This window comes from Salvelinus namaycush, chromosome 2 (genome assembly GCF_016432855.1).
Source record: "Salvelinus namaycush isolate Seneca chromosome 2, SaNama_1.0, whole genome shotgun sequence".
Classification (NCBI taxonomy): Eukaryota; Metazoa; Chordata; class Actinopteri; order Salmoniformes; family Salmonidae; genus Salvelinus; species Salvelinus namaycush.
In genome coordinates this window covers 61,123,972-61,398,211 of record NC_052308.1, presented here as the reverse complement: position 1 = coordinate 61,398,211, position 274,240 = coordinate 61,123,972, and the positions used below count along the sequence as shown (strand labels likewise).

The following is a 274,240-nucleotide window of genomic DNA, read 5'->3' as shown; positions in this document are numbered from 1 at the left end:
AAAAAGGAGGAGAATGTCACCAGCCAGACCGCATTCAAAACCACGTTGGGGATTTCGCAATTTTCCAAACAACACTTGACAAGCACTCTTCCAAAGGAGACTACCTGGAAAACAAATCGAGTACAATAACATCTTAAATCGATGGAATTGAGGACGTAAAGACTGAAACTTGACATGAAACAGAAGTCAAGGCCAAGAAACTCCTGGCAGATGAACTCAAACTGTACTTTAAACTCATCGAGAGCGCACATATGAATGGCACTTCCTTCCCAGTTGGACAGCCCAGATCTACAGTATAGTGGTGAAACTGCTCAGGTTCAAAGACAAGGAGATTCTCAGAAGAGCCAAGTGCCTGAAGGGAACCAAAATCTTAATCAATGAAGACTTCTCCGAACTGCTGCCACGACTAATTTAAGAACGCTTAGAGTTTCTCAACTTTCTCACTACCAAATAAGGGACAAAAGGTGGCGTGTGCATGGCGAGTGCACGGTGCCACGGCGGTGTGGGTATGGTGTTGTGTGAATGAATATACAATGTATATTCATATTCAATTGGAAAGGCAAACATTTTTATATTCCATTTTGTCTATAACTTTACTAAAACTGTATTGTTATGTAAACTTATGTGAATAAACCTAAAAATAAATAACAATTTAGACCTTCACAGCAAAAAAAAATAAAACACTTCAAATGCAAAAGAGGAAAAGAGGGGCATGAGTCACTCACCAAGTCTACTTTTTCCATGGATATGTTTTGCTGCTCTTGACTGATTCAAGCAGTCATTTGTCCTTTTGCAGAGCCAGAGGGAAGTCCTTATATGACAAGTCACAGTTCACAGATATTTGAAGTTCATTTTTGATCAGCTCTGTGCTGCATCTGTTTGAGTCTGACCATTTAATGGTCATTAGAGAAAACATCCTCTCTACAAAAGGCATTTGAGCCTGGCACACTCAGGACAAATGAGACCAATCATGAGACCAAACATGTTGATCAAGTTGGCTTTCCCTAGGTTTTGGAAAACTGCCACCCACTTTTCACTGGTGGATTTTGTGGTATCCTGTCTGGCTTTCTGTACTTCCTCCCGGCTAGCACAAAACTATTCATAGAGTTGGTCCATACTGACTGTCTCTGTCATTTTGAAGGCAACCACCACCTGCTCCAGGTCAGTGAAGGAGAGCTCATAGAGGCCGATCGGTTTCAGTTTCACCATTACATTTTCTGGTGACAAATCAAACCACTTGTCAATGTATGTAATGATACTCTTTAGTGCCACAGGGTAGGTCTCACCAAGTGACCTGAAGTATGAAGTAAGAGCTGGCCAGCTTTGCAGGAGACAATCTACAGCTGGATGAAGAGAGCGCCATCGTGTGCAAACATGTCGCAGAATTTCACGACACTCAATGTCAACAAAGGCAAAAAATGCACGCAATTCCTCTCTTCGGGAAGCAGATATTGAGACGGGCCTGTAGAGCTTTAAAACAATTGTCTCAATATCCACTGACAGCAGGCGTGCTTGCAGGCATTATGAGCTACGTGAGCTTTCAGAATGCGATTGTTGGCACTGCTCAATAACTGGTAAACGGAGTGGTGTTTTCCAAAGTTGACATTGGCATTATCTGCTGCATAGGCTGTGATGTGAATGAGAATTCCCGACGGCATAAAGTACAGAACGCTTTCGTCGAGTCACCACTGACAGGCTTAACCCACGTCTTTGTTGCTTCCAATTGTTTGTTGTAGCTGCACAGTATTTTCTTTTTTTTGCAGGTTTATCCATATTTCCTTGATCTGCCAAACCGACCGAACAACAGAAATTACTTTGCAGGAATTGGCGCGTTTACGCTATACTGTGATTGGATGAATATACGGGACAAGGGAGAGCCCGTATGGGACAAACCAATTTAGCCCAATATAAGGGACATCCGGGCTAATACGTGACAGTTGGCAACCCTACGACATACACACAAATATTTACGCTACTTTGTTCATACGTTTTACCTAAACTCATGGCCAAAAACACACTGCCTCATTGCCTGCATCCGTAATGGGTCAGTGGTCAAACGACCTCCACTCATCACTGTCAAACGCTCCCTGAAACACTTTAGCGAGCAGGCCTTTCTAATCGACCTGGCCCGGGTATCCTGGAAGGATATTGACCTCCCGTCAGTAGAGGATGCCTGGTTATTTTTTTTAAATGCCTTCCTCACCATCTAAAATAAGCATGCCCCATTCAAGAAATTTAGAACCAGGAACAGATATAGCCCTTGGTTCTCTCCAGACCTGACTGCCCTTAACCAACACAAAAACATCATGTGGCGTTCTGCATTAGCATCGAACAGCCCCCGTGATATGCAACTTTTCAGGGAAGTTAGAAACCAATATACACAGGCAGTTAGAAAAGCCAAGGCTAGCTTTTTCAAGCAGAAATTTGCTTCCTGCAATACAAACTCAAAAAAGTTCTGGGACACTGTAAAGTCCATGGAGAATAAGGGCACCTCCTCCCAGCTGCCCACTGCACTGAGGATAGGAAACTCTGTCACCACCGATAAACCACTATAGTTGAGAATTTCAATAAGCATTTTTCTACGGCTGGCCATGCTTTCCACCTGGCTACCCCTAACCCGGTCAACAGCACTGCACCCCCCACAGCAACTCGCCCAATCCTTCCCCATTTCTCCTTCTCCCAAATCCAGTCAGCTGATGTTCTGAAAGAGCTGCAAAATCTGGACCCCTACAAATCAGCCAGGCTAGACAATCTGGACCCTTTCTTTCTAAAATGATCTGCCGAAATTGTTGCAACTCCTATTACTAGCCTGTTCAACCTCTCTTTCGGGTCATCTGAGATTCCCAAAGATTGGAAAGCAGCTGCGGTCATCCCCCTCTTCAAAGGGGGTAACACTCTTGACCCAAACTGCTACAGACCTATATCTATTCTACCCTGCCTTTCTAAGGTATTCGAAAGCCAAGTCAACAAACAGATTACCGACCATTTCGAATCCCACCGCACCTTCTCTGCTATGCAATCTGGTTTCAGAGCTGGTCATGGGTGCACCTCAGCCACACTCAAGGTCCTAAACGATATCTTAACCGCCATCAATAAGAAACAATACTGTGCAGCCATATTCATTGACCTGGCCAAGGCTTTCAACTCTGTCAATCACCACATCCTCATCGGCAGACTCAATAGCCTTGGTTTCTCAAATGATTGCCTCGCCTGGTTCACCAACTACTTCTCTGATAGAGTTCAGTGTGTCAAAACTGGAGGGCCTGTTGTACGGGCCTCTGGCAGTCTCTATGGGGGTGCCACAGGGTTCAATTATTGGGCCGACTCTCTTCTCTGTATACATCAATGATGTCGCTCTTGCTGCTGGTGAGTCTCTGATCCACCTCTACGCAGACGACACCATTCTGTATACTTCTGGCCCTTCTTTGGACACTGTGTTAACAACCCTCCAGACGAGCTTCAATGCCATACAACTCTCCTTCCGTGGCCTCCAACTGCTCTTAAATACAAGTAAAACTAAATGCATGCTCTTCAACCGATCGCTGCCTGCACCTGCCCGCCCGTCCAGCATCACTACTCTGGACGGTTCTGACTTAGAATATGTGAACAACTACAAATACCTAGGTGTCTGGTTAGACTGTAAACTCTCCTTCCAAACTCACATCAAACATCTCCAATCCAAAGTTAAATCTAGAATTGGCTTCCTAATTCGCAAACAAAGCATCCTTTACTCATGCTGCCAAACATACCCTCGTAAAACTGACCATCCTACCGATCCTCGACTTCGGCGATGTCATTTACAAAATAGCCTCCAATACCCTACTCAATAAATTGGATGCAGTCTATCACAGTGCCATCCGTTTTGTCACCAAAGCTCCATATACTACCCACCACTGCGACCTGTACGCTCTCGTTGGCTGGCCCTCGCTTCATACTCGTCGCCAAACCCACTGGTTCCAGGTCATCTACAAGACCCTGCTAGGTAAAGTCCCCCCTTATCTCAGCTCGCTGGTCACCATAGCAGCAACCACCTGTAGCACGCGCTCCAGCAGGTATATCTCTCTGGTCACCCCCAAAGCCAATTCCTCCTTTGGCCGCCTCTCCTTCCAGTTCTCTGCTGCCAATGACTGGAACGAACTACAAAAATCTCTGAATCTGGAAACACTTATCTCCCTCACTAGCTTTAAGCACCAGCTGTCAGAGCAGCTCACAGATTACTGCACCTGTACATAGCCCATCTATAATTTAGCCCAAACAACTACCCCTTCCCCTACTGTATTTATTTATTTTGCTCCTTTGCATTGCATTATTTCTATTTCTACTTTGCACATTCTTCCACTGCAAATCAACCATTCCAGTGTTTTACTTGCTATGTTGTATTTACTTCGCCACCATGCCCTTTTTTTGCCTTCACCTCCCTTATCTCACCTCACTTGCTCACATTGTATATAGACTTATTTTTCTACTGTATTATTGACTGTATGTTTGTTTTACTCCATGTGTAACTCTGTGTTGCTGTATGTGTCGAACTGCTTTGCTTTATCTTGGCCAGGTCGCAGTTGTAAATGAGAACTTGTTCTCAACTTGCCTACCTGGTTAAATAAAGGTGAAATAAATCAAATCAAATAAACATTGCTCTAAATGTCATAACCCTCGGAAGCCTTCGGTGGTGTTATGTGGACTGTGTCAATGGAAGTGGAGGAAGTGCAGCCCTATTGATAACACTAACACACGTATAGTTGTTTTGGACATGTGATGCATGCACTTCTATATTTCCATTCCACTCACTGGATGATTCCGACTGTGTATCTCTCTTAGTTGGGCAAGATATCAACCCTGATAACATGTTTTTTTAACCCATTAGATATCAATGAAGCGAATGCTAAATATAATAATTGTGTTGAATCAGATTTAAATTTCCTGAAATTTACCTGAAATAAGTCTATCACTTCTGATTAATATAATGTTAATTTAACAACCTGTATAGCAGTCGATCTAATTCCAAGACAAGTTCATTTTCTACCCTTCATTTGAACGTTCGCAGTCTTCCTACAAATCTTGACCACCTTGTTCATTATCTGTCTTCTCTCAGTCATGAATTTTCCGTTGTTGCCCTTTCAGAAACATGGTTGACTGAAGAGACAACCGTGCTTCATGACATGTCTCCTTATAATACTGTTCACCACCGTAGAACATCAAGAGTGGGAGGAGTGTCCATTTTTGTTCATAAACGTTTTCAATTATTTGTAAGAGAGGACCTCGCACTTACATCTGATAACACTGATGTTGAATCTCCTTTCATAGAAATACCATCCTGTTAATTTTTTTGGTGGTAAAACATGGTAATTGGATGCATCTATCGGCCACCCGATTCTGACATTGGTAGTTTCATTCATATCCTTGCATCAGCCTCGGATTTGATTAATAATGAAGATTTTTTGAATACTTTATACTCCAGCTGTCTGTATCCACTGATCTATAAGCACACAAGAGAGACCATTTCATCTGCCACCCTTATTGATAATATTCTTACAAATTCTTTCAATAATGTGGCAAATACAGGTATACTTTGTACTGACATGTCTGACCACTTTCCAATTTCTCCACTTCTCTTTGTCAGCTGGAAATGAACAGATGGGAATGATTAGTAGCATTTAATGTGGAATATTTAACAAAAGTAATTGTGTGTGTGTTTTAAGAGGTTGATTGATGATATTTTATGGGAACATTTTTATAGTCAGGCCGATGTGGTCTGCTTACAATACTTTTCTCACATCTTTCAATTCTGTATTTCCACCACTGCTTTACCTTAGGTAAACCACATAAGAGAGCAGCAGAAGGGTTCCCCTGAATTCTGAAAATTACAAAAAGTATAAGAACAAATTTACTCACCTACTTCGGATATCCAAAATAAGTTATTTTACTAACAAATTCCAAGAATCCTTAAATAATATAAAGTAAACTTTGAAAATCATCAATCAATTGTTGGATAAGAAAAATGCATTTACAACTATTCCATCTCAATGTATTGTTGGAAATAAGACCTATAGTGATCCTGATGTTATTTCATGTGAATTTAATAACTTTTTTGTGAATGTATGTTCCTCTCTGTCAATGAAAATTGAGAAAACTAATGGAAATCCCTTGGATTACATTAAAGGACATTTCCCTTCTCTGCTTCAGTTTGATTCACCTGATGTTATGGAGGTGATGGAGGTAATTGGTAACTTAAATATATCAGCAGAAGGTCATGATGAGACTGATGCCTCTTTGGTGAAATCAGTGTCTTCCTTGATTACTGAGCCTCTAATGTACTGTATATCTTCGCTAAATCTATGCAATCTGTTATTCTTCCTAAAGATTAGAAAATTGCCAAAGTTACGAATTATCGCCCAATATCTGTACTACCATGTTTTTCTAAAATCCTAGAAAAATTGGTGTATCAGAGAATGTTGAAACATTTAAATCAACAATGTATTCTATGAGCACCAATATGGTTTTCGGGAAACTACTCCACAGATATGGCTCTTTTGCATCTTTACAGCCCTTAACAATGAATACACACTTGGTATCTTTTTAGAGTTATCCAAAGCGCTTGATACGGTCAAGAAATATTACTTTCCAAATTGCATTATTACGATTTTCATGATTATACATATAACTGGTTATATAGTTCTGTTTATGATAGAGAACAATTTGTTTATGCATACGGCTGTGCATCTACCAGGGCCAAGATATCCTGTGGCGTCCCACAGGGTTCGATGATTGGACCTTTGTTATTCCTAATCTACATCAATGACCTTGCTGCTGTTTCTTCTACCGTACTTCCCCTTCTTTTTGCTGATGATACCAATTTGATTTTATCACACAATCATTTTGATTCACGAATTAATGAAGCAAACTCAGGTATGGCCAACTTTTCTGAATAGTTCCAGATAAACAAATTATCTTTAAATGTAAAAAAAAATATTAGTAAGAATATTAGTAAGAATAAGAAATATTGTTTAAAAAGAAAGAGACAGAAACTCAATTGGTGGGAATGAAATGGAACAAGTCACATCCACTAGATTCCTCTGAGTTCTAATTGATGAAAAGTTATCCTGGAAAGATCATATTTAATTTTTCTGTAGCAAAGTGATGAAATCTGTTGGTATCATCAAAAAGATTTATCACGACTCAGGATATAACCCAGATGCAGACACAGGAGGCGGATAGTACAGTTGTCAGATCATTTATTATAAACACCGGGCAGGCCGAGGACAGGCAGCGGTTCGTGATCGGGTCAGAGTCAGGCAGGTACAGGACAGCAGGCAGGCTCAGGGTCAGGGCAGGCAGAATGGTCAGAATCGGGAAAAACTAAAAAACAGAACTTGAGCAACAGGAAGATGGGAAAGCGCGCTGGTAAGACCTACCATTACAAGACAAACTGGCAACAGACAAATAGAGAACACAGGTATAAATGCTCAGGGGATAATGGGGCAGATGGGCGACACCTGGAGGGGGGTGGACACAAGCACAAGGACAGGTGAAACCGATCAGGGTGTGACAAGATTAGTGGTGTGGTTCATCAGGCTTGCTTCCTAACTTTATACTATAGCTTAATTTACCCATATCTCATTTACTGTGATATTGTCTGGGCCAGTACATATGCCTCCTACCTACAAATTGCTCACCATACAAAATAAATTTGCAAGACTAGTCACCTCCTCCAAATAACTGGCTCCATCTGCAACTTTGTTTAAGAAACTCAATATATTGTCTATTTACGACATTAATGTACACCAATTATGCACTTTCATCTACAAATACTCCTACCTCCCAGACAGTTTACATAAACCATTCAATGGATTCTTCCAGGTTAATTCTGAAATCCATCCATATAACACAAGACACTGCGATAACCTTCACTCTCCCCACTGTGGTTTATATCTAAGCCCTCTTGGGCTTCCAACCTCACCTGTACAGTTTTTTACTCGTTTTTAAAAAATCTGTACTGTTTTGTCTTTCACTTCTTTTCCTTGGTGCGAATAAATGAAACCTAAAACATGTAGGCTAATCATACGTTACGATGGGCAAGTGAAATTCAATTATAGGCCTATCCAACGGCTGCGGGAGGAATGAACAATGAAGCAGGGGTTTTATGCAAGTGTCTGTAGGAGGAGAGGCAACTCAAGGACCACTCCTGCATACGCAAACCAGCTAATCTGAGCCGCTGTTTGAATATATTGATGGATGGATTCTCCTTTCTTTAAATATTAATTGGTCTAAATATAGGACTATTAGATAAATCATGATTGGCTATATAGGCTATAAATAAGTAATCACTGATATGACATAACTTGGTTGGTGGCCTAGTGTAATATCTCCTTTCACTATCCATCTATCGGTCTTCAAGGATGGGTGGAATGAAGGATGCATATAGGTTATCCTAAAACAGGGACATCGTCTCCATTATAGACTATTTGCTTCAGCTTTACCACTAACTTAGGCTACCACCTGTTCATTTTATAGAGGCTTGTGGCTAGACCTGTTGGCTGTTAGGTTATAATAATGGAATGTCAAATGACTGTCTTAGATGGGGCTTTACCCAAACCCCTGCCCCGTGGCTATGCAAGGTCCATGACAGGGGTTTGGGGGCAGCCCTTGAGCCGGATAGGAACGCGCAATCCTCCACGCAATTTGTGACCTACATTCACAAGATAATAAGCCTATGTTGGCTACTTCATTGGAAATCTTGATCAAATGACATGGAAAACAACAACTTTTTGTGCAGTATTAATTTACCATCCTTACAAACCACTTAATGTAAATGTACATTACTGTATTGTACATAGGCTGGCCATCTAGGTTTGTACCTGTTGACTTTCCATCCCCATGAAGAAAAACGATGCACAAAACAGTAAGGGAGAGCGAGGTAAGTTGTCACACGGGTAAGTTGTCAAACTGTTCATACCTCCAACACTAGAGGTGCTATCTCAAAAATCAAATAGCTACTTTGTGTGACTACATGTTCTATGGTCAATTCAATTCTATGGTCACCCAAGCGGCCCAGATGTTCGATCGGGTTCAAGTCTGGACTCTGGCCGGGCCACTAATGGACATTCAGAGACTTGTCCCGAAGCCACTCATGCGTTGTCTTGACTGTGTGCTTAGGGTTGATGTCCTGTTGGAAGGTGAACCTTCGCCCCAGTCTGAGGTCCGCAGTGCTCTGGAGCAGGTTTTCATCAAGGATCTCTCTGTACTTTGCTCCGTTCATCGTTGCCTCGATCCTGACTAGTCTCCCAGTCCCTGCCACTGAAAAATACCCCCACAGTATGATGCTGCCACCACCATGCTTCACCGTAGGGATGGTGCTAGGTTTCCTCCAGACGTGGCGCTTTGCATTCAGATCTTTGCCTCGACACAATCCTGTCTCCAAGCTCTACAGACAATTCCTTCAACCTCATGGCTTGGTTTTTGCTTTGACATGCACTGTCAACTGTGGGATTTTATATTGACAGGTGTGTGCCTTTCCAAATCACATCCAATCAATTGAATTTACCACAGGTGGACTCCAAGTTGTAGAAACATCTCAAGGATGATCAATGGAAACAGGATGCACCTGAGCTCAATTTCGAGTCTCATAGCAAAGGGTCTGAATACTTATACTCTACCCTGTCCTTCCTGAATATAGAATATCCAGGGACATTAAAGGCAGAAATTGAAGATTTCTTCAGCCATGTCCCAGAAAAACCGGAAAAAATCCATGAGGTTGAAGGAATTGTCCATAGAGCTCCGAGACAGGATTGTGTTGAGGCACAGACATAGGGAAGATCATTCATGTTCCACCATTCAGCAATGGTTTTGGTCTAGATGGCTAATTCGGGGGACTTTTCTCCACTTCTCCCAGAATTACATCCTCCATATCAGCCTTCTTTTCTGCATGTGTCCTAACTCCAGTCTGATGGGGAGCTTGGTACCCTGGGCCGCTTGGGTGCTTGTTGATTCCAGATCCTACCAACGGGACATTAAAAACTGTAATATCTTATGTTTCACCGAGTCGTGACTGAACGACGAAATTAAGAACATACAGCTGGCGGGTTATACACTCTATCAGCAGGATAGAACAGCAGCCTCTGGTAAGACACGGGGCAGGGGCCTATGCATATATGTAAACAACAGCTGGTGCACGATATCTAAGGAAGTCTCGAAGCTTTGCTCACCTGAGGTAGAGTATCTCATGATAAGCTGTAGACCACAGTATCTGCCAAGAGAGTGTTCATCTGTATTTTTCGTAGCTGTCTACATACGACCACAGACCAAAGCTGGCACTAAAACCTCACTCAATAAGCTGTATACCGCCGTAAGCAAACAGGAAAACGCTCATCCAGAGGCGGTGCTCCTAGTGGCCGGGGACTTTAATGCAGGGAAACTTACATCAGTTTTACCTAATTTCTATCAGCATGTTAAACGTGCAACCAGAGGGGGGGGGGAAATCTAGACCACCTTTACTCCACGCACAGAGATGCGTACAAAACTCTCCCTCGCCCTCCATTTAACCTGACCATAATTCTATCCTCCCGATTCCTGCTTACAAGAAAAAATTAAAGCAGGAAGCACCAGTGAGTCGGCCTATAAAAAAGTGGTCAGATGAAGCAGATGCTAAACTACAGGACTGTTTTGCTAGCACAGACTGGAATATGTTCCGCGATTCTTCCGATGGCATTGAGGAGTACACCACATCAGTCACTGGCTTTATCAATAAGTGCATCAAGGACGTCGTCCCCACAGTGACTGTATGTACATACCCCAACCAGAAGCCTTGGATTACAGGCAACATTCGCACTGACCTAAAGGGTAGAGCTGCCACTTTCAAGGAGCGGGACTCTAACCCGGAAGCTTATAAGCATTCCCACTATCCCTCCGAGCATTGGCGGAAATCCCAGGGGGGACGGGGGGACACACGACCCCCCCCATCCTGGGAAAAATATGATTTGTCCCCCCCAATATATATATTAATAGCGCGTTTTTAAGTTTCAAAAGATTGCAACCTCCCGCCCTTTGCCTCACAATGGTTTGATCCACTGCCCCCCCCCCCCCCCCCCTTTGCTATCGTCAGTTTATTCCAAGATCAGCGTGCAGCTGTAGTGCTTCGAAGTCCCTGTGATAAGGTTAGCGATAAACTGAACTCCAAACTGAACAGAACTACACTCTCTTCTACCATTGTCTTAAATATCTTTAATGGTCTCGTTGCAAAAGCTAAATTGTCGCTACGGGACTTTGAAGCACCTGTATGCCGATCTTGGAGTAAACTGACGATAGCAAAGATTATAGCAAACACCACAGAAACGGAACTGGTGCTTGCTAGCTCAGCAAATTCAGCTATTGTGGAAAGCCAGCCAATATAAAACGAAAACATAAACTATATTCAAATTACAAAAGGTTGCAGCATACGTTGTGTAAATGGTGAACTCATACAGCTGTCAACCCTTGTCACTGCAATCCGTTTCACATTTGCTAGCTGACTAGCTAGCTACCTCGTCGATTGAAGCCCATTATAGAATGATAATAGATGATAGAAGCCCATCTCCTACTGTAAATAACCTGCACACTGTGTGTGTGTGTAGCCAGCCAGGTAGAAAAATGGCAGAAAAAAATTAAAAGATGGACATCAGAGCATTTTTCAACCCACCAAAACGCTAAGTAAGAACCCTAGTAGCCTAATATCTCAAATACTAATTGATAAAAATGTTCATAAGAAAGAAGTGAAATGCTAATGGGAATGTTTCATAATGATGTCATTAGGCAGAGCAGGCAACAGATGGCACACAGACAGCAGAGCTGGGGACAGATAGGCAGGGACAAACTGGCAGAGACAGGGAGTCTCAGGTAAGTTTGTTGAGTCTTTGTTTGGCAACATTATGAAAGGTTCTCTCTTTTTTGGACTTGTAAAATAGGGACATAATTAGACAATGCCATGGATACCCCCACTCTCAACTTAAACTGGTGACTGAACTAAGATTTTTTAAGGCAATGGTATTGCTGTTGTGATTAATTGTGTAGTTTTTGGTACCGGTAGTTAGGAGTATGGCAAACACCTTATTTATTTTCTAGGAGACAGACTGTGAGTCAGTGAGGGTGGTGAAAGGGAAAGAGCCGCGGAGAGAGACTTCAGAGGACAGTGTCACAGCCACGGCAGGACCAGGTGTCAACCTTGTTGCCAGCAGCACCAGTATAAGGAACAGTGGCACAGCATTGTCCAGTTACCACAGTGATGGCACAAAACCATATCAGCCACACCCACAATTTATAGAACCGCAAACTCTTGCCAACAGAGTGTTGACATTTCAAGAGAAATGGTTTCGCGATTTCCCCTGGCTACATTATAATCCATCAATAAAAGGAGTGTTGTGTTTTCACTGTAGCCAATGGTTTTCAAGCCAGCCATCTTTTGGCTAAAGAGCGGATGCTGCCTTCATTAGTGCAGGATTAGGGAACTGGAGAAAAGCCATTGAAAAATTCACAGCACATCAAAACTGCCAAACCCACCGCCACTTTGTAACTGTAACAGCACACCAACTAAATCAGTGCCCAGTTATCCAGCGCGTAAGGTCAACAGCAGGAGGACGCAAGGCATTTCTTGATGAAAATTGTTAGTTCAGTGAGGCATGTAGTAAGACAGGGACAAGCCTTTAGAGGCCACATGGATGACAGTGGGAATTTATACCAGCTTTTGAAACTTAGGGCAAAAGAGGATGATCCCATTTTACTGAAGTGGTTAACAGAGCATACCACAATGTACACAGGCCCCAAAGCAAAGAAAGAAATTCTGAACATCATGGCCAATACAGTCATTCGAGGCATTGCAGCTGAGATTAAGTCTCTTCCGATTGTACAATTTTCAGTAATTGTTGATGGTACTCAAGATGTCTCTGGTGCTGAACAGGAGAGTGTCTGCCTGCGTTATGTTGACCATGACTGCGTCCCTCACGAGGAGTTTATTGGGCTATACAAGGTGTCGGAGACAACAGGTGAAGGCATTGCGAAAGTGGCAACTGATGTGTTGTTGATTTGTCCATGTCTGGCTTACGTAGGCAGAGTTACGATGGTGTCTCGAACATGGCAGGAAAGTACACAGGTGCACAGGCAATTGTGAGGAGGCAGCAGCCATTAGCCTTCTATGTGCATTGTGTAAATCTGATTACACAGGCTGGCTGCTCAGCCTCCCCACTGATCCGGGTTTCCCTTTCTTGGGTCCATCAGTTAGGTGTCCTCTATGGCCAGTCAGGAAAGTTTAAGAGCATGTTTGAATCAATTGCCACGCCCAAAGATACACATCTGACCACCCTGAAATCCCTATGTCCAACAAGGTGGACTGTGCGGAAGAGCTGTGCTAGGGCAGTATGAGCGGGTACTAAGCAGCCTAGAGGAGATGGCAAAAACTGCATCCAAGACAGCTTCAACTGCCAGTGGCTTATTTGAGCCCTTCATCAAAGGCAAGATAGTGTTGGGCCTCACACTTGCCTCTGCTGTTCTTGGAGAGCTTGAATGCCTAAACATTTCACTGCAGAAGACAACTCAGACTCTCTCTGGTATGCAGGCTGCAGTCGAGTGTGTGCGATCATCTCTTAGGGGCAAGAGAAATGACGAAAGCTACGCTCTCACTGTATGAGAAAGCAACAACATTGATTGACTCCATTGAATCCATTGAGACACACTCAAGACGATTTGCAGGCAAAGCAGTGGATCACTATAGGGCAGAATTTTTTTGGGCAGCAGAGGTCCTCAGGAGGCTTCCAGTGGAGGTGAGGGGGTTGACCAAGTTGAAATGCTGATCAGAATTTTGTTTGTGGTGCCAGTGTCTTCATGTGAGGCTGAGAGGAGTTTCAGTGCACTCCGCAGATTGAAGACTTGGCTATGGGCCAGCATGGGCCAAGAGAGACTGAACGGCGTAGTTGTCTGTAATGTACATAAAGACAGGCTGGACAGTCTCAAGAGGGAAAATATCTGCCAGGAATTTGTTGGATCCATTGAAACCCGCAAACATATGTTCGGTTCTTTTGTTCAGTAGTATGTATAGCAGTGGTTCTCAATCTTTTTTGGGTACTGGAACCCCTGCATATTTTGAGGCAAGGCGGCCAAGGTTTTGAGCGGTCCTCAGGGACCTCCACCCCCTCTATGTTATATGTAAAGTTACTGGAATCCTTGTGATACTGAATACGTTCATTACACTTTTTTATTTCACAGACACCTTGCAATTACACCAGGGACCCCTGGGGGTCCACGGCACCCTGTTTGAGAACCCCTGGTGTATAGTAGGATATTTGTTCTTTTGTTTAGTCGTTTTCAGTTTTTAGTACATGACAGTACACTTACTAATTATTTATTTTATTTTATTTAAAATTGCATACTTTGTGTGACATACTTGTCCATAGCTGTTGTTTGAAGAGTTGAGACACCGACTGAACAATAAATAAGTATTTTAGAAAGATATTTTGGTTGATTTATTTTGGTTATTCATTGAAGTAGTTATTTCGCTTTTAGAACTGTACTTATTTTGAGTTTTTTGTTCTTGTAAATCTATTGTAGTAGACTCAGGCCAGTGGCACATATTTAATGACTATATAAATGTATCAGAAAAAGTAAAAAAGGTCAATTCAATACTGAGACCAACTTTGTGAGGGTTCTCAATGGAGATTATTTTAGATGAGATCGCACCATGTTCACAATATTTACGAAAACTGCACCGATACACAGTGTACAGTACCATTGCCACCTACTGGCCTTTCTTGGTATTGCTGGTTGTAAATACATACTGGACTGATAAGGAACACTGCTATAACTATTATTATTATTAGTATTATAACGATTTAAACATTTGAACAAGTTGGGACAACCCTCCAGTTAACTACCTATCAATTATCCAGTAGTAGTAATTATGGTTCCTCAATATACATTTAACATATTACAATGTAGGCTATGTGTTACAGCCCTACTTTTGGTGTCCCCCTCAGGAATTGCTCTTGAGAAAATGTCATGTACTTGTCCCCTCCAAAGTTGATATCAGATTTTCGCCCCTGCTCCGACAAACCATCAAACAGGCAAAGCCTCAATACAGGACTAAGATCGAATCGTACTACACCGGCTCTGACGCTCGTCGGATGTGGTAGGGCTTGCAAACTATTACAGACTACAAAGGGAAGCACAGCCGAGAGCTGCCCAGTGATACAAGCCTACCAGACGAGCTAAATAACTTCTATGCTCGCTTCGAGGCAAGTAACACTGAAACATGCATAAGAGCATCAGCTGTTCTGGACAACTGTGTGATCACTCTATCCGCAGCCGATGTGAGAAAGACCTTTAAACAGGTCAACATTCACAAGGCCACAGGGCCAGATGGATTACCAGGATGTGTACTCAGAGCATGCGCTGACCAACTGGCAAGTGTCTTCACTGACATTTTCAACCTCTCCCTGTCTGAGTCTGTAATACCAACATGTTTCAAGCAGACCACCATAGTCCCTGTGCCAAGAACACTAAGGTAACCTGTCTAAATGACTACCGACCCGTAGCACTCACATCTGTAGCCAAGAAATGTTTTGAAAGGCTCGTCATGGCTCACATCAATACCATTATCCCAGAAACCCTAGACCCACTCCAATTTGCATACCGCACCAACAGATCCACAGATGATGCAATCTCTATTGCACTCCACACTGCCCTTTCACACCTGGAAAAAAGGAACACCTATGTGACAATGCTATTCATTGACTACAGCTCAGTGTTCAACACCATAGTGCCCTCAAAGCTCATCACTAAGGTAAGGAACCTGGGACTAAACACTTCCCTCTTCAAATGGATCCTGGACTTCCTGACGGGCCACCCCCGGGTGGTAAGGTTAGGTAACAACACATCCGCCATGCTGATCCTCAACATGGAGGCCCCTCAGCGGTGCGTGCTCAGGCCCCTCCTGTACTCCCTGTTCACTCATGACTGCACGGCCAGGCATGACTCCAAAACCATCATTAAGTTTGCTGATGACACAACAGTGGTAGGCCTGATCACTGACAACGATGAGACAGCCTATAGGGAGGAGGTCAGAGAGCACGCCAACATTCTCATTGACGGGGCTGTAGTGGAGCAGGTTGAGAGCTTCAAGTCCCTTGGCGTCCACATCACCAACAAACTAACATGGTCCAAGCACACCAAGACAGTTGTGAAGAGGGCACGATGAAACCTATTCCCCCCCAGGAGACTGAAAAGATTTGGCATGGGTCCTCAGATCCTCATCGAGAGCATCCTGACGGGTTGCATCACTGCCTGGTATGGCAACTGCTCGGCCTCCGACCGCAAGGCACTATACAGAGTAGTGTGTACGGCCCAGCACATCACCGGGGCCAAGCTTCCTGCCATCCAGGACTTCTATACCAAGCAGTGTCAGAGGAAGGCCCTAAAAAGTGTCAAAGACTCCAGCCACCCTAGTCATAGACTGTTCTCTTCGCTACTGCACGGCCATCGGTACCGGAGCGCCAAGTCTAGGTCCAAGAGGCTTCTAAACAGCTTCTACCCCCACGCCATAAGACTCCTGAACAGCTAATCAAATGGCTACCCAGACTATTTGCATTCCCCCCTCTATGCTGCTGCTACTCTCTGCCATTTTAATTGTAGTGTTTAAAGTAATTTGTTTAACATTGAAATGTATCAACAAGACTATTCAGCATTATACAGTGAAGATACTTCTTACTCAAGAACTGATGGATGGTTGATCCTCAAATAGATATTTGCTGGATTCAGTGTTCTCCATCAAACGAAGCTTCTTAGTTGTGCTGAACACTAGACAAAAGGAGATAACATAACAAAACAAAATACGGATAAATCTTACAGGTCGATAAATCCAGACAAGTTACCACATAGATCATACATCCATCCATAGAGATAGCATCAGAGTCTTCTTCAGGGAATATGTTTCAAATAGATACCAGACATGGCTGCAGTAGTATTATTCTATCACGCATCCCAGTAATCAGTTATCTGGATACTGTGTGAGAGAGAGAGATACATTTTGGCCCCTCAGAGGCCGGAAGGGCGTACTGGACCTTAAATCTTTGTCCTTTGTGTTTTCCTTGTGTTCCTGGGCCATTTGCCATCCAGTCACTGGCATAGCACACACCCCCGCAGCTCCCGCAAGGCAAGGGGGCCCACAAGTTTTGGGGCCCACAACCGTCCAAAAAGGAAAGGGAAACTTTATTTTTTATAAGGGAAAATATTTGTTTTTCAAAATTTCTAAATACTTTCAATATTATTCATTTCCATGTCGGCTATATACCTGGAAATGCCCTTGTCCAGAGCAAAGGATCCAAATTCCAAACTCTCCAAAAAAGTGTTTACAATTCTAAAAACGGTCAATAATGGATATTAACTGAAAAATGATCGTATATAGTTTCATGCAATACCCCTGTGACTTAAAAAAATATATATTTATCTCAAAACTTTGATTCCTAAAAGATATGTACGGATATTTGGTGAACTCCATCAGATTTGTCTAATGAGCAGGGTCAGCTATACCATAAGGACCCCTTGTTCATGTCCTCATTACATGTAGTGCAACAAGACAACTCATGGTCTGGAACGTTCTCTACTTTTGGTAGGTTTAAACAAACAATATTGGAGTCACCATGGTCATAACCATAAACGGTCAACTCTATCTGCCTGATAGATTAAAATAGAATATGCATTTTGGTTCAAATATGTCACATTTAATTAGGTTTTAGAGTCATAAAGCAACTGAGGAAAAACTACATTTCTACTGTATATACCACTCTTGTAAAACACAAACTCAGTCAGATTTCTGTCTAATGTCAACTCTATCAGAGTGCTGAAAGATCTGATAGAATGGTTATGTTTTTAGTGGGATTTTTTAATTAATAATTTTCCATATTTCCATATAATTTTCCATATGTTTGTATTGAACTTTTATTTTTAGAAGCAAAAATATGTTTTGTGTATCTGTTATCAACTCCGTCAGCGGTTTGTCAACTCCGTCATCGATGGCTAACCCCCTTAATATCAATTTTTTCAAATATATTGTAATCACTGTTCTGCAACATACGCTTAAACAATTAAAATATTTGCTGTTCTAGATCTAAGGGATAATGTTTGCTTTATAAATGTTGTTTTATGTTTAAATCTAGAAAAACATGCCAAAATGCTAACGACCAGGGCCGACATTATCAGCGGGCCTTAGGGGGCCTGGCCCACCATTACCATACCTCCTTGCCCGTCCAATAAAAGATTGAAATATTGATCATTAAATTTGACTGAGACGCATCAATCTCAGTCATTGTCCCAAAGGCAGGCTACATTGGCAGGAAGGCAGGCTACAAGCTTAGGTCTGCATAATATGCCCATACAAATGCATTGGGCTTATTCTGGACAGATTTTGGCTAGAGTGAGCCTTCTCGCTTTGCCTCTTCCTGTCTGCTGAAACTATCACTGGAGAAAGCATCAGAGCAAGCGAAACAGCACCCCTCTGTCTCAGTATGTGTAGTAGACCATGTATCTGATTCTGCCTGGACAAAAAGAGTATGGCATGTCATACTATTTCTGGATAGACAGGATCAGATACAAAACAATTTGTATTACATATTTTCAGCCTCCTGAGGGGAATAGGTGTTGTCATGCCCTCTTCACGACTGTCTTGGTGTGTTTGGACCATGATAGGTCCTTAGTGATGTGGACACCAAGGAACTTGAAGCTCTCGACCCGATCCACTACAGCCCCGTTGATGTGAATGGGGGCGTGCTCGGCCCTCCTTTTCCTGTAGTCCACGTTCAGCTTCTTTGTCTTGCTCACGTTGAGGTAGAGGTTGTGTCCTGGCACCACACTGCTAGGTCTCTGACCTCCTCCCTATAGGCTGTCTCATTGCCATTGGTGATCAGGCCTACCACCACCATAATGATGGTGTTGGAGTCATGCGTGGCAACACAGTCATGGGTGAACAGGGAGTACAGGAGGGAACTAAGCACGCACACCTGAGTGTCCCCCGTGTTGTTGCCTACCCTCACCACCTGGGGGCGGCCCGTCAAAAAGTACAGGATCCAGTTGCAGAGGGAGGTGTTCAGTCCCAGGATCCTTAGCTAGTGATGAGCTTGGAGGGAACTATGGTGTAGTCAATGAACAGCATTCTCACGCAGGTGTTCCTTTTGTCCAGGTGGGAAAGGGCAGTGTGGATTGCAATAGAGATTGCGTCATCTGTGGATCTGTATGCGAATTGGAGTGGGTCCAGGGTTTCTGGGATGATGGTGTTGATGTGAGCCATGACCAGCCTTTCAAAGCATTTCATGGCTCCAGATGTGAGTGCTACAGGGCGATAGTCATTTAGCAGTGGTGGAAAAAGTACTCAATTGTCATAGTTGATCAAAAGTCAAGATACGTTAATAGAAAATGACTCAGTTTCTACCTCCAGGCCATAAGACTGTTGAACAGCTAACCCCCGGCTGTCTATCTGCACATACTGTAATTGTCATCTACCTGCACCTTTAGACTATTTGCACAGACAATCAAGTGGTGGAAAAGGTACCCAATTGTCATACTCGAGTAAAAGTATTTGGTTTTAAATAAACGTAAGTATCAAAAGTAAATGTAATTACCTTGGCGTTTTTGGGCACCAGGACTATGCATTGAATAGGAGTTTGAACCCCTTGAGTAGGAGTTAGAACTACTTGAAGAAGACTCCACTGGACACAGGAAGCTATTTTACCTTACACAGGGACACTGAAATGTTGCACTCAAGAAGCCAAATCCCTGCATAGAGGGGCTCAGTAAACGTGGTGTGGAATGTGTGGAGGTGGGTCAGTGTGTCAGAGGTGACACTGTAGAAGGACAGAGTGCCGGCCGGCCAGTCCAGATACACTCCTACTTTGTGGGAGCCGGAGGAGGGGAAAGGTATGTCAGTGGCACTCTTATTGTGGGAGGCAGAGTAACTTTTATCAGAGCAGTGCAGACTCCAGGACTTGTCATTGGATCCAAGCACACCGTCATCATCCCCCTTGTTCCTGTCGATTCCTTTATATGTCATTCCCATGTAAGACCTAAAAGACCACTCTGCTTCCCAGTAACAGCGTCCAGACAGAGCCTCTCTACACACCACCATTTCCCTTTGTTCAAATCTCTCTGGGTAATCAGGATACGGCTGCTCCTCCAACCATGTCACCTTTCTGTTCTCCTGGGACAGCGTGAGGAGTCTGTGTGCTGTGTTTGGGTCCAGTGTGAGCTCACAAGCATCTGGTGGGGATCAGGACACAATACGTATTTTACAAATCATCAAGAGGTATATTTTTAACTTCACTGTGCACCCTCTTACCTGCCGAGTGAAACTTCAGGGTGTCTCATTATTAGCATATGAACAAGAAGAAGCATAGGAGAGAATCATACAAAACATTCCCAGTTGTAAACGGCATCAATGTTCATTGAAACTGTCCCTAATTTACATGCAGCACTGTCTAACATGCCACAAACACTGTATTCTGGAATACAGTTGTAATTCACAGTTTAGTGGTGAATTGGGGGAGTTCGCTGCAATGAGCTCACATTTTATTGTTGGGGCTCTTGCAGTGCTCTTGCAGTATGAGAGGTCCTTCGATGTAAGATATGACGACAAACCATAAATAACCAATGAAAATAGCCTCATCAATAAATTATGTAATGAAAGGTATGGGCTATGTGCTGCATGTAGTTTGATAGTTATATCATGAACAAAACAAGAAAGATAGCCATGGCTCTTCAGCAATGTGTGTTAGGCTACACTACCGGTCAAAATGCCAAGAGTGTTACGATCGTCGATGGAAGGATCGGACCAAGGTGCAGCGTGGTAGGCGTACATTTTAATTTATTAAATGAACACCGAAAAAACAACAAATACGAAACGTAACATCTAGTAGGGCTAAACAGCACAGTACCAAAAACAAGATCCCACAAACTACAGGTGGAAAAAGGCTGCCTAAGTATGATCCCCAATCAGAGACAATGATAGACAGCTGCCTCTGATTGGGAACCATACCCGGCCAACAAAGAAATAGAAAACATAGATTGCCCACCCTACTCACACCCTGACCTAACCAAATAGAGAATAAAAAGGATCTCTAAGGTCAGGGCGTGACAAAGAGTGTGCAAAGCTGTCATCAAGGCAAAGGGTGACTATTTGAAGAATCTCAAATATAAAATATATTTAGATTTGTTTAACACTTTTTTGGTTAACCCATATGTGTTATTTCATAGTTTTGATATCTTCACTATTATTCTACAATGTAGAAAATAGTCAAAACAAAGAAAAACCATTCAAACTTTTGACCGGTAGTGTACTTTGTAGTTACTGTGCTTCACTGTAAATATAATGTACTGCTTATAACCCATTGAGCTCTGAATTCTGCTTCCATAGAATGAGAGCCAACATTTGAGTCAACATGAAATACACACTTATTCTTCATTGCAGTCAACACTCACATTTTTAGGCCCAGGTTTGATCCTGCACTCTCCACCATTTTCCATACTGTAGAGATAGAAGAATTGTTTTGAGTGACGCACATATGCACATGCCTACATAACGCATAACTCAGAACAAAGGTATCCTTTCTTAATATGGATTTATACAAACCCTCTACATACTTGAGTTTCTCCAGTCTCAAGTGTGGATCCTCCAGTCCAGCAGAAAGCAGTCTCACTCCTGTGTCTCCTAGGTGATTGTAGCTCAGATCCAGCTCTCTCAGGTGTGAGGGGGTTGACCTCAGAGCTGTGTCGAGAGAAACACAGCCCTCATCTGTGATCAGGCAGCCTGACAGCCTGTAGAGAGTTGATCAAGACTTCACACACTGCTACCATTTAGTAATACAGGAAATGGCAGAAGCATATGTTGTTTTTTCACACGATATTCAACAAATACAGGAATACTGACCTTAGTGTTTACAGTGTGGATTCTCCAGTCCAGCAGAGAGTAGCTTTACTCCTGAATCCTGCAGGTCATTGTCACTCAGGTCCAGCTCTCTCAGGTAAGAGGAGTTGAGAGCTGAGGCCAACACTTCACAGTATCCTTCTGAGAGGTTGGTTCAGCCTAAATTATGTGTAAAAAAGAAAATCATAACAGCTTACAACAAAAACACTAACAAGACTGTTTAGTAGTACAGACTGGGAATTGTTCGGGGATTCATCTGACAGCATTGAGGAGTTTATCACATCAGTCACGGGCTTCATTAATAAGTGCATAGACGACGTCGTCCCCAAAGTGACAATACGAACGTATCCAAACCAAAAACCATGTATTACAGGCAATATCTGTTCTGGGCTCAAGGCTAGAGCTACCACTTACAAGGAATCGGACACGGACATGGACGCTTACAAGAAAGCTCGCTACGATGAGACATCAAACATGCAAAAGGACAATACAGGCTCCAACACTCTTCGGATGTATCAGGGCTTGCAGACGATAACGGATTACAAACCCAGCCGTGAGATGCCCAGTGACGCAGAACTCTCAAACGAGCTAAATGCGTTTTATTCTCGCTCCAAGGAAAACAACACCCGAGTCTTGCACGAAAGCCTGTTGTTCCGGATGACCGTGTGATCTCTCTCCATGGCCGATGAGAGTAAAACAACAGGTAAACACTCGCAAGGCGGGCCAGACGAAATACCAGGGTGCGTTCTCAGAGAATGCACAGACCAGCTGGTAAGTGTCTTCACGGACATTTTCAATCTATCCTTGTCCCAGTCTGTAATTCCAACATGTTTCAAGCTGACAACTATTGTCCCTGTTCCCAATAACTCCAAGGTAATCTCCCTAAATGACTATAAGGCTGGTCATGACACACATCAACACCATCATCCCAGACACCTACTCCAATTCGCATACCACCCCAACAGATCAACAGATGACGCAATCTCAATTGCAATTCACACTACCCTCTCCCACCTGGACAAGAGGGGGAATAACTATGTGAGAATGCTGTTCATAGACTACAGCTCAGCGTTCAACACCATTGTCCCATCCCTGGGACTGAACACCTCCCTTTGCAACAGGATACTGGACTTTCTGACGGGCCGTCCCCAGGTGATGAGGGTAGGCAACAACACCTCCACCTCGCTGACCCTCAACACTGGGGCCCCTCAGGGGTGCGTGCTTGATCAACTCCTGTACACCCTGTTTAACCATGACTGCGTGGCCATCCACGACACCAACACAATCATCAAGTTTGCTGACGACACAACGGTGGTAAGCCTTATCACTAATGGCAATAAGACAGGCTACAGGGAGAAGGTCAGAGACTTGGCAGTGTGGTGCCAAGACATAAACCTCTCCCTCAACGTCAGTAAGACAAAGAAGCTGATCGTGGCTACAGGAGAAAAGGGAGAGAGCACGCCCCCATCCACATTGACAGGGCTGTAGTGGAGCGGATTGAACGCTTCAAGTTCCTTGCCATCCACACCACTAAGGAATCAACATGGTCCACAAACCCCACACAGTCATGAAGAGGGCACTACAGCACCTCTTCCCTTTCAGGAGGCTAAAAAGATTTGGCATGGGCCGTCAGATCCTCAAAAAATTCTACAACTGCACCATCTTGACTAGCTGCATCTCCGCTTGGTATGGAAAATGCACCACCCTTGACCACAAAGCGCTACAGAGGGTGGTGCAGATGGCCCAGTACATCACTGAGGCCAAGCTCCCTGCCATCCAGGACCTCTATATCAAGTGGTGTCAGAAGGCCCAAAAAAGACTTCAGCCACCCAAGCTATAGACAGTTCACTCTGGTACCTTCCGGAAAACGGTACCGGACCAACAGGCTTCGAGACAGCTTCTAAGACCCCAAGCCATAAGACTTCTAAATATCCATAAGACTGCTAAAAAGTTAATTAAATGGTTACCCAGACTATCTGCATTGACCCTATCTTGCACTGAATCTATGCACATTCACACGACTATGTATGCACACTATATACACTCACTCACACACACTACACTGCCACTCTCAAACAAAACCCACACACATTCACACATAACATACGCACATATGCACACACACATGCATACCGACACAACACACACACACACACTTTCACACACATGCATACCGACACAACACACATACACACACACACACACATCATATACTGCTGCTACTCAGTTCTTTATTTTTACTCTCATTATTATCTGTCCTGATGCCTAGTCACTTTACCCTGCCTTTATGTACATATCTACCTCAAATACCGCGTACCGCTGCACATTGATCTGGTACTGGTACTTCCTGTATATAGCTCCACATTGATCTGGTACTGGTACTCCCTGTATATAGCTGCACATTGATCTGGTACTGGTACTCCCTGTATATAGCTCCACATTGATCTGGTACTGGTACTTCCTGTATATAGCTCCACATTGATCTGGTACTGGTACTCCCTGTATATAGCTCCACATTGATCTGGTACTGGTACTCCCTGTATATAGCTCCACATTGATCTGGTACTGGTACTCTCTGTATATAGCTCCACATTGATCTGGTACTGGTACTCCCTGTATATAGCTCCACATTGATCTGGTACTGGTACTCCCTGTATATAGCTCCACATTGATCTGGTACTGGTACTCCCTGTATATAGCTCCACATTGATCTGGTACTGGTACTCCCTGTATATAGCTCCACATTGTACTGGTACTTCCTTTATATAGCTCCACATTGATCTGGTACTGGTACTCCCTGTATATAGCCCCACATTGATCTGGTACTGGTACTCCCTGTATATAGCTCCACCTTGATCTGGTACTGGTACTTTCTGTATATAGCTGCACATTGATCTGGTACTGGTACTCCCTGTATATAGCTCCACATTGATCTGGTACTGGTACTCCCTGTATATAGCTCCACATTGTACTGGTACTCCCTGTATATAGTTCCACATTGATCTGGTACTGGTACTCCCTGTATATAGCCCCACATTGATCTGGTACTGGTACTCCCTGTATATAGCTCCACATTGATCTGGTACTGGTACTTCCTGTATATAGCTCCACATTGATCTGGTACTGGTACTTCTTGTATATAGCTCCACATTGATCTGGTACTGGTACTTCCTGTGTATAGCTCCACATTGATCTGGTACTGGTACTTCCTGTATATAGCTCCACATTGATCTGGTACTTCCTGTGTATAGCTCCACATTGATCTGGTACTGGTACTTCCTGTGTATAGCTCCACATTGATCTGGTACTGGTACTCCCTGTATATAGCTCCACATTGATCTGGTACTGGTACTTCCTGTATATAGCTCCACATTGATCTGGTACTGGTACTTCCTGTATATAGCTCCACATTGATCTGGTACTGGTACTCCCTGTATATAGCTCCACATTGTACTGGTACTTCCTGTGTATAGCTCCACATTGATCTGGTACTGGTACTTCCTCTATATAGCTCCACATTGATCTGGTACTGGTACTTCCTGTATATAGCGTCATTCTTGTGTATTTTATTCCTCTAGTTACTATTTAAAAAAATTTTTTTACTCTGAATTATTGGGAAGGGCTCGTGAGCTATCATTTCACATTTCACAGTCTACACCTGTTGTATTCGGCGAATGTGACAAATAAAATGTTTGTTTGATTTAAATTAATAAAGTCAATTGAGAATAGTAGTGAATAAAACATTTTTTTTTGTAAAAAATAATATTTCTGTCGGATGATTAGTATTTAAATATCCAGGTACTTACCTCGCAGTTCTAGAAGCTTTGACCAAAGGCAGCAGCTTCAGCAGACCTTCCTCTGATCTGGAGTATTTCTTGAGTTCAAACACATCCAAGTCCTCTTCTGATGTCAACAACACAAAGACCAGAGCTGACCACTGGGCAGGTGAGAGTTCTTCTCTGGAGAGTTTCCCTGAGCTCAGGTAGCTTGGATCTCATCCACAAGAGAATAATCATTCAGTTCATTCAGACAATGGAACAGATTGATGCACCTCTCTGGAGAGGGATTCTCCCTGATCTTCTTCTTAATGTACTTGACTGTTTGTTGCTGTTGCTCTGTGAACTGCTTCTTGTCTGTGTCAGTAGACCACGTAAACGATTCTGATTGGACCACTGATAGACCCAGAAGGAAACTGAGAAAAAGGTCTAGGTGTCCAGTCTCACTCTGTAAGGCCTTATGCACCGCACACTTGTGGAAGGTGATGGCAGGTTTATATCTGAACAAGATTACCAGAAACTAAAATTATTCAATGAATTCACTTTTATTTTGTGTCTCCTCTTATTATTTACCATCTTCTGTCGAGTTTACAGGAGGGTTTGCTGTGGCAATAACAAGGCCTCCAGTCTCATTGCTGTTGGCTGGAGAAGCAGCCTGAGTTGTAGATGTTTTCTCTGGCGCTTCCTCAACACCAACCTCTCCTAAAACAGAAAGAGTAAGGTTTCTATGCAGCACTCTAACAGAAACATAATCATGATAGATTATCTTCGCTGTCGGATGAAAACATGGTAACTCATTATTTTTTTTAAAGCATGGATGCTGATGTTAACTGGACCATCAATATGGCAGCCAGTGAGTGCAGGGGAAATAACATGGCCTCCTGTCTGAGCACTGATGGTGGGATGGACAGAAGCTCCCTGATGTGAAATGGTGGATGTTCTCCCAGCATTTTCTTCCTGACCACTGGCATCTCATTAGGACAAAGAGGGGAGGGGATTTGACTGGTTAGCACCCTAACACCCTTTTCCTCTAATAAATTAAGTTTGTCAAGAATGTTGTCTGACTATCAGTAAAAGACAGATGAATGTTGGCAAACATTTGTTATGATTAACTTTATGTGCAGAAATAATAGAACAATTCTGAATTACCTTTTTTACAGTCTGTCATTAACTTCTCAGCTAGATTGTTGCGTTTCATCTTCCTCGGGATCTTCAGTGAAATATCCAGAGCAGTCACAAAGCTGTAGGTCTCCACCATCTTGTCCACAATGTCCTCTCTGTCAGCACCCTCTAACTGGCATTTTGGGATGGGAGAGAAGTCCAACTGGGAGATAAACCCATCAGGTTGCTTAAGGTACCATTTAAATGTCTTCAACACATCCTTATCCAGCTCTGTCAGAGTGGCCAGAAGCAGCTCTGCAGTAGATGTGGCCATTGTAGATCATGGAACACTAGGAAGTAGCAGACAAAAAAATAGTGAGGCTTGCCTTAAAAGGGATGTGGCGCAGCAGTCTAAGGCACTTCAGACCCTGGTTCAATTCCAGGCTGTATCACAACTGTCCGTGATTCGGAGTCCCATAGGGCAGCATAGGCCACTCAGGAACATTCAATGTTGTCTTGGTAAGGAACTCTAGTTTATTAAATGTTTTAGGTTATTGCCTTGCTGAAAGATAGGGTAGCGACTGGATGACTGGATGTCATAAGGTGAATGCACCAATTTGTAAGTCGCTCTGGATAAGAGCGTCTGCTAAATGACTTAAATGTAATGTAAATGTAGTGGCAGGGTAGCCTAGTGGTTAGAGCGTTGGACTAGTAACTGAAAGGTTGCAAGTTCTAATCCCCAAGGTACAAATCTGTCGTTCTGCCCCTGAACAGGTAGTTAACCCACTGTTCCTAGGCCATCATTGAAAATAAGAAATTGTTCTTAACTGACTTGCCATGTTAAATATTTGTCTATTGGAAATCAGACTGAACCAGGTTTTCCTCAAGGACTTAGCTCTATTCCGTTTCCTTTATTGTAAAAAAAAAACTCCATAGTCCTTGCCGATGATAAGCATACCCATAACATGATTCCACCTTGACATTACGGGGCATTGTGTGTAGGCCAGTGACACAAAATCTCAATTCAATCAGTTTTAAATTCAGGCTGTAACACAACAAAATGTGGAAAAAGTCAAAGGGTGTGAATACTTTTATATTTAATCATATCATCATATTTGAATATGTTTTATTTACTTTTATTGTGTAGCCTACTACTAGACATACAGTGGGGAGAACAAGTATTTGATAACCTGCAAAATCGGCAGTGTTTCCTACTTACAAAACATGTAGAGGTCTGTAATTTTTTATCATAGGTACACTTCAACTGTGAGAGATGGAATCTAAAACAAAAATCCAGAAAATCACATTGTATGATTTTTAAGTAATTAATTTGCATTTTATTGCATGACATAAGTATTTGATCACCTACCAACCAGTAAGAATTCCGGCTCTCACAGACCTGTTAGTTTTTATTTAAGAAGCCCTCCTGTTCTCCACTCATTACCTGTATTAACTGCACCCGTTTGAACTCGTTACCTGTATAAAAGACACCTGTCCACACACTCAATCAAACAGACTCCAACCCCTCCACAATGGCCAAGACCAGAGAGCTGTGTAAGGACATCAGGGATAAAATTGTAGACCTGCACAAGGCTGGGATGGGCTACAGGACAATAGGCAAGCAGCTTGGTGAGAAGGCAACAACTGTTGGCGCAATTATTAGAAAATGGAAAAAGTTCAAGATGACAGTCAGTCACCCTCAGTCTGGGGCTCCATGCAAGATCTCACCTCGTGGGGCATCAATGATCATGAGGAAGGTGAGGGATCAGCCCAGAACTACACGGCAGGACCTAGTCAATGACCTGAAGAGAGCTGGGACCACAGTCTCAAAGAAAACCATTAGTAACACACTACGCCGTCATGGATTAAAATCCTGCAGCGCACACGAGCTCCCCCTGCTCAAGCCAGCGCATGTCCATGCCCGTCTGAAGTTTGCCAATGACCATCTGGATGATCCAGAGAAGGAATGGGAGAAGGTCATGTGGTCTGATGAGACAAAAATAGAGCTTTTTGGTCTAAACTCCACTCGCCGTGTTTGGAGGAAGAAGAAGGATGAGTACAACCCCAAGAACACCATCCCAACCGTGAAGCATGGAGGTGGAAACATCATTCTTTGGGGATGCTTTTCTTCAAAGGGGACAGGACGACTGCACCGTATTGAGGGGAGGATGGATGGGGCCATGTATCGCGAGATCTTGGCCAACAACCTCCTTCCCTCAGTAAGAGCATTGAAAATGGGTCTTCCAGCATGACAACGACCCGAAACACACAGCCAGGGCAACTAAGGAGTGGCTCCGTAAGAAGCATCTCAAGGTCCTGGAGTGGCCTAGCCAGTCTCCAGACCTGAACCCAATAGAAAATCTTTGGAGGGAGCTGAAAGTCCGTATTGCCCAGCGACAGCCCCGAAACCTGAAGGATCTGGAGAAGGTCTGTATGGAGGAGTGGGCCAAAATCCCTGCTGCAGTGTGTGCAAACCTGGTCAAGAACTACAGGAAACGTATGATCTCTGTAATTGCAAACAAAGGTTTCTGTACCAAATATTAAGTTCTGCTTTTCTGATGTATCAAATACTTACGTCATGCAATAAAATGCAAATTAATTACTTAAAAATCATACAATGTGATTTTCTGGATTTTTGGTTTAGATTCCGACTGGGGATTTTTTTATTTGAACGGTCATCCAACTCAAACTCTGGTCTCTTTCTAGAGATTCGACTTTCCGACCTGAAGCTCACTGACGTCATGATTTGACCTCGTATTTTTCAGAGTTCCCAGTTGTTTTGAACGTGGCATAAGAAATTCAGAAATGTCCAATTTGTTAACTGGTTGTAGTTATACACGTGCCTCATTCAATGAATCAGAAATGTCAGAGTTTCCTAGTTCTGACTAGCATGTCAACACAGCAATAGCCACAAGTAGCTAATTTGCATTTCATTTTTTGGGGGGGTGAATATGTTGAAAAAGTTACCTTGTCTGAGATTTGCACGGTTATCAAAACGTCACGCCAGGGTAAGCCTACACGAAACACAGACCTTAAATGAAGCAGTTCTAAAATCCTGATGCAAAAACAAATGGTGAAAAAACATATTCTTCTTCAATGAGGTTTAACAGCGGTTGGCATCCAATAAATATTGCATTACCGCCACACACTAGACTGGAGTATAACTCCCTTATACTTTGCTTGAAAAAAATTATATATAATTATTATATGAAATAAATACAACAAATACTCTACCATCTAACCCTACATCACCACCACTTAACACACCCTCTAACTCTTCTGATGTCAAGTCTCGCACACCCAAATACCGCTCTGCAGCTGCCACCACAAACTTTATTTTCTGCGAGTTACATTCCATCCCTGCAGTACAGTTGATAACCATTGCTATAAATGCCAAACATCCAATCTTACTGAAACATATCACTTATTGGTTTATGCCTCTGTACTGGTACAGATCTACTACTGACACCACTCCTCTCAGGATCCCTCCCCCTTGACACATCTTCCTCTACTTTCTTCACTGCCTCAGCATATGACAACTTCTGCACTACTCTAACCCTGGAAACCTCAACCTGCCTCTCTCGCACGGGACATGTATGATCCGCAGCCGCATGGGCACCCCTACAAAAGGCAATGGGCACCCCTACAATTAACATATACCGCTACTTCACATTCCTTGCTCTCATGCCTTTCTGCATACTTCTCACACCTAGGAACCTCCCTCCTACACACTGCTGCCACATGCCCATAAGCTTGACATGTGTAACAACATAATATATTCGGCACAAAAGCTCGTACAGGATAACTTATATATCCTAACATCACTTTGTCAGGCAAAGACTCAACATCAAAACTCAAAAGAACAGACAATGACTCTTCTGTTTCTCCACTCACGCCACCATGTCTGCGTCGCACCAAACGACGAGCATCAAACACCGGGAATCTTCCCCTTCAATTGGTCAGCTTTCACATTTAACACTACCCCAGTAATCACTCCTTTCAATGGCTCCCTTCTTGAGAGCAATACAATTCACATCTCTCACCCCCATTTATTTAACATTTATTTAACATTTATTTAACAGAGGCCTGCTCCCTCTGACCAGCAGAAACACAAACAATTATCATAAGACCACTTCTGGTTACCCTCACAGCACCCAACTCTGTTTTCACCCACCCTGAAACCACGAATGGATCAGCCAAAAGGCAAGGGTCCACTTTTTCCAAAAACCTCACTCCTACTGTCACAGACTCATCTTTATCCTGGCCCTCGGTGCAAGCCTCGGGCACTTCACCACACCTACCACCTCCGATACTTTGCCCTCATCCGCTTCCATTTCTCCTCCAGTCTTCAACTCACTCTGCTTACACTTTCTACCATTCTTATTTAACAAACCATCTCCCTTTTCCCCGCCCTTTTACCAGACTCAAGCTCACCCTCTTCCTCCCTCGCTCTCTTAGACCTCCTCTGACCCCCTCCATATTCCAAGTAGAAGTCTCCTTATGATAATACTGCACTTCTCCTGATATACATCTTGTTCTTGCCTTGTAAAGGGGCGCCATTTAACCAGCTGTCAAATCTCCGTACAATCAGCACGAACCCCTCGAGATGTAGCGGTAAAACAGTGCATCCCACTTGTAAAGCAGCTACTTCGTCTTGATGTTCTTCTTCATCAATAGCTACCACAAAGCTTTTCCATTTCAAACAAGCACACTATCTTTCTCGCGGATTCCTCTATTCCAGAAAAGTGTGAAAAAACGATTGGGTGGTAGAGATACTATGCTACTACCCTCATGAATATGCATAGACAACTTCAACATATAACACATATGAGTGTAAGTTTGTGGGATAAGTTTGTGGGATGTCAAGTGGTCCTTCTTATATCACTACACTCCTAACAACTTAAGTATTACAAAACCTTTATTAGATCAAATAAACCTCACGTAGCAAATAAGTCATACTTTTTTTGTTGTTGCGCAAAGTCGACATTCATTGACCGCCATACAAAAACTCCTTGCTTGCTGGGCGAAAAAACGCCACCTGCTGGAGGGAGAGAGGTTTCTCTTTTCCTCCCTGGTTACACTGGACTCTGGAGAGAGACGATCGTCGCTGAGGAGTGACGCAATCTGACGTGAGACAATGCACGCTCTCTACATAACAGCCCGGAAGTTTCTGAAGAAATCTATTAAGTTTTCACGTTTTTCTCAGCACCAAGCTACCTAGAACAGGTAAAATAATGTTTATAAATCATTTTCCACTAAGCATACATATATACTAGCTGGTCAGTTAGTTAGCTAATTATCTGAGCTGCTATTCAGTAGAAACAAGCTCCAAGTTGGAAGTCTAGCAGAGAGGAAGAGGCGAAGCGAGAGGGTTTACTCCGCTCAAAATCTGTCCACGAAGTAATGCAGTTTTGTATGGCGGTCAATGAGGGTGTCAAATTTGGTTAACCAAACATGTAATTGCTGATTTGCTACGTGAGACTTATTTGATCGAATATAAGTTTTGTACTGTTTAGGTTGTTACGAATGCACTGGTATAAGTGGACGCGCATTTCGGCAAATTTGAAAAATAAAATATTTTTTGTCGGATGGCTAAAATGTTCTAACCTGATCTCGCCTCTCGTCTGCCTTCCATCTTTGAGGACATGAATTTCCATTGTTAGAGCGGTCACTCTACTATCTTGTCAATATAATAGATCATCTTTGAGTCTAGAGTCCGTCAAACGCCTGTCAGTTTAATGAATTGGCTAACTAGCATTATGCTAGAAGAGATCATTTTGGAATAACAAGTAGTTCAGCCAGCTAACTAAACATACATCCTCATTACAGCTGCCTTGTTTACCATGACAACACTTATTTTCAACTAGCTAACGAAACTAGCCTGTAGTGAACTCCACATTCATTCATAGCTACCAAAGGATGGTTTCCTACCACAGATGAAAGGGGATATTTATCATAGTCTTTGTTTATATCATGTTATTCTGACTGCAACAACCACCCGCAGATGGCGGGGTTCGATCTCGTGCCTGTAGATGGTGGCAGTCCAATACACCTGCCCGAGGGGGAGACACTGCTGGGAAGGGGTCCATTCCTTGGCGTAAGTAGCAGGCTTTAGTTGGAAAGTATAGACTAGTAGTATGGAAAGCCATTTTAACATAAATTAATTGCATTTTTTTATATCAATTATTGTATTTTTTTATATCGATAATTGAAATTATGTCAAATTCGAGTTATCGATATTCATCAAAACAAATATCAATAATTTTTTTTTTATATCAATAATTCCCCATAGCATTGCATTTTTGATATCAACACATCGTTTGAAATCAACAATTCAAATGTATATCCATAATTAATTTCTTTAGATAATTGAAATTGTTGATATAAAAAAGATTTTTTTTATGTCCAAAATTGTTTTCAAATTCAAATAATTGATATCATACATCGATTTAAAATATATATTTTTTTGCCTAATTATCATAACTAACACAGAAAACCAGTCCGCTTCGACTGACCACATTTTCCCTGAAATAATATAACATGCAGGTGGCAGAAGCCATAAATGCGCTGCATTGGTATTCTTTTAGGTGACTGTGAGTTAGATTCCCCCTGCAGACCAACTTGTCACCCCCCCAACCCCAAAAAAACATTGCTGCTCTTCGAGTCAAGTAACACATATGTGACGATCATTATAACAATGCAGCTAAAGTTTTATTCTCTCATGAGAAATCAATAATTACATTTGTTTATCTAATAACATCACTAACCACTTTTTCCCCACCTAACATCGCTTGTAGGTGGCGGAAGATGCTAATGTGCAAGGCTAATAATCTTTTAGATGCAGTGAGTTTGAGTTCGATTCCCCCCTGCAGACAAACTTTTTTCCTCCACGAAAATACTATCCACTGCTGCTCTTCCAGCAGCAGAAGAGCCATGCTTAGGCCTACATAATGTGCATATTACTGTAGCGTCAGGGTCACAGCGTCCTGCACATCTTTGCTGCATGCTCCTTCTAACTTGGAGAAATACCCAGTTGCGGTGTCTTCCTGTTGGGAGAAGAGAACCTATGTAGGAGCATGCAAATGTGATCCTGCCCCTATCAAGGTCATTATCATATACTTTTTATGTACTAAAATAAGTACACTGCTCAAAAAAATAAAGGGAACACTTAAACAACACAATGTAACTCCAAGTCAATCACACTTCTGTGAAATCAAACTGTCCACTTAGGAAGCAACACTGATTGACAATAAATTTCACATGCTGTTGTGCAAATGGAATAGACAAAAGGTGGAAATTATAGGCAATTAGCAAGACACCCCCAAAAAAGGAGTGATTCTGCAGGTGGTGATCACAGACCACTTCTCAGTTCCTATGCTTCCTGGCTGATGTTTTGGTCACTTTTGAATGCTGGCGGTGCTCTCACTCTAGTGGTAGCATGAGACGGAGTCTACAACCCACACAAGTGGCTCAGGTAGTGCAGTTCATCCAGGATGGCACATCAATGCGAGCTGTGGCAAAAAGGTTTGCTGTGTCTGTCAGCGTAGTGTCCAGAGCATGGAGGCGCTACCAGGAGACAGGCCAGTACATCAGGAGACGTGGAGGAGGCCGTAGGAGGGCAACAACCCAGCAGCAGGACCGCTACCTCCGCCTTTGTGCAAGGAGGTGCACTGCCAGCGCCCTGCAAAATGACCTCCAGCAGGCCACAAATGTGCATGTGTCTGCTCAAACGGTCAGAAACAGACTCCATGAGGGTGGTGTGAGGGCCCGACGTCCACAGGTGGGGGTTGTGCTTACAGCCCAACACCGTGCAGGACGTTTGGCATTTGCCAGAGAACACCAAGATTGGCAAATTCGCCACTGGCGCCCTGTGCTCTTCACAGATGAAAGCAGGTTCACACTGAGCACATGAGCACATGTGACAGACGTGACAGAGTCTGGAGACGCCGTGGAGAACGTTCTGCTGCCTGCAACATCCTCCAGCATGACCGGTTTGGCGATGGGTCAGTCATGGTGTGGGGTGGCATTTCTTTGTGGGGCTGCACAGCCCTCCATGTGCTCGCCAGAGGTAGCCTGACTGCCAATAGGTACCGAGATGAGATCCTCAGACCCCTTGTGAGACCATATGCTGACACATGCACATTTGTGGCCTGCTGGAGGTCATTTTGCAGGGCTCTGGCAGTGCACCTCCTTGCACAAAGGCGGAGGTAGCGGTCCTGCTGCTGTGTTGTTGCCCTCCTACGGCCTCCTCCACGTCTCCTGATGTACTGGCCTGTCTCCTGGTAGCGCCTCCATGCTCTGGACACTATGCTGACAGACACAGCAAACCTTTTTGCCACAGCTCGCATTGATGTGCCATCCTGGATGAGCTGCACTACCTGAGCCACTTGTGTGGGTTGTAGACTTCGTCTCATGCTACCACTAGAGTGAGAGCACCGCCAGCATTCAAAAGTGACCAAAACATCAGCCAGGAAGCATAGGAACTGAGAAGTGGTCTGTGGTCACCACCTGCAGAATCACTCCTTTTTTGGGGTGTCTTGCTAATTGCCTATAATTTCCACCTTTTGTCTATTCCATTTGCACAACAGCATGTGAAATTTATTGTCAATCAGTGTTGCTTCCTAAGTGGGCAGTTTGATTTCACAGAAGTGTGATTGACTTGGAGTTACATTGTGTTGTTTAAGTGTTCCCTTTATTTTTTTGAGCAGTGTATTTATCAATCCAAAAATTCAAATGTATTGATATAAAAATGTAAATTATTGATATTAAAATTAAACAATTATTGATATAAAAAAATTAATGAACGGAGTATATCAAACAATAGGAACACTTTCCTAATATTGAGTTGCACCACCCCTTTTTGCCCTCAGAACACCCTCAATTTGTCAAGGCATGGACTCTACAAGGTGTCGAAAGCGTTCCACAGGGATGCTGGCCCATGTTGACTCCAATGCTTCCCACAGTTGTCAAGTTGGCTGGATGTCCTTTGGGTGGTGGACCATTCTTGATACACACGAGAAACTGTTGAGTGTGAAAAACCCAGCTGCGTTGCAGTTCTTGACACAAACCAGTGTGCCTGGCACCTACTACCATACCCTGTTCAAATGCACTTAAATATTTTGTCTTGCCCATTCACCCTCTGAATGGCACACATACACAATCCACGTGTCAATTGTCTCGAGGTTTAAAAAGCATTATTTAACCTGTCTCCTCCCCTTCAACACTGATTTGAAGTAGATTTAACAAGTGACATCAATAAGGGATCATAGCTTTCACCTGGATTCATCTGGTCAGTCAGTCATGGAAAGAGCAGGTGTCCTTTATGTTTTGTACACTCAGTGTATGTTAAAAAGGCATTCCATGCTAATAGAGTTAGCTACGTCTGTGTTCCCCAACCCTGGACCTGGAGCGCTAAAGATTCTTGGTGTATATTACTGGCCGGTACAGGAAAGCCCCATACAAACCGATGCCATAGATTTTTTTTTCAACTAACCTATTCTTAGCGATATTTTGTTCTCGTTTCGGTGAAAAAAGTAACTTACAAATGACAGTTTCCAGAAAATAACCAGATCATTGGTTATATCACATTATCTGGCATACAATCTGTAACTGGAGAGGTGTCAGGATGGTTCGTATGAGGCTAAAAGCAGGCATCCCCTGGCCTGTACCTCTCCAGAAGTAGAGTTGGTGACAATTGCTCTAGCTAATGCTTCATTGGTTTAATCTGCAATAAATGAATTATGACCTTTCCACTTTATGCAGGTAGACTTCTAAGCATTTAATTGCTCACCAAATGATTATTATTATGTATATTTTTTCATTTAACTAGGCAAGTCAGTTAATTAAGAACACATTCTTATTTACAATGACGGCCTACCCGTCAATTTAGACAAATATCCTAACTAGAAACTTGGAGAAAAAAGAATATACTGAACTGTAACTTGTTATATCTCCTCTGTCTCTTATGGAAAGAAATTGATGTCAGTGGACGTTTAAAATCCCTAGCCATACAACATTACGTTCATGCATAATATACCTACAGTACATACAATTGTCTTTGCCCAGTCTGTACACAATTGACGATGGCAATTCTTGGGAATTTCCTAGTACTGTTTGACTTGGTTTTTATTCCGTTTCTGATTTCCTATTTGATTTCAGACTATAAAAATCTGTAGAGTATATATTTATATTATTTTGTACCTAAATTAAACACAATGGACTTCCATGAAAACAGAACATCTACCATGAGGCAAAGATGCAGCTGATTAGGCTACCTGATTATGAATATTGTAAAGTTAAAATATGCATTTCCTGGCTGATTTTTAGACTGCAATCAGATCAGTCTTGCAGTGTAATATATGTATTGAATTTGTAAAGAAAATGCTTTGACGTGAATTTTAATTAAAGATCAGTACTTAGGATAATCATTTGAATGTGAGTCACATATTATCAACATGCACTTGTAACCTTATTTCAGCAGGCCAAAACTTTTTTTTATTCTCAGGATTCAGGACCCTTTACTATGGAAGTGCCCTTCTTCATTTTGTATTGATTTGTATTGTCCGGACCTACTGCCTGCTGAGTGCCCGTTGTCTCTCAGGTCTGGGGCCGTATCAAGCATCTCAGAGTACGCTGATGTAGGATCTCCCTGTCCATATAATCTTCTTCATTAGGATCTAAAAGGCTAAACTGGTCCTTTTCAGCTCTCCTACTCTGAGATGCTTTAGATATTTTAAATACGGGGCCCTGATCTGTGAGTTTACGCTCTCTGTGTGTTTCAGGTCAGCGACAAAAGAGTCTCCAGACACCACTGCCTCCTTGAGAACCTGAATGGGCAGCTGCGCATCAAACCTGTAGGCTTAAGTAGAATTTATTCTTTATTCCGAGTAGACTATTCTCTCTCATCTAGGGCTCAAGTGCATGCTGACCCTATTAAGACAGCTAAATGCCGAGGCGGTCTATTGTGCCAAAAACAACAATTCTTTGAAGTCCGACATCAATAGTATGTTCAAGAAGGACCCTCGGTAATCATGATGTTTTCTTTTTATGTTTTGAAAGGGTTCTTGAACCATTTGAGAACCTGTAGATTCTTACCCCAGGGTGACTGTCTTGTGTGGTCTTACCACACCTTACCTTTATTAGAAATGATTTTATTTAATAGTTTACTGAGTAAGGGAATAGGGCCCAACACTTATGATTTCAATTGTTTATTTTAGTTGTGCAGCAGATTCATTTTCAGTAACGTTTTGGTCTAAAACCCCTCCTCAGGCTGCCTGTAAAAGGATAGAGATTCTCTCCATTTTGTCAAAGGTCACAGCCTGAGGATGTAGTAAGGCCTTTGGACCGCAACATTGCTGCAGATGAATTAAGGTTAAGAAAAAAACACGAGGAACATTTTGAATTCAAGTAGTTGCAACCTTCTCTTTCATCTAGTCAGCTTACTGAGAGTTTGGCAAATACCACTCAAGGGCAACACTTACACTACATTAAAGGGATAGTGACATTTTGGCAACTAACTAACTTTACTACTTAACCAGAGTCAGATGAACTTACCCTGAGTCAGTTTCTGTAGCAATTGTTGACTAGCGTTAGCATGCTAGCCCTTTAAAGTGAAGAGTGGTGTGAGAAAGACACTTATTTTAAAAGACCACTAATTGTTTACAGCCAGCTGTTGTGCGGATATAGCAAGTATATCCAACTGCACCTCATGACCACCAATAACTCAAAGAATGCCATTCTTATTCTTTCCAATCCCAGACGCATGTGAACCCCTGCTTTTGTCAGTCCTCACTGGATGACCTCCCACAACCCCTGGACAGGAACCAGTGGCATGAACTTGGACAGGGAGACATCATCTCCCTTCTTCCTGGGAAGTACATCTACAAGGTGGTGGCTGTGGGTGGAGAAGATGGAACACCCAGGTATCTCTACTCCTCATCTCAACCACTGAAGTTTCCTCTCAAGGTCTAAATATCGAATTGGCTAAAACTTGAAACCAATAAACAATGAAATCTGAAAAATGATGACTGTTTCGCACGTGCACAAAGAAGTAGCTTTTGAATTTGTTTTAAATATTTCTATACATACTTGCTTTTTTTTGAACAACAAGCAGTACAATTTCTACAGGGCTAACAACCTCTAATGAATACCTCTGTCTAATAATTATTGTTTGCAGTTTTGTATTTTACCTTTGTTGTATGCTATAGTTAGCCAGTTCTCTTGGTAACCATGAGCGTTACAGCGCATAAAATGATCCTCAGTCTCCTCCATGCATTTTCACATTTCTGGTTAACCTGCATACAACAAAGTTCTACATATGTAGGATCTTAATTTGATCACCTTTTTGCAAGATAACTTTCCTGCAATCCAGGACATTTTTAACTTGTAGTGTATTTGAGGTTTAAAAAGGCTTTAATGCAAAAAAATATTTGCAGAAAATGTATTTTCTCTATGAATTACGTACTCACCTTATACGATGGGAGTTGTGATATCAAATCTATAGTCAACAAATATTGGCATATAAGACCATCTGATTCCTTTTTAAATTCAGCTTTTCAACATCACCCTCTTTTTACCTGTAAAGGTCTCATAATGTAGCTAACATCTTTGAAATCAAATCATGTATTACCTAGACTACTTAATATGTTTTTCAGGTCCATGCTTATGTATTCCTACTTACACCTCAGGTTTAAACCTTCTAGAGGTGTTAGCTTTTCCCATTGGGAAAACATGTCACAATTAGTCGCTATGGTGGCATGACATTACGTCTCCAGTAGCAAAATATTTTGTGGAGAATAATTAGTCGCTTAACATTGCTGTAGAAAAGGTCACACTAGTAGAGCGAGTTGTCTCCTGACTCCTTAATGAAGAGTTTTATATCTCCCCGTTTCTATGTTTCCTTTGTATACACGCAAACATCATTATCTATTTGCCGGTCAATATGCACGTTGTGATTTATGAACGGCTTGCATCCCCGTTGGTCATCCTGACCACCCGTAGACAGATTTGGAAAGATAAGGATTGTTCTCTGGCACTGGCATCAGACAATAGCTTAACTAATTGATTTGCAAATGACTACATTAATTGATGCCTTTCATCTCCCAAAGACAGGCTAGACTGAGTGGACTGAATTGGAATAAATACCAGTGTCTTTTATCTCTTTCTATGTAAAACCAACACCCAAGCAACATTCAATTATGACATATTTTTGAAATGGTCGTCTTCTGTTTCTGAATTTTTACGTTTCAGTTTTTATTTTCATGTTTCATTTTTGTTTGAAGATTAGATCAAAAGGATCCTAACCAGACACTCGAGTCAATTTAGCTACTGTCTACTGCCTACACTAAAGAAGGAACATGCATGACTCATGTAACCGGTGCAGAGAAGGTGCTCGTGTTTGCAACAAGTTGTCTCTCCCTTGCAGAAACAGTCAGGCTCTTCAAGATGAAGACGAGGCTGTTATTAAGTCTCCTCCTGCCTCCCCTGAACCAAGCGACGAACCTGCTTACCCCACTCGACAGGACAAGGGGTGGACACCAAGCTCCCATGAACAACAATCTAGACTGGGAGGTAGTGTGGACCAGAAGGAGCCAGATGAACAGCTACCTAACCCACCTACCTCAAACCAGGTCAGGAAATCTGTAGTGTTAACAAAAGTTTTATCTTGAGATGTATCCTACTGTTGGCAATTTTCCTGGGATTCCACTACTGACACCAATTACGCTTCATATTCTGCTTCGGACACCAATTTCCCAGGGAATCCCACTCGTGACTCCAATTAATATGTATATTTATAAATGTTTCCTGTGAATATGGTGGTACCAATAAACCCGGTTTGCGTTGTGGTTGTGTGCTCACAGACAGAAGCTGGGGTAACTGAAGCAGAAAATGACAAGAACGAGCCAAAACTTGAACCAAAGAAAAGAGTGTTACCTGCTTGGATGACTGTACCCATTGTATCTCCCAAGAACCCCACCACCACCACCACCACCAAAGGTATCGCTCCTATTTAGGGCTGTGACATAATGGAATTTTGGATTACAATTAATTGTCATGCATATGACGGCAATTAATGTTATAATTGTTATTATTACAAATTAAGACAAGATTCCTCATCAAATGAAGGATGCCAGGTTGAAGTGGATTGGCACATTTGACTATTGACACAAGGTTAGTGCATGAGAGAGAAGGAATTTACCTAGTTGTTAACTGCTCTTGCTATTTCTGAATAGGTCTAACTAGTCAGAGACTTCCACCATTTTTTTATAGAAGATTGATATGTTTATTGCCCCACTCGATTCACGCACTGAATGAACTGCGCTGGAAGCAGTAAGCTGTATCCACTGCTTCCGAGGAGCGTTATTGAACTGTAGTTCTATGTCATATGTGAAAAGAAAGCTGCAAAAGCACGAGAAATGGCGGATCTGTGCTCAAATCAATATGTTTGCTTGCAAAAAAAGAAAATCAAATGCATTAAGTTTACGAATAGTTGCTAGCTTTACAAGGCTCCATGTTAGGATTCCTCTGAGATCCAGTTCTTAAGAATCGAATCCTACTTAAGGGGCTTACAACCCATTGTCTCAACAGGATGCACTGCATTGGTTTTAAACTTTTACTTATATTCAATAAAACTTGAGGCCAATTGCTTGTTACTTTACATATAGCCACCCTTTAACTACATGGAGTTAGGTAGGTGTGTGTGTGTGTGTGTGTGTGTGTGTGTGTGTGTGTGTGTGTGTGTGTGTGTGTGTGTGTGTGTGTGTGTGTGTGTGTGTGTGTGTGTGTGTGTGTGTGTGTGTGTGTGTGTGTGTGTACATGTACAAAAGGATGTATCAACACACACAACTCTTACAAGGTCTTGTACAACAACATCAGAGGCCAAGCCATAGCCTATTCTATTGGCAATCACTACTCACTACAGTAGTTGATAAATGGAAAACTTGGGAATTTCTAATCTTGAGTCGGGAAGAGATCTTGAGAACTAGGCCTACATTACCTCAACGGTCGCTGTCATGTGTAATTTTGTACGTCGACGAGTGGAACACTTCGAAACAACCTACCACTCTTGAAGATGTCAATATCCTCTTCGGCGTGCTGCCAAACCTTACTCTTTTGGATTAAGCCTTTGTTATTTACTCCTTAAAGTTCCCCTGAAAGTTTCAACTTCCTCATACTGACTCCCTCTGGAGTCTAGTGACCCATTTACCATGGTGGCATCCAAAATGGCACCCTATTCCCCATAGAGTGCACTACTTTTGACCAGGGCCGATAGGGCTCTGGTCAAAAGTAGTGCACTCTGTAGGAAATAGGATGGCATTTGGGACGTTGACATGGTTTCCTAATGCTAATTTAGGCTACATAGTGCTGACGTTATAGTCAACAATGTCAAAAAGGTTATCCATTAGGCTTTAGATTTGTAAATGTTGCAGACAGTGGCTTGCTCTGATTATTGATAGCCAATGCCTCTGAGCAAGCCTTTTAACAGGGACCGTAAATCTATATTTTAGGTTACGTCAATCAGCGGTCGACGGCACATAACCTTTTTCAGATTCCTAATTTCCTATCCTGAACTTGATCTAGGATCAGTTTTCCCTGTTCATTCATAATGAAAAGGATTACATGGACAGGGAGGACCTTATTCTAGATCAGCACTTCTACTCTGTGACGCTTTGAGAATAGGTCTGGGCAATGAATGGTATTAAGTGAATAATTAAACTCCAGGGAGAAACTGAAACCAGGGTGGACACTGCAGCCACTGGGCCCAGTTTTTTATTTTTTATTATCTGAATTTTGCCTATCCGATAGGATTAAATGCATAAAAATAGAAGGAATAGAATGGGAGTCCCCATTCAAGTCAATGATTCGTCCTTTCTATTCATTCTATTTCTACGCATTTAATCCTATCCAATAGGCAAAATCCAGATAGCCAACTTTTGAACAACTGGGCCCTGATGATCAGAGCTTCCCCATCTCTGCTGTTTTCATTATGATTTGCACCTGGCGTCCCTTTATCAAGGATGGGCAACTCCACTCATCGGCAGCCTGAATGGTGTCGCACGTTTTCACCTGCCTTTGAGAACATATATTTGCATTGTTATAGCAGTCACTCAACTATCTTGTCAATATAATAGATCATTTTTTACATGACACAGTCGACCCGTTCACCCAGAATCGTCCTCGTCTTAGGATTTGGAAATCGAGCCAGAGGAACCGCAACCCCAACGACAAGCACCAACCAGGGCGCGGCCAAACGGGCCAGGTACACAGCGCCCTTGTCAGGGGAGGACGAGTCTGAACACAGCGAGGCAGAGCCAACACCCAGGAAGAGGGTGAGGAGGAAGAAGAGTGACGAGGATGAGGACAATGAGGAAGAGGTCCAGTCTACAACAGTTGAGTGTATACTAACTATTGTGTGTGTGTGTGTGTGTGTGTGTGTGTGTGTGTGCGTGTGCGTGTGAACATGTACTAAAGGATGTATCAACACACAACTCTTACAAGGTCTTGTACAACAACATCAGAGGCCAAGCCATAGCCTATTCTATTGGCAATCACTACTCACTACAGTAGTTGATAAATGGAAAACTTGGGAATTTCTAATCTTGAGTCGGGAAGGGATCTTGAGAACTAGGCCTACATTACCTCAACGGTCGCTGTCATGTGTAATTTTGTACGTCGACGAGTGGAACACTTCGAAACAACCTACCACTCTTGAAGATGTCCGTATACTCTTCGGGGTGCTGCCAAACCTTACTCTTTTGGATTAACCCTTTGTTATTTACTCAAAGTTCCCCTGAAAGTTTCAACTTCCTCATACTGACTCCCTCTGGAGTCTAGTGACCCATTTACCATGGTTGCATCCAAAATGGCACCCTATTCCCCATAGAGTGCACTACTTTTGACCAGAGCCCTATCGGCACTCTGTAGGAAATAGGATGCCATTTGGGACGTTGACATGGTTTCCTAATGCTAATTTAGGCTACATAGTGCTGACGTTATAGTCAACAATGTCAAAAAGGTTATCCATTAGGCTTTAGATTTGTAAATGTTGCAGACATTGGCTTGCTCTGATTATTGATAGCCAATGCTATCTGTGTATACACACACACAGTACAAGTCAAAGGTTTGGACACACCTACTCGTTCAAGGGTTTTTCTTTATTTTTACTATTTTCTACATTGTAGAAGGAAAAGCAGCCAACAAGTGCTCAGCATATGTGGGAACTCCTTCAAGACTGTTGGAAAAACATTCCAGGTGAAGCTGGTTAACACTTTTGGTTAATACATGATTCCATATGTGTTATTTCATAGTTTTGATATCTTCACTATTATTCCTCAATGTAGAAAGTTGTATAAAAATAAAGAAAAACCCTTGAATGAGTAGGTGTGTCCAAACTTTTGACTGGTACTGTAGGTGCACAGGTTGAAAGATATTTGAGTAATCAAGGTGACGGACAATGACACATTCAATACCGCCATGCACAATCTTGCCTGCATCTAGCTGATCTAGGGTGTAATCATTAGTACAACAGTTGCAAACAAGTTTCTTTTGGACAAATTCAGGAATGTTTATCTCCGTTTTGTTCCATTTGCTTCCGTTTAAGAAACGTTTTTCAACAGGATCTGCGCTATGAGTACACCCCTGATCACAATCAAACACAGTTCACTTTCATAGCAGCCACATACAAACAGCATGATCCCTTTGATCGTTGGATAATTCCTTCTCGCATCTCTCCTTTCACCTTTTCCCGTCGCTTGTGGACTTCAGTGCACAACACATCAGCTGTCTGTGACCAGCCGAGAGAACTTTTCCTAACCAAACCTTCATGTCATCATAACCGCCAAACGCTACGCACAGCCTACATCGTTGTCACCATATTAGCTAACGTCAAGTCAACATAGCTACTAAACTAACGGGTTAGTTAATCCGCTACAATCATCCAATAAAGTGTACAGTTAGCAAGCAGTTTAGCAGTTATACTGGTGGGCCCCGGTGGCAATAAATGAATAAAACTATAAGCATACCTTGACTTGTAAGAGTTTGTGTTGGATAGCCTCTCTCTTTGAGTCAACTACTCACCACATTTTATTCACTGCAGCACTAGCTAGCTGTAGCTTATACTTTCAGTACTAGATTAATTATCTGATCCGTTGATTGGGTGGACAACATGTCAGTTCATGTTGAAAGAGCTTTGATAGGTTAGAGGATGTCATCTGGAAGTTGTCATAATTACTGTATAAGTCTATGGAAGGGGGTGAGAACCACGAACCTCCTAGGTTTTGTATTGAAGTCAATGTACCCAGAGGAGGACGCAAACTAACTGTCCTCCGGCTACACGATGGAGCTACCCTACAGAGTGCTGTTGAGGCTACTGTAGACCTTTATTGCAAAACAGTGTTTTAATCAATTATTTGGTGACGTGAATATATTTAGTATAGTTTTGTCTAAAAATAACTTTTAAAATGTTTAACTATTTACATTTTTCAGAAATACACTGAGGAGGATGGTCCTCCTCTGAGGAGCCTCCACTGTTGTTGTCTGTAATATGCAGTATTGTGTTTGTTGTGTGTTGTTGGTTAATGTACAGTTACAGTATATGGTATATCACTCCGCAGGCATTTAAAGCCAGGCAGCAGGTGAAGCCTAGTAAAGTAGAGGAGAGCGTGGAGTCGGACCACTTTGACGTGGAGGAGGACGATGGAGAGAAGAGAAGAGGAGGAGAAGCTTCCACAGCAAATGTCAGCAGCACTTCTACGAGCAGAGCGGAGGCCAGCGAGTCCGAGGACAGGGGGAGAGAGCCTCAGAAGGTCGGCAAGGGGCCTCAAGGGTCAGGTGACGTTTCAGGCCCCGCCCAGTCCAAAGCTCGGCTCAGGACGACCTGCCCCTATGGAAAGGGCTGTTACAGGTACATCCCCACATAACATTGTCTGAACAATAACTGTTGGAAATGTTTATTTAAGATAGTACTTGAAAAGATCTGCACGTCCGAGAACATGAATTTAGTCCGGCAAATGTTCCAACAAGTAATTGAATTCAAAGACTTGCCATATTTGATGGGTATTTTTATTTTATGTTGCTCCGGGTACTACAGATGAGATAAGTGCACTTGAGCTATTATGCATGTTACAAAACAAATGTATTCTGTTCAAATTGGTTCCACGGCAGCACTTTCTGATACCAAAGAACTGAACATGTGCAGTATGTTTTTCCCCCCAGATAGTTTCTCTTATTTAAGGTTTTGTTTATTTTCAAACCACTGATAGTTAACAAACAACTACGTGAAGCATGGGATAAGCTACTGTATTCTCCAAGACGAGGGTGTGTCCCAAATGGCACCCTATTCCTTTTATAGTGCACTCCTTTTGACCAGGGCCGATTATGGCTCTGGTCAAAAGTAGTGCACTGCATGTGTGTATATATAGGGAATAGGGTGCCATTTGGGACGTACACAAGGATTAGCTTAGATAGGGCCTCAGGGTCCAAAACTAAATGGCAGAGAGCAGGTTCAAATGTAGATTATCTTTATTGAGGCAAAGGAAATGAGCAAAGAGAAAGTGCTAGCTCAAAAGCTAAATGTTCTTCAAAGAATACCAATCAAAATGGGATCGACCATAACTTTTTAACAGCGAGCTTTCAATGATTTTCTAATCAAAATTGTTATTTCTATCAAAGAAAAAACCCAGTCCACTTCCAAGAATGCAGTCACCCCGGCGACAGCGACTACGAGGACAGTTCCGCGAAAGATGAGGAGGAAGAGGAGGACGCGGACCGACCTGAGTGTCCGTACGGCACAGACTGCTACAGGTAGGATGCACACCTCAATGTAGTCACCATTACAGGATAAAAGAGACTGGTAATCGTGTCTCAAGACCATTATTGGCAGGAAAAAAGTTGCCTAATAGCTCCTACAATTTCAACAGGAAAAGAGAATATAACCTATTTATTATAGCCAGATCTCCCCTGTAAAAGAGGTATTTTGACCTCAATGGAACTTTCTGGATACAGGAAGGTTAAATAAAAGAATAAGCCAGCAATCATAGGACTCGGATGACAGGAGAGTGTCTGACTGGACTCAATTTGTTGGCCTCCATTTTAACCTTGAGCGGTTGACATCAGCGACCAAGAGGCTTGAACAAAAGGAGAGTCTGACATTTTAGCCTCATTGGCATTTGACAATACTAGTAGTTCTGGTAGTAAATCAACCATTTTCCCTGTTTTCTTTCCAGGAAAAACCCTCTCCACTGGAAGGAATACAAACACACCAAGAAGACTCGAGGTATGTTCATTTATATCTGAGAGAGAAAGACATGCTAACCTCTCACCACCCCCCCCCCCCCCCCCCCCCCCAAATGTTTTTTTGGTTCCATTTTTGGTTCCTCTTCAATGCAGAATATAATCAGCCGTACATCAAATGAATCCAACTGGTATGCAGAGCAGAGAGGAAGCAGAGACATAAGAGAAACCTTTGATCTGAAGCAATGCTGTAAATGCCATGGATTGTGCAGATGCCCAACAATCTTATCTGGGCTATTGGATTGTTTGTTTTTATCTTTCCAGATTTAGTCAGACAGCGATGTGTATGCATATCAATACACTGTCGCACTAGTGAATCCATTGAACAAACCTATAATCCACATTCCTCTCCAGAGTTTAAAGAAGCAAAAACGATTAAACCAATTGCCCTCCATGTCTCTGACGTGACGTCAGCAGGATCTATAAACTCATTGGGTAACATTGACTTTTCTGAAAGGGAGGTGTGTAACTCAATTTGTATTGCCTCATCTTACAGACTCATAGTTATGATATTGGACATGACTAGACACTGATCCTGGGTCACTTTTGTGTTTTCCCCACTAATGGTTAAGGTAAGGATATGGGAAGGGGATGCTAATCCAAGATTGGGTTGGGCAAGCTTTTTGGCTCGAGGGGCACATCGGGATTTCGAAATTCATTGGAGGGCCACGCAGATTTTTTAAAAACTATTTGTTTGTCAAAATCCATTTCCATTTTTATTTGTAATGCCCCACCACCATCAAACCTCCTGCGGGCCATAGTTTGCCCACCCCTGTTCTAGATCATTATCAAGGGAAACTTCACTCCAGAGCGTAGGTCACAGGGTTGGGTAGGTTACGTTCTAAATGCAATACATTGCAGTTACAAGTTACCTGGAAAATTGCTTTCAGTTACTTCTGAATTACTTTCCCCTTATAAGGCATTAGAAGAAGACTTGTGGTCGGATTCGCTCAGGTGGAACAAATTTAAACTTGCGCCTTTTTTTCCATGCTGAATTGAATGATACCTATTTGAATCCTGTTATGAGTGAATGTAATAAAATACCGTTAGCCGTGCTGTTTGTGTGCAACGTACCATAAAATATTGATAAAGACACAACCAATGTCTTGTGCTAGCATCAATGGAATTATACAGCACGTTAATAATACTAGAAATGGCTGTTAATATTGTTATACAATCCTTTCTGCAGCGCAAAAGCCGGTATCATACAACGACGATGATGATGATGATGATGAGTTTGGGGGCGATGACAGCTTCATCAATGATGAGAGCGAGGACATTGGTGAAGACTCTGACTATGAGCCACCTGACTCAGACGACAGTGGCAAGGAGGACCTCAAAACACTCACGAAAGAAGCCAAGGCCTTCACAAGGCCGAAATGAACTAGTGGCCTAAACTGGACTAATCTCCCCGTACCTGTTTTAAACTAAGCGTGCTATTTAAGCGGAGTATACCTTTTTTCCTCTATTCAAACACCCTTGGAATCCAGCAGGTCTACAATCTCGAATAATATTAGTCTCCCTGTGCTGGTAAAATACAGTCAGCAATTTACCCCATCAGTTGGGAAGAATAACGGGATTCTTGACTGATTTGTGTATGAGGATGTCATATTGCTGACTTTACCTTTTAAAAAGTGATTAAATTTATGTGTGTTACACAATGACACTTTCTTGGATAGTAATTAATCACAAGCATTTTTGAAGTGTAGGAATTCTTGGTTATTGGTTTGTTTGAATAGTATGGACAAGCAGTTTTAAATTGTTTTTACTTCCTTTTAAAAATAATTTATCAGTGCCTTCAGAAAGTATTCACACCCCTTGACTTTTTTTCACATTTTGTTGTTACAAAGTGGGATTAAAATGTCATTTTTTAGTCAACAATCTACACAAAATGTTTTGTAATTTCAAAGAAAAATAATCAGTACATGTTAAACACCTTTGGGTGTGAATTGTTTTGGGTAAGTCTCTAAGAGCTTTGCACACCAGGATTGTGCAATATTTGCCCATTATTCTTTAAAAAATAATTCAAGCTCTGTCGAGTTCATTGTTGATCATTGCTAGATAGCCATTTTCAAGTCTTGTGAGATCTTCAAGCAGATTAAAGTCAAAACTGTAATTAGGCCACTCCGGAACATTCAATCGTCGTCTTTCTGAGCAGCTCCAGTGTAGATTTGGCATTGTGTTTTAGGTTATTGTCCTGCTGAAAGGTGAATTAGTCTCCCGGTGTCACGTTCCTGACCTGTTTTCTGTTAGTTTTGTATGTGTTAGTTGGTCAGGACGTGAGTTTGGGTGGGCAGTCTATGTTTTCTGTTTCTATGTTGGTTTAAAGGGTGACCTAATATGGCTCTCAATTAGAGGCAGGTGTTTTTCATTTCCTCTGATTGAGAGTCATATTAAGGTAGGTGTTTTCACACTGTTTGTTGTGGGTGGTTGTCTCCTGTGTCTGTGTCTATGTTACACCATACGGGACTGTTTCGTGCGTTTGTCATTTTGTGTAGTCATTTTCCTGTTCGTGAGTTCTTCGTGTTTATGTAAGTTCGTCGTCCAGGTCTGTCTACTTTCGTTTTGTTATTTTGTTTCTATTCAAGTGTTCGTCGTGTTTTCGGTTTTGTTTAAATAAATCATTTCATTATGTATTCACAACCCGCTGCGCCTTGGTCAAATCACTACTCCTCCTCTTCGTATGAAGAGTGTCCCGGTGTCTTTTGAAAAGACAACTGAACCAGGTTTTCCTCTAGGATTTTGCTTGTGCTTAGCTCTATTACGTTTATTTTTATCCTGAAAAACTCCCTAGTCCTTGCCGATAATAAGTATATCCATAACATGATGCAGCCACCACCATGCTTGAAAATACGAAGAGTGGTACTCGGTGATGTGTTGAATTTGCCCCAAACATAACACTTTGTATTCAGGACAAAAGTTAGTTTCTTTGCCACATTATTCACAGTTTTACTTTAGTGTCTTTTTGCAAACAAGATGCATGTTTTGGAATAATTGTATTCTGTACAGGCCTTTTCCTTTTCACTCTTGTCATTTAGGTTAGTATTATGGAGTAACTACACTGTTTTAATGACCTCATGGTGAAATCCCTGAGGGGTTTCCTTCCTCTCCAGCAACTGAGTTAGGAAGAATGCCTGTATCTCTGTAATGACTGGGTGTATTGACCTAATGAATAACTTTGCCATGCTCAGAGGGATATTCAGCATCTGCTTTATTTGATTTTTACCCATTTACCAATCGGTGGCCTTCTTTGCGAGGAATTGAGAAACTTCCCTAGTCTTTGTGGTTGAATCTGTGCTTGAAATTCACAGCTCAACTGAGGGATTTTACAGATGATTGTATGTGTGGGGTATGGAGTCATTCAAAAATCATGTTAACCACTATTATGCAACTTATGTGATTTGCTAAGCAAATGTTTACTCCTGAACTTATTTAGGCTTGTTGTCACAAAGAGGTTGAATACTTATTGACTCAAACCATTTCAGCCATTTTTGTTTTCATTTGTAAAACATTCTAAAAAATAAATAAAAAACGTTGACATTATGGGGTACTATGTATTATTATTATTATGTATTATTATGTGTAGATCAGTGACACAATGTAGTTCTTTAATCCATTTTAAATTCAGGCTGTAACACCACATCACTTGGACTTCTTCCACATTTTGTTAATACTTTCTGAAGGCATTATAAATAATGTATAATACCAGAAGTTGTGTTTAATTGACAGTAGTTTGTCATGATTTTTATACTCAATGCCAGTGTCATGTTTTTCTACAGTAAATATGCTTTTATAGAACACTATTCATTGTCTGTCTCAATGTAGAAAGATTTGTAAAAAATACACAAGATGGTAATGCAGTTTGAACATGTTTGTTGTATGCTGAATATTAGTTTCAATTTTCATGATCCTTCACTTGCTCACTGTAAAGCATTCTAAACCTGACACATTCACTTCCTTATTCATGGTTCCAATTACATTATCACCTCTGGGATCATGAGAACTCAGTGTAATACAGTGTTTAATTCTGTTGTTTTTTTTGTGAACAAATTTAGATTTATTTTGTCATCCAGTTTGACCTCCCATTTTGTAATCCAATCAACATGCATTAATTCATAAACAAAAACACTGCCAGACGGCCTCATGTTTTTCACCGGGCAGTGGTTTTTAATAACATTTCCCTCACAATCCATCCTCTTTTGTGGACAGCATAACAAAAACAGGTAAACACAGCTCCATACATTGTAAAAAATATGTTCATAGATGTTCATAAGAAACAGGAAAATAGATAAAAAGTGAAAATACTGAAATTATCCTAATTGGCATGTTCTCTTTTCCCATCTTCTGGAACCTGCTGGAAAAACACAATGTGGAGGAAGGTTGTTTGATTCCTATGACTAATTCGAGCCTAGAAGTGTTAAGGGTTCTGACTTGAATTACTGTAAATGTCAAGCGCATGTCTCATAGCAAGTACAAGCTAACTGGAGATGACTCTCCTGTTGGTCTTGTAGCATAACAAGCAAGGCAAAAACATTTCATTTTTTTATACTTTTACAAATGTAAGTGCCCCCATGTATGGCGCTACCATATGAAAACGTTAACAGCAATTTTGTAGAAGAGAAAGAAAAATTGGTAGGGTACAACAGTGACACGCTTTGTATAATTGATTTACTCCTAAAATATGCTTTTGATTCAAGGTAGCAGTCAGAACTCAAAGTAGCCTGAGGATTTTCAACGCCAATATGAACCTGATGTTTTCAATTTTTATTTCACGCTCTACTTGAACAGATTATAATTAGTGCATTTCTTTCAGCCATTTACTTGACATTACAGATGAAAACTGAGGAACTTTAATTGATAGCGAAAGAAGCAGTGACGATGTCACCAAAAAGATCCTCCCATGTTTTTGAAGCTGATCTGGGACCAGCACCAAATTGCAGCGGTTATTTCCCCCCAATCTCACTCCTCCTGTCACATGCCAGGCTTTACAGTGTGACTCCTCTGATGGCCATTGTCAAATAAAATGTTATTTGTTACATGCAAAGAATACAATGTGAAATGCTTACTTGGGATTGTGCCAATTTGGTAGCTGGCTTGGTAAACTAATACTTTAATTATGGGATTATGTTCTTCGTTAATGGTGCACCACTACACTGTATTCTCCACTTGGTCTCATGATTACCTGCCATAAGAGCACTGTCGTGTATGTGCTGGTGGGGAATGGCATGTTAGAAAATGTCAAAGTAAAGTAATGTCTGGATTTGTGAATGGAATGTTATTCAATCATGTGTTTTGAGAGTATGTATGGTTAAAAAAAAGTCAAAACAAGAAAGCATGTCTTAATTAATTGATCTAACTTAACTCTTAATTGTCTAGCTAGCCACACGCCACAATTCTATTTTAGATTCTTCGATTCAATCAATCTGCTAATATCTCTTGGATTATTATTTTTTTAAAGAAGAATCGAGAGCACCCTTATTTAAAAACTATGTTGAATATTTCATATACACATGTGTATTAGAAAGCACTATAAACTGATCAATTATTTATTGTAAGACAGAGACTTGAAATAACCACCTGAAATAACCTGTTTGTTTAGTAACCTCCAGGATTTCATCAAATCAAGCCTCTTGAATAAATACGGAGAAAAATCCTTTCAAAGTCTAATGCCCTCCTCGTGAGTGATTCCACATTGTGAAGAAATTCTAATTCCATTAAAATTTCAGGTTTTTTCAAAATGGCCTCCATGGTAGCAGTTACAATGTGAGGTGTTGTACTAGTATGAACTAAGTTATCAACGATGGCAGGACAATAAATCAAATTCACATTAAAATCGCAATATTTACATGTGCAATGTCCGTATCGCAGAAACATGCAATATTTTGAAATGCCACTCAGCTGCGTGTAACGTCCGTTTTTGTAGTTTACTCCGTCATCTCTCTTGCGGCTGCTTCCCACATACAAAGCCCCACCGCCTGTCACACGAGCAGCGCAGTTCTTCCTCCTCGCTGTTAGATTCACTCTAAGGTTGCATGCTGTTCTGTTAGGTCAAATGCAGTTAACACATTGTTCAAAATAAGAACAATGCTGCTTTCCACTTTGCTTCTCAATGTAAATTGTATTTATATAATTCACCCAAGTGTTTTGATCTACTGTATATCGCAATATTTGGTCAGAAAAATCGCTATTAGATTTTTTTGCCTTCATCGTTCAGCCCTACTCTGTGTCGACAGTCTGGATCTCTTGTCCAACGCCAAACCGTTCCCTTGACTCAATCTTATATCTCACCCTTTTGGATCTTAAGGAACGGGAAAAGTGTGCAACATGCCAGGATCCACTTGGCCTACTGGTGGTTATACCTTTCGATAGTGTCGATCATCTCAGGATCAGGCCTCTATCTCAGGCGTGTGCACTCTACATCCTCTGTCGTGCGTAAAGACGAGGTGTGCTCATCCGCCGTCGTTCCGCTGCACATTTGACAGACTTCCAGAGCAGCCTGGTCACTGTCCGCATGCACTTGGCGTTGTTGCGGACGCTCACGAAACAGCGTGTTGCTCATGGCAGTGCACTCAATAATGTAGAAGGCCACCAGGGAGTTTCTGTCCCTGGAGATCAGTGTGGGGTGGAAGTGTCACACCAGTGTGAAGCCGTAGTACGGCGCCCAGCAGAGCATGTAGGCAGCCAGCATCAGAATCAGCACCACCACCGTCCTCCTTGCTTGTGCAGCCGCTTCCGGATCTGCTCTGTCTGGAAGCCAGGCACGCTCTTGAACCACAGCTCCCGCAAGATCCTGGCGTAGCACAGGGCCTTGACAGCCATGGGCCCAGCGAACTCCAGGGCGAAGATGAAGTAGGAGTGGTAGTAGAGCTGGTGATCCCACGGGCCAGATCTGGGCGCAGACGGTCTTGTGGCTCTGACTGGAGATGTGCGGGTATGTGGTCTCAGAAGCAAAGTAGGCAGAGGGGATGGAGATGACGATGGGTACGATCCACAGGCCCAGGATCAGGCTGTAGGCCGTCTGGTACTTCATGCGAGGCTTCATAGGGTGGACGATGGCCATGTACCTGGGAACACAAGGAAAAGACAGACAATGCAAAGAAACCAGTTGGAAGGTTTGAGTTATGAGCGTCAAGGTGTTTTATGTCAAGCTTTATACCCTTGTCAAGCTTTTATACTCTTGCTTATATCATAGACAGTAATGGTTTGAGAATATTCCAAGATTTGAAATGCGTATACACATTACCAGGCAACTCCTTTTTCTATATTTACAACTTGAGTCAGCCTATGGAGTTCTTTGGGAAAATATTGAAATATATGAAATATTCTTAGTATCAAGGCATCTGGATATAAACAGAGGGAACCATCCAATGACGGAATTTATAAATAAATTATCTGGGCTCCCAAAAGGACTGATGTCTATAATATATATATATATATATATTAAATTGGACTGACAAGCAACCCTAGTTGCTAGGGGGGATGGAGACATGTTGGATGGTTGGGGGAATGGGGTGGGAGTTGACTTTTTGGCTCTGTGGTATGATCATGGTGATCAATGCTTTGTATTTGCGTACTTAAAAAACGAAAGTATTCTTTTTAAGTGGTAGCCATGGGTGGATGCGAGCTAACTATGAAATTATACAAATGTGTGTATTGTGCCTGTACCCCCCCGCCCCCCCCCACACACACACACACACAAGAAAATGACCAAATTAATAAAGATTTAGCCCCCCCCAAAAAAAGTGTTTGACAAGAATTGATGATGATGCTATCAAAAACATGTTATATTCCAGTAATTTTGGAACACTTCTGCCGTTATTAATGCATGATAATTATGATTGAGGTATTCAGCTTACTCACTAGTTCATAAATGGTCTTTGTGAAAAACATCTGAGCTATAAATGAACATTTTTAGGCTACCATCTAGATAGATAGGCTACTGCATAGGCGATTAGCTCTCCCTTCACCCAAAGCTAGCCTACATTTGTAACTCTACCCAATTACATATTGTATCAACTATAGAAAGTTATAATAATAATAAATTACATTTGTTGAGCGATTTTCCTTTACAGACGTAAATCACAAAGCTCTTTACATTGAGAGTAACCATTAAAATCAAAAAGCTTTAATATAGGGCTAAATACACCAGAAATGAAAAGATAGCTAGCGGTCTAGTACTATACAAAATACAGAAAATAATAAGGGAGGTGACAAGGACAAAACAATATAACTTGAAAATAATGTATAAGACCAACAACAGATAGCACAACATAGATCACATTAAGCGAAAGCCAGTTTAAAGAAGTGTTTCTTGAGTTCAGACTTAAAGGCAGTGGTGGTCTGGGGCCTGTAGGGCTGGGGAGACACTGTTTTTAGGCGTGTCTTTGAGTGAACGTGAAGACTGTTTGGGGCTGAGGAGTTCACTGAGGTATTGGGGACCAGAAGCATTAAGGGATTTGAAGACTAACAGGAGGATTTTGAAGTTGATTCTGAATTGGATGGGTAGCCAGTGGAGAGAGGCTAGAATGGGGGTGATGTGGGCAGATCTCCGGGTTCCTGTGAAGACCTTGGCAGCTCTGTTCTGCACAAGCTGCAGCCTGTGGATGCTGTTTTTCGGGGAGACTACCAAAGAAGGCATTTCAGTAATTGAGTCGGGAGAGTTAGTATGAACTTTAGCAAGCCAGTAATATTTGTCACAGCTCTAGCAAATGACATTTGTATCAATTCTACTCTTTGAACTTTTGAAGAAAATATCTACCTGAGGCTATCGTTTAGAATTTGGAGACAAACTGAAATTACATTCACACTGTCAAATTTGAATACAGATTATTGTAGGAAGTAACTCCAGAAATAGTTTGGTATTTGGTAGCCTAACTCTGCACACTGCCAACAGGAATGAAATATCAATATGACCGGGCAGGGCCAGCAGCAGTGTAGGAGGATATATGCAAATAACATAGGACTAGTAATTGTTCTATTATAATCAGATCGCCTTGTGACATAATGCTGCAGGCCAAACACTCCCACCTAAACAGGCTGAAATTCCAGCCTTTTTTTCTTCTTCAAATAGCTCTTACACAGAAAGGGCATTATGATCATTTTCACAATTTCAGAATGTTATTTCGACCTCATAGTGTGGAAATATAATTTAACAATATACACAGCTCTGGAAAAAATTGAGAACACTGCAAAATTATAATTTTCTCTGGTTTTACTATTTATAGGTATGTGTTTGGGTAAAATGAACATTTTTGTTTTATTCTATATACTACTGACATTTCTCCCAAATTCCAAATAAAAATATTGTCATTTAGAGCATTTATTTGCAGAAAATAACAACTGGTCAAAAGAACAAAAATATATGCAGTGTTGTCAGACCTCAAATAATGCAAAGAAAATAAGTTCATATTCATTTTTAAACAACACAATACTAATGTTTTAACTTAGGAAGAGTTCAGATATCAATATTTGGAGGAATAACCCTGATTTTCAATCACAGCTTTCATGTGTCTTGGCATGCTCTCCACCAGTCTTTCACACTGATGTTGGGTGACTTTATGCCACTCCTGGCGCATAAATTCAAACAGCTCGGCTTTGTTTGATGGTTGTGACCATCCATCTTCCTCTTGACCACATTCCAGAGGTTTTCAATGGGGTTCAGGTCTTGAGATTGGGCTGGCCATGACAGGCTCTTGATCTGGTGGTCTTCCATCCACACCTTGATTGACCTGGCTGTGTGGCACATAGCATTGCCCTGCTGGAAAAAACAATCCTCAGAGTTGGGGATCATTGTCAGAGCAGAAGGAAGCAAGTTTTCTTCCAGGACAACCTTGTACATGGCTTGATTCATGCGTCCTTCACAAAAACAAATCTGCCCGATTCCAGCCTTGCTGAAACACCCCCAGATCATCACCGATACTCCACCAAATTTCACAGTGGGTGCGAGACACTGTGGCTTGTAGGCCTCCCCAGGTCTCGCCCACGACAACAGTCCCCGGATCCACAACCTCCTTTATCAGAATATATAGATGTTATAGGTATAGAGGGTTAGATAATATACACTGAGTTTACAAAACATTAGGAACTCTTTACTCTTCCATGATATAGACTGACCAGGTGAAAGCTATAATCCCTTATTCATTTCAATCCACTTCAATCAGTGTAGATGAAGGGGAGGATTTTTAAGCCTTGAGACATGAATTGTGTATGTGTGCCATTCAGATTGTGAATGGGAAAGTACACCGGCACACCGGTTTGAGTGTGTCAAGAACTGCAACATTGCTGGGTTTTTAACGCTCACCAGTTTCTCGTGTGTATCAAGAATGGTCCACCACCCATAGGTATTCCAGCCAACTGTGGGAAGCATTGGAGTCAACATGGACACCTTGTAGAGTATATGCCCTTGAGGGCAAAAGGGTGTGCAACTCAATATTAGTTGGTGTTCCTAATGTTTCGTACACTCAGTGTAGGTATGTGTGGGAGGAAATCCAGAGTCCCTTAGTGGAGGAGTGTGTGTGTGGGACCCAAACCATCGGTCAGTGTGATTGCACCCTATCTTGACCTGCACTTTGAGCCAACAACTGAGTGTGTATGTTTGTGTGGTACCTGCCTGGTAAAATACCCTGACAGTAAAACATTGGGACACGTGTAGAGGACTAGCTTGGGGGAAATGGCTCTCTTTGATGCCAGTCAGTGCTAATATAGAGCAGAATATAGTACTACAGCTCAAGCAGACCAGTTAGAAGTGGAGCAGATCAATATCCAGACACACGTCCTAAATGGCACACTATTACCCAAAAAGTGCACTACTTTTGACTGGAGCCCTATGGGAATAGGGTGCCATTTGGGACATATAGTATCTTATCTTAAACCAGTTGGACCATTTACCATTTACCCCCCCCCCCCCAATGGAAAATGTGTCCTATCTTCACGAGGCACTTTATCACAGCATGCGATTATCAAAAGCAGTGAACATCTGGACTCGTCGTGACGCCATCCCATTTTATAAATCTTTGGCAGATAAATCTGTTTCTCATTTTACCCTTCTCTCTCTCTATTGCTCCAGGGAACATATACAACTTGATGACAAAGGTATAATTGTTCATTTGGAAATTGCGGAACCCATTGACTGCACAAGCTTTCATCAGACATCTGATCAATACGTTGTGTTCTGACTATATATTCGTAGACACTATTATTGATGTGCTTGTCAGTTGAGATGCTGAAGTATTACGAAGGCAGGCAGACAGTGCTAGATTAGATTGAACAGTCAATGAATGGTAGTGAATTTACTATTGTTGGGAATGCTGATCCAAGAGCTTTGTATTAACCTCCAATTCAAATTTAGGAAGTCAATACAGACACTTTTAAATATTGTTTTGGGCTAATGACTGCAGGAGAGCCCAGATGCTGAACCCAACAACAGAACTGGCAAGAGGGGTTTCTGAAGTTTATATTGAGCTGTAATAACTGTATTCAGGTCAATCTGACCATAAGTCATATAGCCGATGCTGGCACTAAGACCACACTCAATGAGCTGTATACGGCCATAAGAAAACAGGAAAACACCCATCCAGAGGCAGCGCTCCTAGTGGCCGGGGACTTTAATGCAGGGAAACTTAAATCCGTTTTACCTCATTTCTACCAGCATGTGAAATGTGCAACCAGGGGGGGGGGGGGGGGGGGGGGGGGGGGGGGGATGTGACCACCTTTACTCCATACACAGAGACGCGTACAAAGCTCTCCCTCGCCCTCCATTTGGCAAATCTGACCATCATTTTTTACATGACTGGGATGGGAACTATAACAATTTGCCCACTTGATCAATGATTAACATCCCCAATGTGAATTTGCAAAGAAAACAATTTCACATTCATGTTTTCAGAGAGTAAGGATGTCATGACACTACATTTTTACATGTTATTGGGCTTGAGTCTACAATCACCAACTGTCCTTTTGGGGCCTTCAGGACCAGGGCTATACATTTGGAACATGTCAGAGGAAGCATCTGAGGCGCGCCACAGTTACACAAAAGTCCTTTATTACTGTGCCATATAAAATAGAGACGATGTTTAGAGGATTCTCTTCACACTCCACCTCACAGTGACTGCAGAAATCAGTCAAAATAACTAGGAAAACTCCTGGGAGAATCCACAGTCGATGCATAAAAACAAAGGGGGAAAAATCAGGGGGTCCAACCCAGAGTCCAATATGTGTCCCCTGTCCAGTGACGTCATCGTGGGAACTACTTCTTGGCATAAGTGATCTTCATGGCGCATTGGGCCGTAATCCGGAATCCCTGCAGTGCATCTTTGGCCACTCCAGCCTGGCCCTCGCTCTCAAACTCTACAAAGGAGATGTCGTGTTTGCCAGGGACGAGTCGCACCTCTTTGAAACCAGGGAATCTATGAGGGAAAAAATGAAATCATGGGTGCATTGAGAGAAAAGAAATGTTCAGAAATCAGAAATGTAATGAATAGAGCTGACGTGATCTCCCTTTTCTACATGGCAGACAAACAGGTTTGTTCTACACAATGCATTTCTATCTGAACGTTCTATAGTTTTCGGACCCTCTTGAACAGAGCCCCAGTTGCCATGCTGCAAAATATAACATATCAAAAGGCTTCACCACCTGGCAATGGTGAAGTCTGAAATGTGAATGATATAGAGCAGAGGTTCTTAAACGTTTTCAGCTCGAGACCCAAATGAGAAATTGACCGTCCTCCTGTGACCCAAATCGCCCTCCATTATAACTCACAACCCACCTCTCTCACACGCCCAGGGCTCCAACCCATAGTTTAAGAAACACTGATATAAAGCTACCACTGTATATTTCACAAGTTAATGAGCCAGACTCAATAACAATTGCTGCCCAAGTTGAATGAATGCAAATCGGGCATCTAGGCTAGTTTACTCATTTGACAACAAGATCATTCAATACTCACTGATTGAACAGCATGGAGAGCATCATTTCATTAGTTTCCTCTGGCAGGTTATTAAGGAATAAAATGTAGTTGGGTGGATTGTCTGGAACCTAAAAAGACAAAAGAAATCAGTCTAATTGTCACATAAAACCTCCCCATAAACTTTTTTTTTTTACAGCTTAGTCAATAAGCAGACCAGACTATCTGTAGCACTCCAACCATTAATCCATACAGGGCACATCAAACAGTAAAATGTTCCTAAAGTAGTGAGAGTAGAGATCTTTGCAAGAATACAAGGCATTGCAACATTGCGCTTATTAAAAGAGAGAGTCCATCAGCACTAGTGATTTAGTCAGTCACTCACAAGGGACATTTGCCGAGTAAACACAACCCCATATACATCTCAATGGAGTTGAGTTGTGATGAGTGTCGGCGGAGTGTACCCCCTATTACAGTCGGTATCAGTCGATACTTTAAATGCGAACCTTGTACCCGTGTTTCTCCTGTGTAACTATGTTCTACTCTTTGGATGCTGCAATCCGCTGTTTTTTTGGAAAACAGCATTATTTTACGCCACCTCCGCCAAGGGGGCTGTTGTTTGTTAACGGAGAAGGAGCAGCCACATCATTGCACGGCTGATAAGGTTTTTTTTGGGGGGGGGGGGGGCAGGAGATGCAAAGAATGCAATTTCTTATCAGAAACTATGGACTCCAACTCCCACTGACAACTCTATAACAATCAGGACAAGCACATGTACACTGTTAGCATCAAATCATTTCTAGAAGCAACGCGCGGTAGTGCATGTTTGAAGTCACCAACTTCATATTCTATTGGACAACAGTGGATTACACAGAGCAATTTGACAGACGTCACATAAAATGCATTTTTTTAATTTTTTATCGTAAACTACAGATGGCAGCACCCAAAGAAAAGAACACAGGTGCAAGGTACAAATATTGACTGATACCGACTTGTAGTCGTAGGTACACTCGCAACGCCACTGAGATGTATATGAAGCGGAGTTTACTCAGCAAAAGGGAAATGAACAAGTTCACTTAACATTCTAGGTTATCATACTTGATAGGGCTAGAAAGGCTTACCTGCATGGTTGTTGGAGCGTTGTTTGTGCTGGCTGATCCCTGTTAAGATAAAAGATAAACAAGTTATGAAAATCGCATTGGAGTAAAATGACTGACTACATTCAAAAGCGTACAGGATGGCATATAGGCTCTGGTCAAAAAGACTAACTATAATATATAGTATAGGGTGCCATCTAGGAAGCATTCATATAGCCTATGTGCCGATGCTGGCACTAAGACCGCACTCAATGAGCTGTAGACGGCTACAAGCAAACAGGAAAACGCACATCCAGAGGCGGCGCTCCTAGTGGCCCTGGGACTTTAATGCAGGGAAACTTAAATCCACTTGAACTGATTTCTACCAGCATATTAAATGTGCAACCAGGGGAAGAAACAACAAACTAGACCACCTTTATTCCACACACAGAGATGCGTTCAAAGCTCTCCCTCGCACTCCATTTGGCAAATTTGACCATAATTCTATCCTGATTCCTGCTTACAAGCAAAAAGTCAAGAATACCCAGTGACTCTGTCAATAATAAAGTGGTCAGATGAAGCAGATGCTAAGCTACAGGACTGTTTTGCTAGCACAGACTGGAATATGTTCCGGGATTCTTCCGATGGCATTGAGGAGTACATCACATCAGTCACTGGCTTTATCAATTAGTGCATTGATGACGTCATCCCCACAGTGACTGTAGCGTATACCCCAACAAGAAGCCATGGATTACAGGCAACAGCCGCACTGAGATAAAGAGTAGAGCTGCTGCTTTCAAGGAGCGGGATTCTAACCCGGAAGCATATAAGAAATCCCACTATGCCCTCCGGCGAACCATCAAATAGGCAAAGCGTCAACACAGGACTAAGATTGGATCATACTACACCGGCTCTGACGCTCGTCGGATGTGGCAGGGCTTGCAAACTATTACAGACTACAAAGGGAAGCAAAGCCGAGAGGTGCCCAGTGATACGAGCCTACCAGACGAGCTAAACAACTTCTATGCTCGATTCGAGGCAAGTAACACTGAAACATGCATGAGAGCATCAGCTGTTCCGGACAACTGTGTGATCACGCACTCCGTAGCCGATGCGAGTAAGACCTTAAAACAGGTCAACATTCACAAGGCCGTAGGGCCAGATGGATTACCAGGACGTGTACTCTGAGCATGCGCTGACCAACTGGTGTCTTCACTGACATTTAACCTGTCCCTGACTGAGTTTGTAATACCAGCATGTTTCAAGCAGACCACCATAGTCCCTGTGCCCAAGAACACTAAGGTAACCTGCCTAAATGACTATTGACCCGTAGCACTCACGTCTGTAACCATGAAGTCCTTTGAAAAGCTGGTCATGGCTCACATCAACACCATTATCGTAGAAATCCTATAACCACTCCAATTTGCATACCACCCCAGCAGATCCACATGATGCAATCTCTATTGCACTCCACACTGCCATTTCCCACCAGGACAAAGGGAACACCTATGTGAGAATGCTATTCATTGACTACAGCTCAGCGTTCAACACCACAGTGCCCTCAAAATCTCATCACTAAGCTAAGGACCCTGGGACTAAACACCTCCCTCTGCAACTGGATCCTGGACTTCATGACGGGCCGCCCCCGGGTGGTAAGGGTCGGTAACAACACATCCGCCACACTGATCCTCAACACTGGGGTCCCCCCAGGGGTGCGTGCTCAGTCCCCACCTGTACTCCCTGTTCACCCATGCGTGCATGGCCAGGCTCGACTCCAACAGTGGCAACAGTGGTAGGCCTGATCACAGACAACAATGAGACAGCCTATAGGGAGGAACTCAGAGACCTGGCAGAGTGGTGCCAGGATAATAACCTCTCCTTCAACGTGATCAAGACAAAGTAGATGATTGTGTACTACAGGAAAAGGAGGACGAGCACACCCCCATTCTCATTGACAGGGCTGTAATGAAGCATGTCGAGAGCTTCAAGTTCCTTGGTGTCCACATCAACAAACTATCATGGTCCAAACACACCAAGACAGTCGTGAAGAGGGCACGACAAAGCCTATTCCCCCTAAGGAGACTGAAAAGACTTGGCATGGGTCCTCAGATCCGCAAAAGGTTCTACAGCTGCACAATCGAGAGCATCCTGACTGGTTGCATCACAGCCTGGTATGGCAACTGCTCGGCCTCCGATCGCAGGGCACTACAGAGGGTAGTGCGTACGGCCCAGTACATCACTGGGGACACGCTTCCTGCCATCCAGGACCTCTATACCAGACAGTCAGAGGAAGGCCTTTTTAAAATTGTCAAAGACTGCAGCCACCCTAGTCATAGACTGCTCTGCTCTGCTTGGCGTACCGGGACGCCAAGTCTAGGTCCAAAAGGCTTCTTAACAGCTTCTACCCCCCAAGCCATAAGACTCTTGAACAGCTAATCAAATGGCTACCCAGACTATTTGCATTGCCCCCCTCACCCTTTTACACTGCTGCTACTCTCTGTTTATTACCTCAATTACCTCAACTAACCAGTGCCCTCGCACATTGACTCTGTACCGGTACCCCCTGTATATAGCCTCGCCACTGTTATTTTACTGATGCTCTTTAATTATTTGTTACTTTTATTTTTTACTTAACACTTATTTTTCTTAAAACTCATTGCTGGTTATGGGCTTGTAAGTAAGCATTTCACTGTAAGGTCTACACCTGTTGTATTCGGCGCATGTGACAAATAACATTTGAAAATTTGATATACTAGTCTCACCAGTGCTGGTTTCTTGGCCACATTGGCCACTTGATCTTGAGCCTTCTTCTTCCTATCCTTCTTCTTGTCCTTGTCCCCAAATGTGCCTCTGATTTTGGAGATCACCTCAGAGTCTGTCTTAGCATACTGAATGCGCTGAAAACAAGAGACAAGTACAATCAGATGTATGCCAAGCACAGACCTGGGTCGTATTCACTAGAAACCAAATGGTAGAAAACAGACCGAAAAGCGGAGGAAGTGTCTGAAACTCACGTTTTCATTGCAAAATGTTTTGCTGCTACGGTGCAAAACGTTTTGCTCGTATACGGTAATGAATACCACCCTGTACTACTGCCATGTGTGAAAATGACATACAACTACTAAGTAATAACTTACCATGGGCTTATTGTAGAAAGGAAATCCTTGAAGTTGACGCAGTGCGTTCGTAGCTGATGCAAGCTCTTTGAACACCACAAATGCCTGCCCTCTCATCTTCATGGTTTTCATGGCAACAATGTCCATGACTTGCCCAAACTGAGAGAACAGGGCATAGAGTGACCGCTTCAGTTCTAGAAGGCAACAACAACAAATGTTACTTCACTGTTGTTACTTATAGACTCATCGACAAAGACAAATACATCTATGTAAACTTACTACAGCTCCAGTACAAGAGGATAAATTGCTATCTAGCTCTGAAGGAACGCTGTAGCTAGCTACATGATCTTGGAACAAAGATGCACTGTGATTCTTACCATCCTTCTTGATCTTATCATTTACATTATTGATGTAAATGGTGTGGTTTGGTCGAATATCCATGATTAACAACTGTCCCCTTTCACCTGGAACAACAACAAAACAAAAACATCGCAAACATTAGCTGGGAACTTTAGCTTGCTGGCTAGCTGTAGCTACTACTGGCTAGCTAGTACAGTAAATGAAACGGTGAGGCACGCTAACCGTGCCTTAGCTAGCTAGTTAACATTTCTAATAAGCTTCATCACCTCGAACTGATAGCTGGTGCTACTGACCAGACACATGTACAGATTAAACAGATCAACATTTATATGTGTGCAAACTGACTGTTTGAGCTCACCTCTGTCTACACACTTTCCAGAAAACACAGGAAGTAAATGTGCGCGCTGGTTCCTGGTTCTTCTTCGGTTCATCAAGAGTTCTCTACCGCCATCGTCTGTACAGGAGTGTAACTATTTTCCCCACGAATGTATTTTGTCCTCTCGGAGAACTCGTATCAGCTTTGTGATTTACTAGCTGATGACACTTTGTGAGTTGAGTTTGATTATTTTTCTGTGACGGTAATGATAGCAGGCTAATATAAAGTGCACGCTCAAGTCTCAGGAGGGAGCACAAGTAGCTAGCGCTCTTCTTTTGAAAGTAACATTGGCTCTGTGTGCAACCGGTCGGCAGGTACAGAGGGAACTGGACACAGACTCAAGATACTGAAACGCGCTTGCCACATTTATTTGTACTTAACACTATTTGGTTGTGCCTTTCAAGGACATCTGGATCTAGTAGCAGGTGAAGCAGACAGAAAGGGGATGTGCAATGGCATCGGTGCGGGTAGTTGTCCGGCTCAGGCCTATGAACAGACGGTAAGTAAAGCAAAAAAACATGCTAAACAAACAAAAACGGCCAAATTATGCTATTGTTGTTACTAATGGTTATAATGTTTCATTTTAAGAGAGGCGCCCGGCTGGACACTGATTCACTGTGATACATTGTAACCAGTTCGAACTTCTTACAGTTTAATGCACTCTAATTTGTCTGGCATCATATGACTGGCCATGTTGCAGGAACACTGCTTCTTAATATATGTCATAACAAACACTGACGTTGCCATAACTGTCTCTTCCAAAATGTTAAGGGATACAGCATTTGGGATGTAAATGCCGACCACACTCAAAGGAACACGAGCCCACCACACACCCTCTTGCTAATCCACCAATAAGAACGGCTGGATGTTGGCACGCAAACATTATTTTAGGTGGCAGACAGCTGGCGAGGTGACGGGTGAACAAGTTTAACTAACAAAACAAACATGAAGAGTAGGAACTAGAGTTACCATGGCTGTGCTGTGTCCGGTATTGGGAGTTAGTATTGGCAGCCACCCAGGGATTATGGGACGCCTTAATACTTTTCTGACAAACTATTTCCAACGGTAAATAGGATACATACATAGCTGCATGACAGAAGACAACCACCCTGCCACTTACTCTAAACACTTATGTTAAATGTGGGTGTGTGAAATATGATGTACAGATGCCAAATAAGTAAGATGCACTATGCACCTGTAGAAAAACAAGGAAGAATTCTGAAGGAAGTAACATTTCACACATTGTTTTTGACCAATCAGCCCAGAGTATAACCTGATCCAGTTGGCATCGTGTTGATGGTAATCTGTTCGGCAGCAGAAAGTACGGTTTTATTTCATTCCAGTATGTCTTACTGGAAAGGCCACTAATAATTAAAGCTTGAACTGAATACTTCCACAGAGGGACTAGGAAGAGTCGTACCAAGAAACATTTCCTCCAGACTTCTAGTGATCAATTAAGCAAATAAGAACTGAGAGGATTCAGTTGGGGCATTCTTCCCGGCCCCATCTTAGAGAGAATGTAGTCTTCTACAAAGATAACAATGCCCAACATTATAGATGAATTAGTCACAGTAAATTTGTTTACTATGTTGTCTTTTGTTGCTAATGTAACGGGTACCTTTTCTTGCTGGTCCAATTTGTGAATCACAAAGTACTGCAATTTGGTACAACCTGAAAGTAATAATTTTCTTACTCTGATGCTCGTTCATTGGTTCACTGTCTCTGTTGCGTCATGGTTTGGCTCAGAAAGGGAAGACTTAATTATTTGGAAGTATTAACCTGTTTTATGTTTTTATTTTTACAGGGAGAAGGATTTGACTGCCAAAAACATCATTGAAATAAAAGAGGACAAGACCACCATTACAAACTTGAGGGTAATTTTAAGTTTTAAACAGCCTTTCTACAATAATAATCAATTAACCCATAGCTAGGCCTGTATTTCTTTCTGTTTGGCAGATGTTTAGCATAAATTGAAAATCATTTTTTAATACTAGTTCTATTTAATTATCAATTATTTAATTATTTGGTCTTAACATATGATCAGTGAACATGCCTCGTGTCCGGGGCTCCTGAGTGTCGCAGCGGTCTAAGGCACTACATCTCAGTGCTAGTAGCGTCACTACAGACCCTGGTTCGATTCCAGACTGTATCACAACCGGCTGTGATTGGGAGTCCCAAAGGGCGGCGCGCATTTGGCCAAGCGTCGTACAGATTAGGGTTCGGACGGGGTAGGCCGTCATTGTAAATAAGAATTTGTTCTTAATTGACTTGCCTAGTTAAATAAAGGTTAAATAAATACAATTGCACTCCGCTTTGTGTTTACAGTATATTTCAGCCTATTTTGTTGTATTTCATTAGATACCAGATGGCATTACTGGGGATTCGATGAGGGAGAGAAAAAAGACCTTCACCTATGACTTCTCCTATGACTCTGCCGACAGTAAAAGCAACACCTTTATCTCTCAAGAAAAGGTAAATGTCATATTTCGGTCTGAAAACGTGATCTGGACTAACACTTTCTGTTGTTTTTTTAGTCCAAATTAGATTATAGTCAAAGCAGCTTACATTTGCCTCAGTTCAGGGGTCATTACATTTTTTAAACTTGTAGGACATTTTTTTTATGGATGGAAGTTTATTGAGTCAAAATAGTTTGCCAATGTTCTGTTAGTCTAGTCCACATGTTGACTCACAAGCTTCAGACATAAGATATGACTTACTGTTGTGCAACTTTAAAAAAAAAATCCATTATATTTCATCATACAGGGGTCTAAGTAGATTTAATTTCTGGTACAGGACCTTCTCACATGCGCACATTTTTTTGGAGGCTTAAACAGAATTACTTAGAATAATGGAAAAAGACATCTGTAACAAAACAAAACACCATGAATGACATTCATGACATGTACTGAATGACATTCAGTGATTGTTTTTTGATCAGGCTTACACTTGTAGCCTGAATTGATGCGTCCACTGTCCACGTGCATCTCGGTCACAGCCACTCTTGTGTTATTGCCCAACCGCATCGCAATTTGGAGCGTATTCCACACGTTTTCAAGTCCGTATTCCACACATTTTTCATGTGGGTGACATGCGGTAACGATAAATAATATTGTAGTGGCCTACAGTTTTCTTGGAATCTTTGTTTTAATTATCGTGACAGGCTCATGTTCAACCGGTACAGCGTACCCCTTGGATCTTACGGCTTACTTTCACCCCTGGCATCATGTCAGTGCAGTATCAACAGTAACACAGCCTATGAGTTAACTGTTATAAATGTGTTAAAATTATGCATGCATAAATTCCATACTTTTGAGTTTGTGCTGTATTGGCTAGTTTCTTTCTTTCACTGACTGCCTACAGTGAGATCTATTTTAGCCAGTTAGATCTGGGGCCTGTTCAGGAGTTCGCAACTTTACGGACCATTCAGATCTAAATGTACTGTTTGGAACAAATGAGTCCCTGTCATTGTGAATCATATCAGCTACATTCCAATTTGCCAAAGCTCTGAACATTTCACCTTTTTGAACAAGCCCATGTTTGCCCTCTTCCTTTGTAGGTGTTCAAAGACCTGGGCTCAGATGTCCTCAAGGCTGCGTTCCAAGGCTATAACGCCTGCATCTTCGCCTACGGCCAGACCTGCTCGGGGAAGTCCTACACCATGATGGGAAATCCAGTGAGACTAACATTCCCTTTCTTGGCCTGTGTTCATAAAACATATCGGAGTAGGAGTGCTGATCTAGGATCAGGTCCTCCTTGTCTATATAATCTTATTCATTATTATCTAAAAAGCACTCCTACTCCCAAGTCAAAGACTGGTCTGTGTTCAGCAGGGCACAATGTTGTGGAATGTTTAAATATATAGTACCAATCAAAAGTTTGGACCACTACTCATTCCAGGGTTTTTCTTTATTTTTACAATTTTCTACATTGTAGAATAATAGTGAAGACTTCAACTATGAAATAACACCTATGGAATCATGTAGTAACCAAAAAAGTGTTAAACAAATCAAAATATATTTTATATTTGAGGTTCTTCAAAGTAGCCATCCTTTGCCTTGATGACAGCTTTGCACACTCTTGGCATTCTTTCAACCAGCTTCATAAGGAATGCATTTTAATTAACAGGTGTACCTTCTTAAAAGTTAATTTGTGGAATTCCTTTCCTTCTTAATGAATTTGGGCCAATCAGTTGTGTTGTGACAAGGTAGGGGTGGTATACAGAGGAGCCCTATTTGGTAAAAACCAAGTCCATATTATGGCAAGAACAGCTCAAATGAGCAAAGAGAAACGACAGTCCATCATTACTTTAAGACACGAAGGTCAGTCAAGCTGGAAAATTTCAAGAACTTTGAAGGTTTCTTCAAGTACAGTCGCAAAATCCATCAAGCGCTATGATGAAACTGTCTCTCGTGTGGACCACCACAGGAAGGGAATACCCAGATCTGCTGCAGAGGATAAGTTCATTAGAGTTAACTGCACCTCAGATTGCAGCCCAAATAAATGCTTCAGAGTTTAAGTAACAGACACATCTCAACATCAACTGTTCCGAGGAGACTGCGTGAATCAGGCCTTCATGGTCGAATTGCTGCGAAGAAACCACTACTAAAGGAAACCAATAAGAAGAGACTTGCTTGGGCCAGGAAACGCGAGCAATGGACATTAGACTGGTGGAAATCTGTCCTTTGGTTTGATAAGTCCAAATTTGAGATTGTTGGTTCCAACTGCTGTGTCTTTGTGAGACGCAGAGTAGGTGAACTGATGATCTCCGCATGTGTATTTCCCACCGTGAAGCATGGAGGAGGTGGTGTGGGGGTGCTTTGCTGGTGGAACTCAGTGATTTTATTTAGAATTTAACGCACACTTAACCAGCATGGCTACCACAGCATTCTGCAGCGATGCGCCATCCCATCTGGTTTGCGCTTAGTCCCACTATCATTTGTTTTTCAACACTATAATGACCCAAAGCACACCTCCAGGCTGTGTAAGGGCTATTTGACCAAGAAGGAGAGTGGTAGGACTCCTGGGTGGCGCAGTGGTCTAGGGCACTGCATCGCAGCGCTAGCTGCGCCACCAGAGTCTCTGGGTTCGCGCCCAGGCTCTGTCGCAGCCGGCCGCGACCGGGAGGTCCGTGGGGCGACGCACAATTGGCCTAGCGTCGTCTGGGTTAGGGAGGGTTTGGCCGGTAGGGATATCCTTGTCTCATCGCGCTCCAGCGACTCCTGTGGCGGGCCGGGCGCAGTGCGCGCTAACCGAGGGGGCCAGGTGCACGGTGTTTCCTCCGACACATTGGTGCGGCTGGCTTCCGGGTTGGAGGCGCGCTGTGTTAAGAAGCAGTGCGGCTTGGTTGGGTTGTGCTTCGGAGGACGCATGGCTTTCGACCTTCGTCTCTCCCGAGCCCGTACGGGAGTTGTAGAGATGAGACAATATAGTAATTACTAGCGATTGGATACCACAAAATTGGGGAGAAAAGGGGGTAAAAAAAAATAAAAAGGGAGAGTGGTGAATCAGATGACCTGGCCTCCACAATCACCCGACTTCAACCGAATTGAGATGGTTTGGGATGAGTTGGACCGCAGAGTGAAGGAAAAGCAGTCAACAAGTGCTCAGCATATGTGGGAACTCCTTCAAGACTATTGGAAAAGCATGTAGAAAAATAAAGAAAATCCCTTGAATGAGTAGGTGTGTCAACTTTTGACTGGTACTGCATAATGTACAACGATCATGCCTCTGACATGGAGATAAGGAATCGGGTCTACTTTGTTCATGACATTTCTGTAACTTTCCACATTTGCTTACTCAACGGGGCTGTTTTTGTTATCAGACTATTGGGACTTCAATCAGTCGTGGAGACCCTGAGCAAATATCACAGTAACGAACGAGGGCTCCGACAGTCCAGTTTTGCTTTCACAAGTCTTGGGGAAAGTGATTAGGGGAAAGTACAAAGTTCATAGTGTCAGTTTTCTCTGTGGACTCTTGTTTTGGAGAAAGACTAAAGCCAAAAGTGACATAATTAGTCTTTCCTGTAATGGATTATTTTTAAGAACTGTTCTGTAACATATCAACAGGTTTCCTCAGTCCAGACGGCCACTGAACATGGTCAATCGTTGTCAGACTTATCGTGAACTTAACGTCTGCGTTTGATTAAGCGTTTGCTCTATGGATTTATTTTTCATCAGGGAGATGCTGGTCTCATTCCACGGATATGTGAGGGTCTGTTCAGCCGGATTGCTGGGATGACTCGTTGGGATGAGGCCTCCTTCCGCACCGAGGTCAGGTAAGAAAACTGTGTCCATTGTCATACCCTGGAATTTTTGGAAGAATTAATTAAGAAGCTTAAAGGAATAATCAACTCAAACAATATGTTGGTATTTGTTGCATTAGTCCACTGTTGATACTGTCCCAAAATGTTGTGCATGTCAACAATAAAGATTTCAAGATTAAATAACTTTCAAAACACGTTGTCACAGCTGGTGTGATGCATTTTGCATCATATGATGCGAAACTCGTCATACACTGGCTGTATTTCTACCTGTTTGAACGGCAATAGGTCCAATACACATGAAAACATTAAATGACCCCGGGAATCGATAGAACATCGCTCAGAGATGCACAAAAACGATATAACATTCAAAATGGGTGAATCTTTCCTTTTCAATGGTGACACTTTTTAAATATAATAAAAATATCAATAGACGTTCCAGCAATTCGTAACTCATCCAAGAGATGACAAAAAGGGTCCCTTAATAATAATAATAATAATAATTAATAATTGGTAGATGTCATCAGGCTAAACTTGACCTCTGAATGACCTCTTTATCCTCTCAATGTCATCAGCTACCTGGAGATCTACAATGAACGTGTCAGGGACCTGCTCAGGAGGAAGTCTACCCAAACCTACAACCTGAGGGTGAGGGAGCACCCAAAAGATGGACCCTACGTGGAAGGTAAGACAACATTATTCTTTTTGGATCATAATGAATACGGACATAAGGGACCTAATTTGGTCTTCCATACTGTATTTTCTCTATTCAGTCTAAGACTGATCCCACACCTGTCTGTAAGGCAGAATGATGGCTCCCAAGCTCATTATAACAGTGGATATCTCTGTATATGAACTCCCTGTGTTAATCCAATCTGACCCCAGACCTGTCTCAGCCATAACGATGGCTCCCAAACTCATTAAAACTAGAGGTCGACCGATTTATGATTTTTCAACGCCAATACCAATTATTGGAGGACCAAAAAAAGCCGATAGATTAATCGCCCAATTTTATTTATTATTTAAATTTTAATAATAATAACTTTGTAATAACAATTACAACAATACTTAATTAACACTTTTTCATTTTAACTTAATATAATACATAAATAAAATCTATTTAGTCTCAAATAAATAATGAAACATGCTCAATTTGGTTTAAATAATGCAAACACAGTGTTGGAGAAGAAAGTAAAAGTGCAATATGTGCCATGTAAAAAAGCTGATGTTTAAGTTCCTTTCTCAGAACATATGAAAGCTGGTGGTTCAATATTCCCAGTTCTTCAATATTCCCAGTTAAGAGATTTTAGGTTGTAGTTTATTATAGGATTTTTTATTTTTTTATTTCACCTTTATTTAACCAGGTAGGCAAATTGAGAACACGTTCTCATTTACAATTGCGACCTGGCCAAGATAAAGCAAAGCAGTTCGACACATACAACAACACATAGTTACACATGGAGTAAAACAAACATACAGTCAATAATACAGTGAAAAATAAGTCTATATACAATGTGAGCAAGTGAGGTGAGATAAGGGAGGTGAAGGCAAACAAAATATATATATAAATAAATACAAATATAAAAAAGGCGAAGGTGGCGAAGTAAATACAATATAGCAAGTAAAAAAAAAAAATTGACACACCGACTATTTCTCTCTATACCATTTGTATTTCATATACCTTTGACTATTGGATGTTCTAATAGGCACTATAGTATTGCCAGCCTAATCTCAGGAGGTGATAGGCTTGAAGTCATAAACAGCGCTGTGCTTCAAGCATTGCTAAGAGCTGCTGGCAAACGCAGTAAAGTTTGAATTAAAGCTTACGAGCCTGCTGCTAATTCAGGCAAATTAGTTCGCAACGAGCCAGACAGCCCAAACTGCTGCATATACCCTGACACTGCGTGCAATGAACGCAAGAGAAGTGACACAATTTCCCTAGTTAATGATGCCTGCTAACATCAATTTTTAAAAACTAAATATGCAGGTTTAAAAAAATACTTCTGTGTATTGATTTTAAGAAAGGCATTGATGTTTATGGTTAGGTACATTCGTGCAACAATTGTGCTTTTTTTTGCAAATGCGTTTTTGTTAAATCATCACAAGTAGGCTGTGATTCGATGATAAATTAACAGGCAACGCATTGAGTATATGCAACGCAGGACAAGCTAGTTAACTACACATGGTTGATGATATTACTAGGTTAACTAGTGAAGATTGATTTTTTTTTTTATAAGATAAGTTTAATGCTAGCTAGCAACTTACCTTGGCTCCATGCTGTACTTGCGTAACAGGTGGTCAGACTGCCACGCAGTTTCCTCGTGGAATGCAATCTAATCGGCCATAATCGGTGTGCAAAAATGGAGTTTACCGATTGTTATGAAATCGGCCCTAATTAATCGGCCATGCCGATTTAATCGGTCGACCTCTAATTAAAACAGTGGATGTCTGTCTCCATATTATGAACTAATGTGTTAATCCAATCTGACCCCAGACCTGTCCAAGCACTTGGTGCAGAACTATCACGACGTGGAGGAACTGATGGAGGCGGGCAACATCAACCGCACCACGGCCGCCACGGACATGAACGACACCAGCAGCCGCTCGCACGCCATCTTCACCATCAACTTCACCCAGGTGGGCCTCTAGGCGAGCTAATGCTACAGCTAATGCTAGGCTAGCTACCGCTACTCCAGGAATGCTCAACTCCAGTGCACAAGGGTCGCAGTGTAGTTGTCCTTGTTTGTTAGTTAGGGACTGATTCAGTTACCAAGTGAGTGGACTCCTAGCCAATCAATGCCATTAAAGGGGTTGCCACTAATAGCATCTGTGAGGCACTTAACCATTCTAGGAAAAATAGATGCATACACTGTAGAATGCACCCACAGTTTAAGTGCAGCGTTTCGACTCAAAGGTCTTCATCAGACTTCAGGTTTTTTTTACGCGTTTTCTCCTTCCTCCCCAGGCTAAGTTTGACACGGAGATGCCCTGCGAGACGATCAGTAAAATCCACCTGGTGGACTTGGCGGGCAGCGAGAGAGCGGACGCCACCGGTTCCACGGGAGTCCGGCTCAAGGAGGGCGGCAACATCAACAAGTCACTGGTCACCCTGGGCAACGTCATCTCCGCTCTAGGTGGGTAACTGTTATATCACTGTTATACCAACTGTAATATCAATGAGACAGCAGATATGAGGACATATTCATTCAAGTCTCATAATATTTTTTTGTATGGAATAAAAACCCTTATCTGGCTATGTCTTTTAGCTTGAATATGCAGGCCACAATGTTTTTCTCCTTACAATATTTGAACCACAGTAGTGTTCCAATGTCTTACTGAGTATGCAGAGTTGTGAGTTTTTTTCTCTCTGTTGAGTTACCAATTGATCAGACCTGAATTCAAATACAACTTGAAATCTATCAAATACTTCGAGTGTTTGCTCTAGCCTGCCTGAAGTGCCAATTATTTTTCTTATTGATTGATCTGAAATCTCTTCCCTGTCTTGGTCCAGCGGACCTGAGCCAGGACGGAGTGAACACCAACCTGAAGAAGAAGCAGGTGTTTGTGCCTTACAGAGACTCTGTGCTAACGTGGCTCCTCAAAGACAGCCTGGGAGGCAACTCCAAGACCATCATGATCGCTAGTGAGTCCTTAATAATGCAATATGTCTTGCATTTAATCAAATGTTTCCAATACTCCCCTTGAAAAGCCCCAAATACACCGGACTCTGAACCTTGGTGTTTACCTGTCCACTTCAGCATATAAGGGGAACCCTGGATTCTCATGAATATATCTTTAAGCACAGTCTCTGCTTTACTCATAGAGAACAGGCTATTTATTAAACGAATGGTGCTCGTTTAATTAAGTTGGATCAAAGCTTAATCAATGTCTGCAAGATATCATCTAATAGGATAGTATAACGTTACTTTAAGACGAATAAAACCTTATGAGATTTTAGCATGATTGTGCAAAATATCACATTTTTCTCTCACGTGGCCAAAACTCACCAGCATGTTCCGCTAGACAAAAATACGTGCTTTGATTTAAACTAAACACAGGTAGACTATCCTATAGTTTAACACCATCTGCTCAAAAATGTGCACATTTGCTATTTAACTGCAAGACTGGAGTAAGCACATTTGATATTTAATGCCACAGTTTTTGTGACAGAACTGTCCATCGAGTTGAAAATGCGATGGAAACATATTGAACTTTTAGATTTTTTTTCGGTGCATGAAAACTTCAACGAAAAAGTTAATTTTATCCGCAACAAGTTTGATTGGTGGAAACACGCCCCTGGTGTAAAAATTTGCATATTTTGCTTTAGGATTGTAGAATATTCTCATTCAAATCTGTTGCCAATTGGATGAAAACCTAGCTACAGTCAACATGTTTTTAAATGGCATTGTACATTTTAGCTGTATAGATTATGTATTTTTGATGTTTTCAGTGTATTTTCAACACGCTAAAATGACACAAAGTTAATTTGAGTTAACTGATTTAACTCTGGCAGTCCTATCATGCGCAGAATGTGATTAGGCTCTTCAGCTCAGGGGAAAAGGGATCCAGGGGGGGCGGGATGGGGAGGTTACCTAGAGATCTGCAGTCTTTGCCATAAAACAATAGGGACCCCAATTGTTTTACAATTTTACCACAGCAGGAAGCATGAATGTGCTTTGCAGACATTTCTGGGTTCCTAGTCCAGTGTACTTGGTGATAGAATTTGAGAACATGGCTTTCTAAACACTTGTTAAGGCTGACCTTTATGTATAAGACTCTTAAGTGTGGCGAGTGGCCATAAGCTAAATATCTGTGGTATGTTTGCAGTCAAAGATACAGCATTAGAACACGGCAAATGTAAAAGTGTTTTGTAGTACGACAAAGGTTTCAAAGATGTTTTGCGCTCGTTTGCTGCAGCCATTTCACCTGCTGACGTCAACTACGGCGAGACGCTGAGCACTCTGCGCTACGCCAACCGCGCCAAGAACATCATCAACAAGCCCACGATCAACGAGGACTGCAACGTCAAGCTCATCCGAGAGCTCAGGGCTGAAATCGCCCGGCTGAAGACCCTATTGGTCCAGGGAAACCAGGTGGAGGATTTGTCACACTGATCTGAATTGTTTTGTGTGTGTGTGTTGATGGTTTAGGGCATTGGAACTCAACTATCCTGTCCACTACACCATTTTCTCTGTCCCTTCAAGTCTATTTATTTCATAAACAAAACAGCTCTACAATACACTGTTACAAGTTACGTAAAAACTGTTATTGTATGCAAATGGGTATAGCAAACATTTATTTTAATTTATGGGCATATTTTTATAATGCATAACTAGTACATTATGTTTTATTGAAATTGAACATGTCCACCTTTCCAGCTACTGGCCTATGACCTTGTTGTGTTTTAAATGTCCCATCTAATCTAACTAGATCGCACTGATTTAGGGAGTATTGAGGTGTGATTCAATAATGTATTGATTGTTGGTTGGTTTTCATCCTTCTCAGATTGCACTACTGGATTCACCCACTGCTCTGAGCATGGAGGAGAAACTACACCAGAATGAAGCCAGAGTAAGGCCATGTGGATTGTTCCTTTTAGAGTAAAAATAAACACGATTACCCAAAATAAGCTATCGACACTTTGCAAGTGAGGTGTTCTATTCTTCAAATCCATAAATGAACAGGTCAAGCATTTTCAGCAAGTTAGTGATGTGATCTCATCTTTGATATTCCAAATTTTTTTTGTGCTATTTCTGTCATAGGTGTTGGAGTTAACCAAGGAGTGGACTAACAAGTGGAATGAAACTCAGAACATTCTCAAGGTGAGTGGGTATATATTTGTATAAAATGTCTAATTCAATTTAGCTCACAGAAGCACTCTGGTTATATGCCTTTTTAGATTATAGTCAGCTGTGAAATTTAATTGACTTAAGTCAGAAACCTCAATCAATTCATAATGATTGACAATATCTGTCTTCCATTGATCTCGTCTTTACAGGAAGAAACCCTTGCCCTGAGGAAAGAGGGAATCGGTGTCGTCCTTGATTCGGAGTTGCCTCATCTAATTGGTATTGACGACGACCTCCTAAGTACTGGCATCATCCTCTACCATCTAAAGGTCAGTCACAGTTGATTTGATAATTTTTTTGTTATTTTTACAAATAGTTTTTTTTTTCTTTCAGATTGCTTCACAAGTTAATTTGTCCTCCTATTAAACTTAAATAGAAGTTACATGGACTTGACATACTGTATCGCTTTCATTTTTGTTTCAGGAGGGCAGGACATATGTTGGTCGAGACGACGCGTCGACTGTTCAGGACATTGGTGAGTGGCCTCTGTTACATACTCTATCCGCTGTCATACTTTGCTACAAATCAGGACAAAGAAACAATTCATAATGAAATGTGCACGCGCGCTCACACACACACTGTCTTTCCCTCTCATTCGCTTTCTTCTCTGTAGTTCTCCATGGGCTGGACCTGGAGAGTGAACACTGCATGTTTGCGAACCAGACCGGCACCGTCACCCTGGTTCCACTCAATGGGGCCCAGTGCTCCGTGAATGGAGTGCAAGTGACCGAAGCCTCCACACTAAACCAAGGTATACGCTTTTGGTTGCACATTATTTTGATTGTCTGGATTTTCATACGCTAGTATCAACAAACTGTTGCTAAGCAACTGCTTGCTAAGGTTACGGTTAGAGTTAGGGTAAGTGTTAGGGTTAGTAAATACACTGAACAGAAATATGAACGCAACATTTAAAGTGTTGGTTTCATGAGCTAAAATAAGATTCCAGAAATGTTCCATATGCAAAGAAAAGTTTATTTATCTGAAATGTTTTCTACAAATTTGTTTACATCCCTGTTAGTGAGCATTTCTCATTTTCCAAGATAATCCATCCACCTGACAGGTGTGGCATATCAACAAGCTTATTAAATAGCATGATCATTACAAAGGTGCACCTTGTGCTGAGGACAATAAAAGGCCACTCTAAAATGTGCAGTTTTGTCACACAACACAATGCCACCAATGTCTCAAGTTTTGAGGGAGTGTGTAATTGGCATGCTTACTGTAGGAATGTCCACCAGAGACTTGAATGTTAATTTCTCTACCATATGCTGCCTCCAATGTTATTTTAGAGGATTTGGCAGTACGTCTAACCGGCCTCACAACTGTGTATTGTTTCGTGTGGTCGAGCGGTTTGCTGATGTTAACTTTGTGAACAGAGTGCCCCATGGTGGGGATATGGTATGGACAACAAACACAATTGCATTTTATTGATGGCAATTTTAATGTACAGCGATACCGTGACGAGATCCTGAGGCCCATTGTCGTGCCATTCATCCGCCGCCATCACATGTTTCAGCATAATGCACGGCCCCATGTCGCAAGGATCTGTACACAATTCCTGGAAGCTGAAAATGACGCAGTTCTTCCATGGCCCGCATACTCACCAGACATGTCACAGATTGAGCATATTTGGGATGCTCTGGATCGACGTGTACGACAGTGTGTTCCCGGCAGCCAACACAATGATTGTTCTGTGAATGCCCAATCCCACATTTACTAATCTTTAGTCATTTTAGAAGTAGTATATATATTTTTTTCCTTATTACCTTTATTCAATGTTTATTGTTCTATTGTGTTTGATAGGTGCTGTTATCCTACTGGGGAGAACCAACATGTTCCGTTTCAACCACCCTAAAGAGGCAGCTAAACTAAGGGAAAAGAGGAAGGTAAACACCAAAGGCTCTTTCTCTCAAAGGCCTTTTAAAGAAGCTTATTAGTTGCGGTATTTATCAGTTGTTGTTATTATTATTATTATTAGTATATGTGGATGATCTATGCTCCCCAAGGGTTTAAATCAAGTAAGTCATGACTAGAGGTCGACCGATTTAATCGGAATGGCCGATTAATTAGGGCCGATTACAAGTTTTCATAACAATCGGTAATCGGCATTTTTGGACACCGATCATGGCCGATTACATTGCACTCCACGAGGCGACTGCGTGACAGGCTGACCACCTGTTATGCGAGTGCAGCAAGGAGCCAAGGTAAGATGCTAGCTAGCATTAAACGTATAAAAAAACAATCAATCTTAACATAATCACTAGTTTACTACACATGGTTGATGATATTACTAGTTTATCTAGCTTGTCCTGCGTTGCATATAATCGATGCGGTGCCTGTTAATTTATCATTGAATCATAGCCTACTTCGCCAAATGGGTGATTTAACAAGCGCATTCGCAAAAAAAGCACTGTCGTTGCACCAATGTGTACCTAACCATAAACATCAACGCCTTTCTTAAAATCAATACACAAGTATATATTTTTTAACCTGCATATTTACTTAATATTGCCTGCTAACATGAATTTCTTTTAACAAGGGAAATTGTGTCACTTCTCCTGCGTTCTGTGCAACAGAGTCAGGGTATATGCAGCAGTTTGGGCCGCCTGGCTCTTTTGCAAACTGTGTGAAGACTATTTCTTCCTAACAAAGACAGCAAACTTCGCCAAACGGGGGATGATTTAACAAAAGTGCATTTGCGAAAAAAGCACAATCGTTGCACGAATGTACCTAACCATAAACATCAATGCCTTTCTTAAAATCAATACACAAGTATATATTTTTAAACCTGCATATTTAGTTAAAAGAAATTCATGTTAGCAGGCAATATTAAACTAGGGAAATTGTGTCACTTCTCTTGCGTTCATTGAACGCAGAGTCAGGGTTTATGCAAAAGTTTGGGCCGCCTGGCTCGTTGCGAACTAATTTTACGTAATTATGACATAACATTGAAGGTTGTGCAATATTTAGACTTATGGATGGTTCCGTATTTCATTGAAAGAATAAACGTTTTGTTTTTGAAATTATAGTTTCCGGATTTGACCATATTAATGACCTAAGGCTCGTCTTTCTGTGTGTTATTATGTTATAATTAAGTCTATGATTTGATAGAGCAGTCTGACTGAGCGGTGGTAGGCAGCAGCAGGCTCGTAAGCATTCATTCAAACAGCACTTTACTGCGTTTGCCAGCAGCTCTTCGCAATGCTTCAAGCATTGCGCTGTTTATGACTTCAAGCCTATCAACTCCCGAGATTAGGCTGGCAATACTAAAGTACCTATTAGAACATCCAATAGTCAAAGGTATATGAAATACAAATGGTATAGAGAGAAATAGTCCTATAATAATTACAACCTAAAACTTCTTACCTGGGAATATTGAAGACTCATGTTAAAAGGAACCACCAGCTTTCATATGTTCTCATGTTCTGAGCAAGGAACTTAAACGTTAGCTTTTTTACATGGCACATATTGCACTTTTACTTTCTTCTCCAAAACTTTGTTTTTGCATTATTTAAACCATATTGAACATGTTTCATTATTTATTTGAGACTAAATTGATTTTAGTGATGTATTATATTAAGTTAAAATAAAAGTGATCATTGTTCATTCAGTATTGTTGTAATTGTTATTATTACAAATATATATATAAATAAATAGGCCGATTTTTTTTTAATTTTTTTTATAATCGGTATCAGCTTTTTTTGGTCCTCCAATAATCGGTATCGGCGTTGAAAAATCATAATCGGTCGACCTCTAGTCATGACTCGTATAGCTTATTATTCATGTAGCCAAGCATTTCGCTGCACCTGCGATAACATCTGCAAATCTGTGTACGCGACCAATAAACTTTGATTTGAAATAACCATCTAGTGGAACGGCACGTTTACTGTAAGCCTTTTAGGATGCCGGCGACTTGACCAATGAGTCATCATGAGGTCAATGGTCACGTTGAACTTTGTTGTGTGTTGGACCTTTTTCCCAGAGTGGACTGCTCTCCTCTAGTCTGTCTATGACCGATCTCAACAAATCATGTGAGAACCTCTCCACAGTAATGCTCTACAACCCAGGGTGAGTGTACGTGGGTGTATGTATCACCTAATCCCAACTCGGCCTCTAGCCCCTACTGTCTATGCACTTGTGGAGATCTGAGAGGATTGGATAGCTGTAGGCAATATGGCGAAAACTCAAGAGGGCAAGGTGAAGCTATTCCCATATTGCTTATACTAATTTATTCCTCTCAGATCGCCAGAAGTGCATGGGGAGTATGCAGAAGGGGCTGGTTTGGGAATAGTCAAATGTATGCTCCGGCGCATGAATGATTCACCCCAGCTCCCTCTGCGCAGTTCCCCCTGCCTCCTCAGGAGTTCGTAAGCGCTCCTTTTCCTACATTCGCTTATGTCCGTTGCTGCTCACCCGCGTAACCACTGACTGAAGCAGTGGATTGATTGTAAAAAAAATCAATAAATAAAAATGTGACACTTTCTTTGCTGAAATACAATGTTACAGTGCCCAGTCAAAGACATCAGTGTTGTGGTAGTTTTTATGACGATCTAGGCAGTTGGCACAGGTGTAGCTCAACATGGAAATGGGGAAAATATTTACTTTGGATTGGAGGAGGTCTGTAACATTGCTGTGACTCAAGCCTAAATCATGTGAGCTGGTAACGCTGCTCGTCACAAATGCCACATCACACAAACTGTATGGCCTTCATTGATTCTATTACTAACTCTCCAAAAATCTGTTGTGCCAGAGATTCATTTTGCTTGTACAGAACTGCCAGAGAATGCATTGGTTTTGTTGTTTTACAGCACCCCTTGTGGAGGAAGCACGTAGTCTTCTTTTCAGTTTTCTACAGTACAACAAGTAATGCCATAGCTCTTACTCCTAATTTAGACCTAAACTGGATTTTTTTTAAACCTAGAACAACCAACTAGGTACCTGCTAGGTAGGTATGCACACATAGACAAAAAACAACTACAAAATTAGTAGGTCCAGAGCAACCATTGATATTCTGAGGAATACACAGCCAGTATTTAGTGAACGTTGGTAACGGTTATGGCTGTGTTGTTTTAACTCCTTTGTGTAATTATTGCTCTTCATTGAGTCTAATTTTAAAAGTACAGTAACTAATGTATCTCTGAACCCTCCCTTGGCAGTCTCTTCACTGAAAAGGGGCCCATCTATCTCAGGTAGACCCGACCAGAGTGTTCAATGTTCACTGCTTTGTTGTAGCAATGCTCGTGAGACGTGACACATCTTTTTCACTTTGTCCTGACGCCACTGCTGTTTTTTTTAACATAAGCCGTCATCGTCTCGTCTTGTTTTTTGTTATGATTTTGCACGTCGCCCCGCTTGCTTCAATCACTGTTTTGTATGAAGCTCTTCAGTCATGCCAATTGCAGCCTTCATTTCTGTGATCATGCCGTCTCGTTGAGTAATACTCTAGTGTGTGTGTGTCTGTGTTTGAGTCCAGTCTCCTATCATTGTTTTTAAGGCAGCTAAATGCTATTGGTGTACTTGCCTAGGTTGGAAATTGAGAGGCAGCAACGGGAAGAGCTGGAGAAGCTGGAACACAAAAGGTGCGAGGAGAGATGCGCGCACACACACACGCATGCTCACATTTTGACTGTACAAAAATTCCAATGTTGACTCACTAGTCACCTGCAATGCACCACATTGTAGGAACGGTGTGCTTTTTAAAAGCAAATATGCTGACATCACATGATTATTGGAGACTCTTATTGTTAGTCGTACAATACTAGTCATACAAAGAATGCCTTGTTTGCTATGTACAGTACCAGTCAAAAGTATGGACGCCTACTCATTCAAGGGTTTTTCTTTATTTTTACTATTGTCTACATTGTAGAATAATAGTGAAGACATCAAAACTAAGTAACACATGGAATCATGTAGTGAACAAACATATTTTAGATTCTTATAAGTAGCCACCCTTTACCTTGACGACAGCTTTGCACACTTGGCATTCTCTCAACCAGCTTCACCTGGAATGCTTTTATAACAGTCTTGAAGGAGTTCCAACATATGCTGAGCACTTGTTGGCTGCTTTTCCTTCACTCTGCGGTCCAACTCATCCCAAATCATCTCAATTGGGTTGAGGTCAGGTGATTGTGGAGACCAGGTCATCTGATGCAGCACTCCATCACTCTCCTTGGACAAATAGCTCTTACACAGCCTGTAGGTGTGTTGGGTTATTGTCCTGTTGAAAAACAAATGATAGTTCCACTAAGCGCAAACCAGATGGCATGGTGTATCACTGCAGAATGCTGTGGTAGCCATGCTGGTTAAGTGTGCCTTGAATTCTAAATAAATCACTGACAATGTCACCAGCAAAGCACCCACACACCATCACACCTCCTCCATGCTTCACGGTGGGAACCACACATGCGGAGATCATGCCTACCTACTCTGTGTCTCACAAAGACACGGCGGTTGGAGCCAAAAATCTCTAATTTGGACTTCTCAGACCAAAGGACAGATTTCCACCGGTCTAATGTCCATTGATCATGTTTATTGGTCCAAGCAAGTCTCTTCTTATTATTGGTGTCCTTCATTGTTGAAATGCTCCACTACTAAAGGGCTGATTCACACAGTCTCCTCTGAACAGTTGATGTTGATATCTGTTTCTTGAACTCTGTGAAGCATTTATTTGGGCTGCAATTTCTGAGGCTAGTAACTCTAATGAACTTCTCCTCTGCAGCAGAGGTAACTCTGGGTCTTCCATTCCTATGGCGGTCCTCATGAGTGCCTGATTCATCATAGCGCTTGATGATTTTTGCGACTGCACTTGAAGAAACTTTCAAAGTTCTTGACATTTTCTGGATTGACTGACCTTCATGTCTTAAAGTAATGATGGACTGTCATTTCTCTTTGCTTATTTGAGCTGTTCTTGCCATAATATGGACTTGTTCTTTTACCAAATAGGCCTATATCTTCTGTATACCCCCCTACCTTGTCACAACACAACTGATTGGCTCAAATGCATTAAGAAGGAAAGAAATTCTAAAAATGTATTTTTAACAACACATACCTGTTAATTGAAATGCATTCCAGGTGACTGCCTCATGATGCTGGTTGAGATTATGCCCAGAGTGCAAAGCTGTCATCAAGGCAAAGGGTGGCTACATTTGAAGAATCTCCAATATAAAATATATTTTGATTTATATAAACACTTTTTGGTTACTACATGATTCCATGTGTGTGTTATGTCATAGTTTTAATGTCTTTACTATTATTCTAATGTATTATCTGTATTTGGTTGGGGTGCAGGAGGCTGATTAAGGAGATGGAAGACAGGCAGAAGTGTGAGAAGGTGGAGCTGGAGCGCCTGCAACAGGAGGTGGAGTCCCAGCGCAAGGAGTCTGATCAGGTGCAGCAGCGCATCCGCCGCCAGGAGGAGACCCTCCGCTGCCGCAGCCAGGACATCGAGAGCCGCCTGCGCGACCTCTTGACTGAGAAGCAGCGCTTTGAGGAGGAGCGCCACCGTGAGACCAAGGAGCTGGAGCTACAGAGGCGCCAGCGGCTGAAGCAGCAGGAGGAGCACGAGGATGAGAAGCCACAGGACGAGGAGGCGCGCCGCCATAGCGAGGCGGCAGAGCGTGCCGAGCAGACAGAGATCTTCCGTGAGCTGGAACGGCTGAAGCGGGAGAACGAGGAGCAGGCGGTGCGGCTGGAGGCGGAGAGGCGGAGGTTGGAGGAGGGCGAGCTGGAGCAGCTAGGCCTGGTTGGGCGCCTGGAAGAGCAGCTGAGGGAGCGCCACGAGGCGGCGGCTGCCCTGCTGACCCGCGAGGACACCCGGCGCCTGGACGAGGAGCGCCGTGCCTTGGCCGAAATCCGCGAGGCCCTGCTCTGCGCCAAGGAGGCCAGCGGGCGCTCCGACTATGACGGACTGGATGTGGAGGCCGGGCACGCTGCCCAGGTCCGTTACACGGACTTCAAGGCAGCACAGGTGGAGGAGCTGGGTCAGTTGGAGGAGGGGCTCCTGCAGCAGAAGAAGTGCCTGGAGAAGGAGGTGTCTTCAGAGCGCGCTGCCCTGGCCCTCCTGGTCCACGCCCACAAGGAGCGGCAGCGAAAGCTGCGCGAGACCCAGGAGAAGGGAGCGCAGGACGCCTCTGAACTCTCCCAGGAGGAGCAGCGGATGCACCAGGCCGAGCAGTGCCTCCTCTTCAAGGAGCGCCGGCTAGCCAGCCTAACCGACAGCCTCCTGCCGGCGGTGGCCGAGGAGAGGCAGAGGGCGGAGGAGCTGCTGAAACTCGGAACCTCCACTGGTGCTGACAGCATATCCAACATATCCCTGGGACTAGACAACACCCTGTACCAGGTGGAGAAGGAACTTGAGGAGAAGGAGGAGCGCCTTACCTCACACTGCGCCAGCGCCGAGCAGCTTCAGCAGCTGCAGGAGACGTACGAGTTCACGGCCAACGTGGCGCGCCAGGAGGAGAAAGTGCGGCGCAAGGAGAAGGAGATCCTGGAGTCGCGGGAGAAGCAGCAGCGTGAGGCCCTGGAGCAGGCGGTGGCGCGCCTGGAGAGAAGGCACTTAGCGCTGAGGCGCAGTGTCTCGCTGGCCCCCGAGAGTGAGGAATCCAGGCCCAAGGCCTCCATTCTGGGGCTCGCGCGGGTACTCGACCAGAAGAGGTGAGCACGCTTGTGATTTACTGTCACTATAGATAAATCTGTAGAATCAATGAATAGTAAAACATTTGTCCTTTTTAGTGGAAAGTGTGTAGTAGACACATTGCTGTCTGTTAAGGTCATGTTTTAAGTATCCCTATATTTCTGTTATTACGGTGCTATCACTCTGTTATTAGTGCGCCTGCTCAGGAGTCTCATTGATGAACCTGGTCTGAGTGTAATGGCAGCCATGTATTGTGGTAATACGGTTGAGTAAACGTTGTTCAAATGGAACCTTGTCGTATTTGAGATAACACTGTCCACATAATTATGGAAAATGTAGATAAGCTTATGTCAAAGTTTCAAGAGATGATGCGAGATGGTAAATGACTGTCATTGATGAGCGATGATGGTACTATCACATTGACCAATCTCTCCTGTTTTAAAATGGTGTTCCTCAATTGGTAATATGATTATGGACATGATAAATGAGTAACCCCGCCTTTTTATCATGATATTGTGCTAATAGTTTTGTGGAATGAGCGTATTTATCATGACTCTTTGGGTTGATAGACACATGACAACTTTCCATTTTCTCTCCATGTCCTCAGGGTGGAGCGGGAGATCCATAAGCTGAGGCAGAGGATCAGTAAAACTGAGGGAAGTGGAAGGAGTCACACTGGGAGCGGCGATGAAAAGACCAGTCTCAGCACCCCCCCTGTCAGCCCAATCCAGAGCCTACCCCCAGTGCTTCCTATCGCAGATGACGGGTACAGTGCCTTAAAGTATTCACACCCCTTGACTTTTTCCACATTTTGTTGTTACAGCCTGAGTTTAAAATAGATTTTTTTTGTCACTGGCATACACAAAATACCACATGGAAATATGTTTTTTTTTTTTTAATTTTAACAACAAAACAAAACAATAAAAAGCTTAAATGTATTGAGTCAAGAAGTATTCAACCCCTTTGTTATGGCAAGTCTAAATTTTAATTTTTCTATTTATTTATTTATTTATTTGACTAGACAAGTCAGTTAAGAACAAATTCTTATTTTCGATGACGGCCTAGGAACAGTGGGTTAACTGCCTTGTTCAGGGGCAGAACGACAGATATTTACCTTGTCAGCTCGGGGATTTGATCTTGCAACCTTTCGGCTACTAGTCCAACGCTCTAACCACTAGGCTACCTGCCAAGATGGCGTAGCAGTGCAGTCGTGTTTTGTTCGTCCTCTCGTGTATTTTTCATCTTTTGTATATATTTCAATTTTATTTTCAATCTCTTTTCCATTTTATTTCAATTATACCTTCAGGTAACCTGCCTCACCCAATGTGATACGGAACCGCTATTATTTAAAAATGTTAGACCTTATAGCAAGAACCACCTAGCCATCAGAAGCTAACCAGCTAATTAGCTACAAGCTATTTAGTCATTGTTAGCCACTGCTAGCGGCCTTTACCTTCTACACAGATACCAGCCCTTTTTTTTTTGCCTGGATAATACTCGCCAGCCTACCAGTATCGGACTGTCTCTCCACTACAATGCCGGATTCCTGGATTCCTGCCGTAATCCCTGGACCATTATTCCAGATCTTCACAGCTAGCTAGCACCACCGAGTTACCCAGTACCGAAGCAATCCTTGAGGCAATGGAGCCCCTAGTTCCACTCATCATACCTCTGATACCTCCTTTGTCCCACCTCCCACACATGCGGTAACCTCACGCATTATAGCCAGCATGTCCAGAGATACAACATCTCTTATCATCACTCAGTGCCTGGGCTTACCTCCGCTGTACCTGCACCCCACCATACCCTTGTCTGCACATTATGCCCTGAATTTATTCTACCACGCCCTCAAATCTGCTCCTTTTATTCTTTGTCCCCAACGCTCTAGGCGACCAGTTTTGATAGCCTAGAGGATATTGACCTCATCCCGTCAGTCGAGGATGCCTGGTTATTCTTTAAAAGTAATTTCCACACCATCTTAGATAACCATGCCCCGTTCAAAAAATGCAGAACTAAGAACAGATATAGCCTTTGGTTCACTCCAGACTTGACTGCCCTTGACCAGCACAAAAACATCCTGTGGCGGACTGCAATAGCATTGAATAGTCCCCGCGATATGCAACTTTTCAGGGAAGTCAGGAACCAATACACGCAGTCAGTCAGGAACGCAAAGGCTAGCTTTTTCAAGCAGAAACGTGCATCCTGTAGCTCTAACTCCAAAAAGTTCTGGGACACTGTAAAGTCCATGGAGAACAAGAGCACCGCCTCCCATCCGCCCACTGCACTGAGGCTAGGTAACACGGTCACCACCGATAAATCCATGATAATGGATCCCCGCAGCTACTCGCCCAAGCCTCCCCAGCTTCTCCTTCACCCAAATCCAGATAGCAGATGTTCTGAAAGAGCTGCAAAACCTGGACCCGTACAAATCAGCTGGGCTAGACAATCTGGACCCTCTCTTTCTAAAACTATCCGCCGCCATTGTTGCAACCCCTATTACCAGCCTGTTCAACCTCTCTTTCGTATCGTCCAAGATCCCTAAAGATTGGAAAGCTGCCGCGGTCATCCCCCTCTTCAAAGGCGGTGACACCTTAGACCCAAACTGTTACAGACCTATATCCATCCTGCCCTGCCTATCTAAAGTCTTCGAAAGCCAAGTCAATAAACAGATCACTGACCATTTCGAATCCCACTGTACCATCTCCGCTGTGCAATCCGGTTTCCGAGCCGGTCACGGGTGCACCTCAGCCACGCTCAAGGTACTGAACGATATCATAACCGCCATCGATAAAAGACAGTACTGTGCAGCCGTCTTCATCGACCTGGCCAAGGCTTTCAACTCTGTCAATCACCATATTCTTATTGGCAGACTCAACAGCCTTGGTTTCTCAAATGACTGCCTCGCCTGGTTCACCAACTACTTCTCAGACAGAGTTCAGTGTGTCAAATCGGAGGGCATGTTGTCCGGACCTCTCGCTGTCTCTATGGGGGTGCCACAGGGTTCAATTCTCGGGCCGACTCTTTTCTCTGTATATATCAATGATGTCGCTCTTGCTGCGGGTGATTCCCTGATCCACCTCTACGCAGACGACACCATTCTGTATACTTCTGGCCCTTCCTTGGACACTGTGTTAACTAACCTCCAAACTAGCTTCAATGCCATACAACGCTCCTTCCGTGGCCTCCAACTGCTCTTAAACGTTAGTGAAACCAAATGCATGCTCTTCAACCGTTCGCTGCCCGCACCCGCCCGCCCGACTAGCATCGCCACCCTGGACGGTTCCGACCTAGAATATGTGGACATCTATAAATACCTAGGTGTCTGGCTAGACTGTAAACTCTCCTTCCAGACTCATATTAAACATCTCCAATCCAAAATCAAATCAAGAATCGGCTTTCTATTTCGCAACAAAGACTCCTTCACTCACGCCGCCAAACTCACCCTAGTAAAACTGACTATCCTACCGATCCTCGACTTCAGCGATGTCATCTACAAAATAGCTTCCAATACTCTACTCAGCAAACTAGATGCAGTTTATCACAGTGCCATCCGTTTTGTTACCAAATCACCTTATACCACCCACCACTGCGACCTGTATGCTCTAGTCGGCTGGCCCTCGCTACATATTCGTCGCCAGACCCACTGGCTCCAGGTCATCTGTATGTCCATGCTAGGTAAAGCTCCGCCTTATCTCAGTTCACTGGTCACGATATCAACACCCACCCGTAGCACACGTTCCAGCAAGTATATCTCACTGATCATCCCCAAAACCAACACCTCATTTGGCCGCCTTTCCTTCCAGATCTCTGCTGCCAGTGACTGGAACGAATTGCAAAAATCGCTGAAGTTGGAGACTTTTATTTCCCTCACCAACTTTAAACATCTGCTATCTGAGCAGCTAACCGATCGCTGCAGCTGTACTTAGTCCACCTTTAAATAGCCCACCCAATCTACCTACCTCATCACCATACTGTTTTTATTTACTTTTCTGCTCTTTTGCACACCAGTATCTCTACTTGCACATCATCATCTGCTCATTTATCACCCCAGTGTTAATCTGCTAAATTGTAATTATTCGCTCCTATGGCCTATTTATGGCCTACCTCCTCATGCCTTTTGCACACACTGTATATAGACTTTCTTTTTTTTCTACTGTGTCATTGACTTGTTTATTGTGTTATTGGCCTGTTTATTGTTTATTCCATGTGTAACTCTGTTGTTGTCTGTGTCACACTGCTTTGCTTTATCTTGGCCAGGTCGCAGTTGTAAATGAGAACTTGTTCTCAACTAGCCTACCCGGTGAAATAAAAATAAATAAATAAATAAAACCAAAAAATGAATTCGGGAGTAAAAAGTTGCTTAACAAGTCACATAATAAGTTGCATGTACTCACTCTGAGTGATTAACAGGATTTTTTAAGGACTACCTTAACTGTACGTATGGGTACAGTTATCTGAATGGTCCCTCAGTCGAGCAGTGAATTTCAAATACAGATTCAACCACAATGACCAGGGAAGTTTTCCAATGCCTCGCAAAGAAGGGCACCTATTGGTAGATAAAAATGTAATAAAAAGCAGACATTGAATATCCCTTTTGAGCATGGGGAAGTTATTAATTATACTTTGGATGGTGTATCAATACACCCAGACATTACAAATATACAGGCGTCCTTCCTAACTCAGTTGCCGGAACGGAAGGAAACCACTCAGGGATTTCACCATGATGCCAATGGTGACTTTTTAAAACAGGGTTTAATGGCTGAGTGGAAAGAAGTAAGTCTGTACAGAATAAAAAATATTCTAAAACATGCATTCTGTTTGCAACAAGGCAGTAAAATAATACTGCAAAAAATGCGGCAAAGCAATTCACTTTTTGTCCTGAATACAAAGTGTTATGTTTTGTGGCAAGTCCAATGCAACACATTACTGAGTATCACTCTCCATATTTTTAAGCATAGTGGTGGCCGCATCATGTTATGGGTATGCTTGTAATTGTTAAGGACTGGGGAGTTTTTCCAGGATAAAAAAGAAACGGAATCGAGCTAAGCACAGGCAAAATCCTAGAGGAAAGCCTGGTCGGCTTTCCACCAAACACTGGGAGATGAATTCACCTTTCACCAGGACAATAACCTTACCTTAGTTGCTTACCAAGAAGACAGTGCATGTTTCTGAGTGGCCGAGTTAGTTTTGACCTAAATCTGCTTAAATCTATGGCAAGACCTGAAAATGGTTGTCTAGCAATGATCAACAACCAATTTGACAGAGCTTGAAGAATTTTGATAAGAATAATGGGCAAATGTTCCACAATTCAGGTGTGGAAAGCTCTTAGAGAATTACCCAGAAAGACTCACAGCTGTAATTGTGACTCTAACATTTATTCACCCTGGGTTGAATAATTATCTAATCAAGAGATGTTTGTTTTTTTAAACTTTTTTTTCTTTTGTGCAAATGTTAGAAATTTTCTTTCACTTTGACATTTTGTGTAGATCGTTGACAAAAAAAAAGACAAATCAGTTTTAATCTCACTTTGTAACAACAAAATGTGGAGAATGTAAATGGTTGTGAATACTTTCTGAAGGAACTGTATGTGTCAAATCCTATGCAATATTCACAATGATTGCCAGAAACAGCACAGGCAAATTTGTTGTAGGTGGGGAATGATGAAATGTAGATGTCAAAGTAACTACCAGATGATCATATTGAAGATGCCTTATTTGTGGGCCCTAGGGTTGACCTGGCCATTGTAGATTTTGAGTGTCTAATAAGTTTCCTTATCAATTGACAGGATAAATGCATACATTGAGGAGGAGGTTAAGAGAAGGTTACAGAAGCTGAACCTCTTCAATGGTGACAAAAACATTGAGCTCTCACTTTCATCTGAATCTCTGCAGGTAAGCATCAGTGATACATTGTTTTGTTTGCATTCTCCGTACAGAGCGTATGCAATATTAAGACGGTGATATTTCTCAATCTCAAGAATATATTATTGATGTTCAAACTCATAGTCTTAGTCACTGTAGCCTCCCATACAATCGGAGCTTAATAAAGAAACCCCCATTTGGAAATTGTGCCTTTGAAAAATAGCAATTATATGAAGTTCTTCAATCCTACAGGAGGACAAAGAAGTTAATGATTCTAGTTCTGTTAGATTAACAGATGAGGTAAGCCCAGGTCCTCGACACGGTATACAGAATGGACTATAATCTGCATGCATTTCTGATAATTCTCGATAGAGGTTACATGGACCAATCACGTGGGATCTTTTTCCATCCTTTCTCTAATTATGTGGATGATGTTTTTCCTTGTTTGCTTTTCTTTTCCCCAATAGGATATGAATTCTGCTGCCTGATGGCAAAGTTGTCCATTTGCCGCAACATATGCAATTTTAGTTTGAGATGAATTTGACATTGCATTGTATCTTTTAGGAATTGTTTGTCGTTGCTTAGAGGTGTGGTCTTATTCATTACAGGATGACAACAAGCGGCAAAACCCTGTCAACCCTAGGAAATTGAAATATGAGGTAAGACATGAGTATTTTCTTTTTTTTGTGTTGGAGATGAAGAAACTAACCAGACATTTTTAAACAATAATTTAACTTGAGTGGCAGTCATGCTGAATCTTCACTAACCACCACACCAGCTATGGGAAAATACATGCCGCTTGTAAAAGGAGCTTTAGGGAACATCCTGTTTTACAGGAATCCCACACTTGTATCTGATCAACTATATAAGATTCCTAAACCAATAACCTTTTTAAAGACCTTTTATAAAGAATTGGCAAAAACTTAAGAATATAGCTGTTTATGGGGATATTAACTAGAAACATCCACACAATCACAAAGAAGCAAATTGTTGGATAAATTGGAAATTGGATAAAATACTGAATTGGCTAAATGAAACCAGTCACTGACCGAGGAGGCCGACCTAAGTGTAGAACAGGATAAGGATACATGTCCAGCCAAACAGGGTTGATATCTGGTTTTGTAAGAAAAGGAGAAGATTGCATGGAAGCCTGGGATGTGTAATTGTGTGTTCATGCTGCATAACAATCATCAATCACTTTTTAATTCTGTTTTGAATTGTAATCTTTTGCTCATCTGCTATTTATTTCAATCACAACTGGATCTTTACACTTGGTGGAGGAAGAACTTAATTTACTGGGGTGAGAATGAATACTTGAAAGACTATATAATTCAGAGCTGTGATCTCTGGTTTGAAGTTATAGTCATCGAATCCCCCCCCCCCCCTTTTCCACACAGAAAGACTCCATGCCCTTGCTGTGGCGTAGCTTCCTGTATGTCCCAGGACTTGAGACGAGCACTCACCTGGAAGGGCATACAACAAGTTCAGAAGAAGAAGGTGGCAAAGACCACTCGGAGTTAGATAAAATTGGCAACCCAGAAGGGGAAACCAAAGTCTTGGCACAGAAGGGCATGATGCCTTATAAAGAGGGTGAAAAAGCAAAATGGTGGCAGATGGGAGTGAAGGGGAAGGTTGACCAAGCTGAGAGCGAGAACAATGGCTGTGATTTTAAAACCAAGGACTGGGGATTTAGGTCTACAAACACCATAGTCAGTGAGGATGGAAGTAACAGCCAATGTAGCCCAGATGAGGGAGTAACCAATTTTAGTTGCTACATTGTTGACAAGACCAAAAGTCTATCATATTCTCAGTCCAGAGAAACCAGAACAGAAAACCCAGTGTTGCATGGACTCACACAGTTTGGCTCTGTGGAAGCTAACAAAGACCAAGTTCAGAACACAAGCAAGACAAGTAACGACACTGCAACTGTGATCAACTCTGAAGTCCCCATACTGAGACAAAGTTCAAAGAGACAAATCTCCATCAAGGGCTACTTTGGTCTCAACAAGATCCCTAAAGAGTCTGTAAATGGGCAGGTGCAGAGGAATCTGGTAACTTCAGAACCGGATCGACTAACCAACGAACTGGGAGCCAAACAGAGTTACGTCCTTGGATACTTGGCAGGCAAGCTGTCTGGAGTTTACAACGACGCTGGACGATATCTGCAGAGTACACGGGATATCATTCGGCAGGTTCGAGCAGGAGAGACTTCAGCATTAACTACTACATTATCTCAGTACATGACCTTAGTTACAAAAGATCTTCCATTTGTTCAGAAAAAGCCGCTTGACCCTTCAATGAAACCCGACTCAAGGCAGAATAAAGTTCATTTTGCCAATTTGACAGGCAATTGCCTTTTCAATGTACCCGAGAATGGTCATGTGTCTGCAATTTCGGACATTTCATTATGGCCTAAAGGCTCTGTGACAACATACAAAGACGGGAAGCCTGTAGTTTATTGTCAGACGCTCGTGCAGTTTCCCATCTGCCTTTCGGAATTACAGTCTCTTCCACTTCAGAAGATTCTCATTCGTTTGTACTGTGTGACGCCCAAAATCGCTGCCTCTTCCCACCACCTTTTGGGTATCTACTGGCTAAGTGTTGCTAATTGCAAACAGCCTACACCACAACCAAGTTGCTTACTGTTATCTGAAACCGACCTCTATGCAGTCTCCGCTGGTACTGGTTTAGGTAACTACCAGCCTTTGGTAGTTTTTCAGCACTTCAGTCTCTTGCACATCAAGGAGATCCAAGTGAGCTTTGCTGGGCAGCATGTACGACTCCTGGGCTCCACTGAAGACACCATCTTGGTCATCTTCACCCACAGCAAAGAGCTTACCCAGGAGCTATGCTGTACCCTGCTGAAAATCATTGCCCCGGCAGAGGTTCAGGAAGGCCCAGGAGCCCACCCCTTGCTTCGTGGAGACCTCTCACGTCTCTCTCTGGACTGGAGGTCCCACGTTCCAGACCTCCTGCTGGATTGTGGCCTCTGTGTTACCTCACGCTTTAAGAGGATCATGGCTGACCTGCTCTACATCCTGCACGGCAACATGGAAGGACCCAACAAGCCCTCCTTGGCTAGCATACACCTTCTTCTCTACACTTCCATCAAGGTGGAAAACTATTCCACCTCGCGCCAAGATGTCCTTTGCCAGTTCTTTCTCACAGACAACCACATAGGCTTGGTGCAAGAGGATGCTGTGTTCCACCCGGTACCTCGAGGCTCAACTTTGGTTCCCATCCAACCCCAGTTTCAGGGAGTGGAGCTGCGCAGACGCTCAGACATCCGATGTGTGCTTGTGAGACACAGCGATCGATGTATGGTGCTTGACATCGCATTCTCCACGACTCACAAAGGGCAGATTGAGACCAAAAGAAAGACCAGGAAAGGCGTAGCCATTGTCACTCTACCTTCTGATTGCAGGCCCCCAGCTGATTCCTGGAAATTAACTTTCAGCTCTACCTCGGATGCAGCAATCCTAATCAATCATCTGTCAACCTGATTTTAAGGCTGTGCTTACAGGTCATAAAAGGATGTAATGCTAATAGGTAATAAAAGGAAAGGAGTTTAACTGCCACTGCAGGCCTGAAGTGTAATGACCGTGCCGTCCTGCTGAACTCTTGTTTTCTGTCAGCGTTGCGCTTGAGCAAGAAAGCCATGGTGAGTTGGCTAGCTAGCTACATTCAGTATTGTCAGCCAACTGCAGTTATGAGTATAATAATCAGCTAGCTAGACTGATGACATTAGGGTTTGCATACGATAAGAGTTTGGCAACATTATAGTAAATATTTCACTTGTAAATCCTATTTTGTTTGAGCATGACGGCACCGTCCTACCACTTCCGGTGTGTATTTAAGACTGTTTAAATTATTTGTTTGATTAGTTGAAAATTATATTTTAAAAAAACAACATAATTATTGTAACCATGCCTTTTGTAATTGTTAATGTACGTCCACAATGTCAATGTAACATTTTATTGAAACGTATCTACAGGATCCTCATGAACATTGTGTTATAAGAAAATACATGTCCATATTATGAATATAGATCAAATACTAAAATGTCAAGGTCTAACTCCAATGGCTGCTATTGATTTTAATGTATTTTATAGTATATTTGAATGCTTCTCTTAACATACTGCCACTGTGGTGGTACACCTTGATGAAATTGTTGTCACTTTAAGAACAGTTTTACTCACAAACCTAATTGTTTTGTATTGGTGTAGTTAATTAATTAGATATTTCATAGATTTTCTTCTCCACTACAGGGAATAGGGTGATCTTTTGTTTAGTCAGCTTAGCTCTCTTTCTCTGTTCTTACATGAATGCTCACATCAATCATTTATGCCTGGTGAAATCGTTTTCTTCAATATGTTTGTGTATACGTTTATGCATATCAATCATATGGTAATGTACAATATGATTTTGAGGAATATGTGTGAAAAGTAACATGACGAATGTCTGACGTACAATATGACTTGTGACTATGATCACCGCAATAATGTTAATAAAATATGTTTAATTGTTTTAACAAAAAAATAAAGATGGTGTTCTGTATAAGCCTTTGTGTTGCCTGGTGGTATCTAGCTGTTCTGTTTCGTACCTGTTCACTGTTGTCATATAAATAAGACTCCACCTTCCTGTCCATGTTTCGCTCTCTCCCAATTCCCTTTTGTTCCACCCATGTCTTTCCCAGCAGCGATTTGTCTCTGTCCCTCTTGGGACCAACTCCGGCTGCCTAAAGGACCCCGTTAGAATTAGCATTCCTCGCTACGTTCTCAGAGGGCAAGGGAAAGATGAGCACTTTCAGTTTTAAATTAAGGTGAGCTTCTCTTAAGTATCTCTCAAGATCCAGGATCATCACTTTGCTGTCTCTGGTCTTGCGTACATGTCTGATTTTAGAATTCTGGCGTTTTTCAATGAGTTAGTTGTATCAGTCTTGTACTCAGTATTATTTTCCTCTCTCTTTTAGATCACTGTAATGGATGAAACGTGGACCGTCTTCAGGAGATACAGCCGCTTTCGGGAAATGCACAAAACTCTCAAGATGAAATACCCCGAGGTAAAAGACTGATGAACTAGGAATTACCACATACAACATGTCCTCCCCTATTGGAGATACTCGTAGTATAATTGATGCGATCTTAATGACCTTCTTCCATACCAGCTTGCAGCTTTAGAATTCCCTCCCAAAAAACTCTTTGGAAACCGAGATGAGCGAATGGTTGCAGAGCGGCAGAGTCACTTGGAGGTGGGTGCTGGCATTGACACATACTATTGCGTTTCTTAACAGTAGTATAATTAAGTTGTAATGACTGACAGGGTTATCGAAATCTGTCAATCAGTGACAAAAGTCTGAAGGTTTGTCATTCTCATCCATCAGTTCAGAGACCTAATTTTTCCTTGACATACATTTTAAAGTAGTCACCAAACTGTCAATCGCAAGGCATTCCTAGTCGATCAGCAAACATTTCTGTAGAAAAGCCAATGATAAAGCCTTACGCTCCAATTTTTTGTTTTTATTATTCTTGCGCTGTTGGCGGTAGGTGCACTTGATTCAGAAGCCCTGCGCGCTGGTTAGGAAAAGTGTTTCCATTTTTGAACCATTTAGTTTGTATGAAGGGACAAACTCTGCCTACCCTGCAGACCAAGAGAGCTAAATCAAGTGTGCCTACTACGCTGGCCAAACGGATAGCTCAAATCACCATGCCTACAGCTTCCACGAACCCACAGCAAAGTTTGATACTAGCCTAGGTGAGAGTTCATAACTTTTAAAACCCTGACCAAAGCGAGACCGTCAAAGATGCAGCAAATAGCTGATGTGTTTGAGTGAGTTCATGTTTAAGGTTTTATTTAACACTTTTACTAAACTTAAAAAGCGTTTCTCCCTACTTCTACTCGCGCTACAACCACCACTGCAGCTGCAATGAATGTATCGACAGGCCTGTGTTTTTATTATTAGCAGCTCGTCGTGTTTTGTTGTTGTTGTTGATGTTTTTCGCCCCTTTCTCTAGTCATAAGAACGACGTGAATTTGTGCATGAGCCAGAAATAATGTAGTGAGACTTGAGTTTCGCCATTAGGTGGAAGACTGTCCCCTCTCTCTCTGGTCACTCTCCCCGAGGAAAGGAGAGAGCAGGGAACTTGAGAGGCAGACCCTCTGCTGCTCTCTCCCTCCACTGAAACTGACCATCAGATGCAGGTACCATCAGTACAGTAAAAAACAAAAGCTAATTTGTTGCAAATTATTTCAATTCATGCTCAGCTGTGCCTTGCAAGTGATACAACAACTGATCTATTTTGTTATTAAGGCTTAAGTTTTGAAATATAATATAGTCTGAAGGCCAAGCATAGTGAAATATGTTGTAATAATGTATTGGGCCTACTGCACAAACCTCATGTTGCATAGGCTTACATTATTTTAAGTCGTGTTTAAAAAAAATAATAATCTGAGCGCTAGATCTCTGTTTGCTTTTTGACTACGAAAAGGTTGGTGACCACTGATTTTTAAAGTGTGTTTGAACTGTAGATTGCACTGTAGGAATGATTATTATATTGATTGATATCCATTGTATGGATAAGAAGAAATATTGTCCTATGGTTGGATGACTAAGCAGGAGATAAATGCTCCATGCTACTGTCATTGCTCATTTACACCCTACTAATCTATAGTATTCTCTCTTACTTGTAGTCATACCTCACTCTTCTCCGTTTGCTCCTCCCAGAAATATCTGAAAAACTTCTTCAGGGTTATGATGTCGCCGACCTCGGGCTCTCCACTCCGCACTGATTCGGACTCTGAGGGTGGTCTGCAGCTGTCCAAGTACACCATCTGTGACTTCTCCCCGTTCTTCAAGAAGGGCGTCTTTGACTACAGCAGCCATGGAACTGGTTGAAGACATTTTAGATGAGGATGGGTTGGAGCTAGCCTTGCCCCAGATCATTTTGTGCTGTTTTGCCATTTCCTATTGTCATGCATTGACCATTGGAGTTGGCGAGATGGCGCAAACAGATCTGTGACCAGGCTACGATGGAGCAGCTTTAATCCCAAAACCAAAGTGTGCAGTGCCTTCGCAGGTCGCAGTCTAGGTATTGACCTCAGTACAACCAAGTTATCAGAGGCACTAAGGAACAGATATCGAACTTACTACTCACCTTACTACCTTTTTTCTTCTAGATCTCCTTTCCTACTCACTCTCCTACTTTCCTACTCACTCTCCTCCTTTCCTACTCACTCTCCTTCCTTTCTTGTGGAAATGGTACTTCTTTATGAGGACCAAACACATGAGAAATGGTCTTATCTTATAAGTCAAGTAAGTAATGTAATGACAACCGGTGTAGAATATTTGCTATTACAGTGACACAAAATGGTTCTAAAGCGGGCCTTGCTGAAAGGTAATGCAACCGCTGCCAATCTTGAAGACATTGCAAAGTCATGGCAGCAGTGACTTGCTAAGTCATCTACTCTGCTCTCTTCCTGTTCACCACAGTTTACTCAGAATTAATGTTTTGAAGGGAGGCTTTACAAAAAAACTATTTTTATGCAGCTATAATTTTGATGGCAACTCTAGTTTCTACCATTTCTGGTGATATGCAATTGAGACTGACATGTGCTGTAACTATGGGAACTGACCAGGAAGGCATTACTCTTCACTACATGTAGTGTTGATAAGGGTGGCCTGTTTCTGTACTGTAAGGGGATGTTCAGTATTTTATAACTTTAATGTTAGATGGTTCCTCATCATAAAAGTAGACTAACCCAACCATGGGTTACATTTCTTCTAGCCCATAAATTACTTTAAAGATTAGAAAGCAAAAAACTGAACTTCCCCTTTTAATGTTGATACCAATTTCTCATTATTACACAATGTATCAATTGTAAATAGTCTGAGGAGAGGAACTTTTGAGTGCGATAACAAGGACTCGTGATCACTCCCAGTTTAGGTGAAATGTTAACTAGTCATTTTGGTGAGCTGTCGAAGTAATAGTCTTTGACTTCACCTTTTAATGGTAGCTACTACAGTTTTTAAAAAATTAGTCAAGCTGATGTCACATATGGCATTGGTGCAGGTTGAATCATAGTATTCAGGATTGTGATAATAATCATTGAACTAATGGTGGCACAGAATAGTCTCTCGAGACTTCACCTTTCAACACTTAATTGTGCATTTTTGGGCCTAGGCAGTTGTTGTGCCTACTGGTCGTGAAAGCTGTTGCTAACAGTGTTGCTCCATGTTTCCAGATGGCTAATAGAATTACGCTTTTGTCGACTGTATGTCTTCCGAGTTTCACACTTAATACAGTCACTGCTGTTGATTCAACACTTCAGAAACACTTTAATAACTGTACTATACTGTAGGTGCTAATACTTGAGTTGTGGATGTCAAACATAGTTTACTTGTGGTTAGACTTAGTACGTCTTTTGTAAATCTAACAAATTATAATTATTTCTTTAAGTAATAAAGGTGGTACAAATATACTACAGTTTCACATTAAATGTAGTATAGTGCAAAAAACTTGAATCGCTCCCTTTGTGAACCATATTGTATACATATAATGTATATTTGAATGTTTATGTGCATAGTTTTCTAAATGAAGTGCTTGTACACACGCGATGTAAACTCTATTGGCATTGAATGTCATAAAAGGGATTGTATATTATAACTGCTATTGTTGATTTCAGTTGGAGATGATTTAGCTTTGATATGTTAATGATGTAAGAAGAGTATCACTTTGCTTTACTGGTGTCCATTTTGAGACTCCTCCAAGTTGAAGGATTGAAAGTCGGTCATATGTAAGTACTGTAGTATAAACGTTTTGTTTTATATACATTTTTTTAAAACTGGAATATAATTAGAATTATATTGATTTTCAGAACTGACAGCTCATTTGTGTATTTATGTTCTGTAAAAACACTTGGCTATCTGCAGAATAATGTACAGCAAGAAACTGATTAGCTGTACCATTTTATTGAAGTTGTAACTGACACATTTACAAAATCAATACATTTGATAAAACTTCTGCAATATATTTTGCTGCGGCATTGTGTGTTTATAACATGGATGCAACTTGATTAAAAATGATGGACAGTTTATGACCTCTTGAATATCTTACAGGAGTAATACACTTACTGGTGTAATACACAGCAAGCATATCAAACAATTTCTTGTGTAACTCATGTTCAAATGGGTGTAATATTTTAAATACTTTGAATTAGGAATTACGGTGCATTTGGAAAGTATTCAGACCCATTGACTTTTTCCCCACATTTTATGTTACAGCCGTATTATAAAATGGATTGAATTGTCCCCCCCCCCCCCCCCCCCCACAGCTACACAACAAAATACCCCATAATGACAAAGCAAAACCAGGTTTTTAGACATTTTTGCAAATGTATTAAAAATTCAAAACTGAAATAACATTTAACATTTACATAAGTATTCACTCTGGCTGGACCACTCAAGGACATTCAGAGACTTGTCCCGAAGCCACTCGTGCGTTGTCTTGGCTGTGTGCTTAGGGTCGTTGTCCTGTTGGAAGGTGAACCTTCACCCAAGTCTGAGGTCCTAAGAACTCTGGAGCAGGTTTTCAAGGATCTCTGTACTTTGCTTCGTTCATCTTTCCCTCAATCCTGACTAGTATCCCAGTCCCTACCGCTGAAAAACATCCCCACAGCATGATGCTGCCACCACCATGCTTCACCGTACGAATGGTGCCAGGTTTCCTCCAGAAGTGACGCTTGGCATTCAGGCCAAAGAGTTCAATCTTGGTTTCATCAGACCAGAGAATCTTGTTTCTCATGTCTTTAGGTACCTTTTGGCAAAGTCCAAGCGGGCTGTCATGTGCCTTTTACTGAGGAGTGGCTTTTGTCTGGCCACTCTACCATAAAGGCCTGGTTGTCCTTCTGGAATTTTCTCCCATCTCCACAGAGGAACTCTAGAGCTCTGTCAGAATAACCATCGGGTTCTTGGTCACCTCCCTGACCAAGGCCCTTCTCCCCCGATTGCTCAGTTTGGCCCGGCGGCCAGCTCTAGGAAGAGTCTTGGTGGTTCAAAACTTCTTCATTTAACAATGCTGCAGTAATTTTTTGGTACCCTTCCCCAGATCTGTGCCTCGACACAATCGGGCGGCAGGAAGCCTCGTGGTTAGAGCGTTGGACTAGTAACCGTACGGTTGCAAGATCGAATCCCTAAGCTGACAAGGTGAAAATCTGTCATTCTGCCCCTGAACAAGGCAGTTAACCCACTGTTCCTAGGCCGTCATTGAAAATCAGAATTGGTTCATAACTGACTTTCCTAGTTAAATAAAGGTTAAAAAAATAAATAAATCCTATCTCTGTGCTCAACGGACAATTCCTTCGACCTCAGTGCTTGGTTTTTTTCTCTGACATGCACTGTAAACTGTGGGACCTTTTTATATGTCTAAAAACCTTTTTTTCACTTTGGTATTGTGTTTGTGTGTGTGTAAAATGTTATCAATTTTAGAATAAGGCTGTAACGTAACAAAATGTGGAAAAAGTCAAGTGGTCTGAATACTTTGCGAATGCACTGTATTTTGGCAATGTGATTGTGTGTGTATATACAATAATTGTGTATACTATTCCTACAGTAAAAGCTAAGCAATTCACTGACCATCCCAGTTAGATCGTGAAAAAGGAACTTCTCATTTAAGGTGACATACATACTCCAGTATTCCGAGGCAAAACAACAAGTTCACACACCCATCAAGGCTACTGGATGGAAAAATACACATATCAAATAGCCTTGTGAAAAAACAAAGTGATGTCTTAATGATTCAGAGGAACTTGCAAAGACTCGTCATGATCACTTCCTGTAGATTTTATTGCCAAGGAGTTTATGCTCTCACTGTTGTGACTTCAGTTTGCGGAATATGGAGCATGACATAAGGGGATTCACTTTGTTTAGGAGTACCTTCACCCTTCGTTCCTGGAACACCTGCCAGATGATATATACACTCACTCTGAACCTGAGGGCTGTGTTCTGCTCTCGGCCTGGCCCCATGATCCTTTATGACAGCATAGATGTGGTCGTCTGCAATGTTCGTGCCTTCCGCTTCAGCCCTTACTGCTCTTCTTTTTGAGGAATATCTCCAGATGAAGATGCTCATTAACAGAAGCACCCCAAAACCAGAACCTACACCAACCAACACTTGCTTAGTATTATTGTGTCTAGTTTTTGGTCTCTCTCCAGAACAGTTGGTTCTTGGGACACTCTTGCCATTGTCTGATGTCACTCTTAGATATACTGTGGGTTGCATATTGCAGAAGTAGGTCCCAGAGTCTGAGGTTTTCAAACTTACTATAACCAATGACTTGTCTATTATTGAGCCATAATGGTTGCCTGGATCGGGAATGTGCTTTCTGTCATCGACTCCATCTTCAATAGTGACAATGTCTACTGTCTTACAATCTATTTCTCTGCTCCATGTTACGTAACTTCCCACAGGGTGATTACAGCTCAAGGTTACTGTTTGTTTCTCAGGCATTGTCTTTTGGGATAACCCTGTCATAAGAAACATCAATAAAGGGTTAGGATCCACACCTCAAGATGCTATTTTTTTTGTTTTACCCTGGATCTAACCCTATAGTAGTCCATTCTTTCAGATAATTGAGTAGGAAAATATGAATGTTGCTGCCTATGATGGTCAATGAAATCATAAGCAAGACTGAGCGTCGATCAGACTAGACTGAGGTTAAAATAGACTGAATAGTTGTGTACAGTTTTTCCCATTAGCCAACAAAGCTCATGATACTACCCCAGGTGCACACCTTGTCCAGATCTTCAAACAACAAATACAATGATTTGGACACATTTTACAATGTACTTACCAGCGCAGTTATTGCAGATATACCCAAAGATTAGAAAGTTAAGATAAATGAACATCTTTGCTCTGTAAATTGTCTGGCTGACTGGGAAGTAAGGTCTGACCTGAGTTACATTTTCGTTCATATGAGGAACTTCTGATTATTACTAAAGCTTGGGCGTGTGCATGTGTTTGTACATACACAATTAGTTTTATAAAATTCATAATACTGTATATAATACGGTCCATCATTCAACATACTATATTAGAGATACAATCATTGTATTTTAATGCGTTTTAATGGTAATTTCTCAAGATTGACCACTGCATATTTTTCATGATAAGTACATACGTTACATTATGAAATGTTTATTTACACAAAACAAAGACAAAACTATGATAATTAAAAGACAAAATAAATGTACATGTGCAGGAGACATAAAAAACAAGAGGCTTGTAAAGCACCTCCTTCTTTCAAATCTAAATGTTTAAAAAAAAGACAACATACTTTATTTATCCATTATAAAAATCAAGTTTACATTTAGTACAGGATATGAGAACAATGTAATGATAAAATAAAACGGACATTTTGTCAGTGACCACAAGTTCAGATGTGTGAATCCAGCTATGAAATAAAGAGTCCACTGTCCAAAATAAAACGGAAATGATATATTATTGCAATGCAGTTATACAAGAAGTAAAAACTATATCAAGGCATAAACACAGGGGGATAATGTGCAATTTCTGCATGAATAGGAACCTCTAGAATTACAGTGCATTCGGAAAGTATTCAGACCCCTCGACTTTTTCCACATTTTGTTACGTTACAGCCTTATTCTAAAATTGATTCAATTGTTTTTTTCCCATCAATCTACACACAATACCCCATAAGAAAAAGCAAAAACAGGTTTTTAGACATTATTTGCAAATGTATTAAAAATAAAAAACTGATCACATTCACATAAGTAATTCAGACCCTTTACTCAGTACTTTGTTGAAGCACCTTTGGCAGCAATTACAACCTCGAGTCTTCTTGGGTATGACGCTACAAGCTTGGCACTCCTTTATTTGGACATTCAGAGACTTGTCCCGAAGCCACTCCTGCGTTGTCTTGACTGTGTGCTTAGGGTCGTTGTCCTGTTGGAAGGTGAACCTTCACCCAAGTCTGAGGTCCTGAGCACTCTGGAGCAGGTTTTCAAGGATCTCTCTGTTCTTTGCTTCGTTCATCTTTCCCTCGATCCTGACTAGTCTCCCAGTCCCTACCGCTGAAAACATCCCCACAGCATGATTATGCCACCACCATGCTTCACCGTACGAATGGTGCCAGGTTTCCTCCAGAAGTGACGCTTGGCATTCAGGCCAAAGAGTTCAATCTTGGTTTCATCAGACCAGGAAATCTTGTTTCTCATGGTCTGAGAGTCCTTTAGGTGGCTTTTGGAAAACTCCAAGCAGGCTGTCATGTGCCTTTTACTAAGGAGTGGCTTCCGTCTGGCCACTCTACCATAAAGGCCTAATTGGTGGAGTGCTGCAGAGATGGTTGGCCTTCTGGAAGGTTCTCCCATCTCCACAGAGGAACTCTGGAGCTCTGTCAGAGTGACCATCTGATTCTTGGTCTCCTCCCTGTAGATAGATACAGTGAATTCAGAGAGTATTCAGACACATTTTGTTACGTCACAGCCTTATTCTAAAGTTGATTAAATAATTTTTTCCCCTCATCAAAGTACAGAGAGATCCTTGATGAAACTGCTCCAAAGCGCTCAGGGCCTCGGAAGGTGAACCTTCACCCCAGTCTAACAGGACAAGACCCTAAGCACACAGCCAAGACAACGCAGGAGTGGCTTCGGGACAAGTCTGAATGTCCATGAGTGGCCCAGCCAGAGCTCGGACTTAAACCAGATCGAACATCTCTTGATAGACCTGAAAATAGCTGTGCAGCGACGCTCCCCATCCAACCTGACAGAGCTTGAGAAGATCTGCAGAGAAGAATTGGAGAAACTCCCCAAATACAGGTGTGCCAAGCTTGTAGCATCATACCCAAGAAGACTCACGGCTGTAATCGCTGACAAAGGTGCTTCGACAAAGTACTGAGTAAAGGGTCTGAATACTTATGTAAATGTGATATATCCGTTTTTATTTTTAATACATTTGCAAACATTTCTACAAACCTGTTTTTGCTTTGTCATTATGGGGTATGGTGTGTAGATTGAGGGGGAAAAGGGATTTAATCCATTTGAGAATACTGCTGTAATTTAACAGTGGGAAAAAATCAAGGTCTGAATACTTTCCGAATGCACTGTACTATTAGTACAAGAAAAGATCATTTGGACGCTGCACATATCAAGTTTAAAAAATGCCACAACATTTTTACAATTTAGCACACAATATTGACAGACAAGTAGTTAACTTGTGTGTAACCTTTGCTTGTTTTTTTTCATATATTCTAACAGAAACAAGGGATTATTAATTTATACAACAACTGACAATCTTGAAATTGACCAATAAAAATGACCTCGCTGTAGAGCCCTAAACTCACGTGGTCAAACTCATGGCCCCATCTCGATGTCTTCAATAGTAGTTTCACCAATGGCTGCAGCTCTCCTTTTTGACCAATATATCAGAAAGAAGACAATCATTGTCATTCACAAGAACTCCAAAACCATTGACTAAAGCAACACACACTTTCCAACGGGCTATGGGAGGTTGTTGGTCTTCTATTTTCTACATGTATTTGTTCTGCTTTGTACATTCATATTGGTTCCACTCTGTGGTGGGTTAGGTTGGGACCTCTTTTGCAGATTTGTATGTAACTCTTAGATCTGCCGTTGGTTGCCTATTGCAGTAGTATGTACCAGTCTGGGGTTTTCAATCTTAACTATAACCAATGCCTTTGTCTGTTGTTGAACCATGTTTGCCTGGATCAGAAATGTATTTGACGTAGACTTCATCTTGAACAGTGAGAATGTCGACCTTCTTTCCATCTATTTCTCTGCTCCCCACCGGGTGATTCCAGCTCAGGGTAGCTGCATTCCTCTCAGGCACTGTCTGCTTGATTATCTCTGTCATAAGGAACATGAATTAAGAATGACTTCTATATCTCGAGTCTAGATCTGAGGATACCACAATAGATGGTGGACAATTGTGTAGTTTACTCCAAATACTGAGCTCATGATAACACCGCAGCTTAATACTTTCACGCACCACAACGTCAAAGAAAGATATTGCTTTTGAACACATCAAAATGTACTTACCAGAATAGGCACTGCAGAAATACCCAAAGACGAGAAAGTGTATACAAATGAACATCTCTGCTCAGTAAATTGGCTGTGTAATGTCTGACTGACAAACATGTTTGGGGAGTAACCGATTACAAAAAACTTGTTAACGACTAAAATACTGATTACAGATACAGTGGGGCAAAAAAGTATTTAGTCAGCCACCAATTGTGCAAGTTCTCCCACTTAAAAAGATGAGAGAGGCCTGTAATTTTCATCATAGTACACTTCAACTATGACAGACAAAATGAGAAAAAAAATTCCAGAAAATCACATTGTAGGATTTATGAATTTATTTGCAAATGATGGTGGAAAATAAGTATTTGGTCAATAACAAAAGTTTATCTCAATACTTTGTTATATACCCTTTGTTGGTAATGACAGAGGTCAAACGTTTTCTGTAAGTCTTCACAAGGTTTTCACACACTGTTGCTGGTATTTTGGCCCATTCCTCCATGCAGATCTCCTCTAGAGCAGTGATGTTTTGGGACTGTTGCTGGGCAACACGGACTTTCAACTCCCTCCAAAGATGTTCTATGGGGTTGAGATCTGGAGACTGGCTAGGCCACTCCAGGACCTTGAAATGCTTCTTACGAAGCCACTCCTTCATTGCCCGGGCGGTGTGTTTGGGATCATTGTCATGCTGAAAGACCCAGCCATGTTTCATCTTCAATGCCCTTGCTGATGGTAAGCTTTGTTACTTTGGTCCCAGCTCTCTGCAGGTCATTCACTAGGTCCCCCCGTGTGGTTCTGGGATTTTTGCTCACCGTTCTTGTGATCATTTTGACCCCACGGGGTGAGATCTTGCGTGGAGCCCCAGATCGAGGGAGATTATCAGTGGTCTTGTATGTCTTCCATTTCCTAATAATTGCTCCCACAGTTGATTTCTTCAAACCAAGCTGCTTACCTATTGCAGATTCAGTCTTCCCAGCCTGGTGCAGGTCTACAATTTTGTTTCTGGTGTCCTTTGACAGCTCTTTGGTCTTGGCCATAGTGGAGTTTGGAGTGTGACTGTTTGAGGTTGTGGACAGGTGTCTTTTATACTGATAACAAGTTCAAACAGGTGCCATTAATACAGGTAACGAGTGGAGGACAGAGGAGCCTCTTAAAGAAGAAGTTACAGGTCTGTGAGAGCCAGAAATCTTGCTTGTTTGTAGGTGACCAAATACTTATTTTCCACCATAATTTGCAAATAAATTCATTAAAAATCCTACAATGTGATTTTCTCTCATTTTGTCTGTCATAGTTGAAGTGTACCTATGATGAAAATTACAGGCCTCTCTCATCTTTTTAAGTGGGAGAACTTGCACAATTGGTGGCTGACTAAATACTTTTTTGCCCCACTGTACTTATGAAGAAAAAAAACGATATTGTTACTTCTTGGATTACTTTGAAATTCACAAATGATGTTGTCGGAAAAAGATACATTGACACCTTTCTATTTTCTCAATGACATTCAATTCCGAGTTGAAAAAGGGTGCAAGTTTGTTTGTTCCACCTGAGTGAGTCTGGCCACAAGTCAGAGAGAGACCACCATGATGACACCATTTGAGTTTGATGGATCCTTTGTCTTCTAATACCTCAACAATCTAAAAAAGATAGGGGTCAAAATTATTGGCACCCATTTTCAGTACTCCAGCACCCTACTATTGCGAGGATAACAACACTGAGCCTTTTTCTAAAATGTTTAATGAGATTGGAGAACACAGTGGGAGGGATCTTAGACCATTCATGCAGAAAGAATCTTTCCAGATCCTTGATATTATTTGTGGATTTTGATGTGTGCTTGGGGTTATTGTCTTGCTGGAAGATCCACTTGCGGCCAAGTGTCAGCCTCCTGGCAGAGGAAACCAGGTTTTGGGTAAAATGTCCTGGTACTTTGTAAAGTTAATGATGCCGTACACCTTAAACAAGGGCCTCAGGCCCAGTGGAAGCATAATAGCACCATAACATCAGAGATGCACCACCATATGTTTACCATTTTCAACACCAAACCCACAACTGGTGTGCGTGGCCAAAGAGCTATATTTTCATCCCATCTGACCATAGCACCGGTTGCCATCAAATCTTATTTGTCACATGCGCCGAATAGCATGAAATGCTTACTTACAAGCCTTTAACCAACAATGCAGTTCAGGAAATACTGCTAAGAAAATATTTACTAAAGTAAAAAATGTAATAAAAGTAACACAAAATAACAATAACGAGGCTATATACAGGGGGTACCGGTACCGAGTCAATATGTAGGGCTACAGGTTGAGGTAATTTGTACATGTAGGCAGGGGTAAAGTGACTATGCATAGATAATAAACAGCGAGTAGCAGCAGTGTAAATAGGGGGGGGGTCAAGGTAAATAGTCCGTGTGGCCATTTGATTCATTGTTCAGCAGTCTTATGGCTTGGGGGTAGAAGCTGTTAAGGAGCCTTTTGGACCTAGACTTGGTGCTCCGGTACCGCTTGCCCTGCGGTAGCAGAGAGAACAGTCTGACTTGGGTGACTGGAGTCTTTGACCCTTTTTTGGGCCTTCCTCTGACACCGCCTAGTATATAGGTCCTGGATGTCAGGAAGCTTGGTCCCAGTGATGTACTGGGCTGTCGCACTACCCTCTGTAGCACCGTACGGTCGGATGCCGAGCAGTTGCCATACCAGGCGGTGATGCAACCAGTGAGGATGCTCTTGATGTTCCAAATACCCTTTGCCGTTTATCAAAATCCAGGCGGTGCTATGGTCAGATGACATGAAAATAGAGCTCTTTCACCACAATTGGCATTTGAGTACAAATATTTCCTCTTCTGACATACAGCATTACCTTCAGATGTACACACTGTATAAACAGTACACATACAATCCATCAGGCATAAAGTGGAGATAAAATATCATAGCATTTATTTTAAGAACATGAAGCATGGTAAGATAGGAACACAAGACACTAAATTATAAAAGTAATGTATGCATTTGCTATTAATTGGTGAGAAACAAATGATCTGTCATGCAGCATGTATATCAGTCACTGTTACAACACAGTGTTGTAGCCTTTCTCAATCACTGTCTGGCTTACACTGAATCTCTGTTGATAGTATTAGTAAAGTGATACACTATAACTAAATGGTGACATCTGACTGATGTCATTGAGTGGACATCTCTTGGGAGACAGTCGCCTATCTACTTTGGAATTTACCCCGTACTTTAATTTCATTGCTGTTTAATTTTCTTTATGCAATGGCTGCAGATGTTTCGTCTACGACTTGTCTTTAGTTGATGGCTGGCCGACCTTCGAGAGGTCCCCAAAAGACACGTTCGCAGAGCCTCTTTTAGCTGGTTTCGCCTGCCAAGAACAAAACAGCATTAAACATTGCATCTTCACCATTGACATTATATTTCCGCAAATGTAATTTGCAAACATATGAGCGAAGATCACACACCCGTGAGTCATGAGGCTTCCAACCATTCATGTAGAGGATCTCAAATGTTGCAGGAACAGACCCATTCTCACATCCCATACATCTCTGAGGGAAATCAATCAAATACAGTATCAGCATCTAAAACAACTGGTACCTGGAGAGCTGCTGGTTGTGCATGATTTTGTTCCAAGCCTGCGCTAACACACCCGATTCATCTGCTCATTAAGATTTGTTGAATCAGGTGTGTTTGTGCTGGGCTGGAACAAAACACTGCACACCCAGCAGCTCTCCAGGACCAAAGTTGGTGATCACTTCTCTAAAGCAGAAGTTTGATATAAGAGTTACTTCTGCTTAGGGATGAATCAAAATTTACAGAATGGGTACCTAGAGGAAATTGGGGGAGGGTCATGCTTTTTCAATTTCAGTTAAAGGGATTTAATAAATAAAAAAAATATATATATGCACTTCTGTTCAAAAGTTTGGGGTCACTTAGAAATGTCCTTGTTTTTGAAAGAAAAACACATTTTTTTGTCCATTAAAATAACATCTCATTGATCAGAAATACAGTGTAGACATTGTTAATGTTGCAAATCACTATTGTAGCTGGAAATGGAAGATTTTTTATGGAATATCTACATAGGCGTGCAGAGGCCCATTATCAGAAACCATCACTCCTGTGTTCCAATGGCACGTTGTGTTAGCTAATCCAAGTTGATAATTTTAAAAGGCTAATTGATCATTAGAAAACCCTTTTGCAATTATGTTAGCACAGCTGAAAACTGTTGTTCTGATTTAAAGAAGCAATAAAAATGGCCTTCTTTAGACTAGGGTATCTGGAGCATCAGCATTTGTGGGTTCGAATACAGGTTCAAAATGGCCAGAACCAAATAACTTTCTTCTGAAACTCGTCAGTCTATTCTTGTTCTGTGAAATTAAGGCTATTCCATGCGAGAAATTGCCAAGAAGCTGAAGATCTGGTACAATGCTGTGTACTACTCCCTTCACAGAACAGCGCAAACTGGCCCTAACCAAAATAGAAAGAGGAGTGGGAGGCCCCGGTGTGCAACTAAGCAAGAGGACAAGTACATTAGAGTGTCTAGTTTGAGAAACAGACGCCTAACAAGTCCTAAACTGGCAGCTTTATTAAATAGTACCCGCAAAACACTAGTCTCAACGTCAACAGTGAAGAGGCGACTCCGGGATGCTGGCCCTCTAGGCAGAGTTGCAAAGAAAAAGCCAAATCTCAGACTGACCAATACAAATAAAAGATTAAGATGGGCAAAAGAACACAGACACTGGACAGAGGAACTCTGCCTAGAAGGCCAGCATCCCGGAGTCGCCTCTTCACTGTTGACGTTGAGACTGGCGTTTTGCGGGTACTATTTAATGAAGCTGCCAGTTGAGGATTGTGAGGAGTCTGTTTCTCAAACTAGACACTCTATTGTACATCTGTGTATGTGTGTGTTAAATGTGTTCAAATCTTAACATTATTTTACCTTATTTTACAAAACTCATCTCCCCTTGTGCACTTTTCCAACACTCTCCTACATCTACAACTTCTGCTTGAACATCTCATTCCAAAATCATGGCCATTAATATGGAGTTGGTCCCCCCCTTTGCTGCTATAACAACCTCCACTCTTCTGGGAAGGCTTTCCACTAGATGTTGGGTACTCGCTTCCATTCAGCCACAAAAGCATTGGCGAAGTCAGGCACTGATGTTGGGCGATTAGACCTGGCTCACAGTCGGTGTTCCAATTCATCCCAAAGGTGGTTGAGGTCAGGGCTTTGTGCAGGCCAGTTCTTCCACACCGATTGACAAATAATTGCTGTATGGACCTTGCTTTGTGCTTGGGCACATTTTGATACTGAAACAGGAAAGGGCATTCCCCAAACTGTTGACACAAAGTTGGAAAGACAGAATCGTCTAGAATGTCACTGTATGCTGTAGTGTTAAGATTTCCCTTCACTGGAACTAACGGGCCTAGCCCGAACCATGAAAAACAGCCCCAGACCATTATTCCTCCTCCACCAAACTTTACACTTTGCACTATGCTTTGGGGCAGGTGGCGTTCTTCTGGCATCTGCCAAACCCAGATTCGCCAGTCGGACTGCAAGATAAGATGGTGAAGCGTGATTCATCACTACAGAGAACGCGTTTCAACTGCTCCAGAGTCCAATGGCGGTGAGCGCTTATGCACTCGGCGGTCCCATTTTGTGAGCTTGTGTGGCCTACTGTACTACTTCGCGGCTGAGCCGTTGTTGCTCCGAGACATTTCCACTTCACAATAACAGCACTTACAGTTGACCGAGGCAGCTCTAGCAGGGCAGAAATGTGACAAACTGACTTGTCGGAAAGGTGGCATCCTATGACGGTGCCAGATTGAAAGTCACAGAGCTCTTCAGTACGGGCCATTCTACTGCCTATGTTTTTTTATGGAGATTGCATTGCGTGTGCTCGATTTTATACACCTGTCAGCAACGGGTGTGGCTGAAAAAGCCTAATGCACTAATTTGAAGGGGTGTCCACATACTTTTGGCCACGTAGTGTGTGTATGTATATATATACACACACACACACACACACAGTGCATTTGAAAAGTATTCAGATCCCTTACCTTTTTCCACATTTTGTTACGTTACAACCTTATTCTCAAATTGATCTTTTTTTTATTTTTAAATTACACATTTTCATCACTATACACACACTACCCCATAATGACAAAGCGAAAACAGGTTTTAATACATTTTTGTACATTATACATATACTGAAATTCCTTATTTACATAAGTATTCAGACCCTTTGCGATGAGACTCAAAATTGCATCATGTTTCCATTGATTATCCTTGAGATGTTTCTACAACTTTATTGGAGTCCACCTGTCGTAAATTCAAATGATTGGACATGATTTGGAAAACAAAGCCATGAGGTTGAAGGAATTGTCCATAGAGCTCCGAGGCATGATTGTGTCGAGGCACAGATCTGGGGAAGGGTACCAAAACATTTCTGCAGCATTGAAGGTCCCCAAGAACACATTAACCTCCATCATTCTTAAATAGAATAAGTTTGGAACCACCAAGACTCTTCCTAGAGCTGGCTGGCCAGCTAAACTGAGAAATCTGGGGAGAAGGGCGTTGGTCAGGGAGGTGACCAAGAACCCGATTGTCACTCAGACAGAGCTCCAGAGTTCCTCTGTGGAGATGGGAGAACCTTCCAGAAGGACAACCATCTCCGCAGCACTCCACCAATCAGGCCTTTATGGTAGAGTGGCCAGACGGAAGCCACTCCTCAGTAAAAGGCACATGGCAGCTCGCTTGGAGTTTGGCAAACCAAGATTGAACTCTTTGGCCTGAATGCCAAGCATCACTTCTGGAGGAAACTTGGCACCATCCCTACGGTGAAGCATGGTAGTGGCAGCATCATACTGTGGGGATGTTTTCAGTGGCAGGGACTGGGAGACGAGTCAGGATCAAGAGAAAGATGAACAGAGCCCTCCCGAGTGGCGCAGCGGTCTAAGGCACAGCATTGCAGTGCTTGAAGCTTCACGACAGACCCGGGTTCGATCCCAGGCTGTGTCATAACCGGCCATGATCGGGAGTCCCATAGGGCGGCACACAATTGGCTCAGCGTCGTCCGGGTTAGGGGAGGGTTTGGCCGGGGGAGCTTTACTTGGCTTGTTGCGCTCAATTGGTGAGGCTGGCTTCCGGGTTAAGCGGGCGGGTGTTAAGAAGCGTGGTTTGGTGGGTCATGTTTCAGAGGACGCATGACTTTCCGGAGCCTGTTGGGGAGTTGCATCAATGAGAAAATATCGTAATTGGATCGCAATTGGATATCACGAAATTGGGGAGAAAAGGGGGGGTAAACATTTTTTTTTTTAAATAAAGGTGAACAAAGTACAAAGAGAGCCTTGGAAGATGGAAGATGAACATGGAAGATGTACTTTGTTCATCTTTTTTTTTTTTAAGTACCCCCTTTTTCTCCCCAATTTCGTGATATCCAATTGCGATCCTTGATGAGAACATTTTTATTTAACTAGGCAAGTCAGTTAAGAACCAATTCTTATTTACAATGACGGCCTAGGAACAGTGGGTTAACTGCCTTGTTCAGGGGCAGAACGACAGATTTCTACCTTGTCAGCTCGGGGATTCGATCGAGCAACCTTTCGGTTACTAGCCCAATGCTCTAACCACAAGGCTACCTGCCACACTCAGAACCTCAGACTGGGGCGAAGGTTCACCTTCCAACAGGCCAATAACCCTAAGCACACAGCCAAGACAAAGCAGGAGTGGCTTTGGGACAAGTCTCTGAATGTCCTTGAGTGGCCCAGCCAGAGCCCAGACTTGATTCCGATCAAACATCTCTGGAGGCCTGAAATAGCTGTGCAGTGACGCTCCCCATCCAACCTTACAGAGCTTGAGAGGATCTGCAGAAAAGAATGGGAGAAACTCCCCAAATACAGTTGTGCCAAGCTTGTAGCGTCATACCCAAGAAGACTCAAGGCTGTAATCGCTGCCAAAGTACTGAGTAATGGGTCTGAATACTTATGTAAATGTGATACTTCCTTTTTTTATTGTAATAAATGTGCAAAAATGTCTAAAAACCTGTTTTTGCTTTGTTATTATGGGGTATTGTGTGTAGATTGATGAGGGGGAAAAAACGATTTAATCAATTTTAGAATAAGGCTGTAACATAACAAAATGTGGAAAAAGTCAAGCGGTCTGAATACTTTCGAATGCACTGTATGGATGATAATAATAGTATAAGACGGTTTCGTTTCAAGTATGTCTTTCTCCACTATGTAGCTCACCTTGGTAGATTGCAGCTGCAGCTAAAATGGTGTCTCTGTGCAACATGGACTTCTTGTTCCAAGCGCAGTTGCTCTCCCTGGAGAGTTGAAACAACGGTGAAAACTCAGCATTCAGGCACTAAACATGATTTAATGTTTAGTGAGACAATTACCTATGAGATGATGAATAGAAACAATTAAACTATAAAAACTCAGTATGAACAAAAAGCACAGATCTACAACAGTATAACTGTGGTATACAGTAGACCTACCTTGCAGGTCACTCATGACCTCAAGTATCTCAGGATAGTGCACTTGAATTTCATCAATGTCCTACAGAAAAATAAAATGCAATATTATCGCTTGCCGCAAACACAAACATTATAATTTTGTGCTAATCGCTAGTATCACAGCAAGGACCACAGAATGAAATAAAACATTCATATTAGCCTATATTGTATATATATGGCGAGGAAACCCAAGACCTCACCACTGTCAGCATACTGAAGCCTGCCTGGCCCAGCAGGTTGCCCAGGTCTGTGACGGCCGTGTAGGGGGACACGTTTGGGGAGAACCCCCCTTCCCGCTCGAACTCAGCCAGCTGCAGGGAGCAGCGCAGCTTGTACAGGGTCTCCGCGCCCACCATGGCCCCGATGAACACCCCATCTGGCTTCAGGACCTGGTTGATCTTTGGGAAAGGAGATGGATTAGAATGACAGCACAGCGATACAGACTGAAGAACCAGGATTGTTTTAATCCTGAATCCTATGTGTAATTATGTTATAAGAAGGTAACATGTTTGTAAAAACAGCCTGCAAAAGGCAATAGACAAAGTACTGATGTAAAAAATCATATGAGGCTGTCAGTTATCTGTCTCAAGGCACCAGGGAGATAATTGATCCAGTGTAGGCTAAACAGGAGAAACATACAGTACTAGATAATTGCGTGCTGCAAGCAAGCCATACAAAACCCTGGGAAATATGACCTGGAGGGCTCAAATCGAAAATTATGTCAGCAACATCTACAGGGCCAAATCACCTCAAGCTGCTGACCACCAGATCAAATGTATTTTCTTTAAAGGGCAGAAACTCTTCATCGGCCATGACACAGCGGGTAGGGATCTCACTTTCTCTTGTGTTTCTCTGAGGAGCGAGAAGAGCGTTAGATCATCCAGAAAAAAACAGAAGTCCCTCCATAACATGATTTTACAGACCATTCTATCAATCTATTGATCTATAATTAGTGGTCTCTGCTCATAAACACAATCATTCCAACTAAGCTATGGATGTTCTAACAGAATTACATATTAGAATTCCTATTAGTAATTTAAAAGGATTTAAGGAGAAGATTTAACTCACCAAAGACTTTTCTGAGATGTCAATTAAGAAGAGCTGCTCAACTACTTCCTGAAAAGAAAAGCACAATTCAATATTCAGCCATACATAGTGAGTTAACGTTTTCCCTATCTTAAAGGGGCAATTTGCAGTTACTACATCCATTTTTGGACTTATAAATGAATATGTACCCATTGATTATTGACAAATACAGCTAATAAATGCCTCATAAGCTTAGTTCAACTGTTGTACCCCATCAGAACCCAAAACATTTCTGAGCTTATTTTACTCCAATGTTAGTCAACAAAGTAAATGTAAACAAACTCTATATAGCCGCAAAACATGGTTAAAACTATAATTTTGATATCATGGATATATTTCAGTCATAGCTCTGTCTATGAATTTGAGAGTGGTTACATTTCTCCAGCCTCATCCCTCAATTTTGAACGAAACAGGGGCGGGGAATGCTTTGTTATTGTTTAAAATGCTGCCCACCTGTTTATGAGCAACCATTGAAGGCTACCTCGTACAAATACTCAGCAATGTGACTTTTCCCACAGCCAATGTCCAATGCCAAAGGAAATGTCCTGTGAAAATAAGTCCAAAATGTCTGCATACCTCACAAGCACAGATATAAACTTGAATTTCAACAACATTTCAACAACATGAATGTGACAATTTTCAGACTATGTCCATGCATCACAACTTCTGTTGCCTTACCTTGCAATGTCATAGACCCTGTCTGCAACTCTGCTTCCAACCTGCACATGAATATGAACAGTACCAGAACACACACATTATCTTGGATAAAAGAGAGCTAGGACGGGACAAACTATCTCATACAAATACAGCTACAGTATACCTCATCTCTTCAGATAGTCATATTTGTCACTGTCTTGTAGTGATGCAGCCCATTTCTTCTGTCTCCTCGTCATAGTCGTGTCAAATACATTCTTTGTACCTCCAGCCCTGCCTGACAACTGGATCTGTATTTCGGTCCATTGAAAACACCGAATTTTGGAAGAAGACAACTCTTTCACCGGTGGAAACCTTGAATGAGCTGTCATGACATTTCTTTGTGAATGAGCTGCATCATGTTATTGAGGGACCAGACATCTAAAGCTGCCTATTTTCAAGACTCTCCGGCAGACACAACTACCATTGAGAAAATGACTACCTATTGCATTGTTCAATTTTACAAATTGTTTACAGACTAACGAGTTAATTACAGTAATACGTAGCAAACCATTGCACAACAAATTAATGTTTTTATTAATATTCCAGTCGTCCACATTGAATGACCTCGCCACAGTGGACAAACAGAAAATATGGAACTTATTTCTTCCACGGTTGATAGAAAATGTGGAACTGGATTTAAGTCTGTCCACTAGTTTTACATCCTCTTCTTGTTGTAAAGGCTACTGCATATGGTGCTGATTTCATTTTAAAGCTTTAATGATACACGTATAATGCTAAATGTATGTATTGAATTTGAATACATTATGTATTGAATATGGACTGAATTGTGGTTTTGTACTTCCTGGCTTGCCTTACGTATTGAATATGGACTGAACTGTGGTTTTGTACTGCCTGGCTTGCCGTATGCGAAAAGGGGTGGGACAAGAAAAAGGTCACGGAAGTGGTGCATGCTGGGAGAACACGTGGATATCGGTACAATTTCACTGGAGAAGTTGTTTTGGTAAGTCTCTATTCACCAAAATACTTTTGCACTCTTTATCTCTGCCAAATATTTCCCAGTTTACACTTTGAATTGTGTTCTTTATGCTAACCGCAGCTCTTGGAATGGCCCTTCTCAAGTGTCTGACTCGTGTGTCTGACTTATGTATCAAAAGTGTTAGCTTGCTTGTAAGCTATGCAATAAAACACTCACTTGTTAGAATAGTATGCACCCAGGGTATTGCATTGTGGTGCAGTGTACCTACTAGGACTAATAGACAGTGGGAATTAGCTTATGTCATTGTGAGCTTACCTAGCTAGCTAACTACCTAGCTCGGGTGCCCATAGAGAATGACAGAGGCCTCTAGTGGCCAAAAGGTCATTTTTAGCATGGGAAGTGCCATTGAGGGCTTCCACCATTTTAATGTAGTCAACTAGGTGGGACTTCCAACTTCATTGGCTGATCCCTCCTGATGATCCGTTCTGAGTCATGTCCAACCTGGTTATTAGAAGGGATCAGCCAACCGTGAAGAAGAAAATGGACTACTTTAAAGTTGAGATGGCCTCTGGCGCTGTCACAGATGCTATAATGTAGCGTGTTCACTTGCTGCTGTACAATGTAGAAAATTAGGCAATTCAAGAGGGTGCTATGAAATTAATGTCAAAATGTGTTTTTCTTTGCCCTTTGTCATCATAAATTACATAGCATGAATCATTATGGCAACTGCTCGGCCTCTACAGAGGGTAGTGCGTACGGCCCAGTACATCACCGGGGCCAAGCTTCCTGCCATCCAAGATCTCTATACCGTGCAGTGTCAGACGAAGGCCCTAAAAATTGTCAGACTCCAGCCACCCTAGTCATAGACTGTTCTCTCTGCTACCGCATGGCAAGCATTACCGGAGCGCCACGTCTAGGTCCAAGAGGCTCTTAAATAGCTTCTACCCCAAGCCATAAGACTCCTGAACAGCTAATCAAATGGCTACCCAGACTATTTGCATTGCCCCCCCCCCCCTTCTATGCTGCTGCTACTCTCTGTTATTATCTATGCATAGTCACTTTAATAATTTTACCGACATGTACATTATACCTCAATTATCTCAACACCTATGCCCCCACACATTGACTCTGTACCGGGACCCCCTGTATATAGCCCAGCTATTGTTATTTACTGCTGCTCTTTAATCATTTGTTATTCTTATCGCTTAGTTTTTTTTAGGTATTTTCTTAAAACTGCATTGTTGGTTAAAGGCTTGTAAGTAAGCATTTCATTGTAAGGTCTACACCTGTTCTATTCGGCGCATGTGACATATATAATTTGATGTAATAACTTCCATTGACAAACTGTCTGTCCTCTTTATAGATACTGCTTCGACGACTTAGCCATCATGGCTTCCAAAAAAGACCAAAGCGGCGATGACCGCTTCCAAAAAGTGAAAAAGGACCCACGCTTCTGGGAAATGCCAGAGAAAGAGCACAAAATCAAGATTGACAAGCGCTTCCAGTCCATGTTCCACGACGATCGCTTCAAGCTCAAGTACACGGTCGACAAACGCGGCCGACCCGTCAACCACACCTCCTCCGAGGACCTGAAACGTTTCTACAATCTCTCTGACTCTGAGGAGGAAAAGGAGGATGGAAAGGATAAAGAGGAGGAGGAGAAGAAGAAAAAGAAGACAAAAGCAAAGTTGGGCTCTGTGGAGGGAGAGGATAAGGTAGTGGATGAGCCTAAAAAGCCTCTGAAGAAAGGAAAAGCTTCACAGTCCATAAAGAGTGGACCTAAAGGAGACCAGCCTATCAGAGGAGTCAGACTGTGTGAGGAGGGTAAGTAGAAGAGGGGACCTTATTGTATGACCTTATGACCCATAACATGCATTACACCTCAGGGCCCCTGCTAAAGCAAATACGTTAAAAACAAATGTTTCAAGTTTTGTCACGTGCACAAGTACAGTGAAATGCCTTTTTTTGAAAGCTCTTTCCCAACAATGCAGTAATCAATATCAGTAGTACTATAAAGTAAAGTAGAACAAAAACACACGAGAAATAGAAATAAGAGTACAAGTAAGTAAGTAAGCTATATCCAGGGTCAGTGCCAATAACATATTTACAATGTGCAGGGGTAGATATAGAGCCCTTTCTGTGTTTACAAACATTGCCGTACAAGGGCGATTCGCGCAAGTTGGTGGCAGAACAAGGGGGGGTTCTTATAGAACACCAGCAAAAATATATATACTTACATGTTGCTTATGCATGCATTTCACACTACTTTTGGATTGTTATTGGATTTTAAGGCTCGTATGAACGTCCTGCTAATATAATGTTTGTGTCATCATCGCAAATCAACTGCATTATACTTCAAATTCACTTGGCTAGCTGTTGCTACAGGCTATATCAATGAGTGTTAGCATTCTAGCGAACAACTGCTGCATCCCAAATTAGTTATTTTGCAAAGATCACGACCAAATATAATCCTAGTGACTGTTCAAGCAACAATCAAAACATGGTAAGCGTATGAGAACCTCCAAAAGGTTATTTTGTTAAGAAGTAATAAAAACATAAATCTAAGCTAAGTTGAATGGGTGCAGATGGCGATGGCTTTCCAACTGCCGCCGAGAGTCATGTGCATCTGTACGTGACGTCAATGTGTCGTGTACTGGAAAAGGGTCTATGTATAGGTATAAGGTGACTAGGCATCAGGATATATGATAAACAGAGTAGCAGCAGTGTATTTGATGAATGTATGTGAGTAAATGAAGTGTGTGTTGGAGTGTGAGTATTTAAAGTCTTGTGAGTGTGCATAGTCAGTACAAAAAATGATGAAACATTGGGCAATGAGTTGGATTGAAGACATAAAGATATAGCTCTAGAGATGATGACAGTTTTACTCAGTTTGCTCAGTCCTAGCAAAGCTGCTACTGCAGCCAAGTGGAGACTTTATACAGTGCAGTCGGAAAGTATTCACACCCCTTCCCTTTTTCCACATTTTGTTACGTTGCAGCCTTATTCTAAAATGGATTAAATCAAAATGAAAAAATCCTCATCAATCTACACACAATACCCCATAATGACAAAGTGGAAACAGGTTTTCAGAAATTGTTTCAAATATATACAGTTGAAGTCAGAAGTTTCCATACACTTAGGTTGGGGTCATTAAAACTTGTTTTTCAACCACTACACAAATTTCTTGTTAACAAACTATAGTTTTGGCAAGTCTGTTAGGACCTCTACTTTGTGCATGACACTTGTAACTTTTCCAACAATTGTTTACAGACAGATTATTTCACTTATAATTCACTGGATCACAATTCCAGTGGGTCAGAAGTTTACATACACTAAGTTGACTGTGCCTTTAAACAGCTTGGACAATTCCAGAAAATGATGTCATGGCTGTAGAAGCTTCTGATAGGCTAATTGACATAATTTGAGTCAATTGGAGGTGTACCTGTAGATGTATTTGAAGGCCTACCTTCAAACTCAGTGCCTCTTTGCTTGACATCATGGGAAAATAAAAAGAAATCAGCCAAGACCTCAGAAGAAAGAATGGAGACCTCCACAAGTCTAGTACATCCTTGGGAGCAATTTCCAAACGCCTGAAAGTACCACATTCATCTGTACAAACAATAGTAAGCAAGTATAAACACCATGGGACCACCCATCCGTCATACTGCTCAGGAAGGAGACGCGTTCTGTCTCCTAGAGATGAACGTACTTTGGTGCGGTAAGTGCAAATCAATCCCAGAACAACAGCAAAGGACTTTGTGAAGATGCTGGAGGAAACAGGTACAAAAGTATCTATATCCACAGTAAAACGAGTCCTATATCAACATAACCTGAAAGGCCGCTCAGCAAGGAAGAAGCCACTGCTCCAAAACCGCCATTAAAAAGCCAGACTACGGTTTGCAACTGCACATGGGGACAAAGATTGTACTTTTTGGAGAAATGTCCTCTGGTCTGATGAAACAAAAATAGGACTGTTTGGCCATAATGACCATCGTTATGTTTGGAGAAGAAAGGGGGAGCCCTGCAAGCCGAAGATCACCATCCCAACCGTGAAGCATGGGGGAGGCAGCATCATGTTGTGGGGGTGCTTTGCTGTATAAGGGACTGGTGCACTTTACAAAATAGATGGCATCATGAGAGAGGAAAATGATGTGGATATATTGAAGCAACATCTCAAGACATCAGTCAGGAAGTTAAAGCTTGGTCGCAAATGGATCTTCCAAATGGACAATGACCCCAAGCATACTTCCAAAGTTGGGGCAAAATGGCTTAAGGACAACAAAGTCAAGGTTTTGGAGTGGCCATCACAAAGCCCTGACCTCAATCCCATAGAAAATGTGTGGGCAGAACTGAAAAAGCGTGTGCGAGCAAGGAGGCCTACAAACCTGACTCAGTTACACCAGCTCTGTCAGGAGGAATGGGCCAAAATTCACCCAACTTATTGTGGGAGGCTTGTGGAAGGCTACCCAACACGTTTGACCCAAATTAAACAATTTAAAGGCAATGCTACCAAATACTAATTGAGTGTATGTAAACTTCTGACCCACTGGGAATGTGATGAAAGAAATAAAAGCTGAAATAAATCATTCTCTCTACTATTATTCTGACATTTCACATTCTTAAAATAAAGTGGTGATCCTAAACTTGCCTAAGACAGGGAATGTTTACTTGGATTAAATGTCAGGAATTGTGAAACTGAGTTTAAATGTATTTGGCTAAGGTGTATGTAAACTTCCGACTTCAACTGTATATATTTAAAAAAGAAACGCTTTTATATATATATATATATGGTCATTGTATATGTATATATATGCTCATTGTTTTGAAGTTTGTTGCTGCAATCAATACATGCTGTTTTTACAGGTGACGAAGAGGAAGATGACAAGGTGCCTCACGTTGAGGGGGACGAGGACGATGTGGACCAGGCGGCCAGCATCTCAGACGGCAGTGAGGATGAGGAAGACGATGACGAGGATGAAGCAGATGTGGAGAGTGACGTGGAGAGCGGCTCCGAGGACGAGTCAGGTTCAGAGTCAGATGAGGACAGTGATAGCAGCGGGTCTGATCTGGCCAGGGGGAAAGGCAATGTGGAGACCAGCTCGGACGAGGACGACGATGATGACGTGGAGGCCATCATGAAACGTGAGGAGGAGGAGATCCAGCACGACTGGGGCGAGCTGTGCAAGGACGTGACGCGGAGTGAGGAGGTGAGGAGGTCTAAGGCTGTGTCTCAATTGTCCAGAGGGACTTCCTCTTCTCATCAGATCTTCAATGCCATACAGCACTCCTTCCGTGGCCTCCAACTGCTCTTAAATGCTAGTAAAACCAAATGCATGCTTTTCAACCGTTCGCTGCCTGCACCCGCCCGCCCGACTAGCATCGCCACCCTGGACGGTTCCGACCTAGAATATGTGGACATCTATAAATACCTAGGTGTCTGGCTAGACTGTAAACTCTCCTTCCAGACTCATATTAAACATCTCCAATCCAAAATCAAATCAAGAATCGGCTTTCTATTTCGCAACAAAGCCTCCTTCACTCACGCCGCCAAACTCACCCTAGTAAAACTGACTATCCTACCGATCCTCGACTTCGGCGATGTCATCTACAAAATAGCTTCCAATACTCTACTCAGCAAACTAGATGCAGTTTATCACAGTGCCATCCGTTTTGTTACTAAAACACCTTATACCACCCACCACTGCGACCTGTATGCTCTAGTCGGCTGGCCCTCGCTACATATTCGTCGCCAGACCCACTGGCTCCAGGTCATCTATAAGTCCATGCTAGGTAAAGCTCCGCCTTTTCTCAGTTCACTGGTCACGATATCAACACCCACCCGTAGCACGCGCTCCAGCAGGTATATCTCACTGATCATCCCAAAAGCCAACACCTCATTTGGCCGCCTGTCCTTCCAGTTCTCTGCTGCCTGTGACTGGAACAATCACTGAAGTTGGAGACTTTTATTTCCCTCACCAACTTTAAACATCTGCTATCTGAGCAGCTAACCGATCGCTGCAGCTGTACATAGTCCATCTGTAAACAACCCACCCAATTTACCTACCTCATCCCCTTACTGTTTTTATTTATTTATTTTTCTGCTCTTTTGCACACCAGTATCTCTACTTGCTCATGATCATCTGATGATTTATCACTCCAGTGTTAATCTGCTAAATTGTAATTATTCGCTCCTATGGCCTATTTATTGCCTACCGCATGCCTTTTGCACACAATGTATATAGACTCATTTTGTTCTTTTTCCTACTGTGTTATTGACTTGTTTATTGTTTACTCCATGTGTAACTCTGTGATGTTGTCTGTTCACACTGCTATGCTTTATCTTGGCCAGGTCGCAGTTGTAAATGAGAACTTGTTCTCAACTAGCCTACCTGGTTAAATAAAGGTGAAAAAAACAAAAAGTCCTTTCGTCATCTAAAATGACATAAGAAATTGCATGTTCCAATATTGTTTTTTTTTTACTACAACAGGTAACACAAAGGCTGGCCGTGTGTAACATGGATTGGGACCGGATGAAAGCCAAGGACCTGCTGGCTCTGTTTAACTCCTTCAAGCCTAAAGGAGGGGTTGTGCTCTCTGTGAAGGTAAGGCTACATTAATTTGCCTGCTGGCTGTCACTCAAATCTGATGGATGTGACACTGATTCACCAGACCAAGTCGCAAATATTGTGTATGTTTAACACTGTGTTTGTTTAGATCTACCCCTCAGAGTTTGGGAAGGAGCGGGTTCAGCAGGAACAGACCCAGGGTCCCCTGGAGCTGTTGGCTCTGCCGGAGGATCCGGACAAAGACACAGAGGAGGAGATGTATGATCTAGCTACCCCATTCACACATCCCTATCCTCCCTGTATTGTTCAACCAGAAATTAACCAGAGATAAAATGTAGTGGTCCTAACAGATCAAAGATAGGCAGTGAAATAGTTTCTATGAAAAGTGAATTGGTATTCATTTATGTGTTTGTGTATTGCAGGATTTACAGAGAGAAGATGCGGGACTACCAATTCAAGCGGCTAAAGTACTACTATGCGGTGGTGGAGTGCGACTCGCTTGACACAGCTGCTAAAATCTACCAGGAGTGTGACGGCTTTGAGTACGAGAGCAGCTGCTCCATCCTGGACCTGCGGTGAGGGAATAGACAGACACTCATTTATACTGAAGTACATACACTGGAGGAAAATGTGTTCAATGAAAGTGTAATAGAATGTACTGTATAACTTGATAACGTAAAGCATGGTAATGAAGCTGTCCTCAAAAGAGAGGTGGTACACAACATCTTATCAGTAGATAGAATAACATAATGGCACACATAGTGATGAATCTCATCCTTGCTTAATATATTACCAGTATATCATCGTACATCAAGGTATTGCACTTGTACATGCTAACTACTTATTAGCATGATACCATTATCTGTGCTGCTGGTTCATTCTAAACATTAGGATGTCGCTAAACTCCCATGCTAAATGTTGTGGTGGTCCCTCCTCTCTTCCGTGGGAACAGGTTTATCCCTGATGATGTGACGTTTGACGAGGAGCCAAAGGACTTAGCCACAGACGTGGACCTGTCTGCCTACACCCCCAAGCTCTTCACCTCCACAGCAGCAGCCACGTCAAAGGTTAGACACACTCCGTCTAATAATCTCTTATGGTCAAAGAATAATATTTCCTCCATGGTCGGTCCCAGGCTTACCACCTGTGGAGCGATGGTCCTGCAGTACACTGAACAAAAATATAAACGCAACATGCAACAATTTCAAAGATTTTATGGAGTTATACTTCATATAAGGAAATCAGTCAATTTAAATAAATACATTTGGCCCTCATCTATGGATTTCACATGACTGGGAATACAGATATGCATCTGTTGGTCACAGATACCTTAAATAAAAGTAGTGGTGTGGATCAGAAAACCAGTCAGTATCTGGTTTGACTGTCATTTGCCTCATGGAGTGCGACACATCTACTTCGCATAGAGTTGATCAGGCTGTTGATTGTGGCCTGTGGAATGTTGTCCCACTCCTCTTCAATAGCTGTGCGAAGTTACTGGATATTGGCGGGAACTGGAACACATTGTCGATCCAGAGCATCCCAAACATGCTCAATAGGTGACATGTCTGGTGAGTATGCAGGTCATGGAAGAACTGGGAGATTTTCAGCTTCCAGAAATTGTGTACAGATCATTGCGACATGGGGCCGTGCATTATCATGCTGAAACGTGGGGTCATGGCGGCGGATGAATGGCACGACAATGGGCCTCAGGATCTCGTCACGGTATCTCTGTGTATTCAAATTACCATCTATAAAATGCAATTGTGTTCATTGTCCGTAGCTGCCCATACCATAGCCCCACTGCCACCATGGGGCACTCTGTTCACAACGTTGACATCAGTAAACCGCTCGCCCACACGACGCCATCAGCCCGGTACAGTTGAAACCGGGATTAATCCGTGAACACACTTCTCCAGCGTGCCAGTGGCCATCGAAGGTGAGCATTTGCCTACTGGAGTCAGTTACGATGCCGAACTGCAGTTAGGTCAAGACCCTGGTGAGGATGATGAGCACGCAGATGAGCTTACCTGAGACGGTTTCTGACAGTTTGTGCAGAAATGATTTGTTTGTGCAAACCCAAAGTTTCATCAGCTGTCCAAGTTGCTGGTTTTAGACAGTCCTGCAGGTGAAGAAGACGGATGTCAATTATCTGGCAACAGCTCTACAAGAAGACCAAGGCCACCCAATTGCACGCTCCCTCAACTTGAGACGAAACTTGTTTGACCTGTGTAATGATCATGCTGTTTATTCAGCTTCTTGATATGTCACCCCTGTCAGGTGGATGGATTATCTTGGCAACGTAGAAATGCTCACTAACAAGGATATAATTTGTGCCTAAAATGTTTGTGAATTAAGTTTTTGTGCATATGGAACATTTTTGGGAAATCTTTCATTTCAGCTCATGAAACATGGGACACTTTACATGTTGTGTTTTTTTAAAATGTTTTTGTTCAGAATAAATATGAGTTGTTCAGATTGAATTTTTTTGCTGAATATTTGCATCGTCCATTTCCCTCTAGTCCTATCATCTTCTTTAGTTGAGAAAGGACTGTGGTTATATTTCAGGTTGTTTACATGTATGACTTATTGTGTGTTTTCCACCCCAGGTGGAGTTGACCTGGGACGAGACAGACCATGAGCGTGTCACTGCCATGAACAGGAAGTTCAACAAGGACGAGCTGCTGCAGATGGATTTCAACGCCTACCTGGCCTCCTCCAGCGATGATGATGAGGATGGAGTGGAGATGGAGAAGGAAGAGGAGCTTCCAGAGGGTAAGAAAACAACACTTGAAGTGATTTTGATTAGCTTTTATAAGATACCTTTCAAACCTGTATACTCGAAGGACAAACCTCACTTTAAGGTTATTATTCTTTGTGCTGGTAGATTATTGCCAACGGGGACAAATTACTATTACTGTAATTTTAAAGGAGAGATGTTATTTTATGTATATTGCATATGTTTGTTGCGTTGACTTTTATTTCGCCTTTGGTCACCTAGTTAAACAACCAGAAGAGGCCAGCAAGGAGGTGGAGAAGGTCAGGAAAGGGAAGCAGAGCAGCGGCAAGCAGATAGAGAAATACAGAGAGATGCTGAAGAGCATCCAGGAGAAAGACAAGAAGAAGGAGGACAAGGGCATGGAGATGGAGATCACATGGGTGCCAGGTAGGGACAAAAAAAAATCCCGTGTCAGAGACTTTTTCATTGTCAGTAGTGCAACTTTTCATTATGTCAGTGTGACCTTTCCCCATATGTCAGATAATGCAACTTTTTGTTGTCGGACAGTGTGACTTTTCCCATATGTCGGAATAGTGTGACTTTGACCTGTCAGTACAAATTGCATTTAGTTGGCACAACCAACCACTAAGCAGTCTCATAATTACACTCCCATCTTCCTCATCTCAGGACTGAAGGAGACAACTGAACAGTTGGTGAAGGAGAAGCTAGAAGGAAAGGACAAGCTGACACCCTGGGAAGAGTTCATTGAGAAGAAGAAGGACAAGAAAAAGCAGAAGAAGACCAAAGGAAAGCAGGTGAGATCACTAGATTAAAGAAGGTTGTTAAATATCTCTCACACATTGTATTGGAGGGTGACAGACTTTTTTTCTTTCCTTCAGGAATCGGATGATTCGGACCTCAGTGGCGATGAGCTTCCTGCAGACGTTGACTTTGATGACCCGTTCTTTGCTGAAGAGCTTGGTTCTACGGGTGAGTCGCGCCGTGAATCATAATCTGTTGCCACATTTACTCGAGTGCACCGGTAAAACAAATCACAATGTGCTTTTATGCATGATTTGACCATGACTTTTTTTCTTCCTAATCTCCCAGATCTGAAAAAGAAAGCAAAGAGCAAGAAAAACAAAAAGGTGGAGGAGAGGACACCTGAAGAGAAGGAGGAGTTGGAGAAACAAAAGGTAGGTGTCAGTGACGTGGAGTTGAAAGCACTCGTATACACTAATGCAATGGACTTAATACCGTTACTGGTATTCAGAACGTTGCACATGACATTTTGTGAGCAGATATTCTTGACACGGTTCGTGAGTAAGCTAATCAAAAGTAACCCATTTTATTTCTCCATAAACCCACAGGCTGAGATGGCCCTGCTCATGGACGACGACGACAAGCACAAACACTTCAACTACGACAAGATCGTAGAGGAGCAGAACCTGACCAAAAAGAAGAGGAAGAAGCTTCTGAAGAAGGACAACACGAGCCTGGAGGAGGACAACTTCCAGGTCGGAGCAGCATTTTGGTTTCTTTTCATGGCAAAGAAATAGCTTGTACTCAACAGGCAGTATTTTGAAGTGTTTTTTTTTTTACCATCGTTTCCCATTGACATCAAGTAATGATTTCGGAAAGTCTCAAATCAGAAGCTTCATGAATACACTTATTGATAGGGGAGTGTAGGTTACATTTCCTGGAATAAGGTGGAATTGGTACACATTCAACTTTGCCAAAGTTCATTAACATTAATTAAGGACCCATTTTCTGTTGCCTTAAGATGCACAATTTGTTTTACTGTCGAGGCTTTTTTGTAGACTTCAATGAAATCTCAACACCCCCCCCCCCCCCCCCCCAATCTCTTCTCTGACAGGTGGATGTGAAGGACCCTCGTTTCCAGGCCATGTTCACCTCCCACCTCTACAACCTGGACCCGTCCGACCCGGGCTACAAGAAGACCAAGGCCACCCAGAGCATCCAGGTCGAGAAGCAGCGCCGCAGGGAGGAGCGCCAGCGCGACCAGGATGAGGCGCTCAAGAGCTCGCAGGCCCCGCCCGCACAGGAAGTGGGAGCAAAGAAACAGGAAACAGATGCCAGTGGCCAGGCGGTGGCTGAAACCACCAAGAAAATGGACCCCGGACTGTCCATGCTCATCAAGTCTATTAAGAACAAAACAGAGCAGTTTCAAGCACGGAAGAAACAGAAGACCATGTAGGTCTTTTTAACTGGACTATTTAGGACTACGTTTCTGGGTGAAAAGCTATGGACTCTTAACCAGTAGTTATGTGCAGCGGCCTTATGCTACACGATCCCTTTGTGATGAAAATACTGTTGGCGTGTGTGAGGCCTGAGATAAAAGCCTTGCCCACTTTTATTGTGAACTATCACTCTACAAAAAAGGCCTAATCAGGAACATGAAGTTGAAGATAAAGTTAGAATATTTTGTGTATTTGAATGTGAAAATATGCTAATTAACATTGAGACACTTGTATAAACCATGTTCTGAGGGACTGCCAACAGTACATGGTGGTTTGATAAATCTCTGAATAGTATTTTTTTACTCTTGATTTACATTATACAAACCTGCTCTATAGCCCCAGTCTGAGCCCTTTTAAAATACTTATTTTATATAAAAAGACACTTCACACAATTTTACAGAACTGGTTAATTGTATTTTCTATATGCAACAACAGTACACATTCATAGGTCCATTGATACTGTCAAACTCACAGCACGGCAACATTCTCATTGTTCAACAATTCATAATGATTCATTAAAAAAAATCATGTTTACATTTTTTTTGCCCTAAATTAGTGTAAGCATGATACAAAAAGGCTGTCCTGTTTGAAAAGAGGACCAATAGTAGTGCAAAAAAAAGCTATATACTGAGATGGCAACATACTCAAGTATCTTAAACCTCAGCACAGGTTTACATTGCCTTTTTGTTGTATTAATCTCACAGAAAACCCAAGGGGATACTTGGATTGAGAGGTAACAATATTAACAATACAAAATCTTAGAAATTGCACCATCATATGTTTAAACTATTTATCAAGTTACAAAGTACAAAAATATTTGATTATACATTAAGTATCCTCTATATCAATGTCGAGTTTCTTGCACAGGTTGAAATATTTTGTTTTGAAGTTGTAGTGTTTTCTTAAAAAAAATAAAAAAATAATAACCTGCAACACACTAATAATCTTGTTAAATGAGAACTGTGCTTCATAAACAGAACAAAAATTTGTGAACAGTGTTAAATGTGTTGGGACCAACCCTTAACAAATGCCTATCCTTCATAAGAAAATATTTGGTCACTGCAACCAGTTAAGTCAAAATACAGTCACACTGGGTCCGACATACTCATAAGGCAATTGAATAGTGAACTAAATAACCACCACAATAAATTGGATATGTTTGTTTTTTCCAAACCAGGTATATTTTAAAGCCATAGTTAAGAGCTGATGCTTTCTGAACAGCCGGAGGGGTGCATTTACTGTGGCAGTAAAGATGGAGGGTTACGTTTCCCTCACGTTCGACAGCTCAAGCGTAAAAGATGAGCTCAGGGATTTGCCCCCCCTGCACACCTGTCCCGTTGGTGCTGTCTGAGGAGCACTGGAACTGGAAGGTGACCTTGCCACACTGCACCTCAGTCATCCCCTCCTGGCCAAAGTAGCTGAGCTCGTTGCCGTCCAGCACGACGCTGGCCGTGTAGAATGTGTCGGGCTCGATCTGCACAGGGTATTCAAACCACACTGGGAATGTGCTGCTGGAGCCATCCGAAAAGTACTTGATGAGGCTCTGGCCCAGCGGCACGCCCTGCCTCTTGAGTTCAATCTTGGCGCTGTACTCTGCTGAGCCGCAGCTGGAGCCGTACAGGCCGAAGCCGGCGATGAACACTCGCTTGTCCACAGCGAACTGGATGCTGTCGCAGCGGCCCCGGTAGCGCCACTGGTTACTCCGGTAGGCGCACGACTGGAAGCGGTGGCAGCGCTGCGGCGCCAGGCCCTTGCGCAGCTTGCTGGCAAACAGCAGCTCAGGCTTCTTGGCGGCCGTGTACCACAGGAAGATGTCGTTGGTCTCATTGAGCGTCAGCACGCCCGACTGTGCCGCAATGTTGGCGAAGTCATCCAGCGTCATGGTGGGAATGCGGATCAGGTAGATGGCCTTGCCCAGCGCCACCCGTTTGTTCTCAATGGTGGGCGTCAGGTCCTGGCGCTGGCATTCGGCCTCGGCCCAGCTCAATGCCGCCTCGAACACCACCATCTCCTTGGCATTGAGCGTCTCGCGGCGCAGGATACTCTCCAGGGTCACTGAGTCGATGTCTGTGAAGCCCTCGGAGCGCAGCGCCAGCTCGGCTTGGGCGTCGATCACCTCCCAGCAGCGCTGCGTCAGGTCGGGCTCCTCAAACAGGCAGCTCTGGGAGAGCAGAACGCAAGCATTCTTGGCGCTCAGGCTCGTCTCCAGGAAGTTGACGCATGCCCGAGCTAGGTGGGGCACGATGTACTTCTTGGCGGCATAGAGCGTAGCCAGGACAGTGTCAGCACACAGGTCGATCTCGTCACAGTAGATGTACCTGCCAGACCAGAGTAGGGAGAGTCAGATTAGAGCTCGACAAGTTCACTTCAACTTCTCATTTATGGGAAGGCTAACTTAATAATTTCACATGCCATTGCATTGTCAGCTGAATATTCAAAGGAACACATTCTAACCTGAATACGGCCAAGTAAAACTTTTCATCTAGAAATAAAACTTGATGGTCCCATCATTCAGTCAGAGGCATTTTTCCTTTATAGCTTACTTGCAAATACCACGAATCAGACTACATTTCAAATGAACTAAGGTCGCCCTCATTCTGAAATGTACAATGAACACTGGGACTGCATCTAATGAGATGTCAGGAGGCGCTGGCCACGTACTTCAGCATGGCTAGGAACGAGGGAGGCTCCACATCAGGGATACGGATCTCTTCCTTGTCCTCTGCCAGTTCACCATAAAACATGGCGTGGAACACATTACTCCCCACAGCCAGCACATACTGAGGGACAACATGGAAGATAGGGAGTCACATGAGAAGCAAAGAGGGAGCAAGTTATGGTGGGAGGATGTATGAGGGATAGAAGGTGGAGAGAATATACATTTACACATATATAAATGTAGATATTTGCAAAAAGATTTGGCATAACGAGGCTGGTGTGGAGACATCTAATTGCATTTTATTTAACATTTTGGTCATTTAGTAGACTCATGTGTCTGTACATGTTGTGTTTTGTCTTGCTCAGTGAAGTACTCACATATGTTGGACAGGTTTAAAGGGCTTGATTACCTTGTGCCCAGGTACTCGCTGAGTCCCTCCTGGAGGGCCAACAACAAAGTGAACATCTGCCATCAACTCATTGTTGAACATGACTGAATTCCTGTGAAAGCATGAGTCATATGATTAATGAACCGTGTCCATGGCATCACATTCAGACTTCAGTATCTGCATGTAAGAGCTAGTAGACCCAAGAAATGTGTTTTCTTTGGTCATTTTAAATCTATTAAAATGTACACATCGTCTCCCCTCAAAAGGCAGTAGAATCCCAGTTTAACTACTGCTTACTGGGGTCACCTACCGCTCTCGGATGGTAGGATAGAGCCCTTGCCAGTTACAGCTGTGAATGGTGTTGTTATTCAGGTTCTGCGGCTGGTATTGCTGCACAGCTGTTTTGGTTGAGGATGCTGGGGCCAGCTTCTTGGTGGGAAAGAGCTCTGCAGCCATCTTCACCCCACTATTTCTTGTTAGGGTGATGTCATGGCAGGCGTGAGGCTGCGATTGTTGGGGCAATCTTTTAAATTGCCTTTATTTGACGATCGTGGCTGACACTGGAAAGGACAAAAAAAATTCTAGCCACAGCAACAAAAACAAGGTTCTAACGTTAGCTAGCTACTGTAGCTGGCTAATGTTAGCTAGCGTAAAATAGTTCGCAATGTAGTCAAACAATACATGCAAAAATACACACGATAAACATCTAACGTTATCTATCTAGATTCTAGAGCGTTGTTTAAATCCTCGCTTAATTTTAGACGTATTAGCTAACGTTAGATATCTACCTGTAGCCAGTTTGCTAACGCTAGCTGACTGCGGTCAAGACTGGCCAGATGTGATATAGGAAGTGGCTAATGAACGCTTGTTTATTGAATTTGGCAAAACCGAGAAAGGTGTCTATCCTCTTACCTGCCGCATTTGACGGCTAGTAGCTATCACCAATCGTAAAGTGTGCGCCCGACGATTATATGAAACGTTTCCACATCCAAATAGCTTGCTACACAACTCGAGTGTACACAATACACATCTGCCAGGCACAATTGTTTAGGTGTCATACAAGTTCATACCACTACGAGTTAAGGAGGGCCGTACTTTTGTTTTTGTAGAACGCTGAACAGGAACCCTTTCAAAACGCTTGTTCATTTTTGTGACATTGATAAAGAAGAAAAATATTCAAGCAGATTGTCACTGAGATATATTTGTGTAGGTATTTAAGTTATTTCAAAGTAAATGTAACACAGTGTGTGTGAGTGTTTCTACTGCCTCAGCCCAGTGTTGTCAAGTTAGTACTCAGTCTCGAGACCACTTATTGACCGTCTCGGTGTCATTGACATTTGTACTCGGTCTCGGACAGTGAGAACTCATAATTTCTTCCCGAGACAAGCGGAGTAAAAAAACGAATAATTACCGGTTTCCATTGTCAGCGCATAAAATCCCTTCGCTAGGCCAAATATATACACTCCTTTCTTGAAACATGAATATGTTATTAAGAGCCTTTATATATATATTATAGGCATGATTGCGCAGTGACGAACCTATAGGCCTTCATTGTGTGACAGGTTCGAGATTCTGGAAGGACAGCAACCGTAATACCAGCGCACTCATGTAGGAGAGTGTACTTTTTGTAAAACACAGGGCCAGTGGTGTAGTGGAGGGTATACGCAGGGTTTACGCAACGTATGTATACCAATTTTTTTTGTCAGTGGTCATTGCTTATATTAATTTCTTAATCCCTATTGATGCGTATCAAAGTAGTGTAGTGGAGGTATACGATTTATCAATTATGTAGTACAATAGAGACATTATGCACAAAATAGCCTACACAATCGCAAAGTACGTGAAATATATTCACATTCGCACAGCACCTCCTGAGTTGGAAAATCTTGTGCAATACACCGACGCATGTCTTGTATTCAAGATCCTAAATGGCCTGGCTCCCCCTCTACTCAGTACTTTTGTTAAACAGAAAACACAAACATATGGCAGCAGATCCACAAGTCCTGCCATGAGAGGTGACTGTATAGTTCCCTTAAGGAAAAGCACCTTTAGTCAATCTGCTTTCTCTGTGAGAGCTGCCCATGTTTGGAAATCACTGCCATCAGACACACACAACTGCACCACCTATCACACTTTCACAAAACTCATGAATACATCGCTAAAGGACAATCAGATTTGTGAATATAATCCCTGGTTGTGTATTGCCGCATTCAATGTTGTCTGTAGTTTGTGAGGTGTGGAAACACTTCGTTGCTTTTATGGATTTTGTCGTGTTGCTTTTTGTGCTATGTTGCTTTGTCTGCATACTACATCTTGCTTGTCCTATGTTGCTCTAAGTGTGCTCACTGCCGATTGATTGTCTGTATTGTTATTGTAATTGTTTTTAATAACCTGCCCATGGACTGCGGTTAAAAATGAGCCTGCTGGCTAAAACCGGCACTTTTACTGAAACCTTGATTAATGTGCACTGTCCCTGTAAAAATACATTTCTCAAATCACACACAGCCTAGTTTCAACGGAATATAATCTGCAGGCAGCAAGAGTGTGCAGCTCTCAACTGGTTTTAACATCGGTAGCCGGTAGGGTAAGAAAGAAGTTTCAATGTATGATCTCTACCAGTAAATGCTAACTAAGGAACAATGGGTATGCAAACAAGGTATTGTAAAAGTTTAGACCGAAGTGTTGGTTAGTAGGCTATTTGTGATGCGCAATTGTCATCATCCATTGCTTGCATCAGGGGCGTAGACATGGATAGGCCTGGGTGGACAGAGGCCCACCCACTGGGAAGCCAGGCCCTGACAGGCCCATCAAATCACATTGATGTGGTTTAAGCATTGTTGTAGATTTAGACCATCACATTTTTTTTTCTATAAAGAGAATGTGTGATTTTGAGAGTGAAAATCTTTAAAATGTATTGGGGAAAAAACCCACAGGAAAACATAGTATTTTTCACACATGGTGCCTGGGAACATTTTGGCAAAATTTGAGTATACCCACTTCTCTAGGCACCACTACACCACAGGGCCGATGGAAAGACAGCAGTCACACACAGCATGATGTTAAAGGACAAGCAGTCCATAAACTCGGACATAATAAGCCAGTAGGTTCCAATCATAAGTTTACAAAAACACAACCATTAAGCATTTCACAATCGAAATGTACAACTATTACTTCCCATTGCAAAAAACATTTCACGTTTAGCACACAGTAACCTGACCTAAAGTTTAAAGTGGAACGTATAGCATTTTAACTACTTTGCAGAAACAAACAGACAATCATAATATCAGTCAAAAATATCAAATTTCCAGTTTAAGCTACAAAACCAACTTTATAAGAGGTTTTAAAGATAGGTTCTATTTGACTCAACATTCCATGACTTACACTAAGGCAATGTTGGCTGAATAGATGGATGCAGTTCAATGCATGATTAATATAATTCACCAATACATTTCTTGGTAGTCCAAAAAAATATTGCTATCGGGTTGTAAATCACAGCTGGCCTGGTACATTGTTTGCTGCCGGTACATTGTTTGCTGCCTCCATTCGGGATGCACTGTTTCAGTTTCAATGACTCAATACTCTGGACAAAAATGAATGAATGTAACTAAGGCTGGAAAGGTCAATACAATCAAACTAGCAAAGGCAATGATCACAAGTCAGTCAACGTGGCTAATAGGCTAGAGTATCTATTTATGTAGCAAGCTAAAAACACAGAGCCTAACATTAGACTAGAGTTGCTAGCTAGCTGCTAGGAGGATGTCATGCCATTGGAGGAGTGGGGGAGTGTGACTTTTTCCCCTCATATCATTTTTCGGTGGCTATACACAGCGAGAGATGCAGGTGTCATTTGGTTAGCTAGCAATAACTCTTATACTGTGATACAATTAGCATATATCTTGCATTCGTAAATTCACTCTGACTATATACTCCACATAGCACTGAACAACTGATGAATTTACAAACGCGCATCACCTGCTGAAAATGACAGTGTCAGTTAACATAGGCAAAAAAACGCTCTACTGTAGATAACTTGAAAACAGCCCAACCAGCTCTGCTACGGTGAGTAAAATGGTCAGAATGAGGTGTTCTCTCATTTGTTTCTGGAAGTAGCTAGCTATTAAGCTAGCCAACTCTAGACAGTTAGCTTGGGTGCTTTGTTGTGGCAAGCTCCAGAATTCTCCATCGTTTATCAGTGCAATTTTGACGGCCAAATAGATTAAAAAAAAGTTTCAGAGGGTTTATCTAGTGTTCCTTCGTTAGATTTTAGCTCATCTTGTTCTGGCTTGCAATAGATGTTGACCTTGTTGTTGATGTGCATAACTGAGGGAGACAAGAGCCTACCTTGTCATGGTTATTTGATCAATAGGACTGTAAAGTTCCCAAATGTAAGAGGACTCTCGTGGTGTTTACATTTTTGCAGAAATCCATTCATGTGTAATTTGTGGCTTTTGGCGAATGCGTTCTAATGATCTAAATTTGTGCTGTTGCAACTGCCTGGTAAAACACACAGTCCAGTTCAAAGTGAATGATGGCAGGCCCGTGTGGCAAATGGCTTGTTTGTATAAAGCTCTACTGTAGCGCTGATTGGCTATAGCGCACCGTCTGTGTAGACTCCAGTCCTGGACAAGATAGATGTTTTTTTCCCGGTTTTATTTACTGCCGTGGTCTATTAATTGTCCAAATGTACGCCCGCTTTCCCACTCTATATTGCTATAGAATTTTCACATATGCCTTAATATACGTAATTCCCAAACATTCTAATAATGTATGACAACGTGAAAATTAGTACATTTAAGTGGTTGCTTGTCAGATTTTTTTTTTTAAACTGTCCTATTCTTCCTGGGGATGTATACAGCACATTCAGAAAGTATTCAGAACCCTTGACTTTGTCCACATTTTGTTACGTTACAGCCTTGTTCTAAAATGGATTAAATAAAAAAATGTCCTCATCACTCTACACACATTAACCCATAACGACAAAGCGGAAAAAGGTTTTTAGAAATGTTGGAACATTTATTCAAAATATAAAACAGAAATACATTATTTACATAAGTATTCAGACCCTTTGGTATTAGACTCGAAATTGAGCTCAGGTGCATCCTGTTTCAATTGATCATCCTTGAGATGTTTCTACAACTTGATTGGAGTCCAACTGTGGTAAATTCAATTGATTGGACATACCTGTCTATATAAGGTCCCCCAGTTGACAGCGCATATCAGAGCAAAAACCATGCCTTGAGGTTGAAGGAATTGTCCATAGAGGTACAAAACAGGATTGTGTTGAGACACAGATCTGGGTAAGGGTACCAAATAAATTCTGCAGCATTGAAGGTCTCCAAGAACACAGTGGCCTCCATCATTCTTTAATGGAAGAAGTTTGGAACCCACAAGACTCTCTCTAGAGCTGGCCGCCCGGCCAACCTGAGCAATCGGGGGAGAAGGGTCTTAGTCAGGGAGGTGAACAAGAACCCGATGGTCACTCTGACAGAGCCCCAGAGTTCCTCTGTGGAGATGGGAGAACCTTCCAGAAGGACAACCATCTCAGCAGCATTCCACCAATCAGGTCTTTATGGTCGAGTGGCCAGACGGAAGCCCCTCCTCAGTAAAAGGCACATGAAAGCCTGCTTGGAGTTTGCTTCCCTATGGTGAAGCATGGTGGTGGCAGCATCATGCTGTGGAGATGTTTTTCAGCAGCAGGGACTGGGAGACTAGTCAGGATCGAGAAAAAGATGAACAGAGCAAAGAGTACAGAGAGATCCTTGATAAAAACCTGCTCCAGAGCGGCTCAGGACCTCAAACTGGGGCGAGGGTTCACCTTCCAACAGGACAACAACCCTACGCCAGGACAACACAGGAGTGACTTAGGGACAAGTCTACGAATTTCCTTGAGTGGCCCAGCCAGAGCCCGGATTTGAACCCGATCGAACATCTCTGGAGAGACCTGAAAATACCTGTGCAGCGATGCTCCCTATCCAACCTGACAGAGCTTGAGAGGATCTGCAGAGAAGACCGGGAGAAACTCCCCCAAACACAGGTGTACCAAGCTTGTAGCGTCATACCCAAGAAGACTCGCTGCTGTAATCGCTGCTTCAACAATGTACTGAGTAAATGGTCTGAATACTTACAGTACCAGTCAAAAGTATGGACACACCTACTCATTCAAGGGTTTTTCTTTATTTTTACTATTTTCTACATTGTAGAATAATAGTGAAGACATAAAAAATATGAAATAACACATTCAATCATGTAGTAACCAAAAAAGTGTTAAACAAATCAAAATATATTTTATATTTGAGATTCTTCAAAGTTGCCACCCTTTGCCTTGATAGCGTTGCACACTCTTGGCATTCTCTCAACCAGCTTCATGAGGTAGTCACCTGGAATGCATTTCAATTGACAGGTGTGCCTTGTTAAAAGTTAATTTGTGGAATTTCTTTTCTTCTTAATGCATTTGAGCCAATCAGTCTTGTTGTGACAAGGTAGGGGTGGTATTGAGAAGACAGTCCTATTTGGTAAAAGACCAAGTCCATATTATGGCAAGAACAGCTCAAATAAGCAAAGAGAGAGTCCATCATTACTTTAAGACATGAAGGTCAGTCAATCCGGAAAATTTCAACAACTTTGAAAGTTTCTTCAAGTGCAGTCGCAAAAACCATCTAGCGTTATGATGAAACTGGCTCTCATGAGGACCGCCACAGGAAAGGAAGACCCAGAGTTACCTCCGCTGCAGAGGATAAGTTCATTAGAGTTACCAGCCTCAGAAATTGCTGCCCAAATAAATGCTTCACAGAGTTCAAGTAACAGACACATCTCAACATCAACTGTTCAGAGGAGTCTGAGTGAATCAAACCAAAGCAAATGTTATGTCACATGTGCCGAATACAACATGTGTAGGCCTTACAGTGAAATGTTCACTTACAAGCCCTTAACCAACAATGCAGTTTTAGGAAAAAAATACTATTTGAAATATAACAAGTAATTAAGGAGCAACAATAAAATGACAGTAGCGAGGCTATATATAGGGAGTTCCGGTACAGCGTCGATTTGCAGGGTCACCGGTTAGTCGAGGTAATTGAGGAAATATGTACATGTACATTTGAAGTCGGAAGTTTACATACACCTTAGACAAATACATTTAAACTCTGTTTTTTTTTTTTTTTTTTTTACAATTCATGACATTTAATCCTAGTGAAAATTCCCTGTCTTAGGTCAGTTAGGATCACCACTTTATTTTAAGAATGTGAAATGTCAGAATAATAGTAGAGAGAATGATTTATTTCAGCTTTTATTTCTTTCATCACATTCCCAGTGGGTCAGAAGTTTACATACACTCAATTCATATTTGGTAGCATTGCCTTGAAATTGTTTAAATACGTTGAGTGAATTTTGGCACATTCCTCCTGACAGAGCTGGTGTAACTGAGTCAGGTTTGTAGGCCTCCTTGCTCGCTCACGCTTTTTCAGTTCTGCCCACAAATTTTCTATAGGATTGAGGTCAGGGCTTTGTGATGGCCACTCCAATACCTTGACTTTGTTGTCCTTAAGCCATTTTGCCACAACTTTGGAAGTATGCTTGGGGTCATTGTCCATTTGGAAGACCTATTTGCGACCAAGCTTTAACTTCCTGACTGATGTCTTGAGATGTTGCTTCAATATATCCACAATTTTCCTTCTCATGATGCCATCTATTTTGTGAAGTGCACCAGTCCCTCCTGCAGAAAAGCACCCCCACAACATGATGCTGCCACCCCAGTGCTTCACGTTTGGGATGGTGTTCTTCGGCTTGCAAGCGTCCCCCTTTTCCTCCAAACATAATGATGGTCATTATGGCCAAACAGTTCTATTTTTGTTTCATCAGACCAGAGGACATTTCTCCAAAAAGTATGATCTTCGTCCCCATGTTCAGTTGCAAACCGTAGTCTGGCTTTTTCATGGTGGTTTTGGAGCAGTGGTTTCTTCCTTGCTGAGCGGCCTTTCAGGTTATGTAGATTATAGGACTTGTTTTACTGTGGATATAGATACTTTTGTACCTGTTTCCTCCAGCATCTTCACAAGGTCCTTTGCTGTTGTTCTGGGATTGATTTGCACTTTTCGCACCAAAGTATGTTCATCCCTAGGAGACAGAATGCGTCTCCCTCCTGAGCGGTATGACGGCTGCGTGGTCCCATGGTGTTTATACTTGCGTACTATTGTTTGTACAGATGAACGTGGTACCTTCAAGCGTCTGGAAATTGCTCCCAAGGATGAAACAGGCTTGTGGAGGTCTCCATTTTTTTCTGAGGTCTTGGCTGATTTCTTTTGATTTTCCCATGATGTCAAGCAAAGAGCCACTGAGTTTGAAGGTAGGCCTTGAAATACATCCACAGGTACACCTCCAATTGACTCAAAAGATGTCAAGTAGCCTATCAGAAGCTTCTAAATTCATGACATCATTTTCTGGAATTTTCCAAGCTGTTTATTAAAGGCACAGTCAACTTAGTGTATGTAAACTTCTGACCCACTGGAATTGTGATACAGTGAACTATACGTGAAATAAGCTGTCTGTCACGATCGTCTTTCAGTGAAAGAGAGGACCAAGGCGCAGCGTGATATAGATACATCTTCTATTTATTTGAGAAGATGAAACGAACATGAAACACTAATACAAACTAAACAAAAGTGAAGCTACAAACGAAAGTGCAGACACAAGCTACTAACGTCAAACATAGACAATTAACCACAACCTGCCTAATGCCTATGGCTGCCTTAAATATGGCTCCCAATCAGAGACAACGATAGACAGCTGTCTCTGATTGAGAACCACTCAGGCAACCATAGACTTACATGAACACCTACACTGAACACAACCCCATGAACTCTACAAAACCCCCTATACAATACAAACACCCTAGACTAGACAAAAACACACAAACATCCCCCATGTCACACCCTGACCTAACTAAAATAATAAAGAAAACAAAGATAACTAAGGCCAGGGCGTGACATCTGTAAACAATTGCTGGAAAAACTACTTGTGTCATGCACAAAGTAGATGTCCTAACTGACTTGCCAAAACTATAGTTTGTTTACAATCATTTGTGGAGTGGTTGAAAAACAAGTTTTAATGACTCCAACCTAAGTGTATGTAAACTTCCGATTTCAACTGTAGGTAGAGGTAAAGTGACTATGCATGGATAATAAACAGAGAATAGCAGCAGCGTAAAAATGGGGGGTGGGGTGGGGACAATGCAAATAATCCGGGTAGCCATTTGATTAGCTGTTCAAGAGTCTTATGGCGTGGAGGTAGAAGCTGTTAAGAAACCTTTTTTGACCAAGACTTGGCGCTCCGGTACTTCTTGTGGTGCGGTAGCAGAGAGAACAGTCTATGACTTGGGTGGCTTGAGTCTTTGACAATTTTTAGGTCCTTCCTCTGACACTGCCTGGTATAGAGGTCCTGGATGGCAGGAAGCTTGGCCCCAGTGATGTACTGGGCCATACACACTACCCTCTGTAGTGCCTTGCGGTCAGACGCTGATTGGTTGCCATACCAGGCAATGATGCAACCAGGAGGATGCTCTCGATGGTGCAGCTGTATACTTTTTTGAGGTACTGAGGACCCATGCCAAATCTTTTCAGTCTCCTGAGAGGGAATAGGCGTTGTCGTGCTCTCTTCACGACTGTCTTGGTGTGTTTGGACCATGTTAGTTTGTTGGTGATGTGGACACCAAGGAATTTGAAGCTCTCAACCTGCTCCTCTACAGCCCCGTCGATGAGAATGGGTGTGTGCTTGTTCCTCCTTTTTCTGTAGTCCACAATCATCTTCTTTGTCTTGATCATGTTGAGGGAGAGGTTGTTATCCTGTCACCACACTGCCAGGTCTTTGACCTCCTCCCTATAGGCTCTCTCATCATTGTCAGTGATCAGGCCTACCACTGTTGTGTCATCAGCAAACTTAATGATGGTGTTGGAGTCGTGCTTGGCCATGCAGTCATGGGTGAACAGGGAGTACAGGAGGGGACTGAGCACGCACCCATGAGGGGCCCGTGTTGAGAATCAGTGTGGCAGATGTGTTGTTACCTACCCTTACCACCTGGGGGCAGACTGTCAGGAAGTCCAGGATCCAGTTGCAGAGGGAGGTGTTTAGTCCCAGGGTCCTTAGCTTAGTGATGAGCTTTGAGGGAACTATAGTGTTGAACGCTGAGTTGTAGTAAATGAATAGCATTCTCATGTAGGTGTTTCTTTTGTCCAGGTGGGAAAGGGCACTTTTTTTTTTATTATTATGTGCAAGGCAAAATAGAATGCCATTTTATTTTTCTCTTGCAGAACAGTTCAAACAACTGCCAGTAGGGCATCCAGCAGCCTGTCCTGGTCCAGGTTCTCCACCCTGGGGTCTGCTCTGAGGAAGATCTCGTCCTCTTCCTCAGGTAGTTAAGGAACCTCTTACAGGCAGAGAACTTTGGCTTTGCAGTAGAGAAAGACAAATTTTCCGTGTCATCGGCATCATCATGGTCCTCCACTTCAGCCACTTCAAGCAGAGTGTCCTCTGTGATGAGCTGGTTGGACAGGGGGAGGCTGACCTGGACTGGCTTCTGCTCTACAGGAACTCCTTCCTCCTTCAGAGTGAGGACCTCCTACTCACACCTCGGAAAATTGGCAAAGGACCAGGAAGAGTCTCCATTCTCTGAGGAGGGATCAGCATCTTCCTCCTTTCACCAAACAGCCTTGCAGCCAATCAGCCTTTCCCCAAGAGGGTCTGATGCAGAGATCTCGATATTGTCTCTTTGGCCAGCCTCTTCCAACTCAGTGCAAATCATCACTGACAATGTTTTAAAGCTTAGGGCCTAAGGAAAATCAGCTAGTACTGCAAAAATTACACTGCCTCAAATTACAGTGTATTTTCATTAGGCTATTATAACAAGTCACATGAATGCGTTTCACATGTATACACACAGGATGTAAAACACGCAGTAACATGTTATTCATTTTTGCTGTACGTCCTTCACCTGTACCCCTTTGCTTTCCGTAGCTGATTTTTTATTCAATCGTCTCGGGTCGACAACTGTTTTTTTAGATGGCAAAACTTGGGATTTTCGGATATGTAAATATTATTTACAACGATTACTGGTGATACTAGACATTATCACAAGTTACTTCTGAAGATACAGTCGTACAGCTGTCAGCTTTGGTTGGAGACTTTCATTTATCATTACGACAAGCGAAGAAGCTTTTCTCCGCTGTTTGTTGTTGCTAGTGCGCACTACCCAACGACGTTAGCTAGTAGCACATCATCATTAGCTAGCTTGCCAACTATCCATCTACATTTCAAAACTGTCCTTTGTTTTTGTTTTTCGTGGCGCGTTGCATTTGCATCAGTGATGATAAAAAACACGATACAATCTGCCGGACTTCTGGTTTTGTTGTGGTTGTTATTTGGGGACTTTGTCTTTGTTCTGGGTTGGTTTCACAACAGAGTCAAAACGTACAACAACCAATATTCTTCCAAAGAAGATGCTCCTGACAGTCAAGACCAGAGCTGTTTTTGTCACGTAAGTACATTCAACTTGCAATATCAATGTCCGTTTAGGAAGGCTAAATGACTGCGTTGGAGGAACATTCTTCTAGCGTTTTCTACTGTCACGTTAATTTGACGTCATCATACCAAGATAGCTTGCTGGCGCCCTAACATCCAACTTTATGGACAACCGGGCATAACATCTAACCCTAATCATATGGTTTATTTTGCCTTGCACATCGAAACACACTGACTTGTTAAAATGGCTGGATAAAGATACTCTTAGCCAGCTATTTCCTGAATTCAACAGTTGTTTGTAATTGCTATACGGTGTAATTTGACACAACCAATATCTCGTGCTTGTGCGCATCTCCACTCAATAACGTTACCCCTGTCATTGTCGAACTTTCCCTTATCATGCGAATATCTGATTTTAATAAACCAAATCTGCCACTTCCAGTCTCACACGTGTTTGTATGCCTATGTCGTGCAATGTTATATTGCTATGTATGTTTTCTTGATGTTTGTCATTCATGCCAACTTTTGAAATGAGTTAGCTACTGAGATGAGTGTATGTGATCGACGGCTGACTTGACCCACATACTGCAATCCATTTTTTATACTATGGCACGTGCCTTTTATTATTTCTAACAAATTGCACTCACATGAGTAATATGAGAAGACCCGAGACGTGGTATCGTCTGATTGGCCATACTAAAGTTTCCTTCCAATGAGTTTGTGGGACATGTAGTCTTCTCTTCCGTGAGTAATACTTGTTTTAAATGTCCTTGAATCGAAGTGAAGACTACAAATGTCAGGTATAGAGGCGGGACTAAGTTTGACAGCTGCAGACAAACTTGTTTGGAGGCTAGGCCTGAGCAGGAGAATTATGCATGAGGAAAATAAGTGGTCTGAAATGACAGCTCATCCCCAGGTTAGGTCAGAGTCGTCCCATCAACTCTGGCAAACTCTCACCTGTCTGTTGAAGTAGGATACAGCAGTCCATAAGGCTGGTCTTAGTTTTGTAATTTAAAACTACTGTTAAAGATAGCAGCTCCTCAGAGAAATAGGCAAATTAAACTATAATTTTAATAAACAACAACCAGGGAAACCACTCAATGGTTTTGAATTCTCCGGCATGCTCAGAGGACTTTGTTACTTATGGATGGCTTCACTGCTTCCCATCACATTCTCTGGACAGCTACACTCAGAGGTCAGATATATGGTTATGCTTCCAGCTGTGGGCTATATGATGATGCTTGTGTCAATGTACAACTGTTAGTTACATTTCTGACATATTGTCACAATGACATAGAATAAACTGAAAGAGAAACGTCTTTCTGCTCTTTGTATAGTAGCCAGTTTGTGAAACTAGTTGTCAGTAACAGCTGGTCAGATAGGCTACTCGGTTTTCTCCTCATCATGACACACAGCCATTGATGTGAAAGTGACTGAATAGTCTACACAGTGCTAAGAGAACTTAATTTCATAGAATTCTTGCAACATGCAGTCTTGTGCAACTTGTTCTTGAAAAATAGTGAATGTCTCTGCTTTGGTGACAGTGACCCACATACCTTTCATACGACTGTAGTTAGAATATACTCCTGAAATGAGTTTAACAAATATTTTCTGTAACACCATTTGCATTTATTGGGTCTAGACCTGAATACTTTATGATGAGCGAGAGCGAGTGGGAAGACTTAGGTGTCTTCTGGACCAGACCAACGCATTTGGTCTATTTCATTATGCATGGGGGAGTTAAGCCGGTTGTCTGCAGGTATCAAATGTATGAAAAGGTGGAGGGAGAATGGTAAATGTTTTGGTAACCAAATTTTGGCCAACAACCTCAACCGGCAGCTGGGACAAACGTCATCATGCTGCTTAAGTGTTTTGTGGTGTTTGAGAGTATGTGGCAGTTTTAAAGGAGGCTAAATGTGTGTACGAGGAAGTTAAGATTTGCAGGCCATCTTTTGCCCTCGTTCTGTCCCTCTCTCTCTGCCCCCCCCCCCCCCCCCCTTTTTTGTCTGAATCCCATATCACCCACTCGCCCCACGGCCCTCCATTTTCACCAAAGTGTCCCAAAGCTGAATGAGGGAATATTTTGGAGGGTTTAGGGCCTAATTAGACCCTTCGATAGCCACTTTGACAAGTCAACGCTGCTTCAGAGCGGAGTGTTATTTTATTTTGTGCAATTTCACCCCAACAAGGTGTAGCCTAAACAAATAGTTAACGGTCCGGTCTGCAAGTAGCCTAGTTTTAAAATAGTCCATGATATGCTTTATGAATGTAAAATGCGGCCCGCCAATGCACGATTGAACATAATAGCACGGTTATTATGGATAATTTATTTTGAGCGGTAATGGCTAGAAACAAGCTAGACTAGTTTTACTATTAAACTTAATGCTGCTATTGTTTTTAATTTCGTAAAGCAGCATGTGTTTCTTAACCAGGCAAAGGGTGTCTGGTGATGACTGGTTAGCTACAGGGAAACAAAAAGAGTCACCTGTGCGATGTGTATAATCGGCGGTGGCGCTTGAGCGGAGCCTGTTTGCCTAACCTGCCCACACTCATCGCTTTTTCACCTGCAGCTCACCAGCTGATGTAGGCTAGGGTGTGTGTGTGGCAGGTTCTTCTCACTGCTGAACAGAGCCGTGCTGAGCATCTATACTGTTAGTATTAATTGTGCTTATCACTAAAAAGCTCTCAATCTCTCCAAAAACGCTTGTCCAGTCCACTTAGTAGTCTAATTTTATGTAGAGAGATAATTTAGTCTTGTCTCGTTTTAGTCAACTGAAATTAACAATCTTTTTGTTTAGTTATTGTTTTCCCTGGGTCTATTTAGTCAGTTATTGTGTAGTCAATTGCCACTGAAAAATTGTTGTTTGATTAATATTTTAGTCACTATTTTTGTGACTAAAATTAACACTGGTGTACAACCTTAATTCTTAAGGCGTTCTCCGTGTTGTTTCCCTCAGTTGACAGGCGTCTTGGATGACTGCTTCTGTGACATCGAGAGCATCGATGTCTTCAACAACTTCAAGATCTACCCCCGCATTCAGAAGCTGACCGAGAGAGACTACTTCAGGTACTACAGGGTAAGTAAATAGACTTGCAGAGGTGACTAAACACCCCCCTCTGCATCTTGATCCTGGACTTCCTGACGGGCCGCCCCCAGGTGGTACGGGTAGGTAACAACACATCTGGCATGTGCCCTCTTCACGACTGTCTTGGTGTGCTTGGACCATGTTAGTTTGTTTGTGATGTGGACACCAAGGAACTTGAAGCTCTCAACCTGCTCCACTACAGCCCCGTCGATGAGAATGGGCGCGTGCTCGGTCCTCCTTTTCCTGTAATCCACAATCATCTCCTTTGTCTTGATCATGTTGAAGGAGAGGTTGTGGTCCTGGAACCACACGGCCAGGTCTCTGACCTCCTCCCTATAGGCTGTCTCATCGTTGTCGGTGATCAGGCCTACCCCTTTTGTGTCATCAGGAAACTTAATGATGGTGTTAGTCTTGCAGAGGATGTCTCTGCTTGGGACTACTGTTCTTGTTGGAATTGTGCTACTCTTGTTTACATTATAATGTCCAGGGGTGTATTCACTAGGAACCAAACGGATGCAAACGGGCTGAAATAGGACGGGACTAACCTGAACATGTCCCATAGGGTTGTTTAGCAACAAAACCAAACCAATGTGTGCGCAACTATGGAGCAAAACAGACGGGGTTAGCTTAGATTGTTGAAAAATATATATAAATGAGCACTTATGGTCTCAAATAAATCATTAGTTGTTGGTTAGCTAGCTAGCTAATTTTAGCCATATTAGCATAGGCATGACATGAGTCAAAACAACATCGCAACGAGCTAAAACGAGCCACCTACGATTCCCAACATGGCAGCTTCTTGTTATTGTTGCTAGCTATCTGACTGTTCAGAATCATAACCCCACACGGCCTTCTGCCTCATTGATGCTTACGCATCATTTTTGTGACGTTGTAAGCCAACCCTTCTATAAGAAAGGCTTGTTTTTGTTGCAAAACATTTTCCGTTGCAAAACAGTGTGCTCTAATGAATACACCCTGACCAGGAAAAACTTGCTTGGGCCCTTGTTACAGCAAAAACGAATCATGTGTTCTAATCATGGTATGTGATACTTGTCAGGTACAGGAAGTGTGAAAATTAGATGCTCCTCATACTGAAACCTAGGTATTAGAAAGAATGCATGAGGATGACATCACCGTGTGGATGTAACTGTATCTTAAAGGGAAATGCAGTAGGTCCAGTCCAGTGCTGACAAACCTTGTCATCCCTCTTTCCCAATCATCCTCTTTAGCTTCTCTAGACAGTCTTACGAGTTGCACATATGTAGAACCTGATGCAAATATGATATCATTCTCTCTGATAACAGGGGACAGAGTGCTGTTACATTTGTATAACTGCTCGAACGCTTTCCCAACACCTAGCATCCATAAGAAACATTGAGGCCCATTGAGTCACTTAATCTTTTCACAAAGGCAGTAAAAAAACAATCACTCAGTGTGAGTCCGGCTGTTGCGTTCATACACCATTCATACACACCAAGCCACCTCATTCTAAAGGCAGTGTGTATTGCCCTTTTCCCACTGTGAACATCCCATCAGGAACTCTGAAAAGGAAGAATGGACTCTTAGGAACATCATTAATATTTTCAGAATACTCATCTGGCCCCTAGTGTGATGATCCGATTAAGTTTCTGTCTACCGCTGGTTAGTAATCTGCTGCTCTACTAGTCACCATCCCATTGACTGAGCGACACTTTTGAACCCACAGACGGTGTCACCTTTTTATAATTATGAAGTATTCTCCTCACACCGTCGCCTTCGTATGAGGTCGACGTATCCAATGACGAGCACGACTGGAAAAAGGTCACCAGCAGCGACTATTCCCTGTGGCGTATACGACGGAGCTCGTCTCTGGAACGCGTCAACGGAAAGAGAATCTGAGTCATTTGTTAACATCGTTATTTGAGACACTTGTGCTCATACATAGAAGTCTGAATTGGGAAAACAGTGAATTTAGCCTAGCTGTTCTGTCTTGCCTGTCTCCAACACATCACATCTCTGTGTGACGCAGTCACTTTCATAGCATATACCATGCCATCCCAACTCTTCTCTTTTCTTCTCCACAGGTCAACCTGAATAGGCCCTGTCCCTTCTGGGCCGACGATGGCCACTGCTCCATCAAGGACTGCCAAGTGGAGCCCTGCCCAGAGGTCAGTTCAACCGACCCACAATTATCTACGTTGGTCCCCAAATCGACTTCTAGTATTCATTACCCACAGGCACCTCCCGTAGGTCTGAAATGGTTAAATAAGTATTGGCAATGTGGTGAAAATTCCACGTAGGCTACAACAAGGTGGATCTATTATTAGTAAATTGCTAATCACTCTAATTATTTTAGTTCTAGGCCTACAAGAAGAGACTGGGGCAAGGGCCCCTAACCCCTAGTGGGTTAATTTACAATTGTTAATATACTGTTGCCCGAGTCTTTGTATTCTAATCTGTGTTTTCTGTTAGTTATAGCTTAGCCTTTATGACCTGCGTTCTGCGTTGTTGACAGTGATGTTCACCTGTCCCATCGGTTTTCTTTGTGTGTGTTTGTTTACAGAGCAAGATTCCAGTGGGAATTAAGTCTGGAAACTACAATAGGGTAAGGCGGTCACTCCCCAGACAGACAGGCAACGTTCACTCAGTCATTCAACTGTAATGAATACAAACACACTCTACAAACACGTTAAAATGAAAGGACAGAGAATGTACCATATGCACTCTCGATTTTCATGCAATATGGCAAAGAAACAAGAGTGTGCTTACTATGTTTTAAAAGAATTAGGGCGAAGGAGTAAGTTAAACAGATAATACTGTGTAAATTGATGGTTGGAAGGATTTATAATAGTTGAATATGTTCTAAAACATGTTCTATTTTATATCTGATTTAACTGAGGGTCTCTGGAGTGTTATGTACATGTAGGCTAGGCTACCTCTAGAGAGCAGACAGAAATAGGAAAGAGAAGCAGGCGTTTGTTTGCCTTGTCACAGTGTGGCCAGGTAAATAGTGTGTGTGCTTGCTCAAGCACTTTCTGAATAGGTTATGTCCAAAATGGCGCTCTATTCCTTATATAATACTCTACTTTTGACCAGAACCCTTTGGGCCTTTTGGAATAGGTTGTTATTTGGGATGCAGTCTCTGTCTGACTTGGCTGCTGATTCCATACTTAGTGGCCACTGAAATCGCTCATTACTCTCTGTCCTCCTGGCTATCTCCTGTGGTAGGGGTAAGCGAGGGACATGTTTGTTGGCGAACGCTTGGGTCGTGTTCAGTAGGCACGAAAAGGTGTGAAACCGGCAGGTACTATCTGATTTTGTCCAATTACAAATGCTTGTTTTTGTTCTCTTCTGCAAAGTGTTTTTTTTATGTGCCCTAATGAACACGACCCTGGCGTAGTGCCTTCTGTTTATCTTGTAATGACCCACCAGTGTTTGTTGGACATCTGGACTGATTGCCAGTCAAGGTCAAATCCTGCTGTATCTTTAGTTAGTGGGAAAAGTTGATGTTTGGACACATTGGTTGAGCTTTTCAATGGGCTCCTAGTTTGGTGTATTTAGTCCCATGGCTTTTTCACACTTTCCACTCCAGCAGGGGCTATATACATGATAGGGGTAGTAACATGGCTATAGGCTACATTATGTACAGGGCAAGGTTTGTTTTTCACCTTTTAATGAAATCAACCCCATCTCATAGATTTTCGACCAACAGCGTTAAGCCAGACAGCTCTTCAAAACTGTACAGTAGTTTATTAGCCACATCTGGTTTGACCTCCCGAGGTCTCTGGTCCCTTATTGTGTAGTCTGTTGTATGAGGATTTTTGCCACATCACCCCCAGTGTTAGGGGTTAGCGCTAAGTGTGCTACTGGAGACGTGTGAGGCAAAAGGCTGATTAAATTCACAGTTCGAGGTGTGGTGGGGCTCTCCCACAGCTGAAGGCACAGAGGGAGAACTGTCTAGCATATTCTAGGCAGCGTTGGCTAGAGACGCTATGTGGCTGGCGACGTGGCCATGCCGCAGGAAAAGCACAGCAGGTGCTTGTGTGTGAGGTCGTGACGAAACATTAGCTGACTGTGCACATTAGAGTTGTTTATTTAGCTTTTAATGCTTCGTTGCTAGTGGCATTAGCTTAACCAATTTGTTTAGCCCCTCGGGCATTTATTTTCTTGACTGACCTTTTATTTTAAAAGTTTAGTCCTATTGCAGACAGTGTGTGAAGAACTCAAGTTGAAGTATGCAGAGTAGGGAGCCCTAAATGACGGATTTAGCCTAGCCTAATTGATAACAAAGATGGGTCGTTCCATTTGATTTCAATCACCTTTTGACTGCACCCCTTTTGATTTTAACGAAATGTTTAATACATATTTATGGTAGCAGTGGTCAGAAAGTAGCTTTTTGGGCTTGAATGCCAAAACATTTAGGAGATAGAGGTGCTCAAAGATGACCCATTTTGCATACCCCTCCCTACCATGAGACATCCATGTCTTCATCACTGGAAAAGATAGGTTGAGTTTGATATAAGCTTTTAAATTATAGACAGGGTTGTCAAACTATTGTATAATTTTGTGACAATGACATACATTTTGTTTTACCTAAATGTTGTATCTTCGACCCGATTTTACATCTGAGGTGTTTGTTGTGGCAGCATCAGCATGGTCTTGAATATAGGTTGGGTGTCGTGTTTTGGGTGATACATGATCTTAAATGGCAATACAATTGAAATGTCAACTTTCAAATAAATGGTAGCACAAGGATGGTTGGAGGTCCACACATCAGACTTAAATAAGAATATATTTTGTTTTAAATTATACTGCCAATCTTCCATAGGAAAACTATTGAAATAGAGATAATAGAGTAGACATTTCAATTGACATTTGATGGTGGGTGGACTAGTGGCCATCTTTGTGGTAGTAATTGGAAGTAAACATTTCAATTAACATATAAATGATGCACCAGCTAAATTGCAGGGATATATCCTAGTGTTGAGCAGTATCCAGATTTCCATACCTTCACACCGTGCTTGTGCCATCCGGGATATACTGTATTACCGGTAGTGCACAAAAGGGGCGCTATTATAATTATAACGTAAAAAAAGCTCCTAAAAGTCACTTACCAAAATTGCTAACAAAATGCTAACAAGTACTAAGGAATACTCATAGCGGATGCTAGGTAAATGCTAATGAGCGCATGCAAACATTTACTATTAGGACAGACAACCCAGCTCATAAAGTTATGCAAGTATTGCAAAACACAGTTTGTAGCACGCACAAAACAAATATTAGGCAGCAGGGATCTTAATACAGGAGGGGATGTTCTCTGCTGCTCCAAGAAGCTTGATCTTGCAAGCTAACATTAGCAAGTTGTCAAAATTAACAAGTTAGTAAAAACCCAGCTGGAGAGAATTTATTTATAGATAACTTAATAGTTATAGGATATATAGCTGGCAAACAGTAGTGAATTTCATACAAGTGTAACTTGATCACCTCACTTAAGTTGTGCTGCAGGAGTGACTCACCCATGTTGCTCGTTGTGCTTCTTTGTAAACAAACACGAGTGGCTCAAACTGCTGTTTTTGGGGAACTAGTACTGGTAAGCTTCATAATGAAAAATTATTTAACGGCTGAAATGATGAACGCAATCTGGCTTATCTATTACCAAGTGAACAAGTTGACTGCAGGTATTTATACATATTAAAAAAACGTCACTTACCAGTATGCTAACAACATGCTAACAAGTACTAAGGGATCCTCATAAAGGAGCACATTTTGTACAGTTTCTTACCTAAACTATACAAGTAACTCAAAAACGCTACTCACAGTTGGTTGCATGCAGGGTCACCACTTTAGTTTTAGAAGTGGGGGGGACATAACCTTGTGAAGTTGTTTGGGGCATCTAAGCTAATTGCCTGCATTTTTACACAATTCAATATGCCATCTCTATTTAGAACAAAAAAGTAAGCAAAAATGCCCACAGTCATCAAGCTAGGTAGGAGATAATTATTAAATTGAAGTGATTAAGAAGACGAGCTAGATCAAAGGGAATTCAATAATAAATATTGTGTTGCACCGAACAAACTCTTTAAAAAACACAGACTTTTGAATTGTCTTCATTAAGAAATCCTCTATATCAAATTTCAGCCAGAACGACCAACCAGGCCGAGCCACCTGCATGCCTGACCCCCACCAGTCTAGTCAATAACTCAACTCTCAACACAATTTCCTTCCCAGTTCACACCTTTTAATTTTCTTAATTCCAAGGGAAAGTTTTGGAAACAAAAAAACAAAACAAAAAAACCCCACATACACCTTAAATGTACATTAACACACAGAAACCGCAACTTTTCCATATAATTAATCTCATTCATCTCAATCTCTGACTAATAATACTGTGAGCTCTTTTTACTTGCACACAATATAGCTATGTCGCCCTGTCTTGTCCCTAGGGGTCCAACACCCTGCAGTCCCCAAACACACCCCACTCAGCTTTAGGATCTAAGCGAAACAATAAATGATTAGTTTCGGTTGTGTTAGGCCAAGATCAGAGTGACATCCCACAGGACGGCACACCCCCGGGGCCAGGACTGAGCAGCCCAGCAGCTAGGGATGGCCTAAATGGGTATCTCCCTTGACGTGGGCATGTTTTCAATACAGACTCCTTTAGTCGTACTGTCTTCCCTATAAGACAGGTATTCCCAAACTGGGGTACGCCAAATAAAAATGTGATTCACATTTAAAAAAAAAAAATGTTCAGTCCATTTATATTTTCCAACGTTTGGTTAAGGTTTTTTTCTCGCCCGAGTAGCCTCGTTTCACTGCCAAAAATAAAATTAAACCATCTAAAAACCAAATGCAGAGCATTTAGCACAGTTAACTTAATAGTTATAAGATATCTAGTTGGCAAACATTTAGTTGGCGCATGCTGCATGACAGTGAGGGACTCACAAGGGTCTCTCGTTGTGTGCTTTAAACAAACACCACGTGACACGTGACTGGGGACTACTGTAAGCTGCATAATAATGTGACAAATGAAATGAAGAACGCAATGTTCTTTATCTCCTAACGCAGTGGTTCCCAAACTTTATATAGTCCCGTACCCCTTCAAACATGACCCTTCAAGCACCAGGGTCAGCGCACTCTCAAATGTTGTTTTTTGCCATCATTGTAAGCCTGCCACACACACACTATATGATACATTTATTAAACATAAGTGTGAGTTTTTGTCACAACCCGCCTCATGGGAAGTGACAAAGAGCTCTTATAGGACCAGGGAACAAATAATAATATAATAATCAATCATTTTGCGCTTTATTTAGCCATCTTACATATAAAACCTTATTTGTTCATAAAAAATTGTGAATAACTCACCACAGGTTAATGAGAAGGGTGTGCTTGAATTGAGTTGTATTGGAGAGAGTCTGTCTTAAATAATTTCCCACGCACAGTCTGTGCCTGTATTTAGTTTTCATGCTAGTGAGGGCCGAGAATCCACTCATAGGTATGTGGTTGCAAAGGGCATCAGTGTCTTAACAGCGCGATTTGCCAAGGCAAGAAACTCTGAGCGCAGCCCTATCCAGAGATCTGGCAGCGGCTTCTGATTGAATTACATTTTTCACAGAACCTCTTGTTGGAATTTTGAGGCTCTCTTGTTCAGATATTGGTAAGTGGACTGGAGGCAGGGCATGAAAGGGATAACGAATCCAGTTGTTTGTGTCGTCCGTTTCGGTAAGGTACCTGCGTAATTGCGCACCCAGCTCACTCATGTGCTTCGCTATATCACATTTGACATTGTCCGTAAGCTTGAGTTCATTTGCACACAAAAAAATCAAACAATGATGGAAAGACCTGTGTGTTGTCCTTGTTAATGCAGACAGAGAAGAGCTCCAACTTTTTAATCATAGCCTCAATTTTGTCCCGCACATTGAATATAGTTGTGGAGAGTCCCTGTAATCCTAGATTCAGATCATTCAGGCGAGAAAAAACATCACCCAGATAGGCCAGTCGTGTGAGAAACTTGTCATCATGCAAGCTGTCAGACAAGTGAAAATTATGGTCAGAATGGAAACTTCAAACTCGTTTCTCAATTTAAAAAATGTGTCAATACTTTGCCACTTGATAACCAGTGTTGTAAAAGTGTTACATAGTCGCTGCCCATATCATTGCATAATGCAGAAAATACATGAGAGTTCAGGGGACTTGCTTTAACAAAGTTAACCATTTTCACTGTAGTGTCTAAAACGTCTTTCAAGCTGTCAGGCATTCCCTTGGCAACAAGAGCCTCTCGGGGGATTCTGCAATGTACCCAAGTGGCGTCGGGAGCAACTGCTTGCACGCGCATTACCACTTCACTATGTCTCCCTGTCATGGCTTTTGCGCCATCAGTACAGATACCAACACATCTTGACCACCAAAGTCCATTTGATGTCACAAAGCTGTCCAGTACTTTAAAAATATCCTCTCATGTTGTCCTGGTTTCCAATGGTTCGCAGAAGAGGATGTCTTCCTTAATTGACCCCCCCCCCCCCCCCGTAAACGTAACGGACATATACCAGGAGCTGTGCCAGGCCCACCACGTCTGTTGACTCATCCAGCTGTAACGCATATAATTCACTGGCTTGTATGTGAAGCAGTAATTGTTTCAAAACATCTCCTGCCATGTCACTGATACGTCGTGAAACAGTGTTGTTTGATGAAGGCATTGTCTGTATAGTTTTTTGGGCCTTTTCCCCCAACATTGTCCCAGCCAAATCTGCAGAAGCAGGAAGAATTAAGTCCTCCACAATAGTATGGGGCTTGCCTGTCCTAGCCATTCGGTAGCTCACAATATAAGACGCTTCTAGCCCCTTCTTATTAATGGTATTTGTTGCTTTTATACATGTCTTACTACTTGAAAGTCATCTTTATTCTCGTTCCAAAAACTCCTGTGGCCTTTTCAAATTGTTATGTTTCGTTTCTAAATGTCTGCGCAAGAGTGAAGGTTTCCCGTGAGAGAGTAATGGTTAATGTGATTGGATGTACAATTTTTGACATCTTGTTGTTATTTCGCAGGACACTAGATGGTTTGATTTTATTTTCGGCAGTGAAACGAGGCAACTCAGGCGAGGGGGAAAAACTTCACCCAAATGTATAGCCGCGTTGGAAAATATAAATGTACTGTTTGAAAATGTGAAGATTTTTATTTATTTAATGTGAATCACATTTTTATTTGGCGTACCCTTGACGGCATTGCGCGTACCCCAGTTTGGGAATACCTGTCCTAACGTATTGCACAAGTTGACTACAGGTATTTACTTAAAAAGTAGCCAATGTCTACGGAGAGTGGGGTGATATGGGAGAACTTGGGAAGGTTGAACACCAGACGGGCTGCAGTGTGCTGGATAAGTTGCAGGGGTTTGATGGCACAAGCTGGGATCCCAGCAAACAGACAATTGCAGTAGTCCATACGGAATAGGACGATGGCCTGGATTAGGACTTGCGCCGCTTCCTGTGTGAGGAAGTGTTGTACTCTACAGATGTTATAGAGCATGAACCTGCAGGAGCGAGTCACTATTTTGATGTTTGCCGAGAACGGCAGGGTGTTGTCCAGGGTAATGCCAAGGTTCTGTGCACTCTAGGAGGGGGACACCGTGGAGTTGTCGACCATGATTGAGTCATCTTGGAGCGGGCAGGTCTTCCCCGAGAGTAAGAGCAGCTCTGTCTTGTCGAAGTTGAGCTTGAGGCGGTGGGCTAACATCCAAACTGAGATATCTGCCAGGCAGGCAGAGATGCGTGTCGCCACCTGGGTGTCAGAAGGGAGGAATGAGAAAAGTAGTTGAGTGTTATCTGCATAGCAATGATAGAAGAGACCATAAGAGGATATGATGGAGCCGAGTGACTTGGTGTATGGAGAGGAAAGAGGATGGGGCCTAGAACCGAGCCCTGGGTGACACCAGTAGTGAGAGCATGCGAAGTGGTTCAACATTGAGCATGTCTATCTGTTTTGGCATTCAGGTCCAAAAAGTAACCATGGGCAAATATGTATGGAAAGTTTTGTTCAAATCAGAAGGGGTGCCATCAAAAAGTGATTTAAATCCAATTGAACAACCCAGCTGGAGCATTTTTCTTAGGCTACAGAGTTTTTCTTTAAAGTTATTTTATTTCTTCTAGCTAATGCTAATGCTATTTTCTATCCTTGTGGCCAGTACTCCCAGGTGGCCAACGCCAACACAGACATAGTAGATTGTGAACAAGCCCAAGACCTGGGGGCCATTAACAACACCCTGAGGTAAGAGCACACGCATGCGACTTCCCTAAAAGGCCTCATACATACATGGGCATCTGTTTTTGATAAGAAATCACTAAACCAACACTGCAAAACATGGTGGTTATTTCAGATGAATGAAAGCATTGTCCGAGAGTGGTTTTCTGTATTACTTTTCCTCCTCCTATAGTAACTATAGTAAAGAGGCCTTTGAGGACTGGGCCCGGCATGATGACGCACAGGACCACTTCTGTGAGCTAGATGGTAAGGCCCACTCTTCTTCCACTTCAATTCTCCACCTAAGAGACTTATAGGCATTGTCTAAAAAGTCTTATCTTTTCCATTCATATGGGATCGAGGCTGGTGTATTTCTTCTAAGACTGGAAGGGGCCAGTGTGTGAGAACCACTTTTATCAATTGTTCTTGGGCGTGAGCTACGCTATAAATCTTGAAAATAGAACCAGAACTTAATTACACGCTCAGTAATCTATGATGGACAAACGCATGTGACTGTCTGAGAGTATCTGTTTAGAGAGGTGGAGACTTCTCTAGTCTCGTTAGAGTATTTTCTAACACGTCTCCCCCCCCCCCCCCCAGAACATAATCAAGCATCTGATCAAATTACGAAAATATTTAGTTCTGGGTGTCTGAGATTATACGCTCAGCAACGCGAGCCTCTCGTGAAGATGCGCGTCTTACATCCAGGTTTCATTCAAATTAGTAGGAGCGTCTCTGCAAATAGTGTGCATTTAGTGTAACAGTCACTTTTTGAGGTGTGAAAACATCTGACAAATTTTGTTATTGGGGTCAAATACCCCTTTAACATTGACAAGAGAGATTTTATAAGGTGTATCTCAATGGTGAAAGTGATTCATCCATCCATCCCAATGTTCTCTCATTCTTTCTCACACCTTTTTTCTGTCAGATGAGACGTCACCAGATGCAGACTATGTGGACCTGCTCCTAAACCCAGAGCGCTACACTGGCTACAAGGGCCCCTCAGCCTGGAGAGTGTGGAACAGCATTTATGAGGAAAACTGCTTCAAGTAAGACACACTCTCACACACACACACACACAAAAGAAACTTGTGCACATGCCTCTGAATGCAGTTTTACACACACATGAACTCAATCTCACACATGCCTCCTTGCGCACAGTCCACTCACACATACCACGAGGGACGATGTTCCCTAATCTGTAGCTAGCTGAAATATTTCAGCTTCTTCCCTCTCTTCGATGGGCTGATGTACAGTCAGGTCCATTATTATTGGCATGTGTGCATCAAATATCCACCACCATATTTTACTGCAGCTACAAGGTACGTGTCTGCATATGCTTCTGTTTTTCAACACCAAAACCACCACTGGTGTGCGTGGCCAAAGAGTTCTATTTTTATGTCATCTGACCATAGCACAGGTTCCTATCAAACTCTAGGGGGAGCTATGGTCAGATGACATGAAAATAGAGTTATTTTGCCATGCACACCAGTGCTGGGTTTGGCATCAAGAAAGGGAAGCATATGCAATAAAGTACCTCATACCTATGGTAAAATATGGTTGTGCATCTTTGATGTTCTGGGGCTGTTTTCCTTCCACTGGTCCTGAGGCCCTTGTTAAGGTCAACGGCATCATGAACTTTACCAAGTACCAGGACATTTTTGCCAAAAAACCTGGTTGCCTCTGCCTTGGCTTCAAGTGGATTTTCCAGCAAGACAATTACCCGAAGCACTGATCAAAATCCACAAGGAAATGGTTAGCCACTGAATCAACATTTTGCAATGGTCATCTGTCTCCAGACTTGAACCCCATTGAAAACCTGTCGTTTGAATTGAAGAGGGCAAGTCCATAAGAGCAGGAGAATGATATGGCAAGATTCTGTATGGAGGAATGGTCTAAGATCCCTGCTACTGTGTTCTCTAATCTCAAAGGATTTTAGAAAAAGGGGAGGGTGCTATAGTATTAAACAGGGGTGCCAATCATCAATAGTATTAGTGTAAAATAATATAATTTCCCAATTACTTTGAAGATGCAATATAGCTCAGTATTTGTCAAATTTATTTTATAGTATTTTTTTCCCAATTTGTTTTGCTCGTCTTTGTCAAGTGTGCCAATAATCATGGACCTGACTGTATGTCTTGTGATAAATCCAGTATAGGGTCTGATTGTGCATTGTTTGTGGTTTGCAGGCCCAGATCAGTGTACCGGCCCCTTAACCCACTGGTTCCGCCCAGAGGTAAGGGATGCTCTTCTAGCTTGCAGCCTGTATTCACCATCATGGATTGTCTTGTCTCCATTGTCCTTGTCAGGGTGGCCTGTATTTTACACACTTAAACCGACAGCTATTTTTGTTTTACATTTGCCCTCTGTATTCACATGCTTTCACTTCGCTATTAGGTTATAATAATAGTTGTTATATTGTTTCCAGAATCATTTCTAGAAATGTGTGTGTACATATTCAGCTTCTGTGTAATAAATATTGTCCTCTATCAGCTTACCTGCTGGTAATAGATCGTTGATGGTAATAATTATAGCAGTGTTTTTGTTCATGTTTGCCTTGTAGTGTTACTTGAGTTATTCATAAGTAAAAACTGTAGAGTTTTCCCCTCCCAGAAGTCTGTGTGTGTTTGTGTGAATGCGTGTCCTCGTCCATGTGTAATATTAATAGCCCACAGTACGTGTGTAACATGCCTTTGTCCTCCTCTCTCTTTTGTATTTTTTTTCATTGCCATAGGAGGAGATGATGACGGTAAGTTGGAATCTATGCATGTTAATCTATGTATATTGAATTGTGTTATTTATAATATGTTTTAATGAATGCAAACTGACACAAGGCCTATTGTCGTCTTGTATCCGTGCAGGCGAAGGCTTCTACAACTGGCTGGAAGGTAACTTTTTAAAAATGTATTTTTATCTCATCAAATGTTTTTTTAAATTCTCTTCAAATTGGCATTATTTTCACTTCAAATACACAATATATTTTGGAATGAAGCAGTGGTACATCTTGTATCAGCACTGTTACAACCTACAGTCATTTCCCTGTATGAGACACCACAGGACAGGTAGAAACTTCTAAATGAATTGCACTAGAATGGGGTTATTTAGTCCGTTTCAGAATCAATTGGATGTTACGTGTCATCGTCGAATGCCGCTTAACCACACCACTCAGAACAGCCACTCGCATCCAAACTAATTCAGCCGAGACACTCTCTCTTCAACTTTTACTCTTGACAATGGGTTTTCAACATCTCTCAGGTTGCATCCCAAATGTCATATTTTCCCTATGTCATGATGCACTACATTTGGGGGCTCTGGTCAAAAGCAGTGCACAATATAGGGAAAAGGGTGCCAAAAAAAAAAGTGCCCACTTTGTATGCCTTCATTAAGTTGTTTTTTTTCAGGCAGACAGTAGGGGTGGAAAACTATTGAGGTGGGCTACACAGTTCCATTCCTTGGCTCTAGTATAGCGAAGACTATGAAATAAGCCTTTGTTGTGAATGTCCTGTGACGTGCAGACACCCTTACTGGACCAAGAGAGGGGACTCTAGTCACTCAAATGTGATGAGTCGACAACACACGCATACACAGTGATGGCAGAATTTTTCTGAACTAGGGGTGTGTGTGTGTGTATGTCTCAAGCTTTCTTTTTTTCTCCTCTCTTTCTCTCACCCTCTCCCACCTCTCCCCCTCTCTCTTCCCATCACCCCTCTACACACTCTGTCTCTTTCGCCCCTTCCTCCCTTTTAGGTCTGTGTTTGGAGAAGAGGGTGTTCTACCGGCTCATCTCTGGTCTCCACAGCAGCATAAACATCCACCTGTGTGCAGAGTACCTATTGGACGGTAGGAAAAACAGACCACTTCCTCTCCATAGATGTCAAAAACAGTCACCAGCGTTATATGGTCATATAATTATAATTCTTAGAATAGAAGAAGCACCTCGAGTCTATGGCAATTTTGATGATGAACCATGGCAATTTGGGTGGCGGATTCGATCTCTGGTTGTAGTAATGTGTGTGGTTTATTGGTGTTTCTGTGAAACCAATTGAGCATTTTCTGTATATTTACTCTACTTTTGTAAGTGTTATTGTATTGGGATACTTTCATATGGGTCTGTTTTATCATTGTATAACTGATTCACTGTGTTTACTTTGTAACGTCAATGCATAAAGGTTTCTAAATCAGTGGTCCCAATTGTTCGCCCTAACGTCATCATCGCGTTGTGCCAACATCAATGTAACCCTCACTATTCACTCACTCCTGCTCTTGTCAGAGGGCTGGGACAAGTCCCTGTGGGGCCCCAATGTGCAGGAGTTCCGCCAGCGCTTCGACCCGGCCGAGACCAAGGGCGAGGGTACGCGGCGCCTCAAGAACCTCTACTTTCTCTACCTGATCGAGCTGCGCGCCCTCTCCAAGGTGGCGCCCTACTTTGATCGAGCCTTTGTCAACCTGTACACGGGTGACCGTCAAGAGGACCGAGCCACCAAAGAGTTACTGCTGCAGTTCTTCAACGAGACCAAGTTAGTTTTTTGTTATTTATTTTACATACACTACTGTTCAAAAGTTTGGGGTCACTTTGAAATGTTCTTCTTTTTGAAAGAAAAGCACATTTTTTTAACATAACATCAAATTGATCAGAAATACAGTGTAGACATTGTTAATGTTATAAATGACTATTGTAGCTGGAAACGGCAGATTTTTTGTGGAATATCTACATAGGCGTACAGAGGCCCATTATCAGCAGCCATCACTCCTATGTTCCAATGGCACGTTGTGTTAGCTAATCCAAGTTGATAATTTTAAAAGGCTAATTGATCATTAGAAAACCCTTTTGCAATTATGTTAGCACAGCTGAAAACTGTTGTGCTGATTTAAAGAAGCAATACAACTGGCCTTCTTTAGACTAGTTGAGTATCTGGAGCATCAGCATTTGTGGGTTCGATTATAGGCTCAAAATGGCCAGAAATAACTTTCTTCTGAAACTCGTCAGTCTATTCTTGTTCTGTGAAATGAAGGCTATTCCATGGGAGAAATTGCCAAGAAACTGAAGCTCTCGTACAACGCTGTGTACTACTCCCTCCCTTCACAGAACAGAGCAAACTGTTTCTAACCAGAATAGAAAGAGTGGGATGCCCCGGTGCACAACTGATCAAGAGGACAAGTACATTAGTGTCTAGTTTGAGAAATAGACGCCTCACAAGCCCTCAACTGGCAGCTTCTTTAAATAGTACCCGCAAAACACCAGTCTCAACATCAACAGTGAAGAGGCGACTCCGGGTGCTGGCCCTCTAGGCAGAGTTTCAAAGAAAAAGCAATATCTCAGACTGGCCAATAAAAAGAAAAGATTAAGATGGGCAAAATAACAGACACTGGATGGAGGAACTCTACCCAGAAGGCCAGCATCAATTTTATGTTATTTTAATGGACAAAAAATGTGCTTTTCTTTAAAAAACAAGGACATTTCTAAGTGATCCCAAATTTTTGAACAGTAGTGTATTTTTTTTAAAGGGATTAAAAAAATATTTATAGAAGAGATAGTGAGAGAGGAGGGTGACTGAAGAAAGATCGAGAGAAGGTGGATAAATTTGCTGTAGGCTGGATTCAAACCTATGCCGACACTGTAGACATGCGCCAGAGGCTGCAGCATTACAGCTAGACCAACCAGGCCACAAGACCAATTGAGTCTTAAGGATCTTTCCCCCTACTGAACTCTAGGGCTTCAATGAGACCATGAGTTTCAGTTCAAGTGGTCGGTTTTGACTGAATTCGAGCGGATATTGTCTTGGCTTTGAAATAACCGTCTATTCTCGTCTCCCAGAGCTTTCTCAATGCACTTTGACGAGAAGTCCATGTTTGCTGGGCAGAAGATCGAAGCAAAAACGTTGAAGGTGAGTCCACGCATCTCACTTTCATTTCACTATTAGTACCACATAGCAATGCTAACTAACATGCTTATATTTGCCATAAGCAAATTGTAGAATAGGTATGACCCGTATCTCAATGGTTTGGTCCCTACCATAGCTTTGTACAGTGGGACTTAATTTGGACTGTGGAGAGCAGATGTGTCTATGCAGATTTCTGTGCTAGCTCACTGCACGAGTGGCTAACTAAAGGAGCCAGTATTCGGTCAACAGACAGTGTTTTTTATGCACTATGTCCATTGATCTTGACTTGACACTTCCATGATATGGCCTAGCAGACCTACATACTGTACATTTAGGCTGACATGAAGTCATAATAGCTAAGCTAATGACAACTGACTTGGTGTGTGTGTGTTTAATTCCTCAGCCTCACTGATTATGACTAAATCTGTTCAAATTATACTGAATGAATGCAGGTGTTTGCAGGCTATTTATCCACATTGAGCCTAGCTCATACCCCCACAGGAAGCAAAGGTTGAAACGTTCCCGTCTCTCTCCCCGTTTTTACCAGGAGGAATTCCGGCTACATTTTAAAAACATCTCCCGGATCATGGACTGTGTGGGCTGCAGTAAATGTCGACTGTGGGGGAAGCTACAGGTACGCCATTTTGTGCCTCTTGTCCTGTGTCACCGTGGTTATTTTTAGCGGTAGTTACCCATTATCTATTGTGCTGTGCTGTAGTTAGCTGTTATGCAATGAGTGCTATTTGTGGATGTGATCAGACAATTTTTCATTTATTTCTCTTCATATCAGGGTTATTTAGTTACGTTGCAAATTACAGTGCAACTTGCTTCAGTTTAATACATACTGTAGAAAATATATCTTAAATTCTTGATGTATGAAGACTTAATTAAAAGGCTACTTTTCTGATTTCAAACTGATCCGGGCACATAACACGGGCACCATTTATAAGCAGTAATAATACCCTTAGGACAATAACCAAAACCAATCAATTTTGAGTAAAGTCAAGAGGAAGAAGCAATATGGAATTGTACCCTATATCGTGGGACAGTGTTAGATCTGATGATGTACAGGAAAATATTACATACCAGTATCCACATCCAATGTTTCTGAGTATTTACTGGATATCAAATATGTTCATAAGGTAAAAAGAGACTCTGAACATTGAAATCTACGCTCCCATGTGGTTCATGGGCGACAATGTTTCAACCCTTTTGTCAGTGTCTCAATCCTGGTCCTGGGGACCCAGGGCATATTTGAGTTTTTGCCTTAATAAGAAGACGTATGATTCCACTAATCATAGACTTGATGATTAGTTGAATCAAAAGTGTGCAGGACCAGGTATGAGAAACGTTAAAATAATTAGACGCTCATGAAACCTTATCACCAATAAACCACGTGGGATCATGGATTGGCGTGTGTGCTATCTCAGGCTTTCTCACATGATAAACCCATTGCTTCCCAACACCCCATTGCAGACCCAAGGGCTGGGCACAGCGTTGAAGATCCTCTTCTCTGAGAAGGAGATCAAGAATCTACCGGAACACAGCCCCTCTAAGGGCTTCCAGCTGACACGGCAGGAGATAGTGGCCTTGCTCAACGGTTTTGGGAGGTTGATACCACTTTTATACACGTTGTGTCTTTATGGCTGGTGCTACTGCCTTGGAAACTGGGTGGTGTTCATTAGGGCACACAATGGAAAACGTTTTAAAACAGAAAACAAAAATGATAATTTCATGCTGGAAAAATCCAGATAGTCCTTCGGTTTCAGTCTGTTTTGCTCCTTTTGGTGCGTAATGAACACAGTTGGCCTCATGATGGGCGATTCATATTATTTCCCACTAACCCTACCACCCCTCCCCTAATTGGATTAAACTAAAACAACAACACTCAGGCTTCTACTTCCAGCGTATATACACTATATATATTTTACAGACACAATCAATTTGACAATAGTTATATTTTGTTTGTTTTTAGTCCTGTCCTTCCTCAACCTCTTCCATCTATTTTTGATTTAGATTTTTTCTATTTGCCATATATTTTTAACTGTGCTGTTTCACAAAAGTTCTGAACCTATATACATTTTACAGACACAGAATATTTTGCATTTGTTATCTTGTTGTTATTAGTCCCACCCTTCTGCTCCATTCAACTCCTCCCATCTATCTCTTAACACCATCCATATTGGATATGTATTTGCCATATATTTTTCAACTGTGCTGTGATGCTTCACACAAGTTCTGAACCTTTCTATTCTCATAGTTTCTACAGATTGTAAATTAAAGATAATTTCTTTTGCTAAAAGTATAATATAATACTATTTGCAAAAAATTGTATGTTTTATTATTATTGATTGATTATGACTTTTCAAATCACTATCTGCAGCGTTAGCTCCAGGTAAATGTTGCAATTCTTCAACCATTACTGGACCTGTGACCAAAAACAAGCTACATATGGACAGTCCCCCATATATATTACATTCTATTGGTTGCAAGAAAAAAATCCGGCATCGTTTTGCGTATCAGTTCATAAACCATGTGCTATGGAATTGGTACATTCAAGTAGTGTTAGCATCTCTCTTTCTCTCACACTCTTTCTCGCGCTTTCTCTGTCGTGGCATTTCAAATGACTATTAGCATAACATACATTTAGTAAATATTGCCAAATACTGCATACATTGTCATAAATAGTTTCTCATTCTATTTCTCTCCCCATCTCCTCCCCCCTTCTGTTTCTCCCCTTAGGCTCTCCACAAGCATCCACCAGCTCCATAGTTTCCGTGCCTTGCTGAAGGAGAAGAGGTAACACCCTCCAACAGCACTACCACCTCCTAGCCACCAGGTGGAGCCAGCCTAGAGGGAACTGCAATAGTCTTATTCCTCCCCAGAATAAGACCAAGTTCAGGGACTTCAGGACAGACACTGAACCCCCATCCCCTCCTCCCTCCTTCCTTCTTCCTCTATGTATAACTCTCCTTCTCTCCCTTTCTTTCTAAATCTTGGTCTCGTCTTTCCATAGAGCATAGCGCTCAATGTGAGAAATCTGTACCTCATTTAATTTAGTTGTTTTTAAATGTTTGTTTTTACTTTTGTGGGTGAAAGTGTTCACCATTTCAGGCATACTAGTTGTGAACTAGACCCATCAGTGAGTGTGTGTGTGTGTTATTGGTGTGTGTGTTATTGGTGTGTGTGTTTTTTTTTGTTATTGTTGTGTGTTTGTGAGAGAGTACTTGTTTGTCGTTGATCGCCAGTTGCAGCTAAATGATAACGAGAACTAGGATTCATTCCATACTTTTACGACCACAAACTTGATAAGCATACTGCGTTTCGCTATCCTAGAGGTGTAACCTTTTTTCTGTGTGAGTGAGTGCATGTAATGAACAAACGTCTATGTGAGTGACTGTCTGCTTTTTGCTTTTGTCTGTGCATTTAACTGTTTAGCGGTGTTTTTAACATCATCTCCACGTGGCAATCCAGTCTTTCTGCGCATCACAAATGTATTATATAAAGCCTAATTTAAATGTGAAAAAGGAACGATTTGCCGATTGTGCATCTGTTGACAACGATACGCTTGCGTTACTTCTCTCATACCTATTCTATTTGGTGGCAGAACGGTTCATGGTGTTTTATTCTTATCCTATTATTTTATTGTTTTTTATGAGAGACGAGACTTGCCAGGGTGACGGCAATCCCAAATGTGTTTTCATGGCAATGAAAAAGCGAAACCAGTATTTGTTTCATAGTTCACTGAAATAAGCCGTCATCCTGTGAAACTGCCACGAGGGAGAAGAGTACTGTTAAAGTATAATGGAGAATGCAGCCAATGGTGTGAAAAGAAGCAACTCGAAACAAGCAGTGGGATTTGTTCCCCCGTGATGGTCAAGTTCACTGGGGTGTTTTGGTGAGCTTGCCATGTAAATCAATTCAAAATGGATACGTGTAATGGCATTTAACGTCACACATCCTTTTTATACTGTCATACCCTTTAGGGCTTGGACGATACCAGTATTGCGATACTCGTTAGTATCGTGGTAAGGAAACAAAACACAAAGCGGATTTAACTTCTTTAGGAAAACAGCCCTAACGTTCCACACACTATACATGTTTTATTTCTGTCTGAAGTAGCTATTTCACCATGTGGACCAAAGATTTTACATTGCCTTTTTTTCTATCATGTCAAAGCACATTTGAGTTTTTCCGCCAGATACGTTTTTAGTTTGTGCATCCTCACCCCCTTGAGTAACATTGGTTAGAAAATGTCGCAAGCGAAGATTGACTTATGTGCAAAGATCAAACAATCGGTAGCCATACAATACCTGTGTAATACTTTGTAACACATGTTTTGTAAAAGAAAGATCTCTATCCAATCAAACAAAGGTAGACATGGGGTCCAGTAAGTAGGAATTGAGTCAGTGGAAGCTGCCGGATGCTTATGCTAACATAAATAGGAACGCTAATGTCGCCTTGAAAGTGAACGCTATAGAGATTGAACAAGCTGTTCCTTCTTTGCTTAAAATGAAGGAAATAGATAAAATATTATCTTAGAGGAAAAGCGTGTGTGCATGTGTGTGTGTCTGACTGAGCCTCGCATGCTTTCAAAAACACCAGAACGTCCTGTGCAATCCACTTGTCTGCCTTAAATTCCAAAAAAGTGTTTAAAAAAAATCATAATAAAAAAAGCTTGAGCCTACTTTCTTGGATGAAATCCACAATTTTGTCTCCAATGATTTCAATGCTCTTCTGCTAGCTCTGCCTTTGTAACATATTCAGATTACCCAGAAAGTTGTACTATTTGTAAAAGGAAAATTACTGAACTTTTTTCAAATCTATATGAATATATATATATAGTTGCACCTGTATTGATGTGTATTCTTATTTGATTATATTTATTTGAATAAATATTTCTGGTTGTCATTCAAAACTTTTTGTGCATCTTTTCAGATTTGTACCATGATCTATTATGTGCAAGCACTTTCGGAACAATACTATTTGACCTCACTGTAACAAAGGTATACTTTATACCCCTCAAAGCAAGTTCCACTGTGTTGTTTTGTCATTGTTCCCCTTTTAATCAGGGACTGATTTAGACCTTGGACACCTCGTACCCCTGCTCTATACGTTTAATTTAATATTTTTAAGTAATTTTTAGCAACAAACCCTGAAAAGGGTTCTGTTGTGTTATTTGTACTTGTTCTGACATCATAAACGAAATTGTAGACAATGTTGGGGTCAATTCTGTTTCAGCTAGTGACTAAATCAAGAACAGTAAGTAAGCTGTCACCACAAATGACCTTTTATTTATGTTTGTGTCAATACCGACCACGATACAGACAGAAAAGAGGACACAAAATAGAGCATCTGATCAGTGAAACTTTCTTCATTACAAATTACAATAAAAAAAAAAATTCCTGTTAGAAATATAGAATACAGTTTTTTTCACCATTACATCACCAATAAATTAACGTATGTTCATAGTCATATTTACTCCGGATATAGATATGACATGATTTTGTTTCTGTATTTGTATCATTGTATATACAGGCTTTAGGATATTGTCTAAGGTCAACTACCTTAATGTATATGTTTGTGCATGACTTAGTGCTAGCTTATAGTATGGGTTTATTTCACGGGTTTTCTCGATGACTTTCTAAAATGTCTATCAGTGGTTCCCAAACTGTGGGGCGGGGGACACAGAGTTTTTTTTTTTTTTGAGGAACTGTCAGGCTTACAACTTACTCTTGAAAGTTGTAATAGTAGAATGCACAAGGCACAATTTTGGGTAGTGTATCATCCGTTTTCCTCTTGTCATTAATTGCATACCTTCGATAACTTGTCAGAAATGTCCAGATCAACTAGCCCATGTCAGCTAACGGGATGTTCCCCAATGATGGAAGGGGGGCCCGAGTGAAATAGTTTTGGAACCACTGGTCTACATTATCACTAAGTGACTAATGCAGTACGGTGGCTGATGGACAAAATACGGATGCTGTCGAGAAGTGTCAAAGTTTACAAAGTGCATTGCGGTGCTGTACAGTGCAGTGTGGACTGGTTCAGAGTTGTGGTCAATTCCATTTTTTTTGCATTTCAATTAGGAAAATCGGAATTGGAATTTTTGCTTCCTGATTTGAATGAATTGAAATGGAATTGACCCCGACCCTGGACTTATGTCTCAGTATGGATGAAGCTCTCCCGTCACCGGTGCCAACCGTTGTTCGTCCGTCCCCTTTTGGACAGTGAAACTGCTGTTGTGGCTGCCCCAGTCATAGCAGTCTGTAACTAGGCTATAGAAACAAAAGATAAACAAATACTTTAGTTTAAAAATAAAAACCAACCATGCAACAATTTCCTTGATTTTACTGAGTTACAGTTCATATGAGGAAATTAGTCAATTTAAATAAATTCATTAGGCCTTAATCTAAGGATATCATATGACTGGGAATACAGATATGCACTGTTGGTCACTGATACCTTAAAAAAGAAATGGGCCTCATAATGGATCTCAGTTTTCTTGTGCATTCAAATTGCCATCTATAAAATGCAATTGTGTTCGTTATCCGTAGCTTATGCCTGCCCATACCATAACCCCACCGCCATCATGGGGCACTGTTTACAACGTTGACATCAGAAAACCGCTCACCCACACAACGCCATACACGTGGTCTGCGGTTGTGAGGCCTGTTGGACATACTGCCAAATTTTCTAAAACGACTTTGGGGGCGGCTTATGGTAGAGAAATTAACATTCAATTCTCTGGCAACAGCTCTGGTGGATGTTCCTGCAGTCAGCATGCCAATTGCACGCTCCCTCAACTTGAGACATCTGTGGCGTTGTGTGAGTAAACGGCACATTTTAGAGTGGCATTTTATTGTCCCCAGCAAAAGGTGCACCTGTGTAATGATCATGCTGTTTAGTCAGATTCTTGATATGCCACACCTGTCAGGTGGATGGATTATCTTTGCAATGGAGAAATGCTCACTAACAGGGATGTAAACAAATTTGTGCACAACATTTGAAATACATATGGAACATTTCTGGAATCTTTTATTTCAGCTCATGAAACATGGGACCAACACTTTACCTGTTGTGTTTATATTTTTGTTCAGTGTAGTTATTTCAGTATATCTTTTAAATCTAAAACCATACTGAAAAGTAACCTCTCCCTGTCTTAACTGTACTGTACCTTGTGGAGTTGTTCTGAGGAGGGATGCTCCACGCCAGGTCATCGTCGCTATCGTACCGACGGGGGTTGTCAAAGAAGTAACCTCTGGACGAGAGCACGTGGTTCGGGATCCCTGATCCACTCTGCAAAGACAGAGCATACCGAATAAGCTAAAGAAATCGGTAACACTTTATTTAAGAGTCCAGTTTAAGCTAGTACTTACCTCAGAATTCAACACAATTAGTAACTACCTGGCATCAAATGGTATTGGCTTACATAGTGACACGAGCGCCAGTGAAACCCATGTGTAGAAGGTCCCTGGTTTGGGGCGGCAGTTAGTGGTTAGAGCATTGGGCCAGTAACCCAAAGGTTGCTGGATCGAATCCCTGAGCTGACAAGGTAAAAAATCTGTCGTTCTGCCCCTGAACAAGGCAGTTAACCCGCTGTTCCCCGGTAGGCCGTCATTGTAAATAAGAATTTGTTCTTAACTGACTTGCCTAGCTAAATAAAGGTTCAAATAAAAAGTGCGTAGCAATTATTAGGTATTTACTGTTTAAACAACTAGCTGGTTAAATTAAAGAGTTTTACAAATCAATCAAACATTTCCAAGCTTCTCTTTCCTTGTCATCTGAACACACACTCACCCTGTCCTGTGGCAGCCTGCGGACCCTGAAGAAGAAGACCACCAGGGAGGTTGGCAGCAGTTCCCAGACAAAAAGGATCACCCCGAACACGATGTAGCCAGCGTCCCCCAGAGTGGACCTCAAGTCAGCCTGCACAGAGAGAGAGAGAGTGCATTTGTGTTTATCCCTCCAGAGGGTCTTCATTTGTGGCTCGTTGGTGTTAGGCTGTGTTTTCGAGTGTGTTTGTCTGGCGAAATGTATTTGACTTGTCCCACATATACTGTGTTTGTGTCTGTCTGCCTGTCTCGGTGTGTCTGTCACATTATTTTTTTTCTCTCTGTCGCTCTCTTCCTCATTCTGTGTCTGGGATAGCGTGTCATCCTTACCTGGTCGGACACGTTGTACCAGTCGTAGTCGAAAGAGTTGATGGTCTCGATGTTGGTCAGAGCAAGCACCACCAGGTTGTAGCAGGCCCGTGATGCGTACAGCAGAACCACCAGGACGCCAATCAAAGTCACCTGACACACCGACGTTCCCTGCAACCAATGTTGAGGGAGGTCATGAACTACCAATCAGCATTAGTATTTCCGAGGGGTCACAATTTAGTGCTACCGGGTTCACAAAATTTCCCAGACATTCAATTAAATTTAACTGCTTTTTAAGTTGACCTTAAATCTTATATGTTGTGTCCTACTTTCAGAAAACCATGGAGCAGACCTAGACAATCTTAAGTATGTAGCTGTATGTATCAAGTGTCTCAGAGAAGGAGTGCTGATTTAGGATCGCATGGACAGGCAAGACCTGATCCTGGATCAGCAATCCTACTCTGAGATGCTTGATACAGCCCTGTATCTACAAGTTCTGAAGGTCCTACCTTGGACTCGAGGTATATGCTGGCCAGGGACATCTTAGCCACTTTGTAAAGGCAGATGGACAGCGAGACGGCGCAGAGCACGAAGAGCGTATCGTTGATGGTGACTCTGACCAGGACAATGGTCTTGACCTCGGTGGCGGTCATCTTAACCAGCAGGGCACAGGCCAGGTTGACCACCAGGAAGAGAAGACTGACCGCCAAGAAGACCAGGTAGAGAGGGAGCCTGCAGAAGGAAAAATATGTAAGGGGGAGGGGGGTCTAAAACACTAATACATACCACATGAAATGAATAAAATGTCTGGGCCCTAGTTACAGCCTTTGAGCTATGTGAGGGTCCTGTATATGGAGAGGAAGAGAGGGGGAAACTCAGCCTACTTACTTGTATTTAAGGAGCTCTGGGGTATACTTGGACTTTGCCTTGAAGTAAACCTGTTTTGAGTGACATCAGAAAGCAAGTTATATTTTCCCAATGTTCTTTAAGAATTTGCTCCCAAGAAAACAAACAATCAACAATGTGGCCCCTCAGCTGAAGAACCAGTTAATGAATTGATTCTGTCTCCAGAGTAGATATATTTGAAGGGATCCCGAAGAAATCCAAACAAATTGGACCCCTTTTTCACTATGTAGACTGAGCTCTTATCAGTTACTGTAAATAGCACCAAAACAAACCCATGATGTGATGTCAACAGCAGACAAGCGAGGCCCTACTGTATTATATTTAATAGTCATGTGTGAAGGGAAACAAATGCTGCGAATAGATGTAGCATTGTGTCTCTAACTGGCTATACAGAACAGTGGGCATGAGAATGTCTAGCAAGTGTGTGATTGCTGGTGTCTGCAGACCAGGGCTGTGTAAGTCTCTATTGTGGGCCACCCCTCTGAGCCGGGTTCCTCTTTAGGTTTCCTTCCTCCTAGAGAATTTTTCCTGCCCTGTGCTTTCGCTTCTGCTTTGCTTGCTCTTTGGGGTTTAAGCCGGGTAAATGTAAAGCACTTTGTGATAACTGCTGATGCGAAGAATCTATATCAAATAATTTATAAAACACTAGATCCTCTATTTAAGTCTTATTACAATTTAATTTTGTGCTTCTGATAATGATTCATCATCTACACTGAACAAAAATATAAATGCAACATGTAAAGTGTTGGTCCCATGTTTCATCAGCTGAAATAAAATATCCCAGAAATGTTTAGCACATAATGCATATTTCTCTTAGATTTTGTGCACAAATTTGTTTACTTTCATGTGAGTGAGAATTTATCCTTTGCCATGATAATCCATCCACCTGACAAGTGTGGCATATCAAGAAGCTGATTAAACCGCATCATCATTACACAGGTGGACAATAAAAAATAAAAAAGGTAACTCTAAAATGTGCAGTTTTGTCAAACACCACAATGCCATAGATGTCTCAAGTTGAGAGGGAGTGTGCAATTGACATGCTGACTGCAGTAATGTCCACCAGAGCTGTTGCCAGAGAATTCAATAGTTTCTCTACCATAAGCCGCCTCCAATGTCGTTTTCGAGAATTTGCCCGTACGTCCAACCAGCCTCCGCAGACCACGTGTAACCATGCCAGCCCAGGACCTCCACATCCGGCTTCTTCAGATGCGGGATGGTCTCAAAAGAGCCACCCGGACAGCTGATGAAACTGTGGGTTTGCATAACCGAAGAATTTCTGCACGAACTATCTCAGGGAAGCTGATCTGCGTGCTTGTCGTCAACACCGGGGTCTTGACCTGACTGCAGTTCGATGTCGTAATCGACTCCAGTGGGCAAATGCTCACCTTCGATGGCCACTGGCACACTGGGTAAGTGTGCTCTTCACGGATGAATCCCGGGTTTCAACTGTACCGGGCAGATGGCGTCTTGTGGGCGAGCGGTTTGCTGATGTCAACGTTGTGAACAGAGTGCCCCATGGTGGCAGTGGGGTTATTGTATGGGCAGGCAAAAGCTAATAACAACGAACACAATTGCATTTTATCGATGGCAATTTGAATGCACAGAGATAACATGACGAGATCCTGAGGCCCATTGTTGTACCATTCATCTGCCGCCATCACCTCCTGTTTCCGCATGATAATGCTTGGACGGCCCCATGTCGCAAGGATCTGTACACAAATCCTGGAAGCTGAAAATCTCTCAGTTCTTCCATAGCCTGCATACTCACCAGACATGTCACCCATTGAGTATGTCTAGGATGCTCTGGATCGACGTGTACAACAGCGTTTCCAGTTCCCACCAATATCCAGCATCTTCGCACAGCCATTGAAGAGGAGTGGGACATAATCCACAGGCCACAATCAACAGCCTGATCAACTCTGTGCAAAGGTGTTTCCCACTGCATGAGGCAAATGGTGGTTACACCAGATACTGACTGGTTCTCTCATCCACGCCCCTACCTTTTTTTTCAAAGGAATTTGTGACCAACAGATGGATATATATACTCCCAGTCATGTGAAATCCATAGATTAGGGCCTAATGAATTTATTTGATTGAATGATTTCCTTATATGAAGTGTAACTCAGTACATGTTGCGTTTATATTTTTGTTCCCTGTATCTAAAAGCAGCATGACTTCTTGTCTGACCCGTATTGCCCACACCTCACCACAACGCCCGCTATGATATATTGTAAATAACTAGCTGTATGAATATATAATTGCCAAATGCGGTGTGCACATTGCACAATGAGGTGGCTGTGCTAAGCTACTAAATTAGGAAAACGTTTCTAATCTTCCTTTGCGGGTGCCTCATACCTTAACACTCCTGTCTTTGTTGAACCGCCCCCTCCTTCCCACTGCCTTCACGACCCTTCCACCACTTACCTCTTCTAGGGGAGCTTTCCCCATTGGATTGTATATCCCAGCTACTGGGGATGCCACCATTTCAACAATATCGGAAATAACAGTCCACAGCTATTCTGTATACACAACACTCACACATCAATGTATAATCATAGTAATACTCTGAACTACTACCTAGACACTGAGGCTGAAAACAAGGACAGATTGGTATATACAACATATAGCATCCAACCGTAATCCACAATTTGGACCCCAATGGACCCTCAAAATGGCCCCAATATGGCTCTTGTGGCCTCCTGAGACCCCCCATTCCCTCAATGTGGCCCCTGGGAGCGCATCCTCACCTGGGCGCAGTAGAGGTTCATGAGGCTCAGCGTGAAGAACTGCAGGCAGACGGGGAAGCAGTAGAGCAGCCAGAAGGCGAAGGGCCCCAGCGTGTTGGCCGTGACGCAGTCGCGGAAGTAGAAGGAGAAGAGGAGGGCGCGCAGCGCGGCCCACAGTAGACACAGGAAGAGGAAGGCCGTCTGGTAGCTGAAGCGCTTGTGTCGGTATCGGAGCACCAGCCACAGCTGGGCATAGATGAAGGCAAAGAGGAGAGAGTAGAAGACGGTGTAGGCCACAGTAAGGCCAAGCTTGACGTAGGGCGGGATGGCCGGGGCCATGGTGTGCGGGGGAGGCAGGGAGCCGTTACCGGCTGCTGCCGTCGTGAATGCCGGCTCAGGTGCCGCTGACATCCCCCCGACGGTGCTTTTCTCCACCACCTGGGATGATGACTCCAGGGACATGTCCATCGCTTCTCCATTCATCCTCTGTTCCTCAACGAGGGAGAGAAAGAAGGGAATTCTCTCTCAGGCAATGTGTGGCTGGTAGAGACGATATCTCCTCTCCATGGAGCCTTTGCTTCAGACTCACAGCTCTGCTGTCTGACTCAGCGAGAGGGAGGGAGACAAAGGAGGGAGGAGAGGGGGAAAAGAGACACTCCCCTCTTTTTGCCGGTGCTCCTCGGAGAGTGGTTGGAGGCAATGTCACATGACCGTGGCTCGGAGCGTTTCATTGGCCGGGGGCTCGGCAGGAGGCTGTGATGCATTTGAAGAGGATGGAGGGAGGGTACAGATGGATCGAGAAAAAGAGAGCGAGAGAGAGAGGGAGGGAGGAAGCGAGAGGTGCACTGACTGTACCTTAGACCACGTGCTGGAGGGACCTGTCATCTGCTCCCGCCCCCCTCTTCTGTCATAGACAGCATCATCATGCAGCCGGTGCCAACTGTTTTTCGCCCCTCCCCCATTTGTTTCTCCTCATTTCTTATTTCCTCCATCCATACAGAAGGTTGTGTAATGGATGCATCACAGTGGTTTGTGCTTTAAATATGTCAGTTAACCACTTGGCTGAGTAAGAATTTTGTCCACAAATCTACCCACAATTCTATTATGCGCTGGGTGTACAAAACATGACAGACTGACCAGGTGAATCCAGGTGAAAGCTATGATCCCTTATTGATATCACCTGTTAAATCCACTTCAATCAGTATAGATGAAGGGGAGGAGACAGGTTAAAGAAGGATTTTTAAGCCTTGAGACAATTGAGACATGGATTGTATGTGCGCCATTCAGAGGGTGAATGAGTAAGACAACATTTTAAGTGCCTTTGAACGGGGTATGGTAGTAGATGCCAGGTGCACTGGTTTAAGTGTGTCAAGAACTGAAACGCTGCTGGGTTTTTTCCCACAACAATTTCCCTTGTGTATCAAAAACGGTGCTTCACCCAAAGGACATCCAGCCAACTTGACACAACTCTGGGAAGCATTGGAGTCAACATGGGCCAGCATCCCTGTGGAATGCTTTTGACACCTTGTAGAGTCCATGCCTCTACGAATTGAGGCTGTTCTGAGGGCAAAACGGGGTGTAACTCAATATTTTGTACACTCAGTATATATCCTGCCTAGTGGCACTATTGAGCGTTGGCCGCATGATGATTATATTTTTGACTATTCAGCTTCAGATAAGAAATGACTGAGGATGTGTTTTTGGTATAACATATTATAAACCTACTATGCTACAGTATTTTTTGGTTCTCTCTGTCTCTGGATTCACAGACACCCATATGTCACCTATGTATATTCTGACATGTCCTATTGATTCACGAGACACCCTCTACAACCACTGTGATTATTATTTGACCCTGCTTGTCATCTATGAACGTTTGAACATCTTGAAGAACGATTTGGCCTTAATGGCCATCTACTGTTATAATCTCCACCCGGCACAGCCAGAAGAGGACTAGCCACCCCTCAGAGCCTGGTTTCTCTCTACGGTTCTTCCTGCATTGTTTGCTGTTTGAGGCTGGGTTTCTGCATAAGCACTTTGTGTCATCTGCTGATGTAAAAAGGGCTTTATAAATACGTTTGCTTGATTGATTATTTCTCTTTTTATTATGCGCTATAATTTGCCATTTACTTTGAAACATATTACCGTTGTGATTTTCTTTATATTGTTGTGTCTCAATGAGCCACTAGGCCACAGGTGTCAAACTCATTCCACGGGGGGCCGAGTGTCTGCGGGTTTTCGCTCCTCCCTTGTACTTGATTGATGAATTAACATCACTAATTAGTTAGGAACTCCCCACACCTGGTTGTCTAGGGCTTTATTGAAAGGAAAAACCAAAAACCTGCAGACACTAGGCCCTCTGTGGAATGAGTTTGACACCCCTGCACTAGGCTATAAATAGGATTTAAGTGCAATATTCAGGTCACTGAGGAAGACATCAGCTTGAAACGTTAGTCACCTGTCCACATCCTGTACAATGGATTAAAGTGAGCAATAAGAAATCAATCTCTGCCTTTTTTACCTCGAATTAGTCCTTTTGGATGATTGTCTTGGTAAGCCATTCTCGTGATTTTTGTCATTGTTGTTGAGCACCCTTCCTTTCCTTTGTTTGCTGAAGCGCGAAGGCCCACCTGAACTCTATGCTACAGTATAATGTATGCTATTATATTCTGTTATGCAAAATACGAATTAATCATTGTGGTCCCTGCCGAAACATTGATTCAGCTTTATTCTTACTTTACTAAACCAGCACCTTTGTGAGAATGGACAATCGTCTATTTGTAATAATAATAATAATAATTGATGAGTATGACTATTAGGCGTAGGCAACAGAACTTGATGAGGGTTATTTTAAGCGATGTAAGCGCCCTCAGAATCATGGTGCTGAAAGGACAGCACCGTAACCAAGTGCTCACATATCGCTCTGAATTCCACTGTGCAAGAGGGGGTCGGTGGAGTTATATGAACTTCAAGGCAGACACACAGTGAATTTGATCCTAGAACTCGTTGGTGGGATGATAAGGTTCATGTGGTGGATCAGTTCGTCTGCATACGCAATAGAGGTGGTGCGTTTCTGTAAGCTAAGCACTCAGACAGTAGGGCGAGTTCAAGTGTGTCGTACATGGGCCCCAAGCCCATAATGAATTGTTTTGAGGACAGCCGTTTCTAGCACCTCGTAGAGTTTTCTGTGGATAGTCTTGTTACATCGGATTTGGTCCGACCGATCGACTGGCCTCTGCACACAAGCCTACAGTATTCATAATTTGCGCCACCGCCAGAGAGAGAGAGAAGACAGGGAAGAAACCACCATTTACCTACCTACAGTGCATTCAGACCCTTTCCCTTTTTCCATATTTTGTTATGTTCCTCTTATTCTAAAATGTATTAAATACATCAATATCCCATAATGACAAAGCGAAAACAGGTTTTTAGACATTTTGCAAATTAATAAAAAAAACTCAAACAGAAATACCTTATTTACATAAGTATTCACACCCTTTTGCTATGAGACTCAAATTTGAGCTCAGGTGCATCCTGTTTACATTGATCATCCTTAAGATATTTCTACAACTTGATTAGAGTCCACCTGTGGTAAATTCAATTGATAGAAAATGATTTGGAAAGCCACACCTGTCTATATAAGGTCCCACTGCTGATCCCACGGTGCATGTCAGAGCAAAAACCAAGCCATGAGGTCGAAGGAATTGTCCGTAGAGCTCTGAGACAGGATTGTGTCAAGGCACAGATCTGGGGAAGGGTACCAAAACATTTCTGCAGCATTGAAAGTCCCCAAGAACACAGTGGCCTCCATCATGCTTAAATGGAAGAAGTTTGTAACCACCAAGACTCTTCCTAGAGCTGGCTGCCTGGCCAAAATGAGCAATCGGGGGAGAAGGGCCTTGGTCAGACCAAGAACCCGGTGGTCACTCTGACAGAGCTCCAGAGTTCCTCTGTGGAGATGGGAGACCCTTCCTGCAGCACTCCAATCATGCCTTTATGGTAGATTGGCCAGACGGAATCCACTCCTCAGTAAAAGGCACATGAGAGCCCGCTTGGAGTTTGCCAAAAGGCATCTAAAGGACTCTCAGACCATGAGAAACAAGATTCTCTGGTTTGATAAAAACAAGATTGAACTCTTTGGCCTGAATGCCAAGTGTCACATCTGGAGGAAACCTGGCACCATCCCTACGGTGAAGCATGGTGGTGGCAGCATCATGCTGTGAGGATGTTATTCAGTGGCAGGGACTGGGAGACTAATCAGGATCGAGGGAAAGATGAACGGAGCAAAGTACAAAGAGATACTTGATGAAAACTTACTCCAGAGTGCTCAGGACCAAAGACTGGGGCAAAGGTTCACCTTCCAATAGAACAACAACCCTAAGCACACAGCACGACTCGGTCAAATAATTTTTTTTTTTTTTTTTTGGGGTGGATCAGCTTAATATTGCGGAAAGAATGTTGCTTCCAATGTAATTGTCTGCATCATTTCCAATCCCCCATATTTTTTTGGGTAAATATATATATCCATACACGCATGCATACATATATACATATATACATACACATACCTATATAGACATACATACTTTTTTAAAGAATATACCTTTATTATTATTCCCCGCAACCCTACCACCGCTCCCCCAATTGGAGTAAACTAATAAACACTTCTGCTTTTACCTTCAATTTATACATCTTATACCTATTTTACAGACACAGACTACTTTATAATAGTTCTCTCTTGTTTGTTCTTAGTCCTTCCTCTATTTCTGTTGTCCATCCAATTTTATTTCCACTTGTAACTGTGCTATTTCACAAAAGCTCCGCACCTATACAAATTTCACAGATCCCGTATGCCCTACATTGTTTATCTTGTTATTAGTCCCACCCTTCAGTTCCACTCAACCCTTCCCATCTATCTTCCAACATCATCCATTTCGGATTTTTATTTGCCATATATTTTTCAACTGTGCTGTGATGCTTCACAAAAGATTTGAACCTTCCTATTCTCATAGCTTCTACAGATTGTAAATTAAAAATAAACATTTTTGCTAAAATAATTATTATATTATTGATTGATTGACTATGGCTTTTCAAATCCCCCAGTATTGCTATCTGTAGCGTTAGTTCTAGGCAAATGTTGCAATTCTTCAGCCATTCCTGGACATGTGACCAAAAACGAGCTACATATGGACAATACCAAAATAAATGATCTAATGACTCTGCCTCCTCACAACAGAATCTGCAGAGCTGGGAAGATTGTATACCCCATATATATAACATTCTATTAGTTGCAAGAATTTTGTACAGTAATTTAAATTGAAAAATTCGAAGTTTTGAATCCGGCGTTGTTTTGCGTATCAATTCATAAACCATGTGCCATGGAATGGGTACATCGAAAATCTCTTCCCAACTATTTTGCAATTTATATGGCACAGCTGTCAGTTTTTTGGTCCTTAAATGAAATTGGTATATGTTTTTATTTATCACACTTTTCTTTAACCATTTATGTTCTTTAATACAGGGCCGACATACAAGTTCCTTACTTTTTTCCCCTTCTACTTGCCTCTTCCATTTTTGTGGTAATGCTGCAATTAATTGGTTGTAATTTTGGGTAGAGCAGACATTTCCATATGTCTGTGTTAGCTGCATGTGTGACATAACTCCACCAGTCCTATTTATGATATCATTCACAAAAATTATACCTTTTTTAAACATTTCTTCGATAAATACAGTTTTTTTATCAATTACTATATTTGAATTTAACCACAATATTTGTTGTACTATTTGTTCCGTCCTTTCAGGTGGATTAAACTGAAATTGCAACCAACTTTCTAAGGCTTGTTTAAAAAATAAGGATATTTTGGAGATTATTTCCTTTTCAAACAACCGAAAGTGAGCAGGTGTAATCTGAATAAAGGGAAAAAGGCCCTTCTTGAACATAGGATGAGACATTCGTACCAATTTACTAGAGAACCAGTTTGGATTTAAGTATAACTTTTGTATGACTGATGCCTTTAGTGAGAGGTCTAATGCTTTAATATTTAATAATTTCTGCCCTCCGAATTCATATTCGTTATATAAATAGGCCCTTTTAATTTTATCTGGCTTGCCGTTCCAAATAAAATGGAATATTTTTTGTTCATATAATTTAAAAAGCAGGTCACTAGGTGTAGGCAAAACCATAAGCAAATAGGTAAACTGTGATATGACTAAAGAGTTAATCAGGGTGATTTTTCCACAAATAGACAAGTATTTTCCTTTCCATGGTAGCAAGATCTTATCTATTTTTGCTAACTTTCTATAAAAATTTATTGGAGTGAGATCATTTCTTTCTTTTGGGATTTTTATACCGAGTATGTCCACATCTCCGTCAGACCATTTAATTGGTAAACTACATGGCAATATAAAATGTGTATTTTTTAGTGATCCAATACGTAATATGGTACATTTATCATAATTTGGTTTTAATCCAGAAAGGATAGCAAAGGTATCTAGATCCTCTATGAGGCCGTGGAGAGACTCTAGTTGTGGTTTTAAAAGAAAACATGAATCATCAGCGTACAATGACACCTTAGTTTTTAAGCCACGGATTTCTAATCCATTAATATTAATGTTTGATCTAATTTTAACAGCTAACATTTCGATGGCAATAATAAATAGATATGCCGATAGTGGACAACCTTGTTTTACTCCTCTAGATAGTTTAAAACTTTCTGAGATGTAGCCATTATTTACTATTTTACACCTAGGGTTACTATACATAATTTTAACCCATTTTATAAGAGATTCCCCAAAATTGAAATATTCTAGGCATTTATATATAAACTCCAGTCGTACTTTATCAAAAGCCTTTTCAAAATCAGCTATGAAAACCAGACCTGGTGTCCCCGATATTTCATAGTGTTCTATTGTTTCCAGTACTTGCCTTATATTATCTCCAATGTATCGTCCATGTAAAAAACCTGTCTGATTAGGATGAATAATATCTGACAAAACTTTTTTTATTCTATGCGCCAAGCATTTTGCTAGGATTTTTGCATCACAACACTGAAGTGTAAGAGGTCTCCAATTTTTTAATTGGACTGGATCTTTATATATACCACTTGGGTCCTGTTTCAGTAATAACGATATCAGACCTTCTTGTTGCGTGTCTGATAATCTACCATTTATATAGGAGTGGTTAAAACAAGCTAATAATGGTCCTTTGAGTATATCAAAAAAAGTTTTGTATACTTCCACTGGTATGCCATCCAGCCCTGGAGTTTTCCCATCCTTAAAGGCCCCAATTGCATCAAGCAGTTCCTTCCTCCTCCTCGGTCAAATAAATTATCAATAGTCAAATATTTTATTAGGACGGGCAATGAGGTAACGTAAGGCGGGCAAGGCCGCTAAGGCCCGCCTAGGCCCCTAAGGTCCGACCATAATGCCGGCCCTGTCAATAGGTACTTATCACAGTAAGAGGCTGTTCCTTCTCTTGCTAGAACAAAAGACTACCTGCTATGTGCTGACCTGTTACCGATGAACCTGCCGTTTCTACTTGTAGAATCGGCAGTGGCCAATAACTTGACTTTGAGCCAATCAGAGAGCTCAAACATCCATTTGGGTAGCCGACAGGAGTGAAGAGCCTAATCTAATTGTTCTAAAACAATAAAAATGCATAATGCATATTTTTTTATAGAGCAAAACTGTACATCTAGCTATGGAGTTTTGTGCTGCAAGGAGGGATTTTTTTGTTAGGTTAGTTACCTAGCGATTACTGAGCAAGTGCAGCACAATGTAGCACTAAATGCTTTACCAAGCTAGCTCTCTCTGTAGCTAGTAATATTATAATTAAATCACAATGGATACGTTTCCATGAAGCATATGCTGTAGCTGGCTGCCGAGAGTCAATGCCGTGTCTTTACTTTACCTAGCTAGCTAGCACAACAGCTTGCTAACGAATAATGCTAACGTTAGCCAGCTAGCTAAAAATGCATCTATGGGCAGTATGCGATTATGGAGAATGAATTAAATTGTTTCTTTGTCATCTTCCTAGCTTGTTATCTAGCTGTGGCCATATGGCTAGTATCAACAAGGGCTTTGTACAACAGCAATATTCGTGCCGCTAGCTAGCAAACATTGACTAGATCTTAAAGCAACACACACGGACATGCATTGCCAAACAACGCTACTGCCACCTTCTGGTTTGGAGTGGCTGATGACTTCAAGGTCTTTGCTGTGACTGCCGATTCAGGTTGGGCCTTTTACTGTTAACACAACAACATTTGGAAAAAGTCAAGGAGTGTGAATACTTTCTGAAGGCACTGTAAACAGCAACATTCACAATTGACAAATACAAATGTTTGCATGGTAAATACAAGATAAATGTTTGTCACAAAAAACGATTTAATTAAAGCATTTTGCTATACAAGATGAACATAAGTAACACAAATCGATTTTCAATTAAAAGCTTACTGATGCCGGTACAAAACTGTACTTCTTGCTTTTGGGAGGTAACGACCTGTATCACTACTCAGGATATGACCCAGATACAGACACAGGAGGCAGATAGTGCGGTTCTCAGATTATTTATTGTTAACACGGGGCAGACAAAGGTCAGGTCGAGGACAGGCAGGGGTTCGTAGTTACAGTTGAAGTCGGAAGTTTGCATACACCTTAGCCAAATACATTTAAACTCAGTTTTTCACAATTCCTGACATTTAATCCTAGTAAACATTCCCTGTCTTAGGTCAGTTAGGATCACCACTTTATTTTAAGAATGTGAAATGTCAGTATAATAGTAGAGAGAATGATTTATTTCAGATTTTATTTCTTTCATCACATTCCCAGTGGGTCAGAAGTTTCCATACACCAAATTAGTATTTGGTAGCGTTGCCTTTAAAATGTTTATCTTGGGTCAAACGTTCCAGGTAGCCTTCCACAAGCTTTCCACAATAAGTTGCGTGAATTTTGACCCATTCCTCCTGACAGAGCTGGTGTAACTGAGTCAGGTTTGTAGGCCTCCTTGCTCGCACACGCTTTTTCAGTTCTGCCCACAGAACTGAAAAAGGTCAGGGCTTTGTGATGGCCACTCCGATACCTTGACTTTGTTGTCCTTAAGCCATTTTGCCACAACTTTGGAAGTATGCTTGGGGTCATTGTCCATTTGGAAGACTTATTTGCAACCAAGCTTTAACTTCCTGACTGATGTCTTGAGATGTTGCATCAATATATCCACATCATTTTCCTACCTCACGATGCCATCTATTTTGTGAAGTGCACCAGTCCCTCCTGCAACAAAGCACCCACACAACATGATGCTGCCACCCCCATGCTTCACGGTTGGGATGGTGTTCTTCGGCTTGCAAGCCTCCCCCTTTTTCCTCCAAACATAATGATGGTCATTATAGCCAAACAGTTCTATTTTTGTTTCATCAGACCAGAGGACATTTCTCCAAAAAGTACAATCTTCGTCCCCATGTTCAGTTGCAAACCGTAGTCTGGCTTTTTTTATGGCGGTTTTGGAGCAGTGGCTTCTTCCTTGCTGAGCGGCCTTTCAGGTTATGTCGATATAGGACTCCTTTTACTGTGGATATAGATACTTTTGTACCCGTTTCCTCCAGCATCTTCACAAGGTCCTTTGCTGTTCTGGGATTGATTTGCACTTTTTGCACCAAAGTACGTTCATCTCTAGGAGACAGAACGCTTCTCCTTCCTGAGCGGTATGACGGCTGCGTGGTCCCATGGTGTATATACTTGCGTACTATTGTTTGTACAGATGAACGTGGTACCTGCAGGCATCTGGAAATTGCTCCCAAGGATGAACCAGACTTGTGGAGGTCTACAATTTTTTTTCTGAGGTCTTGGCTGATTTCTTTAGATTTTTTCTTGATGTCAAGCAAAGAGGCAGGGAGTTTGAAGGTAGGCCTTGAATCACATCCACAGGTACACCTCCAATTGACTCAAATTATGTCAATTAGCCTATCAGAAGCTTCTAAAGCCATGACATCATTTTCTGGAATTGTCCAAGCTGTTTAAAGGCACAGTCAACTTAGTGTATGTAAACTTCTGACCCACTGGAATTGTGATACAGTGAATTATTAGTGAAATAATCTGTCTGTAAACAATTGTTGGAAAAATTACTTGTGTCATGCACAAAGTAGATGTCCTAACGGACTTGCCAAAACTATAGTTTGTTAACAAGAAATTTGTGGAGTGGTTGAAAAACAAGTTTAAATGACTCCAACCTAAGTGTATGTAAACTTCCGACTTCAACTGTATACAGTATGCATATATATATTAGGTCTATGTTTTTTAAATAGTCTCCTCTCTCATTCTCTCTCAATATGATGTTGTGGTGGACCATCGTGAGAAGGACACTGTAGACATATCACCTGTGCACCAGGTAGTCAATTGAATCTGTCCCTACGGTGACAAGGAGAGGCAAGGACTGGAGAGTGGAGAACATGCTGCAGACAGGCCTGAGGGACAACCAGACCTCACAGGACACACCTTCACAGCCCAGGTGAGCACAATACAATAGGCCAGGTTAACAGGACACACACACACACACACACAGAGGTGCCGTGTGGCTCAGTTGGTAGAGCATGGCGCTTGCAACGCCAGTGTTGTGGGTTCATTCCCCACGGGGGGACCAGGATGAATATGTATGAACTTTCCAATTTGTAAGTCGCTCTGGATAAGAGCGTCTGCTAAATGACTTAAATGTAAATGTAAATGAGGACAGGCAGGTTAACATTGACTGGCACGCTCTTAGAAAAAAAGGTGCTAAGTAGTACCATATAGGGTTTTTCAGTTTGTCTGCATAGGGGAAGCCTTTTTGGTGCTATGTAGAACCCATTTGCAAAGGTTTCTACCTAGAACCCTCTATGTATGGTTGTTCATAGTAGCCCCTGTATAATTACAGTACATACCATGAGGCCTTTCTTTGAGGGCCTAGTTATACCTTAACACAGGGTTGTGAGGAACTCCAGGTCTACAGGCCACATCAGGCCTGCAAGTCACATTATGCAGGCATGCAAAGTCATGTGTAATTCCTATTGGAATCCAGACAGAGTTACGATATCCAACAAGTGGAATTTTTTATCACACCCAGCCTGCATTCAGAATGACTGCCAGGGTAGGGAAGATTGAATACTGAGACTACCTCAATAATCTAAACTGGAAAAACCATCCTAGTAACGAGTGCAATGGGTCCGACTACCAACAGATTGGATTAGTTTAGAAAAATGTAGGTTATTTATCTTTGTGTAGCATACCATTAATCAACCAATCAACGTACATGCAAAAATACAGATATTACAACTAACAAAAAAATCAACCTGCTATAGTGCATGCTGGAAAATACGATATGGCTCTATATAGAACCGTTTTTGCCTTCCAAAGAACCCTTCTTGCCTCCCAAAGAATCCTTCTTGCCTTCCAAAGAATCATCAAAGAACCCTTTCTTCCAAAAACAGTTCTTGGGGTGTTAAAAGTTCTAGGTAGAACCCTTTGCCTTACAAAGAACACTTGTCTTCCAAAAATAGTTTTTCAGATCAACCTGTTTCTTAGTAGAACCCTATCCCTCCATATAGAACCCTTTTGGAACCCTTTTTTCTAAGAGTGCAGAGAATCGACATTTGGCTAGCCTGATCCCAGATCTGTTTATGCTGTTTTGCCATGTGCTACTGTATGATTGTTGTCATGCCATGTTACCATAGGAGTTGGCTATACATAGGAGTTGGCTATCTGGCACAAATAGCTCAAAGACCACGCTTACATTTGGCTTTTTGTCAGAACAGAAAATGTGAAACTTTGATTTACTGGATGACTAGTGTAATTGTTGGCTTTGTTACAGGAAAAGTAGGAGGCGGTTGTTTGTGTAGCACCTGAATGTGAGGGCAAGTGGTTATACATCGTAGGGGACCGAAAATGTTCTAGGTTGTGGAATTCCAGTGAGTGTGAATCATTGTGGAAGTAGGCACTAGTAAAGGTAGCTATCATTGAGGTCTAAACTGATGCTCTGTTTAGGGAATAGGGTGCCATTTGGAAATCAGCCTTAGCATTGAAAAGCAGTCCTAGATTTGAAAAGCAGTCCTAGCGTTGAAAGATGATAAACGATTATCCCTCCAGAAATTGTCTGTTCACGGAACAATACCGTGGGCCACTAAAATAGCTGTAACTTATTCACAGTAAAAGGTATTTCTATTCTGATTTCAGATTGTTAAGCCTAACAGAATAAGAAAGACTCAATATCCTCTAAGTCTTTCTCTATCTTAATAAGAATCTTGTGTAAATGGCAGTTGTTTGGGGGAAAAGCAGTGATTTTCGTATAAGATACACATTTTCACAGGTGTTTTTTTCTTGAATGATTACAATTTGATTGATGGGGTGCTATTGTATGTCATATCATTTGAAAAAGCTCTTTCTCAGCTTACAAAATACTGTATGTATCATGTTTTCATATATAGTTTGTCACCAGCAAATTATACTCAGTAATGCACACAGAGGTCATGAACCAGCAAAAAAAAATTACATTCTGCTCAGGCAGAAAAGGGTTGGAGACTACATTTTACAGAGTGCAAGAACCATTGGTGGGAACTGTACTTTTCATTTGGTCACACACCAATCAAATGCAATTGACTAATCATATGTGTACAATCATTTACCGGGCCAATCAGATCTCAACACCAATTTACCTCTTCAGCCACATGTCCAGCAAGAAGCATAGAAAAAAGCATTGCTTTAATTTTTACCATTGAACGTGCCTACAGTTAGTCTGGGTTCCAGTCTTTTTAGGTCATTACTGTAAGCTAGCCTGGTTGCAGTCTCTGTTCAGCTATTACATTCCACTCCTTTCCACTCCTGTCATTTGCCAAAGATTAAAAAAAGGAATGACAGGAGTGGCAAGGAGTGGAATGTAATAGCTGAATAGATGGCAACCAGGCTAGCCTACAGTAGTGACCTTTACAAAATAATGGCAACACCGATTAACAGGTAGGGTCTTAACCCAAACATAGTCTTTATTTTACTTAAGAAATGCAGTTGTGAAAATACAAGAACAACCAAGTGTTGATAAAGGACTGATCAATTTGACCCTTCGTCAACCCCCGCCCTGGAATTTTGGGCAACCAATCGCAGCGCTCCAATGGATGGCAACTATCATCAAGTCAGACACAAGCTCATGTGTAAGAGTTGGAGATCTGGAGAGACGCACGGATGACGACCAGGAAAGATGGCAGAAGCGGATTATGAAGTGGATTCTGAATACAATGGCGGTAGAATCAAGGAGAATTGGAGTATTGTCCAAAAGAATGGAAAACGGAGCAAAGTAGTGTACAGTGATGAGAATGACCCTTCGTATCTTGTAGGAGTACGGTTTGTTAATTAGGAGCAGCTGAGCAGAGTACCAATCTTGAAGAAACCATTTGAGTTATCCAAACTGGTGGAGAGAGTGCTGGGTAAAGTGAAGGCTGTGAGGATCACGAGAGGCGGGCTTGTTTTGATTTTTTGTGCTTCTGTGGATCAGAAGGAACATGCGTTGTGTCTTAACCGATTTGATCAGTTTGAAGTGTCGTGTGTGTCTCTTCGGGATTAGGGAACCCTTCAAAGGGGTTATATCTGGTGTCTCGTGGGAAGTCGGTTTTGAAGAGATTACAAATATTCCTGGAGTGATTGAAGCACATCGGATGAATCCTGTGGTGAATGGTGAAAAAGTAGAGTCTATCTGATCTTTTGTTTTTTTATATGCAGTCTCTCCCTACTCAAGTGCAGTTAGTTTATAATAACTAGTCAGAGCATTTATTGCATCGACCAATGCAGCGTGATCATTTTAAAGCTTTTGGTCATGTATCAAGTGTTTGCGAAAGGGAGAAGCTGAGATGTCCAAGTTGTGGAAAAGATCATACTTTGTGTTATAAAAGTGATGAATATGTGACATGTTGCAATTGCGGTGGGAACCATGAAGCCACTTTCGAATGCCCCACAAGGGTGAAAGAGAATGAGGTGGCCAAAGTCAGGGCTGTACAGGGCATTTCATATGCAGCAGCTGTGAAAGGGGTTGAGGGTTTGAATGGTGCACCAGAAGAGTCCATGGTGGTGGATAGGCCTACAATGCAGGCTGCAGGGGTTGCCGTTCACCAGCAGGATCCAGACATTTTAAAGGTTAAGGTGAACTTTGTGGCCTTTATAGCAATGGTAATTAATGGCAGTGCCAAGGTGGAGAGAAGACCCAGGAAGATAGAAATCATAGTGGATGCGGCGGAGCGGTTCCTGGGTCTGAAAGATTTCTCAGCAAAGGAGTTACATGGAATATTGGCACAAGTCGTACCACCCTCTCAGGTCCTAGAGCCTGAGAAGGGAGATATGGAGAATTAAAAGAAGGAAGAAGTGGAAGTTCTGTTTGTTTTGGCAATGTACTATTTTTATTGGGGTGGATTAAGTTAGTTTCACGATTACGTATGGACTTATTTTTTGTGGGTTTCAACTTGTCCAGTTTGTGGCGGCAATACACCTTTTTGGGTTGTAGTCCGCTATAAACCCCACAGAAGAAGAAGCTCATGTGTAAAAAGCACGAAAGCCAGTGAGGAACATTTGTATATGGTTAAATAATTGAACAGTGCACCAGCGGTACTTGCTACTGTGGTTCCTGAAATTCAGAGCCTGTTAGAGTATTTTGTTCCATAGGTTGCTGGCTCAGCTGGTTAACTAGCTCAGTCACATTAACCATCATAAAACGTAACTAGCAACTAAATATAACTTAAACATGTCTCTAAATGTATGTTAGCTAAGTTATCCATGTTATTAATACAACTCCCATCTGCTGTCGACATCAGGATATGATTTGAGAGCACTAGTTTGTTCCAAAAGTGGTTATAGCTTTAACTGCATGCTCAGTGTGAATTCAGAGACATTTGGTGTCTAGCCAAACTGCAAACATAATTTTACTAGGTCACCGTGAAGCAATTGTAATGACAGTTCTACTGAGCACCGTGTCATCAACTCGCCTTCCGAACGCTCTATTCCCAGTCCATAAGTCTATGTCACAAAGCCTGTATTCCCAGCCCATTGTTCTACGTCATATAGCCTGCTTCGCTATCGCTGGCACTGAGACCTGCCCACATTGAACTCGAAGGCTTACCTAATGTGATTGTGATTATTATTATTCTCAAGGTTACGGCTACCTTGTGCGCAAACTCACTGTTCGCCTGGCGACACGTTTTTGTGTCCCACAGCGTCACGATGACTGGCGCATAGCCATCAAACGTTAAACATTTGGTCATGGTTAACCATATTTTTTTTCAGAAATAGGTGTAAACCTGAACAAATTTTTTCAAGATGTGGCCGATTTAAACAGACAGAATACATTTGAGCGAATGCTGCGCAGATTCACTGAGTTGCAAACAAAATGGATAGGTCTAGCTCATTGACTGGTAGATCTGACGCAGTTGCTACTTCAGATTATGAACCTAACAGTGTCACGAATGAGTTATGTAGTACCCACAGAAGGCCACAGGGAGGAGCAAGAGAGCTATAAACCCATACTGTTTTTTGCCTTAAAAACCCTAACCCTAGGTATAATCTATTTTAGCCCTAACCCTAAACCCTAACCCTGATTTGTAACACGATGCTGTAATGATCACCATTTTTCTAACCCTAAACCTAACCCTGATTGACATAAAATAGCATGCAACAAAAGACTATTTGTCCCATGATTTTCTCAAATGGTTCATCTTTACTTTACATATACACATATATATATATAGATATAGATATAACGACCCTCCTAAAGCAGCTACGTTGTATTGCAACAGAGTTATATATTAGAACGAACACAATTCTATGAAAGAATTCTAACCTCATTTTCATAATGGTCGAATAGAAGTGCACATTCTGATACAGGACTACTCACTTCTTCATCTTCCTCTTCTTCATAGTCTATTACAAATGTATCTCCTTTAGAACTAATTACATTACCCGGCAACTGAGTGAGACGATGCACGCATGACTGCGCCAGCTGATCCTGTTGCTCAAAGGAAAGAGGTATTTTTGAGAAATGCTACCAAACAGCACCTTAAAGCACAAGATCTGGGATGTACGAGAGGACATTTAGATGTGGTTAGATTACCAAGTATTAAAATGCCACTGCAGTTACTTGGAAAACGTGTTCAGCATATGTTTAGTGGAAACGTTTTAGATACAGAATATGATGCAACAGTGGTAGACATTAGAACATCAGATGACATTTATGAGTTTAGAATAAAATATGACAAAACTTGTAATATGCCCTGGTTGCCCTTATGGTCAGGAATATCAAGAAAACCGTACACAACTAATCCTAGTTTGTACAAAGGATCTGGTAGGGGGAAAAATAGAACACATGTTTATTAGCAGCGAGGATGGAAGTGTGTGCTGGTTGCAACAACTACTACATTCTTCAGGTTACTGATGAGCTGATCCAATGACAGCCGTTTCCCATATTTTGACAAGTTCAAAATTAAATTCTCGTTTTTCTGGCCTAATAACAAAGCGTCTAATTTTTAACTGTGCTATCACGGCTGGTATTTTGTCCACATCACTTAAATTAGCTATCTGCTCATCCACTTCCTCCACACGGGTCCAGAACCCACCATATTTGCCCATGTCTACAGTAATCTGTTGTTTTTACTGACTCCCTGAAGGTCGTTTTGCTTTTGTCTATCTTGTTTCTCTTTAAGTGCCTGCAGTCTCTCTTATTTTGACATGCGCTCACGATATATGGCTCTCTGTCCTTTAACTGATGCCCTAGATGTTTCAAGGACCTTAGCTTTCCTCTCAGGACCTAAACTAGCCAACCATTCCCAAGACCTATTCTGTTTAAACATGATCATGCCCTCTAATGCTACCTTCCTTGCCCTCGTCTTTAATCTTATTAACTGATTAAATATCCCAAGATCCCTCTCACACGCAACGTGTGTTTCTGGAGCAGATTCTAATGCTTTATACTGTTCGTCAGATACACTGTCGTACCGTCCATGCTTTCACTAGACTAGCAAAACTTTGCTCCAGAGCTTGTTTTGTCATGTCATCCAACTCTTCGGATTCTTGTGTTATAAGTTTGTCGAAGATGGGTCCCCTGTGGACGTCTACGCCATCAAACAAAGTGACCTCACCTCTAATGAAAGTGCTGCTGTCTGCCTGCCACTCTGAGCTTTCTAACAAGCACTATACCTGTTGTTCATTGCAAGGAAATGTTCTTTCTTTCCAAGGACTCTCCAGAATGGTTCTGTAACCTGTTTGGATATAAGGCATAATGCCCTACATCCCCGCAATGAACTGAATGACATTCAGATCAGCATGAATGGCTTGAATTAACCTGTTTTCATTTTGGGTGAGTCTCGTGAAGTCCAACAAGTCAGTGTAGAGATAGTAAACACCTGCTGCATTGTGGAACATCACATTTATGCGGTTTCCTTTGAAAGTAACTTAAGGAACGTCGTCAGAACCATTCTTGTTAAGCAAGAATGTTCTGAATTTGACTGGCTTGCCACTCTTCTCACATGCACGTTCCTGTACCGCTTTACATACAGTTCGGATAAGCCTAACTGTACCACTCTCACAGCCTGATGTGTGTGTGGGATCTACTTTAGCACTACCTACCTTGTCCTGTTGGAAAATAAGGGATTCCCACATAGCTAATGTTGTACCCGCCTGATGTGCCAGCCCATCAATAACGTGCATACCGCAAAATAGCTCATTGACAAGAGAAAGTCTGGCCTTTTCTGTGTCATCTAAGTCATTGACGCAGTCATTGACGCAGACGCAGTCAGTCAGGAAAGCAAAGGCTAGCTTTTTCAAGCAGAAATTTGCTCTAACTCCAAAAAGTTCTGGGACACTGTAAAGTCCATGGAGAACAAGAGCACCTCCTCCCAGCTGCCCACTGCACTGAGGCTAGGTAACACGGTCACCACCGATAAATCCATGATAATTGAAAACTTCAACAAGCATTTCTCAACGACTGGCCATGCCTTCCACCTGGCTACTCCAACCTCGGCCAACAGCTCCGCCCCCCCCTGCAGCTACTCGCCCATGCGTCCCCAGCTTCTCCTTTACCCAAATCCAGATGGCAGATGTTCTTAAAGAGCTGCAAAACCTGGACCCATACAAATCAGCTGGGCTTGATAATCTAGACCCTCTATTTCTGAAACTATCTGCCGCCATTGTCGCAACCCCTATTACCAGCCTGTTCAACCTGTCTTTCATATCGTCTGAGATCCCCAAGGATTGGAAAGCTGCCGCGGTCATCCCCCTCTTCAAAGGGGGAGACACCCTGGATCCAAACTGTTACAGACCTATATCCATCCTGCCCTGCCTATCTAAGGTCTTCGAAAGCCAAGTTAATAAACAGATCACTGACCATCTCGAATCCCACCGTACCTTCTCCGCTGTGCAATCCGGTTTCCGAGCCGGTCACGGGTGCACCTCAGCCACGCTCAAGGTACTAAACGATATCATAACCGCCATTGATAAAAGACAGTACTGTGCAGCCGTCTTCATCGACCTGGCCAAGGCTTTCGACTCTGTCAATCACCATATTCTCAGACTCAGTAGCCTCGGTTTTTCTGATGACTGCCTTGCCTGGTTCACCAACTACTTTGCAGACAGAGTTCAGTGTGTCAAATTGGAGGGGATGTTGTCCGGACCTCTGGCAGTCTCTGTGGGGGTACCACAGGGTTCAATTCTCGGGCTGACTCTTTTCTCTGTATATATCAATGATGTTGCTCTTGCTGCGGGCGATTCCCTGATCCACCTCTCCGCAGACGACACCATTCTGTATACTTCTGGCCCTTCCTTGGACACTGTGCTATCTAACCTCCAAACGAGCTTCAATGCCATACAACACTCCTTCTGTGGCCTCCAACTGCTCTTAAACGCTAGTAAAACCAAATGCATGCTTTTCAACCGTTCGCTGCCTGCACCCGCCCGCCCGACTAGCATCACCACCCTGGACGGTTCCGACCTAGAATATGTGGACATCTATAAATACCTAGGTGTCTGGCTAGACTGTAAACTCGCCTTCCAGATTCATATTAAACATCTCCAATCCAAAATCAAATCAAGAATCGGCTTTCTATTTCGCAACAAAGCCTCCTTCACTCACGTCGCAAAACTCACCCTCGTAAAACTGACTATCCTACCGATCCTTGACTTCGGCGATGTCATCTACAAAATAGCTTCCAATACTCTACTCAGCAAACTAGATGCAGTTTATCATAGTGCCATCCGTTTTGTTACCAAAACACCTTATACCACCCACCACTGCGACCTGTATGCTCTAGTCGGCTGGCCCTCGCTACATATTCGTCGCCAGACCCACTGACTCCAGGTCATCTATAAGTCCATGCAGGTAAAGCTCCGCCTTATCTTAGTTCACTGGTCAAGATATCAACACCCACCCGTAGCACGCGCTCCAGCAGGTATGTCTCACTGATCATCCCAAAAGCCAACACCTCATTTGGCCGCCTTTCCTTCCAGTTCTCTGCTGCCTGTGACTGGAACGAATTGCAAAAATTGCTGAAGTTGGACACTTTTATTTCCCTCACCAACTTTAAACATCTGCTATCTGAGCAGCTAACCGATCGCTGCAGCTGTACATAGTCCATCTGTAAACAGCCCACCCAATTTACCTACCTCATCCCCTTACTGTTTTTATTTATTTACCTTTCCGCTCTTTTGCACACCAGTATCTCTACTTGCTCATGATCATCTGATGATTTATCACTCCAGTGTTAATCTGCTAAATTGTAATTATTCGCTCCTGTGGCCTATTTATTGCATACCTCATTCCTTTTGCACACAATGTATATAGACTCATTTTTTCCCCTACTGTGTTATTGACTTGTTTATTGTTTACTCCATGTGTAACTCTGTGTTGTTGTCTGTTCACACTGCTATGCTTTATCTTGGCCAGGTCGCAGTTGTAAATGAGAACTTGTTCTCAACTAGCCTTCCTGGTTAAATAAAGGTGAAATAAAATACAATAAAATTGAACCCATCTACAATATCTGGTAATATGTTTGACCTGAACTGGGATAGAATCTCATTAAATGTTTTCTTTACGCTCGCTCTGACACCCATTAAGTTTGTTATTTTTGTAGACATGTCTTTGAAGTGATGATCGCGTGAAAACTCTGTTTTACCACGATTGACAACATCCTGTACCATTTCAACAATGGTGTCAAATCAAATCAAATTTAATTGGTCACATACACATGGTTAGCAGATGTTAATGCGAGTGTAGCGAAATGCTTGTGCTTCTAGTTCCGACAGTGCAGTAATATCTAGCAAGTAATCTAACAATTTCACAACAACTACCTTATACAGACAAGTGTAAAGGGATGAATAAGAATATGTACATATAAATATATGGATGAGCGATGGCTGAACGGCATAGGCAAGATGCAGTAGATGGTATAGAGTACAGTATATACATATGAGATGAGTAATTTAGGGTATGTAAACATTATTTAAAGTGGCATTGTTTAAAGTGACTATACATTTATTACATCCAATTATTAAAGTGGCTAGAGATTTGAGTGTATGTTTGCAGCAGCCACTCAATGTTAGTGATGGCTGTTTAACAGTCTGATGGCCTTGAGATAGAAGCTGTTTTTCAGTCTCTCAGTCCCAGCTTTGATGCACCTGTACTGACCTCGCCTTCTGGATGATAGCGGGGTGAACAGGCAGTGGCTCGGGTGGTTGTTGTCCTTGGTGATTTTTTTGGCCTTCCTGTGACATCGGGTGATGTAGGTGTCCTGGAGGTCAGATAGTTTGCCCCCGGTGATGCGTTGTGCAGACCTCACTACCCTCTGGAGAGCCTTAAGGTTGTGGGCGGAGCAGTTGCCATACCAGGCTGTGATAAAGCCCAACAGGATGCTCTCAATTGTGTATCTGTAAAAGTTTGTGAGTGTTTTTGGTGACAAGCCAAATTTCTTCAGCCTCCTGAGGTTGAAGAGGCGCTGTTGAGCTGTTGAGCTCCCCATATTAATCAGGATAATCTCTTCTTTCTAATTATTTAAGGCTGGGCAGTGTATCTCGTTGTCATCGATCGCTAGCCCCAAAATACTTTTTGCCCTTGGACCGCTGAACTCCCCCCATTGTTTTCCTATGAAGGGGCATGCTGGTATATTTCGCCAAATATCTCTCATTGCTGCACATCTAAAGTTTGCAAAAGAGCACCTGCATGTTCCACAGCACTACTGGCAAAATATTCTGTGGACAGATGAAACTAAAGATGAAACTTCCCATGTTTATCAAGACATTTTGCAGGAGAATGTAAGGCTCTCTGTCCGCCAATTGAAGCTCAACAGAAGTTGGGTGATGCAACAGAATGGCTTCAACAGAAGAAAATACGCTTTCTAGAGTGGCCCAGTCAGAGTCCTGACCTCAACCCGATTGAGATGCTGTGGCATGACCTCGAGAGCGGTTCACACCAGACATCCCGAGAGTATTGCTGAACTGAAACAGTTTTGTAAACTGTAACTGTAACTGTAAGAGGAATGGTCCAAAATTCCTCCTGACCGTTGTGCTGGTCTGATACGCAACTACAGAAAACGTTTGGTTGAGGTTATTGCTGCCAAAAAAGGGTCAACCAGTTATTAAATCCAAGGGTTCCCATACATTTTCCACCCTGCACTGTGAATGTTTACACAGTGTGTTCAATAAAGACATGAAAATGTATAATTGTTTGTGTGTTATTAGTTTAAGCAGACTGTGTTTGTCTATTGTTGTGACTTAGATGAAGATCAGATCAAATTTTATGACCGATTTATGCAGAAATCCAGGTAATTCCAAAGGGTCACAAACTTTTCTTGCCACTGTATGCCTCTGTAACTTTCTCACTCAACTTAATTCATTCATTTTTTATTTATGTTTATTTAACCTTTATTTAAGTAGGCAAGTCAGATAAAAAACAAATTCTTATTCACAATGACGGCCTACCCCAGCCAAACTCTAACGACGCTGGGCCAATTGTGCGCCTACCTATGGGACTCCGATCACAGCCGGTTGTCGAACCAGGGTCTGTAGTGACACCTCTAGCACTGAGATGCAGCACCTTAGACCGCTTTACCACTCGGGAGGCTATGATTATCCGTTATCATGGTAGGATCCACATTATAATGTAGAAGTGTTCAAAAATATATGAACTCTGAATGTAGTAAAAGTCAGCAGGTGGTAGTCTATGCTTTATTTAGAAAGGAGAACATTGAACCCTCAGGATGAAAGCTGTATTTACCATAACCTGCTCATTAACTAAATCCCCAATGTTCTCCTCCTCCTCTTTTGTATTTAAAGGGGTCCTCCAGCTATTTTTGAAATTGTACTGTTGAAACACAATATCCCAAGTATAAATATAGTAAAGTGAGCACACTAAAGTGTAAAAAAACAATAACATTTTGAGCAAAATAGTGTTTTTTTAGACACAACTTCAATGGAGTAGGGCACAGGTGTCAAACTCATTCCCGGAGAGCCAAGTGCCTGCGGGTTTTCGCTTGTCCCTTAAACTTGACTGATGAATTAAGGTCACAAATTAGTAACTCGCCATACCTGTTTGTCTAGGCCTTAATTCAAAGGAAAAAACAAAACCCTGCAGACACTATGCCCTCCATTGAATGAATTTGAAACCTCTGCAGTAGGGCATTCAATGAGTTGGTCCTGGTGGGAATCCTCTGACGTCATTGGCCTCCCTCCTATCTTGAGGAACAATAGAGGAGCAATAGAGAACAAAATAGCAAAGCCCCCTCCCTTCTCCCCACCACACACACACACATACACACCTGGACCATCTGTTGAGATGTGCCTTTTGTTAAGTAAACCAGGTGTTAAATGAGTGAAAAGGAGACTGGAGTGCCACTTGACATTCAGCTTCATTGTTTGACTATTTAACCTCTTGGTCCTCCCCTGTGCATGCCACACCCTCTCCCAATGTAGTGTACATGTGAACACATTTCAAACAATGGCTGCATTATGTTCTGTGGTGCTTGAAAATAAAAGGAACACTTGTGGTAGACTGGAGCCATCAGAGTTAAGTTCACAGCTCGTTCATACTGAGCATTTAGGTTATAATGTCTTACCTTGAAAATGGGCATTAATAAACAGCAGAGCTGTAAAAGATCTACATGTATTTGCACAATCAACTGAGTCAGTGATTTCATCGCAATCTCACTCTCAATTTGCACAAATAACATGCAAATGTGTTGCAGCAGATTTCAAAGCCATTCAGGTGTCCTGAAATGCACAAAATCAACTTTTTGCATGTTATTGCACGAATTGTGTGTGAGACTGTGCTGATGGGTAACAGGGTTGACGTGTCATGAGCCATGTGCTTAGTTTTCCACAAAACACCAGAGCAGAACCAGTTCACCTGCTTTTACAATATGATTTGACTAGGTGTTCAAAGAATTACAAAAATAGTAGAGAGTTCAGCTCACATCACAGGGTTGACCTTAAACCGGATGGACAAATGTCAATTCATCATTAATCACATGAACCCTTTTCTCAACCAGCTGCAGAACATGTTTTGACAGTGGATTTAGAAGTGGATATGAAAAAATGATTCGCTTGAGCTTGATTGGTCAACTGCCCCAGCACTCCTGCATTAATTTACACTCGCGGCACCCTGCCCTTAAGGGCGGTATAGATCATTGGAAATGAGTCATTTGATTCGATTCAATTCCCCCTTCTGTAAATAAAAAATAAGTTTATCTGTTTAGATTTTTGGTCTCTGGATATACCAATATTCGTAAGCATTATATAATCTCCATAGGCCTATTTCCTTTGGGATGGCACGTGCTTTCTCTTTCAAAATGCAATGTTGTGACAGGCCTACCATAAACATGTTATCTATATAAATACAGTATAAAAGGGCTCCAGACAAACTTTTCCCCTGGTGCCACTAACGTTTTCAGTGGTTGGCACCAACCCAAGATTTGATCCCACCAAAATGTGGTCATTGGCTTCACACAATAGAAAAATGGGGAGTAATGTTATACAGTCATTCACAGCGCTATTGAGCTGGTTTGATTCAGTAAATACGTTTCAGATTGGCCTACATTTAATCTAAAATGTCCAAGCAGGAATAATGACAAATATATTTTTATGTCCCAACACTTAAACCAATGATTGGCATACTTTTTGGTTTGACAATTAGGCATTGTTGCTATCATTTTACTATAAAAATAAGGCTCCAGAATTGCAGAAATGGAATGTGTTTACATATTTTTGTTGTGTACAAATATCTATAGGCTAATTAATTTGGGAGTAAGTTCACCATTTGAGGAAGAGGAAACTCAAAACCTATTAGCTAGATCGCTAAATATAATTTCCATCTAGTTAGTCGTGTAACCTCCCCTGTTATTGGTAATGGTGAGAGGTTATCTTGTCTTGGGGTCATTATCTTTGTGCATCTGTAACTTTCTCACTCAGGTATATGGAACAAAATACAAAACTTTTGACAAAATGCAATACACTGTAAGTAAATTTGTCCTAGTTGCCTACTAGACACATTGAAATGGGGGGACTAGATACATAAAGTGCATTCATTTCTAAATTGCATTCATGTAGCCTGATATAAAAAACATTTGATATCAAATGCAACATGCTGGAGTATAGAGCCAAATTAAACGTTTTAGCTTCACTGTCCAAATGAATATGTAGGGGGGTGTATGTCTCAGACTTAAGCCATGTGCTGGTCATTAGCATGTCCATACCAGAATAATCTGTGTTGATGTGATGCTTCCTGTGGTGGAGATAAGGGAAGAGAGGAAGAAGAAAGTGCAGGGGAAGTTGAACAATCAAGTTCAAGTGAAGAATGGTTTCATATCCACTTCTAAATCCACTCTCAAAACATGTTCTGCAGTTGGTTGAGAAAAGGGTTAATGTGATTAATGATGAATTGACATTTGTCCATCCGGTTTAAGGTCAACCCTGTGACGTGAGCTGAACTCTCGTTTTAATATGGAAATACAATTATATTTGTAATTATTTTTCCCCCGAAAGAAACATTGAACATCTAGTCAAATCATATTGTAAAAGCAGGTGAACTGGTTCTGCTCTGGTGTTTTGCAGTGTTTTACACATTTGCATGTTATTTGTGCAAATTGAGTGTGAGACTGCATTGCAATCACTGACCCAGTTGATTGTGCAAATACATGTAGATCTTTTACAGCTCTGCTGTTTATCAATGGTCCTTTTCAGGGTAGGACATTATCACCTAAATGCTCAGTATGAAAGAGCTGTGAACTTAACTCTGATGGCTCCAGTCTACCACAAGTGTTCCTTTTATTTTCAAGCACCACAGAACATAATGCAGCCATTGTTTGAAATGTGTTCACATGTACACTACATCGGGAGAGGGTGTGGCATGCACAGGGGGAGGACCAAGAGGTTAAACAGTCAAACAATGAAGCTGAATGTCAAGTGGCACTCCAGTCTCCTTTTCACGTCATTTAACACCTGGTTTACTTAACAAAAGGCACATCTCAATAGATGGTCCAGGTGTGTATGTGTGTGTGTGGTGGGGAGAGGGGGGGGTGCTTTGCTATTTTGTTCTCTATTGCTCCTCTATTGTTCCTCAAGATAGGAGGGAGGCCAATGACGTCAGAGGATTCCCAACAGAACCAACTCATTGAATGCCCTACTCCAGAGGTTTCAAATTCATTCAATGGAGGGCATAGTGTCTGCAGGGTTTTCCTTTGAATTAAGGCCTAGACAAACAGGTGTGGGGAGTTACTAATTTGTGACCTTAATTCATCAGTCAAGTATAAGGGACAAGCGAAAACCCGCAGGCACTTGGCTCTCCGGGAATGAGTTTGACACCTGTGCCCTACTCCATTGAAGTTGTGTCTAAAAAAACACTATTTTGCTCAAAATGTTATTGTTTTTTTACACTTTAGTGTACTCACTTTACTATATTTATACTTGGGATATTGTGTTTCAACAGTACAATTTCAAAAATAGCTAGAGGACCTCTTTAAATACAAAGAGGAGGAGGAGAATATTGGGGATTTAGTTAATGAGCAGGTTATGGCAAATACAGCTTTCATCCTGAGGGTTCAATGTTCTCCTTTCTAAATAAAGCATAGACTACCACCTGCTGACTTTTACTACATTCAAAGTTCATATATTTTTGAACACTTCTACATTAATGTGGATGCTACCATGATAACGGATACTCATAGCCTCCCGAGTGGTAACGCGATCTAAGGTGCTGCATCTCAGTGCTAGAGGTGTCACTACAGACCCTGGTTTGATCCCGGGCTGTATCACAACCGGCCGTGATCGGAGTCCCATAGGTAGGCGCACAATTGGCCCAGCATCGTTAGAGTTTGGCTGGGGTAGGCCGTTATTGTGAATAAGAATTTGTTTTTATCTGACTTGCCTACTTAAATAAAGGTTAAATAAACATACATTTAAAAAAGGAATGAATAATGGTGAGTGAGAAAGTTACAGAGGCGTAAATATTATACCTCCACCAAAATGCTAACCTCTCGTGTTACTCCCATGGTAAAGGTGAGAGGTTATCACGTCTTGGGTTCATGATCTTTGTGCATCTGTTATTTTCTCACTCAGGTAAATGGAACTAAATACTCAACTTTTGACAAAATGTAATACACTCAAAGTAAATGTGTCCTAGTTGCCTAATAGACATATTCAAATGGGGGGACTAGATACATAAAGTGCATTCATTTCTAAATTGCATTCATGTAGCCTGATATAAAAAAACATTTGATATCAAATCCAAAATGCTGGAGTATAGAGCCAAATTAAACGTTTTAGCTTCACTGTCCAAATGAATATGTAGGGGTGTGTATGTCTCAGACTTAAGCTATATGCTGGTCATTAGCATGTCCATACCAGAACAATCTGTGTTGATGTGATGTTTCGTGTGGTGGAGATAAGGGAAGAGAGGAAGAAGAGAGGAAGAAGAGGGCAGGTGAGAAGGGGTGGTGATAAAAACTAAAATGGCTCAGTAGGCTGATTCCCTTTCATTCATTCATTCATTCAATCCCACTGTAGTCCATTAAAAAGCCATTGGAGACTCTTTCAGCTGCCCATACATGGCTTGAATGGATAGAATTTGGTTAGTGATAAGAGAACTCGATTTGTTTAGTTGGTATAAGTAAAGGAAAATACACTTTTAGAAACTAGTTTTACCTCTTGAGGTTTGCAGAATCATATTTTTTGGAAAAATAAATACTTAAATTAGCATACCATCAGTCATCTTTATAGTTGGGGGGGGGGGGGGGGGGGGGGGGGGGGGGGGGGGGGGGGGGGGGGGGGGGGGGGGGGGGGGGGGGGGGGGGGGGGAGGGGGGGTGGGGGGGTACAGTATTACTCTGAATGTAGTAAAAAGTCAGCAGGTGGTAGTCTATGCTTTATTTAGAAAGGAGAACATTGAACCCTCAGGAATGAAAGCTGTATTTGCCATAACCTGCTCATTAACTAATCCCCAAATTTTCTCGTCCCTCCTCTTTGTATTTAAAGGGGTCCTCCAGCTATTTTAAATGTTTACTGTTGAAACGGAAATGTAAATATCTTAAAGTGAGCACACTAAAGTGTAAAAAAACAAAAACATTTTGAGCTAAATAGTTTTTTGTTGTTATTGACACTACTGCAAAACTTTAATGGAGTAGGGCGACAGCTGCCAAGTGCTAATTTCAGGCAAAGCTGGTGGGGGTTATTTAAGACCAACCAGAAGCTGTAACTTGGTTGGTTGTGGCATACATTTTGCAAGGGTGAACACATTTGTCAGTATGCAGCCCTCGTTGTCTTCTGGGGCTCTCCTCAGCAGCTCAGAGTCGTCCGTTGTCCTCGAAGCGACGAGAAAAATATGTTTAGCTCGTCCGGTAGGGCGGTGTTGATGTCCTCGAAGTGGCTGGCTTTCTTTTTGTAATCCGTGATCATTAGGAGCCCCTGCCACATACGCCTCGTGTTCGACCCGTTGGATTGCTCCTCTACTTTGTGCATATACTTGTGTTTCGCTATATTGGAGTGTGGATTCTGAATGGTCGGACCAACGCTGTGCAGACCTGACCACTGGAACTTTCCTTTTGAGTCTTTGTTTGCAGGCGGCGATAAGCAAAATGGCGTTGTCAGATTTACTGAAAGGAGGAGGAGAGACGGCCTTACCTGTTTCTAAAAGACATGTAGCAGTAGTCAAGCCTGCAATTTACACGGGTAGGACAGTCATGTGTTGGTAATAATTCTGGAGCACGGACCTCAAATTACCTTTATAGTTTTCAAGATGTAGGATTTTCATAAGCAAAGTGTCATGATTATGTGGCAAGTGACACTTTACTTCTTGAAAGTCCAATATCTGCAAAACGTGACTGCTGACATGCAAAACATTTTGGGACTGTATCAACAGTGGTATAATGATAAAAAATACCAAAAGATAGTTTTTGCATGGAGTTTTCCTTTAATGTTGAGTTAGGCTATATGTTTTAGTAGGCATACAGACAATATCATTGCGATAAAATCTATTTCAATATCTGCCCAAATACAAAAAAAGATCAGTGGACTAATGGAAAAAAATGCCAAAATATCGTTTTTTTGTGGATTTTTCCTTGAATAAAGGAAAAGAACAAGAACAAGTGTAGAACTAACATAAAATTATAATAATTGTCATCTTCCCGTCTTCATGACGCTGACGTTTTAGAGAATATATATTCAATATCACAAACGAAAAAATATATTGTTATTCGGCTGCTTTTACTCCTTAGTATAGTGACAATGACACTTTTCTAGCGTTAGTATCGGCCTTTCTCCCCACACCTAATAATATCACATTGAGGGGTGCTGGCCACTGTCTGATGGCTATAGGTGAGAGACATATTAACAATATGAACAATCCATTACTAATTACCCATCTTTAATGGGAATGAAGACGTGGGCGGGGCAATCTATTGTGGGTGCAGTAGTCTAATTATAATATCTAAACTGAAGTGGGTCTGGGTATGATGTATAAAGTCCACTCTGGTGGGATCGAATTCAGACGAGTCTTCCTGCAGGAGAAGAGCCGTACGTGACCTGTAAAAAACGAAGCGTGCGTAATTTACAATGGCGAAATGGGAAATGCGAATGGACGTTCTAAAATGTTTGGCGGTGCTTGAGCTGGATGACATGGATTCAGACGGAAGGGGGGAACTTGATGAGATGTATCAAGAGATCTATGATGATAAATATGGCATTTTTTCAGTAGATTCCGATTCTGACTGTGAGGCGTATGGGATCCCTGCCAGGGTGCCAGCGGCACCACAACGCAAGCAGCAAAACTCCCGCAGTTGCTACAGTCAACATGGGCGCAAAAAAGCCCCTACGTTGCCCACTGTGGAGCCGTCACCAACTGAGATGGAGAGCGATAACAAGGGGGCGGACGGCACAGTTTGGGTGAAACAGCCTGTTGGTAACGCCACGGGTCGATTATTAACACAGAACGACACCAGAGTGGAATCAGGCCCTACACCATATGCAAAAGACAGAATCGACGGTGCCTACGCCAGCTTTCATTGTTTGTGTGACATGGAGATGTTGCAGCGCATCAGGGACTGTACTGTGGCCGAGGCGCACCGGGCGCAAGGAAAAAACACAACATGGGACTTGTCTGTGGAGGAATTGGAAGCATTCATTGCGGTCCTGTATGTCCGTGGGCTATACGGCAATAGACAAGCGTCTTTGGATGGCTACTGGTCATGTTTAAAATCAGATTTCTTTCGAGACACAATGCCAGTGGACCGCTTCACAGAAATCATGCGGTACCTGCGTTTTGACACAAGAGAGATCAGACGCCCCCGGACAAATTCGAACAAATTCGCCGTGGTCTCAGAAGTTTGGAACGCGTTTGTACGGAACTGCGTTGCATGTTACAAGCCAGGGTTGAACATCACTGTTGAGGAGCAACGGTTCCTTACAAGTGGGGAGGTCATCAAGTTTTCGTTGACCGCTGACGTAGACAGCAAGTACGTGCTAAATGTCATTCCTCATGTCGTTCCTTATTCGTGGGAAGATGAATCTCAGAAGCCTGAAAATGTGGCATTGAAGCTTGTGGAACCTTACCTCGGTGCGGGGAGAAATGTCACTACGGACAAGTTCTGCACATCCCTGCCATTAGCAAATAAGTTGATTGCCAACAATACCAACTTGGTCGGGGCCGTGAGTCATTGCGGACGAGAGCTGCCTCCCGTGATGCGTAATCAGACACAGACAAAGCTATACTCCACTACCGTGCTAAAGCATGACAAAGCAACCCTTACGGTTTACAGAAGTAACCCAAGAAAGAACGTCTGTATTCTGAGCACTATGCACCCGACTGTCGCCATCGGGAGCGACCGAACGAGAGAACCGGAGACCGTGACGTTCTATAATAGCAACAGGGTAGGTTTCACATTACGATATTTTTTAAACATCATGCCATACACGTGTCATGCACTTGCAGACTACCAAATGGGTCGTTGTTTTTCATTTGGGGATGTAATGCTAATCAATTGTATTCTATCCCATAGGTTGACGTAAATAGGATGACAAGAGAGCGCACGGTGGAGGTTGTGACAGGGTTGGAGAAAGGAGGTTCACACCGCTGGCCCCTTGCGGTATTCTTCAACCTTCTTGACCTGGCTGCAATCAACGCATATGTTTTGTTCACGCAATGCACCGCTAAGACAGTGTCAAGGAGAGATTTCGTCAAGGATCTGGCATTCGAGCTTCGCGAGAAGCACATGAGGGCCAGTGCCGCACCGCCTCCTCCCCTCCCACCCATCCAGGACACAGTCTGTGAAACGAAGACCCGGAGCAAGGTGCGCAGATCGACACGGAACAAGGCTCCTGAAAGCTGTGGGTAGTGCAACGGATTTGCTTGTGGGTCTTGCGCACGCAAATATCCAGAACAACAGAAGACGAGAGATGAATTCATGCGTTAGGCTAAAGGCGCATATCCCAAAGGCACAAGATACTGTCTCCAGTGAATTAACAACCGAGTCTGTGTTATAGCATGGATATATTGCCACTAATTCTCCTGTATGCATGTAATGTTTCAACATTGTGTTTTGCACCCTACCAATTGTGTTACAAATAAAATGCAGAAACTTGATAACATTGTATTTTTTATTCAAAGAAAAAAATAAAACAAGACAGTTTTACACGAATTGTCTTATCAATTGATAGCCATTACATTTATGAGTTATGTAATTAATGATGATTGTGACATTACCAAGTTTTGAGTGCAGATGATTTGATAGTGGATAAGACATACTTTTGTAATGTCCAGCCAGTTAGAATTGTGTCATTACTAAAAGCAAGACAAGTGACTATAAAGTATTATGCCAACACGTGTAACCCCTGAAAAGTCGGGTGTTTTAGTGTACTCTAATTCCTCTTCAACGTTTAGTAAAATATACACTAAATGATTACACCCTATATTATCATACAGTAATTGATAAATATATAGGCTAGGCTATGACAAGAGTAGGCTGCATGTGCAACAGCTATACCAGGGATTCTATGTTTTTTGGAGTATATAAAAACTGCTGGTAAAATGGCATATCGTTTTCTATTACTAAACTAGATATGCTGTTTACCTCAAGCATTTCATCATAAGATGATAATTAAACTAGAAAGGTACTAGAAAACATGACTTTGAATTGACAAGCGACATATGATGATCTCTCTTATGCAGCCTATATTGTTTGTCTTTAATGAAAGCTAATTGGAATTTACACAGTCACTACATTCAGAAGTAACGTACCATCCCATTCCTATCAGGGCCTGGCCAATTTGATTTACGACGCTTCTGACCGATTGTACGTCAATAGGAAAATATACAGTAAATATATATATATATTTTTTAAATGGTATGATGCAATACTCTTCAAGATGCTTTCTTCTTAACATACTTGCTTGCCCCTCCAAATAAAATATTTCAATATTTAAACAGAAAGAAGCATCAATCTCCGATAAAGGGCTGCAGGTAGCCTAGTGGTTAGAGTGTTGGACTAACAAGGTTGCAAGATCGAATCCCTGAGCTGACAAGGTACACATCTGTCGTTCTGCCCCAGTTAATCCACAGTTTTTAGGCCTGTAATTGAAAATAAGAAGTTGTACTTACTGACTTGGCTAGTTAAGAAAAATGAAGCATCTGAGTGAGAGCTAAACATTGCCCCTTTGTCTCTGTATGTGTTGCCCATGTATCTGATGTTGTCTGGGCCAAAAAGAGTATGGCATGTATTTTAACCAGACAGCAGCAGATACATGGACTGCATAAACTGAGTGTACAGTACAAAGCACCTTCCTGATATTGAGTTGCCCCCCCCCCCAACCTTTGCCATCAGAACAGTCTCAATTCGTCAGGGCATGGACTCTTCAAGTTGTCAAAAGCACTCCACAGGGATGCTGACCCATGTTGACTCCAAGCTTCCCACAGTTGTGTCAAGTTGTCTGGATGTCTTTGAGTGGTGGACCATTCTTGATACACACAGGAAACTGTTGAGGGTGAAAAACCCAGCAGCCCTGCAGTTTTGACATCTGCATTGCTTGCTTTCTGGGGCTTTAGGCTGGGTTACTGTATAACACTTTGTGACATCTGCTGATGTTAAAAGGGCTTTATAAATACATTTGATTGATTTATTTATTGACACAAACCATTGCGCCTGGCACCTACTACCATATCCCAGTCAAAAGCACTTAAATCTTTTGTCTTGCCCATTCACCCTCTGAAGTCACTTTAATAATTTTACCTACATGTACATATTACCTCAATTACCTCGACACCGGTGTCCCCGCACATTGACTCTGTACCGATATCCCCTGTATATAACCCCGCTATTTTTATTTACTGCTGCTCTTTAATTATTTGTTATTCTTATCTCTTACTTTTTAATTATTTTTGGGGTATTTTATTTAAATTGCATTGTTGGTTTAAGGGCTTGTACGTAAGCATTTCACTTTAAGGTCTACACCTGTTGTATTCGGCGCATGTGACAAATACAATTTGATTTGATTTGAATGGCACACATACACAATCCATGTCTCAATTGTCTCACGGCTAAAAATCCTTCTTTAACATGTCACCTCCCATTCATCTACACTGATTGAAGTGGATTTAACAAGTGACATCAATAATGGATTATAGCTTTCACCTGGATCCACCTGGTTAGTCAATGTCATGGAAAGAGCTGGTGTTCTTAATATTTTGTATACTCAGTGTATATCGGCATATAGTGAGTAAAAAATCATATCAAATCAAAAAAAATTGGTCACATACACATGGTTAGCAGATGTTAGTGCGAGTGTAGCGAAATGCTGGTGCTTCTAGTTCCGAACATGCAGTAATATCTAACAAGTAATCTAACAATTTCACAACAACTACCTTAAACAGGGGCACGAAACTCTGCAGTTGTTGAACCGATGTCTCTGAATATATCTCTTTCTGTAATGATTTAATCAGTTAAAATACTTGACATCCAATGAGAGCAAAATTATACTTTTTTAAAACATGATTTTAAGCTCTACATCAGGGATCATCAGCTGCGGGATGATTTTTTTCATGAATGGATGGACACCGGTCCGGAAAATAATTACAAATAATTTGTAGACTGCAAATTGACCACAAGAAGCCCAAACATGACACATTTCCATGCCCATACTGTGAGATGCTTAAGACAGCGCTACAGGGAGACAGGACGGACAGCTGATCATCCTCGCAGTGGCAGACCACGTGTAACAACACCTGCACAGGATCGGTACATCCGAACATCACACCTGCGGGACAGGTACAGGATGGCAACAACAACTAACCGAGTTACACCAGGAATGCCCAATCCCTCCATCAGTGCTCAGACTGTTCACAATAGGCCGAGAGAGGTTGGACTGAGGGCTTGTAGGCCTGTTGTAATGCAGGTCCTCATCAGATATCACCGGCAACAACGTTGTCTATGGGCACAAACCCACCATCGCTGGACCAGACAGGACTGGCAAAAAGTGCTCTTCACTGACGAGTCGCAGTTTTGTCTCACCAGCGGTGATGGTTGGATTCACGTTTATTGTCGAAGGAATGAGAGTTACACCAAGGCCTGTACTCTGGAGCGGGATCGATTTGGAGGTGGAGGGTCCATCATGGTCTGTGGCGATGTGTCACAGCATCATCGGACTGAGCTTGTTGTCATTGCAGGCAATCTCAACGCTGTGCGTTACAGTGAAGACATCCTCCTCCCTCATGTGGTACCCTTCCTGCAGGCTCATCCTGACATGACCCTCTAGCATGACAATGCCACCAGCCATGCTGCTCGTTCTGAGCATGATTTCCTCCAAGACAGGAATGTCAGTGTTCTGCCATGGCCAGCGAAGAGCCCGGATCTCAATCCCATTGAGCACGTCTGGGACCTGTTGGATCGGATGGTGAGGGCTAGGGCCATTCCCCCCAGAAATGTCCAGGAACTTGCAGGTGCCTTGGTGGAAGAGTTGGGTAACATCTCACAGCAAGAACTGGCAAATCTGGTTCACGAGGAGCAGATGCACTGCAGTACTCAATGCAGCTGGTGGCCACACCAGAAACTAACTGTTACTTTTGATTTTGACCCCCCCTTTGTTCAGGGACATAGTATTTAATTTCTGTCACATGTCTGTGGAACTTGTTCAGTTTATGTCTCAGTTGTTGAATCTTGTTATGTTCATACAAATATTTACACATGTTAAGTTTGCTGAAAATAAACGCAGTTGACAGTGAGAGTACGTTTCTCTTTTAGCTGTGTTTATATCTCTCTCTTATGCATGTGTCACACCCTGGCCTTAGTATTCTTTGTTTTCATTATTATTTTTAGGTAGGTCAGGGTGTGACATGGGGAATGTTTGTGTTTTGTCGTTTTGGGTGGTTATATGGTAAAGGGGGTGTTGGGTGTAGTGTATGAGTTTGTGTTGAGTAAATGTTTCTAGGTATGTCTATGGTTGAGTGAATGTGTCTAGGTATGTCTATGGTTGCCTGAGTGGTTCTCAATCAGAGACAGATGTCTTTCATTTGTCTCTGATTGGGAGCCATATTTAAGGCAGCCATGGGCATCATGCATTTGTGGGTAATTGTCTATGTCTATGTTGAACGTTTGTTGCTTGTCTGTGCACTAACGTTTGTAGCTTCACGGTCGTCAGTTTGTTATTTTGTTAGTTTGTGTATAGTTGTTCGTTTCTTGTTTTTTCTCTCTTCTAAAATTAAAGAAGATGTATTTGCACACGCTGCGCCTTGGTCCTCTCTCTCACCCTTAGACGATCGTGACAGAATTACCCACCAAACCAGGACCAAGCAGCGTGAAAGGATGGAACAGCGCTTAGTGGAGGAATGGACCCGGGAAAAGGATAAGTGGAGAACAACCTGGGAAGAGATAGACAGGTGGGTGTGCGATCCAGAGAAAGTGCCGGAGCCTGCCTGGGATTCGCTGGAGCAGTGCGAGGAGGGTTACAGGATTATGGAGTTGGAGAAAGGAGCACGAAGGCGCGGTAGGAAACCCTCGAGGAAACGCCAAAAATTTATTGGGGAGGGGCTCATGGGGAGTGTGGCGAGTCCAGATAGGAGATCTGCGTCAACTTTCCGTGCTACCCGTGAGGACCTTAAGAAGGAACCTGAGCCAGTCGGGCTGAATTTGGAGGTGAGCAATGGGACTGATACAGAGACTGTTAAGGATTTATTGGGGAGGTTGGAGGAGAGTGAAATGAGGGAGCTGCTGTGTTGGTGCGTGAGGCACAAAATCCACCCGACAGAGCGTGTGCGGGAAGTGATGTTACCTGAGTCAGCTCTCCTTGCTCATCCCGAGGTGCGTGCTAACCGTCTGGGAATGACAGTCCCATGAACCAGGCCTCCTGTACGCCTCCCTAGTCCTGCACCTCCTGTAGCAGCCCCACGTACTAACTCTCCTGTGGCAGCCCCTCGTACCAGTCCTCCAGTTCCGGCACCACGCACCAAGCCTTTTGTGCGTCTCCAGAGTCCAGTACGTCCTGTTTCTCCTCCCCGCACTAGCCCTGAGATGCGTGTCCCCAGCCCGGTACCTCCAGTTCCGGCACCACGCACCAAGCCTTTTGTGCGTCTCCAGAGTCCAGTACGTCCTGTTTCTCCTCCCCGCACTAGCCCTGAGATGCGTGTCCCCAGCCCGGTACCACCAGTTCCGGCACCACGCACTAGGCCTAATGTGCGTCTCCAGGGTCCAGTATGCCCTGTTCCTCCTCCCCGCACTAGCCCTGAGATGCGTGTCCCCAGCCCGGTACCACCAGTTCCGGCACCACGCACTAGGCCTAATGTGCATCTCCAGGGTCCAGTATGCCCTGTTCCTCATCCCCGCACTAGCCTGAAGGTGCGTGTCTTTAGCCCGGTACTTCCAGTTCCGGCACCACGCACCAGGCCTACAGTGCGTCTCAGCCGGCCAGAGTCTGCCGTCTGCACAGCGGTGCCTGAACTGCCCGTCTGCCAAGCGCCATCTGAGCCACCCGTCTGCCAAGCGCCATCTGAGCCATCAGTCTACCCAGCGCCATCTGAGCCATCTGTCGGCCAGTGCCCTCTGAGCCATCTGTCTGCCCAGTGCCATCTGAGCCATCTGTCTGCCCAGTGCCATCTGAGCCATCTGTCTGCCCAGTGCCATCTGAGCCATCTGTCTGCCCAGTGCCATCTGAGCCATCTGTCTGCCCAGTGCCATCTGAGCCATCTGTCTGCCCAGTGCCATCTGAGCCATCTGTCTGCCCAGTGCCATCTGAGCCATCCGTCTGCCCAGTGCCATCTGAGCCATCCGTCTGCCCAGTGCCATCTGAGCCATCCGTCTGCCAAGTGCCATCTGAGCCATCCGTCTACCCAGCGCCATCTGAGCCATCCGTCTGCCCCGAGCCATTAGAGCCGCCCGTCTGTCCCGAGCCGTCAGAGCCGTTCGTCAGTCAGGAGCCGCTAGAGCCGTTCGTCAGTCAGGAGCCGCTAGAGCCATTCGTCAGTCAGGATCTGCCAGAGCCGCCAACCAGACAGGATCTGCCAGAGCCGCCAACCAGACAGGATCTGCCAGAGCCGCCAACCAGACAGGATCTGCCAGAGCCGCCAACCAGACAGGATCTGCCAGAGCCGCGAACCAGACAGGATCTGCCAGAGCCGCCAGCCAGCCATGTGCAGCCAGATCCGTCAGCCAGCCATGAGCAGCCAGATCCGTCAGCCAGCCATGAGCAGCCAGATCCGTCAGCCAGCCATGAGCAGCCAGATCCGTCAGCCAGCCATGAGCAGCCAGATCCGTCAGCCAGCCATGAGCAGCCAGATCCGTCAGCCAGCCATGATGCTGTAATGATCACCATTTTTCTAACCCTAAACCTAACCCTGATTGACATAAAATAGCATGCAACAAAAGACTATTTGTCCCATGATTTTCTCAAATGGTTCATCTTTACCGTACATATACACATATATATATATATAAATATATAATATATATATATATATATATATATATATATATATATATATTGTAACGACCCTCCTAAAGCAGCTACGTTGTATTGCACCAGAGTTATATATTAGAACGAACACAATTCTATGAAAGAATTCTAACCTCATTTTCATAATGGTCAAATAGAAGTGCAAATTCTGATACAGGACTACTCACTTCTTCATCTTCCTCTTCTTCATAGTCTATTACAAATGTATCTCCTTTCGAAACTAATTACATTACCCGGCAACTGAGTGAGACGATGCACGCATGACTGCGCCAGCTGATCCTGTTGCTCAAAGGAAAGAGGTATTTTTGAGAAATGCTACCAAACAGCACCTTAAAGCACAAGATCTGGGATGTACGAGAGGACATTTAGATGTGGTTAGATTATCAAGTATTAAAATGCCACTGCAGTTACTTGGAAAACGTGTTCAGCATACGTTTAGTGGAAACGTTTTAGATACAGAATATGATGCAACAGTGGTAGACATTAGAACATCAGATGACATTTATGAGTTTAGAATCAAATATGACAAAACTTGTAATATGCCCTGGTTGCCCTTATGGTCAGGAATATCAAGAAAACCGTACACAACTAATCCTAGTTTGTACAAAGGATCTGGTAGGGGGAAAAATTGAACACATGTTTATTAGCAGCGAGGATGGAAGTGTGTGCTGGTTGCAACAACTACTACACTCTTCAGGTTACTGATGAGCTGATCCAATGACAGCCGTTTCCCATGTTTTGACAAGTTCAAAATTTAATTCTCGTTTTTCTGGCCTAATAACAAAGCGTCTAACTTTTTACTGTGCTGTCACGGCTGGTATTTTGTCCACATCACTTAAATTAGCTATCTGCTCATCCACTTCCTCCACACGGGTCCAGAACCCACCATATTTGCCCATGTCTACAGTAATCTGTTGTTTTTACTGACTCCCTGAAGGTCGTTTTGCTTTTGTCTATCTTGTTTCTCTTTAAGTGCCTGCAGTCTAGTCTCTCTTATTTTGACATGCGCTCACGATATATGGCTCTCTGTCCTTTAACTGATGCCCTAGATGTTTCAAGGACCTTAGCTTTCCTCTCAGGACCTAAACTAGCCAACCATTCCCAAGACCTATTCTGTTTAAACATGATCATGCCCTCTAATGCTACCTTCCTTGCCCTCGTCTTTAATCTTATTAACTGATTAAATATCCCAAGATCCCTCTCACACGCAACGTGTGTTTCTGGAGCAGATTCTAATGCTTTATACTGTTCGTCAGATACACTGTCGTACCGTCCATGCTTTCACTAGACTAGCAAAACTTTGCTCCAGAGCTTGTTTTGTCATGTCATCCAACTCTTCGGATTCTTGTGCTATAAGTTTGTCGAAGATGGGTCCCCTGTGGACGTCTACGCCATCAAACAAAGTGACCTCACCTCTAATGAAAGTGCTGCTGTCTGCCTGCCACTCTGTGAGCTTTCTAACAAGCACTATACCTGTTGTTCATTGCAAGGAAATGTTCTTTCTTTCCAAGGACTTTCCAGAATGGTTCTGTAAGCTGTTTGGATATAAGGCATAATGCCCTACATCCCCGCAATGAACTGAATGACATTCAGATCAGCATGAATGGCTTGAATTAACCTGTTTTCATTTTGGGTGAGTCTCGTGAAGTCCAACAAGTCAGTGTAGAGATAGTAAACACCTGCTGCATTGTGGAACATCACATTTATGCGGTTTCCTTTGAGAGTAACTTAAGGAACGTCGTCAGAACCATTCTTGTTAAGCAAGAATGTTCTGAATTTGACTGGCTTGCCACTCTCCTCACATGCACGTTCCTGTACTGCTTTACATCCAGTTCGGATAAGCCTAACTGTACCACTCTCACAGCCTAATGTGTGTGTGGGATCTACTTTAGCACTACCTACCTTGTCCTGTTGGAAAATAAGGGATTCCCACATAGCTAATGTTGTACCCGCCTGATGTGCCAGCCCATCAATAACGTGCATACCGCAAAATAGCTCATTGACAAGAGAAAGTCTAGCCTTTTCTGTGTCATCTAAGTCATTGACGCAGTCATTGACGCAGACGCAGTCAGTCAGGAAAGCAAAGGCTAGCTTTTTCAAGCAGAAATTTGCATCCTGTAGCTCTAACTCCAAAAAGTTCTGGGACACTGTAAAGTCCATGGAGAACAAGAGCACCTCCTCCCAGCTGCCCACTGCACTGAGGCTAGGTAACACGGTCACCACCGATAAATCCATGATAATTGAAAACTTCAACAAGCATTTCTCAACGACTGGCCATGCCTTCCACCTGGCTACTCCAACCTCGGCCAACAGCTCCGCCCCCCCCTGCAGCTACTCGCCCATGCGTCCCCAGCTTCTCCTTTACCCAAATCCAGATGGCAGATGTTCTTAAAGAGCTGCAAAACCTGGACCCATACAAATCAGCTGGGCTTGATAATCTAGACCCTCTATTTCTGAAACTATCCGCCGCCATTGTCGCAACCCCTATTACCAGCCTGTTCAACCTGTCTTTCATATCGTCTGAGATCCCCAAGGATTGGAAAGCTGCCGCGGTCATCCCTCTCTTCAAAGGGGGAGACACCCTGGATCCAAACTGTTACAGACCTATATCCATCCTGCCCTGCCTATCTAAGGTCTTCGAAAGCCAAGTTAATAAACAGATCACTGACCATCTCGAATCCCACCGTACCTTCTCCGCTGTGCAATCCGGTTTCCGAGCCGGTCACGGGTGCACCTCAGCCACGCTCAAGGTACTAAACGATATCATAACCGCCATTGATAAAAGACAGTACTGTGCAGCCGTCTTCATCGACCTGGCCAAGGCTTTCGACTCTGTCAATCACCATATTCTTATCGGCAGACTCAGTAGCCTCGGTTTTTCTGATGACTGCCTTGCCTTGTTCACCAACTACTTTGCAGACAGAGTTCAGTGTGTCAAATTGGAGGGGATGTTGTCCGGACCTCTGGCAGTCTCTGTGGGGGTACCACAGGGTTCAATTCTCGGGCTGACTCTTTTCTCTGTATATATCAATGATGTTGCTCTTGCTGCGGGCGATTCCCTGATCCACCTCTCCGCAGACGACACCATTCTGTATACTTCTGGCCCTTCCTTGGACACTGTGCTATCTAACCTCCAAACGAGCTTCAATGCCATACAACACTCCTTCTGTGGCCTCCAACTGCTCTTAAACGCTAGTAAAACCAAATGCATGCTTTTCAACCGTTCGCTGCCTGCACCCGCCCGCCCGACTAGCATCACCACCCTGGACGGTTCCGACCTAGAATATGTGGACATCTATAAATACCTAGGTGTCTGGCTAGACTGTAAACTCGCCTTCCAGATTCATATTAAACATCTCCAATCCAAAATCAAATCAAGAATCGGCTTTCTATTTCGCAACAAAGCCTCCTTCACTCACGTCGCAAAACTCACCCTCGTAAAACTGACTATCCTACCGATCCTTGACTTCGGCGATGTCATCTACAAAATAGCTTCCAATACTCTACTCAGCAAACTAGATGCAGTTTATCATAGTGCCATCCGTTTTGTTACCAAAACACCTTATACCACCCACCACTGCGACCTGTATGCTCTAGTCGGCTGGCCCTCGCTACATATTCGTCGCCAGACCCACTGACTCCAGGTCATCTATAAGTCCATGCAGGTAAAGCTCCGCCTTATCTTAGTTCACTGGTCAAGATATCAACACCCACCCGTAGCACGCGCTCCAGCAGGTATGTCTCACTGATCATCCCAAAAGCCAACACCTCATTTGGCCGCCTTTCCTTCCAGTTCTCTGCTGCCTGTGACTGGAACGAATTGCAAAAATTGCTGAAGTTGGACACTTTTATTTCCCTCACCAACTTTAAACATCTGCTATCTGAGCAGCTAACCGATCGCTGCAGCTGTACATAGTCCATCTGTAAACAGCCCACCCAATTTACCTACCTCATCCCCTTACTGTTTTTATTTATTTACCTTTCCGCTCTTTTGCACACCAGTATCTCTACTTGCTCATGATCATCTGATGATTTATCACTCCAGTGTTAATCTGCTAAATTGTAATTATTCGCTCCTGTGGCCTATTTATTGCCTACCTCATTCCTTTTGCACACAATGTATATAGACTCATTTTTTCCCCTACTGTGTTATTGACTTGTTTATTGTTTACTCCATGTGTAACTCTGTGTTGTTGTCTGTTCACACTGCTATGCTTTATCTTGGCCAGGTCGCAGTTGTAAATGAGAACTTGTTCTCAACTAGCCTTCCTGGTTAAATAAAGGTGAAATAAAATACAATAAAATTGAACCCATCTACAATATCTGGTAATATGTTTGACCTGAACTGGGATAGAATCTCATTAAATGTTTTCTTTACGCTCGCTCTGACACCCATTAAGTTTGTTATTTTTGTAGACATGTCTTTGAAGTGATGATCGCGTGAAAACTCTGTTTTACCACGATTGACAACATCCTGTACCATTTCAACAATGGTGTCAAATCAAATCAAATTTAATTGGTCACATACACATGGTTAGCAGATGTTAATGCGAGTGTAGCGAAATGCTTGTGCTTCTAGTTCCGACAGTGCAGTAATATCTAGCAAGTAATCTAACAATTTCACAACAACTACCTTATACAGACAAGTGTAAAGGGATGAATAAGAATATGTACATATAAATATATGGATGAGCGATGGCTGAACGGCATAGGCAAGATGCAGTAGATGGTATAGAGTACAGTATATACATATGAGATGAGTAATTTAGGGTATGTAAACATTATTTAAAGTGGCATTGTTTAAAGTGACTATACATTTATTACATCCAATTATTAAAGTGGCTAGAGATTTGAGTGTATGTTTGCAGCAGCCACTCAATGTTAGTGATGGCTGTTTAACAGTCTGATGGCCTTGAGATAGAAGCTGTTTTTCAGTCTCTCAGTCCCAGCTTTGATGCACCTGTACTGACCTCGCCTTCTGGATGATAGCGGGGTGAACAGGCAGTGGCTCGGGTGGTTGTTGTCCTTGGTGATTTTTTTGGCCTTCCTGTGACATCGGGTGATGTAGGTGTCCTGGAGGTCAGATAGTTTGCCCCCGGTGATGCGTTGTGCAGACCTCACTACCCTCTGGAGAGCCTTAAGGTTGTGGGCGGAGCAGTTGCCATACCAGGCTGTGATAAAGCCCAACAGGATGCTCTCAATTGTGTATCTGTAAAAGTTTGTGAGTGTTTTTGGTGACAAGCCAAATTTCTTCAGCCTCCTGAGGTTGAAGAGGCGCTGTTGAGCTGTTGAGCTCCCCATATTAATCAGGATAATCTCTTCTTTCTAATTATTTAAGGCTGGGCAGTGTATCTCGTTGTCATCGATCGCTAGCCCCAAAATACTTTTTGCCCTTGGACCGCTGAACTCCCCCCATTGTTTTCCTATGAAGGGGCATGCTGGTATATTTCGCCAAATATCTCTCATTGCTGCACATCTAAAGTTTGCAAAAGAGCACCTGCATGTTCCACAGCACTACTGGCAAAATATTCTGTGGACAGATGAAACTAAAGATGAAACTTCCCATGTTTATCAAGACATTTTGCAGGAGAATGCAGGAGAATTGTCCGCCAATTGAAGCTCAACAGAAGTTGGGTGATGCAACAGGACAACGACCCAAAACACAGAAGTAACTCAACAACAGAATGGCTTCAACAGAAGAAAATACGCTTTCTAGAGTGGCCCAGTCAGAGTCCTGACTTCAACCCGATTGAGATGCTGTGGCATGACCTCGAGAGCGGTTCACACCAGACATCCCGAGAGTATTACTGAACTGAAACAGTTTTGTAAACTGTAACTGTAACTGTAAGAGGAATGGTCCAAAATTCCTCCTGACCGTTGTGCTGGTCTGATACGCAACTACAGAAAACGTTTGGTTGAGGTTATTGCTGCCAAAAAAGGGTCAACCAGTTATTAAATCCAAGGGTTCCCATACGTTTTCCACCCTGTACTGTGAATGTTTACACGGTGTGTTCAATAAAGACATGAAAACGTATCAATCATTGTTTGTGTGTTATTAGTTTAAGCTGACTGTGTTTGTCTATTGTTGTGACTTAGATGAAGATCAGATCAAATTTTATGACAATTTTTATGATTTATGCAGAAATCCAGGTAATTCCAAAGGGTCACAAACTTTTCTTGCCACTGTATGCCTCTGTAACTTTCTCACTCAACATTATTCATTCATTTTTTATTTATGTTTATTTAACCTTTATTTAAGTAGGCAAGTCAGATAAAAACAAATTCTTATTCACAATGACGGCCTACCCCAGCCAAACTCTAACGATGCTGGGCCAATTGTGCGCCTACCTATGGGACTCCGGTCACGGCTGTTTGTGATACAGCCTGGGATCGAACCAGGCTCTGTAGTGACACCTCTAGCACTGAGATGCAGCACCTTAGACCGCTTTACCACTCGGGAGGCTATGATTATCCGTTATCATGGTAGGATCCACATTATAATGTAGAAGTGTTCAAAAATATATGAACTCTGAATGTAGTAAAAGTCAGCAGGTGGTAGTCTATGCTTTATTTAGAAAGGAGAACATTGAACCCTCAGGATGAAAGCTGTATTTGCCATAACCTGCTCATTAACTAAATCCCCAATGTTCTCCTCCTCCTCTTTTGTATTTAAAGGGGTCCTCCAGCTATTTTTGAAATTGTACTGTTGAAACACAATATCCCAAGTATAAATATAGTAAAGTGAGCACACTAAAGTGTAAAAAAACAATAACATTTTGAGCAAAATAGTGTTTTTTTAGACACAACTTCAATGGAGTAGGGCACAGGTGTCAAACTCATTCCCGGAGAGCCAAGTGCCTGCGGGTTTTCGCTTGTCCCTTAAACTTGACTGATGAATTAAGGTCACAAATTAGTAACTCGCCATACCTGTTTGTCTAGGCCTTAATTCAAAGGAAAAAACAAAACCCTGCAGACACTATGCCCTCCATTGAATGAATTTGAAACCTCTGCAGTAGGGCATTCAATGAGTTGGTCCTGGTGGGAATCCTCTGACGTCATTGGCCTCCCTCCTATCTTGAGGAACAATAGAGGAGCAATAGAGAACAAAATAGCAAAGCCCCCTCCCTTCTCCCCACCACACACACACACATACACACCTGGACCATCTGTTGAGATGTGCCTTTTGTTAAGTAAACCAGGTGTTAAATGAGTGAAAAGGAGACTGGAGTGCCACTTGACATTCAGCTTCATTGTTTGACTATTTAACCTCTTGGTCCTCCCCTGTGCATGCCACACCCTCTCCCAATATAGTGTACATGTGAACACATTTCAAACAATGGCTGCATTATGTTCTGTGGTGCTTGAAAATAAAAGGAACACTTGTGGTAGACTGGAGCCATCAGAGTTAAGTTCACAGCTCGTTCATACTGAGCATTTAGGTTATAATGTCTTACCTTGAAAATGGCCATTAATAAACAGCAGAGCTGTAAAAGATCTACATGTATTTGCACAATCAACTGAGTCAGTGATTTCATCGCAATCTCACTCTCAATTTGCACAAATAACATGCAAATGTGTTGCAGCAGATTTCAAAGCCATTCAGGTGTCCTGAAATGCACAAAATCAACTTTTTGCATGTTATTGCACGAATTGTGTGTGAGACTGTGCTGATGGGTAACAGGGTTGACGTGTCATGAGCCATGTGCTTAGTTTTCCACAAAACACCAGAGCAGAACCAGTTCACCTGCTTTTACAATATGATTTGACTAGGTGTTCAAAGAATTACAAAAATAGTAGAGAGTTCAGCTCACATCACAGGGTTGACCTTAAACCGGATGGACAAATGTCAATTCATCATTAATCACATGAACCCTTTTCTCAACCAGCTGCAGAACATGTTTTGACAGTGGATTTAGAAGTGGATATGAAAAAATGATTCGCTTGAGCTTAATTGGTCAACTGCCCCAGCACTCCTGCATTAATTTACACTCGCGGCACCCTGCCCTTAAGGGCGGTATAGATCATTGGAAATGAGTCATTTGATTCGATTCAATTCCCCCTTCTGTAAATAAAAAATACGTTTATCTGTTTAGATTTTTGGTCTCTGGATATACCAATATTCGTAAGCATTATATAATCTCCATAGGCCTATTTCCTTTGGGATGGCACGTGCTTTCTCTTTCAAAATGCAATGTTGTGACAGGCCTACCATAAACATGTTATCTATATAAATACAGTATAAAAGGGCTCCAGACAAACTTTTCCCCTGGTGCCACTAACGTTTTCAGTGGTTGGCACCAACCCAAGATTTGATCCCACCAAAATGTGGTCATTGGCTTCACACAATAGAAAAATGGGGAGTAATGTTATACAGTCATTCACAGTGCTATTGACATGGTTTGATTCAGTAAATACGTTTCAGATTGGCCTACATTTAATCTAAAATGTTCAAGCAGGAATAATGACAAATATATTTTTATGTCCCAACACTTAAACCAATGATTGGCATACTTTTTGGTTCGACAATTAGGCATTGTTGCTATCATTTTACTATAAAAATAAGGCTCCAGAATTGCAGAAATGGAATGTGTTTACATATTTTTGTTGTGTACAAATATCTATAGGCTAATTAATTTGGGAGTAAGTTCACCATTTGAGGAAGAGGAAACTCAAAACCTATTAGCTAGATCGCTAAATATAATTTCCATCTAGTTAGTCGTGTAACCTCCCCTGTTATTGGTAATGGTGAGAGGTTATCTTGTCTTGGGGTCATTATCTTTGTGCATCTGTAACTTTCTCACTCAGGTATATGGAACAAAATACAAAACTTTTGACAAAATGCAATACACTGTAAGTAAATTTGTCCTAGTTGCCTACTAGACACATTGAAATGGGGGGACTAGATACATAAAGTGCATTCATTTCTAAATTGCATTCATGTAGCCTCCTATAAAAAACATTTGATATCAAATGCAACATGCTGGAGTATAGAGCCAAATTAAACGTTTTAGCTTCACTGTCCAAATGAATATGTAGGGGGGTGTATGTCTCAGACTTAAGCCATGTGCTGGTCATTAGCATGTCCATACCAGAATAATCTGTGTTGATGTGATGTTTCGTGTGGTGGAGATAAGGGAAGAGAGGAAGAAGAAAGTGCAGGGGGAGTTGAACAATCAAGTTCAAGTGAAGAATGGTTTCATATCCACTTCTAAATCCACTGTTCTGCAGTTGGTTGAGAAAAGGGTTAATGTGATTAATGATGAATTGACATTTGTCCATCCGGTTTAAGGTCAACCCTGTGACGTGAGCTGAACTCTCGTTTTAATATGGAAATACAATTATATTTGTAATTATTTTCCCCCCGAAAGAAACATTGAACATCTAGTCAAATCATATTGTAAAAGCAGGTGAACTGGTTCTGCTCTGGTGTTTTGCAGTGTTTTACACATTTGCATGTTATTTGTGCAAATTGAGTGTGAGACTGCATTGCAATCACTGACCCAGTTGATTGTGCAAATACATGTAGATCTTTTACAGCTCTGCTGTTTATCAATGGTCCTTTTCAGGGTAAGACATTATCACCTAAATGCTCAGTATGAAAGAGCTGTGAACTTAACTCTGATGGCTCCAGTCTACCACAAGTGTTCCTTTTATTTTCAAGCACCACAGAACATAATGCAGCCATTGTTTGAAATGTGTTCACATGTACACTACATTGGGAGAGGGTGTGGCATGCACAGGGGAGGACCAAGAGGTTAAACAGTCAAACAATGGAGCTGAATGTCAAGTGGCACTCCAGTCTCCTTTTCACGTCATTTAACACCTGGTTTACTTAACAAAAGGCACATCTCAATAGATGGTCCAGGTGTGTATGTGTGTGTGTGGTGGGGAGAGGGGGGGGTGCTTTGCTATTTTGTTCTCTATTGCTCCTCTATTGTTCCTCAAGATAGGAGGGAGGCCAATGACGTCAGAGGATTCCCAACAGAACCAACTCATTGAATGCCCTACTCCAGAGGTTTCAAATTCATTCAATGGAGGGCATAGTGTCTGCAGGGTTTTCCTTTGAATTAAGGCCTAGACAAACAGGTGTGGGGAGTTACTAATTTGTGACCTTAATTCATCAGTCAAGTATAAGGGACAAGCGAAAACCCGCAGGTACTTGGCTCTCCGGGAATGAGTTTGACACCTGTGCCCTACTCCATTGAAGTTGTGTCTAAAAAAACACTATTTTGCTCAAAATGTTATTGTTTTTTTACACTTTAGTGTACTCACTTTACTATATTTATACTTGGGATATTGTGTTTCAACAGTACAATTTCAAAAATAGCTAGAGGACCTCTTTAAATACAAAGAAGAGGAGGAGAATATTGGGGATTTAGTTAATGAGCAGGTTATGGCAAATACAGCTTTCATCCTGAGGGTTCAATGTTCTCCTTTCTAAATAAAGCATAGACTACCACCTGCTGACTTTTACTACATTCAAAGTTCATATATTTTTGAACACTTCTACATTAATGTGGATGCTACCATGATAACGGATACTCATAGCCTCCCGAGTGGTAACGCGATCTAAGGTGCTGCATCTCAGTGCTAGAGGTGTCACTACAGACCCTGGTTTGATCCCGGGCTGTATCACAACCGGCCGTGATCGGAGTCCCATAGGTAGGCGCACAATTGGCCCAGCATCGTTAGAGTTTGGCTGGGGTAGGCCGTTATTGTGAATAAGAATTTGTTTTTATCTGACTTGCCTACTTAAATAAAGGTTAAATAAACATACATTTAAAAAAGGAATGAATAATGGTGAGTGAGAAAGTTACAGAGGCGTAAATATTATACCTCCACCAAAATGCTAACCTCCCGTGTTACTCCCATGGTAAAGGTGAGAGGTTATCACGTCTTGGGTTCATGATCTTTGTGCATCTGTTATTTTCTCACTCAGGTAAATGGAACTAAATACTCAACTTTTGACAAAATGTAATACACTCAAAGTAAATGTGTCCTAGTTGCCTAATAGACATATTCAAATGGGGGACTAGATACATAAAGTGCATTCATTTCTAAATTGCATTCATGTAGCCTGATATAAAAAACATTTGATATCAAATCCAAAATGCTGGAGTATAGAGCCAAATTAAACGTTTTAGCTTCACTTTCCAAATGAATATGTAGGGGTGTGTATGTCTCAGACTTAAGCTATATGCTGGTCATTAGCATGTCCATACCAGAACAATCTGTGTTGATGTGATGTTTCCTGTGGTGGAGATAAGGGAAGAGAGGAAAAAGAGAGGAAGAAGAGGGCAGGTGAGAAGGGGTGGTGATAAAAACTAAAATGGCTCAGTAGGCTGATTCCCTTTCATTCATTCATTCATTCAATCCCACTGTAGTCCATTAAAAAGCCATTGGAGACTCTTTCAGCTGCCCATACATGGCTTGAATGGATAGAATTTGGTTAGTGATAAGAGAACTCGATTTGTTTAGTTGGTATAAGTAAAGAAAAATACACTTTTAGAAACTAGTTTTACCTCTTGAGGTTTGCAGAATCATATTTTTTGGAAAAATAAATACTTAAATTAGCATACCATCAGTCATCTTTATAGTTGGGGGGGGGGGGGGGGGGTACAGTATTAACTCTGAATGTAGTAAAAGTCAGCAGGTGGTAGTCTATGCTTTATTTAGAAAGGAGAACATTGAACCCTCAGGATGAAAGCTGTATTTGCCATAACCTGCTCATTAACTAAATCCCCAAATGTTCTCGTCCTCCTCTTTTGTATTTAAAGGGGTCCTCCAGCTATTTTTAAATGTTTACTGTTGAAACGGAAATGTAAATATCTTAAAGTGAGCACACTAAAGTGTAAAAAAACAAAAACATTTTGAGCTAAATAGTTTTTTGTTGTTGTTGACACTACTGCAAACTTTAATGGAGTAGGGCACAGCTGCCAAAGTGCTAATTTCAGGCAAAGCTGGTGGGGTTATTTAAGACCAACCAGAAGCTGTAACTTGGTTGGTTGTGGCATACATTTTGCAAGGGTGAACACATTTGTCAGTATGCAGCCCTCGTTGTCTTCTGGGGCTCTCCTCAGCAGCTCAGAGTCGTTGTTGTCCTCGAAGCACGAGAAAAATATGTTTAGCTCGTCCGGTAGGGCGGTGTTGATGTCCTCGAAGTGGCTGGCTTTCTTTTTGTAATCCGTGATCATTAGGAGCCCCTGCCACATACGCCTCGTGTTCGACCCGTTGGATTGCTCCTCTACTTTGTGCATATACTTGTGTTTCGCTATATTGGAGTGTGGATTCTGAATGGTCGGACCAACGCTGTGCAGACCTGACCACTGGAACTTTCCTTTTGAGTCTTTGTTTGCAGGCGGCGATAAGCAAAATGGCGTTGTCAGATTTACTGAAAGGAGGAGGAGAGACGGCCTTACCTGTTTCTAAAAGACATGTAGCAGTAGTCAAGCCTGCAATTTACACGGGTAGGACAGTCATGTGTTGGTAATAATTCTGGAGCACGGACCTCAAATTACCTTTATAGTTTTCAAGATGTAGGATTTTCATAAGCAAAGTGTCATGATTATGTGGCAAGTGACACTTTACTTCTTGAAAGTCCAATATCTGCAAAACGTGACTGCTGACATGCAAAACATTTTGGGACTGTATCAACAGTGGTATAATGATAAAAAATACCAAAAGATAGTTTTTGCATGGAGTTTTCCTTTAATGTTGAGTTAGGCTATATGTTTTAGTAGGCATACAGACAATATCATTGCGATAAAATCTATTTCAATATCTGCCCAAATACAAAAAAAGATCAGTGGACTAATGGAAAAAAATGCCAAAATATCGTTTTTTTGTGGATTTTTCCTTGAATAAAGGAAAAGAACAAGAACAAGTGTAGAACTAACATAAAATTATAATAATTGTCATCTTCCCGTCTTCATGACGCTGACGTTTTAGAGAATATATATTCAATATCACAAACGAAAAAATATATTGTTATTCGGCTGCTTTTACTCCTTAGTATAGTGACAATGACACTTTTCTAGCGTTAGTATCGGCCTTTCTCCCCACACCTAATAATATCACATTGAGGGGTGCTGGCCACTGTCTGATGGCTATAGGTGCAACACAGTCTCACATTCAATTCGCGCATATATGTACAAAATGTATTTCAGCAGATTTCGTGCGTTTTTGTGCATTTTTGGGGTGTTTTGGGGTGGTTCAATTCGTTTGAAAATACACGAATTTCTGTGCTACTTAATTCGTGCGAAAAGACACAAATTTAACCAGTAGGTGACACACAAGCCGTTGCAACAACCATGTAGACGCGATAATTTGTATTTCATTTTTGTTCTTCTTAATGGCTAATTCAACGTCATGAATATACAGAAATGTTGTCTTTGTTTAACCATGTTTTAAAATGTGTCGTTGTATGCCTATATGTACTGTTTTAGACTTGCTGAACAGAATTTTTGAGAAAAGACGCACATTTACCTGCGACTTAATTCGTGGGAAATATTGTTTTATTAATGCCAATGCTGTTTTCTGTGCTTGATTTCGCTTAATACTTTGGATACTGGTGCACTTGTAATCAGAACGCCTTTTTGTCATGTAGGCAACCATACACGATTTTCTTCATAACCCATTTCATATTTCGTGGAGCCTAAATTACACCATTTTCTTCATAATGCATGTATTACATGTTAATGTAAAATCATGAATTATGTTGGCTTACACTTATGGCCTTTCCAAGGCCTTTCCATACCTTAAGGGAACATTTTAGCACTCGCCATATGGTTAGTGAGAAACGCCACATTGCAAATGTAAGGTCCCTTACTAGACGTCCTGCAACGTTTCTAAACTTCGCGGACGGCGTCGGGCCGTGCGCGGGGGAGAGATCTTTCAGGAAGTCATCAAACTAAATCTCTCGGACGTTCGGTTTCCGTTTTATAAAAATAACACATTTTGGTCATTTTTCCGCAGTCTAGGAAATTCCCACCAGAGGGAAAATAAATAATATTGCAAATGCACAAGCACATTGCAAATGCATGTGGCCTTTTCTCCTAAACGGAAAATATTTCGAAGATGTAATGGACAGTTGGCCCCGAACAAGATGGCGTCGAGGCCTCAACGCTTTTTGAGTTATAAACATTTTTCTGGGATTAAAGGTCAAAAACGTAAAGTAGGGTGCTAATTTGACCGCTTCACGTCAAAGTACATAAGCATACGGTGTCAGGAAAAAAAGAACCAGCCATTTATCTATCGTAATTTAAGAGAAATCGTACATTGACAAATTGGTCATGTTCACAAAAAGGAGTTAAAAAAAAAAAGTTACAGATCCAGTTGCAGTGTGTTCAGACGAACATTTTTTAAGTGGGTCTCGAAGCTCTGCCACTGCATCGCAGTGCTAGCTGCGCCACCAGAGTCTCTGGGTTCGCGCCCAGGCTCTGCCGCAGCCGGCCGCGACCGGGAGGTCCGTTGGCCTAGCGTCGTCCGGGTTAGGGAGGGTTTGGCTGGTAGGGATATCCTTGTCTCATCGCGCTCCAGCGACTCCTGTGGCGGGCCGGGGGCAGTGCGCGCTAGCCAAGGGGGCCATGTGCACGGTGTTTCCTCCGACACATTGGTGCGGCTGGCTTCTGGGTTGGAGGCGCGCTGTGTTAAGAAGCAGTGCGGCTTGGTTGGGTTGTGCTTCGGAGGACGCGTGGCTTTCGACCTTCGTCTCTCCTGAGCCCATACGGGAGTTGTAGCGATGAGACAAGATAGTAATTACTAGCGATTGGATACCACGAAGAAAAGGGGATAAAAGGATGGAGTGAAAAAGTACGGTGCTTAAAGACACACAAAGCCTGCAATGGCATTGCCATTATCTCCAGGCCGTGCCGAGTTCAACGAGATGCCCCGCTTGACCGTAGCTAGCTCGGTCTGAGTGCAGCGACAGGGACAAGAAGAAGGACCCAAATGACCCTTTGACCTCAATTTCATATTTTTTTGCTTTTGGGAGACAGAGAGAGAACCGTTAAGGTTAGAAGCACAATTTGACCTCAGGAACGTTCCTAAGGTCCTCCCGATCTGTGCAAGCCTAACATTGACCGTGTGGCATTAACCCTTAATAGTTAAAAGAAGGTGTTTACATCAAACAGTTTACAATGACATGTCTCCCCATAGGAATACATTGCCTGCTCCCCTAAATTCAACCTGAAGCCTATGTGGGTTAATAATGCCTTATGAACCTGTCTTCGATGACAATCCATCAGGCCACTATGAGGTCTACCTGTGTCGATTCTAAGCTTCCTGGAGCAACCGGAAGTGGTTAAATCACCCTAAAAGTGTTTGCCATACCCAACCTGCAGTTTGAGAGAAATAGTGCATTCAACCCTATGTAAATCAGTGAGTTCTTAACGTATAGACTTAAAACTCAGGATTCTGTAAAAGCCCACTCCAATGAGGATATGTGTTTACTTTCAGCTTCCTGTGCCAACCGGAAGTGCCATAATTGGTGTCAAAAGGGCTGTTTCGAAGGGTTAAAAAAGTCAAATCTTTCCAAAACTTAATATATGTGAATAGGCAACCCTCATGAACTGTAAATCAGTCATTCATCCCATCAGATTTCAAGGAAAAATTTACACACCCACACAGAAAGGATGGAGTGACACACTGAGGGGCTTAGAGGCAGACAGTGCCTGCAATAGTTACTTTTGTTTGAACTTTTAAAGAACCGTCAGACCTAGAGTTCTGAAACTTTACAAACCTGTTCTAGAGCTCAGGTCGATTAAGCACGGTGAGTTATGTGGCTCTAGAAGGTTCTCGGACCGATAAAAAGCCTCGGTGCATTTGCATTGACTTCAATTCATTTTGAGCATTACAAAATGGTGACATTTAGAAAAGTCCCAGAGTTGCAAGACTAGGTGCATTGAAACCGGCTCGGCCCATAGAGACGGACCCCGACATTTCTGTCCGATAGCTCATTCAAGGACCCCGTAGCAAGGCATGGAAAAAAGTGGAATTTCAGCACCAATTAAGGTTTTGCTCGGGCACCGAATGACCTATCGAGCCGAAACTTGGGATTCGAGGTCGCCTCACATAGGGCTAAACATAATGTGAAAACTGGACCCGCAGCTAGAACATAACTACGTATTATTTGTTTTATTATGGTTTAAATGGAAGGCGCTGTGAATTTTGGGCCTGCTCTGAAATATGTGATAGTTGGCTTCTAAACGAGTTGGAAAAAGTGAGTTTGGAGTCAGATGGTATCAGTTTGGTGTCTGAAAATATCTAATTGGCTGATGGACACTGACTTGCTAGTTGACTTTTGTGCATTTGCAATATGTTTCAACAGTGAAAAACCACCAAAATAGCATTCTGAAATCACCACTAAAAATGACATCACCATAGCCGTGCCGAGTTCAACGAGATGCCCCGCTTGACCGTAGCTTGCTCGGTCTGAGCGCAGCGACAGTGACAAGAAGATGACCCTTGACCTACATTTCAAGTCTTTTGCTTTTGGGAGACAGAGAGAGAACTGTTAAGGTTTAGAAGCACAATTTGACCTCAGGAACGTTCCTAAGGTCTCTGTGCAAGCCTAACATTGACCGTGTGGCATTAACCCTTAACAGTTAAAAGAAGGTGTTTACATCAAACAGTTTACAATGACATCTCACCCCATAGGAACACATTGCCTGCACCCCTAAATTCAACCTGAAGCCTATGTGGGTTATGAATGTCTTATGAACCTGTCTTCAATGACAATCCATCAAGCCACTATGAGGTCTACCTGTGTTGATTCTAAGCTTCCTGGAGCAACCGGAAGTGATAAAATCACCCTAAAAGTGTTTTGCCATACCCAACCAGCAGTTTGTGATATATAGTGCATTCAACCCTGTGTAAATCAGTCAGTTCTTAACGTATAGACTTAAAACTCAGGATTCTGTAAAAGCATACCCCGATCAGGATATGTATTTACTTATAGCTTCCTGTGCCAACCGGAAGTGCCTTAAAATGGGGTCATAGGTGCTGTTTCGAAGGTTTAAAAAAGTCAGATCTTTCCAAAACTTTAAATGTGTGAATCGGTCAACCCTCATGAACTGTAAATCAGTAATTTCGCTAAACAGATGTCAAAGAAAAGCTCTCTCTCACACACACACACACACACACACACACACACACACACACACACACACACACACACACACACACACACACACACACACACACACACACACACACACACACACACACACACACACACACACACACACACACAGCAAGGATGGAGTGAAAAAGTATGGTGCTTAAAGACACACAGAGCCTTAAATGCTTTTAGGGGGGATCCAGACTTCCATACCCGCTCTGGGAGCGCTATACTACCGCCCCAAATCAATGGGTGCTGGCCTGAGTGATTTATGGAGGTTTTCAAAAAATATTCTGTTTTTTCTTCTGGAAAATATTTTATGTTTTTTCTTCTCGAGTCAATGGCCTGAGTGATTTATGGAGGTTTTCAAAAAATATTCTAAGTCCAAACTTTTCATGCACCTGGTATTTTTTTGGGGTTACCAGGCGTCATTTTTCAAAACGGTTGAAATTGCTTTTAGGGGGCATCCAGAGTGTCACATGACCGGATGAGGTAACTATTCTTGTTCTTCTTGTAACTTTCCGGTAGGCTAGAAGCTTTCCGGTGTTTTGCTGCTCGACACAGGTCGACGCAGGCATTGCACTTGATTTATCGTTATCGTAACCGTAGGTGCAGCCAAGTGGAAATACGAAAGCTTTCTAGCTATTTCGCACTGACGGTAATTTGAACACAAGAACGTTTCTAGTGAAAAGGTGCTTACACTCAGAGCCATGTATTTACACTCAGCCACCCTAGCCTTATTACGGGTTAACGTTTTGGTAATTTTGGTTGGCCAACAAAATGTAAGACTACAATGACTGCATACGTTTCCCCAAATGTTATACGAAAAAAAAATGTTTTGTTATTGATGGACAATGGCAAGGCTGCCATTGTATTTTCAGTTACATTCTGTTCAATAAAAATGGTTTACACGTTTATTTTTTAAGAAATACATGGAACTACAACCGAATAAAACACCATTAACCATCATGCATTGCTTACATTCATTCTATCCTGAAAAGTCTGTTCAGAAAAATCGAAAACAGTACATATAGGCATAAAACCACAATGTTTTAATAGGGATTAAATAAAGACAATATATATATAACCTCTTACGGTTAAATGGTTAAAAAAAGACAAAATATCTATATATTCATAACGTAAAATAAATAAATACAGGCGATCGCGTCTATGGTTGTTGCAACGGCTTGTGTGTCGCCTACTGGTTAAATTCGTGTCTTTTCGCACGAATTAAGTAGCACAGAAATTCGTGTATTTTCGCACGAATTAAGTAGCACAGAAATTCGTGTATTTTCAAACGAATTGAACCACCCCAAAAATGCACAAAAACGCACGAAATCTGCTGAAATACATTTTGTACATATATGCGCGAATTGAATGTGAGGCTGGGCTGATAGGTGAGAGACATATTAACAATATGAACAATCCATTACTAATTACCCATCTTTAATGGGAATGAAGACGTGGGCGGGGCAATCTATTGTGGGTGCAGTAGTCTAATTATAATATCTAAACTGAAGTGGGTCTGGGTATGATGTATAAAGTCCACTCTGGTGGGATCGAATTCAGACGAGTCTTCCTGCAGGAGAAGAGCCGTACGTGACCTGTAAAAAACGAAGCGTGCGTAATTTACAATGGCGAAATGGGAAATGCGAATGGACGTTCTAAAATGTTTGGCGGTGCTTGAGCTGGATGACATGGATTCAGACGGAAGGGGGGAACTTGATGAGATGTATCAAGAGATCTATGATGATAAATATGGCATTTTTTCAGTAGATTCCGATTCTGACTGTGAGGCGTATGGGATCCCTGCCAGGGTGCCAGCGGCACCACAACGCAAGCAGCAAAACTCCCGCAGTTGCTACAGTCAACATGGGCGCAAAAAAGCCCCTACGTTGCCCACTGTGGAGCCGTCACCAACTGAGATGGAGAGCGATAACAAGGGGGCGGACGGCACAGTTTGGGTGAAACAGCCTGTTGGTAACGCCATGGGTCGATTATTAACACAGAACGACACCAGAGTGGAATCAGGCCCTACACCATATGCAAAAGACAGAATCGACGGTGCCTACGCCAGCTTTCATTGTTTGTGTGACATGGAGATGTTGCAGCGCATCAGGGACTGTACTGTGGCCGAGGCGCACCGGGCGCAAGGAAAAAACACAACATGGGACTTGTCTGTGGAGGAATTGGAAGCATTCATTGCGGTCCTGTATGTCCGTGGGCTATACGGCAATAGACAAGCGTCTTTGGATGGCTACTGGTCATGTTTAAAATCAGATTTCTTTCGAGACACAATGCCAGTGGACCGCTTCACAGAAATCATGCGGTACCTGCGTTTTGACACAAGAGAGATCAGACGCCCCCGGACAAATTCGAACAAATTCGCCGTGGTCTCAGAAGTTTGGAACGCGTTTGTACGGAACTGCGTTGCATGTTACAAGCCAGGGTTGAACATCACTGTTGAGGAGCAACGGTTCCTTACAAGTGGGGAGGTCATCAAGTTTTCGTTGACCGCTGACGTAGACAGCAAGTACGTGCTAAATGTCATTCCTCATGTCGTTCCTTATTCGTGGGAAGATGAATCTCAGAAGCCTGAAAATGTGGCATTGAAGCTTGTGGAACCTTACCTCGGTGCGGGGAGAAATGTCACTACGGACAAGTTCTGCACATCCCTGCCATTAGCAAATAAGTTGATTGCCAACAATACCAACTTGGTCGGGGCCGTGAGTCATTGCGGACGAGAGCTGCCTCCCGTGATGCGTAATCAGACACAGACAAAGCTATACTCCACTACCGTGCTAAAGCATGACAAAGCAACCCTTACGGTTTACAGAAGTAACCCAAGAAAGAACGTCTGTATTCTGAGCACTATGCACCCGACTGTCGCCATCGGGAGCGACCGAACGAGAGAACCGGAGACCGTGACGTTCTATAATAGCAACAGGGTAGGTTTCACATTACGATATTTTTTAAACATCATGCCATACACGTGTCATGCACTTGCAGACTACCAAATGGGTCGTTGTTTTTCATTTGGGGATGTAATGCTAATCAATTGTATTCTATCCCATAGGTTGACGTAAATAGGATGACAAGAGAGCGCACGGTGGAGGTTGTGACAGGGTTGGAGAAAGGAGGTTCACACCGCTGGCCCCTTGCGGTATTCTTCAACCTTCTTGACCTGGCTGCAATCAACGCATATGTTTTGTTCACGCAATGCACCGCTAAGACAGTGTCAAGGAGAGATTTCGTCATGGATCTGGCATTCGAGCTTCGCGAGAAGCACATGAGGGCCAGTGCCGCACCGCCTCCTCCCCTCCCACCCATCCAGGACACAGTCTGTGAAACGAAGACCCGGAGCAAGGTGCGCAGATCGACACGGAACAAGGCTCCTGAAAGCTGTGGGTAGTGCAACGGATTTGCTTGTGGGTCTTGCGCACGCAAATATCCAGAACAACAGAAGACGAGAGATGAATTCATGCGTTAGGCTAAAGGCGCATATCCCAAAGGCACAAGATACTGTCTCCAGTGAATTAACAACCGAGTCTGTGTTATAGCATGGATATATTGCCACTAATTCTCCTGTATGCATGTAATGTTTCAACATTGTGTTTTGCACCCTACCAATTGTGTTACAAATAAAATGCAGAAACTTGATAACATTGTATTTTTTTATTCAAAGAAAAAATTAAAACAAGACAGTTTTACACGAATTGTCTTATCAATTGATAGCCATTACATTTATGAGTTATGTAATTAATGATGATTGTGACATTACCAAGTTTTGAGTGCAGATGATTTGATAGTGGATAAGACATACTTTTGTAATGTCCAGCCAGTTAGAATTGTGTCATTACTAAAAGCAAGACAAGTGACTATAAAGTATTATGCCAACACGTGTAACCCCTGAAAAGTCGGGTGTTTTAGTGTACTCTAATTCCTCTTCAACGTTTAGTAAAATATACACTAAATGATTACACCCTATATTATCATACAGTAATTGATAAATATATAGGCTAGGCTATGACAAGAGTAGGCTGCATGTGCAACAGCTATACCAGGGATTCTATGTTTTTTGGAGTATATAAAAACTGCTGGTAAAATGGCATATCGTTTTCTATTACTAAACTAGATATGCTGTTTACCTCAAGCATTTCATCATAAGATGATAATTAAACTAGAAAGGTACTAGAAAACATGACTTTGAATTGACAAGCGACATATGATGATCTCTCTTATGCAGCCTATATTGTTTGTCTTTAATGAAAGCTAATTGGAATTTACACAGTCACTACATTCAGAAGTAACGTACCATCCCATTCCTATCAGGGCCTGGCCAATTTGATTTACGACGCTTCTGACCGATTGTACGTCAATAGGAAAATATACAGTAAATATATATATATATTTTTTAAATGGTATGATGCAATACTCTTCAAGATGCTTTCTTCTTAACATACTTGCTTGCCCCTCCAAATAAAATATTTCAATATTTAAACAGAAAGAAGCATCAATCTCCGATAAAGGGCTGCAGGTAGCCTAGTGGTTAGAGTGTTGGACTAACAAGGTTGCAAGATCGAATCCCTGAGCTGACAAGGTACACATCTGTCGTTCTGCCCCAGTTAATCCACAGTTTTTAGGCCTGTAATTGAAAATAAGAAGTTGTACTTACTGACTTGGCTAGTTAAGAAAAATGAAGCATCTGAGTGAGAGCTAAACATTGCCCCTTTGTCTCTGTATGTGTTGCCCATGTATCTGATGTTGTCTGGGCCAAAAAGAGTATGGCATGTATTTTAACCAGACAGCAGCAGATACATGGACTGCATAAACTGAGTGTACAGTACAAAGCACCTTCCTGATATTGAGTTGCCCCCCCCCCCCAACCTTTGCCATCAGAACAGTCTCAATTCGTCAGGGCATGGACTCTTCAAGTTGTCAAAAGCACTCCACAGGGATGCTGACCCATGTTGACTCCAAGCTTCCCACAGTTGTGTCAAGTTGTCTGGATGTCTTTGAGTGGTGGACCATTCTTGATACACACAGGAAACTGTTGAGGGTGAAAAACCCAGCAGCCCTGCAGTTTTGACATCTGCATTGCTTGCTTTCTGGGGCTTTAGGCTGGGTTACTGTATAACACTTTGTGACATCTGCTGATGTTAAAAGGGCTTTATAAATACATTTGATTGATTTATTTATTGACACAAACCATTGCGCCTGGCACCTACTACCATATCCCAGTCAAAAGCACTTAAATCTTTTGTCTTGCCCATTCACCCTCTGAAGTCACTTTAATAATTTTACCTACATGTACATATTACCTCAATTACCTCGACACCGGTGTCCCCGCACATTGACTCTGTACCGATATCCCCTGTATATAACCCCGCTATTTTTATTTACTGCTGCTCTTTAATTATTTGTTATTCTTATCTCTTACTTTTTAATTATTTTTGGGGTATTTTATTTAAATTGCATTGTTGGTTTAAGGGCTTGTACGTAAGCATTTCACTTTAAGGTCTACACCTGTTGTATTCGGCGCATGTGACAAATACAATTTGATTTGATTTGAATGGCACACATACACAATCCATGTCTCAATTGTCTCACGGCTAAAAATCCTTCTTTAACATGTCACCTCCCATTCATCTACACTGATTGAAGTGGATTTAACAAGTGACATCAATAATGGATTATAGCTTTCACCTGGATCCACCTGGTTAGTCAATGTCATGGAAAGAGCTGGTGTTCTTAATATTTTGTATACTCAGTGTATATCGGCATATAGTGAGTAAAAAATCATATCAAATCAAAAAAAATTGGTCACATACACATGGTTAGCAGATGTTAGTGCGAGTGTAGCGAAATGCTGGTGCTTCTAGTTCCGAACATGCAGTAATATCTAACAAGTAATCTAACAATTTCACAACAACTACCTTAAACAGGGGCCCGAACTCTGCAGTTGTTGAACCGATGTCTCTGAATATATCTCTTTCTGTAATGATTTAATCAGTTAAAATACTTGACATCCAATGAGAGCAAAATTATACTTTTTTAAAACATGATTTTAAGCTCTACATCAGGGATCATCAGCTGCGGGATGATTTTTTTCATGAATGGATGGACACCGGTCCGGAAAATAATTACAAATAATTTGTAGACTGCAAATTGACCACAAGAAGCCCAAACATGACACATTTCCATGCCCATACTGTGAGATGCTTAAGACAGCGCTACAGGGAGACAGGACGGACAGCTGATCATCCTCGCAGTGGCAGACCACGTGTAACAACACCTGCACAGGATCGGTACATCCGAACATCACACCTGCGGGACAGGTACAGGATGGCAACAACAACTAACCGAGTTACACCAGGAATGCCCAATCCCTCCATCAGTGCTCAGACTGTTCACAATAGGCCGAGAGAGGTTGGACTGAGGGCTTGTAGGCCTGTTGTAATGCAGGTCCTCATCAGATATCACCGGCACAACGTTGTCTATGGGCACAAAACCCACATCGCTGGACCAGGACAGGACTGGCAAAAAGTGCTCTTCACTGACGAGTCGCAGTTTTGTCTCACCAGCGGTGATGGTTGGATTCACGTTTATTGTCGAAGGAATGAGCGTTACACCAAGGCCCTGTACTCTGGAGCGGGATCGATTTGGAGGTGGAGGGTCCATCATGGTCTGTGGCGATGTGTCACAGCATCATCGGACTGAGCTTGTTGTCATTGCAGGCAATCTCAACGCTGTGCGTTAACAGTGAAGACATCCTCCTCCCTCATGTGGTACCCTTCCTGCAGGCTCATCCTGACATGACCCTGTAGCATGACAATGCCACCAGCCATGCTGCTCGTTCTGAGCATGATTTCCTCCAAGACAGGAATGTCAGTGTTCTGCCATGGCCAGCGAAGAGCCCGGATCTCAATCCCATTGAGCACGTCTGGGACCTGTTGGATCGGATGGTGAGGGCTAGGGCCATTCCCCCAGAAATGTCCAGGAACTTGCAGGTGCCTTGGTGGAAGAGTGGGTAACATCTCACAGCAAGAACTGGCAAATCTGGTTCACGAGGAGCAGATGCACTGCAGTACTCAATGCAGCTGGTGGCCACACCAGAAACTAACTGTTACTTTTGATTTTGACCCCCCCTTTGTTCAGGGACATAGTATTTAATTTCTGTCACATGTCTGTGGAACTTGTTCAGTTTATGTCTCAGTTGTGAATCTGTTATGTTCATACAAATATTTACACATGTTAAGTTTGCTGAAAATAAACGCAGTTGACAGTGAGAGTACGTTTCTCTTTTAGCTGTGTTTATATCTCCTCTCTTATGCATGTGTCACACCCTGGCCTTAGTATTCTTTGTTTTCATTATTATTTTTAGGTAGGTCAGGGTGTGACATGGGGAATGTTTGTGTTTTGTCGTTTTGGGTGGTTATATGGTAAAGGGGGTGTTTGGGTGTAGTGTATGAGTTTGTGTTGAGTAAATGTTCTAGGTATGTCTATGGTTGAGTGAATGTGTCTAGGTATGTCTATGGTTGCCTGAGTGGTTCTCAATCAGAGACAGATGTCCTTCATTTGTCTCTGATTGGGAGCCATATTTAAGGCAGCCATGGGCATCATGCATTTGTGGGTAATTGTCTATGTCTATGTTGAACGTTTGTTGCTTGTCTGTGCACTAACGTTTGTAGCTTCACGGTCGTCAGTTTGTTATTTTGTTAGTTGTGTATAGTTGTTCGTTTCTTGTTTTTTCTCTCTTCTAAAATTAAAGAAGATGTATTTTGCACACGCTGCGCCCTTGGTCCTCTCTCTCACCCTTAGACGATCGTGACAGAATTACCCACCAAACCAGGACCAAGCAGCGTGAAAGGATGGAACAGCGCTTAGTGGAGGAATGGGACCCGGGAAAAGGATAAGTGGAGAACAACCTGGGAAGAGATAGACAGGTGGGTGTGCGATCCAGAGAAAGTGCCGGAGCCTGCCTGGGATTCGCTGGAGCAGTGCGAGGAGGGTTACAGGATTATGGAGTTGGAGAAAGGAGCACGAAGGCGCGGTAGGAAACCCTCGAGGAAACGCCAAAAATTTTATTGGGGAGGGGCTCATGGGGAGTGTGGCGAGTCCAGATAGGAGATCTGGCGTCAACTTTCCGTGCTACCCGTGAGGACCTTAAGAAGGAACTGAGCCAGTCGGGCTGAATTTGGAGGTGAGCAATGGGACTGATACAGAGACTGTTAAGGATTTATTGGGGAGGTTGGAGGAGAGTGAAATGAGGGAGCTGCTGTGTTGGTGCGTGAGGCACAAAATCCACCCGACAGAGCGTGTGCGGGAAGTGATGTTACCATGAGTCAGCTCATCCTTGCTCATCCCGAGGTGCGTGCTAACCGTCTGGGAATGACAGTCCCATGAACCAGGCCTCCTGTACGCCTCCCTAGTCCTGCACCTCCTGTAGCAGCCCCACGTACTAACTCTCCTGTGGCAGCCCCTCGTACCAGTCCTCCAGTTCCGGCACCACGCACCAAGCCTTTTGTGCGTCTCCAGAGTCCAGTACGTCCTGTTTCTCCTCCCCGCACTAGCCCTGAGATGCGTGTCCCCAGCCCGGTACCTCCAGTTCCGGCACCACGCACCAAGCCTTTTGTGCGTCTCCAGAGTCCAGTACGCCCTGTTTCTCCTCCCCGCACTAGCCCTGAGATGCGTGTCCCCAGGCCCGGGTACCACCAGTTCCGGCACCACGCACTAGCCTAATGTGCGTCTCCAGGGTCCAGTATGCCCTGTTCCTCCTCCCCCGCACTAGCCCTGAGATGCGTGTCCCCCAGCCCGGTACCACCAGTTCCGGCCCACGCACTAGGCCTAATGTGCATCTCCAGGGTCCAGTATGCCCTGTTCCTCATCCCCGCACTAGCCTGAAGGTGCGTGTCTTAGCCCGGTACTTCCAGTTCCGGCACCACGCACCAGGCCTACAGTGCGTCTCAGCCGGCCAGAGTCTGCCGTCTGCACAGCGGTGCCTGAACCTGCCGTCTGCCAAGCGCCATCTGAGCCACCCGTCTGCCAAGCGCCGTTTAGTGGAAACGTTTTAGATACAGAATATGATGCAACAGTGGTAGACATTAGAACATCAGATGACATTTATGAGTTAGAATCAAATATGACAAAACTTGTAATATGCCCTGGTTGCCCTTATGGTCAGGAATATCAAGAAAACCGTACACAACTAATCCTAGTTTGTACAAAGGATCTGGTAGGGGGAAAAATTGAAACACATGTTTATTAGCAGCGGAGGATGGAAGGTGTGCTGGTTGCAACAACTACTACACTCTTCAGGTTACTGATGAGCTGATCCAATGACAGCCGTTTCCCATGTTTGACAAGTTCAAAATTTAATTCTCGTTTTTCTGGCCTAATAACAAAGCGTCTAACTTTTTACTGTGCTGTCACGGCTGGTATTTTGTCCACATCACTTAAATTAGCTATCTGCTCATCCACTTCCTCCACACGGGTCCAGAACCCACCATATTTGCCCATGTCTACAGTAATCTGTTGTTTTTACTGACTCCCTGAAGGTCGTTTTGCTTTTGTCTATCTTGTTTCTCTTTAAGTGCCTGCAGTCTAGTCTCTCTTATTTTGACATGCGCTCACGATATATGGCTCTCTGTCCTTTAACTGATGCCCTAGATGTTTCAAGGACCTTAGCTTTCCTCTCAGGACCTAAACTAGCCAACCATTCCCAAGACCTATTCTGTTTAAACATGATCATGCCCTCTAATGCTACCTTCCTTGCCCTCGTCTTTAATCTTATTAACTGATTAAATATCCCAAGATCCCTCTCACACGCAACGTGTGTTTCTGGAGCAGATTCTAATGCTTTATACTGTTCGTCAGATACACTGTCGTACCGTCCATGCTTTCACTAGACTAGCAAAACTTTGCTCCAGAGCTTGTTTTGTCATGTCATCCAACTCTTCGGATTCTTGTGCTATAAGTTTGTCGAAGATGGGTCCCCTGTGGACGTCTACGCCATCAAACAAAGTGACCTCACCTCTAATGAAAGTGCTGCTGTCTGCCTGCCACTCTGTGAGCTTTCTAACAAGCACTATACCTGTTGTTCATTGCAAGGAAATGTTCTTTCTTTCCAAGGACTTTCCAGAATGGTTCTGTAAGCTGTTTGGATATAAGGCATAATGCCCTACATCCCCGCAATGAACTGAATGACATTCAGATCAGCATGAATGGCTTGAATTAACCTGTTTTCATTTTGGGTGAGTCTCGTGAAGTCCAACAAGTCAGTGTAGAGATAGTAAACACCTGCTGCATTGTGGAACATCACATTTATGCGGTTTCCTTTGAGAGTAACTTAAGGAACGTCGTCAGAACCATTCTTGTTAAGCAAGAATGTTCTGAATTTGACTGGCTTGCCACTCTCCTCACATGCACGTTCCTGTACTGCTTTACATCCAGTTCGGATAAGCCTAACTGTACCACTCTCACAGCCTAATGTGTGTGTGGGATCTACTTTAGCACTACCTACCTTGTCCTGTTGGAAAATAAGGGATTCCCACATAGCTAATGTTGTACCCGCCTGATGTGCCAGCCCATCAATAACGTGCATACCGCAAAATAGCTCATTGACAAGAGAAAGTCTAGCCTTTTCTGTGTCATCTAAGTCATTGACGCAGTCATTGACGCAGACGCAGTCAGTCAGGAAAGCAAAGGCTAGCTTTTTCAAGCAGAAATTTGCATCCTGTAGCTCTAACTCCAAAAAGTTCTGGGACACTGTAAAGTCCATGGAGAACAAGAGCACCTCCTCCCAGCTGCCCACTGCACTGAGGCTAGGTAACACGGTCACCACCGATAAATCCATGATAATTGAAAACTTCAACAAGCATTTCTCAACGACTGGCCATGCCTTCCACCTGGCTACTCCAACCTCGGCCAACAGCTCCGCCCCCCCCTGCAGCTACTCGCCCATGCGTCCCCAGCTTCTCCTTTACCCAAATCCAGATGGCAGATGTTCTTAAAGAGCTGCAAAACCTGGACCCATACAAATCAGCTGGGCTTGATAATCTAGACCCTCTATTTCTGAAACTATCCGCCGCCATTGTCGCAACCCCTATTACCAGCCTGTTCAACCTGTCTTTCATATCGTCTGAGATCCCCAAGGATTGGAAAGCTGCCGCGGTCATCCCTCTCTTCAAAGGGGGAGACACCCTGGATCCAAACTGTTACAGACCTATATCCATCCTGCCCTGCCTATCTAAGGTCTTCGAAAGCCAAGTTAATAAACAGATCACTGACCATCTCGAATCCCACCGTACTTCTCCGCTGTGCAATCCGGTTTCCGAGCCGGTCACGGGTGCACCTCAGCCACGCTCAAGGTACTAAACGATATCATAACCGCCATTGATAAAAGACAGTACTGTGCAGCCGTCTTCATCGACCTGGCCAAGGCTTTCGACTCTGTCAATCACCATATTCTTATCGGCAGACTCAGTAGCCTCGGTTTTTCTGATGACTGCCTTGCCTTGTTCACCAACTACTTTGCAGACAGAGTTCAGTGTGTCAAATTGGAGGGGATGTTGTCCGGACCTCTGGCAGTCTCTGTGGGGGTACCACAGGGTTCAATTCTCGGGCTGACTCTTTTCTCTGTATATATCAATGATGTTGCTCTTGCTGCGGGCGATTCCCTGATCCACCTCTCCGCAGACGACACCATTCTGTATACTTCTGGCCCTTCCTTGGACACTGTGCTATCTAACCTCCAAACGAGCTTCAATGCCATACAACACTCCTTCTGTGGCCTCCAACTGCTCTTAAACGCTAGTAAAACCAAATGCATGCTTTTCAACCGTTCGCTGCCTGCACCCGCCCGCCCGACTAGCATCACCACCCTGGACGGTTCCGACCTAGAATATGTGGACATCTATAAATACCTAGGTGTCTGGCTAGACTGTAAACTCGCCTTCCAGATTCATATTAAACATCTCCAATCCAAAATCAAATCAAGAATCGGCTTTCTATTTCGCAACAAAGCCTCCTTCACTCACGTCGCAAAACTCACCCTCGTAAAACTGACTATCCTACCGATCCTTGACTTCGGCGATGTCATCTACAAAATAGCTTCCAATACTCTACTCAGCAAACTAGATGCAGTTTATCATAGTGCCATCCGTTTTGTTACCAAAACACCTTATACCACCCACCACTGCGACCTGTATGCTCTAGTCGGCTGGCCCTCGCTACATATTCGTCGCCAGACCCACTGACTCCAGGTCATCTATAAGTCCATGCAGGTAAAGCTCCGCCTTATCTTAGTTCACTGGTCAAGATATCAACACCCACCGTAGCACGCGCTCCAGCAGGTATGTCTCACTGATCATCCCAAAAGCCAACACCTCATTTGGCCGCCTTTCCTTCCAGTTCTCTGCTGCCTGTGACTGGAACGAATTGCAAAAATTGCTGAAGTTGGACACTTTTATTTCCCTCACCAACTTTAAACATCTGCTATCTGAGCAGCTAACCGATCGCTGCAGCTGTACATAGTCCATCTGTAAACAGCCCACCCAATTTACCTACCTCATCCCCTTACTGTTTTTATTTATTTACCTTACTTTTCTTTTTTTTCCGCTCTTTTGCACCAGTATCTCTACTTGCTCATGATCATCTGATGATTTATCACTCCAGTGTTAATCTGCTAAATTGTAATTATTCGCTCCTGTGGCCTATTTATTGCCTACCTCATTCCTTTTGCACACAATGTATATAGACTCATTTTTTCCCCTACTGTGTTATTGACTTGTTTATTGTTTACTCCATGTGTAACTCTGTGTTGTTGTCTGTTCACACTGCTATGCTTTATCTTGGCCAGGTCGCAGTTGTAAATGAGAACTTGTTCTCAACTAGCCTTCCTGGTTAAATAAAGGTGAAATAAAATACAATAAAATTGAACCCATCTACAATATCTGGTAATATGTTTGACCTGAACTGGGATAGAATCTCATTAAATGTTTTCTTTACGCTCGCTCTGACACCCATTAAGTTTGTTATTTTTGTAGACATGTCTTTGAAGTGATGATCGCGTGAAAACTCTGTTTTACCACGATTGACAACATCCTGTACCATTTCAACAATGGTGTCAAATCAAATCAAATTTAATTGGTCACATACACATGGTTAGCAGATGTTAATGCGAGTGTAGCGAAATGCTTGTGCTTCTAGTTCCGACAGTGCAGTAATATCTAGCAAGTAATCTAACAATTTCACAACAACTACCTTATACAGACAAGTGTAAAGGGATGAATAAGAATATGTACATATAAATATATGGATGAGCGATGGCTGAACGGCATAGGCAAGATGCAGTAGATGGTATAGAGTACAGTATATACATATGAGATGAGTAATTTAGGGTATGTAAACATTATTTAAAGTGGCATTGTTTAAAGTGACTATACATTTATTACATCCAATTATTAAAGTGGCTAGAGATTTGAGTGTATGTTTGCAGCAGCCACTCAATGTTAGTGATGGCTGTTTAACAGTCTGATGGCCTTGAGATAGAAGCTGTTTTTCAGTCTCTCAGTCCCAGCTTTGATGCACCTGTACTGACCTCGCCTTCTGGATGATAGCGGGGTGAACAGGCAGTGGCTCGGGTGGTTGTTGTCCTTGGTGATTTTTTTGGCCTTCCTGTGACATCGGGTGATGTAGGTGTCCTGGAGGTCAGATAGTTTGCCCCCGGTGATGCGTTGTGCAGACCTCACTACCCTCTGGAGAGCCTTAAGGTTGTGGGCGGAGCAGTTGCCATACCAGGCTGTGATAAAGCCCAACAGGATGCTCTCAATTGTGTATCTGTAAAAGTTTGTGAGTGTTTTTGGTGACAAGCCAAATTTCTTCAGCCTCCTGAGGTTGAAGAGGCGCTGTTGAGCTGTTGAGCTCCCCATATTAATCAGGATAATCTCTTCTTTCTAATTATTTAAGGCTGGGCAGTGTATCTCGTTGTCATCGATCGCTAGCCCCAAAATACTTTTTGCCCTTGGACCGCTGAACTCCCCCCATTGTTTTCCTATGAAGGGGCATGCTGGTATATTTCGCCAAATATCTCTCATTGCTGCACATCTAAAGTTTGCAAAAGAGCACCTGCATGTTCCACAGCACTACTGGCAAAATATTCTGTGGACAGATGAAACTAAAGATGAAACTTCCCATGTTTATCAAGACATTTTGCAGGAGAATGCAGGAGAATTGTCCGCCAATTGAAGCTCAACAGAAGTTGGGTGATGCAACAGGACAACGACCCAAACACAGAAGTAACTCAACAACAGAATGGCTTCAACAGAAGAAAATACGCTTTCTAGAGTGGCCCAGTCAGAGTCCTGACTTCAACCCGATTGAGATGCTGTGGCATGACCTCGAGAGCGGTTCACACCAGACATCCCGAGAGTATTACTGAACTGAAACAGTTTTGTAAACTGTAACTGTAACTGTAAGAGGAATGGTCCAAAATTCCTCCTGACCGTTGTGCTGGTCTGATACGCAACTACAGAAAACGTTTGGTTGAGGTTATTGCTGCCAAAAAAGGGTCAACCAGTTATTAAATCCAAGGGTTCCCATACGTTTTCCACCCTGTACTGTGAATGTTTACACGGTGTGTTCAATAAAGACATGAAAACGTATCAATCATTGTTTGTGTGTTATTAGTTTAAGCTGACTGTGTTTGTCTATTGTTGTGACTTAGATGAAGATCAGATCAAATTTTATGACAATTTTTATGATTTATGCAGAAATCCAGGTAATTCCAAAGGGTCACAAACTTTTCTTGCCACTGTATGCCTCTGTAACTTTCTCACTCAACATTATTCATTCATTTTTTATTTATGTTTATTTAACCTTTATTTAAGTAGGCAAGTCAGATAAAAACAAATTCTTATTCACAATGACGGCCTACCCCAGCCAAACTCTAACGATGCTGGGCCAATTGTGCGCCTACCTATGGGACTCCGGTCACGGCTGTTTGTGATACAGCCTGGGATCGAACCAGGCTCTGTAGTGACACCTCTAGCACTGAGATGCAGCACCTTAGACCGCTTTACCACTCGGGAGGCTATGATTATCCGTTATCATGGTAGGATCCACATTATAATGTAGAAGTGTTCAAAAATATATGAACTCTGAATGTAGTAAAAGTCAGCAGGTGGTAGTCTATGCTTTATTTAGAAAGGAGAACATTGAACCCTCAGGATGAAAGCTGTATTTGCCATAACCTGCTCATTAACTAAATCCCCAATGTTCTCCTCCTCCTCTTTTGTATTTAAAGGGGTCCTCCAGCTATTTTTGAAATTGTACTGTTGAAACACAATATCCCAAGTATAAATATAGTAAAGTGAGCACACTAAAGTGTAAAAAAACAATAACATTTTGAGCAAAATAGTGTTTTTTTAGACACAACTTCAATGGAGTAGGGCACAGGTGTCAAACTCATTCCCGGAGAGCCAAGTGCCTGCGGGTTTTCGCTTGTCCCTTAAACTTGACTGATGAATTAAGGTCACAAATTAGTAACTCGCCATACCTGTTTGTCTAGGCCTTAATTCAAAGGAAAAAACAAAACCCTGCAGACACTATGCCCTCCATTGAATGAATTTGAAACCTCTGCAGTAGGGCATTCAATGAGTTGGTCCTGGTGGGAATCCTCTGACGTCATTGGCCTCCCTCCTATCTTGAGGAACAATAGAGGAGCAATAGAGAACAAAATAGCAAAGCCCCCTCCCTTCTCCCCACCACACACACACACATACACACCTGGACCATCTGTTGAGATGTGCCTTTTGTTAAGTAAACCAGGTGTTAAATGAGTGAAAAGGAGACTGGAGTGCCACTTGACATTCAGCTTCATTGTTTGACTATTTAACCTCTTGGTCCTCCCCTGTGCATGCCACACCCTCTCCCAATATAGTGTACATGTGAACACATTTCAAACAATGGCTGCATTATGTTCTGTGGTGCTTGAAAATAAAAGGAACACTTGTGGTAGACTGGAGCCATCAGAGTTAAGTTCACAGCTCGTTCATACTGAGCATTTAGGTTATAATGTCTTACCTTGAAAATGGGCATTAATAAACAGCAGAGCTGTAAAAGATCTACATGTATTTGCACAATCAACTGAGTCAGTGATTTCATCGCAATCTCACTCTCAATTTGCACAAATAACATGCAAATGTGTTGCAGCAGATTTCAAAGCCATTCAGGTGTCCTGAAATGCACAAAATCAACTTTTTGCATGTTATTGCACGAATTGTGTGTGAGACTGTGCTGATGGGTAACAGGGTTGACGTGTCATGAGCCATGTGCTTAGTTTTCCACAAAACACCAGAGCAGAACCAGTTCACCTGCTTTTACAATATGATTTGACTAGGTGTTCAAAGAATTACAAAAATAGTAGAGAGTTCAGCTCACATCACAGGGTTGACCTTAAACCGGATGGACAAATGTCAATTCATCATTAATCACATGAACCCTTTTCTCAACCAGCTGCAGAACATGTTTTGACAGTGGATTTAGAAGTGGATATGAAAAAATGATTCGCTTGAGCTTAATTGGTCAACTGCCCCAGCACTCCTGCATTAATTTACACTCGCGGCACCCTGCCCTTAAGGGCGGTATAGATCATTGGAAATGAGTCATTTGATTCGATTCAATTCCCCCTTCTGTAAATAAAAAATACGTTTATCTGTTTAGATTTTTGGTCTCTGGATATACCAATATTCGTAAGCATTATATAATCTCCATAGGCCTATTTCCTTTGGGATGGCACGTGCTTTCTCTTTCAAAATGCAATGTTGTGACAGGCCTACCATAAACATGTTATCTATATAAATACAGTATAAAAGGGCTCCAGACAAACTTTTCCCCTGGTGCCACTAACGTTTTCAGTGGTTGGCACCAACCCAAGATTTGATCCCACCAAAATGTGGTCATTGGCTTCACACAATAGAAAAATGGGGAGTAATGTTATACAGTCATTCACAGTGCTATTGACATGGTTTGATTCAGTAAATACGTTTCAGATTGGCCTACATTTAATCTAAAATGTTCAAGCAGGAATAATGACAAATATATTTTTATGTCCCAACACTTAAACCAATGATTGGCATACTTTTTGGTTCGACAATTAGGCATTGTTGCTATCATTTTACTATAAAAATAAGGCTCCAGAATTGCAGAAATGGAATGTGTTTACATATTTTTGTTGTGTACAAATATCTATAGGCTAATTAATTTGGGAGTAAGTTCACCATTTGAGGAAGAGGAAACTCAAAACCTATTAGCTAGATCGCTAAATATAATTTCCATCTAGTTAGTCGTGTAACCTCCCCTGTTATTGGTAATGGTGAGAGGTTATCTTGTCTTGGGGTCATTATCTTTGTGCATCTGTAACTTTCTCACTCAGGTATATGGAACAAAATACAAAACTTTTGACAAAATGCAATACACTGTAAGTAAATTTGTCCTAGTTGCCTACTAGACACATTGAAATGGGGGGACTAGATACATAAAGTGCATTCATTTCTAAATTGCATTCATGTAGCCTCCTATAAAAAACATTTGATATCAAATGCAACATGCTGGAGTATAGAGCCAAATTAAACGTTTTAGCTTCACTGTCCAAATGAATATGTAGGGGGGTGTATGTCTCAGACTTAAGCCATGTGCTGGTCATTAGCATGTCCATACCAGAATAATCTGTGTTGATGTGATGTTTCGTGTGGTGGAGATAAGGGAAGAGAGGAAGAAGAAAGTGCAGGGGGAGTTGAACAATCAAGTTCAAGTGAAGAATGGTTTCATATCCACTTCTAAATCCACTGTTCTGCAGTTGGTTGAGAAAAGGGTTAATGTGATTAATGATGAATTGACATTTGTCCATCCGGTTTAAGGTCAACCCTGTGACGTGAGCTGAACTCTCGTTTTAATATGGAAATACAATTATATTTGTAATTATTTTCCCCCGAAAGAAACATTGAACATCTAGTCAAATCATATTGTAAAAGCAGGTGAACTGGTTCTGCTCTGGTGTTTTGCAGTGTTTTACACATTTGCATGTTATTTGTGCAAATTGAGTGTGAGACTGCATTGCAATCACTGACCCAGTTGATTGTGCAAATACATGTAGATCTTTTACAGCTCTGCTGTTTATCAATGGTCCTTTTCAGGGTAAGACATTATCACCTAAATGCTCAGTATGAAAGAGCTGTGAACTTAACTCTGATGGCTCCAGTCTACCACAAGTGTTCCTTTTATTTTCAAGCACCACAGAACATAATGCAGCCATTGTTTGAAATGTGTTCACATGTACACTACATTGGGAGAGGGTGTGGCATGCACAGGGGAGGACCAAGAGGTTAAACAGTCAAACAATGGAGCTGAATGTCAAGTGGCACTCCAGTCTCCTTTTCACGTCATTTAACACCTGGTTTACTTAACAAAAGGCACATCTCAATAGATGGTCCAGGTGTGTATGTGTGTGTGTGGTGGGGAGAGGGGGGGGTGCTTTGCTATTTTGTTCTCTATTGCTCCTCTATTGTTCCTCAAGATAGGAGGGAGGCCAATGACGTCAGAGGATTCCCAACAGAACCAACTCATTGAATGCCCTACTCCAGAGGTTTCAAATTCATTCAATGGAGGGCATAGTGTCTGCAGGGTTTTCCTTTGAATTAAGGCCTAGACAAACAGGTGTGGGGAGTTACTAATTTGTGACCTTAATTCATCAGTCAAGTATAAGGGACAAGCGAAAACCCGCAGGTACTTGGCTCTCCGGGAATGAGTTTGACACCTGTGCCCTACTCCATTGAAGTTGTGTCTAAAAAAACACTATTTTGCTCAAAATGTTATTGTTTTTTTACACTTTAGTGTACTCACTTTACTATATTTATACTTGGGATATTGTGTTTCAACAGTACAATTTCAAAAATAGCTAGAGGACCTCTTTAAATACAAAGAAGAGGAGGAGAATATTGGGGATTTAGTAATGAGCAGGTTATGGCAAATACAGCTTTCATCCTGAGGGTTCAATGTTCTCCTTTCTAAATAAAGCATAGACTACCACCTGCTGACTTTTACTACATTCAAAGTTCATATATTTTTGAACACTTCTACATTAATGTGGATGCTACCATGATAACGGATACTCATAGCCTCCCGAGTGGTAACGCGATCTAAGGTGCTGCATCTCAGTGCTAGAGGTGTCACTACAGACCCTGGTTTGATCCCGGGCTGTATCACAACCGGCCGTGATCGGAGTCCCATAGGTAGGCGCACAATTGGCCCAGCATCGTTAGAGTTTGGCTGGGGTAGGCCGTTATTGTGAATAAGAATTTGTTTTTATCTGACTTGCCTACTTAAATAAAGGTTAAATAAACATACATTTAAAAAAGGAATGAATAATGGTGAGTGAGAAAGTTACAGAGGCGTAAATATTATACCTCCACCAAAATGCTAACCTCCCGTGTTACTCCCATGGTAAAGGTGAGAGGTTATCACGTCTTGGGTTCATGATCTTTGTGCATCTGTTATTTTCTCACTCAGGTAAATGGAACTAAATACTCAACTTTTGACAAAATGTAATACACTCAAAGTAAATGTGTCCTAGTTGCCTAATAGACATATTCAAATGGGGGACTAGATACATAAAGTGCATTCATTTCTAAATTGCATTCATGTAGCCTGATATAAAAAACATTTGATATCAAATCCAAAATGCTGGAGTATAGAGCCAAATTAAACGTTTTAGCTTCACTTTCCAAATGAATATGTAGGGGTGTGTATGTCTCAGACTTAAGCTATATGCTGGTCATTAGCATGTCCATACCAGAACAATCTGTGTTGATGTGATGTTTCCTGTGGTGGAGATAAGGGAAGAGAGGAAAAAGAGAGGAAGAAGAGGGCAGGTGAGAAGGGGTGGTGATAAAAACTAAAATGGCTCAGTAGGCTGATTCCCTTTCATTCATTCATTCATTCAATCCCACTGTAGTCCATTAAAAAGCCATTGGAGACTCTTTCAGCTGCCCATACATGGCTTGAATGGATAGAATTTGGTTAGTGATAAGAGAACTCGATTTGTTTAGTTGGTATAAGTAAAGAAAAATACACTTTTAGAAACTAGTTTTACCTCTTGAGGTTTGCAGAATCATATTTTTTGGAAAAATAAATACTTAAATTAGCATACCATCAGTCATCTTTATAGTTGGGGGGGGGGTACAGTATTAACTCTGAATGTAGTAAAAGTCAGCAGGTGGTAGTCTATGCTTTATTTAGAAAGGAGAACATTGAACCCTCAGGATGAAAGCTGTATTTGCCATAACCTGCTCATTAACTAAATCCCAAATGTTCTCGTCCTCCTCTTTTGTATTTAAAGGGGTCCCTCCAGCTATTTTTTAAATGTTTACTGTTGAAACGGAAATGTAAATATCTTAAAGTGAGCACACTAAAGTGTAAAAAAACAAAAACCTTTTGAGCTAAATAGTTTTTTGTTGTTGTTGACACTACTGCAAACGTTAATGGAGTAGGGGCACAGCTGCCAAAGTGCTAATTTCAGGCAAAGCTGGTGGGGTTATTTAAGACCAACCAGAAGCTGTAACTTGGTTGGTTGTGGCATACATTTTGCAAGGGTGAACACATTTGTCAGTATGCAGCCCTCGTTGTCTTCTGGGGCTCTCCTCAGCAGCTCAGAGTCGTTGTTGTCCTCGAAGCACGAGAAAAATATGTTTAGCTCGTCCGGTAGGGCGGTGTTGATGTCCTCGAAGTGGCTGGCTTTCTTTTGTAATCCGTGATCATTAGGAGCCCCTGCCACATACGCCTCGTGTTCGACCCGTTGGATTGCTCCTCTACTTTGTGCATATACTTGTGTTTCGCTATATTGGAGTGTGGATTCTGAATGGTCGGACCAACGCTGTGCAGACCTGACCACTGGAACTTTCCTTTTGAGTCTTTGTTTGCAGGCGGCGATAAGCAAAATGGCGTTGTCAGATTTACTGAAAGGAGGAGGAGAGACGGCCTTACCTGTTTCTAAAAGACATGTAGCAGTAGTCAAGCCTGCAATTTACACGGGTAGGACAGTCATGTGTTGGTAATAATTCTGGAGCACGGACCTCAAATTACCTTTATAGTTTTCAAGATGTAGGATTTTCATAAGCAAAGTGTTCATGATTATGTGGCAAGTGACACTTTACTTCTTGAAAGTCCAATATCTGCAAAACGTGACTGCTGACATGCAAAACATTTTGGGACTGTATCAACAGTGGTATAATGATAAAAAATACCAAAAAGATAGTTTTTGCATGGAGTTTTCCTTTAATGTTGAGTTAGGCTATATGTTTTAGTAGGCATACAGACAATATCATTGCGATAAAATCTATTTCAATATCTGCCCAAATACAAAAAAAAGATCAGTGGACTAATGGAAAAAAAATGCCAAAATATCGTTTTTTTGTGGATTTTTCCTTGAATAAAGGAAAAGAACAAGAACAAGTGTAGAACTAACATAAAATTATATAATTGTCATCTTCCCGTCTTCATGACGCTGACGTTTTAGAGAATATATATTCAATATCACAAACGAAAAAATATATTGTTATTCGGCTGCTTTTACTCCTTAGTATAAGTGACAATGACACTTTTCAGCGTTAGTATCGGCCTTTCTCCCCACACCTAATAATATCACATTGAGGGGTGCTGGCCACTGTCTGATGGCTATAGGTGCAACAACAGTCTCACATTCAATTCGCGCATATATGTACAAAAATGTATTTCAGCAGATTTCGTGCGTTTTTTGTGCATTTTTGGGGTGTTTTGGGGTGGTTCAATTCGTTTGAAAATACAACGAATTTCTGTGCTACTTAATTCGTGCGAAAAGACACAAATTTAACCAGTAGGTGACACACAAGCCGTTGCAACAACCATGTAGAACGCGATAATTTGTATTTCATTTTGTTCTTCTTAATGGCTAATTCAACGTCATGAATATACAGAAATGTTGTCTTTGTTTAACCATGTTTTAAAATGTGTCGTTGTATGCCTATATGTACTGTTTTAGACTTGCTGAACAGAATTTTTGAGAAAAGGACGCACATTTACCTGCGACTTAATTCGTGGGAAATATTGTTTTATTAATGCCAATGCTGTTTTCTGTGCTTGATTTCGCTTAATACTTTTGGATACTGGTGCACTTGTAATCAGAACGCCTTTTTGTCATGTAGGCAACCATACACGATTTTCTTCATAACCCATTTCATATTTCGTGGAGCCTAAATTACACCATTTTCTTCATAATGCATGTATTACATGTTAATGTAAAATCATGAATTATGTTGGCTTACACTTATGGCCTTTCCAAGGCCTTTCCATACCTTAAGGGAACATTTTAGCACTCGCCATATGGTTAGTGAGAAACGCCACATTGCAAATGTAAGGTCCCTTACTAGACGTCCTGCAACGTTTCTAAACTTCGCGGACGGCGTCGGGCCGTGCGCGGGGGAGAGATCTTTCAGGAAGTCATCAAACTAAATCTCTCGGACGTTCGGTTTCCGTTTTATAAAAATAACACATTTTGGTCATTTTTTCCGCAGTCTAGGAAATTCCCACCAGAGGGAAAATAAATAATATTGCAAATGCACAAGCACATTGCAAATGCATGTGGCCTTTTCTCCTAAACGGAAAATATTTCGAAGATGTAATGGACAGTTGGCCCCGAACAAGATGGCGTCGAGGCCTCAACGCTTTTTGAGTTATAAACATTTTTCTGGGATTAAAGGTCAAAAACGTAAAGTAGGGTGCTAATTTGACCGCTTCACGTCAAAGTACATAAGCATACGGTGTCAGGAAAAAAAGAACCAGCCATTTATCTATCGTAATTTAAGAGAAATCGTACATTGACAAATTGGTCATGTTCACAAAAAGGAGTTAAAAAAAAAAAGTTACAGATCCAGTTGCAGTGTGTTCAGACGAACATTTTTTAAGTGGGTCTCGAAGCTCTGCCACTGCATCGCAGTGCTAGCTGCGCCACCAGAGTCTCTGGGTTCGCGCCCAGGCTCTGCCGCAGCCGGCCGCGACCGGGAGGTCCGTTGGCCTAGCGTCGTCCGGGTTAGGGAGGGTTTGGGCTGGTAGGGATATCCTTGTCTCATCGCGCTCCAGCGACTCCTGTGGCGGGCCGGGGGCAGTGCGCGCTAGCCAAGGGGGCCATGTGCACGGTGTTTCCTCCGACACATTGGTGCGGCTGGCTTCTGGGTTGGAGGCGCGCTGTGTTAAGAAGCAGTGCGGCTTGGTTGGGTTGTGCTTCGGAGGACGCGTGGCTTTCGACCTTCGTCTCTCCTGAGCCCATACGGGAGTTGTAGCGATGAGACAAGATAGTAATTACTAGCGATTGGATACCACGAAGAAAAGGGGATAAAAGGATGGAGTGAAAAAGTACGGTGCTTAAAGACACACAAAGCCTGCAATGGCATTGCCATTATCTCCAGGCCGTGCCGAGTTCAACGAGATGCCCCGCTTGACCGTAGCTAGCTCGGTCTGAGTGCAGCGACAGGGACAAGAAGAAGGACCCAAATGACCCTTTGACCTCAATTTCATATTTTTTTGCTTTTGGGAGACAGAGAGAGAACCGTTAAGGTTAGAAGCACAATTTGACCTCAGGAACGTTCCTAAGGTCCTCCCGATCTGTGCAAGCCTAACATTGACCGTGTGGCATTAACCCTTAATAGTTAAAAGAAGGTGTTTACATCAAACAGTTTACAATGACATGTCTCCCCATAGGAATACATTGCCTGCTCCCCTAAATTCAACCTGAAGCCTATGTGGGTTAATAATGCCTTATGAACCTGTCTTCGATGACAATCCATCAGGCCACTATGAGGTCTACCTGTGTCGATTCTAAGCTTCCTGGAGCAACCGGAAGTGGTTAAATCACCCTAAAAGTGTTTGCCATACCCAACCTGCAGTTTGAGAGAAATAGTGCATTCAACCCTATGTAAATCAGTGAGTTCTTAACGTATAGACTTAAAACTCAGGATTCTGTAAAAGCCCACTCCAATGAGGATATGTGTTTACTTTCAGCTTCCTGTGCCAACCGGAAGTGCCATAATTGGTGTCAAAAGGGCTGTTTCGAAGGGTTAAAAAAGTCAAATCTTTCCAAAACTTAATATATGTGAATAGGCAACCCTCATGAACTGTAAATCAGTCATTCATCCCATCAGATTTCAAGGAAAAATTTACACACCCACACAGAAAGGATGGAGTGACACACTGAGGGGCTTAGAGGCAGACAGTGCCTGCAATAGTTACTTTTGTTTGAACTTTTAAAGAACCGTCAGACCTAGAGTTCTGAAACTTTACAAACCTGTTCTAGAGCTCAGGTCGATTAAGCACGGTGAGTTATGTGGCTCTAGAAGGTTCTCGGACCGATAAAAAGCCTCGGTGCATTTGCATTGACTTCAATTCATTTTGAGCATTACAAAATGGTGACATTTAGAAAAGTCCCAGAGTTGCAAGACTAGGTGCATTGAAACCGGCTCGGCCCATAGAGACGGACCCCGACATTTCTGTCCGATAGCTCATTCAAGGACCCCGTAGCAAGGCATGGAAAAAAGTGGAATTTCAGCACCAATTAAGGTTTTGCTCGGGCACCGAATGACCTATCGAGCCGAAACTTGGGATTCGAGGTCGCCTCACATAGGGCTAAACATAATGTGAAAACTGGACCCGCAGCTAGAACATAACTACGTATTATTTGTTTTATTATGGTTTAAATGGAAGGCGCTGTGAATTTTGGGCCTGCTCTGAAATATGTGATAGTTGGCTTCTAAACGAGTTGGAAAAAGTGAGTTTGGAGTCAGATGGTATCAGTTTGGTGTCTGAAAATATCTAATTGGCTGATGGACACTGACTTGCTAGTTGACTTTTGTGCATTTGCAATATGTTTCAACAGTGAAAAACCACCAAAATAGCATTCTGAAATCACCACTAAAAATGACATCACCATAGCCGTGCCGAGTTCAACGAGATGCCCCGCTTGACCGTAGCTTGCTCGGTCTGAGCGCAGCGACAGTGACAAGAAGATGACCCTTGACCTACATTTCAAGTCTTTTGCTTTTGGGAGACAGAGAGAGAACTGTTAAGGTTTAGAAGCACAATTTGACCTCAGGAACGTTCCTAAGGTCTCTGTGCAAGCCTAACATTGACCGTGTGGCATTAACCCTTAACAGTTAAAAGAAGGTGTTTACATCAAACAGTTTACAATGACATCTCACCCCATAGGAACACATTGCCTGCACCCCTAAATTCAACCTGAAGCCTATGTGGGTTATGAATGTCTTATGAACCTGTCTTCAATGACAATCCATCAAGCCACTATGAGGTCTACCTGTGTTGATTCTAAGCTTCCTGGAGCAACCGGAAGTGATAAAATCACCCTAAAAGTGTTTTGCCATACCCAACCAGCAGTTTGTGATATATAGTGCATTCAACCCTGTGTAAATCAGTCAGTTCTTAACGTATAGACTTAAAACTCAGGATTCTGTAAAAGCATACCCCGATCAGGATATGTATTTACTTATAGCTTCCTGTGCCAACCGGAAGTGCCTTAAAATGGGGTCATAGGTGCTGTTTCGAAGGTTTAAAAAAGTCAGATCTTTCCAAAACTTTAAATGTGTGAATCGGTCAACCCTCATGAACTGTAAATCAGTAATTTCGCTAAACAGATGTCAAAGAAAAGCTCTCTCTCACACACACACACACACACACACACACACACACACACACACACACACACACACACACACACACACACACACACACACACACACACACACACACACACACACACACACACACACACACACACACACAGCAAGGATGGAGTGAAAAAGTATGGTGCTTAAAGACACACAGAGCCTTAAATGCTTTTAGGGGGGATCCAGACTTCCATACCCGCTCTGGGAGCGCTATACTACCGCCCCAAATCAATGGGTGCTGGCCTGAGTGATTTATGGAGGTTTTCAAAAAATATTCTGTTTTTTCTTCTGGAAAATATTTTATGTTTTTTCTTCTCGAGTCAATGGCCTGAGTGATTTATGGAGGTTTTCAAAAAATATTCTAAGTCCAAACTTTTCATGCACCTGGTATTTTTTTGGGGTTACCAGGCGTCATTTTTCAAAACGGTTGAAATTGCTTTTAGGGGGCATCCAGAGTGTCACATGACCGGATGAGGTAACTATTCTTGTTCTTCTTGTAACTTTCCGGTAGGCTAGAAGCTTTCCGGTGTTTTGCTGCTCGACACAGGTCGACGCAGGCATTGCACTTGATTTATCGTTATCGTAACCGTAGGTGCAGCCAAGTGGAAATACGAAAGCTTTCTAGCTATTTCGCACTGACGGTAATTTGAACACAAGAACGTTTCTAGTGAAAAGGTGCTTACACTCAGAGCCATGTATTTACACTCAGCCACCCTAGCCTTATTACGGGTTAACGTTTTGGTAATTTTGGTTGGCCAACAAAATGTAAGACTACAATGACTGCATACGTTTCCCCAAATGTTATACGAAAAAAAAATGTTTTGTTATTGATGGACAATGGCAAGGCTGCCATTGTATTTTCAGTTACATTCTGTTCAATAAAAATGGTTTACACGTTTATTTTTTAAGAAATACATGGAACTACAACCGAATAAAACACCATTAACCATCATGCATTGCTTACATTCATTCTATCCTGAAAAGTCTGTTCAGAAAAATCGAAAACAGTACATATAGGCATAAAACCACAATGTTTTAATAGGGATTAAATAAAGACAATATATATATAACCTCTTACGGTTAAATGGTTAAAAAAAGACAAAATATCTATATATTCATAACGTAAAATAAATAAATACAGGCGATCGCGTCTATGGTTGTTGCAACGGCTTGTGTGTCGCCTACTGGTTAAATTCGTGTCTTTTCGCACGAATTAAGTAGCACAGAAATTCGTGTATTTTCGCACGAATTAAGTAGCACAGAAATTCGTGTATTTTCAAACGAATTGAACCACCCCAAAAATGCACAAAAACGCACGAAATCTGCTGAAATACATTTTGTACATATATGCGCGAATTGAATGTGAGGCTGGGCTGATAGGTGAGAGACATATTAACAATATGAACAATCCATTACTAATTACCCATCTTTAATGGGAATGAAGACGTGGGCGGGGCAATCTATTGTGGGTGCAGTAGTCTAATTATAATATCTAAACTGAAGTGGGTCTGGGTATGATGTATAAAGTCCACTCTGGTGGGATCGAATTCAGACGAGTCTTCCTGCAGGAGAAGAGCCGTACGTGACCTGTAAAAAACGAAGCGTGCGTAATTTACAATGGCGAAATGGGAAATGCGAATGGACGTTCTAAAATGTTTGGCGGTGCTTGAGCTGGATGACATGGATTCAGACGGAAGGGGGGAACTTGATGAGATGTATCAAGAGATCTATGATGATAAATATGGCATTTTTTCAGTAGATTCCGATTCTGACTGTGAGGCGTATGGGATCCCTGCCAGGGTGCCAGCGGCACCACAACGCAAGCAGCAAAACTCCCGCAGTTGCTACAGTCAACATGGGCGCAAAAAAGCCCCTACGTTGCCCACTGTGGAGCCGTCACCAACTGAGATGGAGAGCGATAACAAGGGGGCGGACGGCACAGTTTGGGTGAAACAGCCTGTTGGTAACGCCACGGGTCGATTATTAACACAGAACGACACCAGAGTGGAATCAGGCCCTACACCATATGCAAAAGACAGAATCGACGGTGCCTACGCCAGCTTTCATTGTTTGTGTGACATGGAGATGTTGCAGCGCATCAGGGACTGTACTGTGGCCGAGGCGCACCGGGCGCAAGGAAAAAACACAACATGGGACTTGTCTGTGGAGGAATTGGAAGCATTCATTGCGGTCCTGTATGTCCGTGGGCTATACGGCAATAGACAAGCGTCTTTGGATGGCTACTGGTCATGTTTAAAATCAGATTTCTTTCGAGACACAATGCCAGTGGACCGCTTCACAGAAATCATGCGGTACCTGCGTTTTGACACAAGAGAGATCAGACGCCCCCGGACAAATTCGAACAAATTCGCCGTGGTCTCAGAAGTTTGGAACGCGTTTGTACGGAACTGCGTTGCATGTTACAAGCCAGGGTTGAACATCACTGTTGAGGAGCAACGGTTCCTTACAAGTGGGGAGGTCATCAAGTTTTCGTTGACCGCTGACGTAGACAGCAAGTACGTGCTAAATGTCATTCCTCATGTCGTTCCTTATTCGTGGGAAGATGAATCTCAGAAGCCTGAAAATGTGGCATTGAAGCTTGTGGAACCTTACCTCGGTGCGGGGAGAAATGTCACTACGGACAAGTTCTGCACATCCCTGCCATTAGCAAATAAGTTGATTGCCAACAATACCAACTTGGTCGGGGCCGTGAGTCATTGCGGACGAGAGCTGCCTCCCGTGATGCGTAATCAGACACAGACAAAGCTATACTCCACTACCGTGCTAAAGCATGACAAAGCAACCCTTACGGTTTACAGAAGTAACCCAAGAAAGAACGTCTGTATTCTGAGCACTATGCACCCGACTGTCGCCATCGGGAGCGACCGAACGAGAGAACCGGAGACCGTGACGTTCTATAATAGCAACAGGGTAGGTTTCACATTACGATATTTTTTAAACATCATGCCATACACGTGTCATGCACTTGCAGACTACCAAATGGGTCGTTGTTTTTCATTTGGGGATGTAATGCTAATCAATTGTATTCTATCCCATAGGTTGACGTAAATAGGATGACAAGAGAGCGCACGGTGGAGGTTGTGACAGGGTTGGAGAAAGGAGGTTCACACCGCTGGCCCCTTGCGGTATTCTTCAACCTTCTTGACCTGGCTGCAATCAACGCATATGTTTTGTTCACGCAATGCACCGCTAAGACAGTGTCAAGGAGAGATTTCGTCATGGATCTGGCATTCGAGCTTCGCGAGAAGCACATGAGGGCCAGTGCCGCACCGCCTCCTCCCCTCCCACCCATCCAGGACACAGTCTGTGAAACGAAGACCCGGAGCAAGGTGCGCAGATCGACACGGAACAAGGCTCCTGAAAGCTGTGGGTAGTGCAACGGATTTGCTTGTGGGTCTTGCGCACGCAAATATCCAGAACAACAGAAGACGAGAGATGAATTCATGCGTTAGGCTAAAGGCGCATATCCCAAAGGCACAAGATACTGTCTCCAGTGAATTAACAACCGAGTCTGTGTTATAGCATGGATATATTGCCACTAATTCTCCTGTATGCATGTAATGTTTCAACATTGTGTTTTGCACCCTACCAATTGTGTTACAAATAAAATGCAGAAACTTGATAACATTGTATTTTTTTATTCAAAGAAAAAATTAAAACAAGACAGTTTTACACGAATTGTCTTATCAATTGATAGCCATTACATTTATGAGTTATGTAATTAATGATGATTGTGACATTACCAAGTTTTGAGTGCAGATGATTTGATAGTGGATAAGACATACTTTTGTAATGTCCAGCCAGTTAGAATTGTGTCATTACTAAAAGCAAGACAAGTGACTATAAAGTATTATGCCAACACGTGTAACCCCTGAAAAGTCGGGTGTTTTAGTGTACTCTAATTCCTCTTCAACGTTTAGTAAAATATACACTAAATGATTACACCCTATATTATCATACAGTAATTGATAAATATATAGGCTAGGCTATGACAAGAGTAGGCTGCATGTGCAACAGCTATACCAGGGATTCTATGTTTTTTGGAGTATATAAAAACTGCTGGTAAAATGGCATATCGTTTTCTATTACTAAACTAGATATGCTGTTTACCTCAAGCATTTCATCATAAGATGATAATTAAACTAGAAAGGTACTAGAAAACATGACTTTGAATTGACAAGCGACATATGATGATCTCTCTTATGCAGCCTATATTGTTTGTCTTTAATGAAAGCTAATTGGAATTTACACAGTCACTACATTCAGAAGTAACGTACCATCCCATTCCTATCAGGGCCTGGCCAATTTGATTTACGACGCTTCTGACCGATTGTACGTCAATAGGAAAATATACAGTAAATATATATATATATTTTTTAAATGGTATGATGCAATACTCTTCAAGATGCTTTCTTCTTAACATACTTGCTTGCCCCTCCAAATAAAATATTTCAATATTTAAACAGAAAGAAGCATCAATCTCCGATAAAGGGCTGCAGGTAGCCTAGTGGTTAGAGTGTTGGACTAACAAGGTTGCAAGATCGAATCCCTGAGCTGACAAGGTACACATCTGTCGTTCTGCCCCAGTTAATCCACAGTTTTTAGGCCTGTAATTGAAAATAAGAAGTTGTACTTACTGACTTGGCTAGTTAAGAAAAATGAAGCATCTGAGTGAGAGCTAAACATTGCCCCTTTGTCTCTGTATGTGTTGCCCATGTATCTGATGTTGTCTGGGCCAAAAAGAGTATGGCATGTATTTTAACCAGACAGCAGCAGATACATGGACTGCATAAACTGAGTGTACAGTACAAAGCACCTTCCTGATATTGAGTTGCCCCCCCCCCCAACCTTTGCCATCAGAACAGTCTCAATTCGTCAGGGCATGGACTCTTCAAGTTGTCAAAAGCACTCCACAGGGATGCTGACCCATGTTGACTCCAAGCTTCCCACAGTTGTGTCAAGTTGTCTGGATGTCTTTGAGTGGTGGACCATTCTTGATACACACAGGAAACTGTTGAGGGTGAAAAACCCAGCAGCCCTGCAGTTTTGACATCTGCATTGCTTGCTTTCTGGGGCTTTAGGCTGGGTTACTGTATAACACTTTGTGACATCTGCTGATGTTAAAAGGGCTTTATAAATACATTTGATTGATTTATTTATTGACACAAACCATTGCGCCTGGCACCTACTACCATATCCCAGTCAAAAGCACTTAAATCTTTTGTCTTGCCCATTCACCCTCTGAAGTCACTTTAATAATTTTACCTACATGTACATATTACCTCAATTACCTCGACACCGGTGTCCCCGCACATTGACTCTGTACCGATATCCCCTGTATATAACCCCGCTATTTTTATTTACTGCTGCTCTTTAATTATTTGTTATTCTTATCTCTTACTTTTTAATTATTTTTGGGGTATTTTATTTAAATTGCATTGTTGGTTTAAGGGCTTGTACGTAAGCATTTCACTTTAAGGTCTACACCTGTTGTATTCGGCGCATGTGACAAATACAATTTGATTTGATTTGAATGGCACACATACACAATCCATGTCTCAATTGTCTCACGGCTAAAAATCCTTCTTTAACATGTCACCTCCCATTCATCTACACTGATTGAAGTGGATTTAACAAGTGACATCAATAATGGATTATAGCTTTCACCTGGATCCACCTGGTTAGTCAATGTCATGGAAAGAGCTGGTGTTCTTAATATTTTGTATACTCAGTGTATATCGGCATATAGTGAGTAAAAAATCATATCAAATCAAAAAAAATTGGTCACATACACATGGTTAGCAGATGTTAGTGCGAGTGTAGCGAAATGCTGGTGCTTCTAGTTCCGAACATGCAGTAATATCTAACAAGTAATCTAACAATTTCACAACAACTACCTTAAACAGGGGCACGAACTCTGCAGTTGTTGAACCGATGTCTCTGAATATATCTCTTTCTGTAATGATTTAATCAGTTAAAATACTTGACATCCAATGAGAGCAAAATTATACTTTTTTAAAACATGATTTTAAGCTCTACATCAGGGATCATCAGCTGCGGGATGATTTTTTTCATGAATGGATGGACACCGGTCCGGAAAATAATTACAAATAATTTGTAGACTGCAAATTGACCACAAGAAGCCCAAACATGACACATTTCCATGCCCATACTGTGAGATGCTTAAGACAGCGCTACAGGGAGACAGGACGGACAGCTGATCATCCTCGCAGTGGCAGACCACGTGTAACAACACCTGCACAGGATCGGTACATCCGAACATCACACCTGCGGGACAGGTACAGGATGGCAACAACAACTAACCGAGTTACACCAGGAATGCCCAATCCCTCCATCAGTGCTCAGACTGTTCACAATAGGCCGAGAGAGGTTGGACTGAGGGCTTGTAGGCCTGTTGTAATGCAGGTCCTCATCAGATATCACCGGCAACAACGTTGTCTATGGGCACAAACCCACCATCGCTGGACCAGACAGGACTGGCAAAAAGTGCTCTTCACTGACGAGTCGCAGTTTTGTCTCACCAGCGGTGATGGTTGGATTCACGTTTATTGTCGAAGGAATGAGCGTTACACCAAGGCCTGTACTCTGGAGCGGGATCGATTTGGAGGTGGAGGGTCCATCATGGTCTGTGGCGATGTGTCACAGCATCATCGGACTGAGCTTGTTGTCATTGCAGGCAATCTCAACGCTGTGCGTTACAGTGAAGACATCCTCCTCCCTCATGTGGTACCCTTCCTGCAGGCTCATCCTGACATGACCCTGTAGCATGACAATGCCACCAGCCATGCTGCTCGTTCTGAGCATGATTTCCTCCAAGACAGGAATGTCAGTGTTCTGCCATGGCCAGCGAAGAGCCCGGATCTCAATCCCATTGAGCACGTCTGGGACCTGTTGGATCGGATGGTGAGGGCTAGGGCCATTCCCCCCAGAAATGTCCAGGAACTTGCAGGTGCCTTGGTGGAAGAGTTGGGTAACATCTCACAGCAAGAACTGGCAAATCTGGTTCACGAGGAGCAGATGCACTGCAGTACTCAATGCAGCTGGTGGCCACACCAGAAACTAACTGTTACTTTTGATTTTGACCCCCCCTTTGTTCAGGGACATAGTATTTAATTTCTGTCACATGTCTGTGGAACTTGTTCAGTTTATGTCTCAGTTGTTGAATCTTGTTATGTTCATACAAATATTTACACATGTTAAGTTTGCTGAAAATAAACGCAGTTGACAGTGAGAGTACGTTTCTCTTTTAGCTGTGTTTATATCTCTCTCTTATGCATGTGTCACACCCTGGCCTTAGTATTCTTTGTTTTCATTATTATTTTTAGGTAGGTCAGGGTGTGACATGGGGAATGTTTGTGTTTTGTCGTTTTGGGTGGTTATATGGTAAAGGGGGTGTTGGGTGTAGTGTATGAGTTTGTGTTGAGTAAATGTTTCTAGGTATGTCTATGGTTGAGTGAATGTGTCTAGGTATGTCTATGGTTGCCTGAGTGGTTCTCAATCAGAGACAGATGTCTTTCATTTGTCTCTGATTGGGAGCCATATTTAAGGCAGCCATGGGCATCATGCATTTGTGGGTAATTGTCTATGTCTATGTTGAACGTTTGTTGCTTGTCTGTGCACTAACGTTTGTAGCTTCACGGTCGTCAGTTTGTTATTTTGTTAGTTTGTGTATAGTTGTTCGTTTCTTGTTTTTTCTCTCTTCTAAAATTAAAGAAGATGTATTTGCACACGCTGCGCCTTGGTCCTCTCTCTCACCCTTAGACGATCGTGACAGAATTACCCACCAAACCAGGACCAAGCAGCGTGAAAGGATGGAACAGCGCTTAGTGGAGGAATGGACCCGGGAAAAGGATAAGTGGAGAACAACCTGGGAAGAGATAGACAGGTGGGTGTGCGATCCAGAGAAAGTGCCGGAGCCTGCCTGGGATTCGCTGGAGCAGTGCGAGGAGGGTTACAGGATTATGGAGTTGGAGAAAGGAGCACGAAGGCGCGGTAGGAAACCCTCGAGGAAACGCCAAAAATTTATTGGGGAGGGGCTCATGGGGAGTGTGGCGAGTCCAGATAGGAGATCTGCGTCAACTTTCCGTGCTACCCGTGAGGACCTTAAGAAGGAACCTGAGCCAGTCGGGCTGAATTTGGAGGTGAGCAATGGGACTGATACAGAGACTGTTAAGGATTTATTGGGGAGGTTGGAGGAGAGTGAAATGAGGGAGCTGCTGTGTTGGTGCGTGAGGCACAAAATCCACCCGACAGAGCGTGTGCGGGAAGTGATGTTACCTGAGTCAGCTCTCCTTGCTCATCCCGAGGTGCGTGCTAACCGTCTGGGAATGACAGTCCCATGAACCAGGCCTCCTGTACGCCTCCCTAGTCCTGCACCTCCTGTAGCAGCCCCACGTACTAACTCTCCTGTGGCAGCCCCTCGTACCAGTCCTCCAGTTCCGGCACCACGCACCAAGCCTTTTGTGCGTCTCCAGAGTCCAGTACGTCCTGTTTCTCCTCCCCGCACTAGCCCTGAGATGCGTGTCCCCAGCCCGGTACCTCCAGTTCCGGCACCACGCACCAAGCCTTTTGTGCGTCTCCAGAGTCCAGTACGTCCTGTTTCTCCTCCCCGCACTAGCCCTGAGATGCGTGTCCCCAGCCCGGTACCACCAGTTCCGGCACCACGCACTAGGCCTAATGTGCGTCTCCAGGGTCCAGTATGCCCTGTTCCTCCTCCCCGCACTAGCCCTGAGATGCGTGTCCCCAGCCCGGTACCACCAGTTCCGGCACCACGCACTAGGCCTAATGTGCATCTCCAGGGTCCAGTATGCCCTGTTCCTCATCCCCGCACTAGCCTGAAGGTGCGTGTCTTTAGCCCGGTACTTCCAGTTCCGGCACCACGCACCAGGCCTACAGTGCGTCTCAGCCGGCCAGAGTCTGCCGTCTGCACAGCGGTGCCTGAACTGCCCGTCTGCCAAGCGCCATCTGAGCCACCCGTCTGCCAAGCGCCGTTTAGTGGAAACGTTTTAGATACAGAATATGATGCAACAGTGGTAGACATTAGAACATCAGATGACATTTATGAGTTTAGAATCAAATATGACAAAACTTGTAATATGCCCTGGTTGCCCTTATGGTCAGGAATATCAAGAAAACCGTACACAACTAATCCTAGTTTGTACAAAGGATCTGGTAGGGGGAAAAATTGAACACATGTTTATTAGCAGCGAGGATGGAAGTGTGTGCTGGTTGCAACAACTACTACACTCTTCAGGTTACTGATGAGCTGATCCAATGACAGCCGTTTCCCATGTTTTGACAAGTTCAAAATTTAATTCTCGTTTTTCTGGCCTAATAACAAAGCGTCTAACTTTTTACTGTGCTGTCACGGCTGGTATTTTGTCCACATCACTTAAATTAGCTATCTGCTCATCCACTTCCTCCACACGGGTCCAGAACCCACCATATTTGCCCATGTCTACAGTAATCTGTTGTTTTTACTGACTCCCTGAAGGTCGTTTTGCTTTTGTCTATCTTGTTTCTCTTTAAGTGCCTGCAGTCTAGTCTCTCTTATTTTGACATGCGCTCACGATATATGGCTCTCTGTCCTTTAACTGATGCCCTAGATGTTTCAAGGACCTTAGCTTTCCTCTCAGGACCTAAACTAGCCAACCATTCCCAAGACCTATTCTGTTTAAACATGATCATGCCCTCTAATGCTACCTTCCTTGCCCTCGTCTTTAATCTTATTAACTGATTAAATATCCCAAGATCCCTCTCACACGCAACGTGTGTTTCTGGAGCAGATTCTAATGCTTTATACTGTTCGTCAGATACACTGTCGTACCGTCCATGCTTTCACTAGACTAGCAAAACTTTGCTCCAGAGCTTGTTTTGTCATGTCATCCAACTCTTCGGATTCTTGTGCTATAAGTTTGTCGAAGATGGGTCCCCTGTGGACGTCTACGCCATCAAACAAAGTGACCTCACCTCTAATGAAAGTGCTGCTGTCTGCCTGCCACTCTGTGAGCTTTCTAACAAGCACTATACCTGTTGTTCATTGCAAGGAAATGTTCTTTCTTTCCAAGGACTTTCCAGAATGGTTCTGTAAGCTGTTTGGATATAAGGCATAATGCCCTACATCCCCGCAATGAACTGAATGACATTCAGATCAGCATGAATGGCTTGAATTAACCTGTTTTCATTTTGGGTGAGTCTCGTGAAGTCCAACAAGTCAGTGTAGAGATAGTAAACACCTGCTGCATTGTGGAACATCACATTTATGCGGTTTCCTTTGAGAGTAACTTAAGGAACGTCGTCAGAACCATTCTTGTTAAGCAAGAATGTTCTGAATTTGACTGGCTTGCCACTCTCCTCACATGCACGTTCCTGTACTGCTTTACATCCAGTTCGGATAAGCCTAACTGTACCACTCTCACAGCCTAATGTGTGTGTGGGATCTACTTTAGCACTACCTACCTTGTCCTGTTGGAAAATAAGGGATTCCCACATAGCTAATGTTGTACCCGCCTGATGTGCCAGCCCATCAATAACGTGCATACCGCAAAATAGCTCATTGACAAGAGAAAGTCTAGCCTTTTCTGTGTCATCTAAGTCATTGACGCAGTCATTGACGCAGACGCAGTCAGTCAGGAAAGCAAAGGCTAGCTTTTTCAAGCAGAAATTTGCATCCTGTAGCTCTAACTCCAAAAAGTTCTGGGACACTGTAAAGTCCATGGAGAACAAGAGCACCTCCTCCCAGCTGCCCACTGCACTGAGGCTAGGTAACACGGTCACCACCGATAAATCCATGATAATTGAAAACTTCAACAAGCATTTCTCAACGACTGGCCATGCCTTCCACCTGGCTACTCCAACCTCGGCCAACAGCTCCGCCCCCCCCTGCAGCTACTCGCCCATGCGTCCCCAGCTTCTCCTTTACCCAAATCCAGATGGCAGATGTTCTTAAAGAGCTGCAAAACCTGGACCCATACAAATCAGCTGGGCTTGATAATCTAGACCCTCTATTTCTGAAACTATCCGCCGCCATTGTCGCAACCCCTATTACCAGCCTGTTCAACCTGTCTTTCATATCGTCTGAGATCCCCAAGGATTGGAAAGCTGCCGCGGTCATCCCTCTCTTCAAAGGGGGAGACACCCTGGATCCAAACTGTTACAGACCTATATCCATCCTGCCCTGCCTATCTAAGGTCTTCGAAAGCCAAGTTAATAAACAGATCACTGACCATCTCGAATCCCACCGTACCTTCTCCGCTGTGCAATCCGGTTTCCGAGCCGGTCACGGGTGCACCTCAGCCACGCTCAAGGTACTAAACGATATCATAACCGCCATTGATAAAAGACAGTACTGTGCAGCCGTCTTCATCGACCTGGCCAAGGCTTTCGACTCTGTCAATCACCATATTCTTATCGGCAGACTCAGTAGCCTCGGTTTTTCTGATGACTGCCTTGCCTTGTTCACCAACTACTTTGCAGACAGAGTTCAGTGTGTCAAATTGGAGGGGATGTTGTCCGGACCTCTGGCAGTCTCTGTGGGGGTACCACAGGGTTCAATTCTCGGGCTGACTCTTTTCTCTGTATATATCAATGATGTTGCTCTTGCTGCGGGCGATTCCCTGATCCACCTCTCCGCAGACGACACCATTCTGTATACTTCTGGCCCTTCCTTGGACACTGTGCTATCTAACCTCCAAACGAGCTTCAATGCCATACAACACTCCTTCTGTGGCCTCCAACTGCTCTTAAACGCTAGTAAAACCAAATGCATGCTTTTCAACCGTTCGCTGCCTGCACCCGCCCGCCCGACTAGCATCACCACCCTGGACGGTTCCGACCTAGAATATGTGGACATCTATAAATACCTAGGTGTCTGGCTAGACTGTAAACTCGCCTTCCAGATTCATATTAAACATCTCCAATCCAAAATCAAATCAAGAATCGGCTTTCTATTTCGCAACAAAGCCTCCTTCACTCACGTCGCAAAACTCACCCTCGTAAAACTGACTATCCTACCGATCCTTGACTTCGGCGATGTCATCTACAAAATAGCTTCCAATACTCTACTCAGCAAACTAGATGCAGTTTATCATAGTGCCATCCGTTTTGTTACCAAAACACCTTATACCACCCACCACTGCGACCTGTATGCTCTAGTCGGCTGGCCCTCGCTACATATTCGTCGCCAGACCCACTGACTCCAGGTCATCTATAAGTCCATGCAGGTAAAGCTCCGCCTTATCTTAGTTCACTGGTCAAGATATCAACACCCACCCGTAGCACGCGCTCCAGCAGGTATGTCTCACTGATCATCCCAAAAGCCAACACCTCATTTGGCCGCCTTTCCTTCCAGTTCTCTGCTGCCTGTGACTGGAACGAATTGCAAAAATTGCTGAAGTTGGACACTTTTATTTCCCTCACCAACTTTAAACATCTGCTATCTGAGCAGCTAACCGATCGCTGCAGCTGTACATAGTCCATCTGTAAACAGCCCACCCAATTTACCTACCTCATCCCCTTACTGTTTTTATTTATTTACCTTTCCGCTCTTTTGCACACCAGTATCTCTACTTGCTCATGATCATCTGATGATTTATCACTCCAGTGTTAATCTGCTAAATTGTAATTATTCGCTCCTGTGGCCTATTTATTGCCTACCTCATTCCTTTTGCACACAATGTATATAGACTCATTTTTTCCCCTACTGTGTTATTGACTTGTTTATTGTTTACTCCATGTGTAACTCTGTGTTGTTGTCTGTTCACACTGCTATGCTTTATCTTGGCCAGGTCGCAGTTGTAAATGAGAACTTGTTCTCAACTAGCCTTCCTGGTTAAATAAAGGTGAAATAAAATACAATAAAATTGAACCCATCTACAATATCTGGTAATATGTTTGACCTGAACTGGGATAGAATCTCATTAAATGTTTTCTTTACGCTCGCTCTGACACCCATTAAGTTTGTTATTTTTGTAGACATGTCTTTGAAGTGATGATCGCGTGAAAACTCTGTTTTACCACGATTGACAACATCCTGTACCATTTCAACAATGGTGTCAAATCAAATCAAATTTAATTGGTCACATACACATGGTTAGCAGATGTTAATGCGAGTGTAGCGAAATGCTTGTGCTTCTAGTTCCGACAGTGCAGTAATATCTAGCAAGTAATCTAACAATTTCACAACAACTACCTTATACAGACAAGTGTAAAGGGATGAATAAGAATATGTACATATAAATATATGGATGAGCGATGGCTGAACGGCATAGGCAAGATGCAGTAGATGGTATAGAGTACAGTATATACATATGAGATGAGTAATTTAGGGTATGTAAACATTATTTAAAGTGGCATTGTTTAAAGTGACTATACATTTATTACATCCAATTATTAAAGTGGCTAGAGATTTGAGTGTATGTTTGCAGCAGCCACTCAATGTTAGTGATGGCTGTTTAACAGTCTGATGGCCTTGAGATAGAAGCTGTTTTTCAGTCTCTCAGTCCCAGCTTTGATGCACCTGTACTGACCTCGCCTTCTGGATGATAGCGGGGTGAACAGGCAGTGGCTCGGGTGGTTGTTGTCCTTGGTGATTTTTTTGGCCTTCCTGTGACATCGGGTGATGTAGGTGTCCTGGAGGTCAGATAGTTTGCCCCCGGTGATGCGTTGTGCAGACCTCACTACCCTCTGGAGAGCCTTAAGGTTGTGGGCGGAGCAGTTGCCATACCAGGCTGTGATAAAGCCCAACAGGATGCTCTCAATTGTGTATCTGTAAAAGTTTGTGAGTGTTTTTGGTGACAAGCCAAATTTCTTCAGCCTCCTGAGGTTGAAGAGGCGCTGTTGAGCTGTTGAGCTCCCCATATTAATCAGGATAATCTCTTCTTTCTAATTATTTAAGGCTGGGCAGTGTATCTCGTTGTCATCGATCGCTAGCCCCAAAATACTTTTTGCCCTTGGACCGCTGAACTCCCCCCATTGTTTTCCTATGAAGGGGCATGCTGGTATATTTCGCCAAATATCTCTCATTGCTGCACATCTAAAGTTTGCAAAAGAGCACCTGCATGTTCCACAGCACTACTGGCAAAATATTCTGTGGACAGATGAAACTAAAGATGAAACTTCCCATGTTTATCAAGACATTTTGCAGGAGAATGCAGGAGAATTGTCCGCCAATTGAAGCTCAACAGAAGTTGGGTGATGCAACAGGACAACGACCCAAAACACAGAAGTAACTCAACAACAGAATGGCTTCAACAGAAGAAAATACGCTTTCTAGAGTGGCCCAGTCAGAGTCCTGACTTCAACCCGATTGAGATGCTGTGGCATGACCTCGAGAGCGGTTCACACCAGACATCCCGAGAGTATTACTGAACTGAAACAGTTTTGTAAACTGTAACTGTAACTGTAAGAGGAATGGTCCAAAATTCCTCCTGACCGTTGTGCTGGTCTGATACGCAACTACAGAAAACGTTTGGTTGAGGTTATTGCTGCCAAAAAAGGGTCAACCAGTTATTAAATCCAAGGGTTCCCATACGTTTTCCACCCTGTACTGTGAATGTTTACACGGTGTGTTCAATAAAGACATGAAAACGTATCAATCATTGTTTGTGTGTTATTAGTTTAAGCTGACTGTGTTTGTCTATTGTTGTGACTTAGATGAAGATCAGATCAAATTTTATGACAATTTTTATGATTTATGCAGAAATCCAGGTAATTCCAAAGGGTCACAAACTTTTCTTGCCACTGTATGCCTCTGTAACTTTCTCACTCAACATTATTCATTCATTTTTTATTTATGTTTATTTAACCTTTATTTAAGTAGGCAAGTCAGATAAAAACAAATTCTTATTCACAATGACGGCCTACCCCAGCCAAACTCTAACGATGCTGGGCCAATTGTGCGCCTACCTATGGGACTCCGGTCACGGCTGTTTGTGATACAGCCTGGGATCGAACCAGGCTCTGTAGTGACACCTCTAGCACTGAGATGCAGCACCTTAGACCGCTTTACCACTCGGGAGGCTATGATTATCCGTTATCATGGTAGGATCCACATTATAATGTAGAAGTGTTCAAAAATATATGAACTCTGAATGTAGTAAAAGTCAGCAGGTGGTAGTCTATGCTTTATTTAGAAAGGAGAACATTGAACCCTCAGGATGAAAGCTGTATTTGCCATAACCTGCTCATTAACTAAATCCCCAATGTTCTCCTCCTCCTCTTTTGTATTTAAAGGGGTCCTCCAGCTATTTTTGAAATTGTACTGTTGAAACACAATATCCCAAGTATAAATATAGTAAAGTGAGCACACTAAAGTGTAAAAAAACAATAACATTTTGAGCAAAATAGTGTTTTTTTAGACACAACTTCAATGGAGTAGGGCACAGGTGTCAAACTCATTCCCGGAGAGCCAAGTGCCTGCGGGTTTTCGCTTGTCCCTTAAACTTGACTGATGAATTAAGGTCACAAATTAGTAACTCGCCATACCTGTTTGTCTAGGCCTTAATTCAAAGGAAAAAACAAAACCCTGCAGACACTATGCCCTCCATTGAATGAATTTGAAACCTCTGCAGTAGGGCATTCAATGAGTTGGTCCTGGTGGGAATCCTCTGACGTCATTGGCCTCCCTCCTATCTTGAGGAACAATAGAGGAGCAATAGAGAACAAAATAGCAAAGCCCCCTCCCTTCTCCCCACCACACACACACACATACACACCTGGACCATCTGTTGAGATGTGCCTTTTGTTAAGTAAACCAGGTGTTAAATGAGTGAAAAGGAGACTGGAGTGCCACTTGACATTCAGCTTCATTGTTTGACTATTTAACCTCTTGGTCCTCCCCTGTGCATGCCACACCCTCTCCCAATATAGTGTACATGTGAACACATTTCAAACAATGGCTGCATTATGTTCTGTGGTGCTTGAAAATAAAAGGAACACTTGTGGTAGACTGGAGCCATCAGAGTTAAGTTCACAGCTCGTTCATACTGAGCATTTAGGTTATAATGTCTTACCTTGAAAATGGCCATTAATAAACAGCAGAGCTGTAAAAGATCTACATGTATTTGCACAATCAACTGAGTCAGTGATTTCATCGCAATCTCACTCTCAATTTGCACAAATAACATGCAAATGTGTTGCAGCAGATTTCAAAGCCATTCAGGTGTCCTGAAATGCACAAAATCAACTTTTTGCATGTTATTGCACGAATTGTGTGTGAGACTGTGCTGATGGGTAACAGGGTTGACGTGTCATGAGCCATGTGCTTAGTTTTCCACAAAACACCAGAGCAGAACCAGTTCACCTGCTTTTACAATATGATTTGACTAGGTGTTCAAAGAATTACAAAAATAGTAGAGAGTTCAGCTCACATCACAGGGTTGACCTTAAACCGGATGGACAAATGTCAATTCATCATTAATCACATGAACCCTTTTCTCAACCAGCTGCAGAACATGTTTTGACAGTGGATTTAGAAGTGGATATGAAAAAATGATTCGCTTGAGCTTAATTGGTCAACTGCCCCAGCACTCCTGCATTAATTTACACTCGCGGCACCCTGCCCTTAAGGGCGGTATAGATCATTGGAAATGAGTCATTTGATTCGATTCAATTCCCCCTTCTGTAAATAAAAAATACGTTTATCTGTTTAGATTTTTGGTCTCTGGATATACCAATATTCGTAAGCATTATATAATCTCCATAGGCCTATTTCCTTTGGGATGGCACGTGCTTTCTCTTTCAAAATGCAATGTTGTGACAGGCCTACCATAAACATGTTATCTATATAAATACAGTATAAAAGGGCTCCAGACAAACTTTTCCCCTGGTGCCACTAACGTTTTCAGTGGTTGGCACCAACCCAAGATTTGATCCCACCAAAATGTGGTCATTGGCTTCACACAATAGAAAAATGGGGAGTAATGTTATACAGTCATTCACAGTGCTATTGACATGGTTTGATTCAGTAAATACGTTTCAGATTGGCCTACATTTAATCTAAAATGTTCAAGCAGGAATAATGACAAATATATTTTTATGTCCCAACACTTAAACCAATGATTGGCATACTTTTTGGTTCGACAATTAGGCATTGTTGCTATCATTTTACTATAAAAATAAGGCTCCAGAATTGCAGAAATGGAATGTGTTTACATATTTTTGTTGTGTACAAATATCTATAGGCTAATTAATTTGGGAGTAAGTTCACCATTTGAGGAAGAGGAAACTCAAAACCTATTAGCTAGATCGCTAAATATAATTTCCATCTAGTTAGTCGTGTAACCTCCCCTGTTATTGGTAATGGTGAGAGGTTATCTTGTCTTGGGGTCATTATCTTTGTGCATCTGTAACTTTCTCACTCAGGTATATGGAACAAAATACAAAACTTTTGACAAAATGCAATACACTGTAAGTAAATTTGTCCTAGTTGCCTACTAGACACATTGAAATGGGGGGACTAGATACATAAAGTGCATTCATTTCTAAATTGCATTCATGTAGCCTCCTATAAAAAACATTTGATATCAAATGCAACATGCTGGAGTATAGAGCCAAATTAAACGTTTTAGCTTCACTGTCCAAATGAATATGTAGGGGGGTGTATGTCTCAGACTTAAGCCATGTGCTGGTCATTAGCATGTCCATACCAGAATAATCTGTGTTGATGTGATGTTTCGTGTGGTGGAGATAAGGGAAGAGAGGAAGAAGAAAGTGCAGGGGGAGTTGAACAATCAAGTTCAAGTGAAGAATGGTTTCATATCCACTTCTAAATCCACTGTTCTGCAGTTGGTTGAGAAAAGGGTTAATGTGATTAATGATGAATTGACATTTGTCCATCCGGTTTAAGGTCAACCCTGTGACGTGAGCTGAACTCTCGTTTTAATATGGAAATACAATTATATTTGTAATTATTTTCCCCCCGAAAGAAACATTGAACATCTAGTCAAATCATATTGTAAAAGCAGGTGAACTGGTTCTGCTCTGGTGTTTTGCAGTGTTTTACACATTTGCATGTTATTTGTGCAAATTGAGTGTGAGACTGCATTGCAATCACTGACCCAGTTGATTGTGCAAATACATGTAGATCTTTTACAGCTCTGCTGTTTATCAATGGTCCTTTTCAGGGTAAGACATTATCACCTAAATGCTCAGTATGAAAGAGCTGTGAACTTAACTCTGATGGCTCCAGTCTACCACAAGTGTTCCTTTTATTTTCAAGCACCACAGAACATAATGCAGCCATTGTTTGAAATGTGTTCACATGTACACTACATTGGGAGAGGGTGTGGCATGCACAGGGGAGGACCAAGAGGTTAAACAGTCAAACAATGGAGCTGAATGTCAAGTGGCACTCCAGTCTCCTTTTCACGTCATTTAACACCTGGTTTACTTAACAAAAGGCACATCTCAATAGATGGTCCAGGTGTGTATGTGTGTGTGTGGTGGGGAGAGGGGGGGGTGCTTTGCTATTTTGTTCTCTATTGCTCCTCTATTGTTCCTCAAGATAGGAGGGAGGCCAATGACGTCAGAGGATTCCCAACAGAACCAACTCATTGAATGCCCTACTCCAGAGGTTTCAAATTCATTCAATGGAGGGCATAGTGTCTGCAGGGTTTTCCTTTGAATTAAGGCCTAGACAAACAGGTGTGGGGAGTTACTAATTTGTGACCTTAATTCATCAGTCAAGTATAAGGGACAAGCGAAAACCCGCAGGTACTTGGCTCTCCGGGAATGAGTTTGACACCTGTGCCCTACTCCATTGAAGTTGTGTCTAAAAAAACACTATTTTGCTCAAAATGTTATTGTTTTTTTACACTTTAGTGTACTCACTTTACTATATTTATACTTGGGATATTGTGTTTCAACAGTACAATTTCAAAAATAGCTAGAGGACCTCTTTAAATACAAAGAAGAGGAGGAGAATATTGGGGATTTAGTTAATGAGCAGGTTATGGCAAATACAGCTTTCATCCTGAGGGTTCAATGTTCTCC

At 42.3% G+C, this 274,240-nt stretch overlaps 11 protein-coding genes and 1 pseudogene across 17 annotated transcripts; 7 read left to right on the top strand and 5 right to left on the bottom strand.

Annotated features, from left to right (window-relative positions):
• The first annotated feature begins 31,914 nt into the window (after window positions 1-31,914).
• LOC120065384 (aprataxin and PNK-like factor) lies at window positions 31,915-49,339 on the top strand. 2 transcript variants are annotated; one of them, XR_005478668.1, is made up of 12 exons: window positions 31,915-32,028; window positions 32,807-32,899; window positions 37,584-37,655; window positions 38,560-38,723; window positions 40,226-40,430; window positions 40,662-40,797; window positions 42,988-43,190; window positions 45,414-45,703; window positions 46,471-46,602; window positions 47,025-47,074; window positions 47,588-47,663; window positions 48,281-48,367. XR_005478668.1 is itself a non-coding variant. In XM_039016351.1 (11 exons), the coding sequence occupies exons 2-11, from the start codon at window positions 32,807-32,809 to the stop codon at window positions 48,472-48,474; spliced, it is 1,539 nt and encodes a 512-aa protein (XP_038872279.1). In that variant the 5' UTR covers window positions 31,915-32,028; the 3' UTR covers window positions 48,475-49,339. The 2 variants fall into 2 exon arrangements, 1 of the variants encoding a protein (XP_038872279.1); XM_039016351.1 differs by lacking the exon at window positions 47,588-47,663 and having other exon boundaries at window positions 48,281-49,339.
• A 4,146-nt stretch (window positions 49,340-53,485) lies between these two features.
• Window positions 53,486-59,327, bottom strand: LOC120022545 (annotated as a pseudogene).
• Window positions 59,110-64,959, bottom strand: LOC120027143 (U2 small nuclear ribonucleoprotein B''-like). 3 transcript variants are annotated; one of them, XM_038972007.1, is made up of 7 exons: window positions 64,904-64,959; window positions 64,563-64,649; window positions 64,207-64,379; window positions 63,832-63,966; window positions 61,115-61,153; window positions 60,036-60,124; window positions 59,117-59,495 (listed from the first exon to the last, which is right to left on the bottom strand). In XM_038972007.1, the coding sequence occupies exons 2-7, from the start codon at window positions 64,624-64,626 to the stop codon at window positions 59,336-59,338; spliced, it is 660 nt and encodes a 219-aa protein (XP_038827935.1). In that variant the 5' UTR covers window positions 64,627-64,649; window positions 64,904-64,959; the 3' UTR covers window positions 59,117-59,335. The 3 variants fall into 3 exon arrangements, with proteins under 3 accessions (XP_038827952.1, XP_038827935.1, XP_038827943.1); XM_038972015.1 differs by lacking the exon at window positions 64,904-64,959 and adding an exon at window positions 64,812-64,881; XM_038972024.1 differs by lacking the exon at window positions 64,904-64,959 and having other exon boundaries at window positions 59,110-59,495; window positions 64,563-64,643.
• A 195-nt stretch (window positions 64,960-65,154) lies between these two features.
• LOC120065379 (kinesin-like protein KIF16B) lies at window positions 65,155-98,557 on the top strand. Its single transcript, XM_039016336.1, has 25 exons — window positions 65,155-65,420; window positions 66,726-66,795; window positions 67,280-67,393; window positions 68,478-68,594; window positions 71,098-71,195; window positions 71,756-71,865; window positions 73,675-73,817; window positions 74,146-74,314; window positions 74,692-74,823; window positions 76,098-76,273; window positions 76,686-76,751; window positions 76,943-77,002; window positions 77,179-77,298; window positions 77,453-77,504; window positions 77,643-77,780; window positions 78,833-78,915; window positions 81,012-81,097; window positions 82,555-82,608; window positions 84,317-85,681; window positions 86,269-86,427; window positions 91,447-91,552; window positions 92,131-92,181; window positions 96,495-96,584; window positions 96,690-96,773; window positions 98,247-98,557. Exons 1-25 carry the CDS (start codon window positions 65,374-65,376, stop codon window positions 98,415-98,417), a joined length of 3,861 nt encoding a protein of 1,286 aa, XP_038872264.1. The 5' UTR covers window positions 65,155-65,373; the 3' UTR covers window positions 98,418-98,557.
• Window positions 98,558-109,527: 10,970 nt separating this feature from the next.
• LOC120027136 (arginine-hydroxylase NDUFAF5, mitochondrial-like) lies at window positions 109,528-115,482 on the bottom strand. The gene is made up of 4 exons (XM_038971992.1): window positions 115,293-115,482; window positions 115,075-115,135; window positions 114,824-114,900; window positions 109,528-109,940 (listed from the first exon to the last, which is right to left on the bottom strand). Exons 1-3 carry the CDS (start codon window positions 115,446-115,448, stop codon window positions 114,845-114,847), a joined length of 273 nt encoding a protein of 90 aa, XP_038827920.1. The 5' UTR covers window positions 115,449-115,482; the 3' UTR covers window positions 109,528-109,940; window positions 114,824-114,844.
• A 2,278-nt stretch (window positions 115,483-117,760) lies between these two features.
• Window positions 117,761-129,888, top strand: LOC120065357 (ESF1 homolog). The gene is made up of 14 exons (XM_039016291.1): window positions 117,761-117,835; window positions 119,175-119,635; window positions 122,675-123,018; window positions 124,300-124,413; window positions 124,526-124,635; window positions 124,800-124,952; window positions 125,330-125,444; window positions 126,984-127,149; window positions 127,376-127,540; window positions 127,781-127,908; window positions 127,993-128,083; window positions 128,204-128,289; window positions 128,464-128,610; window positions 128,970-129,888. Exons 2-14 carry the CDS (start codon window positions 119,200-119,202, stop codon window positions 129,309-129,311), a joined length of 2,397 nt encoding a protein of 798 aa, XP_038872219.1. The 5' UTR covers window positions 117,761-117,835; window positions 119,175-119,199; the 3' UTR covers window positions 129,312-129,888.
• LOC120065367 (BTB/POZ domain-containing protein 3-like) lies at window positions 129,730-134,012 on the bottom strand. 3 transcript variants are annotated; one of them, XM_039016322.1, is made up of 5 exons: window positions 133,940-134,012; window positions 132,712-132,961; window positions 132,423-132,513; window positions 132,016-132,134; window positions 129,730-131,672 (listed from the first exon to the last, which is right to left on the bottom strand). In XM_039016322.1, the coding sequence occupies exons 2-5, from the start codon at window positions 132,855-132,857 to the stop codon at window positions 130,640-130,642; spliced, it is 1,389 nt and encodes a 462-aa protein (XP_038872250.1). In that variant the 5' UTR covers window positions 132,858-132,961; window positions 133,940-134,012; the 3' UTR covers window positions 129,730-130,639. The 3 variants fall into 3 exon arrangements, with proteins under 3 accessions (XP_038872250.1, XP_038872241.1, XP_038872232.1); XM_039016313.1 differs by lacking the exon at window positions 133,940-134,012 and adding an exon at window positions 133,813-133,924; XM_039016304.1 differs by lacking the exon at window positions 133,940-134,012 and adding an exon at window positions 133,314-133,458.
• A 9,396-nt stretch (window positions 134,013-143,408) lies between these two features.
• On the top strand, window positions 143,409-168,001 carry LOC120065338 (ERO1-like protein beta). 2 transcript variants are annotated; one of them, XM_039016258.1, is made up of 16 exons: window positions 143,409-143,925; window positions 146,867-146,986; window positions 149,059-149,142; window positions 149,538-149,579; window positions 157,153-157,235; window positions 157,402-157,475; window positions 158,137-158,257; window positions 159,398-159,444; window positions 159,943-159,957; window positions 160,070-160,096; window positions 160,956-161,048; window positions 161,479-161,725; window positions 163,024-163,093; window positions 163,638-163,724; window positions 164,567-164,700; window positions 165,833-168,001. In XM_039016258.1, the coding sequence occupies exons 1-16, from the start codon at window positions 143,755-143,757 to the stop codon at window positions 165,891-165,893; spliced, it is 1,476 nt and encodes a 491-aa protein (XP_038872186.1). In that variant the 5' UTR covers window positions 143,409-143,754; the 3' UTR covers window positions 165,894-168,001. The 2 variants fall into 2 exon arrangements, with proteins under 2 accessions (XP_038872186.1, XP_038872194.1); XM_039016266.1 differs by lacking the exon at window positions 143,409-143,925 and adding an exon at window positions 144,810-145,104.
• A 356-nt stretch (window positions 168,002-168,357) lies between these two features.
• On the bottom strand, window positions 168,358-175,448 carry LOC120065351 (G protein-coupled receptor 137Ba-like). The gene is made up of 7 exons (XM_039016279.1): window positions 174,891-175,448; window positions 172,123-172,172; window positions 171,744-171,966; window positions 171,256-171,405; window positions 170,891-171,019; window positions 170,268-170,389; window positions 168,358-169,368 (listed from the first exon to the last, which is right to left on the bottom strand). The coding sequence occupies exons 1-7, from the start codon at window positions 175,350-175,352 to the stop codon at window positions 169,257-169,259; spliced, it is 1,248 nt and encodes a 415-aa protein (XP_038872207.1). The 5' UTR covers window positions 175,353-175,448; the 3' UTR covers window positions 168,358-169,256.
• Window positions 175,449-204,333: 28,885 nt separating this feature from the next.
• Window positions 204,334-205,960, top strand: LOC120027130. Its single transcript, XM_038971981.1, has 2 exons — window positions 204,334-205,261; window positions 205,390-205,960. The coding sequence occupies exons 1-2, from the start codon at window positions 204,410-204,412 to the stop codon at window positions 205,723-205,725; spliced, it is 1,188 nt and encodes a 395-aa protein (XP_038827909.1). The 5' UTR covers window positions 204,334-204,409; the 3' UTR covers window positions 205,726-205,960.
• A 25,005-nt stretch (window positions 205,961-230,965) lies between these two features.
• LOC120027123 lies at window positions 230,966-233,099 on the top strand. The gene is made up of 2 exons (XM_038971968.1): window positions 230,966-232,393; window positions 232,522-233,099. The coding sequence occupies exons 1-2, from the start codon at window positions 231,080-231,082 to the stop codon at window positions 232,855-232,857; spliced, it is 1,650 nt and encodes a 549-aa protein (XP_038827896.1). The 5' UTR covers window positions 230,966-231,079; the 3' UTR covers window positions 232,858-233,099.
• A 24,112-nt stretch (window positions 233,100-257,211) lies between these two features.
• On the top strand, window positions 257,212-258,845 carry LOC120027113. The gene is made up of 2 exons (XM_038971955.1): window positions 257,212-258,139; window positions 258,268-258,845. The coding sequence occupies exons 1-2, from the start codon at window positions 257,288-257,290 to the stop codon at window positions 258,601-258,603; spliced, it is 1,188 nt and encodes a 395-aa protein (XP_038827883.1). The 5' UTR covers window positions 257,212-257,287; the 3' UTR covers window positions 258,604-258,845.
• The last annotated feature ends 15,395 nt before the right edge of the window (window positions 258,846-274,240 follow it).

Excerpts from the sequence above, each read along its gene's own strand:
- LOC120065384 (XM_039016351.1), top strand. The coding sequence starts at position 32,807 with ATGGCGGGGTTCGATCTCGTGCCTGTAGATGGTGGCAGTCCAATACAC. Across the intron at positions 38,724-40,225 it reads GGAGAAGATGGAACACCCAG|AAACAGTCAGGCTCTTCAAG; the intron begins GTATCTCTACTC and ends TCTCCCTTGCAG. Across the intron at positions 40,431-40,661 it reads ACCCACCTACCTCAAACCAG|ACAGAAGCTGGGGTAACTGA; the intron begins GTCAGGAAATCT and ends GTGTGCTCACAG.
- LOC120027143 (XM_038972007.1), bottom strand. The coding sequence starts at position 64,626 with ATGGATATTCGACCAAACCACACCATTTACATCAATAATGTAAATGAT. Across the intron at positions 61,154-63,831 it reads TGGCCAAGAAACCAGCACTG|GGATCAGCCAGCACAAACAA; the intron begins GTGAGACTAGTA and ends TTATCTTAACAG. Across the intron at positions 60,125-61,114 it reads ACGCTCCAACAACCATGCAG|GTTCCAGACAATCCACCCAA; the intron begins GTAAGCCTTTCT and ends TTGTCTTTTTAG.
- LOC120065379 (XM_039016336.1), top strand. The coding sequence starts at position 65,374 with ATGGCATCGGTGCGGGTAGTTGTCCGGCTCAGGCCTATGAACAGACG. Across the intron at positions 74,824-76,097 it reads CAAGACCATCATGATCGCTA|CCATTTCACCTGCTGACGTC; the intron begins GTGAGTCCTTAA and ends CGTTTGCTGCAG. Across the intron at positions 76,752-76,942 it reads TACACCAGAATGAAGCCAGA|GTGTTGGAGTTAACCAAGGA; the intron begins GTAAGGCCATGT and ends TTTCTGTCATAG.
- LOC120027136 (XM_038971992.1), bottom strand. The coding sequence starts at position 115,448 with ATGGTGGGCGCGGAGACCCTGTACAAGCTGCGCTGCTCCCTGCAGCTG. Across the intron at positions 115,136-115,292 it reads GCTTCAGTATGCTGACAGTG|GACATTGATGAAATTCAAGT; the intron begins GTGAGGTCTTGG and ends ATTTTTCTGTAG. Across the intron at positions 114,901-115,074 it reads GGTCATGAGTGACCTGCAAG|GGAGAGCAACTGCGCTTGGA; the intron begins GTAGGTCTACTG and ends TCAACTCTCCAG.
- LOC120065357 (XM_039016291.1), top strand. The coding sequence starts at position 119,200 with ATGGCTTCCAAAAAAGACCAAAGCGGCGATGACCGCTTCCAAAAAGTG. Across the intron at positions 127,150-127,375 it reads GGAAGAGGAGCTTCCAGAGG|TTAAACAACCAGAAGAGGCC; the intron begins GTAAGAAAACAA and ends TTGGTCACCTAG. Across the intron at positions 128,611-128,969 it reads TGGAGGAGGACAACTTCCAG|GTGGATGTGAAGGACCCTCG; the intron begins GTCGGAGCAGCA and ends CTTCTCTGACAG.
- LOC120065367 (XM_039016322.1), bottom strand. The coding sequence starts at position 132,857 with ATGGCTGCAGAGCTCTTTCCCACCAAGAAGCTGGCCCCAGCATCCTCA. Across the intron at positions 132,135-132,422 it reads AGCGAGTACCTGGGCACAAG|TATGTGCTGGCTGTGGGGAG; the intron begins GTAATCAAGCCC and ends GTTGTCCCTCAG. Across the intron at positions 131,673-132,015 it reads TCGTTCCTAGCCATGCTGAA|GTACATCTACTGTGACGAGA; the intron begins GTACGTGGCCAG and ends CTGGTCTGGCAG.
- LOC120065338 (XM_039016258.1), top strand. The coding sequence starts at position 143,755 with ATGATAAAAAACACGATACAATCTGCCGGACTTCTGGTTTTGTTGTGG. Across the intron at positions 157,236-157,401 it reads GCCATTAACAACACCCTGAG|TAACTATAGTAAAGAGGCCT; the intron begins GTAAGAGCACAC and ends CTCCTCCTATAG. Across the intron at positions 163,725-164,566 it reads GACTGTGGGGGAAGCTACAG|ACCCAAGGGCTGGGCACAGC; the intron begins GTACGCCATTTT and ends ACCCCATTGCAG.
- LOC120065351 (XM_039016279.1), bottom strand. The coding sequence starts at position 175,352 with ATGAATGGAGAAGCGATGGACATGTCCCTGGAGTCATCATCCCAGGTG. Across the intron at positions 171,967-172,122 it reads CCAGAGCTCCTTAAATACAA|GCTCCCTCTCTACCTGGTCT; the intron begins GTAAGTAGGCTG and ends TTCCTTCTGCAG. Across the intron at positions 171,406-171,743 it reads GCATATACCTCGAGTCCAAG|GGAACGTCGGTGTGTCAGGT; the intron begins GTAGGACCTTCA and ends CATTGGTTGCAG.
- LOC120027130 (XM_038971981.1), top strand. The coding sequence starts at position 204,410 with ATGGAGATGTTGCAGCGCATCAGGGACTGTACTGTGGCCGAGGCGCAC. Across the intron at positions 205,262-205,389 it reads CGTTCTATAATAGCAACAGG|GTTGACGTAAATAGGATGAC; the intron begins GTAGGTTTCACA and ends TCTATCCCATAG.
- LOC120027123 (XM_038971968.1), top strand. The coding sequence starts at position 231,080 with ATGGCGAAATGGGAAATGCGAATGGACGTTCTAAAATGTTTGGCGGTG. Across the intron at positions 232,394-232,521 it reads CGTTCTATAATAGCAACAGG|GTTGACGTAAATAGGATGAC; the intron begins GTAGGTTTCACA and ends TCTATCCCATAG.
- LOC120027113 (XM_038971955.1), top strand. The coding sequence starts at position 257,288 with ATGGAGATGTTGCAGCGCATCAGGGACTGTACTGTGGCCGAGGCGCAC. Across the intron at positions 258,140-258,267 it reads CGTTCTATAATAGCAACAGG|GTTGACGTAAATAGGATGAC; the intron begins GTAGGTTTCACA and ends TCTATCCCATAG.